At 42.2% G+C, this 214,558-nt stretch overlaps 4 protein-coding genes, 1 long non-coding RNA gene and 3 pseudogenes across 11 annotated transcripts; 3 read left to right on the top strand and 5 right to left on the bottom strand.

The window, feature by feature from the left end:
* Positions 1–3,096: 3,096 nt before the first annotated feature.
* On the bottom strand, positions 3,097–60,662 carry PSEN1 (presenilin 1). The gene is given in 13 exon segments (XM_028506411.2): positions 3,097–3,666; positions 4,999–5,117; positions 6,150–6,323; positions 9,599–9,622; positions 9,625–9,684; positions 12,016–12,114; positions 17,208–17,428; positions 19,330–19,397; positions 28,217–28,358; positions 31,697–31,950; positions 50,445–50,584; positions 50,677–50,759; positions 60,522–60,662. Coding segments are annotated over 11 exon segments (1,404 nt in total). The 5' UTR covers positions 50,532–50,584; positions 50,677–50,759; positions 60,522–60,662; the 3' UTR covers positions 3,097–3,510.
* On the bottom strand, positions 40,660–40,787 carry LOC114493484 (annotated as a pseudogene).
* A 2,909-nt stretch (positions 60,663–63,571) lies between the features above and the next one.
* Positions 63,572–112,638, bottom strand: RBM25 (RNA binding motif protein 25). Its single transcript, XM_028506802.2, is given in 20 exon segments — positions 63,572–65,212; positions 69,457–69,504; positions 70,409–70,507; positions 70,826–71,100; positions 71,463–71,483; positions 71,486–71,786; positions 73,551–73,701; positions 75,432–75,505; positions 77,609–77,698; positions 77,804–78,026; positions 80,597–80,883; positions 84,318–84,401; positions 84,665–84,718; positions 86,314–86,499; positions 92,531–92,691; positions 96,385–96,442; positions 100,292–100,459; positions 102,310–102,359; positions 107,704–107,824; positions 112,586–112,638. Coding segments are annotated over 19 exon segments (2,529 nt in total). The 5' UTR covers positions 107,810–107,824; positions 112,586–112,638; the 3' UTR covers positions 63,572–65,119.
* LOC114492484 lies at positions 78,861–79,174 on the top strand (annotated as a pseudogene).
* Positions 112,639–129,663: 17,025 nt separating the features above from the next.
* On the top strand, positions 129,664–175,437 carry ZFYVE1 (zinc finger FYVE-type containing 1). Of its 5 annotated transcripts, none has more exons than XM_036011789.1 (13): positions 129,675–129,927; positions 130,134–130,185; positions 131,328–132,193; positions 151,390–151,894; positions 156,276–156,490; positions 165,053–165,159; positions 166,857–166,965; positions 167,543–167,640; positions 167,733–167,850; positions 170,567–170,737; positions 171,456–171,636; positions 172,133–172,246; positions 173,775–175,437. In XM_036011789.1, exons 3-13 carry the CDS (start codon positions 131,681–131,683, stop codon positions 174,005–174,007), a joined length of 2,364 nt encoding a protein of 787 aa, XP_035867682.1. In that variant the 5' UTR covers positions 129,675–129,927; positions 130,134–130,185; positions 131,328–131,680; the 3' UTR covers positions 174,008–175,437. The 5 variants fall into 5 exon arrangements, with proteins under 5 accessions (XP_028361813.1, XP_035867688.1, XP_035867682.1 ...); XM_036011787.1 differs by having other exon boundaries at positions 130,134–130,218; XM_028506012.2 differs by lacking the exon at positions 130,134–130,185 and having other exon boundaries at positions 129,664–129,927; positions 131,258–132,193.
* A 5,931-nt stretch (positions 175,438–181,368) lies between these two features.
* On the bottom strand, positions 181,369–204,661 carry DCAF4 (DDB1 and CUL4 associated factor 4). Of its 3 annotated transcripts, XR_004899991.1 has the most exons (15): positions 204,514–204,661; positions 198,281–198,377; positions 196,557–196,657; positions 195,978–196,135; positions 195,164–195,246; positions 193,831–193,933; positions 191,801–191,944; positions 190,704–190,753; positions 186,683–186,762; positions 185,349–185,447; positions 185,120–185,217; positions 184,121–184,294; positions 183,654–183,768; positions 182,506–182,931; positions 181,369–182,385 (listed from the first exon to the last, which is right to left on the bottom strand). XR_004899991.1 is itself a non-coding variant. In XM_036011803.1 (14 exons), the coding sequence occupies exons 2-14, from the start codon at positions 198,367–198,369 to the stop codon at positions 182,738–182,740; spliced, it is 1,488 nt and encodes a 495-aa protein (XP_035867696.1). In that variant the 5' UTR covers positions 198,370–198,377; positions 204,514–204,661; the 3' UTR covers positions 181,371–182,737. The 3 variants fall into 3 exon arrangements, 2 of the variants coding, with proteins under 2 accessions (XP_035867696.1, XP_035867700.1); XM_036011803.1 differs by having other exon boundaries at positions 181,371–182,931; XM_036011807.1 differs by having other exon boundaries at positions 181,371–182,931; positions 185,349–185,444.
* On the top strand, positions 188,705–195,370 carry LOC118497473. The gene is made up of 3 exons (XR_004899995.1): positions 188,705–188,767; positions 192,545–192,697; positions 195,308–195,370. It is a non-coding gene; the product is annotated as an uncharacterized LOC118497473 (long non-coding RNA).
* Positions 201,927–214,137, bottom strand: LOC114492153 (annotated as a pseudogene).
* Between the last annotated feature and the right edge of the window lie 421 nt (positions 214,138–214,558).

Here is a 214,558-nt window from a genome sequence, read left to right as displayed (position 1 = left end):
GCGTGAAGGGCTGAGACCGCTGTTTTACACCTCCTGTGTTTTGGGAGTTAAAACACAGGGAGATGACAAGGATCACTTCTGGGCCCAAACTTGTGATGGTGACACTGTTTCTTTCCAGGGCAAAACCCAACGTCCAGTTTTCAAGTCTCTCCCCAGACCCAACATTCGGGGTGCCCTTGGAGGTGAGGGTTCGTAACAGTGGGCCAACCATTCTTCATTGACTAGCCAAAGGCAAACTCAGAGAAAAAGGAGTACTTGAAGGGTGGGTTTCGGGAAGGATCAAATCACCTTTCTAGCATCAGTTCTGTAAGCCCTCAGTAACAGCAACCGTGAGGGGGTCCCTGACAAGCACCCAGTATCTCGGAGAAGATGACGTACACCGGAGAGGAAGGGATGGCAGCTGCACTCTGAGGGCGGAGCTTATTTGTCTGCGTCTTTACACTCCAGCAGCATGGAAGAGCCTGAACTCTTCTTTTCATAGTGACATCTGGACTTTTCCTTCCAGGGCCAGATGGCAAATGCGGGAACATGCAAGGCTGGGCACTGGGGGGTGGGGGCCCAAATCAGAGGCTCCCTACAGACCCTGACCCTGGAAGGCCTTACGTGGAAGCCTAACTTCGACCTCACATTCTACAAATTATGAACGAGGCTACTTATGGAGGGCTCTTTGAAGCCAAGAAAAGGAAAGCACTGAATGTATTATTTGTTCGAGCATCTACTACGGAAGGAGGGTTTTAAAACCAAGGGCAACTTTTAGAAATGGGGATCCGAGCATTTAAGAGGAAAAACACCACCTGTTTAGTTGCTGCTTCTAGAGTGAAATCAGTAATTTGCTCAGTTATGAATGTTTCAAGCTGCTTCAAAAGCTTCTACTTCTGGCAAATTAATCACTGACAGTGAGAACCATGATGCTGAGACTACAACACGAACCTCCTGAGAATCAAGAACAGAGAAGTGAGCCCTTGGTACACGCACAGGCTAGTCTGTAGCACCACTCTGCACACAAACACGCTTCATTCTGTAGGTCGGTCAGACGGACACCTGCGGACAGCTTTCCTGCCGTCTTCCTTCTTCCCACTGAGCGGGGTTGGCGTGGCTGGCCACGCTTGATCCTTGCTGTCGTCGGGCCCCACAGCCACCCCGGCCACGTGAGGGCATGTCCTCAGTGGAATTTCTACTGTTCTCTCTCTAGTGACAATTGGTTTTTCATGGTGGAAGACCAGCATTTTGATACTTTCAATAAACAACTGAATTGATTCTCAAAATAAAATTTTAAGAGAAAGTTCTGTGCCTGAGATCGGTGACTTAAAGAAATAAGATGTGTTCTCTCTACGCTGAGATGTGGTTCCGTCTCGTAGAAAGGGGCAGATTTGTCACCACCTTTCGACACAGGACACAGACAAAGGGTGGGTTCGCGCGTGCGCACGCACACCACACAGCCTCCTCGGAGGAGCCTTTCACGAAGGACGCCCTTGCAGACGGACCACTCGAGATCAGCCCTCGAGACGGCTTCAGACCACAAGCTGGTACTCAGGTGGCTCTGCTGTAGCTGTTGGATCGTGCGCATTTCTAGAATACCCATGCTGCCACATGTCTGCAGGGAAAAAGAGAATCTTGGAAAAGGGGGCTAAAAAAAGACAGAGGTGAGAGAACCTACTACTCCCAGCCTCTTTCTTCGCACAGCTTATTTCTCCTGCAGTTCTCAACTGCCTGGCGTGAGCCAGTCTCTGCCCACACTCAGGTTAGTCAGGACCGGCACACTAAGCCTGAAGCTAGTTTCTAAAGAATACTCCACGACAGAAAACAAAGACTCTGAACTCCAAGAACCAATCCCAAACCAGACTGAGAGGCCGAGAGAAAGCAGGAGAAGGGAAAAGCTGGTCTTTCTCCAGCCACACGGAGGAACCAAGCTTTTCTCACAGGTGCTTACAGTCCGGTCACCATGGCGAAGGGCCGCCTGTGGTAAAGGAAGGGCTGTGCCTGGCAAAGCTTCCCGTAGAGGTGTGTGCGCCCACAGGTGATGGCTCTGTTTATGTTCACCGTCCAACGGAACTGCACGGGCCCGGGCTCCACTGCCCAACTCACACGAAGGTCCACTGAAACCAAAGGTCAGGCAGGAGGGAAACCACACAACACCCACTGAGAGGTCCTTGAGGAATAATATGGATCTCCTCCTTCACATCTGTCCACAGGACATCAGCTCATTTTGTCCCACTGGCTGCTGGAGGCCCCTTCTTTCTTCCGTCGGCACCTGCTTCTCCCCCAGCTCACCAAGCGCAGTCACGGCTTTCTCCAGATTCTTGCTTTGTACTGATACACTTCATTCATAACTTTATAAATAGCTTCTGGCTATTGTTTTAAATTCTGACCTACTATCAGAGACAATGGGTTGTACTGCAAAAAGAAAAACCAGGACAGAAAGTGCTTCCCCAGCCATTTCACTCTTCTTTAATGCTACTGTCTTTGGGTATTCATTGTATTTGCTACTGAAGAAATCAGAGAGCAAGGCTGATAGCACTGATTCATAACACAGTCTTCGCACCATGCAAAGTAAAATCCTAGAATAGTGGGATCATCTGCTACCACGACAGAGCTGAGCTGTCTTGTCTGCTGTATGAGAGAACCGCTTAGGGGGGGAGCGAAGGGAGAGATGGGGGACAGAAGGCTTTGAGGGCCAGCAAACCTAGGACTATGTCTATAAATTAGGAATTTGGGATAAACTCAACTCTAACTGTTGAGTTAGAGTTCCATTATTTCCAGAAATTACTGCATGTGGAACCTGAGGTTAAGACTTTTAAGATAAAGCAACCTCAGAGAAACCCATACTGGCCTCGGGAGCAAATGGCAACCATAGATGGGAATGAGTCAGTGCTCGAGAACAAAAAGTGTCAAAATCAACTTATACATCTGACTTGACTCAAGGTGAAAAAAGAGTCTTATTTAAAAATGGTAAGTCGGCAGCAAAAAGTCTGAAAGTGAAAGTCTGAACCCCTTTCCACCTTTCCATTTTGCTGCTGGTACCTGCTCTCCTTACAGTACCTCCTGAAAAGGTTTAGAATTCAGTATAGACTTAGTAGGCTGATTCTCAATGTGTGATTTAAGATGATGAGTCCTGTTTGGTTTAAACCCCTTCATTGAACCTTGGTAACGGTAGTCCTGAGAGTCTGCAGTGCTGACGGAAGCCGCATGGGCCAAGCGTCAGCCTGCGGGTGGCAGCACGGCGGCGCCTCGGCCCATCGCTTTTCCTCGGCCTTGTCCCGCAGGTCTGGTGGTCTCTGCACCAAGGGACTCCGTCCACCACAGCAATGTGTGTTCAGAACCGTTTTCTGTAGACACCTCCTTCCAGTACCCAGTAGTGCAGGTGGTCGGGAAGACTTGGAAGGAAGCTGCAAAAAATCCAGCTGGCAATCTTGACTTTGTTAGGTGTGGACACAGGAAAATCAAGTTTGTCCTTCCAGGTTTTATTATAGTTAAAGGAGAAAAATCCATGGGAGTCTAATCACAAATCCGCTAAATATAAAATTGATGGAATGCTAACTGGTCCATAAAGGGCTGCACAAGGTAATCTGTGGCGAAGTAGAAAACCAGCCCGAAGGTGATGGAGATGGGAAGAGCTGGCAGCGCTTTCTTGAAAATGGCGAGGAGTAGTAATGTAAGGCACAGGCCCTGGGCAAGGGGGGGGGGGGGGGGGGGGAGACACAAACTCAGATGTAATTATGAAAGTATTCTGTGCAAAACAACTCAATCACAAGCCTTGGTTTCAATTTAGATAATCAAACACAATCCTTTAAGGTTAAATTGTAGGACAAGTGCTTCCATTAAACCTGGGAATAACTTTCATTTTCCTTTGCAACACAGAGTTCACAGTGAACACATTCTTGATTCTTCAACCCCTAATTCTAAGTAAGGATTAGAACCTAAAAATAAATAAAACTATTTTTGAAAAAAATGAAATACGACCAAAATTTCTATCTAAAATATTGAGTTGGCTACTATGAATTTAGTTTGGCTAAAATCCCAGAGGTGAAGAGCATTTTTTTTATTCTGGGGTGGAGGCTGGGGGACAAAGATGCACACCGAATATGCCAATAAAAGTTTATGAAAAGGATATTGCTGCTTTCTTGGGAACACAGACCAGCCATATACTATAGTCCATTTTTTTTACTGTGGTTACCAAGATATTAACTATAAGTTCGGGAGGCTAAGCATCATTTCAGTTTATCCAGAATAAGTAATTTCCTTCTTAAAAGATACAACACACCCAGAAAACTAACCTCAAAAAAGAAATGAAATACATGAAAATTCTGCCTGGTTATATTATCATTATAAACCACAAGAGTAATCACAAGATAAATGCAATGTAAAGGCTCTCATCTAACTCCGCCTGCATGTGAAACATCAGAGAGTCTATCTTCAGTGAAAAAAAAAAAAGGTGTAAGAAATATCTTACGAGTTATTTACTTAAATCACAGTTTTGAAAGCTCCAAGGTTCCTACTGTGGCTCCATAAGCAAGATCCACGGGAGGCATCGTGTTAACTTCTTTCGCCTCCTGCTTCCCGCCCAGAGGAACCCATATGCTGAGGTGGTCGCATTAAATGCAAAAGCACCACCAAACTCAGGGACTAAGTGAGGACCTGCTCGCCCCTTCCAGACACAGCTGGTTTCCTACAGATCTATGCTGCCTGAAGCAGCAGTTTCTAATCAGAAGCACTTATCACGATTTCCTGCGGAACTTTAAAAATAAGATATACTATTGAAACAAATTAAATAAGAAAGCCTCAGGGTGGGAACACACAGTTCTCAATGGGCCCAGGTGATTTTAACGTGTGGCTGCTCTGAGAACTGCTCAGGTGGGGTCTGAGCATTTGCTGTACAAACTCCCCTGATGACGGGAACATCAGCCCAGCCGGGGTGAAGACGGGACTGCCCCCAAGTGGCGGCATCATCGGAGTTTTGAGGTGAGGTGTTCTGACACATTTTCATGAGTGTATACTTACAATTAATATGGCCACAAAACAGGCTATGGTTGTGTTCCAGTCTCCACTGGCTGTTGCAGAAGCTTTACCGACTAGAACACTGTAGAAAATGAAATCTCCTAATCCAAGTTTCACTCCCCCTAAAAGGAAAGATTACAAACATAAAAAGTTTGTAACTCTTTGCTATGATTTCACAATTCAAAAATGTCACTGCTCCACTCCACCCTGCACTGAGTAAGAAGTCAGTAAATGATATCATACAAAATTAGGCTTGAGCCAGGTTTTCTCTCTTTTTTTCACAATAGAAGTTTCAGATTCTGTGGCTGACTGTGTGTGTGTGTGTGTGTGTGTGTGTAAGATTTTATTTATTTGTTTTTGGAGAGAAGGGAAGGGAGAGAGAAAGAGAGGGAGAGAAATACTGAATGGTTGCCTCTCACACATGTCCATCCGGGGACCTGGCCCACAACCCAGGCATGTGCCCAGACTGGGAATCGAACCAGTGACCGCTTGGTTAGGAAGCTGGTGCTCAATCCACTGAGCCATACCAACCAGGGCCATAAATGATGATTTTTAAAAGGTTGTTCCAGAAAACATATAGACTTTCTAGAAATTAGTTTCTAATGTAAATGGAGACTTTTATATTGTAAGTAACCATAAGTCTGGTTTAAAACGCTTACACAGTCAGAGATGGCTGTGTAGTGGTGGATGCTAAGAAGATGAGAGAATGTCGATTATTAGTTTATATTGGTCCCAGAAAAAGAAAATATGAATCTGAAGTTAGAAGGAGCTTGCCAACAAAGAAAATACTAATGTAAAAGGCTGAGGCATTCAAATACATAGGTTTCTTACAGCAAAGAGTGAAAAAATATTAATATTTCCACACAAGCATATTGCAGCTATGAAGTCTTATTGTAAAAACAATTTCAAAGAAATCTTTGACCTTATAAAACAAATGCCAATGGGCCAATTTAAAAAACCTGAGGAAAACTAGGCCCAGTAACACATGGAGCTATGAGAAAGGCACCGACTATTGGTACTTCCCACTGAAAGCTGTGCTGTCATTTAGAATGAGACCGCCAGGCTCTCGAGTCACTTTGTCTGGGGAGAGGGGGATGCTGCAGCACCTAAAGGAACCCGTGACAGCCTCCCCCCCACTGAGGGGGTGCACGCACTTTCCTCTGGGTCCTCGCTGGCGACGATGCTGCTGGAGAGCTCCTGCACGGCAGCTCGCGACTCCGTCGTAGAGTGGTGGGGGCCCAGGCGGCTGTCCCTCTGGGCCTCCCACTCTTCACTGAAGCCACCATCATCATTCTCTGCCACGGGGTCTTGGGGCTCCCTCTCTGTGCCTGCAGGAAAAAGCACAAAATGCCAATATACAGCTCTAATACTCAGAAAAAATCTTAATGTCTTTAAGAAAATTACGTGGAAGTAGTTATTACTTGACTGTCACTGTAACTGGGATGGGTGGCCCTGAAACCACAGAACACAGGCTGTAGCGCGGCCTGCTGGCCGCTTACACATCAGCCAGCCCCCCACCCCTTTTCCTGAGGGCAGAGTCTGACGTGTTCGGGTTTCCACTGCTCCCTCCCGCATGCGTCTGGTGGTAAATCCCGATCAAGCCAGCCACGTGCGGCACTCCCACCCCTCCTCTCCCGGTGAGAGCCCTGAGGCTGCAGGTTGGGTGCTGGTCAGTGTGTGATATGGCAAAGTGTGCTGGGAGTTCGGGGGAATTTCCCTCACTGTTTAAGATAAACTTAGGGAGACACTGCCACCCCTCTGTTCCCCTGGGTGTTGTTCTATCTGGACAGGATGCCTGGGACCGCACTTGTTATCTGTGACCACGAGGAGCAGGGGCCAGGGCCAAGCCTATCCCTAAGGACGGCACAGCAGGGAGACGGAAAGAACCCGAGGCCTTGGCAACACCAGTGAGCCACAAAATCAACCAGTCACACAGACGTCCACACCTCAGGGTTCTGGGCACGTGAGAGAACACATTCCCTCTTTGTTTAAAGCAAGTGAGTCAGGTTTTCTGAGGTCCACGGCTAAAAGCTTCTAACCAGTGGCACTCGGCACTGGCTCTAGTGACTGGGTTACAAAAGGGGACCACTCTTGGCAGCAGGAGGGGGCGGGGGGAGTGCGTTTTTAATGGGCCGGTCATTCCCTCACAATGACGGCTGGTCTGGCTGAGCACTGTGAGCCTAACATGACAGTCTTGAGAATGATCCACACATCAAAAATAATTAAAATGCATTAAGTAAAGTTGATCATCCTTTCTTTCCTTTTTTTAAAAAGGAAAAGTGACACGTGCTCACAGCAGAGGTAGATTTATCACGAATAAATAAAGCCTGCATACTTCAGGACTCGCTTTGCATGGATTGTTTTTTCTGGGAGGGGCCCTCACTATTTTGTATTTATAATTTGTATTCTTTTTCTTAACCAGGGCTCCACAAAACTGGAATCTTCCCTGGTTTGGAGTTTATAAAATAGAAGCATAAGGCTCATAAATAAAAACAGCAGTCCCTGCCCTGCCCCGCCCCTCCCCTCCCCACTCCCACTTTCAGCCCTTTCAGCTGTTTCTTTTGGCGTCAGCCTCCAGAATTCCTGATCAGCAGCACGAGCACAGCACCGTATCTGATGTTTTTGTTTCAGGTTAAAACTCAGTTGCTTCCTTCAGAGAAATAAAGCATAGCTCCCATACTCATGCACACGTGCAAATTTAATTCTCCCTATATTCTCAGTATGTCATAATTTTATGGTAAGTTCAGTTTTTATACTATCATAACGCAAACAGTATTTACTACTGAACTATTTTACTACAACCAGAATATGCTCTAATTACATATGCTTCTTTTGTATGAGTTCCTCCCCGCTGCCCAGAAAACGGCCTCATTTCCCCCATAACTAATTCTCTATGTATTATGACCAACTCATCCTCAAACTCCTAACAGAGCTGACACTCAGATAACCCCCCCGCGCTGTTGTATCGTCCTTGTACAGACACCCCTCGAGGAGTCCTGGCCCGTGTGCTCCAGTCTGGTATCTGGCTCCTCCAGCAGTGGCTGTCAACTAGAGGGCGGTGCCTCGCCTCCAGGAGGTGTCTGGGGATGACTGTGATGGAGGAGGTCTGGCTACCCTCACACCTTGAAATCACTATGGGCATTTATTTAGTGGGCGAGGGGCCAGAAACGGTCCAAGTCCTGCACTGTGAGAAGCCCCACACCGCGAAGCACTGCCCCGCCCAAAAGACCAGCAGCAGGCCCACCAAAGAACTCTGCGGTTCATCCAGCTCCTTCTCACTTGAAGGCCCTTGCCCATGTTTCCTCTTCGGGAAAGCTCTTCCCTTCCTGAGCTGGCCATCCATTGCCACTTCCTCAGGGAAGCCTTCCTTGACTTTCCAGAAGAAATGAGATGCCTGTACTATAAACTTTCATAGCAACTTACACTTCTCCTTGATAGGACTTATCACAGCTGTACGAATTACTTGTTGAATGCCTGTATCTCCCCAAATAGGCTATAAGCTCCAGGGGGTCGGGATACCTCCTTCAGCGCTATACCCCCAGTGCCCAGCACAATATCAGGCACACAGTCAGGTGCTCAATCAACATCTGTCAAAAGAATAAAGCCTTCGTGTGCCAAACACACACTTACACTCACATACAATATAAACCTATAATTCATAAACAACCAACCTTTTAGTTTTCTTTAGCTTAGCACAGGTTAAACAATAACCAGACTTGTAGCAATTATTTCCAATATATTTCCTACTTCTCTACCAGGTCTACTGCTGGTGCAACCTCATCTTGTTCTGCCACCTTGCTCACTGCAGAATGAGCCTGATACCTCCGTGCCTCAAACAGGAGTTTTCTCAGTCACCCAACAGCTTCAACAGCAGTTCCCTCGACTCTATAAAACCTAAATGCTTCCTTTCCTGACAAAGAGGAACTCGGGTAAGGCCCCTTTCACTTCCCTCCCCACCCTTTATTCGGCCTGTTTTCCAGCTTCCTCCTAAGGTCAGTCCTTTGCTTTTCTTTAAAAAAAAAAAAAGTTTCCTTTTTCTTGACTATGGATAGTTTTGTTGGTCACCTCTTCCCAACACCAACTCCTAACTTAAGTTCTCCTTAACGTCGTCTGCAGGCTCTGCGCCTGGACCTTTCAACCTCCCGCCCCAGGCCTTCGCCACTGGCCCCTCCGGAAGGCCACGTCCACCGGAGAGATTTCATCTTCTCGGTATAAACAGCATCACATATGAAAGTAAAATTATTTTTAAGTTACTCTGGCCATGTCAGTCAAGAGAGTCTCACTTTTAACATGTTTGGAGGGAGAGCATACTTTTTCTTTTTAAAATCGGCCTCAACTTGAACCTTCCCATAATGGTATCAGTGGGATGCCATGGCAGAACTTCTTAGCCTACGGTGCTCTGGCTGTCCTGTTGGGTTTGCAGTGTCTGATCCCCTTAATATTTGTCTCTATTTACTGGGCATTACTACAGCTTTCAGGAGACTTTCAAAGGAATCTATGATCAAAGAAAGAGGTTAAAATCACCACTTTATAATTCATTGTCAGTCTATAAGATGACAATGACCCTAAAAAAACAGGACATTACCAAATGAAAGTCACCTACCTTGTGTATTATAATTGGAGTTTTGGATACTTTCCTTTGGGCTTCTGGGTCTCCTTTCGCCATAGTCACCAGCCACACCATCGTTGCTGTTGAGAAAGACAGAAGTCCAGGTAAGCACGGGAAACACAGGAGGAAGTGCATGGAGAGAGAACAGGCCCTTAGTTCTCTACATGGGTCACCAATCCCCACAATTCACCCTTCCGAATCCTTAACAATCAGAAGTAAATGTATATTAAAAACCACAAAAGGTTCTCTTTGATTTTGGCACATAAAAAAATTCTGAAACTGAATGTTACTGTAGCTTTAAAACTGCAGCTGCTATTGTAAAACAGTTCAGCATTTACAGTTCCTGAAAAGCAACCAAAAGAAAACCTGGTCAGGCCAGCGAGATTCCACTGAGACAATAGGTGCACTAGTTGAATATCCTAAAATAGCATAAATTCAATGATAAAAATTACTTCTTGGAACCAAATCAGAGAACAAACAAGGGCTCCCAAGAGTTTCAGATGTTTATTATAATTCTAAAAATGCATGGAATAAGTTTCCTTCATACTATGTCTCACTTGTGGGACTTTTAATAATACTAACCCACATTATACAGAGAGAATAAGAAAAAAGGTTGAAAGCAATAAACAAAGGGGAGAGTCCACTGGCCTCTTCTATGTCCCTTCCACAAATGCGTAGCTATAGAAATCCAGATACACACGTACACATCTCTGCTACACATCAGTGAAGAGACAACGTGAATAGTTTAAAATGGCAAATGGCTTCTCCTATATTGCAGGGGAATGAAAAATGGCCCAGATGCCCCTGGGCAGGAATTTGGGAACATTTAACAAAACTACATATGCATTAACCCTCCAGCCCAGGAATACCACTTTTGGGAATTTATCCTGAAAATACACCAACAATAATATAAAAATACATGAAAACACATACCATACAGGGCTACGGCAAGAACGAAAAGCCCAATCCATTCAAAGTAAGCAATTTTAAACAAAATACTTGGCATCTATGTCTCCCTGGCTTTCTATCATTGATTTTATAATTATATCCATGTTCCTAATACTCTTATAATATAAAGGAAATATACAACCAAAGAGGATGAAGACTATATAGTAGGCACACTTATTCGTGGCTTTGTTACTTGAGGTCAAACAAGTTACGTCATACAGTAACATGATGAACTGATCGAGGCCAGCGTAAGCCAACCAGGCAGGACCCTGTTCAACTGAATGCAAACCCACATAAGAGAAACAGAAGGGCAACCATCATGCACAAAGCCTATGGATTTCTGTAGCCTTCTTGGCAACAAAGGCAGCAGGTATTTATTTGATCTATGCAAGTATGAAAAAATACTGCTACAAACTCCTTTAACATTTAATATCACTACAGAAACCAGGGGTCAATAGACTCTTTCTATAAAAGGCCTAATAGTCAACATTTCAGGCTTGTGGGTCACATCTGGTCCCTGTCACGTTTTCTTCTTTATTCTTGTTTCTTTATTCTTCTGTTCAAGAACCTTTCAGGATTCTCCAGTGATTATGAAAGTGTACAGAGATCTAAACCAGGCACTCTAAGCTGTAATCCGCCTTTTCAAATTCTTCCAAGTACTCTCCCCATTTTATACTTCATGTTCTAGTCAAACTGAACACTTTACATTTATATAGAGGTCCGACATCTACACCACCAATCCATTCTTTGTGACAAGCCCACATTGGCAGTCCACTTCCATCTGTGCTTCCTGAAATCCAACCTATCTTTAAAAGATTCAATCAAAATGTTCTCTTCCAGGAACTCTTCCCTGATTCCCCAACCAGATTTTCCCTCTTTTGAACTCTCTTTACACTTTGATTGTGTCTCTTCTGAATCTGATAACATTTTGTCTTGGATGTTACTCATGTATATACCTGTCCTATCTCACCTCTAAACTGTAAGCAAATGAGCTAAGGGAAGGTAAAGTAAAGGATCTTACTTATCTTTATGTCCCTCACAGTGCTCTGTGGGAGATCGGGTCAATGCCCAATTGAAAGATGGGAAGAGTCTGACTCTAAAAAAAAAAGGCAAACCCATTCTGAAGGAACAGTACAATTCTTTCATAAGCGAGGGCAAGGGTCACCTGCAATATATGTATATAACAAGTACTCAGTAACACTTGCCTAGTAAGATTTTAAGTGAGAATACTGGCTTCCCAACCTCTAAATATTTCTTCTATCTGTACACATATTAAAAACTCTTGGACCAATGTCAGGTAGAAGACAGTGGTTTTCAAGGAAAACAGAGACTTGCAGGAGTCCCATTAAAAGGCTGTGTGTTCAGGACGAGACAAATCACCAGGACAACGACCGCACTTACATGTGTCAGTCCCTACACACTCTAAGCTGTTTACTAATTTAACACCATCCCAGAATACTCACAGGAGTAAATGAGAGCTGGAAATAGAGTTTCATTTCTCTCCTGAGCTGTTTCAACCAGCATACGAAGTGGGCCTTTTGGACACAAAACAGCCACTAAGTCTAGAAAGAAAAATAGAAATGACATCTGAAAAAAATTATTGGCTAAACTTGTAAATGGGTGTGTTAGAGAGAAATCAACCAGCAGACAAAGTTTAATTTTTTTTTTACACAAACAGATGTGGAACGAATATGAAGCAAACAGCAGGTAAACTGACGGAGGGGCAACCTAAACAAAATAAGCAAAATTATACCGAAGGCCTGTGCAAATTTCATTTTCGTTTTGACTGCTATTTGGTTAGTTTACAACGTATCATCACTGGGTTCTAGGAATAAGTCTTCCCGGTTTGAAGAAAAGAGTCAGAGATAATAAGACAGAACTATTCTAGAGCAGTGAGTACACTTGTCAGTTTCCAGTAAGATGAAACAGGGACAAGCCGTTTCCAAACAAACCCAACCTATGAGACACAGAAGCTTTACTCTAAGAGGAAGTTAATAAAGGTATTTGATTAGACTTTTGAAAATATGAAGAGCAGAGAAGAGATTTGTCTCCTCTCCTTTTAAAAGATAGTATACGTACAGTACTACTTATGGGAGCTTAAAAGGGAAATAAATTTAAACATAACAAAATAACTAATAAACCTTTCCATGAGAGTTTAACATTTCTTTACTTCTCCTGTCAAAGGCACTTCATGTTTAGGTTTTAGGACAAATGTATTTTCACAGGACAGCAACTCAGAGAGAAACAATATGCCTAAATGATTTTTTAAAAAATATTTTATTTATTTATTTTAGAGAGGGCAAGGGAGAGGAAAAGAGAGGGAGAGAAACATCAATGCGTGGTTGCCTCTCGTGTACCCCCCACTGGGGACCTGGCCAGCAACCCAGGCATGTGCCCTGATTGGGAATTGAACTGGCGACCCTTTGGTTTGCAGGCCAGCACTCAATCCACTAAGCCACATCAGCCAGGGTTGCCTACATTATTCTTGATTCTATCATCATCTCTTTCCATCAACAGCAATTTTTCTTACATTTTCTGTCATGAAAATTGAGAATGTAGAAAATTTGAACATTTAAAAATATAAAATGGGTACTGCTACATTTGTGAAGGAAGACTTAACAGTGTGTACTGACGTTACAATCACTTAGATGCATTTAGTTAAAAATCCTCACGCTTTCGAACAGTCATGTCTGTACACTACTGCTGCTACTAATGTAACAAAACACACACACGCAAGAAATCGCTACTCTCACTGCTTCCACTGCAGTTCATTTTGGATAAAAGAAGGGAAATTTGCTGCGCTCCAAAAATAATGAGACTTTCAACCTGCTTGAAGCTGCATGTCCTGTCACTATCTTGGTTTTATGACACCCTTCTTCTTATAGAATTGCTAAGCAGTAAACTCCCTTATTTTTAGAGTAATTGAAATGAATTAATAACCTTTGTGACAAAATAAAGTATATTGAGACCTGGTGAAAAGTGAAATTGCGAACCATCACTCTACATCAGTGATTTGCAACCAGCAGGCCACGAGGAGCCTACTGGCGTGCCCCGAGGATTCCTAAAACATGCGACACCCGACGAGGTCGGGGCACTGAGCTCCCTGCCCTCAGAGTGCCAGATAAGAAAATAGCAACACCCGACACAACAACAGCTATTCTGTGTGAATGAACCAAAATTATACCTCCTTTTTTGTCAGATCAGCAAAAAATATATTTTTTGGTGTGCTGCAGAATTTTAGTAATTAGTTTATGTGTGCCATGAGATGAAAAAGGTAGGAAATTGCTGCTCTAAATATTAGATACAAAAGTCTTGTATTAAAAAGGAACTCAAAGGTCTGGAGGTTATATTTGTATAATGTTTGGAAGAAATAAAGAAAGTAATGTAGTAGAAAGAATACTGAATTTGGGATTCTCACTCTACATCAAACAGTGTAAGCTTGGGCAAATACTTTACTTTTATAAACTTCAGGTTTCTTAGCAGTAAAACAAGGACCACTGCCTTGCTTACCTCACAGGATTATACAGAAAAAAAAAAAGTAACAGCTAATATTTATTGACAGATACTGTGCTATGTGTATTTTATGTATTGTTCAATTTAACCTGCCTAATAACTGAGACTTAGGGCTTAAGTAATGTGTCTGTGGCCATGTAGCTAATAAGTGACAGAGTAAAAGAGACTGGTTTTGAACTCAGGAAGTTCTTCTCCAGAACTAGTATTTTATTTTTAAATATCCAAAATGGAACCAGGCTCATCATTACTCTTCACTACAATTCCCCCTGATTATGGACATATGGCATGTTTAATTCTAACTTGTTCTATATGTCATATTGGTGCTCTATGAGGCCTGCAGCCTGAGACTGCTAAGGAAGGTGAAAAGTTCCACTGAACACCTTGTTCAGAGCCCAGCATTGTGTATTTTTAGGAATGAAATGTTAATGTCATCATTAACATGTCTGGAGCCCTGGCTGGTGTGGCTCAGCGGATTGAGTGCTGGCCTGCAGTTTGAAGGGTTGCCGGTTTGATTCCCGGTCAGGGCATGTGCCTGGGTTGTGGGCCAGGTCTCCAGCTGAGGGTGTGTGAGAGGCTACCGATTCATGTTTCTCTCCCTCTCATTCTCCTTCCTTTCCCCTCTCTCTAAAAAATAAAATATTAAAAAAAAACAACCCAGTGCCTGGAACTCCAAAGTGGATAAGGTGAGAACTGTATTGTGGCTTTAATATGTACAGAGACACATGTAACCTTGATTTATATTTTGGGTATTTGTGAGGCAAGAGAGTCTCATAGCTACATCCCCCAAAGAGGACAACTTAGCATAAGTAGGTGCTGTTGCTACCACTGGCAAACCAGATGTGTAGACCATTGGTAATGACCCAAGAACCTGTAAAAATACACAGGTGCAGCCAGGTGTTGGCCAGTGGAAGTTAATGACCACCTCAACTTCACCTAATTGTGTTGACCCTCGGATCCCATTCTTCCGTCAAGGATGTGGGGATAAGGAATGACAAGCAGCAGTTCTCCAGTGAGCTCCATCGCGTGTAGTATGGACACAGTCCATAAAGTGCTCAAACTTCCACTGCTGCTCACCCACTTCATCCTGAAGGTCTCCTGAGTAGCCAAGGGTCCCAGAGAGAGGTGACATTCTCTAGTACATTGTCAAATGACAAAGAACTGAGGACAGAAGGGGCCAACCTCTCCTGTTGGTAGGATACTCTAAAGGGCCCAGACTTAGCTCTATCCTGTAGGTAACATTCTGGACTTAGCCCGGAGGCCCTTGAGGCTGGGGTGAACTTGTAGAGTGCTGCCTCCATGATACAGAGAACATGGAGTGGAAGGATCTAGAGCGTCACACATCCTGAAGGTATGCGAGAACCTGGGCCTGGGAGAGCTCTGTATGCGGTCAGAAACTGCCATTCTAATGGCGCGTAGCATGGAACTGAGACGGGAGGTTTCTCACGCCAGAAATCCATGGGCCATTTATGATAATCATGGACGGTCCAGAGACTTCAGGAGATGCAAGAGGAGGTTGCTAAAGCATCTACAGCGAATGACTCTCTGGGGGCAGGGAGAGGGAGCGCCAAGGGAGTGGTTATTGTATTACAATTTAGACAGATTGTACAGCCTTTGCTGTAGGAGGCCCCAATCCCAGATGGGCATTTTGTGAGTAACAGTATACAAAGGTTTAGATAAAAATTGTAAGTGACGAATATGATGCCTACATATTCCCCAAAATGCATAAATAGTACTGGGGCTTGTTTTAACATTGTGGGTGCAGAGAGGGTCAATTGCTATGTTTTGACAGTGTCAGAGATGCAGAAGCCCTCAGTTTACCAAATAATAATAATTTTCAGGAATTTAACTGGAGTGGCAAGACCCCCCTTTTCTGAGCTCCTTCCTGAATTTTTGTATGTCCTCAAAAAGGAAGCCCAATGAATCTCTGCAAAGGATGACAACTTCAGTGTGATGTTATTCCCATGCTTCTGGAAAAAGCTGGATGTGGTTAAGATGCAGCCGGCAAGGGCTATGTGCAATGCTGGGACTGCGGAAGTACCCCACGAGTAGTTAGGTAAGGACGTTATGCGTCCCTCTGAAGGTAAAGGCAAATTGGTGGTTGAAAAAGGCAGTGAACGGAACACATCAGTACAATCTCTGACCACACAGTGTTTACCAGTTGCTGGTTGGATTGAGTCCAGCACCGGCATTCTCAATCATAGCTATGAAATAACTGATGAGTACTCTGCAGACTATCAAGTACTATTATACTACCTAAAGTCATTAACGAAAGTCAGGCATAGAGAGTATATGACTTTAGTTTTATATGAGAACAGAGCCAATCCAATTTTAGTGTTACAGACTTTTTTCTTTGTCAGTCAAGTGGGGATGATGAGGCTTCCTATTATAGGTCCCCTGACATTTTGATAAGCAACTGTATAGGAAGGAGTACAAGAGTACTACCTAGGGACCACACACTGACTCTAAAAATGGATCTCTTTGGCTTTCACACAGGGCAACAGCCAGAATACACATCTGTACAGCTGCTGTGGTTACTCATGGCTAGGGTACATTCTGACTGTTCACAACCCACGTGACACTGGGTGGTACTGAATTTCAACCCCACACTACCCAAAGAAGTTTTCTTTTGAAAAGAATAACTCTACTCAAGTTGACTTATGAAAAACAGGTAACCTGATTTTGATTTTATAAATTAAATGAGCATTTTATGTGTTAAGCACGCTGTTAGTGCTTTTTGACATATATTCTGAACTCTTACTATACAACTCTGGGAAACACTGTTCCCATTTTCCCAATGAGGAAACTGAAGCTCAAAGAGCCTGAGTCACTTTCCTAAGGTCATAAAGGCGGACAGAGTAGAGAAAGACTTTGAATCTCAGTCTTCTGACCAGAAATCTGTGGATCCCTCCACTGGTCTATCACCGAGTTAAACTGGAGGTGGTAATAAAACTCTTTTTAAGAACTTAACCTCAAAAAAATTGAAATCCTTATATGGAAAACATACCATAGCTAATGAATTATTTACTGAAGTCCTGTGGGATATAACCACTATCGTTTTTGTAAGTCAAGATAACTGGGAAGGAAAACACACCAGTGAGGTCTTTCTATGATAAACAAAGTATCCATCCGTCTTGGGTTTTACCATATACTGAAATCACCGCCAAGATGAGCCACGCAGTCCATTCTGGGAGGTACTTGATAAACACCAAGGCCATGAGGGCGCTAATCATGATGAGATAGGCCTGCTGGAGTCGCAGAGGGCCTTTCCAATGAATGGCGATCATTCCCACCACGCCAAAATTCCAGATCAGGAGTGCAACAGTGATGTAGTCCATGGCAACGTTGTAGGTTTTAAACACTTCCCTAAATAAATTAAACAGAGATGTAATATGATTTATGTACAATAATTTTTATCAAAACACTGCTTAGAACTAGGGTTCCCAAACATTTGATATTCATATCACATCTTCATATTTTTATATCTTATATCAACTATGCTGTTATTTAACATTTTTCTTTAAATTAATTCACTTTTTTCCTAAAGTTATTTTAACAGAAAACTCTATCATTCATATAAATGGGAAACCAGTACCACAGAATCTCCATATCTAAGATTCTGTTCCTGATTGCTTAGTTTTTTTAGATTCAGTTAGTTGATGACAGTTGTGAATTTGTTGCTTTTTTAATGTTCATAGTTTTTATCTTCTTTTTCTTAAATAAGTCCTTTTAACATTCCATATAATCATGGTTTGGTGATGATGAACTCCTTTAGCCTTATCTTGTCTGGAAAGCATTTTATCTGCCCTTCCATCCTAAATGAAAGCTTTGGTAGATAGAGTAATCTAGGTTGTAGGTCCTTGCTTTTCATCACTTTGAATACTTCTTCCCAGCCCCTTCTTGCCTGCGAAGTTTCTTTTGAGAAATCAGCTGATAGTCTTATGGAATCTCCTTTGTAGGTAACTAACTGCCTTTCTCTTGCTGCTTTTAATATTCTCTTTATCTTTAACCTTTGGCATTTTAATTATGATGTGCCTTGATGTGTTCCTCCTTAAATCCAATCTCTTTCGGACTCTCTGGACTTCCTGGAAGTCTATTTTCTTGGCCAGACAGGGGAAGTTTTCCTTCATTATTTTTTTAAGTAAGTTTCTAATTTCTTGCTCTTCCTCTTCTGCTGGCATCCCTATGATTTGGATGTTGGTATATCTGGAGATGTTCCAGAGGCTTCTTAGTTTATCTTCTTTTTGAATTATTTTTCCTTCTTGTTCTGATTGAATGCTTTTGTTTTCCTTATGTTTCAAACCATTGATTTGATTCTCAGCTTCAACCTCTCTACTGTTGATTCCCTGTACATTTTTCTTTATTTCACATAGTGTAACCTTCATTTCTTCTCGGGTCTTTTTTATGCTATTGTCATACTCAGTGAATTCTTTCAGCATCCTGATAACCAGTGTTTTGAACTCTACATCTGATAGGTTGGTTATCTCTGTTTTTGTTTAATTCTTTTTCTGGAGATTTGATCTGATCTTTCATTTGGGCCGTATTTCTTGGTCTCCTCAATTTGGCAGCTTCCCTGTGTATTAGATAGAGATGCTTTGACTCCCTGTCTTAGTAGCGTGGCCTATTGTAGAAGGGCATACCTGTTAATCATGTGGGGTGGAGTCTTAGGTGATTGACAGGGTGGAGAAACCCATTTCACAGTTTTGTGGCTCTGCACGGGGTGGGGGCTTGGAGAGGGGACAATGCCACTGCCGGGGTGCTGGAGGTTTGCCTGAGCTGTTTCCTGGCACTTGGGTTTCCAGTCACTTCACTTTCTTCCCGTATGTCACTTGTGCCCTTTCAGCTTTTGCCCTGGTGCTGAATCCCAGAGGGGTAGGTCTCAGTAAGTCATAAGTCCATAGGAATGCTTTAAAAGGAGCCTTCTGAGAATCTGGCAATTTCTTCTACCACCTCAACTCCCACTGTTTTTTACAGCCGGAAGTCATGGGGGACTTATCTCCCTGGTGCTGGAACCCTGGGGTGCTGGGTGGTCCAGTTTGGGGTTGGGAATGCTCACTCCTGAGGTATCCCTCCTGATTTCTATCCAGCACTGGTAATATCCCTACTGGTAATATTAACTTGTCATATATATATCAAGTATGACCTGTCTATGGAAACAATTATAACTAAAGAGTATTTCATCAATAAAAGACATGGCTTTAAGTGACTAACAGAGACCCCAAAGAGAATTAATTTCTAAAAATTAGACCAAATATTTCACTACTTACCCCAAATAAATGAATGAGAAAAAGAACAGCAACAATAGAGATGAAATAATAAGCCAGGCATGGATGACCTAGAAAAGAAAGAATTTCAATATAATTAACAGATCCCATAGCCCTAAAAAATTACAAATTTCTTACTTCAAAAATAGTATATTATTTCTGTATATATTATTCTTTTCAAATGACCGGACACATATGGCTTTGGGTTCAGTGCGTTCTTATATAGAAGTCCTTGGAGCTGAACAACTTATAAGTAAACAGAAATTTCAGCAAGACATATACAGACACTTGTTCCTTTAGAATTAGGTGAAATTTTGAAAAGAATGAATTCTAAAATACCAAATTATCAACAGAGTCAACAGTTGACATTTAAACTTTAAAGTAGCAATATTATCAAGATGCTCAGCATCACCAGCCATCAGAGAGATGTAAATTAAAACCACAATGAGATACCACTTCACACGGGTCAGAATGGCCACCATAAACAAGTCAACAAACAAGTGTTGGAGAGGATGTGGAGAAAAGGGGACCCTAGTGCCCTGCTGGTGGGATTGCAGACTGGTACAGCCACCGTGGAAAACAATATGGAATTTCCTCAGAAAACTAAAAATGGATCTGCCTTTTGACCCAGCAATTCCACTGCTGGGATTATACCCTAAGAGCCCTGAAACACCAATCCAAAAGAACCTAAGCACCCCAATGTTCATAGCAGCACAATTCATAACAGCCAAGTGCTGGAAGCAACCTAAGTGCCCATCAGTAAATGAGTGGATCAAAAAACTATGGTACATTTACACAATGGAATATTACACAGCAGAAAAAGAGAAGGAGCTCCTACCCTCTTCGACAACATGGATGGAACTGGAGAGCATTACACTAAGTGAAAATAAGCCAGGTGGTGAGGGACAACTACCATATGATCTCACCTTTAACTGGAACTTAATCAACAAAAGAAAAAAGCAAACAAAATATAACCAGAGACACTGAAATTAAGAACAATCTAACAATAGCCAGAGGATAGGGGGGAGGGGACAGTGGGGGGAACGGTTTTCAGGAACTACTATAAAGGACACATGGACAAAACCAATGGAGAAGGTGGAAGCGAGGGAGGGAGGTAGGACTGGCTGGGGTGGGGAGGAGTGGTGGTGCTGGGGAAATGCAGACAACTGTAATTGAACAGCAATAAAGTCACTTAAGAAAATAAAGTAGCAATATTATCAGTGGAGGAATTTTGTAGTATTACTGAAATAAACTGAATAAAATAAGTGATAAAAATTCAATAAAATTGAAAATCATTTTCAATTAGGTGACCTTTGCAGACATACATTACCTATACAAGGAAAATAGGCTTTCAAAACTATATAACTATTTGATAAAAGAATATTCAGAATCTGAAGTTTCGGTAAGTATTGGAATGCTTTCTACTTTTATTTCACATTAGGAATGTATTACTATTACAAATTCTTTGAAACACTTAGGAATCCATTACTGTCATTCAGAATTCAGGGTTCCATAAAAATGTTAGTCTCTATTACTCATGTATAGCTTATTAATGTGAGAAATAGAATCAGAATTTGATTTCTATAATCTATTACACAAGATGAACATTTTAAATGGTAATTTTACATAATGTGTATATTTAGGAAACTACTATACAACCAAAAATTATGGAGGTTTTAAAAACAGAATGACAAGCATGATAAATTGCCAAGTAATTTCCAATCAAAAGTGAAATTATTCCAAGGTGCATATATCCATTATTGCTGTGCTTTCAATGAATTTTATTATTTAACAGCAGAAGGAGCTACTTAATAACTTTCAAATCAAACATTGAAAAAAGGAGAGAAAAAATACCTCTCCAAATCAAGAATATTGTTTTGTCTTCATTCATTTTCTAAATCTCCCTCCCCTGACCCCCAGATTCAGGAGTTCAGATCATCAGGCTCTAAGTCACCAAAGTCTAGATGTGACTAGAATTTATGTTAATTTTCTCTGGTGGTCCTGTTTTGATCACTCAAGGTAATTGATCTATGATCATGAATTCCTCTGGGGGAAAAAAGACTTCTTTAAAATGTTTGCTGCCTCTCTTTCCTTAAAACTTGATCAAGTTTAATTTCTAGTGTTCTCCCACAAACACTTTCTCATAACAATTTTTGAACACTACAAAGTTTAAAGATTTTTACAGTGCATACTGATATACCACCTACAGTCTACATTCACATTTCGCTATACTTGCTTTGTAACATTTCTTCCCGTGTTTCCTACATATCAAAGTAACCTGAAGACACCTGTCCATTGTCCTCTAAATATTTCAACTTTAGCAAAATATTCTAAAGGGAGCCCTTACTCTATTTCCTCTGCGAAACAATAAAGTGTGGGCAGAAAGAAATCTGCCCACTTGCATCCTGCCCAACCATTCTCACAAGTCTCAGCTTTAGAAATAATCCAAGTTACAAAACTAAAAAGTGTATGTGATATTATGGGACAGAAAAGCTTTAAAGAGTGGAAGATGTATACTGGTATTCCATACTAAGCTCCACATTAAGGAAGGGCTAAAACAAACATTAAAAAGTGGAAATTCTAATCTTTCTTCAGAATTGCTTTTTACTTTTTCTTTTTCCAGCAAGGGAACATAGAGATGTTTATTTTAAAACACAGCATTTTTCTGAAATGTAAAGGTAACATATGCATATAACATTTAGAAAATATAGAAATACTAAAAGGAAAAAACAATTCCCACTGGCCAATGATAACCAAAGTTAATATTTTTTATTCAGGCATGTTTTGTTTGCATGTGTAGGCATGTGTGAAGACCTTTTAACAAAATTAGAATCAAGTAATAATACAGCTTTACATTTTGCTCTTTCACACTTACTTTTTGTTACAGATATATTCTGACACAAAATATTTTTTGAAAATGATTTTTACAAGTTTTTTTTAAGATTTTATTTTTAGAGAGAGGGGGAAAGGAGGGAGAAAGAGGAGAGAACATGTGAAAGAAACATAGATCCGCTGCCTCTGACACACCCCTAACCGGGAACCTGGTCTGCAACCCAGGCATGTGTCCTGACCGGGAATCGAACCAATAACCTTTTGGTTTACAGAACAATGCCCAACTCACTAAGCCACACCAGTCAGGGCATGAAAATGATTTTTAAATGACACTAATATTCTACTTATATAGATGAATCCCCAAACTTAACTTTTTCTTATGCATAAATTTGTGGTGTTTCTTTTTTTTCCCAATTATAATTTATGCCAGGATGAATATCCTAGCATGAAAATATTTTTCCCTATTTCTAGTTCTTTCTCTGGAATAAATCATGAAAGCAAAAATTACTGACTCAAAGTCTACAAATTTTTTCTAATCATTGATTATTGATATGTACTGGTTTAGTGACTTCACAAAAAATAAAAAGACTGGATTAATCTTTACCAAGTCAGTAGGTGAAATGTTAATTTGTTATTTTAATATGCATTTTTTTCCTAATGAGGAAATATATATACGGCTCTTGCTACTAACCATCTAGATTTCCTGCTTGAAATTTTTTAAATTTCTCATAAGATGTTCATAATTTTCTTAATGATTTATAAGTAATCTACATATTATAAAAATATTAGTCCTTTGCCTGTAATAACGGTTGTAAAACACTTTTACTATTTAGATTGGTCATTTATTTCACCCTTTTCTGAATTACCATCTGAACTCAAAGCCTCTTCCACTGATGACTAAGTAGCATCTCCCCCTTTTCCAGAACATGAGAGTGTAAAACAGGTCCTTCTCGTCCTGCAAAAAGCCCCTAGTCAGGTTTCCTGTGCTACAGGCTCTGAAAGGAAAGAACCCTGCTTTGGTGCAGAAGAGCAAGTGTTTGCTCTAAACCCTGCACTATCCAGGCCAGGAACACAACAAATGGTAAGTATTAATTAACTGCCTTTTCTGTGTTCTACTTTTTGAAGTGAAGAAACAAAGTGGAGTCACCACAGTGAAGCTGTTAAATTACTAAAATCAAGTAGGTTGAGGCATGAGGAAGTGATTCTGTTCTTGTTTTAATTAGCCGGGAAACTTACACTTTCGAACTTTCTAGTTTTGCATCAATGCCTGGATAGACATCAAACCCTCAAACAACCCTCTGATTACTCCCCGAAGGACTAAGGAAAGAATGTTCATGGAACCAGATCACCTGACGTCCATTATCCAGACCACGGGTCTTCTAGAGCAGCGATTTTTAAAACCTTTTTTATCTCATGGCACAAACGAATTACTAAAATTCTGTGGCACACCAAAAAATGTATTTTTTGCCAATCTTACAAAAAATAGGTGTAATTTCGATTCATTTACACTGGATGGCTACTGTTATGTTGGCTGTTGTCATTTTTTTTGACAGTCTAAGGAAAAAGAGGTCACTGTCCCTGACTAAAAAGTCAGGTATTGGATGTTTTAAAAATTCTTGTGGTACACTCATTGAAAATCACTGATCCAGGGACTTGCCATCTCAGATGAATCCAGAAGCTAAGAATGCAGAACTGATTCTTCTCAAGAATGTACTTTTTACTATAAGAACCCTTAGCTTTTCTTTCTTCTTTGGAACATTCTGGGTATTGCCTAGTCATGTTTCTGGTGTGCAAACTGCAAGACCCTTAAATAAATCTTTACCATTTATTTCTAGCCAGAGCACTTTGACTCATTTATAATTGGCTGCTACTTTTTAAGGTTTGGTTTTTTAGCTTCTTGTGCTTCTTACAGACATTGCACAACCAACCAGTGATATAACAAACCATAAGGACTTATTTCCAAATAGGTTCTGGCAAGTGTCTGAATTTCTGACTCAAAAGTTCCTTTTATTTTATACTGGGAATCAAAACCAGTCAAACAACTTTAGAAATGGCTGTGCTTGCTAAGACTTGAACATTAAAAAGCAAATCAAAACAATACAAATGAATGAATAAATGTACAAATTTGGCTGAATATGAACCTTTTAGATGGTCTAAAATGAAGCAAAACTTGCCCTGGCTGGTGTGGCTCACTGGATTGAGTGCTGGCCTGCGAACCAAAGGGTTGCCTGTTCGATTCCCAGTAAGGGCACATGCCTGAGTTGTGGGCACATGCAAGAGGCAACCACACACTGACTCTCTCCTTTTCTCCCTCCCTTCTATTCTCTAAAAATAAATAAATTTTTTAAAAAGATTTTATTTATTTATTTTTAGAGAGGGAAGGGGGGAGAAAGAGAGAGAGAGACATCAATGTGCGGTTGCTGGGGATCGTGGCCTGCAACCCAGGCATGTACCTTGACTGGGAATCGAACCTGCGACACTTTGGTTCACAGCCCATGCTCAATCCACTGAGCTACGCCAGCCAGGGCTAAAATAAATAAAATTTAAAAAATAAATATACAAATGAAACACAGCTAAAAGAAACACAAAATTCACCAATACTGTTATTAATATAAAAACAGTGTGGAGAACAGTGTGCACCACATCAATGTAACCTGGCAGCCAACTGCATAGATGTGTGTGCATGAGTGAACAGTGATGTCACAGTGCTAGTCAGTGGGGGCAGCAGATGCTGTTGGGTGAGCACATGTATTATGTGGCCATCATATTCAAAATGAGCAAGTAGAGCAACAAATCTGCATCAAATTTTGCATTAAGCTTGAACATTCCTCCCTGAAAGCTATTCATATGATTCAGAAGGCCACAGCTATGGGCAACTGGGTGTTGGCAGCTTCATCAGGACAATGTGCCTACTCATGCATCACGTCTTGTGCAGAGCTTTTTGGTGAAATATCAAGTCACCTAGGTGACTCAGTCCCCTTAGTGCTCGGATTTAGCGCCCTGCAATTTCTGGCATTTCCCAAAACTAAAATCACCATTGAAGAGGAAGAGATTTCACACAGTCAATGAGATTCAGGAAAATACAACTTGACAGTGATTGAGAGAACTGTGTGAGATCCCAAGGTGCCTACTTTGAAGGGGACTGAGGTGTTATTGTCCTGTGTACAATGTCCTGTGTACAATACTTCTTGTATCTTCTTCAATAAAAGTCTCTTATTTTTCATATTACATGGCTGGATACCTTCTGAACAGACCTTATATAACAAGATAGGTTCTAGGTAAAAAGGAGTGAAAGCCCATTTCACCCACCATATGCAACTATAAAGGCTAGATAGAATGCATGCTACTAACGAGGACTCTGAAAAGTAAAGAGAGGTAGTTGTGCTGGGGAATTAGAAGTACCAGGGAATTTTAATAGAATTTACTAGTAGACAGTGAATTTTAGTGTCACTACTTTCACTCTAGTACTACCCTCCTCCACCAGGATGCAACGCAACCCGAGTGGGTATTACTTAGCAAGGCAATGACAGCAAGTGCAGAAGCCATCTAGTTCTGGCGAGAGGAGGAGGGAAAGAGGTCTCCACACAAAAAGAAGGCAAAATCTCAGTTTCTGTTTTTTTCATTTTCTCCATTCTTTCATACTCAGCCCCCAAATCATCCTGGGGTGGTGACAAAGAGGGCAGCAGGAGTCTAAAACTTAAGAGGGAGGGGAAGCTTCCCATCAGACTGGAGAAGCTGTAGTTTCCTAAGAGTAAGGCAAGTGGCCCTTGCTGTATTTCTGTCCTCGCCCTTCTTGGCCCTGACATTGGGAAAATAAAGCCCACCTTTCTGAAAAAGGGAAATCCAAAAGAACCAGAAAATAGCAGGGAGATCACAGAAAGGAAGCAGCTCAGGAAAGCAACCTCTTCAAACTGTTATGAAATTGCGGTCCCATCTCCAAGATGTGCAGGTGGGGACACGACCCTAAACACACTCCCGTGCACATAATCCAGATAAAGGTAACAGAGTGAGTCCAATCAATCAGAGAAATGAAACTGGCGGGTAAACGCTTATACGCAGACAATCTATATGGTGAAAACAGGATCAAGGAAAGTATTTAAGATACGAGTGCATGTAAACAGCAGGAGCAGAACGTTTCTTGCACGGTTTTACGTCATTTGCTCTCTGGATTGCTAGGTGTTGATGACTACCTGTCATCACCACTCACACATTTCCTCTTCAGTCTTCTCCATACGTTAATGTCAGGCTGCGGGTGGTTAACACTTCCACCCACTCAAACGTTCAACAAACAAGGTTAACCTGCATAATTTTAGAGTTTATGAACACTGAAAAGGTATTTGAGCTTATTAGTAATCAACTAAATGCAAATCAGGGCATTTTGCTTAGCCTATAAAAATCAGCACAGATTTTTAAAAAAATTCAATGCTAGTGAAGGTGGGATAAGGCAAGAGAGTCTCATTCACTACTAGTATTAACTACAAATTAATAGTATGATTTAGAAAAGGAAATTTTGCATACCAAGATATGAAGATAATTTGCCCCAAAAATTCTGTGTCTGGAATTTTACCCTAAGAAAACAATTTGAAAAACTGAAAAAGCTCTATGCATAAAGACATTTTTTTTAGAATACTGAAAAACTGCAAACAGCTTAAATGAGGGAAATACATTACAATGCACTCACTGAGGTAAATATTATATAGTGATCAGACATATTTTCTAAGTATTTATAATATGGAAAAATGTTTATGCAAAAGTAAAAGTGAAGACAGGACACATACTAATTGTATTTTATATTATCCATGTAAAAAAAACAACAACAACCCTGACTAGTGTGGCTCATTGGGTTGGGTGTCATACCGCAAACTGAAAGATCATGGATTCGATTCCTGGTCAGGGCACATGCCTAGCTGCGAGCCAGGTGCCTGCTGGGGGTGTGCAAGAGGCAGCTGATTGATGTTTCTCTCCCATGTTGATGTTTCTATCCCTCTCTTTCTCCCTCCCTTCCCCTCTCTCTAAAAAGAAATAAAATCTTAAAATACACACACACACACACACACACACACATTTTGTACACATATACATATATGTACACAGAGAAATAAATACCATAAGGAAATAGACAGACTTTGATATTTGGAAAGTTAATATTTATTTACTTGAGAATTACCCTAAAGGTTTATGACTTACAATAAATGGTCTTTTTTTTTTTTTGAGGCAAATCTGAAATATGTACCAGGTGGCTGAAATTGAGCAGTAAACCACTTAGCTAGAGAGTGAGCTGGGGAGCAGAAGGGAGCAGGAGCTGGGAAAGTTGGCCTGCGTCTTTCCTGCACAACCTCCCCTGCCGTGTTTCCCAAGGGAAGAATCAGTGCTACTGTAGGAGATGCGGTGAGGAAATGGAGGGTCACCAATTTAGAAGCAGAAATGGAGCTAGTCACCAATGAACTTAAACCAGCATCTGAAGGTGGCTTTATTGTTTTGTGCTCAAGTATGAAAATATGAATTTTTAAATTTATATTTTATGGGGACAGTTATATCCCATAACACTATTTGTGAATGATGGAATCCCAAAGGTCTTAGGATGTATTTCTTTGGAATGTCTCATATATACCACAAATTAAAATGTTAAAACCATTTAGATTGTGATATGAAAACATTTTTTTTCCATTTAGGCCTTTTTGTATTTTTCAAATATTCCACAATGAGGGGAGAAAACTAAAAATTAACTTAGTTCTAGAATATAAAACTTTTTTTTTCCTATACCAAGTAAGGTATATGACAGAAAAACCCAATCATAAAGAGAACGAGGTGGAGCCCTGGCTGGCGTGGCTCAGTAGATTGAGCACTGTCCCACAAACTGAAAGGCTCCTGGTTCGATTCCCAGTCAGGTCATGTGCCTGGGTTGCAGGCCAGGTCTCTGGCTGGGGGTGTGCAAGAGCACAGTGATGTTTCTCTGCCTCTCTTTCTCCCTCCTTCCCCCTCTCTAAAAATAAATAAATAAAATCTTAACGAGAAGAACACAGTGGAAAGTAAAGCTCTGTCCCTCATGCCCGCTCACCTTGTAGCACCTATATTTGTACAGAGCCACCAGGAGAATGGTCATGACAACAATGACGCTGATCATGATGGCAGCATTCAGGATCGAGTGCAGGGCTCTCTGGCCCACAGTCTCGGTGTCTTCTGTGAACGGAGTATAAATCCTATAATGAAACAAAATGCAAAAGCCCCGGGTAAGTGCTAATGAATGGATACCCCAAACCACATACTCTCTCCAACACAAGTTTTCTTTCCTTGATTCAACTAATATCTTATGTCACTTCTGTCCATCTCATTACTCCAGCCAAGAATTTTTAACCCAAGAAAACAGCTATTAGATGTCTACAATAAGTGCTTCAAAATAAGAGTACATTTCTAAAATATGGAGAGTTGTGAGCCAGACAAATGGCTCCATCTAGTGGATACTATATACTGAAATAATTACCTCACTGAATATTCTTTCTGCACAGATTATTAGTGATTTATGAAAGAACCAGAATCTACAACGCAAACTACCTAGGCTGAGATTGTCAGAGGATGGTAATATGGTTTACAATTATTCTCTTTCAACTTCAGGGTGACTGCAACTGGTGTTGTCTAGAGATAATGTCACCCATCTACCCTCCCCTTATTTCTCATTAGCATAAAACACTTTTATTCTCGGTGCCAACGTTCCAGCCAACACTTAGTTTCTAACTCCATTACAGTCAGGTGTGGCCACTAGACTTAAGCAACGGCTAACAAGTTACATATAAGCAAATGTACTGGGTGAAACTCCTAAGAGTTAATTCTACAGAGAGGTATGTCTTATGTCCTTTCGTCCCCTACTCCTTCCTGCTTCCTGCTGTCTCAACAAAGGCTGGGGCTTCAGCACCCACAACAACCTGGGATATAGAAGCTAAGGAAGAAGGAGCCCAAGTCCTTGATGAATGTGAAGCCGCTCTACCAGTCTGGACTGACTACCCCTGTACTACTCTGTGGGCAAGAGATTAAACATCCATATCATTTAAATCAGTTGTTTTGATTTTAATGATGGGGTCAGCAAACTTTCTGTAAAGAACTACAGAGTAAATATTTTAAGTTTTGTGGGTGATATGTTCTCTGTTGCAACCAGTCAATTCTGCCAGTGCTGCATAAAAGCGGCAGAGACAACATATAACAGAACGGACATGACTGCATTACAGTAAAACTTTATTTACAGAAATAGGTGACAGGCAGATCTGGCCTGTGGACTATGGCTTACTAACCCCTGTTCTACAATATGTAGCCAAACTAACTCTAACTTACACAGAGAATATCCCTCAATCCCTTTTGGCTATTATCGCCACTGTCTGTCTGTCACTCACTGTCTCAATCTTTCTCCCAAAGATTAATAGCTTGGCTTTCAGAACCCCATGCAGTGTTTCAGCCACTTGCCACTTTCCAATTCTAAAGTCCATTTAAAATTTGCTTGAGCCCTGCTAGAGTCCTAAAGACAGAACTGGGTGACACATGAATCAGGGCATTTTTCTTGGTGGCAAAGGGCTGACAACAGCAGCACCAGAGGATCTACCTGACAGTTCCCCAAGAGTCTAGTGCAGCTTACATTAATCTTCATCCTTTCATTTAACAACTCTTTTCACTGAGCATTTGTTACATACCTCGTCCTGGAAACAAAGTGCCCTGATAAGACATGCAGCACAGAAGGAAACCAGGTATTAAGTAAATAAGGTGAATTAATATACATTTGCATATTGTTACAAGTGAAAAAGAACAAGTTGCTATGAGAAAGAATACCAGAAAGTACCTAATTTTGTTAGGAGGATCAGAGAAGTTATCTTTGGCCTTAACATTTAAGTCAAGATGAGAAGGATGATAGGAATTAGTCCACCTAAATTAGAAAAGAAAAGAACATTCCAGGCAAAGAACAACAGGCCTAAAGGCTCTGAGATGGGAAAGGTTACTATTCAAGGCTTTTACCTGCTCAATTACAAACAAATCAGCCCTATCTTAGTGACACCACACAAGAAATACAATTCTATAGCTTTCATTCTCTGTACTTAAAGCAAATGTATTGGGTAAACTCCAGAAAAAGGAGTTAACTCTGCTGAGAGGTATGTCTTATGTCCTTTCGTCCCCTACTCCTTCCTGCTTCCTGCTATCTCAACAAAGGCTGGGGCTTCAGCACACACAACAACCTGGGACATAGAAGCTAAGGAAGAAGGAGCCCAAGTCCTTGATGAATGTGAAGCCGCTCTACCAGTCTGGACTGACTACCCCTGTACTACTCTGTGGGCAAGAGATTAAACATCCATATCATTTAAATCAGTTGTTTTGATTTTAATGATGGGGTCAGCAAACTTTCTGTAAAGAACTACAGAGTAAATATTTTAAGTTTTGTGGGTGATATGTTCTCTGTTGCAACCAGTCAATTCTGCCAGTGCTGCATAAAAGCGGCAGAGACAACATATAACAGAACGGACATGACTGCATTACAGTAAAGCTTTATTTACAGAAATAGGTGACAGGCAGATCTGGCCTGTGGACTATGGCTTACTAACCCCTGTTCTACAATATGTAGCCAAACTAACTCTAACTTACACAGAGAATATCCCTCAATCCCTTTTGGCTATTATCGCCACTGTCTGTCTGTCACTCACTGTCTCAATCTTTCTCCCAAAGATTAATAGCTTGGCTTTCAGAACCCCATGCAGTGTTTCAGCCACTTGCCACTTTCCAATTCTAAAGTCCATTTAAAATTTGCTTGAGCCCTGCTAGAGTCCTAAAGACAGAACTGGGTGGCACATGAATCAGGGCATTTTTCTTGGTGGCAAAGGGCTGACAACAGCAGCACCAGAGGATCTACCTGACAGTTCCCCAAGAGTCTAGTGCAGCTTACATTAATCTTCATCCTTTCATTTAACAACTCTTTTCACTGAGCATTTGTTACATACCTCGTCCTGGAAACAAAGTGCCCTGATAAGACATGCAGCACAGAAGGAAACCAGGTATTAAGCAAATAAGGTGAATTAATATACATTTGCATATTGTTACAAGTGAAAAAAGAACAAGTTGCTGTGAGAAAGAACACCAGAAAGTACCTAGTTTTGTTAGGAGGATCAGAGAAGTTATCTTTGGCCTTAACATTTAAGTCAAGATGAGAAGGATGATAGGAATTAGTCCACCTAAATTAGAAAAGAAAAGAACATTCCAGGCAAAGAACAACAGGCCTAAAGGCTTTGAGATGGGAAAGGTTACTATTCAAGGCTTTTACCTGCTCAATTACAAACAAATCAGCCCTATCTTAGTGGCACCACACAAGAAATACAATTCTATAGCTTTCATTCTCTGTACTCAAAGCATCAGGTAATACATAACCCCTCACTCTCTCAACTGCCCTGGCTAGAAGAACTCTCTAGCCTTCCTGGCCCTTCAGTGAAGAGGCCTTAAGGTAATGATGACATGCTGTAAAAGGAAAGCTACACTGGCCTTGAGAATAATAAAACAAAACACTCATACATACAACTGCCCATCATTCCGGGTATAAAAGCTGACTGATTTGATGGTAGCCACCACTACCACCATACAGAGAGTCACGGGGACAAAGAGCATGATCACATGTTTGGCGCCATATTTCAGTGTCAGCTCCTCATCTTCTTCTTCATCTTGTTCCACCACCTGCAGTGCGTTACCCTGGGGTCCTCCATTAGACAACGGCTCAGGGTTGCCCCGCCTCCGCCTTTCGCTGCCGTGCTCATGCCGGTCTTTACCGTCATTCTACAAGCACAAGAAGAAAAACCTTGTCAGTAAGTCAGATGCTTAGTAGAATCGAGGCATTCTATATCAAAAACATAAAATGTAACAGTCTGGGGTTAACAATAGACTCATCATTAATTGAGTTCTAAAATCTGGAGGTAGGAAAGAACCGATTTATAATATGTGTGCAGATACGAAGTCCAGATTATTTACCAAATTCACTGGAGGAACGCAGACCCTCCCTTTCCCCCGGGTCTCTCCTGCCATCCCCGACCTAATAACAATTACGCTCATCCTCTGAGGCTGGGCTTAAAACTGACACCTGCCTGAAAACTGGATCTGCTGCAGCTTTAAGCAGAGTAATCTGAGCTTTTCCAAAGTTGTGAAGTGCTTTCTACCTGTGGTTTTATACCAGTTACACATGGAACTATCTTCCTTTCATTACTAACAAGATTTAAAATCCTACAGTGATGTACAAGGGATCTTTCTGTAATTATTTCTTGCAATTGCACTTAAATGAACAATGATCTCAAGTATTCAATTTTAAAAAATCTTCACAGTGAGAACTAGGCCTTAAATGATTATGATATCCCTGCCTCATCCCCACTGTGCCCTGTACGCAGTTAGCAGACAGTAACACTTGGTCAGTGATGGGATGGAAGGAGAACCCTTCTTAGACTCTACTTTCCTCAGACTCTTAATCCAAATGCCACATTATTACCTTTATCCTTATCCTAAGTTTCTTCTTTCCTATTCTTCAAACTCAATTTCCTTCTTGGTATCACTGTTCCCATCTAAAACCCAGTGTCTGGAAAGGGTAAAATGAATCCCAAGAGCACAAACAACAACAACAACAACAACAACAATAACAGATAATGGGAAGGGTATCAGGTACTCTTCTTCCTCCTCACTGGCAACAGAACAGGCTGACAGTCACTGATGCTGGGAAGATGTCACCAGCATGGTTAAGAAAGGGTTCTCTTAGGAAGATCATATGAGAACAGGCCATTCTTGTGCCTCGTTTTTGGCTACAGATGTAACTCAGAATATTACTATAGAGTATTACTATTATTCATTAAAAATACATTACACACTTAATAATAGCTTAAAGTTATTACAATGGCCCTGGCTGGTGTGGCTCAGTGGATTGAGTGCTGGCCTGCAAACCAAAGGGTCACCAGTTGGATTCCCAATCAGGGCACATGCCTGGGGTGCGTGAGAGGCAACCACACACTGATGTTTCTCTCCCTCTTTCTCCCTCCCTCACCCTTTCTCTAAAAGTAAATAAATCAATCTTTTAAAAAAAAGTTGTTATAGTGTACCAAGGACTGACAACACATTTTACATTTAATTCTCACAGCCACCCCATCATCACCACTTTACAGGTAAGGAACGGCAACAGCTTGTGTTACTGAGTGGGTGTGAACCCAGGTGTGCCTGACCACAGAAATCAAGTTCTTCACACCTCAATTTTCGGTTCACAAGACAAGATGAGAGCTCTGCAGGCTGTGAGCTGAGTTCTCTTTTATTTTGAATGCATTCACCCCACAGGTAATTATCAAAATTCTATATTCCAGGTACTCTTCTGTAGCAATACAGAAAATAATACAATCTAGATGAGTCCTTAAGAAGTTCTTAAGTTAATCCTGACTGGTGTGGCTCAGTTGCTTGAGTGTCATCCAACAAAGCAAAAGGTCACTGGTTCGATTCCTGGTCAGGGCACATGCCTGGGTTGCAGGCCAATCCCTGGTTGGGACACATGTGTAAGGCAATTGATCAATGTCTCTCTCACACATCTACGTATCTCTCCTTCTCTTTCTCCCTCCCTTCCCCTTTTCTCTAAAAATAAATAAAAATTTTAAAAAAGCAGTTTATAAGTTAGTTTTAATATAGAATAAATATATTAGAGACATCAACAAAGTACTACAGGACTACAATTTTGTGTAGTCAAGACCAGCAACATAAAAGATATGATTCTTGAGCAGAACCTTCCAGAGTGATTGTAAGGTAAACAGGCTCCAGGCAGAGACAACATGACCTGTGGCACAGACACGTGCAAGTGACGTGGAGCAAACCTGTGACTACGGCGGAGGGGGCTGGGGGACAGGGCTGTCAGGGCTGGTGGAAAGGAAGAAGGTTAGCAACAGGTTGTAAAGGACCTTCCTATTGCCGAGAGAACAAAGGGCTTTAGACTTTGTTCTGTAGGCAACAGAAAGTCATTAAAAATGTCAAGTCTGAGGAAGAGGCACATCAGATTATGTTTCATTTGTGAGAAACTTCACGGAGTGGGGATGGAAAACAGGAGATGTATGAGGCATATTTCAGAAGCCAAAGTGACAGGGCTTTGTGAATGGTTAGGAAGGAGGCGAGGATGACTATGGAGGTTTCCAGCATGAGAGACTAGGAAGGTGGTGCTGATGCTGATAGAGACTGGGAACATAGGAGATGAGCACGCTGGGGGAGAGGAGAGAGGTGTTAGTTTGGGAGATAGGAAAATGCAAAGTACCTGCAACTAGGCAAGAAAGTCCAAAGGCAGCTAACAAGAATTTCAAGTGCAGAAGAGAGTTGGGGGAAGTCATTAGCTTGTATAGCTATGGAAGTGGATGAAATCTCAAAAGAGAGAGAGAGTATAGATGGAAAATAGGAACAGTCTGAACTTGTTGGTCATGAATGCAATACACCAACTGTAGAAGGAAAACTAGTGAGATGACAGATGACAAACAAGGAAGAAGTATGAGTAACCTCTAAGATTAAGCAGCAGGTGATAGGGGAAAAACCAGCAAAAGAGACTAGGGGGAGAGGGAAGAAAATCCAGCAATCAATGTATATCAAGCCAAAGGTGGAGGACATTTCAAAAAGGTGTCATCAACGGTCAGGCAGAACAAGAGCCGAAAAGCCACTGAATTTGGCAGAGGGAAGTCCACCAACCTCTTCAAACAAGTAAAAGGGGGAAGAGGGAAGTCAGATCATAAATCACAACAGACTGAGGAATGAATGAGACTTGAGAAATTAAAGGCAATAATTCTTCGGTGGAAAAAAATATGACAACAGAAAAGATTTAAAATGGAAATAATTATTTTAGGGATGATAGAGACTTCACATACTTGTCAGGTCAGAGTACAGAGTTAGGGTTCAGGAAGAGACTGACATTACAAGACAGGGAGATGGTAACTGATGGAACAGCACAGGGGACAACGGAGGGAAAGAAGAGAAAAGAGTCGGCCTCATCTTTATAAGGGCACTGGAGCCCTTTACCTCGCCCTGAAGGTCAGGAAGTCACTCTCTAAATTCATGGAGAAAATATTTATGAAGACTCAAACTCTATGAGGAACAGAAAGGAAATAATTCCAAAGTGCATAAGGTAGAAATATATACACCACTTACCAGAAAAGATAATTTTTGCTGAATACAAGCCACTGGAGTGGCCCAAGTTCAGGAGGAAAGAAGTTGTTAAGAGGAAGGGGGGATCTGGAGGCAGAGACATGGTGTGACAGACAGCAGTGGAGCAGGCGAGTGGAGGGAAGTCACACTTCGATTTTCTAAGCCTTGTGCTGAGGATGTTATGTTTGTGACTAATGTTCAGCCACACAATTATGACCAACTTGATGTGCCAATTCATGCTCAAACTAAAATACAAGTAATAATAACTCTCTTTATACGGTATTTGCCAACTTACAAAGCACTGGCATGTATCTCAATCATCCTTTTTTTTAAGATTTTATTTATTTATTTTTTTAGAGAGGGAAGGGGGCGGGGGGAGAGAGAGAGAGAGAGAGAGAGAGAGAGAAACATCAATGTGCGGTAGCTGGGGGTCATGGCCTGCAACCCAGGCATGTACCCTGACTGGGAATCGAACCTACGACACTTTGTTTCACAGCCCGAGCTCAATCCACTGAGCTACGCCAGCCAGGGCTCAATCATTCTTTTCAAATGTTGAGAGGTGTTGGTAGGAACTTGTCCAAAACCTCACACCACAAAACAGCGGAGGCAAGAGTCAAATGCAAGTTTCTTACTTCAAAATTTGTATTCTTTCTATGGCATACAGCTGACCCATCAGGCTACACAAAAGATTTAAATGAGTAAGTCTAGCATGAAAGAGGCAATCATAATATGCTCAATGATATTACTCAACTGGCTGTTCTGGTTTGTAAGGAACATTAGCCGACCCCACCCTGTCCCACCCCTGAAGCCAGCGTGGGAAACTAAAGCACTGTTTCACTGTTTCTCTCTCTCTCTCTCTCTCTCTCTCTCTCTCTCTCTCTCTCTCTCTCACACACACACACACACACACTTTATAGTACTTTGGATAGTTGTTGTTTTTTTTTAAACATTGGCCTGCAACCCAGGCATGGACCCTGGCTGGGAATTGAACCTGTGATCCTTTAGCTTGCAGGCTGGTCCTCAATCCACTGAGCCACACAAGCCAGGGGTGGATACTATTTTTAAAAATATGTTTTAATGTCTTTTTTAAAAGTACAACTTATTCATCTACTTATTTATCCTCACTTGAGGACATGCCCACTGACTTTAGAGAGAGGGGAAGGGAGGGAGAGAGAGGGGAAGAGAAATATTGATGTGAGAAACATTGACTGGTGGCCTCAGGCATGAATCCTGACTGGGAACCGAGCCTGCAACCTAGGCTTGTGCCCTGACCAGGAATCGAACGACCCTTTGGTCCATGGGATGAGGCTCCAAACAAGCGAGTCACACTGGCCAGGGCACAATTTATTTATTTATTTATTTAAACAGGTAAAACATAGACATGGTTCTAAAATCTGAGCATTCAAAAGGTGAATGGTAAAAAGGCTCTCACTTAACTATCTACTTAGCTTTTAATCTTCCAGGTTACCACTGTCACTGTTCTCTGCCACTTCTATCCATTTTTTCATGGACATACAAGCAAATACAAATACGTATTCTCATTCCCCTTTGCAAAACAGATGCACCGTCCTGCACTTTGCTTCCTTTGCTTAACTGTGTATCTTAAAGATTTTTTAAATACATCAGTACACAAAGCCTATCCTTCTTCTTAAAAAAATTTTTTTTTATCAGCCATATAGCCAGAGTATGATATTCCATTAATTAGGCCAATCCCCTAATGGCTGACATTTAACTTGCTTTGAACTTCTTGCCATTACAAACACTGCTGCAGTTGGAATGCCCCCTGTTAAGTTATACACGTGTGGGGACATATTTGTAGGATAAATTCCCTGAAGGAAAATTACTGGGTCAAAGTACACGTGCAGTTGAGATACTGACATATATTGCCAAATCACCCTCCCTATGGGTTGTACTAGTTTAACGATTCAGCAACACAGAAGAGTGCCTATTTCAACAAGCCCTGTCAAAACAACAAGCTATGAAATGCTTGAAGTTTTATGAATCTGATAGGTGAAACATGGGATCTCCATGTAATTTTAACATCTATTTCTCTTATTATTAGGCAAAAGGAGCATATTTTCTGTGAACTCAGTATTCATTCCTTTGCCATTTTTCTATTTGGCTGATGGTACTTTTTTTGTTTCTAGATATAATTCTATACTTATTAAGAATCAGTGAATGCCAGCTGTGCACTAGGTGCCAACAGTACAGCAGTCAGCAAGACAGATGAGGTTTTCGCTCCCATGAACTGATTTCAAGCAGAGGGAGGCAGATAGTAAACAAGATAATTACGAAGTGGGACAGTACTAGAGCAGGGTGATGTAATAAAGAATACATGGGATATCTTTCCGAGGAAGTGACACTTGAGCTGAGACCTGAAGGATGAGAAGGTACGAAAAGCTCACTGTATAACAAAGGATTAAGTCAGTAGGTCAGGAGGGTCCAAACCCCCGCACATGACCACATGACGAAGATCTGGCCTTGTTCCTGGGAGGTAGCCTCTAAGCCCTTGGAATATCCTGTTTATTAAAAGTGTTTCTGTTTCCACAAGGCCTTGGGCCCCATTGTTAACAATGTGGTCTGTGGTGGGGGTCTTGGACTACATGGTATCTGCTTGACTTTGGGAGGGGCCGCAGAACTGCGGTCAGCCATGTCTACATGACCAACCCCCAGTAAAACTCCTGGACTCCAAGGCTCAGTGCACTTCCCTGGTTGGCAGTACTCCGTGCATGTTGTCACACATTGTTCCTGGGAGAATTAAGCACTGTTCCCATGACTCCACTGGGAGAGGACAACTAGAAACTTGTGCCTGGCCCCTGCTCTGTGTGCCTTTTTCTGTTGCTAATTTTAATTTGTATGCTTCCACTGTAATCAACTGGAGCAGTGAGTATAACAGCTTTCCTGAGTTTTGTGAATCCTTCTAGCTAATCATTGAACATAAGCATAATCTTGGGGAATCCCAAATAAACCCATACACTGAAAACTACAAAATACTGCTAAGAAAAATTAAAGAACAAAAGTAAAAACAGACATATGAGACACCATCAAACTTTGAAACCTCTGTGCATCAAAGAAACAATCAACAGAGTGAAAAGTCAACCATGGAACGGGAGAAAAAATATTTGCGTATCATGTACCTGATAAGGGGTTAATATCCAGAATATAGAAAGAACTTCTACAACTCAACAACAAAAAACCAACCTAATTTTCCTGGCTGGCGTAGCTCAGTGGATTGAGCACAGGCTGCGAACCAAAGCATCACAGATTCAATTCCCAGTCAGGGCACATGCCTGGGTTGCAGGCCACGGCCCCCAGCAACCGCACATTGATGTTTCTCTCTCTCTCTCTTTCTCCCTCCCTTCACTCTCTAAAAACAAATAAATAAAAATCTAAAAAAAATATATATTTTATATAAATATTTATATTTTATTATTATTTATATATATATATTATTATTATTATATATATATATTTTTTTTTTTTTTTTAAACAAAAACAAAAAACAAACCCTAATTTTAAAATGAGCAAAGGGCCCTGGCTGGTGTGGCCCAGTCAATTCCCAGTCAGGGCACATTCCTGGGCTGGGACCAGGCCCTTAGTTGGGGGAATGAGAGTGGCAACTGATCGATGTATCTCTTGCACATTGATGTTTCTCTCCCTCTTTTTCTCCTCCCTTCCCCTTCTCACTAAAAAATAAATAAAATCTTAAAAATGAGCAAATGACTTATGTAGACATTTCTCTGAAGAATACATACAAATGGCTAAAAAGTACATGAAAACAGCTCAACATTACTAATCATTACAGAAACGCAACTCAAACTACAATGAGATACCATCTTCTGCCCATAACGATGGCTACTATCAAACACCGAAAAAACAATACGCATTAGCGAGGACACAGAAAAATTGGAACCCTCGCGTGCTGTTGTTACTACTACAACATGGTGTGGCTGCTATAAAAAAAATAGCATGGCATTCCTCAAAACACTAAAAAAGAATTATCATATGATCCTGCACCCCCACTTCTGGTATGTATCTAAAAGAACTGAAATTAGTGTCTCGAAGAGGAATCTGCATTCCTGTGATCACTGCAGTGTTATTATTCACAAGAGCCAGGGGGAAGAAGCAACTCAAATGTCCATCAACAAACGGATAAAGCAAATATGGTATGCATGAACAATGGAATATTATTCAGCCTTAAAAGAGATGGAAATCTTGTTACGTACTACACAGCACAAAGGAATCTTAAGGATAGTATACTAAGTGCAATACTCAAGTCACAAAAAAGACAAATACTGTGTGATTCTACTTGTATAAAGTATCTAAAGTAGTCCAGCTCAAATAACATATTTTAAAAAACCACAGAAAGTCTAACTGGTTGTGAGGATCCACGGAGGAAGGGAAAATGGGAAGCTGGGCAGTGGGTACACAGTGTCAGTTTTGCAAGTTGAAAAAGTTCTCAAGATCTGTTGCACCACAATGTGAATATAGTTAATACTATTGAACTACACACTTAAACATGGTTAAGATGGTAAATTTTAAATGTTATATATTATTTACCACAATTTAAAAATTTTTTTAAAGACCCAAATAAATGTGGAAATATACGGTGTTCATGGATTGAAAGACTCAGTGTTATTAAGGCTTCAATTTTACCACTCCACCTCACCCACCCCCCAAATGATCTATAGATTCAATGTAACCTCAGTCCAAACTAGCAGACTTTTGCCCTGGCTGGTGTGGCTCAATGGATTGAGTGCCGGCCTATAAACCAAAGGGTTGACAGTTCGATTCCCAGTCAAGGCACATGCCTGGGTTGTGGGCCAGGTCCCCAGTGGAGGGGCGTGCAGGGGACAACCACACAATAATGTTTCTCTCTTTCTTTTTTCTCTCTCCTTTCCCCTCTCTCTAAAAATAAATAAAATCTTTTTTAAAAATTAGCAGACATTTTTTGTAGAAATGTTTGTAGAATTCATATGGAAATACAAAGTACTAAGATATCCAAAACAACTTTGAAAGTTGGAAGACTAACACAACTTGATTTCAAGGCTTGTTATACAGTTATAGTAATGATGAAATACAGTATTAGCGCAAAGACAGAGGAATAAACCAATAGAACAGAACAGAGAGCCCAGGAACAGACTGGCACACACATGAACAACTGAATTTGCCAAAAGTGCAAAGGCAATGCAGTGGAGAACGGACAGCCTTTTCAACATTGGTGATGAAACAACTGGATACCCAAATGAAGAAAAATGAACTTCGATCCATATCTCATTCCATATGCAAAAAATTATACTCACTAAACAGACCTAAATGCAAAATCTTAAACTATAAAGTTTCCAAAAGAAAATGTAGGAAAAAAATTTTGAGAACCTAAGTTAGGCAACAATTTCTTAGATACATCACCAAAATATTTTTTAAACTGGTAAGAACAGATACTACACTTGATCTTAGCCAAAAGGCCGAGAAGCGATCAAATTTTTTTTAAATCCACAAAAAATAAAATTGATAAAAGGGATTGACACAATGATGACTTAGCATTATCTTTAAGGCTATTTTAAAAAACTTTTTATTATGGGAAAAGTTTAAAAAATACTGTCAGAAGTGTATGATGAAGCCCCATGGGTTCACTATTGGTGTTGTACCTTCTGCAGGTTTTGAAAAATGCAGGATAACATGTATTCATCATAGTACCATACAGAATAGTTTCCCTGTCCCAAAGATCCTCTGTTCTCTGCCTACTTACCCCTCCCCTCCCCCGCTACTGGCGCAACCACCGATCTTTTTGGTGCCTCCACAGTTGTACCATTAAAGGCTACTTCTAAGGTTCAGAAAAAAGTTGTGTAGCCATTATAAACGATTTCATTTCAGTGGCAGAAGGAAGGATTACTCACTATATAAATGTTGTAAGTTCACAGAGGGCGGGGTACTACAGGAAGTGGTATGTGAAAAGCGAGTTCCTATGAAGCCGGGTTCCGCAGAGCTCCGGCACCATTAAGTCAGAGGCTTCGTTTTAATTTTCTCCATTCCGTTTACTTTAGAACATGATGCAAGTGCAGGTCCAGCCACCCAAGGCGTGTGGACCCTCAAGCAGGGAGAGTATTTCTCAAGTAGCAAAAATCGTAGGGGTTATTTTTCATACAGTGTAGTACCTGCCTGTTTTTTTGTAACCTGTTTTCTGCCTGCCTTTTCAAAGTTTTATTTCTGTAAATAAAAGAAACATCATAAAGTTTCTGAAATTTTTTAAGTTATAAACTTTTATTTATAACAAATAAAATGTTCTCTGCCCAATATGAATATAGTGAGCAATCTGATGAACCTTTAGATTTTTCAAAGCCTTGTTCTGCAATTTCCTTTTGTTACTAAATATATCAGATGCCAGTAATTAATATACACGTACCTCAAACTTAAATATTATAATAGTAGTATAATACTAATGATAATTATACTGAGATTTATTGACCATGTATGTGCTAAGCACCATGCTTATGCTCTTGAGATGAATTATCTCATTTAACCCTAAAGATTCTGAATTTATTAATATTGTAAACTTCTTCTAACAGATAAAGAAACTGAAGCTTAGAGAGGCAGAATAATTTGCCAAAGATCAGAGAGCTAAGAAGTCCTAGAGCAGAGATTCTAATTCAGACGGTCTGGTCATTAGATCCCACTATTAGCCATTACCTTAAATCAGCAGTCCTCAACCTTTTTAGCACCACTGAGGGGTTTCATGGAAGACGGCGGAGTGGAAGGTGGTAAGGAACTCAGGAGGTGATGAGCTTTACTCACCCCACTGTGGAATAGGGTGGGGGGCTGATGAGTTCAGGTGAGCTTCTCTGGCTAGCTCGCCCGTTGTGGATGGGGGCGGGGGAGACAAGAGGCAGAGCTCAAGCCAGCTTTGCTTGTGGCCCATCCTAACAGGCCAAGGACTGCTACCTCTCCGGGACCCTTGGTTGGGGATCCCTGCCTTAAATTACTGACTGGATAAACTATAAGTAACATAAAACGGAGGTTATCTCCAAAGTCTCGCTATTACAAATAACCCTTCAATAAATATTCTTGCCTATACTTCTTGGCACTCTTATGCTAATGTTTCTATATGACAAAATCTACAAGTAAAAATGCTAGGTCAGTCCTGGCTGGTGTTGCTCAGTGGATTAAGTGTGGGCTGAAAACCAAAGGGTCACTGGTTCGATTCCCAGTCAGGGCACATGCCTGGGTTGTGGGCCAGGTCCCCAGTGGGGGCCACATGAGAGGCAGCCACACATTGATATTTCTCTTTCTCCCTCCCTTCCCCTCTCTAAAAATAAATAAATAAAACAAAATAAATGCTAGGTCAAAGGTATGTGCATTTTTAGATTTAATTTCCAAATTATCTCCAAGAGGCATGTGTATTTGCAGACTCAATTGACTCCAAATACGAATTCAACTCCCATGAAAAGCACATGAGATGTCTTATTTTCCCCACATCTAATAAGCCATGGATGTCAATCCTTCCTCACTGATGGGTGGAAAATGAAGAGTTTTCATTTCTTTATCTGATTATTAGTAAGGTTGATCAACTAGTCTTTTCATATATTTATTACCATTTTTATTTCTTCTTCTTCTGCCATCTATATTACTTGTATCCTTTGGTAATGTTGTTACCGGGTTACTCATGCTCCTTTTGACTTCTCTGTATATTAAGATACACCTGTCGTTATACATTATAAGCCTTTGCCCAGTTGGTTTTATGACTTTGTACACGGCAGTTTTTGCCACACTTAAGTTTATAATTTTATATTGATGAATATGAATTTAAGTGATCTTATAAGGAAACAACTTATTCTTTCAACATCCCAAATTGCAATGTTTTTCAGCAGTTATAACGTACATAGTTACAATGAAGGCTCACAAATAGTGCATCTATCACTTCACGTATACATTCCCATATAATAGGACATCATGCCTAAAAGTTATCATGTAGTCCATTATGTTGATAAATTAACAGTCCTTGTAGTATTTACTTACTTAAAATGAGTACTTTTTTAAAAAAAGATTTTATTTATTTTTAGAGAGAGGGGAAGGGAGGGAGGAAGAGAGGGAGAGAGACATCAATGTGTGGTTGCATCTCATGTGGCCCCCACTGGGGGCCTGGCCCACCACCCAGGCACGTACCCTGACTGGGAATTAAACCAGCAAACCTCTGGATCCCAGCCCAGGCTCAATCCACTGAGCCATACCAGCCAAGGCTTAAAATGAGTACTTTTTTATAAATTTATGAGAAAAAGTTGCAATCCTGTAACACTTAAAGGGTATCAGAAATGCGAGGCTCCTAAGCATGCACTGTATACAAAACTAGAAGAGTGGCTTAATTGAAGAACTGGCAAGTTATGTGGAAAACTTGAAACTATTAATCATAGGCAATATGTTTCCAACAGCACACCAAACCCCACCCAGCACCTGCCCACGCTTCCCGATTCCCCGGCGCTGGAGCTTTCACCATTGCCCCACCGTCAAGGAAGACTGTCACTGCCCTGAACGGTGAACATTAACTGGCTAGAGATAACATTTCACATTTATGGCACTGTTGTGTTAGGCTTGAACCTAGAAGGGTTTTTCCCCCCTTACAAACTAGTAAGATGGGTGCCAAAGATTTCTGACTTTACTCTCATACAAAGCAGGCATTTTCCTCTGGAAGTCACCACGATTTTAAGTTATTTTTCTCCTTACCTCACTGACATAACCAGGAAAACAAGTTCACTACTATAAACAGTACAATAACACTGTCAAAGGCTGACTGGACCCGTGAACCCAATTTAGTTTAAATTTAGATCACTCCTTTCATTTTTTTCCCCCCTCAAGGTCCCAAGTACTTAAACACCACTTTAAATAGATTATAGGCTTGCTTTCTGTTTAACTGTACAGGATTTCTCATACTTGAAGAAAATGACCCACCATTATCTAGAAAATGAGTTAGTTCTGTCAATCTATGATTTCCTAACAACTTAATCAAGTTCTTTGCATTTAAAGTTTTGAATTTAGAAGATATACTGCAGATGACTTCATTTATAAAGACCAGACATATCTTTTTTTAATCCTCACCAAGGAAATGCTTATTGATTTCAGAGACAGGCGAATGGAGGAAGAGAGAGAGAAACATTGTTGTGAGAGAGCGACATCAATCGATTGCCTTACACCGCCCCCCGCAACCGGGGACCAAACCTGCAACCTAGGCATGTGCCCTAACTGGGAATCAAACTAAGACATTTTGGCTTACTAGATGATGATCCAACCAATTGAGCCACACTGGCCAGGGCAAGGTCATTTTAATGTTGTTGATTTAGCAACTGAAGATAATGGATTTATATATGTTCTTCAACAATTTCTTTATATAGAGAATCATTATTGATCATTCCTCGGATTACTTGAAGGCTTCTTTTTAGTTAACAAATAAATGATTTTCTCCATTCTTAATCAAATAGGTATTGACAATTTCCTTAAGGACTAGAAAGTTCAGGTCAGAATAAACTAATATGAATAAAAATATTGAGTATTCAGTTTCTATATCTCATAGTTTTTCTCTGATGTCACTCCTTTTATTTCTTTACTCAATATAGTGGTCCTTAATCCATGGTCCCTGCATCACAAGCATTGGCAAGATCTGGGAATTGGTCAGAAATGCAAATTCTCTGGCCCCATCCCATATCTACAGTATCAAGAACCCTGGGTTTGGGGCCAGAGAATTGGTATTAACAATTCTTCCAGGGGAGTCCAACACACACTAAGGTTTGAAAATCACTGCTCTAATATACAACGTAAATGAATTTTAGACTTAAATAAAATTCACCTTTTTGCATCTTAAGAAAACAAAAAGTTCTCAGCTAATCCACATAAATGATGTGAGTCTATACCAAATCAAAACATACATTCTCACTATTCTGAAGTTTATATTTTCAATTTCCTATAGTTGTACTATATTCCTATAATGTCAATAGAAATGAAATGGAAACTGACTTCTGGGAAAGAATTATGACAAGTCTAGAAAAAGAGCTCTACCCATAAAAATTTTGCATCAGAAAAATAGAATCTTACAAATTTTTTTTTTTAAAGATTTTATTTACTTATTTTTAGAGAGGGAAGGGGGAGAGAGAGAGAGAGAGAGAGAGAGAGAAAGAGAGAGAGGGAGAGAGAGAGAGAGAGAAACATCAATGTGCGGTTGCTGGGGGTTATGGCCTGCAACCCAGGCATGTACCCTGGCTGGGAATCGAACCTGGGACACTTTGGTTCCCAGCCCGTGCTCAATCCACTGAGCTACGCCAGCCAGGGCTACAAATTATTTTAATAGGCATAGTAAAAGTAAACCAAAGGACTATGATAGATCACAAAGTATAGAAAAAAGGCCAGATAATCTTCTTATATTTAGCAAATCCACTATCCAAAAGGAGAAATAAAAGAGCTTTATTCAGTTAATCCACAAAAACAGTCATCTATGTCCAATTTAAATTTGGGTCTACCCCCATTTTTCCATAAACAACCAAAGCATATACTTATACAATGGCTTCTTTATAGCTAAAAAACTAAGATTCCTTTCCTCTTTCTTTGGCTTTAAAAAAATTACATCAGTACAAAAATGAATAGACTTGTATTTTTCTTCCTCAGGATTTTTTTCACACAATGTACCCTTTCAGTATTACATTTTTCGGAGGTAAAGACAATCTGAAGCACAAAAACCAAAAACCAAAAAAAACACTAGAACATGTCTTAAATTAGAAAACACAGTTTGAAGTTACAGGTCTATCATTTAATTTTCTGTGATCTCGGAGAATTTAAACTGTAAACTGTAAATGGGAATAATACCTACCCCATGATAACTGGAAAGTATGTGAATGTATACAGAAGGTCTTTGTAAGTTACAGAAGGCATTTTTAAGGAGATAACCAAATTGAAAACTTATCTGACCTCACATTATTGACAGCAGAGTTGAAACGAAACAAATAAATCAGGCTTTATAATCCAGCCAGTGGTGCCCTAACAGACCTGGAAGGCACCACTGAAAACATTAGCTGAAGTCTCGCTAAAACTAAACCGTGAACACATGGAGTTATCAGTAACAACCCTGTGTCCCCTGCACCTCCTCTAGCGCACCCTTTATTTCAAGGGAATATTTTGTTTATGCCACTAAGGTGTAAAGAAAGGCAGAAAAATAATACCATAAAAGTCCACAAAACTCGAACTTGAGGGATATAAATACTACTACATTAGTATGGAGAGCTCGCTGAGTGCCACGCACTGCTCTCGAAGCTGCAGAGACAGGCCTGAGCAAAGATCACGTACCCCACCTCAAGCAGCTTGGGGTGGGGGTTAGGAAAACAAAATCCTCAAGTTAACAGTATGCTGGAAATACTGCTCAGAGCCACACCCCCAAAAGCAGCATAAGGGTAGAGAGTGTCAGTTGACAGGGAGGGGGAGTCGAGCAGGGCAAGGCCTCACTGGTAAGGTGACTCAGGAGGTGACCTGAAGAAAGTGGGGGAGCCATCTGAGAAGAGTGGGAGAATAACCCAGGGCTTGGAGGCAGAGCTGAGGAAGCAGTGAGTAAGGGAGAGGGTAATAAGAGGGTAAGAGAGAGGGAGGGGTTGGGGGTGGGGGGAGGGTTAAGACCTCAGGACCAGATTTTATTCTGAGATGAGATGCCCTTGGAGGGTTTGTGTCAAATGAATGACATATAACTGAGTTTTTTCCAAAACTTTTAAGTTATGGAAACTTTTGTCCCAGGAATATATAAAACAGATAAAACAGGAGCTCCTCTGGGTAAGGCAAAGGTGCCCAGAGACTTGACTTCTACTGTTCCCACTCTCCCTCTCCCTCATCTGAAGTTTACAAATGAGTACAGTCTGCAGCATCCAAACATTCACATCCTGTATCCACAGAATGTCATGATCCAGCCCCATCTTAACTTCTCAAAAAGCTTTTCCTGGGGAACAGCAAAAAAGAGCAAATGAAGCTGCTGGCGCACATCAGAGAAACAAAGGTGCCGCCACACAGTCAGTCAGTCCGTCGCACCTCTTTAGGAACCCAGTACCTAGGGCAAGGTGCAAAGTCGCTCTCCTTGCCCCCACACAGCTGTCCAGGTACACACTGCACGTGTAGTCTGTGTTCCCTGTCAGGGCTTCCTGTGATATTCAATTCATCTTGATTTCACTTGATTAAACATGTTCTAGCAATACAGTGTGATCTGCCTCTGCTGGCGTGATCTCTGGACGTGGTCAATTTATATTCGAGGAAAATTCCTCCTCTACTAGTGTTATTTCGTCTCTCAGCAATGACCTCCCCCAGCTCGCTCTATTCTAATCCTATGCATCCCCCAAAGTCTACTTTGTAAAGCCATCCTCCCATTTGAGCCTCAGCTGGAATTCCAAATCTTCAGAGTGTAGAGAAGTGCTCTAGTTCACTGCTCATTCCATGGACCGACCCTCTATAGATTTGGCTGGTAGTCTTCCAGCCTTTGTGACTGCTTTAAGTGACAAGCACCCGCCAGCCCACAAAGCAGTCAATGCTCTTTCAGACGTACTATAGGAGGGACCCCCCTCAAAAAAAACAGCATTTATTAAAAATTGTGTATTTATTCTTATATGTTTAAACTGCAGTCACCTTCAAAGTACTTCCCAACTGATGCAATCAATATACCTACCGAGACAATAGTTTTTGAACTCATCGATTTTGATGCCTTTTAGAGCTTCTACCATTTTTTTGTTTCACCTCTTCCATCAGCAAAATGTTTCCCTTTGAGGACTTTTTTTCATCCGGGGAAACAAATAAAAGTTGCTTGGGGTGAGAGCAGGTGAATAGGGAGGGTGGGGCACTGGGTTCATACTGGTTTTGGTCAAAAACTGCTGAACACTCAGCACGGTGTGGGCAGGTGTGCTTGTAAATCACTCATCATGAAATGGACAAATGTACTGAGTCTTCAAAATAAATTCACTGAAGCTGAACACAGCGTCTCACAACAATGTCAGCTCGTACACTGACACAGATGGGTTCCCAGAACACTCACTCACTTAGCAGGGGAAGCCTGTATTACAAGGGACCCACCTTCCAGAAGAAAATTCCATTTTTTGGTGTGTGTGTGTGGGGGGGGTCCCTTCCCTCTTAAATTAACTATGAAAAAATTCTCCTTACTGATCCAGAACCTATTTCCTGGTATCCTCCACTGAGGGATCTGCCCCCTGGTTGAAAGGGTAGAGGAAGTCTGGTGCCCCAGCCCTCATGCACCCTGCAGAGCTTATAGCTGACCCTGTGTTTTCCCCCATTCTGGCTCTACCTCTAAAAATTATACCAACTGCCCAACCATCTCACAGACCCTCTGTGGAAACCAAATTCAACCTGGAATGATCAGCTAGCAGTCACAGGAAGATTTGATGTCTCCGTGTGTAGCTAGTGAGTCTGTGTCCCATGCCACTGATTACAACCCATTCTTGATTCTCTTCTTTGAACTCGCTTAGGGCTTCTACACTTAGCCTTGCATTTATTATTGTGCATTCTGTCGATGAATGTTTACTGGGCACTGTCAGGAATTACGCTAGATGCTGAAAAAATAAGAGTAAAGGAAATGTACTCAGCCTATAAAAGAGTAAGAACAAGATAGGTAAAATAATGAACAGCTGAGGAAGTTGGAGAGGCTTCAATGGAGCAGGTGACATCTGAGCCAGAGATGAACTGAACACCACCCATGTCTCTTAGCCTTGTGTCCCCAGCACCAAATGGTACAATGCTTGCCCTCAGGTGAAGTTCAGAAAATATGTGAACTGGTAAAGTTGAGAAAGTACTTCGCCTCCTCAGCCTCTTTTGTGTTACAGGGTGCAGCCAAGGGGGGGGCCCCAAATAGGCATTTGAAATGGGGTCCAGAGCTTAAGGTGTCCAGGAGATTTTGGGATGTCTCCATCCCCCCCCCCCCCAGGGTGTGGGTTGGGGGAAGGGACAAATGGAATAGGGCTATTGAGAGCTGTTTAGCATAGCAAAAGCCTTGCAGCTAACCTCTGGGTTGGTTATTTAACATATCTATAGTCTTTGGCTGGTTGCATAGATAGGTTAAGTAGCTGTGATCAGCTCTAAGCCAGGGAAATGGAAGTAACTTCCCCACCCAGATGTAACTGGGCGGGGGTGGGTCCCCTGAGTTACAGTGCCTGCGTGGGAGCTCAGAGAGGATTGGCTCCAGGACATGGGGCCACACCTGCCCAGACTCATGATGGCAGCCCAGTGAAGCTGGAAGGATACGGGTTCTGGCATGTGAAGCCGAGTGTGGGAGGAGTCGGAAATGAGGCTGCAGAGGAAGATTGGCTGCGGGGATTTAAAACCCAGATTTGGCGGCCATTGAGGGAGAGAACCACGCGTCTTTAGCAGAGTGGAGACTCCGGCAGCCCTAAGGAGAACTATGCTGCTTTAGGAGGGAGAACCATGTGCAGCCCTGAGAGGAGGAGAGCCATGCGCAGCACTGAGAAGGAGAACCATGCTGCTTTAGGAAGGAGAGCCATGCACAGCCCTGAGAGAGGGAGAACCACGCGGCAGCCCTGAGGGAGAGAACCATGCGTCTTTAGCAGAGTGGAGACTCCCGCATCCCAGAGAGAGGGAACCACGAGGCCTGGCAGAGTGGGGACCCCCACAGCTTTAGAAGGGGGAACCACCACCTGGTTTTAGCAGAGATCCCGGTGACTCAGCCGAGGGTGCCGGGAACCCAGGGAGGTCTCCCAGTCGAGATCGAGTACTAACTGGGAAGAACCAGAGGACTGCCTGAGCCATGGACTTCTATTTCCTTTCCTGAGATACGGTACTCTGGACTGGGCAAAGGGGGAAGGAAGGAAGGACTGTATCTGTTTGTGGGTGTTTTAAGGGACTTTAGGATTTTGGTAAAGACACTAGGTCACTACTTTAAGTTAATATAGCATTAAATAAACGTTTCCTTTCCTTTTCACAAGTCTCTGGCATTGAGAGACGTCTTTCCTCTGGCGGCGGACAAAACGGACCCGGGGCCTTCTTTCAATAATAGTATATCATCCCAGGCCCCCCTTGTTGTGTTCTGTAACATTTGGAGGTGAGGGAGCGTGATCACTGAATCCACAGTCTGGCAAAGGCAATTACAAAGGCTGACACCATACCTGGCTACGTACAGTACTGCTCAAGTGGTTGTCCTCGGACATCTGTGCATTCTGGAAGTAGGACAAGGGTGCAGGTAACTCTGTCATCGGAGCAACTGTACAGAAACACCTTTTCACAGAAAACAAAGCCTCTTGGGGTCCTGAAAAGGAGGGAAAAAAACAATCCTTTATGCATTCCAATTGTATTTTTATTTTTAAACACTTTCATAAATTGCATTCAGCAGAAACAAACCTTTCTTTCATGTGTTCTCCTCCAGGCCAAGCTTTCTAAGGACCTCGCCGGCTATCACTTGCAGACTCCTTCCCAGATTAGGTCTGAAATAGGATTTTACAATGTCACTCAGAGTTGATCAAACCCTAGTAAAGTCATGCACACCAATCAAATACTTGTACCACCAATCTGTAAAACACAAATTTATTACTTTGTCATGACCTTCAACCGACAAACTTTTACCAATTCAAGACACCTCTTCGGTAATGAGTAGACCTATTTGAGAAACCAAATATTTTCAATCACAAAGATACTTAATGATTTCAGATTCGGAGCAAAGGGAACTGAATAATCTTAAAGAATGTTCTCAACAACATCTCTTTTTCTATGCTGACCATCCAAACTAACTTTTAATATCTCCATTCAAATATTTGCTTAGTGCTTTTAATTCTGCAAGTCTTTTTACCATCTCATTTTATCCTTACCACAATTCCTGAAGGCAGGGTGAACGGGTAACATACATATTGTTAAAAAACAGAAGGAAACCCAAGTTCAGTGATGTGGCTAAGAATCACCCAACTGGTCAGACCAGGGAAAAAAATCGAAGGTTCCTGACTCCCAGCTGCAGGTCCCTCTTTGCATCCAAGCATAGCCCTTTTTACGTATATCACTCCGCCTGCCAGAGTTCGCCTTCCTGGGGGCCACATTCCCACTTGCCTGTCTACCTTAATCTCCGTCAGCCAACTCCTTATGACTTCAACTTTCCTTTTCATAGTCTTCAGAAATACAAAAGGGAAACTTTTTTTTTTGCACACCTAAGCAGTATTCTAATTCAGATACAGTATCTAAAACACTACCATGTACTTATTTACATGAAAGCATTTTGTCAACATCCTGTTTCATTTTCCCTTTTCAGGATCTTCGACCCTCTAAATTCTCTACTTTTTTATTACAACTCTTCATAAAAAGCACATTAAAGTGACTTTTTCCTCTAGTATAGCTATCAAGTTCAAATTAACCCTTAGTGACCTGTATTTGGCTCACTCAAATCATGATAAAATTTTAACAAAGGTATGCTCTCGCTTACATCTTACATGCTTTCATCTACCCCATGCCTACCTTTCTCCTCCCCTCCGATTTTGGACCATAGTTAGTTGGCATGGGGTCAGGGGATTGCAAATTAATATGAACTAAATAAGACATAATTAATTGTAAATTTTTTAAAAATAAAATAAAACAGAAAGAGACAATAATTACTTTTATGAGGGCTATTCACCAGAAAGGGGTACATGGGAAGCTTTGGAGTGGATTGGTAATGTTTTGATTCTTGATCTCAGGACCAGTTACACAGGGTTTCAGTCTGTGTGAATGCACTGAGCTGTATACACCCATGATCTGTGTGCACATTTCTAAATACTTCAATTAAAATTTTAAATGGATTTTTATGGGAGTAAGCCTATATTTAGGGCTACTCATACTGATGGCCCTGTCTTTTAAAGTGGGTAAAATAGACTTGGCACCATGTATGCTAGTTTACCCCAAAGAGAGGTAGATTCCAATAGAACAGTTACATTTTCTAAGTATTCAAAGTAAATGTTCTGATCTATGCTTCTAGATTTTTAAAAGTTGACTAATTAAAATTTTAACATTAAGGTAGCATGAATGATGAGCAAACAGCATACATCATTCTCTTCTTTCCACAAAACATTTAGCACCGCACCCGCCACCTCAGCTAACCCAGAAATGCCACAGAATGCATTCTGATGACCTCCACTGACTTCTCTGAAGACTATACTGGACCATTTAAAGTATGGCTCTATCACAGAAAAACCCTTAGAAATCTGTCATTAATATTCTGATATGATCCTTCGTAAACAAAACAAGTAAATAAGATGGTGTTAACCAAATGAAAGAAGCAAAGGACAAGAAAGAGCAATGCAGGCAAAAGCAAATAAAATGCATTACATTTACAGATAAAAATGAGAGGAAAAGTGATTAACCATTCACTATATAGTAGTTCATTGGCTAGCTACTTACATCAAAACTCAGAGACAGTGACTGAGAAGACTTAATTAATTATGTTCACTTTACCCATTCTACAGATGAAAATAACATGGCACACAGAAGTATACTTACTTGTCCAAGGTCATATCCAGTGAGCAAGGCTCACGAGTTACACTAGGTTGCCTCTACGTAAAACTCTTCCCCCACCCCTTTAGGAGTTTACAACCATGAGCATTAAGACACAGTGAGTATTAACAGTAAAACTAGCACTTAGAAGTAAATGAGATCTTTAAGAAAAAGTAGCAGTAAATGAGATCTTATGTTTCAGTAACTGGTGTAACTATAAATAAAAAACTGAAGTGCCAAAGTATTCCTAATATACAGTCCTAGTATTTACTGAAAGAAAAACAGTAAGGTAAGCTATAATAAGAATATGGTCATTTTAATATTAAGTAGTTTCCATATTAGCCTTATGTTATAGGAGCTGTTCAGCTATCAGAACAAACCACACAATCTGATCATCACACTAGAGCTTTCTCAGACAAATCTTGCAAGCATAAACAATACAGGAGTCACTTTAGCATATCCCAATACTAGTTCAAAGGCACATCCACTGCGTTTACATGTGAAAAACTAAGGCTCAGGAAAGGTAAAAGAATTTGCCAGTGTACAATTATGGAGCAAGTAACACCAGTTCCAGAACCAGGCCTTCTATGCCCAGTCCAGGTCTTTTCCAGTTCAGCCAGAGAAAGCTCAGGCTTCCACGGATGCTTTGAAAATCAAAATGCTACAGGGCAACCTCCCCTGGAAGAGCTCCTCTTTACATGGAGGCCAGTAGGAAGAGGAGCCAGGCAACAGGGTTAAACTGGGTCTTTGGTCAGGCCTGGTGAACAAACACACATTGTCCGGACGAAGAAAGGAGCAGGCCGTGCCAGATTTGACTCTGGTCCAGTAACAGCTGAAAACAATTGATGACTCCGTGGAGAAGGCCAATGACCCCACTGTTCAGGCAGCATGGCAAAAGACACTACTGGACTCTATAACATTCTTAGCAGTGCCCTGAGGGCAAAAAAGGATAATTGTTGGGGAGCGAGAACCTTTCATGGGACCTGGAATGCTGAGGGAGTGGGAAGAGGGATAAAAGTAGATTTTGGTGTTTTCTCTCTCTGGCCACGAGCTAAAGATTTTCTGAGACTGACAAACAACACTTGGATTCACTGTCATCCATTATCCTTTCCCTCAAGACACTTGCTCAATCAGATAAAGGAAGAAGAAATCCTTTTCTGATGGGCATCTACAATTTCTATTATATACAAAGAAACTGAAAATGAGAGAATACAAATAATCCTGAAGCGCAGACATACTGAATAGGAAGAAAAGCCTAACCAGAGAACCTTCTGTCGGCACTTAAAAAAGTATCACAGGAGCAATGTTTAAAATCACAAAATAAATGTATTAAAAATACCATTTAAGGAAGCACCAATAGACAAGTACATTTCTGCCCTGGCCAGGTGATCAGTTAGTTAAAGCACTGTCCCTATACCCCAAGGTTGTGGGCTCAAACACAGTCATGACACATACAAGAATCAACCAATCAATGCAAAAATAAGTGGAACAACAAATCAATGTTTCTCCCTCTCTCTCCCCCTCCCGCCCTTCCTCTCTCTCTAAAGGAAATCAATAAATACAAATTTAAAAATAAGTACATTTCTGTCTTTTATTACATCCCAGGTAACAACTAACTTCACACCATTATAGCATGTTTACTTAATTATCAATACCATTTTTTCTTCACTCTCAGAGATACATGTAAACATAATTTGTACTTCACAGAAACAAACATTTTCATGGAGATTTTCATGGGGATTTTTATCATGATCTTCTGAAGAACAAAGGGCTTGTGGCTTGTTTCAATGACTCTAGCCATTGGACTAGTTTCTCCTTCACTTAGAAAACCACCAAAAATATTTTTTAAAAGCATCTTTGTATTATAATGCTAAGAAATGTTCAAGTGTCAAATGAGCTTGTAATTTATTCTTATTCCACAAAAGTATTTAGTCACCCTTAATGTTATTTTGACAGCTTCTTCCTGGACAGCCAGCACGTTCTGATTATATGGATGGGCTGGGAGAGTCTCTGTTTGTTTTTAAAAGCTCACATCCAACAAGAAATGTAACTAATCTCCAAAATTCATAAGAATGATTTAAGATTAATTTAAAATTGTAGGAATATATCTTGGAAAAACTCCTCTGAATTTTAAGAAACCAGGAGCAAATAATTGCCCCAGCCCTACAAGAGACGTTGTGAAAGTGGTAGACGCTAAAAAGAGCAAGGATAGTAATACAGCCTATTTGTTGATTTTTTCCCCCTCCTTCCATCCCACTCTACTTCTGTGAACCATCTGTGGTAGATTAGACTATTATCCGGGGAATATTCACTCCCTCCCTCCGCATGCCCAAGAGAGACACATACTTCCCCTTTCCTGAGATGTTGGCTTGGCTCTGTGAGCTGCTTTGGCCTCAAAGTGAATGTAGTGTACTACCCACCTGTGCCTTTGGGCACAATCCCATGACTTGCTTGGGTCAATGAGATCTTAGCAGATTGTGGTGCAGTCCCTTCAGCCCTGGCCCCAAAATAAGACATGCAAAGCAAATTGCCCTAGCTGATCCACAGACCCATGCCTGGAGGCAGAGACTTGCCTGCTCCAAGGCACTGAGTTTCTGGGAAGTCTGTTATATAGTTATCCGGTTGTTTTTAAATAATAACGGTTATGTGGACTCCGACAACGATGAAAATTAACAAAGACTGACAAAGCCAGAATCCTTTATGTGAAACCCTTAGGACTAAATGTGTGTAGAATTACCACCCCCACCCCAGGATTTTATAAAAGTAATATGATGCAAATACCGTATGTTTTATATGCCCCCTCTGGGTCTTAGAACACAAAATCAAACACATTAATAAATATGTAGTGAAACACGTAAGTAGTCTTAATTTACATAGATTCAGGTTAGATTTTTGCTGTGAAATGAATTATGAAAAGCCTTTCAGTTTTTTCAGGAGCTTTTGGATTTCAGAATTATGGATATGGAACTATATGATCAATATTTATATAATTATAAAGAATCTCTCATCCCCCCCAAAAAATTTAATTTCAATAACTCTACAAGAAAAATATGAACTTCCGGCCAAGATGGAGGCATAGGTAGACACACTGTGCCCCCTCACACAACCAAGAGAGGGACAGCAAAAATTTAGAAACAAGATAACAACCAGAACTGACAGAAAATTGAACTGTATGGAAGTCGGACAACCAAGGAGTTAAAACAGACACGTTCATCCAGACCAGTAGGAGGGGTGGAGTCGGGAAGCTGGGCGGAGAAGAGTCCAGCAGCACAAAGAGCGTTCAGACCGGGTGCCTAAGACGGCAGCAGGCAGACACTGGGTGCACAAGCAGCGGCTGGCAAACCCCGGCCTAAGGGTGGCAACTGGCAAACTCTGCAAGGTGGCGATTGTGAAGCAAGGCACTGCGTGCAAGGCGGCTGGCTGACCAGGCAGTCCCAGGGTACCAGAGCTGGGAAACAGAGCCTTGGGGCACTGATTGAAAACACCTGTGGGGGTTGAGGTGCAGGGAGACTCCCAGCCTCATAGGAGAGGTTGTTGCAAAGACCCACAGGGTGCACAAGCCCACTCATATGGGAATCAGCAGCAGAAAGGCCCAGTTTGCTTGGGGGAAGCGGTGGAAGGTACTGAAATCTGCAGAAGGAGGAGAAAGCACCATTGTTCCCTCTCGGACCCCATCCCCACATACAGCATCACAACCCAGCCACTGAGTTGCCCCACCTTGGTGAACACCTAAGGCTCCGCCCCTCATGCATAACAGGCACAAACAGACCAAAAAAAAAAGAGAGAAAGAGAGAGAGAGAGAGAGAGAGAGAGAGAGAGAGAGATGGCTCAAACAGAAGAACAAATGAAAGCCCTAGAACCCATCCTTTTAAGCGACCAAGAGATAGCCAACCTATCAGATGCACAGTTCAAAACACTGGTGATCAGGAAGCTCACAGAATTGGTTGATTTGGTCACAAATTAGATGGAAAAAAATAAGTGAAATGAAGAAAAATGCACAGGGAACCAATAGTGATGGAAAGAAAACTGGGTCTCCCATCAATGGAGTGGACCAGAAGGAAGAAAGAAACAACCAAACAGAAAAGAATGAAGAAATAAGAATTCAAAAAAATGAGAAGAGGCTTAGGAACCTCCAGGACATCTTTAAATGTTTCAACATTGGAATTATAGGGGTACCCAAAGGAGAAGTGGAAGAGCAAGAAACTGAAAATGTGTTTGAACAAATAATAAAGGAGAACTTCCCCAATCTGGCAAAGGAAACAGACTTCCAGGAAGCTCAGAGAGTCCCAAAGAAATTGGACCCAAGGAGGAACACGCCAAGGCACATCGTAATTCCATTAGCCAAGATAAAAATGAAGGAGAGAATCCTAGAAGTAGCAAGAGATAAGGAGACAGTAACCTACAAAGGAGTTCCCATCAGACTGTGAGCTGATTTCTCAAAGAGATCTTGCAGGCAAGAGGGGCTGGAAGGAAGTATTCCAAGTCATGAAAGACAAGGACCTGCATCTAAGATTGCTCTATCCAGCAAAATTTTCATTTAGAATGGAAGAGCAGATAAAGTGCTTCTCAGATAAGGTCAAGTTAAAGGAGTTCATCATCACCAAGCCCTTATTATATGAAATGTTAAAGGGACTTATCTAAGAAAAGATAAAAAAAATGTATAGTAAAAGGACAGCAAACTCACAATTATGAACAACCACACCTAAAGCAAAACCAAAGGAAACTAAGCAAACAACTAGAACAGGAACAGAACCACAGAAATGGAGACCACATGGAGGGTTAGCAGCAGGAGGGTGGGAGGAGGAGAGAGGGGAAAAAGGTACAGAGAATAAGTAGCATAGATGATAGGTAGAAAATAGACAGGAGGAGGGCAAGAATGGTATGGGAGATGTAGAAGCTAAAGAACTTATGACACATGGACATGAACTAGACGGTGGGGAGGGGTAATGTGGGCGGGGGAGGGTGTGCAGGGTGGAGGGGAAGTAATGGGACAGCTGTAATAGCATAGTCAATAAAATATAAAAAGAAAAAAAAAGAAGAAAAATATGATTATACTGAGTCATTGCCTCAAATTCACTGTGGAAATGGTGAGAATACATCTTATCTTTAATGAAAAAAAAAATGACTACTCACATCTAATTCATTTGTCAATTGTTGGTTATATATCCAGCAATGCTTGCATTCTCTCTTAAGAAGCTGTACTAGGCACTGTGAAAACCAAACATTATACTCTTTCATCAACATTTATTGGGTTTCTTCTACATACTCAGACACTGCAATAGGTACTGAGGACGCTACTGAATCAGCTAATGCTTCTACTTAAAGAGCTTACTATCTAGAGAGGAAGGCAGGCAAGTACCTTTTTATGTTAATTACATGTTGAAATAAAAATACTTGAGATGTACTGAATTATGTAAAATGTTATTCGAATTAATTTTACCTATTTCTTTCTATCTTTAAAAAACTTATTAGAAAATTTAAAATTAACATTTGTAGCTCACATTATGTTTTTATTGGATGGTGATACTCTAAATTTTCAGTTCTTTCTGCTACACTAGGCCTAATATTAAAAATCCATGACAACCTTTTCCTTCCTGGACCTTCCCTCCTCCCTTCCTCAGCGCTTGTGACACTGCACTGCAGACATTTTCCTCCGGACACTTCATTCTCCTTAGCTGGTTGGCTTCTCATTCTTCTTCCACCTGCTCCGTATGTGATCGGCCTGGGTCCCCTGTGCCCTTCCTTCCTTCCTTTGCTTAGGTGTCTCCTCCACTGCTTCAGTATCAACTGGCCAGTCTTCTTAAGTGACTCTCATGTTTACAGCTCCGCCTATCCAAAGGACATCTTTACCCGTTGGCACTTCGTAGTATTTCCAAAACACTTCCTCATCTTCTTCTCTAGAATAGTTTTTTGCTCAAACTTCCTTATTTTTGCAAATGCCTCCCTCATTCTCCAAACTTAAAGTCTCCTGGTCAACTTTACACTTTATTCCCTGCTTCTCAATTGGCTGCCATGCCCAATTCATGTTTTTCCTCTTCCTAAGCCTATGCCACCATCGAAGATCAAACTCTCATTACATCTTGTCTGATTATGCAAAGTCACCTCAAGTCTCTTATCCATTCTAGCCCCAACTACCACATTAAAGTGCCCAAAGCAAAGCTCTGGCCACAACAGTGCCACACTTTCAAATCACCTTCCAAATCTTCCTGGCATCTAGCACAAGAGGGAGAAACAGTATTAGAGGTCTTTGAAAGGTTTTTTCAGAATATATCTGAAGGAAGTCTTTCCTTACAATTTGATAAACAGAGAATGAGCAAAGGGAATCTGGATTTGGGGGAGGAAGAGAACCGCATAAGCTATGGCAACTGACAAATGTTGTATCTTCCCTGCTAGAATTCTCAGAGACCAACTATAATCCTCCCGTTCTCCACAAATGGAAATTCATGCAAAAGTCTAGGATTAGCAGCAGCCCTTAACTTAAAAAAATCCGTTCAGAGGAAAGTATATCCAGCAATGTGGGAACTGTCTACCCAAGAACCAGGAGAACCAGGTGTAGAAGAATGAAAAATCACATAATAGATGCTACTTCTACCATCTATTAATTGCAGGGAGACGGGAGGGAGGGGGAAGAATCCACTCACTCAACCGGCTCCCTTTTTCATTGTTAAAGAGTTGTTATTAAAAGTGGTGGGGTGGGGCTTAAGTTGGTTGAACGCTGCAAATGAATTAAGAACTGAAATGGCTTTTGCAGGTTACTGAAATTAGCCAAATGCAACAGGCTCCAATCTACTTTTCTGTTCTATCTTCCTTCATAACAGTCATTTAATGCTCAGCCTGGATCCCCCGAAATGTAAGATCCAGAGGCCCCCAGTTTGTAGTACACTCTCTGGTTACACTGTCCTCCCCACTTCAACCCCAAGAGTGAAAACCTTCCCACTGCAAAAGGCAATTCAAATAACAAGATTCTCTTAAGCAGATGTTATCTCTACCTGCCTCAAACTTCAACGAATGTTGTGACCTTTACAGTGTGCTCTACCATGTACATAGTTATTCGCACACTATTCTTGTACCCCATAGTAAACCTTGAATACTTTATTCATGTTGTTCAAAGCAGGCAAGCAATGCTTTAAAATGTATTATTGTTACTTTCCTATAAGAGAAAAAGAATCTGAGCGAGAAGAAAAAAGCAAATATCTAAGGCACATGCAAAGCATCGGACATATACACGCCTGTGACAGCGCCGATCAATGCAAAAGCATCAGACCCTGTTTTCCGCCACGAATGTGAGACAGAAGGAACTTAGCCCCGAGTGCCATTCACTTTCCCTGGACAAGGACACACTCAGCATGAAGCGTGGAGTTTCACCAGTTGCTCAACCAGGCTCGGCGGTACGCGCTTCCTCCTCCTCCTCCTGCTATACTCAAGACGGTCAATCCCGGCCCAAAGCACCTGCGCCCTGAGACATCTTCGGGAAACCAGCACCTCCGGACCAAGACTCCGAAGGGTACTCTCTTCAATTTGACCGCACGCCGCGCCCGTAACCCGAGAAACAAGCAGCCCCTCTAATTCCCCAGAGGGGTTCCTGCGACCCCGCCCGGCCGCGCCCCGCTCTTCATCCTGAGGACACCGGCTCCGCGGCCCAGGCGGCCACAAAGGGCTGCCCAGGTCCGCGGCCGCCCGTGTGGACACTGGATGAGGGGGCCCGTCCTCTCTCCCCGGACTCCCCCATCACGTACCTACTCCTTCCTCGCCGCCGCCGCCGCCGCCCGCTCGCACCCGAGGTTCTTTCGTGAGCAGCGGCTGTTTTATTTCCGATGTGAAATCTCTGGCTCTGGAGCTCCCCGGCCCAGGCTCCGCCCAAAAGCCTTAGCGGTGTCGTCACTTCCGGCCCTAGCGACGTTGGGGACCCGCCCGCAGGCAGAGGAGTGGAACGAGAGGGCAAGCTGGGGCCGAGGGAAAGGGTGGGGCTTCCGGTGGAGCGTGCGGATACCGGGGGAAACCCTGCGCTCCAGCAGGTCTCAGACCTGGCAGTGCGCGCACTAGTCTAGAGGTTGTGGGGTGTGGGAAGACAGCTCTTGAGCTGGATCAAAGTTTCTAGTGAACTGGGCCCAGTGTGTGCTTCTCCCGGCCTACAAGCTATGGCATCTTAAACTTAACGTCTTCCACTGCTCTGGAGAACCTTTTGTATAATGTTTCTCAATGTGAATCAGCCGCACCACAATCCAGAGAATGCTAATTAAAATTGTAAATATCGGGGTCCGTAATTGGATCAAAAATTCCGGTGGATGAAGAGAACCTGAGAAACTGCATTTTAAATCCCTAAGATTCTTGGGCTCCAATTTAAGAACCATTCTTTCTAAATGGTAAACGCAAACAGCAGGAAATATTTTTGTAATCCCGGAGCCTAAGTATCTGGCACACGATTGCTTAACAGCTGGCCACCACTCTGTGCACGAGTCATCACCCAACTAATACGTGATGTGGCAGACAGGAGTGTCATTTAATTCAAACATGGCTTGAGAAGAATTTTTATTCATTTTTGCTTATAGAAATTATCTTTCATTCCTGGGCATTTTGAATTGCCATTCCTGATTTGGCCTTCATATAATAAAATGAAAGGTCATGGATGAAAACACAAGCATTCAAATGCAAGTAAGCAAATATTTCAATAATTTTACATATCCACATTTTAAAAAACCTACCTATCAAAAATTTTAAGTTCACTTTGGCCTACAGTATGAATATAACAGATCCTGAGTTTGAATCACGTATGTGAATTTCCCAGTATTCTTGACACCTAGACTGTTTCTTTGCCTATTTGGGATTCCTTCTCATAGCCTTCATTTATCCAATAGCATTCACAAATCAATTTCATCATCTTTTGCTGAGCAAAAACTACTTCTTAATTTCATCCTGTTAGGAGGCAGCTAAAATATGACTGGAAAAATTTGAAACCATTTTGACAGAATCTTTCAGTTTTTGGATAGTAGAAACATTCACAGAACTCATTAGAAAGAGCTGGGGCCCTGTCTAGAGCCCTGACTAGTGTGCTCTCTGGTTCTGATTGAGTGCCAGCCTCTGAACCGAAAAGTTGACAGTTCGATTCCTAGTCAGTGCTCATGCCTGGGTTGCAGGATGGGTGGGTCTCCAGCTGGGGGCAAGAGGCAACTGACTGATGTATCTCTTGCATATTGATGTTTCTCTCCCTCTCTTTTTCCCTCCCTTCCCCTCTAAAATAATAAATACAATCTAAAAAGAAGAAAGGGTGGGTAAATAAGCCTCATATACAAATTAGTATACCTGTTTACATTTATTTACATTAAAAACTTTACTCCATATGAAAGGAGAAAAGATACAAGTGTTTAGTCCAATTTGACTCTCAAGCTCAGTTTTCTCACTGTCCACCATTATCCAGTATTTATGCTTGATGAGTACCTGAAATAGCACTCTCCACAAAGTAATCACCAGCCTCTACTATACATGAAATTTATCAGAAAGCACTATGACAAGATTCAGAGTAATAACAAAGTTCTTTAGGGAGGAAATGTTCTGGGACTGGCATGGAATAAAGCCTATAATATTAGAGTTGTTCTCTGATATTTTTGGAAGAGATTAGTTTATATTCATGAACATACAGAATAGGTATGTTTATTTGCCTCAAAAATGGTTTTCTCTTTAAATTTACTTAAAAAGAAAATTAAGCTGCATTTACATAGTCTGTTAGGATAAAATACTCATAAAATGCTAATCGAAGCACAGTCCTTGATCAGTTATCATCAACCTCAAGCCCCACATTAGTCCAACTAAATTGGAGTCTGCATTTTAACAAGATTCCTCCAGGTAATTCAGGTGCACCTCAAGTTTGGGGGGGAAAAGACCTTCACATAACTTATCTTTCCTCCTATGAACAGATACACAGATTTTAAATTATTTTATTTACAGGGTCAAATGAGAAAAAAGCATATTGGTATTCTAACTGCTGAACTTTCATATAATTTTATAACTTGAATGGGCAATACAGATTAACCAAGATTTCCAAACTGAAATTAAACTATGGACAAATGGTAAAGACAACCCAGAAATAGCTCAAGCAATTCAGTAGAAATGTTGTATGTATTCTCCCAGACACAATACTCCAGTTTATCCATGTCCAATTCTTTATATATAAATCTGAAAAACAAGAAACTCTAAAAACCTTAAAATTTAAGCTTTGGTGGCAAAACCTGATGTGAACGGACATGAAGCTCCTTACACAATGGTCTTTAACCCAGTGACCATGATCATTCCTGCTCTGCTGCAGAAATGTTAATGTATGAACTTGAATTCTGAGGCAAATCTCTCTAGAAGTATTAAGTAGTATGTGTCCCCAAGAGTTTCAGATATGGGCCCTTTAAGATAAACACAGTGAAAGAGCAAGAGCAAGGGAAATTAAATCTACCTGAATAAACTGTCATGCCAATGTTGACTACATAAAAATAACCTAATAAAATGCCTTAGAATTAGTAATATGGTAAGAGAAGATAGGAATAATAAAGCTTGAGCAAGGTGTTTGGCTGAGGGTCATCCTGAAAAAAGGCTAGTAAATGAATCTGTTAAGTGGCAAGAAGCATATTTCTGAAATCTCTTTTAATAAACCAGAATTTAAAATACTGAAACACTACAAGGAGGTATCTCCATAGACATGTAGATCACTCCAAAATAAGGTAAATACCCTCTCTGACTTTTAGTTACTAATACTCAAATCAACTCAGCCCGTATTTTCAAGTTTCTAGTATGCCACACACAATTACAATATGCCATTTATTTAATAAGACTCTGAAAGAATGAGTTCCCGAGATCAAATATATACATTTTTAATATTTGAAATATTTACATAATGGAACCGTATCATGGTTCAATGTTAAGAACAGTGTTTTCAAATGTCCTCTTAAGATGTAAAAAAAAAACTATTAACTCAAGTTCAGTTATGCCTCCTATTTCTATTCCCAATCTTTATTTTTCTTTTAAATAAATACTCAGACATGGGAATAGCTGCACCTACTTTGTGTTGAGAACTGTTTAAAACTTGTTACATTTTCAGGTAGTTCTGCCTCCTGGTGAAGTTCTCATCTACAATAAAGCAAGCCCCATGTGTGTCTCTGACACCATCAATGCATTATTAAACTTCGATGAGCAGAGGCAAGCAAGGCGTGTGCTTGCAAACACACACAAGCTATAAACCCTTTACAGAACAAAAATGGAAACAAAAAATTAGTGGTGACTGCCTTAAATGACTTACTTTATCCTTAAAAATAAGTTTTATAAAATGTCATGCTGAAATCCTATTGTATTTTGTCAATTTTCCTAGTCTGTAAAATTGCTTAACTTTCTTTACCTTTTGTTTTTAAAGTTGTTCATTTATATTTTGAATTTTTTTTAAACAAAGGGGTACACCCAAATTAAACTAAGGACCAATCAGTGCAAAATGCATTAAATGAAACTCTCCAGAATCGAAGGATCTGCCTCATTTCTGAACAATGAAATTAGGGGGTGAGGAGAAACTACTGATTCACACTCCCTTAAAAAAGAGCCTGAAGCAGGCAGCTATCAACAGGAAAACCCCATTCTGTTCAAAAGACTGTTTGTAGCTGGCCAGAAGAGAATACCATGCTCTGGGAGACTAATAACCTCACTCTCCCAGACATCTGGATTGGCACGACACTGTGTTTCCTTTACCATTATGTTTTTCCATTAGGAAATGTTTAAGGGAGCCCTCCAAAGCAAACTAGGGGAAAGACTTTTATATGTACATTCACACAAACACATTCATACAAAGATACAGTAGGAATGGACGGTCTGTTAATTTTCGCACTGTAATTTTAAATTTCATGCCTTCATGAAAGCTTGCCAATTCAGATCAAGGGGAAAGGGTAATAGGTGTGACTGGTATTCTTCCAATTAAAATTGTTCATGTTGGTTCCTATACAGTACAATTCAATATTAAGTGCAATTCTGCAAAAGAATTGGGGAGTCATTTTAATATTTACAAGGAACAAATCAGCAGAACAAGATTATATCAGATAGGCTGTGTACAGCAGCTGTGGCTTATAAAACATACCAGTAATTTGTACCTGGTGAGTATAAAGAGAACCAAGGTAGGATTCAGATATCTTTACAACCAAGGGAATACACAGGGCATCAACAAATTGGGAAGAAAAAAAATTCACATTCTCTACATTAAAAAAAAATTACAGGTCTCACAAATGTCTTTGAAGACAAAAAAAATAAATTTCAAAGTCTTTTGAAGGATGGGAAAGAAGATATCTGAAATGGAGCTCTAAATGTAAAAAGAGTTTTACTTCACAAGACCAATTTTCTTGGCTTCTGTTTCATATATCAATAACCTCCACATTTTGACTATAAAAACTTCTGCTTCTTCATCAAGTACCTAAAAGAGAAAAAGAAAAAATCCGTAACTTGAGTTAGATAAGCAATCAGCATCTCATAACAATGGTGACTGGTATAAAAAGGTTTGTTATCTGACAAACATTTACTTCCAATAAAATGAAGGAAATCTGTCTAGTGTGAGAAATGTATTATGAAGTACATGTAAATTACAAAGAAATGCACTCAGCAAAATTCTATGACTTACTAAATACTGACACTGCACCAACTGGGGATCAGACCTGCTACCGAGGTATGTGCCCTGAGCAGGGATCAAACCCACTACCTTTCAGTGCACGGGACAACACTCCAGCCAACTGACCAACCTGGCTTGGCTTGATGCAACTTTTATTCTTTTATTTTTACAAATACTACATTTATATACATGTTTTGAGTAACTATTTCCTAAGGAAAGCAAATGTTTGTTATAAAGAACACAGTAATTTAGACAGAAGTATCAACTACATAGTAATAGAGAGTATTGCGCATTTGCCCCAAAACAATTTTACAAACTTAGTATTTATGGAGTCTTTATGTATACGACACTGAATTAAATATAAATGAGAATATATGAAAAGCATTTAATACAGTGTCTGGGATACAGTAAACAGAGTAAGTGAACAATGTTGTCACTGTAGAGAGGCACAAGACTACTGAATAAATATAAGGTCCTACCCCTTTGACAAATGAATAAATCAAATTATCTTCCTATCTACATATGACTTAGGGGCATCATGTCCTTGCCATTACCCTTGCCCTTATCCCACAAACATTGCCAACCCTCTACACCAAGGCTATAGTGAGGTAATATGGAATATCATGCTTCCTTCTATAGGAGGCATCTATGATAAGCTCCAGGGTATCACTGCCATGAAGATTTGTGGTCTAATGTTATCAGCTGAAGTTAGGAGTTAAGCAAGCTGGATCGCTAGCCAGACTACTTCAGTTCAAATGCCACTTCTACCTCTTACCAGTCACATGTCATTGTTGGGTTATATAAAACAAAGAAAATAGTGGCTACATAAAACTGGTTCATTTTAAAATTTAGTATGTACAAAGTGCTTTGAAGAGTGCCTAATACCACCCTAGCTGATGTGACTCAGTGGATTGAGCACTGGCCTGCAAACCAAAGGGTTAAGTTTTGATTCCCAATCAAGGCACATGCCTGGATTGCAACTCAAGTTGTACCCCCAGTAGGGGTTGCGTGAGAGGCAACCACATATTGAAGTTTCTCTTCCTCTTTCTCCTTCCCATCCCCTCTAAAATAAATAAATAAATAAATAAATAAATTCCCTAAATTTCTCATTGATGACAAATAATGAACTTTTAATCAGCCTTTTATGAGGCAGATTTGACCAGTAAGCAGTTCGAGAGAACTATACTACAAGTCTAATATGGAAATCACACCTTGGAGATACATATAGAGGCACAAAATGCAACCAAAGTGCATTAATTTATGTAAAATGAAGAAAGGCACAGTTTGAAAAAGCCCTATTTTTAATTAAAAGCAAAAATACTACTTGAGCTAAAAACTCAATCTCATTTATAAGAATTATTTTGAAGGTCCATGAGCTTTTGCCAAAATGGGGTGACAGCACCAGCTCAGCTATTTCCTCCGTCTCATTGTGATCAACAAGGAGCCAGAAAACACTCAAAACTACGTAAGTGATTAAGCAGTAAAGAATCGAACTAACAACGCTCCAAATATCAAAAACATTTCAACAGACCAAAGTGAATTAACACTGACACATGGCACTGACAGTGATTACAACTCTAACAAGACCAAAAAACTACAACCCTGATTTTTTCCTTAATTGCTTAATTCAGGCCTAAGTGGGGAAGAAAGTCTCTCTCTACCCCAAGTAAAACCTTTCAAAGAGGCTGAGAGGTCATAAAAATTCAGATTCTACCCCCCAGGGATTGTCTCCTGTCATCTAAGGCTCAGCATTATAGAGTTAGCAAACTTCTCACAAATGCTTTATCTGGAAATCCAACAACAGCTGCACTGAGCTGGCTGGAAGGCAGAAAACATGTTATCTGGCTTCAGACATCTTCATCTAGTGCCTGGACACAAACAGTTCAACCTTAGAGCTCCTTTTGGTTGGTTAGGGACCTCACAATGCCCCACCCTGACAACTCTGCAGCTCAAAATGTAAGTTCCCCCAGGCAACTGTCATCTTATATCATGTTCATGTTTCTTCTTCCTCCTGGACTCTTCTCATTGCTGCCTTCCCATTCTGCCCTTTGGACCCCTATTACACTTAATACTAGCCATATTATACTCAACTTCTTTCATTAATGTGTCCATCTCCTTAATTTAACTGAAAACCTGACTTACCTCCTAAAGACCCTGACAGTTCTATGGCCTTCTCAGAAAGTTCCCCACTTTCAAAGCTTTAGTCTCCACGGGGGAGGGGAAGCTGCTGAATCTTCACTGTTACCACCCTTGGAAACAGTATCTCTCCACTGAGGTTTGTGACACTGCACTACAGTGCCCTTTCAGGCCAACAACAGCTGTCTAGCAAATGCCGTTTTTCACCCTCATTAAAGGAACAATCTGGCAGCTAGTTCCCATATTTCTCTCCAATTCTTGTCCCAACAAGCACTAATTTCAATTTCTAGGTGTATAACCCAGGCTTAAAATTCGTTCAGGTCAGCCCTGGAGGGGTAGCACAGTTGGTTGAAGTGTTGTCCCCATACACCAAGGTTGCAGGTTCAATCCCCAGTCAGGGTATATGTAAGAATCAACGAATGAATGCATAAATAAGTAGAACAACAAATGGATGTTTCTATCTTGCTCTTTCTCTCTTCCTAAAAAAAAAAAATCAATAAAATAATTTTTTAAAAAAGTTCAGCCCTGGCTGGTGTGGCTTGGTGGATTGAGCACTGGCCTGAGAACCAAAGGGATGCTTGTTCGATTCCCAGTCAGGGCACTTGCCTGGGTTGCAGGCCAGGTCCCCAGTGGGGGGCATGTGAGAGGCAACCACACATTGATGTTTCTCTCCCTCTCTCCCTTCCCCTCTATGTAAAAGTAAATAAATAAAATCTTTAAAATAAAAAGTTCAAGGGATGGGAATGGGAGTAAAAGACAGAAAACTACTTGAACAACAATTAAATTAAAAATTAAACAACAACAAACAGTTCATTGAAGTCATTCTGAAAAACAATATCCCTCTACCCCAGACAGTCTATCCCATTACCACATCTAGTACCTTGCCATCATCTGGACTGATTCACCCCTTGTATTCCTTTTTTTAAAAAGATTTTATTTATTTATTTTTAGAGAGGGAAGGGAGGGAGAGAGAGAGAGAGAGAGAGAGAGAAACATCAATGTGCGGTTGCTGGGGGTCATGGCCGGCAACCCAGGCATGTACCCTGGCTGGGAATCGAACCTGGGACACTTTGGTTCCCAGCCCGCCCTCAGTCCACTGAGCTACACCAGCCAGGGCCTCACCACTTGTATTCTTAAACATTCTACTCTCTCACTATAACTTCGTTGGACCACTGCGCCTTCAAACCACCAGCTCTGTTCCAAAAGTATTTCCTCCTCCTCCTCCTAGCTTGGGGTTCATAGTCTATTCACTCACTCTCTCACCACTACCATCAATATTCCTCTTCCTTTTCTCACAAAACCACAAGTTAGATAAATGCAACTACGGACTCTACTGTAATATCCAAATTAAATGCAATTGGGAATGTGATGTTTGACCACTTTCGACCCAACACTACCAGTCCAAGTGACAGCACAGTTAGACAATCTTCAAGTCTCAATTTAGATGGTAATTCCTGTGATGCTTTCCCAAAATGCTCAACATCATCAGATGCTCTATCTCCTCTGTCCCTTTTTACATATCTCCATTACAGCAAGTATATTAGGGTACCATTATTTGTATACCTGTCCTGATAGTTCAAGGGCAGATGTTCCACATTATTATGCTTCTAATACACTGTTCTACCCAGGAAGCACTTAACAAATGTTCTCTAAATGTATTAGTAAGTCCAAGAAATCTTACACACAAACATGAAAGATGGAAGAGGGGAGAGACTGGTCCAAAAGGAAACCCTAACTTTAGTGATGTCTAATTGTATCTTGCTGTTGTTGTCTTTATCCTCTTTTAATACATATCAAATTTTAATTCAGGCCTATAAAGACTCTGGAAACAACACAGAAGATCAATCATATTCAGCAGTTAGCTTGTTCATATAGCTAGTAATTAAAATATGAATAGCAATGAATTTCTGACTTACCATGGCAACATCATCTAAAATGCTCTGAGGTGAACTATGAGCCATAACCTACAAAAAACAAGTAATTGTCACTTTGAAAACAAACGAATACCAATATAGTCTAGCAATGTTAAGGTACCCTCAAACTAGTGTGGAAATTTCTTGTGGTTGAAGAACCTTTCTATAAATTTCTTAATTCCCCAAACCCCATTCTCTTCAATGGATATTTGACACCATAACCTGAGATCTTAATATCTATAGCATCTGTCTTCTAATTCAAATCCAAGCTTACAAGTTTTAATGCTACAATAATTGTAAGTGCAAAGGGTAATCTAAATCTATTTCTAATGTTAAAATGAGAAAGAAAAGTATTTCTTTAAATGTAATTAGTTACTCCTTTACAGAAATATGGTACTTCCATATACTATAATATCTGTCACATGGGGATAATGCTAGTTAACTTACACTTTCTAAGGTTGTTAGGGGGGTTAAGACAATAAGGTTATATAAAATGTTTAACACAGTACCTGCTGAGAACAAAGCCCATCACAGAGTAATCAATCAGTAAATATTATGCTATGAAGGAACTATTTTGCTTTTCCACCAAAGGATGGATGAATGGATGACTAACAAATTGATGAGATAAGCTATCAGCTGTCTCCACAAAACCTCCTCAGCTGTACTATAGCATCTTTCTAAACATTAAGACAAAAAGGGAGGGGCAAGACATTCTGAGGGGCAGGGAGACAGCAAAACTTGCAGCAGCCAGCAATTCTATCCTCTTTGACCCTCTGAAATGAAAGCATGTGGTGTAAGGGTCTGAAATAGGGTGGAGCGATTAATTTAAGTAGCCATGAATCTCTTAATTGAAACTAACTCTCACAAGTATCTGCAAGATACTTCATTTTAGAAAGTATTTTAATATTTCAAAGTATAAAACAAATGTTGGTAGTGAAGGAAGAAAATGACTAACCTTAGAACAAACAAAATCAACTAACGTAGCTTCTTCTTCACCTATGTATTCTATAATTTTCTTATTAATCCACGGTCTAATTCGTCGTTCCATCAATATCTGCAAAATAAAGTATTGACACTAAATTTTTGGAAGTGACTTTATTATACTTACAAAAAAGCCTATAACCTTGTGAGTTTTCATAATATTAAAATATAGTTATTCACAACTAAGACAGGTATATATCAAGATATATTTGCTTCTAATCGATAAAGACTTCAAGTACCACCACCAATCCCCCAATAACCTACTCAATTCTCAGTGTCAAGGTTCCAGCCACATAATCATCCCTACTTGTCATTAATAGAACCACCTGAGTTTGTATGCTATATTCAAAACTACTTCCTATAAAATGACAAATTACAATTTGCTACTCACAGAATCCACAATAGACCAATCCAGGGGATAAGCAAAGAGCTCAGGTTTGGCTGTAGGGATTTTCTCAATGAGACTCTTAATGTGCTTGCGCTTTTCTTCAGTGTTTACAGTGCCTTTGGCAGCATTTTTATCATCTTCACCATAATCCAAAGGAACCAGTTTCCTTTTTCGGGGAACATCATCACTGTCTTCATCCTCGAATTTGTTAAAGACACTATCTACAGGGAGTTTCTTTCTCTTCACAGAATTAGGTTGACCAGGACTATTGGAAGCACCTATAGTAAAAACACTGTATTAGCATGACAACTTCCTTTTCAAATGTTACATTTTACAACCCATCATCCCCTCAAAAGCAGCGCAATATATACTTCCACAAATCTCAGATGAAGATCCCAACTATAAAAAATAACTCACTACTCACAAGTGCTAGAAAATTTAACTTTTCACTTCTTCTCAGAACTCGAGGCAGCTGCAGATATAGGAGCACTAGTAGAACTATGAAAACAATGGTGAGCTAGAAAGGCATTTTTGAATATTTTTCTATCTACCTACCAAGCAGCACATTCATTTTTTCCTTAAGGCAAAATTTAGGTGTTTGCAGGGGGAAAAGGAAGGAAGGAAGGAAATGCTAACATACCCAGTTTAAGACTTAGTCCTATTTTGGCCTATGCTCCTCCGGTTGTTGTTGGTCTGGCGAGTTTTCGTGAGGAATTATAATACCACAGGGAGACTCATCCCCAGGAGTGTTGGGGGTTGCATTGCCACTGGCAGAGGAAACAGATGGGGCGGAACTGATGGGCCTCAGAGTTGGTTTGAGACAGGGCTTCTGCTCAGGCTCTTCTTCCTCTTCCACGGGTTCCTCTCGTTTTTCTTCTTTTTCTTGCTTTTCTTCTTCCTCCTCCTCTGATTCTGGTTCTTGCTTTATTTGTGGTTGTCTGCGCCTCTCAGCCTCTTGTTCCATCTAAAACCAAAAATAATCAGATTAACTCAAGCAGACCATGGCCATACTTAATTCAACTGGCTTTTTGTTTTATATTATTGTCACAGAATCTTTTTTCTTTTTCATTGGGAATAATGATACACTGCTTCTATAATCAGAAAGCTGAGTAGATCTGTAAAGTGTTACAAACTCTGCAAAATTTTCAAAATATTTTACATGTTACCCTTCCTCAGTGGCTTGTACAAACGCTTCAGATTAACAAAGGTAAATACATAATGGTTGGCTGATTCAAAATGAAAAAGGATGTTTTTGCATTTTTATTAAAGAAATTATAACCAGAAGTTTTATTTTAGAACAGTGCACATAATACACAAGAGGCAACTCAAAACCTCAGCTGGTCATACACTATCATTTCTTCCTCCTAACTGATGCTAAGGGTGGCAGTCACTACTGTATTCATGAACAGAAGAAGGACATTAAGAGGGAGGGGGGAACTTAGGAGTCTAAGGCCTATAACAAAATGAATGTTCCCCTGAAATTATGAAAGATAATAAAAAATAACACCATTATAAAAACTTAAATAGATCAGTATTTTTTCTGTGCGTAAAACAAACAAAAAAACTATATTCTAAACTACATAAAATTTCAAATCCACTGGTAGAGAATACAAAAAATATCCCAACCTAAATATTATAATGGTAAAGCCTTTTTTTTTTAATGGTAAGGATTTAAAAGACCAACAACATACCCTAATAGGAAAGTATGAAAAAAAAAAAAGAGCCCTGGCTGGTGTGGCTCAGTGGATTGAGTACACGCCTGTGAATCAAAGGGCTGCCAGCCAGTTCGATTCCCAATCAGAGCACATGCCTGGGTTGCAGGCAGGATCCCCAGCTGGGAGTGTGTGAGAGGCAACCAACTGATGTATCTCTCACACATCAACGTTTCTCTCCCTCTCTTTCTCCTTCCCTTCCCCTCTCTCTAAAAATAAATATTTATTAAAGTATGAAAAAAGACAAGCACTATAGTAAAATTCTGGGTGAAAGATTACATTGCATTTAAATACACATCAGAAAATGGCATGTAAATTGTAATTTCACCTATAAAACTTATGTATGAGTGGGGTATACATATACCTGTGTGGTAACATTTAAAAAGTAAACTACACTTAAATAAAAGGGGCATGTTAGAAAACATGGTTTCTGTTAAGAAACAGCACATTACCAAATTTTTAAAGTTGATATGAAAAGTTTAGAACATTACTAGATTCATGATACACCATGCGCTAAAAAACTCTAAAAATGACACTCTATATTTCTAATAAGCATGGGGTATGTCATGTCCTATAACAGTCTTTTCCTTTTAAATGGCAAGCTTTATTTTAAAAAATCCTTATTTTGGGAACAAAATAATTTAGGATGGTGGTGAGAGAGGAAACTCCAACCACAAAAGCACACTGTAGAAAGAGGTTTCTAGCAAAATCTCATTGAAAGACATTCATTTAACTTAAGTAATATTCAAAAAATAAAGGAATAAAACATATGGAAAATGGTTAGAATAATTAAACTTATAAATAAACCAACTGCATAATAAAAAGTACTAATAACCTCCCCCAAACAGCATGATTCATGAAGCATAAAAGTGCATCGCTGTTATAAACTAAACTACATCACGGTCAGCTTAAGATGACATGAGACCAATGTCACTCCAATGAGCTTAATAAAACAAAATTTATAAATGACCTGATAATCCTAAAAGAATACTGTTATGTATGCGATAGTAACTCACCCTCTGAAGCTCTGCATCTGGATCTGGATGTCCTTCTGCCAGAAGTCGCTGCCTGATTTCCTCTAGCTCTTCCTTCTCTCTTTTCCTGTCCCGTTCATCTGCTTCCATTTCCTTTTCCCTATCACGCAACCTTTTCTGAAGAGCACTTCCTCTGCAAAAGAATATCGTAACAGGCCATCTTCAATACTCAGACCATCAACAACTGCATATGAGGTCTCCAAAATCACTTTCTTTCAATACTAAAAGCTGTATGCTAACAGACTGAAAATTCTTAATGTTCTGTATATGCAGAACACCCAAGACATCATGATCTCTATGCATTACTGTTTAATAAGTGAGCACTGTATTATCACTTAATACCATGCCTCATTATTAAGTCATTCTAAAAAACTATCTAAAACAGACGAGTAACTTCCAGAAAGAAAGGAAGCTCTCATTTTGTGCCTACCCCACAGGGAAACCCCAATATGTAACTTGTGCTCTTGGATGCCAAATTGTGAAAAATTAACACAAGAAGTTGTGACACTAAGAATAACTCTATATCTTCAAGTAAAATAAACTCTTTCCCTTGTGGAAAAAGTCCTAGAAAACAGTGCAGAATCAATAAAAAATACAGGTTCTAACTAGCAATGTATTATATCTCAGAACGCTGAACTATGTACTGCTATTTCATGATTCAGTAAGTTTACATTCTTTGGATTTTCTACAAAATCAAATCTTTGACATTTTTTCAGTAAGTTGCTAACTCTGATGTTTCCATTGTTTGGCTCTAGTGTATAAAACTTAATTATATATTAAATGCCTTTACTATATGGCTGGATCATATGAGGCACATGAGGTTTTTTATTTTTTAAAGATTTTATTTACAGCCCTGGCTGGCGTAGCTCAGTGGATTGAGCACGGGCTGGGAACCAAAGTGTCCCAGGTTCGATTCCCAGCCAGGGTACATTCCTGGGTTGCAGGCCATAACCCCCAGCAACCGCACATTGATGTTTCTCTCTCTCTCTCTCCCTCCCTTCCTTCTCTCTCTAAAAATAAATAAATAAAATCTTTAAAAAAATTTGTTTTAAAAAAAGGAAAAAAACCAAAATATTAAAAAAAATATTTATTCATTTTTAGAGAGAGGAGAAGAGAAGGAGATAGAGAGAAACATCAATGTGTGGTTGCCTCTCACGCACCCTACTGGTGACCTGGCCCACAACCCGGGCATGTGCCCTGACTGGGAATTGAACTGGTGACCCTTTGGTTCACTGCCCACGTTCAATCCACTGAGCTACACTAGTCAGGGTAGATTTTTTATAAATTAAAATATTGTCCCTATCTTCAGGGACATTAGTTTGGAGTAGAGAGAGCAGAGCAAAGCCAACAATTTTATAGCAGTGACTTAAGTGCTGGCATCAAAGCAGTTTAGAAATGCCATGGGAACAAAGAGATGAGGGAAGGTAGGTTTCACCAACACTCACTTCACAGTAACATATCAACTGGGTGGGGGAGGGGATATAAGGGTGTCCGGATTGCTTTGTGGCACTGATGAAATCCTTGAAGACATCAATTTCTAGACCACCTTAGGCAGTTATAAAGGTCAGTTATAACTTGCTATAAAAACTGGACATCTTTAAAATAAGTGAAATACTATTACGGACTACCCCCACACCAAAAAGATACATATAATTGTGGATCCTTTGCCAAGTGCTCTTTCCCCCACTGCCCAACCATCCTCCCCCCAACAGCGTATCAGCTATGGGGGTGATTATACGATAGAATATGGAGATTTTGGTTTCTTTTTTATTCTGCAGAACTTGTGAACTTGTACTCCTTAGACAAGGGAAACTACAGCTAAAAATGCTGAATATACGAATTCATAAAACAAGGATTCTTTACCTGTAATATTTGGGATCATCTCTATCATCATCATAATCTTCTAAGAATTCTTTCAGTCGTTTAGCTTCTTTTGCCTTTGAGGAAATGAAGGACAAAGTGTGCAAGATTAACATAAAAGTCATTTAGGTTACACCCTCCCCTTCCTTGGGAACAGATTTTTCTTATCCATACCACTTGAACTTTGTAATTCTCATATACTTCATTTATTAAATGTGCATAAGAGTATTTTTTTGTCTTTTAATCATAAGACAAGTCAGACTTAGGACGTATCTGTAAAATAAAACTACATATACTATGCTATAATAAATTTCCTCTCTGAATATAATCTTCAAACTACAGCCATTATTTTCTAATTAATGAAACCTGAGCATACCAAGAAACAAAACTGAAAGTTATCTTACTGAGTACGTTATGTTAACCGAACAAAAAAATATTCTCAATTGTTTCACTTGCAGGTAAATGATGCTACAGAGTAGTTTTTTGTGAAATGCAGGATTAAAATTTTAAATCACATTCATGCATCAACCTAAAGGTTTGCCTGTCTCACTTTGAGTATACAAACCATGGAAATACATAAACCTCTTACTCCTGTTTTTGGAATTTTAAGTACAAATATTGTATTTAATTGCAGCTATATCTAACAATTACATATGTATAAATACCTAATCTGGATCTATATTATATGGACAATAAAATCTACATACAAAGCAGGTAACAGCAGGTTTCTGACTACACTAAATTTTTAACACACTTCATCCAGTTAGTATTACCTCTTTAAAAGACTTTCCCAATCTAATCCCCTCTATGACCCACTCCTCCTCGAGTCTCTCTGTACTCCCAAAAGACTGTTAATACACAGTCTTTTTGCCTTTTTGCATGGTGAAGACCATGCCTTAAACACTCTCACACTTGCTACAGCACGTGCCTTATCTCTCTGACAATACTACTCGTAGACTACCAGGTAGCCATAACAATACAAATACCTAAATAAAACACAGGAAGGCTGATAAAGGCAAACACTAAAACAAATGTAAGTTACCACTCCTGAAGAGCAGAAACTGCCACTTTTTACATCAGACTTCTGTTACTTGAACATTTTCACAATGAGCAAATAAATGCTATTGTTTTTTTTAAGTCCCCAAACAAAAAATAATAGGAAATTTTTCTCCAGAAAGATAGGTTTCAGATTTGCTTATAGGAAGCACAATCACTTCAAATTTATTTCACAATGTTCTTCATGGCAAACATTTCTTTAAATAATTATGTCTCTTACTATATTATTCTCTTCCTACTTTCTAACCTAGGGATGAAAAAGAAATTCTAGAACAAGAGCTACAATCCACGGAAATAAAAAGTACTTTAAATAATTCAGTAACGTTAGCGGATGTACGATCCAGAACACCCACACTATCTATCTAATTGCTGCATGCACCCTTTTGGTTACTTACAAAAATTCCCTCTATGTCTCATGTTCAAAAGCTATTTGAAGAAGATTCCTAACTTCAGTGAAGTTTTGGGAAGAATAATCTCCAAACTGGAGATAAAGAAACTTTCATGAAATTCTGGCAAAGACAGAACACATGGAACATACTACTAAAGCAAATACTATGATAAAATATACTTTTGTCATTTTAGTAACAACCTAAACCAATTGCTTCACTCTTACATATCAAGCAATGCAAATGTGAAAAACAAGATGTATTTTTTATGACTATCATATAGTCAAAAAAATAAATAGTATTCTGAGGAAGAAGTATAATCCGTAAGTGTTATATACAGAAGACAACAGTTTTGATTTATGAAACTAGAGGTCTTCTCATGACACTCTCCTCCATCCATATGTACCACCCAATACAGAATATCAAAGCTTCTTCAAATTCAAAGGTGTTGCAGATTCTTAATCAGAGAATGTTCTATAAACTCTCATTTTACGTAATACTCTATGACAGATTTACTTTAAAAGTATGCCAAAATGTAATTTTGTTTACAGATAGCAAAAATATAAAAAATAGGAGGAAAAAAGATTTTGGTGTACTGAAAGTTTCTCAAGGTTACTTAAAATATATGAAAATAAAATTATACTGGGAGCTCATATACTTTAAAGTTACTTTTAGTTAAGAGTAAAGATTTGATCTCATTTATATCTGAAAATCACTGATTTATAACTAGAAGATTACCATTTCTCTTCTTCTTTCTTCTTCTCTTTCAGCCTCTTTCTCATATTCCCGAGTTTTCTTCCGTTCTCTGATTTCCCAATTCTTGAGACGCTAAAAATGAAATTTCAGAATCTTAAAAATGTATACAAAGGGTTAAATTTTTGACTAAGCTACTAAGTACCAAGCTTTACAAATAAAAGCATTTCCTCAATTTACCTCTTGATAAGCAGCTTCTTTCTCTCTGAGTTTTCTCTCAAGTTTTCTTCGTTCATATGCATCTTCTTCATCCTCCTCTCGGTCCCTCTTCTTGTCTTTCTCTCTCTCTCTTTCACGCTCACGTTCCCGTTCTCTCTCTCTCTCGCGTTCTCTTTCTCGTTCCCGTTCTCTCTCTCTCTCACGTTCCCGCTCCCGTTCCCTTTCACGATCTCTGCTCTTTTCTCTACACACAAAAAAGAAAAAATAAAAAATCTGTCAGTCTCCTTTCTGTTTTCCTTTAAAACCAAGAAAGAGAGAACATATATTATATGAAATATACAAACTCACAAGCCAGAATTCAGCATTTGATCTCTGCACAACTGTAAAATCCTCTGTATTTGTCAAAGAGACATAGAATATATTTCCAGCCCCAAATTCTGAACTCAATGTTAATGCATATTGATATCTCAGAACACAAACACACAAAGACACTGGGTATAAGACATAAAAAAGACTAATAAACATGTTAAAAGATAGTCTGTTTCACTAGTGGTCAAGGAATAAAGATGTTGGAAGGGTGTGGAGAAAAGAGCATTTTGGCATCTTACACAGATAAATTAAATTCATATTTAGGAGCAATAAAAAGTTCTCAAATGTTTAATTTGGAATGATAAAACTGAATTGCAGTGTATGGTATGGTGCCATGGGTCTAATTAAATACAAATATACATGTCTACATACAATATAATACACTATCTAATCTATGGATTCATATCTATAGTAGAAATATAAAAACACTGACTTTATATAGGTCAAAATCTCAATGATGGTTATTCAAAAGAATACTAGTTATTCCAGGGGAGGAAGGAAAAGAATAATTTGAATGCCCACTAAATAGTAAGAGCACTGAACTTCCAGTTTCAGCAACTGGTAAAATGGCCTAAATTGGACCTCCCTTCAGCTACAATAAGATGGAAAATCTGCAACACAGAAATGTATATCTGAGATAGAGAACGGGACATCCGGCTTGCGAGTGGGAACCCCTCTGCACTGTGTGTAACAGAAGAGAGAATTAAAAATGAGTGATGTTGAGAAGGGCAAGATTTTTGTTCAGAAGTGTACCCAGTGCCATACTGCGGAAGACGGAGGAGAACACAAGACCAGGTCTAATCTCCACAGTCTATTTGCCTGAAAGACAGATTAGGCCCCTGGATTTCTTACAGGGACGCCAACAAGAACAAAGGCATCACCTCAGGAGAGGTTACACTGATGGAGTATTTGAAGAATACCAACAAGTACACTCCTAGAACAAAAATGATCTTTGCTGGCATTAAGCAGCGTACAGAGAAGGCAGATTCGACAGCTTATCTTTAAAAAGCTACTACTGAGTAATAGTTGGCCACTGACTTATTGCAAGTGTCTCGTAGCTTTACGTGTACTGTACTTAAAATGATCTCATACACCAGAATTCAGATCGTGATGGCTGATAGAACATTTCTTTTGCTCAGTCCTGATTTAAATAAAACTGGCTTGTGGTTAAATGAGTGCGATCAGCTTTGAGAACTGTGATGGTAATTCTGGCTCAGCAAGGGCTATCACTATTCTCCCCTTTTAAAAATATGATTGGACTTGATTCATAATGTTCAACTTTTGACACAGATGGCAAATGCCATCTCAAAACCTATAGAAGATTGGTTTTATATTTAGATTTATGCAACTGGTTATATTAACATGTTTAAATACTGAGAAAATATTGTTGCTTCACTGTTTCTTTGAACTTATGTTTCAAATTGTGTTCATTAACCTGTTAAAAGGCAAGGGCTGAAGATAAGCCGGCAGTGTCCATTTTATCTTCTGTGGTCCTAACTATGCCAATTTAATTAAAATCTCCTGTATCTAATCTGTTGCCTTTTACTTAAAGGCATTTTAGTGTCATTTATGTGTAATATCAAATAAAGAATATTTAACTTTTCAAAAATATGTTTGAAAACTAGCTTGAGAAAAAAGATGTGCTTTTCTTCCTCCCCCCCTCCTATTTCTCCGTTTTCTTTCTTTCTTTTTTTTTTTTTTTAAGATTTTATTTATTTATTTTTAGGGAGGGAGAGAGAGAGAAAGAGAGAGAGAGAGAGAGAAACATCAATGTGCGGTTGCTGGGGGTTATGGCCTGCAACCCAGGAATGTACCCTGGCTGGGAATCGAACCTGGGACACTTTGGTTCCCAGCCCGTGCTCAATCCACTGAGCTGCGCCAGCCAGGGCCTCTCCGTTTTCCATTGTCTTTCCTTTTTACCTCCTCATTCCTAAACAATTTGTGATTCATCAATTGAAATCAATATAATTAAGAAAAAATTCTAAATACAACAAAACTGCAATTAGGAGTCATAAAGAGTACATTAAAGTCTGGGAGGTGAGTTTCAGGCGTCTAGAGGACTACAGGACCCAATAAAGGACACCGGAGGCGGAATGCTGGGGTGCTAGAGCTGAATTCCCAGTATACAGGACCTCAATGAGACACTAACTAGGGAAAAAAAGGCCACTGGCCCAGGAAGACAACAGAGAATCCTGCCTGCCCATAGAACTGGGTGAACAGTGGTGTGTGTTCTGAGTGTGTGTAAAAACTGGCTTAACACAGAAACTAATTTTAAAGATGAAAATTGTTACTCTCACCAGTGTTTCTTACACGTGCAATATAGCAAGCCAGGCATGCTCTGTGCCTAAGTTCTCTCTCATCACATGTATATAAATAGTCCTAAGAATGCTAACCTGCAGTTCGATTAAAGCTATCAGGAACACAGTAACTTCTATGAAGCCTTACCTTGATCGACTCCGATCCTTATTGCGATCTGAACTCCGTTCCCGATCGCGGTCACGGTCTCTTTCTCGATCGCGGTCTCGATCTCTCTCCTTCGTCCGGTCACGGTCCCTATCCCGTTCTCGTTCCCGCTCCCGTTCCTTCTCCTTTTCTCGTTCACGTTCTCTTTCCCTTTCTCGTTCCCGTTCTCGCCTTTCTCGTTCCCTTTCACGCTCCCTCTCTCTTTCTCTCCGTTCTTTCTCAATTTCCTGTCTTTCTTTTTCTTTTTTGCCTTTCTCTTCTTCCAGTTTCTAGAAACCAATAAAAGTACTTTTAGAGTTAACTCTGTAGCTCCCATATTCAGAATTTCCCCGGCGCACTGCCCAACATTGGGGGGGAGGGGCAACAAAAAACAGCAGCAACAACAACAAAAAAAAACCACTGGTACTTTATGATCAAATACTTGTGGTTTTACTTGACAAATTAAACTAAAGTATCACAAGACTAATTAGATTTCGTGCAAAACCATATGCTCTACCGAGACCAGGTATCTCCAATCTTGGATGCTGGGAGATTGTGTCAAGTGTGGCTGGCCACTCAATGATTATGAAATAACTAAAATGACCATGACAAATGTGTTGGTTCACAATAATTTCTAGTAATACAATCACTTGGCTAAAATGTAATTCTTCCCATTATAAATTTCTGTAAATCACCAGGACTACTGATACTAATTTCAGCCCCAGACTTCCCATTACCTAAAGGCTACTAGTTACAGTTTTAAAGAAAAGGTGGGAAAAGAGGCCACTGTAACCCAACTAAATAATCTACCCTCTGGTGTGCCCACCCTCCAAAAGGCAAGGTGAATTCAGCCAAGATCTGCTTTACTATCCGTGTTGAAACATTTACTCCCATCATTACAAGATGGATAGCCCACCAAATGCAAAAGTTTAAAAATCACTCACTTCAAGCAAAAAATGTACATTATTGTAATAAGTTTTATTTAACTTAACCATAAAAGCAACATATTTATGCCCCTTATGCCTATAAGACAATAAAAATATATTGACAGTGATAAATCCATCCTTGGAAGGAACAATTGCGTATGAACTTACAGATGCTGTGCTAGGACATGGATCGCCAACACTGGATTAACCTTGCCTACAAGCTATGTTTCTGGGAGGAAGAGCAAGTACATGGTTCACAAACAAACCAAATAACAAAGTAAGACCAAGTTTGCACCCTGACAAGATTACCAGTGTATCACACGATTTCTATACAATCTCAGAAAGAAAAAGAAAATACCCCAAACAGGAAAACAAAACAAAAACAAAACATATTTATCCCTCTGGTTCCACGATCAGAGTCACTGAAATAAACTAGCAATAAATGTGCATTTTTTTCTTTTCTCAGTCATGTAAAGCATTTAAAACAACTTTAAAAAGCAATCTTACCTGTTACACTCTTTTTCTCTTGCTCATGGACCAGAGAACTGAGAGAGGAGTATGAAAGAAAGGCTAATGCGTGAGAAATCAATATATTCAGCTGCTGTGCCAGTCTTTATCAAAGTAGAATGTAGGCAAAGCTAAAACTGAATACATTGAAATTACAAAGGGAAGAGAAAAAGAAAATGGTAGAAAGAAGACAGACAACTGTAAGCTCTTTAGAGGGCCAAATTCTAATTTCTGAAACAGTTCTATAAAATTATAAAAATTTAAATTTTACAATGAGGCTAGACTACATAAAACTTACCTCAGTGTCATACACTTATAAAGAAATTTATTTCTGAGATAAATACTTACAGATTATTTTAGCTGTTCCAATAATTTCTTTTGTAGAATTCCTCAATTTTTTAACTCTTGCTTAGTCACTGCACTACTTAATTTCTTAAGTGTATAGTTTCACTTATGTAAATAACAATTTGTTTCAAACTCAATTCAAAGGTTTTGTTCTAAGTAAATGAAAAGGTGAGTGAATCTGGTTCATACTAAATACATTTCTAAAAGATTATATCTGCAATAAATAGATACAAACACACACACATATATATTTTAAGACAAAGACTGAAGAAAGAGGAAATGGAGACTAAACTGATGTAAGAAAGTAATGAAACAATGAAGAGAGAAGGATAGGAAAAAATCGTAAATCTTACCTTATTCTCTCTTCAGACTCGTCCGTGCTGTAAATGGACGCCCCCTGCCACGCTGATACCCTGACAGTCTGCGGTTATTTAATAAACTCATACCAAAACATGCAAAGGTTCACTGAGCTCATTTTTTGTTACTCAAGTTTTAAACATTTCCTTTAACCATACCACCCAGTAAAATAAACATTTTTTCTTTTCCATTTTGACTTTGTTAAAGCACGTTTTGGAAATTCAAAACATTCCCCCTGTAGTGAATTAAGTCTTAGGCAAATGCCTAACAGCTTCTCAAAACTCTGAAGCAGGTATCTTGAATTAATTAAGAACACAATTTCACCATACTTTTTTACCAATGACATGACAGGGTTTAAACAAATAACAAAAAGGGAGTAAACCACACACATAACTGTATACTATTTTCAAGCTTACTCAGACACTGAATTTGAATATTAAACCTAACCAAAAGTATTCCTCTAAACTGACTTCCCATGGACTACCCTTTTAAGTCTAAAAATCGATTCAGCAGAACTGTATTTGTGCTTTTAGACATATTTAATTCTTGAAAAAGCACTGTGTGTGTCAGCTAGGGCTGGGCCTGGAAAATAAGTGTTTCGCAGCATTGATTCAATGGCATTAATTGTCAACTTGGAATTTTGAAAGCAGTAAGAAAAACTAAGATTAAATAAAAGAAAATATAGGCACACCATTTCACTGAATTAAAGGTCACTCAGTCTTATGAGGAAGAACCAGTAATATTTTAGCTGTAACATTAAAATATATTTCATGCAGTGTTTGCATTTCACTGTCCATAAGCATCACCTTCAACATCAGCGAACATTCACAGATGCACTGTCGTTGAGAGAAGCTTTCAATAGGCGAAACGCGTGAGTGGGATTTACTATGCACAAATACCCATTTCCAAGCCAGTTACCCCTTTGCATATTTTTCTGAGGGGGCATCCATAAATATAATAAAAAACAGAAGCTCATACTTACATCCTATTCCTTGTTACTTTCCAAGCTGAGTGTTTCATCTTGCATTAGTCACCATATGATCTCTATCATAATGGTGGGGGGTCAATGAATAGATTAGCTTTATGGGCATTTACAGTTCTTCCATGCATCTAAAATTTGGTAAGTCTGGTAACCACTGACCTACTTTTTAAATCTCCCCCTCTCAACTAAAGCTATGCAAATATAAATCTTAAATTTTAACCTCAGCTCTAAAGAAATGGTTTTCCTAAGATTAAGTTAAATAACTGCCCCCAGAAATACACTACAGTGTATGTTATCCTGCCCCCTTGAATCTAGTTTAAATCTGACCTTGATGTTTATGTTGAAATCTAAAAATAAAATCAGATTTCACTCATATTAAAGTGAGATGACTGCAGAGTAGTAAGTAACTGAAAAAACTAAGTACAGTAAGTCATGGTCCACTTTAATATGGTATTGGTCTTCTGTTTTTTTCTATCTAAATACCAATTAAACCTATAAAAAGCATTTAAAAGTATATCCTAATGTAAGGTTGATTTTTTTTGTCTGTTTGCTTTGGATTCTGTAAAAAGTCTAGATTGGTATCAAGGGAAAAAAACAAGAATACTACCTTGTGTGTGTCTCTGAATTTGCTGATCTCTCTGGATATCAGGTCTCTTTTGTCTTCTTCCATTTCTATAGCATTTATATCCTCCTAAAACACAAAGGGGACAAGAGGGAATGCATAAAGATCAGTCTAATGAAAATAAAGGTTACATATCTGTACAGGTCTTACTAAAGATACAGGTAAATAAATTAAAAGAACTAATATAGTAACAAATAAGTGTTATTAATTTGTTACAAATAAGTGTAACAAATCTAACACAGTTAAATAGGGAAAATCATATAAACAAGAATCACAAATCTGGCAATTAGCAGTAAACACAGTTATTGTAAAAGCCTACAACATGAACAAACCTTAGTGATGAGTGGATAAGGGATCAGAGGTGCCACTGGAAATCTGCGGAAAATCTGCGAAAAAATCCAGGAAGAGTTTTTAAAAACAAACAAACAAACAAAGCAGTAAGAGTTCACATTATTCTGCAAAACAATGCTCTGTAAGTTTCTGTTATAAACAATTCAGAATCTGTGACATTTTCTGGATTTCAAATTATTGGAAAATAAAGAACAGATTTCACTCACTCTATAACCTCTCCCATCACCTCCTCTCCCTCCAACTCCCCTAAGCAATGGAGTGAGGATGGTCTCATACTAGCAGGGCTCTTTCTTTGAGTCAGATTTGGAAACAATCATACCAAGAAAATGTGTCTATAATTTCTGCCAAAGAGCAGGATTTCTTTGATCCTCTCTTCCAAACCCATATCCAACATTATTGTCTAGTTATTTTCTCCTTTTCCATTAGTGAGGAAGGGAGAACACTCCACAGGCCTCAATTAGCCTGTACCTGACTAACTCTTCCAATTACTATTCCCAATTTTTGGCATTTCACCAGGCAGGTATTTACAACCACATGAGAAAGAATAAGCCAAGTAATAAAAATGTATGTGGCCACAAAGAGCATTGAAGATGGCCTAATACGACAATAAAATCCAAAATAATATAAACCTTGATATTAAATCCAGTATGTTTCACAGTACTTTTTCTTGGCATAGGCAATCCATGAATATAGCATAATTGTAACATTTTCAAAGAACACTCTTGTCCTAACTATTATGGCTCAGTGAGCTGAATGTCGTTATCCCTTAAACCGAAAGGTCACCAGTTCCATTCCCAGTCAGAGCACATGCCTGGGTTGCAGGCCAGGGCCCCAGCAGAGATTCATGCAAAAGGCAACTAGTTGAGGTTTCTCTCCCTCTCCCTTCTCTTCCCCTCTCTATAAAAATAAATAAAATCTTAAAAAAAAACCCACTCCCCATAATTTCTCTAAGTTTATTCAAAAGAAATGGGTATAAAAAATAAACATTTTCTTTCAAGCTGGATCCCCTACTGTTCAGTTAGCTTGGTCTGACAAAGAATGGTGATAATAAAATACACTAAGGTGGAGTGCTTCATCCTGTGCTGCTCTTTCATAGTCCTCCAGTTAGAATTTAAACAGCATTATTGTGCACAGAGGATATGAGACATAGTTTATAAGGAGAGGTGGCTAAAAATTTTTAAAATGGGTAAAAATCCTCAAGTGAATGAGACTAGCATCCTGCTTGGAGCAGTGACAGAGTGACAATGAGGGAGAGTAAGGTAAAACATGGCCAGCTCCTTCACAGCCAAACAAAAACAAAAACAAAAACATTTCACTTTAACCCTTAATATCAGTCCCTACACCTTATCACTCAAGGTTTGTTTCACCTTACTGAATCTGAATATTCAGATTCAGCGAAGCAGAAGCTGAAGCAGAAGCTTCCATGTCAGTACATTTTAAACATGGAAAACAAATGTTTTGGTTAAAAAATTAAACTTAATTGGTCAAATGAGGTTGAACAGTATATTATCATAAATACTAGTCATTCTGGTTTTTTTCCTCAGAAATTGAAGTGAAATGAAAGCACATGAGTGACACCATAAAAAGTAAACTGTACAAATGACTGTTGTCAGAAATCAGTAACACATACGTCCTCTTTCTTTTCCTTCTTCTTCTTCCTCGGGTGAGAGTCAGATTCTTGAGATGGGGCATTGAGCTCGCTGGAGTATTCGCGTATTAGAACTTCAATGGCCCCTTTGATCATCTGATCTCTTCTCTTTGTTTCTTCATCCAAGGCTTCTTCGTCATCATTAGTGACAGTTTCTGGCCTGGCATTCTTTAAAACAAAACAAAAGAAAAGAAAAAACAACAAAAACAAGGCAAATTCAGGAGTTGGAGGGGGAGGGAGGAAAAAATCAACCAAGAAAATGAAAATCATTCTAAAACAAGTTAGTATACAAAATAAACAAAATGTCTTCTCTAAAACATCCCTATAGTCCTAACTAAATGTAGATTTGGTTCTGCTCTTAACTTTGTAAAACTAAACTTTTGTTTTAGTGTTTCTTCCTTTGATGCTGGTACTTTATCACTTTCTTTTCCTTTCTTCCCTTGATAGCTAATATTCTGATCCTTAACTAGCTACAGAAATTTAAATCACAGGACTAGCATACTGCATTAAACATCTGCCAAGCTTTCCCAGTCCTTCAGACTGTCTTGCTCAATAGTTGCACAAAGAATGTTTCCTAAATAACTTAACAGTTGAAAATTTAATTACATGAAAAAAGCAAAGTATAATATTATGTATACGCTAGCTACTACTTAAACTAAAAGCATGTGCAGGTGAAGTGAACCAAAAAACACTGGAAAATTTTATACAATAAAATGCAAGCATCAGGTAGGTGCTGAAACAATGGTTTCTTTTTTCCCCTCTGCTTTTTATAATTTCTATAGTGTGGGAATATCACCTATAAAAATCATATACACTAAGTAAGAATCAACTGATTACTGCACAAATCTTTCTCCCCCATGACTTGCATATGTAACATAACAAAACCCCAAAATTCTCCCTGGCTGGTGTGGCTAAATGGGTTGAGTGTCGGCCTGCAAACCAAAGGGTCACCAGTTGGAGTCCCTCCCAGTCAGGGCACATGCCTGGGTTGCAGGCCAGGTCCCTAGTAGGGGGCACAGGGGAGGCAGCCACACATTGATGTTTCTTTCTCTTTCTCCCTCCCTTCCCCTCTAAAAATAAATAAAATCCTTTTTAAAAAGCACACACAAAATTCACATTGTAATGTTTCTCACAAGTAAGCAACTGACTGTAAAACTTCATTAATTTTAAAAAGAAGTCTAGATTGTTACTTGTGTCAATATGGAAAAAAATTACTGGCTTCTAATGTACTACTATTCTTGTTTCTAAGTTTTATTTCAAGTCCCCTGATTAAGGAGTTAATCCAGTTTAGACCACAAAATTTAGAGAATGACCTCAGAACACTGGATAATTTCCAGTTGGTTACTCTCAATTCCATGTGTATACAGTTTTAAATTAGAAAAGTTTTTGTGCACATACTTGTGTACAAAAACTTTCTTAATTTAAAACTGTATACACATGCATGCCCCAAAGTACGTATCAGTTTACCTGGTAAACATATACGGTGCACACTTTCAGATACACAAACATGAACCACGCTCTTCTGCACAAATGCTGGCTCCTGGTCACAATGCATACAACTCTACTCAAGGTTGACTTTAATTGTCAGTGTAAGAAAGACAAAAATAACCCTGTGGCTTCTTCATATAATCTAACAGTTATTTCTTAACCATCAGCATTCTGAAAGCTATCTCCAACGAATACTTACTCAACAAGCATTTATTTCTTAAATGAATTTACTCAACAAAGAGCCTATCATATGCAGAATACTATGCTAAATGGCAAACAATTCAAAATTCAAAAGAAATAACCTTGCCCTTAAGCATTTAACAATGAAGGAGAAGAGAAAGTTGTGATATAAATAACTTTAATATAAGTTGTGCAATATTATAAAACTAACCACTGTAAGAGTTTCTTTCTCAAACCTGCCTCTTCATCCAATCTTCTTGTTGCCAACCTTTTCTACCTGGCATCTTAAATAAAGACAAGATGCTTTACACAAGAACTGTAAGTAAACAACTAAAATAGTTTTTAAAAAATATTGTAACTATAATTCTGGTGATGTGTTCCTTTCTTACTTTAGATCAATCATCTATCACAGTAAGGTCTTTATGCGGCTTTCACTAAAATCCTACCAGTGAAACTCTACTCCACAGGCTGAAATTAAAGAGTATACCCTCCAGTAAACTTTTCACTGAAATGGAAGGTTTTGAAACACACATGGCTATTTCACCCAACCCTCAACTGCAGAGACCTAAATTCTTTATTATGAAAATATACTTTATGGAAGAGCATCCAAGTCTGTCTTTACTTTCCTCTATATTCCAAATTCCTTTTGATGGCCCTGGCTGGTGCGGCTCAGTGGATTTAGCACTGGCCTGTGAATCCAAACGTTGCTGGTTTGATTCCCAGTCAGGGCACATGCCTGGGTTGTGGGCCAGGTTCCCAGTAGGGGGTGTTCAAGAGGCAACCACACACTGATGTTCCCCTCTCTTTCTAACCCCTTCCCCTCTCTCTAAAAATAAATAAATAAAATATTTTTTAAAAGCCCTGGCTGGTGTAGCTCAGTGGATTGAGCTCAGGGCTGTGAACCAAAGTGTCACCGGTTCCATTCCCAGTCAGGGCACATGCCTGGGTTGCAGGCCAGGTCCCAGAGGGGGCCATCTGAGAGGCAACCACACACTGATGTTTCTCTCCCTCTCTCTGTAAATAAATAAATACATAAATAAAATCTTTTATTTAAATGTACATTTTTAGAAGGAAAGCTAATCAGCCCAAATCTCTTAACTAATTGTAAATGTAAGAAAACAAAAATAACCAGATATATCATAGAAAGAACAGTTATTTTTGGTTTCAAGTTGCTCTACCTCTGGGTCCTGAACCATAAACAATTTCCTGATTTCAAGTTTCTCCTTCCACTTCAGACACAAAAAGTGCATCCAATTAATACTGAACAGCAAAAGATGAAGGGTTTAGCAGTACAACAGAATCATAGAAACCCATTAAATATCTGAGATATTTATGTGGCCCACTTAATTTGGCTCCTTTGAGAGCTTCAATAGTAAAGCTACTAGTTATAAAGTTGGAAAACAGGTCTTCTAGGCTCCTCTGGCATTTAGAACAAGAACTTCTTTGGGAACTTAAGCAAATGCAGAGCTCTTTCTTTTGATGAAAAGCAGATTCAGCCAGACTAATCTGCAGGCAAAGATGTGAAGATATTCCTACTTATAGCAACTATCACCAATTAAAATGTAATGTAAGTGGCTCCTTCCAGAGATTATCTGTACTTCCAGCACTTCTAAGAATTCATTCTTGAATGTGTGATTAACAACCACCCCCTATGACAATCAAGCAGCTAGATCTACCTCTACTGCTGAACAGCCAGAAAGCAACAGGAGGTGGACTAGATCAGCACGGCTACCATAAATTAAATATTTTTACTAAAGGTCAAAATGTTACTTCTACAAATTCTGAAAAATCTCAATGAAAACTTCCAGTCAAGGTAATAGACAAGACACATAATTCCTCTTAAAATTCTGGATCAGAAAAAAGTCTCTCTTTCTAGACAAGTTTGTTTCTTTTTGGTCAAAGAGAACTCTGTAACTATGTTTTCTCTTTTGCTTAGAATCAGAAAAATGCCTGAATAAAGTAACATACAAGTTTCTTAATGTCTCAATTTTCATATCATCTATCTTAAGCCACTGCTCTCTAAATCTATTCAACAAATCAACAATAAAGGAGAAAAAACAAGTAACCTCTCATATTTTATCCTGAAAAATCATGACAAATCTGCACTCTATACTTCACAATATAGTTATACTTGCCTAAGTTACTTTTTAAAGTTTATCTGATAGTCCCTTGACTTTTTGAAAATCAAAATTGTTGTGGAAAACTGACATTTCAGCAAAATAATGCCATGTTTGTCTTGTGACGTCATGTACCTGGGCACCATGCCAACTGTACCCAGGAGTAATTATCTGTTAATTTTTTTATTTCATTTTATCTGAAATAATTGTTTCTTTTGGAGGTGGCTTCAATTCTATCCTTGAAGAAAGATACAAGCAGATTTAAGTTGTGGTTCCACTTGCTAGAGTCACAAATTGTGCATCTCCTTATTCATATAAATATACAGTGAAGGGCTTTACTTCATATTCAGAGCACATTACCTGCAAATACTACAAATTAAACCACTTCACAAGCGTATGAATAAACACAGCAAAAACAATGAATCGATTAATTCATTAGTGGAAATAAATAAGAAATCAATTATCACAGCAAGGAAAATCTGAAAACTCTTGTGGCATAGTTTTTTTTTTCTTAAAGGTTTTAGTGATGTGACAGGTAACACTGCTAATCTGAAATACAATTTACACTCCAGAGAAGCTGTATTTTATTATTTCCTTATAAAGCTAGCTAAGAACAGTAAGATTATCAGGACAGCAATATAACTATAATTGTTATTCAATAAATATGCATTCCATTCTTGCTATGGAAAGACTTTTTCCTAGGTTCTGTGGAAGTACAAGATATAGGGACACACACTGTGAACTTCTTGTCCTACCTCGTAATCAAACAATGGGGAGAAGGATACGGGAATGAAAAGGGTATAAAGGGCTGTGAGAAACAGATACAATATTATATACTACAAAGCAGACTGCCATGAACAACAGTAAAAACCTACTTGATATTAGAAGAGAGAATATGCCCTGGCTGGTGTGGCTCAATGGAATGAGTGCCAGCCTGTGAACCAAAGGGTCACCAGTTCGGTTCCCAGTCAGGGCACATGACTGGGTTGCAGGCTAGGTCCCCAGTAGAGGGGTGAATGAGAGGCAACTACATACTGATATTTCTCTCCCTCCCTTGGCCTCTCTATAATCTATCAATAAAAAGAAGAATTTAATTCTGCCTGAGAGGAATCAAGGGGTAGGACTGATGAAGGCTCCACGAGTTGAGTAGCATTTTAATTATACTAACTATATGAGCAGAATTTCAACAGGGAGCATGCATGGGCAAAAAGGACATGAGATGTCAGCAGAAACCAAGTTTGTGTGGACACATGACCAAATGGAGGGTGATTGACAGGGTACACTAGAAAGGTAGACTGAAGCAGGCCATGAGTGCTATGTTAAGAAAATGGACTTTAAACTGTTAAGGAACTCAAAACCATTAAGGATGGATGAGCAGGGGATTCGCATAACTATAGTTCCTTTTCTGAAATACAGGCAATACTGTAACAGTCAGATGAGACAAAACTAAATGCAGAAAAATGAGTTAAAATATTATTAAAAGTCTAAGGAAAGGTAAGAAAAAAGCTATTTACAAAACAATACTTAGAATTCAATCCTGTGTTTATAAAAGGACAAATACAACTACTCCTACCTTCATCCATACAGAAAACTGTCTAGAAGAATATGCAACAAAAATGTCTACAGTGGTTATTACTAATGGTGATGGGATTATGAGTGATACATAATTTCTCCTTTATAGCTTTATTTTATGAGTTTTTTTTAACAAAGTACAATTTGTTGTAAAGGGAGGGGAACCTAAAAACCTATTCTATTTTGAATGATAATAAAACTTAAAAGCAAAAGACTGTTTTGTTTTTGTGGAGACAGAAAGATAATAATAAATCTATTCGGGATCTGTTCAACTTGAGGTGCTAAAAGGAACTAGAAAGGGATAACAAAGACATATAAGCTCAAATTTTAGGTATTTTTTGCTTTGTTGAGAAGAAGTAATAATACATACAACACAACATATAAAAATTCCTTTACTTCGGCTTCGCTTTATACAGCCACCAATCTGAGGAAAATAATACTGATACTTATTTTAAATATTTTAGAACTTGTGTACTTCTAAAGGAGAGGGCAACTAATAAAAATTGTGTAGATTGAAATATATTTTGTACTTACTTACAAAGCTGCCTTAATGAATTAGCTCTGTTTGGAATAGTCTGTACCAATGTTTTCTCTGGCAAGTTAACCTTGTCCAGCCTCCCTTACTACCTTCATCCCAACCTGGAACAAGCAAACCAACAGTCATCCACCCACAGTGGGTAGATAAAAGACTTAAAATAACTATAAACTCTAAAAACACCCTTCTGCATGTTAGTCACAAGCATGATGATCTTGTAAAGCCCCATATTAGATCGATTTATATTAAGTATTTACATTAAAAGAGCACATTTCACCTAGAAAAGATAACACTATGGAAAACATACCCCATTAGAAGCTTTCTTCTTTGCTTTCCACTCATCTAGTTGCGCCTTTGTCTTTGCATCAACTTTAACAAGCAGCTTCTTCTCTCCAATCTGCAGGTCATGCAATAACCTGAGTGCCCGCAGGGTAGATTCAGGCTCCTTATACTCACAGAATCCAAAGGCTAGCAGTAAATGTAAAGAATTCGTAAAATGTCAATATAATTATGAAAGATGAAAAAATGTATGGAAAATTAAACTCAGTAGAGACCAAGGATTGTAATACTATGTAAGGATTATTCATGTTATCACTCCTCCCTTTCCTTCAATTACCTTTGACAGGGGTTTCACTTTTACACCCTCAACCAAAAGCGAGAAGACAAAAGAGGGGAAAGGAAAAAAATTCTAATCAGGCAAACTGCTACGTATTAGAAGTGCTGATTAAAAAGTTAATAAAATGAACAAATTTGATGATTGAGACTATTAATTACTTCACGAATTCATTCCATACAGACTTTCTAACACCTACAAATAAGGAGAACAGGCTGTTCCAATGTAAATAAAGCACTTTTCTGAGAAGCTAAACTTCACTGTAAACTTCATTACATAAAAGTAATGATCTCTTATCCTAGTTACTCATCTAATTTTTCTACATCTGTTTCATTTTAGTAACTAGGCTAGTCTTACTATTATTACCATGCCTTTAAGTCAGAGATAATAAAACAAAATTAAAAAGTAACCTAAACACTGAAAGTTAAATTAAACAAATAAATCCAAATATGTACACAGTTAATGACATAACCAAACAGAGAAAAACTATTCTAAGTGAATTTAAAACTGGACATTTGACCATACATTTTTAGTGTGCCATATCCTAAGGACAAAAAGATCTGTCAACAGCCCTGGCTGGCGTGGCTCAGTGGGTTGGCTCCAGCCTATGAACCAAAGGGTCACTGTTTGGTTTCCAGTCAGGACACATGCCCACGTTGAGGGCCAAGTCCCTGGCTGGAGGCGTGTGAGGAGCAACCAATCAGTGTTTCTCTCCCTCTCTCTCCCTCCCTTCTCCTCTCTCTAAAAAATAAATAACATCTTTTTTTTTAAAGGTTTTATTTATTTATTTATTTTAGAGAGGGAAGGGAGGGAGAGAGGGAGGGAGGGAGGGAGGGGGAGAGAGAGGGAGAGAGAGAGAGAGAGAGAAACATCAATGTGCGGTTTCTGGGGCCATGGCCTACAACCCAGGAATGTACCCTGGCTGGGAATCGAACCTGGGACACTTTGTTCCCCAGCCCGCGCTCAATCCACTGAGCTACTCCAGCCAGGGCTAAAAATAAATAAAATCTTAAAAAAAAAAAAAAAAAAAAAAAGATCTGTCAATAAAAAAGAAAACTTCAGTAACTGTATTTTTGATGACAGCATTGGTATTGGCCTGAAATTACTGCGTGTGAAATGTGAGGTGAAGCAAGCCAGTAATTATTAAGTAGTCTATTATCCCAGGTGTCCTTGAAAGTCAGGATTCTCAGTGTAGAAGAAAGGAAATACAGACATATGACAGAAAAGGATAAATAAAAACCTCTTAGTCCGAAATTCGAATTAATGTGTACTGGAAAGATGTAAAAGCAAAGACCAAACCACTCTTACAGTGAGTACACTTAATTCCTAGACTGTGATGTTGAAAGCAGTTTCCTACTAAAAGGAACCAGAGCTCCTTAGAGAAATGGCTAATCTTAAGTCCAAGGCAGAAAATCTACTTGAGTGAGCTCAGAATGTCTTGTCATGCCAGATAACAAAAGCAGGCTTGTACCAAAACCAATGGAAATCCAAAATTGCAGAGGAAACTAACTGATCAGAGCTTAAGCTTCACCCACAATAATAATGGCAATTAATCCCTATTAAGTAAAATAATAAATTCACTATGCTTCAATCTGTAAGTTCAAAATAGTTCTTTAAAAGAAAAGTCACTGCTAGAGGATGCTGAAGATACAAGCTTTTACTAAATAAAATGAAGAACCAAAGCATGTGTCCTGGTTTTCAATATAAATTATACCCTCAAAGTAAGCAAAGAGTAGATGAAGGGGAAAATTTATCCTTATAGAAGTATTCTACTAATAAGTAAAGAATATTTGTTTTTCAAATGAAGGAATGATAGAATTCTTCAAAACAGACTATCATATTTTGCAAACCCCAATCAATAAATCCACTGAAGCATTGACAATCAACAACTGCTACCATAAAAAAAAAAAGATACCCCCACATGTCTCTTTATGGAAGATTACTTTTAGAGAATTCTTACAAATAAAAGCATCAAAGAAATAACACAAACTCAAGTCTGATCAAGTCTCAAGATACAACTACTAGCTAGTTTACATAAAATACAGAGGATAAGATGCATGGCATATTATTCTACTAGAGCTACAACCAGCAAATCCACACTGAAGAAACACTAGTGGGCAAATGACTCAGTTCCTCCAACAAATATTTCAAGGGAAAAGAGATAGTTAAAATATGTCATCCGCCCTCACTGGTGTGGCTCAGTGGACTGGGTGCTGGCCTGCAAACCAAAGGGTGTCCAGCTGGATTCTCGGTCAGGGCACATGCCTGGGTTGTGGGCTAGGTCCCCAGTAGGGGACGTGCAAAAAGCAACCACACATTGATATTTCTCTTCCTCTCTTTCTCTTTCCCTTCCCCTCTCTCTAAAAATAAATAAATAAAACCTGAAAAAAGAATAAAACTGACATTCCATCTTAAAAAAAAATGTCATCCAACTGTAATGTGTATATCTTACTACCCAGTTCCCGAATTAAACTATTAAAAAACCTGATATTTGAGGGAAATGGACATCTGAACATTGACTGAGTATTGATTCAATGTTGGGTCTCTCAATATTGACTTAATGATATGAAGAAAAATAGTTAAAAAAAACAAAACAAAACAAAAAAAAACAACCTGGGACACCAGGGGAAATAAAAACAGTTAATTCTTTTAGGTCTTATAATAGTATTTTAATGTTTCTTAAAAAGCCCTTATCTTGCCCTGGCTGGCGTAGCTCAGTGGATTGAGCGCGGGCTGCGAACCAAAGTATCGCAGGTTCGATTCCCAGTCAGGGCATATGCCTAGGTTGCAGGCCATGACCCCCAGCAACCGCACATTGATGTCTCTGTCTCTGTCTCTGTCTCTCTCTCTCTCTCTCTCTCTCTCCCCTCTCTAAAAATAAATAAATAAATAAATAAACTTAAAAAAAAAAAACAAAAAGCCCTTATCTTTTAGAGACACACACTAAAATATTTACAGACAAAAATAATCTAATGCATAAGTCTGCTTAAAAATAATATAAGGAGGAAATGGGTGGAGTATAGGTTAAACACAATTGCCCAAGAGTTGATGATAAATGTTAAAACAAAGTGATGAATACATGGGAGTTGATCTTCCTATTCTAACATATATGAATTTTTCCATAATAAAAGGTGTTTAAAGAAAGCCTATCAAGCAGGTGTTTCTATCAACAAGCATGAAAAGAACAATATGCTTTCAAGACTACCAGGCCATCTCATCGTCCTTCTCCTACTTTCTGGGTAAGTCCTAATTGTCCAATCTCGATCAATCACCCCTGCTCTCAGTAAAAAAGAGCTTTGTAATCTTAGAAGAAACCAGCTGGTCTGCATAATTTTTTTTCTTTCCTATCTCCTTCCTGTTATACTTTTCCACTGTCTACTCTCAATGCTCAGCAACATCTTCTCAACTGCCTTTAATCCTATTCCAATAAGACAAAAAATGCTAATAGAATACTCCCACGATTAAGGACAATGAGAATAAAACATGCCAAAAGTGATTTATGCGCACAGGTTTAAATGATCTCAATAAATAAGGAAAAATGTACCTACCTTGAAGTTTTCCAGATGCACCTTGTACTCTCTTCCAGCTTAAAACCAAGCCACATTTCTTAAAAAGGAAAAAAAAAAGTTGTCACTATGTAACAAAATAAATGAACTTATAATGCAAAAAAAGGCACAATAATATTCTCACTAGGAAAATAACTGAACAAAAAGAAAAAAGACCATATCAGCAACTGAGTTTCTTAAAATTCAATTCCCACAAATCCATTACATGAAAAGAAATATATATAATGTCAAAGCTGAATATGAATGAATTTTTCACATCGCCCTTCAGGGAAACCACTAAAATAAAAATGAAAGAATATAAAGGTACAAAACCTTAAGGTCTAATACAATATAGCATGAGGAAACAGCAGCAAAACTCAACAAAATTTTGAAAAAGCAGAATGAATGGATAGTAACTCATTCAACAGAACAAAGAAATCTACAGATACAGAGAGTGGGTAACAGGAAGAGAAAGTGAAAGTATAAGGAAATGCTTGAACTCAGTCCTTCACCCAACACACATAGGCAGTCAATCATATATTTGCTCACTGGGCATGAAACTGGAAGTTTTATAGAGAAACCCACCAGCCTTAAAGAAACGACCTCCACAGCCCTGGCCGGGTCCTCAGTTGTTTAGAGGTGTCCCAATATGCCAAAGCTGTGGGCTCAATACCCGGTCAGGACACATACAAGAATCAACCAATGAATGCCTAAATAAGTAGAACAACAAATCAAATGTTTCTCTTGCTCTCTCTCTCCCTGTCTCTCTCTCAAATCAATAAATAAAATATATTTAAAAAAGAAAGAAAAAAGATATCCACATACTAATATTTAAAACTACTGGCTGTTGGCTAGGTTACCTAGAAATGCAGCTTATATAAAGGCCGTTTAATCCCTTACTCTTAAATACGAATGGACAAAGATCACCAGACACTTAAGAAAAGTCTTAAAAGAACAATGGAAGGAAAGATGGGAGGGAGGGAGAGATAAATTTTAAAATCCAAAGAAAACCTAGAAGTAAAACACTAGGCTGCACATATAAATCAGGAACAGGTTTTTAAAAGGGTTTCTTGAACTGAAAAAAATATACACATGTCCACGAAAAAACCTCTATACACATACACCATTATTCATAAGCAAAAAGTAGACACAGCCCAACTATAAATCAACTGATGAATAAATAAAATGTGGTATAGCAGCTAAATGTAACATTATCAGACCACAAAAGAGACTGAAGTACAAATATGAACTATAATATAGATGTACCTTGAAAACATTATGCTAACTGAAAGAAAACAAAAAGGCCACATATATATGATTCTGTTATATAAAATGCCCAGAATAGGCAAATCCACAGAGAAAGAAAGTAGAATAGTGGCTTAGGGACTGGGGTGAGGACACAATGGGAAATGACTGTTAATGGTTACAGGGTTTCTACTTCAGGTGATGGAAATGCTCTGGAGCCCTGGCTGGTGTGCTCAGAGGGATTCATCTGGAAAACCAAAAGGTCGAGAACCCCAATGCCCAGTGAGGACACATACCTGGATTGTGAGTCAGGGCCCCAGTTGGAATGTGCATCCATGTTTCTCTCCCTCTTTTCTCCCTTCCCTTTCCCTCTTTAAAAAATAGTATCTTTCAAAAAACAAAAAGAGCCCTGGCTGGTGTGGCTCAGTGGATTGAGTGCTGGCCTGAGAACCAAAGGGTCACTAGTTCAGTTCCCAGTCGCAGCACATGCCTGGGTTGTGGGCCCAGTCCCGGGGGGGGGGGGGGGATGGCACACATAGAAGGCAGCCACACACTGATGTTTCTTTCCCTCTCTATCTCCCTTCCCCTCTCTCTAAAAATAAATAGATAGATAGATAGATAGATAGATAGATAAATAAATAAAATCTTTTAAAAAATGCCCTTTAGTGGTGGTGGTGTTTGTACCACTTTCTAAATATACTAAAAACCACCGAATTATACATCATATAGGTGAATTCTATGATATATAAATTATATGTCAAAGAAGGTATTTTTTTAAATGTCTTCCCAATGTTCCTCTCTGGGAAAAATTGGCATTATCTTGTAAAGCTAAGCATGCCCTACCTCAGAAACTCCACTTCCAAGAGAATATATAATAAAATATTTTTAGGTTCACCTATGAAAACATGATATTACCAGTAATAATATAGCAAAACATAAACAAAATGGAAACATCTGTGTGACCGTGAGTAAAAAATGGACAATTCATGGTATGTTTCTACAGTGCAATACATAGCAGTGAATAAAGCTACATGTTAGGTGAAAAAAGCAAACTGTGAAGAAATACTGAATTAAAACTTGTGAACTGCAAATTTTAACCAATCTACAAATATGTAATTAAAGCAAAAATATACAGAGACTATAAACTCTAAATTTAAGACAGCGCACTATCTCTGGCAATTTACCTTGTGAAAGAAAGAAATGGGAATTGGGGCTTTCGATTGCAATGTTTTATTTGGGGGGGAATCTGAAGCTAACTTTAATCACAAAATATTGAGATCTGACAAAGCTCAGTTTTGTGGGTGTTTTATTTTCTAATCTTTTGTTTTTAAGATTTTATTTATTTATTTTTAGGGAGAGGGGAAGGGAAGGAGAAAGAGGTAGAGAAACATGCACCCCTTACTGGGAACCTGGCCTGCAACCAAGGCATGTGCCCTGACTGGGAATCGAACCAACAACCCTTTGTTTCACAGCTACGCTCAACACACTGACTTCACTAGCCAGGGCTATTTTCTCATCATTTTTTGATGCAAGGATCATACAATTTACAAAATAAATGGCAATTATGTACATTACTTATAAAAAAGGAAAAGGTTTAAAACTAACTTCTCCAAGAAAAGGGGAGATTACTTAAGTATGGGAACTGTTTTCATTATAAAATCATTCATTATTATTTCACTTAATAATGTGCATGTATCACCAGGACAAAATTTGTAAAACTAAGACAAAAAAGAAAACCAATGACTTTACCAAGTCAAAACAACTTTTCATGCAATAAAAACTTTAAAAAGCAATCAGTCAATAAAGGTTGCTGGGAAAAAGAACTCAATCTTCAAATATAAACCCAGAGATTACTTATTTAATGACAAAGGGAGAAGAGGTACCCTCCCAAAGCAGAGAACTGACCACCTTAACCAAGTAGTAACTAAATATCACCAAAAATAAAACCAAGAGACACTGTATACCTTTTGCTGTGTGGCAAGGAGAACAATACATTAGCCACGAAGTATTACTGCAAAGAGTGCTTACTCTGAATATAACTATAAGCGATCACTCAAATTCAAATTGGGAGAGATATTCTGTTAAAAAAAATGGACTCTTCAAAACCGTTAGTGTCATAAAAGACAAAAAATAAAACAAGCAAACCAAGGAAAGGGCAGGGAACTGTTCTTTATTAAACAAGCCGTCTAAGGAGGTGGGACAATCAAATGCAATGTATAAGCCTTGACTGGATCACAGATCAAAACCAAAAACAGCCACTCTGGAAACTATTGATGAAATTCAATTTAAAAATTAAAAAAGAACTGTGTATATTAGTTAATAATACTGTATCATCCTTAAATTTCCTAAGTGTAATAATGATTTTGTGATCATGTAGGAGAGTGTCTTTAGTCTCAGGAGACACAAGAAGTATTCAGAGGAGAAATGTCAGGTCACAACTTACTCTCCGATTACTCAAAGTATGCAGTGTATGTTTATAGACACAGTGAGTGTGGCAAAATATGTTACAAGAGTGCTCACTGTACTATTCAACGTTTTTTGGTAGACTGAAAATTTTCAAAATAAAAAGGAGAAAATTATTGTTTGAAGTCTTCTTTCTACTTTTTCCCAAGTTTAAAATTAACAACAAAAAAAATGTTAATGAGAAGTAAACAGTTTGACTCACAGCAAGGAGCTGTCTTATGAGCATGTCTGAGGCTTTCTCAGAAATGTTGCCAACAAAAACTGTCGTAGTAGGACCGCAATTTTCATCATTTTCTTTTGCCTTTAAGCCTGGATGATCCTTTCTGGCTCCCAAATGCTTTCCAACCATGGACACTGTGGGTACTAAGACCTAGAAGGAAGAAAGGCAATAAAATTTGATCTGGCAATTAAACTTCCTATCATGTTTAATGTAACATTAGGTAAAAAACATCAATGAAAATTAGTGAAAACAGGGTGGGGCAAAAGCAGGTTCACAGTTGTTCATATGAACAATGATACCATAATTAATAAATAATAATACAAGAATAAACTGTTTCTCATACAATTATAAGCCTACTTTTCCTCCACCCTGTATATAGCACATTATTATTAAAAGGTCTACATACTTAATCTAAAGCTCCTAAAGCACATAGCATTTGTCATTAATGCAAACATTTATGACAAGTAAAGTCCTACTGTTGAATTACCTTTCTTTTAAAAACTTAGAAAAGCAAAAATAACTTCGATAGAAACTTTAAGAGAATTTTTTGTTTAAATCATAAATGATTTAAAATTATCAAATATACCCAGAAGTTTCTTTATACTAGTACAACAGCAAATTTCAGTCACCCCTGCTAATCCTGTTGCAGAATATTCAAATACTCCCATAGCACTCCCTCACACTTAAAATTTACCCTTTATAACTTTCAGCTTCCCAGAGGAAGGAATAGTCTTACTCATCATTTTACATGCAATTGAATTTAGCAAAACACCCACATTAGGCACTGAATAAACAGTGGTGAACTGGGGGAGCTGTTTCAAACCCCAAATGCCATTTTCCTAGGATGAGATGCAAGAGACTAAGCATACCTGTCATACGCAAGTTTTCCAAAATGACCAAAAACTGAGTGTCTAATGCAAGAAAAGCTGGACTCCACCACCCCACCTGCAGATTCTTATTTGTCCACTTACTTCCCACCTTCCTTCTAATGTGAATGACACCATTCCCCTCCCTTTTCAAAAGCCACAGGTATAAAAACAGTTGAAGATAATGAGACCTACCCTCTCTCATAGTGGAATTCCAAATGAAGCCTAATATTCTACCAATGAACTAAAAGAAATACCTTGTTAAATAACAGTTGAGGGGGTATTTATTCATGTGTTATAGAATATTAACATTCTTAACTAAGACCCTTCGAGCCTACAGGGGCTTTAATGAATGTGCTAATTATTCAAGACCTAAGACGAAATGATGAAACACTTCCCCAGAAGAAAGGCCTCAATAAAACTATGGTATCACACTAAAAGAGGAAAAAATAGCTTGGGAAAGGCTAAAAATTAGGCAGGTGGGAGGAAAGAATAGAAATAGATTCAACACAAATTTTATTTCAAAGTTTGTATTTCTGCTAGGATCACTCTTACATTTTTTTTAATAAAAAAGATCAGATATGTCATATCATTCTCTTATCTCTCAAAACCAAGACAAAAAGATGAGGGAATAATTTAAAAAGCCAATGTCCTAAATCTGAACTAGTAAATAAATGAGACTAAACAATAAGAGAGAAGTGGGGAGGGATGGGTGGGTGGGCTAGGCTAGGAGTAAAGGATAGAAAACTGTACCTGAACAACAATTAAAATAAAATTAAGGGGTGGGGGGTAATGGGGGGAAGGGGGGAGGGTTGGGTGGGTGGGCTGGAATGGGAGTAGGGGGGAGAAAACTGTACTTGAACAATGATTAAAATAAAAAAATTAAAATTAAAAAGAAATAAGAGAGAAACCATAAAACTATTTATTTAGGGAGTATATTTTAGGGATAGCTACACATATGCACAGCTGAGTGAAAATGGTACTTAATCAAATAAGAGAAGGATAGAAATGGATGCTCACACCCTTCCTAGTATTCTTTTAACATTTAAAATAATTTAAGGTTATCAAGATTTTTAGCTTTAAAGGTACTATCGCTACTGTTATCTCCTAATTCCTCCTTAACATTATACTTACAGTTGGAGCAGGAGCCATAATGCTCATTGGTACAGGGATCATTGGGGTTCCTAAGGAAAGAGCATAATGAGTTGTATGTAAGCACACTATTATATATGACTGTATTCTCTATCACCTATGTGCCATATGTACAAGTATTCTCAGTCATAGTTAATTTAGGTGGAAAAATGTAGGACTAATGAGATACTGATGAATGCCTTCTTTTCAAAAGCAATGTGGTATCAAGTCAATCTGTATAAACTTACCTACATAAAAACTATTCTAAAAGCAAAAAGGCCAACACGACATGCTTTTGCCTTAAGGAGGATAAAACTAGATATTGATTCATGTTCATCGGGTTCAGTACATCCTCAAAATCAGCAACTCTCACAAACACAAATTCACTTATGGGTTAACAAATATTAATGAAAAATCCTTCGAAAGTTTCTTAACTATCAAGTGAGAAATTAATCTGGATACCTAGGAAGAATGTTATTCCTGGTTCTTTAATAAAAACAGAAAACATGCAAAAAAGATCAGTAATCTCAGTCACCACCAAATAGAAAAATCTCGTAAGCTGCTGCTGAGGGTTTAAAAGCTGTCAATGGGCTATCCACTATTGACAACTGAATTTTTTTCAACTACATTGCTTACTCATCAATAGCCACTGTACTGCGAGTCCTTGTGCAGGTAACTAATAAAGAAACCTTACTTTTGAGAACTAAGAAAAAGGTTGCAATGAGGGTAGAATGTGTCTACTTTTCCATTACAAGTTTTAAAATGCTTCTAAGTATAGCACAAGAAGTTCTGAAATCACTCCTCAGTTCAAATTTAGCATCAATTTAAGATAATTATCCACTTAAGACTGGTAACAAACTCTTAAACATCTAACACTACCCATTTACTTTTCAATATAACTTACTCAAAGGAACTTCATGGTTTTCTAAAAGATAAAAATCAAGATTGTGCCCTTGCTGGTGTGGCTCACTGGACTGAATGCCAGCCTGCAAACCGAAAAGTCGTGGGTTCAATTCCCAGTCATGGTGCATGCCTGGGGTGCAGGCCAATGCACCATGCATTTTTCTCCTTCTCTTTCTCCCTCCCTTCCCCTCTCTCTAAAAGTAAGTAAAATCTTTTCTAAAAATCAAGATAGCTATTAATTACAACTATGTAAGATTGTACCAAAAAAAAAAAACAAAAACAAAACCCCCCCAAAAAACAAAAACCCATTAGCTTCAGAAGTAAACAGGTTCAGTTCTTAGTTTTATTATTTTAGATATGTAACCCTGGGCAAGCTCCTTAACCTCAGCTTTAGTTTCCTCAATTATAGTGAGGTAATGATTTCCTCAGAGTATCTGAGAGATTATCTGAGATCATTTGTGGGGCACTTAAATACAGTAGATGCTCAAAATTACTATTAATCAATGCATATCTAAATTTTTCATTTTTAACTTTGAAAAACACCAAACACTCCCTTGTTCACTACTGTAATCTATGCGGCGCCCTTGACCATTCAGAAAAGACAAACTGAAAAAATTTTTCCTTTTTCAACAGTTACTAAAAGTTTATTGTACGTTTCTTATCTCAACATACGGTGTAGAAATTGCATTAAAAATTATACTGCTACCATTATAAAAATCCACACACGCTAGAGTGAAAAAAGGCAGAGTGCACCAAGTGTGAAGAGAGTGATACTAGTCGAGGGTCTAAGGAAAGAGAAGTGGGAAGGAGTCAACACACTGCGATATGCAGAGTGTATCTCTAGAGAGCTACACTCCCGAAGTTCGTAAGAAAGCAAGTCTGTCTTTGGGGAAGGAAACTCAGGAACTGTGGGGGGGAAACTTCCTTTTCCTATATACATACATTACTTTTTAAAGAAAAATTATGGTTGTTTTTCAATTTTATTTTCTAATTTAATGTATGTGATCACCACATATATTATTTCACGAGTTCAATTAATTCCACTTACAAGCTAAGTCAAGGAAATTAAACACTGCATAGGTATTGTGGTCTCCAAATATTACACTAGTTTAGCATACCATTTCATTTTTTTACCTTTTAAAGTATTGACGCAGCACACAGAATGCAAGCAGTGAATGAGCTGCAACTAAAATCTAATTTATCAACCAACTACGCTTCCCTAGAAAGAAATACTGTATGCTGTTGCAAGCAGAATCAGCATTAACAGCATTACCACTCTAAGAACTAATGCCCACACTACTATGGCACTGACCAAACCAGGCAAGAACACTGGAAATCTGGCTTTGCAATGCTGATTCATCTTAACAAATCAGGGAGTAGCCTTAAGAATAATGTCCCAATGATCTTACACTTCTAGTTACATTTGATATAGTGTTTATCAGTAAATGTTGCATTTAACATTTGTTCTTTAAAAGTTCAGTCCTGGCTGGTGTGGTTCAGCGGTTAAGTGCTGGCCTGCGAACCAAAGGGTCGCTGGTTTAATTCCCAGTCAGGGCACACGCCTGGGTTGCAGGCCAGGTTCCCAGTAGGGGGTACGTGGAAGGCAACCACACATTGATGTTTCTCTCCCTTCCTTTCTTTCTCCCTGCCTTCCCCTCTTTAAAAAGTAAATAAAATCTTTAAAAATAAAAAAAATAATAAAAGTTCAAAGGAATTTAAAATATTGTCTATAAAGCCATTCTACTAGTAACAAAATTGAGGCACTCATGTTTTTGCCATCTTTCCAGATTCTGAGCAAATGACTGAGCTTCATTCCCAATCCCTTAATTTCTTCACAAAGAAACGGGAAGTAAACTATTCTTCCCTCAACTCTGTAACATAAGGGCTTTTTTTTTTAAGTATCATGGTTACTATTAAAGGTTATTTAAAAAAAAAAAAAAGGATCTGCCCTGGCTGGTATGGCTCTGTAGGTTGAATGTCAGCCTGCAAGTTGAAAGGTCCCTGGTTCAATTCCCAGTTAGGGCATATGGCTCAGTTGTGGGCCAGGTCCCCAGCTAGGAGTGTCCAAGAGGCAACCTATCGATGTTTCTCTCCCACATGGATAGAGAAACATCGATGTTTCTCTCCCACATGGATAGAGAAACATCGATGTTTCTCTCTACCTCCCTTGTCCTCTCTCTAAAAAAATAAATAAAATCTTTTAAAAAAATCGATCTGCCCTGTCTGGTGTGGCTCAGTGAATTGAGCACCAGCCTGAGAACTGAAAGGTCGCCAGTCTGATTACCAGTCAGGGCATATGGTCCCTGGGTGGGGGCAATCAAGAAGCAACTGAGAGATGTTTCTCTCACATACTGATGTTTCTCTCTCTCTTCCCATCTCTCTAAAAATAAGTAAATAAAATCTTTAAAAACAACGGATCTTGCCTTAGCCAGGCAACTCAGTTGTTTAGTTTTATCCCAACACACCAAGATTGCAAGTTTGATCCCTGGTCAGGGTATATGTAAGAATCAAATGATAAATGCACAAGTGAAAAACAAATTGATGTTTCTCTCTCTAAAATCAATAAATTTTTAAAAACAGGTATTATATTGCCCTGGCTGGTGTAGCTCAGTGGATTGAGCACGGGCTATGAACCAAAGGCTCACTGGTTTGATTTCCAGTCAGGGCACATGCCTGGGTTTCAGGCCAGGTCCCCAGTATGGGCCATGTGAGAGGCAACCACACATTGATGTTTCTCTCCCTCTCTTTCTCCTTCCCTTCCCCTCTCTCTCTAAAAGTAAATAAATATTTAAAAAACAGACATAATACCATAAATTTGGAAAATCAGGATATATGACCCCCCGCAAAAAAATAGATGGTCAAATTAAAGTGGTTCAGGATTCTGTACTTAATAATATTTGATGGTCGACAATTACCTTTATTCAGTTTTAACATCATCTTCTCAATCCCCCTTTCAGAAGAAATTCCTACACAGTCCATTACAGAGCAGCTAAATTACTGACTAAAATTCAGTGATTGTTACATGGGACATTAAACTGATAGTATATAAACTTTCATATTAGACTTGTGGCAGCAGATGGTTAACAAAAACACACCCATGATTATGAGAAAAACTTAAAACAGCTTACTATAATGCATAAATGTCTTAAACACTTATAAGTCCTTGATGTAAAAGCTTTCCTCAAACAGAAGTATTTCCGGATGAGCCCTGGCTGGTGTGGCTCAGTGGATTGAGTCCCAGCCTGTGAACCAAAGTCACTGGTTCAATTCCCAGTCAGGGCACATGCCTGGCTTGTACACCAGCTTCCCATTATGGGGTGGCACAAGAGGTGATCACACACTGATGTTTCTTTCCCGCTCTCCTTCCCTTCCCCTATCTAAAAAAATAAATATAATCTTTAAAAAAAGAAAAAGAAATATTTCTAGATGATTTAGAAGACTGATGATTTCAGCCTGAACTACAGACTCCATGTCAGAATATTTCTAATATGCAAATTAAGAACATTCATCATCCTTTGGAAGGGAAACTGATTTTGTAAGTTTTCAACCCAATTAAAATATAAAAATTTCTATACTATGACCATAAACCAAAAGCAAACTTCCTCTCAAGCCAAGCAATGTTAATTATGTACTTCAAGACAATGGTTCTCAAATGTGGGTTCTCTTAAATGGATACCTAGAATCACCTGCGAACTTGTTAAAACTAAAGATTGCTGGCCCCCAATTTCTGTGAATCTGCTTCAGTGGGTTGGGATGGGGCCTGAAAAACTATTTTTACCTCACAGAATTTTGGAAACAGGAAACTTTTATACAGTGATTTGGAAAGGTCTTTATAAAATGGGGGCCCTGGCTGGTGTGGCTCAGTGGATTAAGTGCTGGCCTGCAAAACAAAGGGTCACCAGTTCAATTCCCACTCAGGACACATGCCTGAGTTGCAGGCCAGGTCATCAGTTGGGGGTGTACAAGAGGTAACCACACATTGATGTTTCTCTCCCTCCCTTCACCTCTCTAAAAATACATAAGTAAAATCTTTTTAAAAAGGAGGGGGCAGAACAGTTTACACAGGATACTACTGTGTATCTGTATTGAAAGAAAAAACTAATGAATAAAAGAACGCATACTTATTCTTGCAATGTACATTTGAAATTATGTGGAAGGACAAGGAAGAAACTAAGAACCCTGCTTTGTTTTCCTCTTTTCATAAATGGATAGTAACAACAATTACGTGGTAAAAATCTTTAACTGTACACCTTTTAATTTTTGAACCCCATGGCTCAATTACCTATTTTTTAAGTAATTAAAAAAAAATTCCCAAATGAGTTTATACTCAACCAGATATGAAAACCAGTGCCACAGTAAAATGAGATCACATTTCCAAAATGATGTTAACAGACATCTTTACTAACAGTCACATACATACCATCTTCCTAACGTAAATAATGCAAAGACAGAAGACAGAAGTATGGGTTAAAACAACAGTATTCACAAAATTACCTGGAGGTACTGGTGGAGGAAAGCCAGGAAACTGTGGGGGTGGGATCCCTGGTGGGAGCGCTGGGATTCCCATTGGAGGGCGATTCAAATGAGGGGGGAAAGACATTCTTACTGCAGCAGTCTAAAAAAAGAAATCATAACAAATCATTTTATTTGAAAACTCTACAATTCGTTATGTCTGGTTTGTTGGCCTTCATGTTTAGAGTATCTGCAAAATGCTAAAGTTTTCTTACCCAAAGGAGTTGGCAAAGACCCTCTTTTCTCTGTCTGTCCATTGAGAATTTTTAAAATTTAGATCTTTTCTAAAATAAGTTCCCAAAATGTACACGATCTAAATTCAGGATAGACTCCTACAATCGTATGGGAATACATATAAAGGAAGAAAAAAATTTTGAGGTTCAGTTAATATCCAAAAATTAAATACCAAATATCAATGAATCTTTTTAAACCAAATTCAGATTCCAGGAAGATCTCTAACAGTTACTTTTAAAAACTGTTCTGATGCATCCATTTTTTTTAAATACCTATTAGCACCTTTCTGAAGACTAATTTACAAAGTCACACAGTATTTGTTGATTCAGTGTGGGCCAGTTCCTCACCTACAAACCTGGGCAATGAATGTGGGGATGGGGGAAATCTCCTGACATCAGGTCACAGAGTAACCAACCATTGAAATGTAAAGAGAAAATAAAATTTATAACAATGAGAAAAAAATCATAGACTCCATGGGGTAGCTCAGTCGGTTGGAGCACCCTCCCAATATGCCAAAGTTGCAGGTTCAATCCCAGGTCAGGGCACATACAAGAAGCAACCAATGAATGCATAATTAAGTAGAACAACAAATCAATCTTTTTCTCTCCTTCATTCCTCTCTCTAAAAATCAATAATTTTTTTAAATGTTGTAATTTTTCTTTTTTCCCCTTTTTTATAGGCAGGAGAGCAGGATGTGGCATGCGAGGCCAGAGCCAGTGTCTGGCCCAGGCCAAGCACCTGCTCGAAGGTAGCCTGAGGCCCCCCTGGAAAGGGGGGTACATAAGTCATATTTTTTCTTAAACATAAAAAGCAACCCTCTTAACCATTCTTGAATGAAATTTAATAAGTGAATGAATGAAAGAAATTCAAGAATCAGATGTTAGCATTTGATTTTATTTATCTTTTCTTTTTCATTTTGGAATGGAAAGCTCTTTTAAATTAGAACTGACATACAGTAATCAGATGCTAGCATTTGATTTTTAAAAACACAACACAGTCCTGGCTGGTGTAGCTCAATGGAATGAACGCCAGCCTGCTAACTGAAGGGTCGCCAGTTTGATTCTGGTCAGGGCACATGCCTGGTTTGCAGGCCAGGTCCCCGGTCGGGGGCGTGTGAGAGGCAACTGATCCATGTCTCTCTCACACCTTGATGTTTCTCTCCCTCTCTTTCTCCCTCCGTTCTCCTCTCTATAAAAGTGAACAAATAAAATCTTAAAAGAAAGAAAAACACAAGAACACACTGAACTGTTTCATCTGGTTTGTGATATTACCATTCAATAACATAGCAGGGGTGTCCAACTTTTTGGTGTCCCTGGGCCACACATTAAACACATTGCTCACAAAACAACCTCATCACGTTTTAGTTTACGATTTTTGTGTTGGGCCACATTCAGAGCCATCATGGAGGGCACGTGGCCTGCAGCTGGAGGGCGGGGGGGTGGGCCATGGGTTGGACACCCCTGCTTAAAGGAACTTATTTTTTACTTTTAGTTAAAGGAATACTTAAATATCTAAGACTTTTCCTCCCCTCAAATTTTATGTTCTCCTGAACACATTCAACTATCCACATCTATCTGAGAAAGTAGAAAAATATTAGGATGTCCTAGGTGGATTCCATGCACCAATTTTAAAAAGCAACCAAAGTAAGTGGGTTGATTTATTATCAGTGATGCCACTAAAGGCAGTGACCTGATCAACAGCATATGTTCTGTTGTCCCCCACCTACATGCTGTAATCGAAGGAGTTTAAGAGTTGTTAGAAGCTTTTAAAAAATGTTTGTCTCTACTATTTTCTTTTATCATACATTGTTTTACTCACCCTTCAGAAGAGGGAAGATAAAAAGTGCATGTCTTCCACTTTCTCGCCCCTAATCCCAACAGTTTGGTATATATCGTTGTATTCTTCTAAGTATCTTTCTATACACAAACTAATACACAATCACTTGTGTTTTTCTGCAAACAATATAATCATACTACATTGTTATGTGCATTTCTCCCTCTTTATCATTAACATCTCTTTAGATAAGTTCATAAAGTTCTAGTCCGTTCTTTGTAAGGCAGTAAACTATTACAATACAGACATACAATAATTAATCAAGCAACATTAATGGTTGGCTCCACATTTTACCTCTTACAAATAATGTTGAACATGACAAACTGGACATGTAACTATGCACCTGTGCAACGGTATAATACAGATCACCCCTGTATGCATCCACACGTTATCTCCAAATCATCCTCTGGAACTACAGTGCAGATTTATAGTCCCACTGCTAGTATATGGGTATGCCCTTCCCTCATATCCTCACCAGTGCTAGAGTAAATCAGTGTTTAAATTATAACAACCTGATAGGTAAAATACTCTCGTTTCAGTTTGCATTTCCTTTATCTTTTTAGCTGTTTATTAGACATTTCTTTGCAAGTCATGTCTACTCATAGAGAAGCACGTCTTTTGTGCTCATAGAGTATTTTGCCATGTATAATGCACACCCAAGTTTTGTGGGCATTATACACAGGATTATTATACCCACTGTGTGTAATCATTGTACCCATGTGTAATGCTCATCCTTTATCCCTCAAAAATGTGGGCCAAAAAAGTGTGCATGATACATGGCAAAATACAGTAGTTTTCCTCAGACTGTTCTTTTGATTTAATTAAGTCGATGTATAAAGTATTCTATAAAATCTAAACTTCAACTTCAGGAAATACAATACACTTAAAATATTTGGAAGGTTTTACAGGTAAAATAAATTCCTAGCATCATTTCATATACTTAGCTAATACTAGAAATGCTTTAAAATATAAGTAGGTATCAGTATAAATTAAAAAAGGAAAGCACAACTAATTTAAGACTATAAATGTGTTGTATTTCTACATAATCCATCTGTAATACTTCTGTCCAAAAATAAAAACAAATATTCTGTACGGCAAGAGTCTATCTCCTTTTAAAATAGAGAGGGCTACTGTCCTACTTACAGAAGCTCCTGTATTATAATACTCTTATCTCAGCACTTTTCCTAGGAGGGCTGTTGGTATTAACGCCTGTTGAATAAATGAATGAATCAGTAAACAAATGAACTCTGAGGACCTCATTAAACAATTTTATAAAGAAGCCCCCATGTGCCCAGAATGATGTTAACAATGACCCAGTGCCTAGCCTCACAACAGTTATAAAGATTGGGCCATGAATTCATCTTTAGAATCCCTTTTCCCCAAGTGTTAGATATAAACAGTATTTCTTGTAAAAACTTAGTTCTTGGTATTTAAACACTATTTCATGGTTTTTAAGTGTATAATTCATTCTGTAAAGAGTTAACCAGGTTATGTTTTAGTTTATGCCAATATACCCATTGCAATGAGTTCTAATTCTTCTATAAAATATTTCCCTTTTACCTCAAATCCTTTAAAACTTGCTTGTTCATAGGCTGAACTTCAAAGGTAGAGGTAATCTTAGTAAGATAATGGCTCTTTATGGAAATTCAAAAAACAAACATTTCTGGTGATCTCTGATAAATATTATTCATTTTAAAGATCCTAAAATGAGTCTCAACCACTTACCTCAACATAAAGGTTTTTTTTTTTTTTTAATCCTCACCAGAGAACATGTACATTGATTTTAGAGTAAGGGGATGGGAGGAAGGGAGAGAGAAGAGAAACATCAATGTGAGACAGAAACATTTATCAGTTACCTCTCCTATGCTCCCCAACCAGGGACCAAACACACAACTTTTTTTTTTTTAATATTTTACTTACTTATTTTTAGAGAGGGGAAGGGAAGGAGAATGAGAGGGAGAGAAACATCAATGTGTGGTTGCCTCTCATGCAACCCCTACTGGGGATGTGACCTGGCCTGCAACCCAGGCATGTGCCCTGACTGGGAATCGAACCAGTGACCTTTTGGTTTGCAGGCAGGCACTCAATCCACTGAGCCACATCAGCCAGGGCCGACCTTTTGTTTTAAGGGAAGACGCTCCAATCTAGCCACATCTCCAGGACTCAACATAAAGTTTTATATATTTTAACATATGTGAAAATGATTAAGAATAAACTTTTATAACCATAAGCAAAGTTTATCAGGTTTTACCTATAGTTGATCATTGCAATACTCTAAGTTGACTGTTACTTTCTAGAATGAAGTGGAGAAGAGAGCTAGGGAGTACTTTACTTTAAATACAGTAGTCAGGCCTTTCCAGGAAGGTGACATTTGAACAAAGACTTGAACAAGGCTGAGGTAAGAAGCCCTCTTAATATCTGGGGGGCCATAGCTTTCTAAGCAAAGAAAACAGCAAATACAAACAGCCAGAGGTGGACAAGGAAGGTTCACAAAAGGAAAAGCAAGGCCAACAGCTGGGGCAGAGTACACAGAAATAAATGCTGAATATTACTAGAGGAGAGTATAGGGCTTTGTGGGCCACTATAAAGATTTTGGGAAATATTAAAAGGGTTTTGTTGTTTTTTTTTTAAACTTGACTTATATTTTCAGTGTTCCTGGCCACTGTGTTAAAACAAGACTGGTGAACAAGGGTCAAAACAAAATACTCCTCCAGCCCTGGCCGGGTGGTTCTGTTGGTTGGAGCACAGTCCCACACCCCAAAAGGCTGGGGGTTGGATTTCCAGTCAGGGCACATACCTTGGCTGCAGGTTCAATCCGCAGAAGGGGTGCGTACGGGAGGCAACTGATCGATGTTTCTCTCTCACATCGATGTCTCTCTCTCTCTCTCTCCCTTGCTCTCTAAAATTATAAACATACCCTCAGGTGAGGATTAAAAAAAAAAAAAAAAAACAGCACTGCAATAATCCAGATGAGAGAGGGTGGTCTGGAACAGGTGGCATGGTGAAAGTGGTAACAAGTTGTTAGATTCTGGATATAACATGAAGGTAGCCAACTGCTAAGCACATGTGTGTGGGATTTAAGAAGAGATGGAGAGGTTATTTTTATTAGACTGAAAAGATTTACATAGCATTTTAAAGTTATTTGAATAGTTGTGCTGCACTTTTAGAAGGTTCAAAGCATTTTTACCTAGTAAATATTAAAAACAAAAAACAAGAACCTATGATGAACATGTTCTATACCTCTAGTGTGGCAATGGTCATACAGGTTTATGCATTTATCAAAATTAACTGAAATTAGAATGGGTGCATCTTACTGTATATAAATTTTATCTAAACAAATTTGGTCTCCCCCTGCAAAAAAAAAATTTTCTAAGTAAGATTTATCTCTACCATTCAACATGTGTATTCTGCTTCTTTTTCACTATACTCTTTTACACTTTTTTTCCTGCACTCCCGAGAATACCATTACTACTTATACACATTCCTCTCTCCCTGCAGATTTATCCTGATAAAAACAAAATATTTCTACCAGGGACAGATTTACAGTCTAACCCCATCAGGACCCTGTGCCGAATTTCTGACATGGTAAAAAGCAAATGAACCAACAGACTCTCCTCAGCAAATACTCCTATACAACTTTTTCATTCACTCAATAAATATATAGCTCTGATTATATGGCAGGTTCTTTTCTAAGTATTACTTTACTAATTCTGAAAGAGCAAATTTTAAGTTACATACTTGTTTAGCCACTAGTCCAATAGTTCCAGGATGCATGTAAAGAATTAGTGCACCGTGCACCATTTCCTGGCCTGCTTATAGCCGGTGAGACACAGGGGACTGACAAAGCCACCCCAGCCTAAGCGAAGCAAGCCCCTCATAACATCATTTCTCAAACTGAATTTCCAGACCTGGAGTCTTTGGAGACTATTCCCAGGAAAAAGTGTTTTATCTCCAAAGATGAATGGGAAATGCTTAACTAACATTTTCTTTCACAGGAAAGCTTTTCACGTATGAAAGAAAGTGTTTTGAGTCATTTTCTGAGATTTCCACCATGCTGTCTGTAAACAGGAAAGAGGGATCCTTTGGGGCAATGGTTGCACAATTCTGCATGTTTACTAAAAATCATTGAATTGTAAGTTTACAATGACTGAATTTTATGTTGATTACACTTTAATAAAGCTGCTATAAAAAAAGCAATACCAATTCAGGATATTTCAGGCAAAATAGGATCTGTAGATTAGATAATACTGCATCAATATTAATTTCCTGGTTTTGATCATTGTACTGTTGTTAAATAAAACAATGTCCTTGTTTTTAGGAAATACATGTTTAGGGGTTAAGTAACACCACAAATATAACTTAGTAGCAAAACATTTCAGAAGGAAAATATAGAGAAAAAGGGGAGCGGATAAAGCAAATTGCTGAAATGTTAACACTTGTGTAATTTGGGTGAAAGATATTTGAGAATTCTTTGTACAACTCTTGTAATTTTTTAAAGTTTGAAATTATGTCAAAATAAAGTTTTAAAAAGCAGTTTCATTCATTCTGATTAGTGGAAATGGTTTTTATTTTCAAAATTTAAAAAGTAGGAAAAAAGCTCAAAATCTGTGAGCAATCAAAATCCTGGTGACTGACAGTGGTAGTGTCAAAGACTATCAAGAGATTTAAGAAGTACACAGAATTTTTTGTAAGACCTTAAAAGACTCAATGATTACTTCTGCTTCCAAAGTTTTAATACAGTTAATAAAGTTTTCCCCTAAATCATGTATAATCAAGAAAAATATATAGCTAGTCTAAGGACAAGTATTTGAAAATTCCAAACTTATATTAGATCTTAAGTAGTTACCCAAAGTTAAAATGAACTTATTTTTTAAATATATTAAAAGCCTTAACACAGAGGAATAAAAAGATAGCACATCACAAAATAAACTTAGTCAAACTACCATTAACACATGATGCCTATATGTAACAGCGGGATAGTAATTTTCTTCCTAAGAGCATTTTAATTCTCTACCAAAAAAAAAAAAAATAGAACGAAAGAAAGAAATCCACTCTGGTGACCAAAAAAAAGGAAATTTGTGACCCCAAGAAGATGAATTAATAAAATAGCAACTAACATTTGTATTTACTTTCATTTACAAAAGCCTTCAACATATATTATTTTTAATCTCCCAAATTACCTTGTGCAGATACACTTATGCTCCTCTCACAGATGGAAAAGCTAACTCGTCCAAGGGAACACAGTGAGTGGCTGGGGACCCCAAGGTCCCCACAATCCTCAAATTACCAATCCAAGGGCTGTTTTCACTGTGTCACAGTGCCTCTTTCTAGTAATAACATACCAATGAGAAATTTCATGTTAAGGATTAACTTTGACTTTAAAAATTAGAGTTTTAGTCTATTCACTATCTATTCACAGTACACTGAAAGAATGTTAGAATCAGGGTTAGGCTCTTGTACATCACTGAAAATTGTTAAATAATGCCACCAGATAATGCGGACTAAGCTATTTGGATAATGCACTAAGAATTTTACATATATTTTTCTTATTTAATTCCAATCCCAATAACCTAAGAGGTGAATACTATTACAATCCTTACTTTACAAATGTAGACAACAAAGGATTTAAGAAAAGTTAAAATGAGAATAGTACAGTATCTACTTGAATCATGTGTAACTGATGACCAACCAAATGCCTCTCTAGGCTTGCATATTTTTGGAAACAATCTTTTAAAAATTAAATCTCCCAAAGCAATATAAAAGTTGTTTATATACTATTGCTAACTATGTAATTCACAGTACTTCCCACTACAGTGGTCCGGTGCAAAAGTCCAATCTCTTCCCTCCTTTTGGTCTGCTCCATTCTGCCCAGTTATCAAAATTGGCTTTTCCATGGCAATATAAATCCGTATTACATAACTTCAAAATAATCTTCATACTCCTAGATCTATTTCGACAACGTACTTAAAAAGCAGTACTGAAGACCAAAGAAGGATGAGAAAGAAGTAACACATTTTATGTGGAGCTTGGTCATCGCCTAGAATGAATGGAGATACAGTTTACTGCAACCTCCAATGGAGGAAGGGGGTAGGCTCACAATACTCATCACAATCTTAGACTAGCAAACCGGGAGGGTGCTTAAAAAGGTGGGCATTAGCTAAATTCGGGGGGCGGAGAGGGGCGGCAGTTCACTCAGGGGCGGGCTCTAAATGACCAAAGAGGAAGGAAAAGAAATCCGTTGGTGGCCACCGCCTCTCTAGAAAGGGTGAGTGCTGGCTGTCTTCTAGGCAGAGCCTAGGCCAAGCGAGTCCTAGGCCCGGAAAGTCCAACTCAGGGCTCCGTAGGGCTCGGGTTAGAAAGGGACTTCCGAGAATGGTTCCCCAAAGGCAGACCGATCGTTTTGTGGCAAACGTGGATACCAGAAAGAGCCTACCGGATTCACTGCGACCGACCGTGAAATGAAAAGGGAAAGTGGGCGACAATGCAAGAAGGAAAGCACTGGCAGTAAGTAGGTCCGGCCTCCACGGGCTCCTGCCGGGCCCACTGGTTTTCGAGACCTTAGAGAAATGAAGAAACCCAAGCCTCGTGCCCGGCCCCTCCCCTCCCCTCCCCCACCCAGCCCCCTTCTTTACCCTAGTCCCACCCCGGCCCTTGCGGAGCCTCCCCGGCTTTTCCTTCCTCCCGCAGCCGAGGCACCCGGTTTCCACAAGCGTTCATAGGGGTGAACTCACCCGCCGCTGAGGAAACGGTACTGTCTTCAAGGCCTTCTGGGCTCTGGGTTACGAGACGAATCCACCGGTTCGAGGTTTCTGCGCGCCGCTCGCCGGGAACCTGGTTCCAAAGCGACTACTCGCACAGGCCGCAACGCAAACACAGCCGCGCTGCGCGGGGAGCTTCTGGAGGTCTTCCTCTTGCCCGGCGTGCACTGCGGCCGGGGAAGCGGAGAGGAGCACCATAGAGAAGAACGCATATAGAGAGCCTTTATGGTTGGCTCTCAATCCCCACGCCCCGGCGAATAACCATAGAGAAGGAGAACCTAGTGGGGACTAGAAAGGCTCCAGCCGTAAATTACGACCCACCCTGCCATTTTTGATTGGAGCTGATTGAATCTTGTGACTACGCGACGCCATCTTGAGGTCAAGGTTTTGGCTGGGCACTACGTGGGGGTTAGAGCGTGTCTCACTTTTCTTAGTTTGTTTTGGGGATTAGTTCAGTATTTCAGGTTTGATGGACTGTTAACTGCGCCACCACCCAGCCCCTCAGTAGAAACCCCAAAGGGCGATCTTCCCTAGAAAACTACTCTTGATACCCGGAGAACTGGCCGTGTGGGTTTTTGGTTTTCGTTGTTTTAGGAGCACACACAAAAGCTCATGCTCACCAGTAGGGCCAAAAGAGATAGCTAAGTGTTTGAAATACCTAAATCGACCTGTTAAAAGCGCTTAACACAGTTTTCATTCTGTAATGTAAACATGCTAAAAAGAACTTTGCTAATTGGATTAATAGACACTAATTGCAGATGATTAGATTATTCAATACATGTACTTCATGGTCAATGTCTACTTAAAGACTTTTCCCTCCCACTGCTTGCTTTTAAGAAGGCTTATAATTTATTCAATATGAAGTTATTGTCTCCAAAAATGACTGATGCTGGGCTGTGTGGTAAATGGGAGTGAGATTTTATTACTATCTGGAGATCACGATATAAAATTGAAACATACCTAAACAGTTCCTATCTGCGTTTCCTATTTAATTCCACTCTATAGCACAAATCACCGTCTACTGTACTAAATACTCTTATTTTATGGTCTGTCTGCCCCTACCCCACTAGAATGTGAACTTAAGGGGTACAGAAATTGGTTAGTTCATTGTTATATCCTCAATGCGTAGAACAGGTGCTCAGTAAATATTTGTTGAATAAAAGAAATTATTACACGTGATAAGTACCAACAGAAAATAAAATGCAGTGGGAAACTAACGGAAAAGACTGCATCATTACTACCATCTATAAAATACACACCTATCTATCTGTATTTCTGCTTGCTGTGTTTCCTTACCATTGAGGTGTGCTAATAACACCTACCATACCGTATTTTGCTGCATATAATGTGCACCCACGTTTTAGACCCAAACTTTCAGGAAAAAATATCTTTCGTTTTTAATTTTTTAATTCAATTTTTATTTATATTTAGAAAGAAAACCGATGATCATATTTGAGGGTGTTGTTTTGCATATGGATATTGTTATTGCTTTCTGGAGTTATACTTTCAAAGCATAAGCATAAATAAATAATTTAAAACATTTATATAGATACAGAACTAGTACTACCCATGTATAATGCACATCCTTATTTTTCCCTCAAAAATTTGGGCAAAAAAGTGCATTATACATGGCGAAATATTTCCCAGAACAATTGCAAGAACTAAATTAACTAATATATGTGAAAATGCTTTGTTCAGTAAAGTGCTAGTTAAATGCTAATTATTTTTGCAAATGAAAAGAGCCATTTGTACCTTTTTTTTTTCACCACCAGAGGCATACAACAAAATTCTCTCAGGTTATTCTGTATCCCTTTGTGTGGTTAGAGACACTGTGCACAAAGCCATATATTACTTAAAACCACAATAATAAAAAAAGATTTAAAATAAAATAAAATAAAACATATCCCTGGCTGGTGTGGCTCAGTTGGTTGAGTGTCATTCTACAAACGGGTAAGTTTGCTGGTTCCATTTCTGGGCAGGGCACATTCCTGCCTTGTGGGTTCAATCCCCAGTCCAGGCACGCGCAGGAGACTGCAGATTGACGTTGCTCTCACATATCTTTCTCCCTCCCTTCCTCTCCTTCTAGAATCAATGAAAGAAAAACATTAATAGTAAAGTAAATAAAACTTTAATAAGAGAAAGAAGTTATCTCAAGCAACAGTTTGCTAACTTTCTTGCAGTATACATTTGTTGTTCATGTTGGCCCAACATTTATTCCCATCTTTGGGAATGGCACTCTAAATTTCTTAAAAGAAATCATCCTTCCACTACTTCAGATATCTGTAGTTTGAATAGAAAGCCCCAACCATAGCCAGGTCCCTTAGGACACAGGGATAGACTTTATAACCCAATCAAAGCCTGCTGCTTTAGCTTTTACATTGTACCAGGCACTATTTTAAGCATCTTGCAAATATCAGTAACTTTAATCCTCACAGTAACCTACTGAAGTAGTAAACTAAGTCTTGGAGAGGTTATATAACTTGGCCCAAGGTTATACAAAGAGTAAGTGATAAAGCCAGCCTGGTTCCTGAGTCCATGCTCTCAACCATTACACTATGCTCCTTCATCTTATCAGGAATAATGCTAAGAAGAAAGGAAAAAAAGTGGAGGAGGCTATCTTTTTCACTTAAAAATGGGAGGAGTTATACTCCCATTTGTGGAGTATCACTCCAAGCTTGGAACCATTGGGGACAAGAATAAAACCATCACAGAAGGAAACGCAGTTAAGAGATGGTGAGAGATTTTTGACAATATAATCTGAGAACATGGATTTGTTGGCGACCGTGAAGACCACACCAGGCGCTAGAGTGACAGAGTCAGACTGAACCTCAGTTCAGCAACCTAGGTCCTTAAGTACTGGCTGAAAAATAATTCAGAGTCAAGACTCAAACTATGAAAGAAAATTTATTTAGAAGTCACCAGAGGTGGGTGCTGGCTGGTATAGCTCAGTGGATTGAGCACTGGCCTGCAAACCAAAAGGTCGCCAGTTCAATTGCAGGGGCACATGTCAGGTCCTCTGTTGGGAGCCTGCCAGAAGCAGCCGATCAGTGATGTTTCTCTCCCTTTCTCCCTCCCTTCCCCTCTCTAAAAATACATAAATAAATAAGTAAATAAATTTTTTAAAAGTCACAGGTGGAAGAAGTGAGCTGTACAAGAAATGGGCTCAGGCCCTGGCTGGTGCGGCTGAATGGATTGAGCACTGGCCTGCAGATGGAAAGGTCATTGGTTCGATTCCCTCTCAGGACACATGCCTGGGTTATGGGCCAGGTCTCCAGTTGGGGATGAGCAAGAGGCAACCAATCGATGTTTCTCTCACACATCAATGTTTCTCTCCCTCTCTTTCTTCCTCCTTTCTCCTCTCTCTGAAAATAAATAAAATCTTTTTTAAAAAATGAAATGGGCTCAGGAAACAAGTGACAGAGGCAAAAGAAAGGGCCCTTGGAGCTTAGGAGAACCAGAGGCAAGGAAAACGTGCCTGGGGGAAGGGGATGAGGAACGGCAGGAGCATGCTCCAGAGAGAGAGCCCCACTGGGTCCTCCATCTTGAGGGTATTTATCTGGAGGTCTCAGGGGAGGATCCCAATAGAATATTTATCAGCTTTCCAAGTGTGTCCTTTCAGGATTGTGGTCTCTGCTGATTCTCTACTGATCAGTTGGTGCCAACACAAAGGGTCATCAGTCAGTGCAGCTGATCCTCGTGTCAGCCATGGCTTCATTTGTCTGGTGTTGCTGCTTTTCTGGGCCTGGAACTGAAACCTGACTGAAGCCCAGATGTATTTCATGGGATTCAGAACCTCATTGTCCTAGGGGCTTAATGCTTAAGGGCTATTCTCTGGCTCCCTTGTTTATTCCCCCTCTAAGGGAGTCTAACCTGCATAACTAGCAACATGCCTAGGGAGAAGAGATCAGGGAAAGGTGCCAGCCACATGACCACCAACATGAAAGGTCGGGGGATCTAAATCGCATGACCAGCACTATGCTAGGGGTGGAAAGATAAATCTGAGAGCTAGATTCCTGGTTTTCCCAGTTGCTAGGCACCTGGGGCTTTCCTCCCTGGTGACCTTCTGTACCTGGCCCATTATCACTGCTCTGCTGATGTCTGTCTAACTGCCTACCACAGATTCAGTCATTCCTAAAGTCAGATATGCTTCTAGTCTTCTCAGTATATAACCCAATAAATTCCTTTTTTCTAAATAAGTTTGAATTGAGTGTGAAAAATGGGCAATTTTCTCATGGATATGGACAACAGGGTGGTGATTGCTGTGGGGAGGGGGTATATGGGGACTAAATGGTAACAGAAAAAATATAATAAAGATTATATATTAAAAAAAAATAAAAGATTGCCCTGGCTGGCGTAGCTCAGTGGATTGAGCGTGGGCTGCGAACCAAAGTATCGCAGGTTCGATTCCCAGTCAGGGTACATGCTTGTGTTGCAGGCCATAACCCCCAGCAACCGCATATTGATGTTTCTTTCTCTCTCTCTCTGTCTCCCTCCCTTCCCTCTCTAAAAGTGAATAAATAAAAAATATTTAAAAAAAATAAAAAAAAATAAAAGATTAACCCTGGCTGGTGTAGCTCAGTAGATTGAGCATGGGCTGTGAACCAAAGGGTCACTGGTTCAATTACCAGACACAACACATGCCTGGGTTGTGGGCCAGGTCCCCAGTAAGGGGTGCATGTTTCTGTCCCTCTCTTTCTCCTTCCCTTCCCCTCTCCCTAAAAATAAATAAATAAAATATTTTTAAAAAATTTCTTAAAAAATAAATAAATAAGCCCTGGCTGGCGTAGCTCAGTGGATTGCATGTGGGCTGGGAACCAAAGTGTCCCAGGTTCGATTCCCAGCCAGGGTACATTCCTGGATTGCAGGCCATAACCCCCAGCAACCGCACATTGATGTTTCTCTCTCTCTCTCTCTCTCTCTATTTCCCTCCCTTCCCTCCCTAAAAATAAATAAATAAAATCTTTAAAAATAAATAAATAAATAAAACATTAAATATTTTTTAAAATAAAATAATTTTTAGTGGGCAATTTTCCGTATAAAAGGATGAGTTGTACTATGCTTTAGGCTCTAGAGAAGAGATACTCAAGTAGCTTTAAAAATGGAGAGTTTGTCAAAATATAATGACAGAACTATACATAGTATTGGTAGTAGCACCTAGTCTAGTCTGTGGATCTGGGGAAGTCAGGGAAGGCTTCTGGGAGGAAGTATTGTTCTGAGCCATGTTTTAACCAGGACAAATGATGAATCCAATATGAAAAATGCTCCCCTCCATTAGTAATCGCAGAAAGGCTATACATAGTGAGATGTCACATTAAAGCCATTTCATTAGTAAAAATTAAGTCTGTTAATACAAGGATGTAGAATAGAAACACTTAGGTATCGCTGGTGGAAGTACAACTGCTTTGGCATAACCTAGAAAAATAAAGCATGCGCTTTCCTTGTGATAGAGCAGTTTCACTCCTAATTTTGTAGAGACATTTTTGCATATATACACCGAGACACACATTCAAGAATGTTAAAAAAAAATTAGGTCATGGCACCATTGTTCATAAAGGAAAAAAATACTACTGAAATACCTGACAAGAGAATAAACATATTTCTAAAAAGTCACATAAGCATTATATAAAAAGGGAATGAATAAACTACAGTTATAAGATGTTGAGTGAAAAAAGCAAGTCAGAAATCTGTATATTGTATGATACCATTACTATAAAGATAAGAAAACAGGCATAAGTAGTAATCTGTTGTTTAAAGTAACATACCCATGTGGTAAAACTCTATTTCTTAAAAACCAAAAGAATAATTAATTAAAAATTCAGGGTAATCATTACCTCTTGGAGTTACTATTTCCCTTTTGGAGTATGAAACAGTGATGAAACTGGAAAAGAACACACAGGTTCACTTCAGTGGTTTTGGTCATGTTCTAGTTCATAAATTCAGTGGTCAGTTTACTGGCTTTCATTTTATTATTATGCTTCATAATTTACATACACATTGCATATATTTTCAATGTAGCAAATAATATATATATTTTATTTTTTAAAAGATTTTAATTTATTATTAAAGAGAGGAGAAGGGAGGGGGAAAGTGAGGGAGAGAAAACCATCAATGTGTGGTTGGTTGCCTCTCACACACCCCCAGTTCAGGACCTGGCCCGCAAACCAGGCCTGTGCCCTGACTGGGATTCAAATTGGAGACCCCTTGGTTTGCAGGCTGATGCTCAATCCACTGAGTTACGCCAGCCAGGGCACAAATAGTATATATATATTAAATTAAAATAAAGCATGCAGCCCTTGCCATTGTGGCTCAGTTGGTTGGGCATTTTCCTGCAAACCAAAAGGTCGTGGGTACAATTCCTGATAAGGGCACATGGCTGGGTTGCGGGTTCAGTCCCTGGTTGGGGCTCATGCGAAGGGCAACCAATCAAGGTTTCTCTCTCGCATCCATGTTTTTCTCCCTCTTATCTCTCTTCCTCCATTCTTCTCTTTCTTTAAAATAAACAAACAAATAAATAAATATAAATTATGTAACCATAATCATATATACTTATGGAAATGTACGATTTTATTTTGCTTTTTAAAATGTACATAAATGGCATAAGAGTTATTCAACTTTTACTTATTAATAGGCCAGGGGGTTTATTTTGTATGTTAAATCTATACATAGAAATCTACCTCATTTAGAAAACTGTCATTTAGAAAACTATTCTACCTCATTTTATTTATTTTTAAATCATTTTATTTATTTATTTTAGATAGAAGGGAAGGGAGGGAGAAAGAGAAGGTGAGAAGCATCAATGTGTGGCTGCCTCTAGCACACCCCTTATTGCGGACTTGACCTGTACCCCACACATGTGTCCTGACTGGGAATTGAACCAGCGACCCTTTGGTTCACAGACTGGCACTCAATCCACTGAGTGACAGCAGCCAGGTCTGTTCTACCTTATTTTAAAAGCTGCTACATGTATCCATAATATAATTGTGTTGTGGTATATGAACTAGAAAATTTTCAGAAGCAAGTAACAGACAATTCAACTGAAACCAGATTATATGGTAAGGAATATACTGGCTCATCCAGCAGAAAGACTAGATAGGCCTTCCCTTCAGGGCTGGGCTCATTAATTTGATAAAAAAAAAAAAATAAGGTCCTTCTTGCATTGCTTTTTCCTCTCTCTCAGCTCTACCAATTATAATGTGCACATCATTCTAAGGCTGGGTCCCCTTATGGTCATAGAGGATGACTCTATTGAGCCCATATGTATTTTAATTCAGGGGAAAGAACAGGTGGATTTAGCTCTGCCAGAAGATCAAGGGAGAACTTTCCAGAAGCCCCAGGAACCTGAATTGAATCATACATTAAGTTGAATTTCTTGCTCTTGTCTGAAACAATCATTGGCAAAATACATGCCATTAGTTTTAGTCAGGTCTATCCCTTGAAGTAAGGGTGAGGTAAGCATCTCTGGAATCTAAGGTCTGAGCTGGGGAAAGGTGGGTATTGAGCAAAACTAGAATTCTGTTAGAAAAGATAGAGAGGGAAATGGATACTGAGAAGGCAACCATCATCCACTATACAGTTTATTTAATCATTTCTTTATTTATGGACATTTGTTTCCCATTTGTACACATTTAAACAATTATGTAATTACCATCTTTATATATGTTTCCATAATTCTCAAGGACTGATCTCTAGGACTGAAAAGGTAAGATGCAAGGGTACACCTATTTCTAAATCTGGATAGATACTATCAACTAGTTCTTCAAAAGGGCTATGCCAACTACATTTCTACAAATAGTTTAAACTTTTAAAAATTTGTATATATACATGCACATATATATCACTCTAATGGAAGACAATGACATTTAATTTAGTGTAACTTTCATTTCCTGACTTCCTGTAGGGAAGGTATCTTTTCCTACAGTAGTTACCTGAACCTGGTCTCCACCAATCCAATGAAAGTACATTTCATCTTTTTGCTAAGTCCAATGGACATTTTTCAGCCTTTATCTTATTTTACTTCTTATCATTTAATACTTCTGACCACTATACTTTGACAATCTTCTTTCTTTGTCTTCTGTGCCCCACACACTTCCTCCTACCACTTTGCTCCCTCCTCAATCTCCTTAGAAGCATTCTCTTCTCATGCTCATGTCTTAAAATGTTGGTCTTCCCCCTGGCTGGTGTAGCTCAGTGGATTGATCTATTGAGCGAGGGCTGCGAACCAAAGCATCGCAGGTTCGATTCCCAGTCACGGCACATGTCTGGGTTGCGGGCCAGGTCCCCAATGGGGGCCACATGAGAGGCAACCACACATTGATGCTTCTGTCCCTCTCTTTCTCCTTCCTTTCACCTCTCTAAAAATAAATAAATACGATCTTTAAAAAGAAAAAATATTTTTAAAAAATGTCAGTCTTCCTCAGGGTCCGGGTCCTGTAGCAGGACTTTCTCCCCTCTTACTCCGATTCCACAGCTGACTCTTCTACTCTTAGGGCTTAACCAACTATTGGTTCCCTCATCTATATCTTGAGCCTAGATCACTTGACTTCCCTTCTCTTATTGGTCAGCTACCTAACAGAGTATCTGCATTACCACATTCCTTGGGCACATCAAACCCAACATGAGCTAGTTCTACATTCGTCGTCTCCCGTTTTTTTTTTTTTCCTTCTGATTTAAAGAGAGAGAAGTTGAGATTTGTTATTCCACTTATTTATGCATTCACTGATTGATTCTTGTATGTGCCCTGACCAGGGATCAAACTTCCAACTTTGGCGTGTTGGGATAATGTTCAAACAAACTGAACTACCCTGGCTGGGATTTTTTTGAAGTAAAATTTATGTGAAATTCAGCATTTTAAACATTTTAAAGTGTGTAATTCAGTAGCTTTTAGTACACTGTCTTCACAATATTGTTCAATGATCACTACTGATTCTGGAACACGTTCATCACCCCTAACAGAAACTCTGCACACCTTTGACCAGCCACTCCTCACTTCCCACAACCCCTGACAACCACTAATTATTTTCTGTCTCTATGGATTTGCCTCTTCTGGGAACTTCTTATAAATAAAAGCATAGAATATGTGGACTTTTGTGTCTAGCTTCTTTCACTTCGCATGTTTTTAAGGTTCATTCACTGTGTACCATGTGACAGTCCTTCACTCCTCCTATGGCTGAATGATAATGCTGTTGTATGGCTATGCCACATTTTATTCATTCATTCATCAATTATGTTTTGCCCATTCATCAACTAACAGATGTTGGGATTGTTTCCACCATGAATAATGTCACTATGTGCAATAGAGTACAAGTTTTTGTTTGACGACATGTTTTAGTTATCTTGGATGATATAGAGCTAGGAGTGGAATTGTGGGATCACGTGGTAGTTCCATGTTTAACTTTTTAAGGAAATCCCAAACTGTTTTCTAATGTTTTAAAGGTTTTATTTATTTTTATAGAGAGGGGAAGGGGGCAGAAAGAGAGGGAAAGAAACATTGATGTGAAAGAGAAACATTGACCGGTTGCTTCTGATATGCACCTTGACCTGCGTGCTTCCACCAGGGACAGAACCTGCAACATAGGCATGTGCCCTGACTGGGGGTTGAACTGGCAACCTTTTGCTTTGCGGGATGATGCCCAAACAAATGAGCCTCACCAGTCAGGGTGACCAAACTCTTTTCTATAGCAACTGCACCTTTTCACATTCCCACCAGCAAAGTTTCAGTATTCCGATTTGTCCTCATCCCTGCCAGCACTTGTTATTCTGTTCTTTCCTTTCTAATTATTCCTGTCCTATTGGGTGTGAAGTGGAAATTCTTTGGGGTTTTCATTTGCATTCCTTTAATGACTAATGATGTTGAACATCTTTTGATGTGCTTGCTAGCCATTTGTATATTTTCTTTGGAGAATATTTAAATCCTTTGACCATTTTTAATTGGGTTATTTGACTTTTTATTAAGTTGCAAGAGTTTTGTAATATATTCTGAATAATAGATCCTTATTAGATATATGATTTGCAAATATTTTTCCCATTCTGGGGGTTGTCTTTTCTTTTTAAAAATATTTATTTATTTTTAGAGGGAGGGGAAGGGAAGGAGAGAAAGGGAGAGAAACATCAATATGTGGTTGCCTCTCACATGGCCCCCACTGGGGACCTGGCCCACAACCCAGGCAGATGCCCTAACTGGGAATCGAACCAGTGACGCTTTGGTTCACAGCCTGTGCTCAGTCCACTGACTACAGCAGCCAGGGCCAAAATTTTTTTATTAAGGTGCAGCTGACATACAAGATGATATTAGTTTCAGGTGCACAACATAATGACTCTTCACTTACATATCTTATGATGTGATCACCATGATAAGCCAAGCAACCATATGTCACCGTACAAAGTTTTTACAATATTATTGATTGTTCCTTTTTTTTGTAATGTGGCTCATAATATGGCAAACAGGTCATCCTACTAAAACAACAAAACATGTTGGTAAATTTTAAAAAATTTTTTAAAGATTTTATTTATCTTTAAAGAGAGGGGAAAGGAAGGAGAAAGAGAAGGAGAGAAAAATCAATGTGTGGTTGCCTCTCACACGCCCCACTGGGGATCTGGCCTGCAACCCAGGCATGTGCTCTGCCTGGGAGTCAAACCAGTGACCCTTTGGTTTGCAGGTTGGCACTCAATCCACTAAGCCACACTAGCCAGGGCATATGTTAGTAAAATATTGAAGAGTCAACAAGAAGATAAAGAATTATCAGACCCAAATCTAGGTGAAGGCAGGATCCAAAGAGTAAGTAGTACAGTGATGTCACTTTTACCCTAGGGCATGTACCTTATTTGTCAACTTAAGCTTGGTTTTTCTAGGTCTCATGGGGCAAGTGGGACAGACTGGAACCTCAAAGTGCTACAATTTCAATGTAAGGGTGAATTGCAAGTAAACACACCCCCACCCAACAGACTGGAAAGAAAGTTGTCTTGGAAGGGAGCAATTTCCAGAAGCTGTGGAGGGGGTGCTGGATCTATAAAACAGTCCTCTCAGGGATATACAACCCAAATATACATCTCTTAATGGTTAAAAAAAATCCCAAACAATGAATATAGTTTAAAATGGCCCCTCCTGGCAGATTTGAAAGCAAATCCTCTCTGTAGGAATTAACTTATATCCTAGGCCTCAAAAAATTCCAGACATAATTTCCCAAGGAAAACCCAGGTCATAGTAAAAAAATAAGCACATACCCACAAAAACATGAGAATGAGTAAAAACAAGCAACATAAACAGATCTGATAATTCCAATTATCTGTTAAAAAATAAAAATAAACTAGTTTTGGCCCTGGCTGGGTGGCTCAGTTGGTTAGAGCATTGTCCCAATGCACCAAGGTTGGAAGTTTGATCCCTGGTCAGGGCACATGCAAGAATCAACCAGTGAGTGCATTAATAAGTGGAACAACAAATTAACAAATGCATGTTTCTTTGTCTTTCTCCCTCCTTCCCTCCCTCTCTCTCTTTCTCTAAAATTAATAAATTTTAAAAACCTAGTTTTAAAAAATTATTATTGACATATTGCACTTACATAGTAAACAATTTCAATTGTTTCCTAATATATTTAAAGGAAGTCTTCTGACTCACCTCAGTACACTCCTTGGAGGCAACCATTTTCCAGTTTATGGGGTTCTTATTATAACTTTAAAAATATTTTTAAATAGGTAGTTTTGGCTTAAAAAGTGATTGAATATAATTTTATTTCCAGAATATGTTAATATTCTCAATTTATAATTACTAAGCAAAAATTATTAGGGCTACAAAAAGTTATAGTAGTAGTCTAGGAATAGAACCCTCTAGGGAAAGTTTACAGCAGATTAGCCAGTCTCAGGAGCTTAACTGAAGACCTGTAATCTTTCTTTCTTTTAAAATTTCTCCTTTCCTTTTTCCTCTTTAAAACTTTGAAGTTTTGAAGTGCTATAGACAACTTAGCTCTTAATATCCTAGTATGTAATGTGGCATAGGACAAAACTTTTCAGTCATGTTGTACAGTTAGTCCAATGATTGGCTATCTGCCCAGTCTTGAAAACATAGTTTTCAGCAATATAACCCTCATACATGCTCAATCGTTACTATGTAAATTTGGTTTTTACCATTGGCCTAATTATGTACTTTGAAACATCAGGTAAAAGAGTATGTGACTAAATCAGGAGATGGGTTCTTGTCCTAGCTTGGTCAATAATTTGCTGTATGACCTTGATAAGTCACTCAACCTTAGTATTCTCTCCTGGGTTAACAATTATCAAGATGTAATTATAGAACGTTAGAATTGGCAGAGACTTCAGAGTTCACACAGTACAATTTCCTCATTTCATGGAAAGGTTGAGTGACTTACCCATGAGCTCTCTAGAACAAGCTTCCAGTCTTTGGCATCTCAGATCACTGCCCTTTTCATTACATCAGACTTTCTTTCAGTGTTGTTTTAAGATTCAAGCGGACAAAAAAGCCCCCAAACTGAAAACACTGAACAAATACACGGACTTTTACATAAAGCCAGATAACACTAACCATTAGCCTGCACTGTAGCCTTATCTGAAGATACCTCGTACACCATTTGACTTAAAAATTAATCAAAATTCAGAAACCATATAAGTAAAGGTCAGAAAAATAAAGGATGGAAAAAGTTAATGGTTGGCTTGGTGAACAACCGCAAAAGGAAAACAAAACTCACCAAGAGTACTTATATTCTGTTCAAGTCTTTCTCTTTTTTCCCCTAGTTTGTACAAAGTGAAATTGGGGAAGTGATGACTGTTTTTACACATTTCTGAAAGAATGGCGGACAAACGGGGTTACTTGAAATACAATTACCTCTCCTATACTACACATTACATCAGTCCTCTAATTTAACGTCACTTCTTTTAGGCCACTGCCGAAACAGCACCCTGAAACCAGCAGAAACCACAGTCAACGCAAATACTCCAACTCGCGAAACGCTTGGTGGCTACCCTGCACCGACTTCTCGCAGGAGCAGTCTCTTCGGTACTGGGAATTGTAGTCCCTCAGGGCCTTCACTTCCGGGGTGTGGGGAAAGATGCGCCTCAGGAGAACTACACTTCCCAGGAATCTGTGCGTACCTTCCTCCGCCTTCGCAAGTGTCGGGCTCCACCCTCTCCCTCTCCTCCCTCCCTGGACTGCACCGTTCATGCCTTCCTGTTAGTCTGAGCTGGGTGAAGTTCACTCTGATCAGCTGATCCCAACTGACAACAGGAGAGGAGGAAGCCCGAGAGGCAGCGAAGGAGGAGGGGGGCGGAGATGGAGATGAGGATGGATCCACCGGTGCCCTGAGGAACAGCCCCCGCCCCCACCGGTGCCCGGCGGTCCCCAGACACCGCCTGGCCGCGGCCGATCTGCTCCGTGGTGGGGTCCCCGGGCCACCGCGGGAGGGGAGGGAAGGGCAAGGCCCTATGCAGGGCGAGCGATAGTCGTGGAGCTCCGGCTGCCCCCGAGGGGGGGTGAGGGTGGCGGGTGCGGCTGTGGTGGGGGTGGGGTGGCATAAACAATGGATTTGGCTCTGGCCCTGCCAGCGCTTGTGGAGGATTTTTGGGGACCTTCTTTGTTCTTAGACTCTGCTCCTACCCCTCTGGTTGTGGTGGTGTTGCCCGGGAGGAAGGAAGGGTGAGGAATCCCCGGCTGGAGAGAGATGTCGAGGTGTAGGGGGCAGAGTGGGCAGATTGTTTGCTTTGCCTGGCGGGCGGCGAGGTGTTCTTTTGAAAGCTGATTTTATGTTTTTCTCAATTGTGACAGGTTTTGATTTTTGTTTCCGTGTGGGAGCTGGTTGGGCATGTCTGAGGTTAGGGTGTAAATAAGGTCTCCTAGTCACTCCCTTGCCTTCCTTGTTGATCTAAAAATAAGATTGATAGATTGATTACTGTGGAGGAGGAGTAGGGAACACCTGCAAGGAGGCCTTTGCATTTCGTTGGGGCATTAGAATGGGTGTCAAGGCTAAGGGGAGTTAGGAATATAAATGTAGAAGTGACAAAAGCCCCTTTCCTGGCCCAGTTCTTTCTTTCTTTTTTTTTAAGTTATTTTTAAGTTTCTGAATAACAAAGAGAAAAATTGTTTCAACTCACTGCAGGTCTGGCTTTTCCGTGTGCCCTAGTGGAGGAATTCTGTCTCCTGTTGCTCCCTTTTTTGCAGTGAGAGAAGGGACAAAGGAAATACAGTAATTGTTTTTTATTGTTTTCAAACATGAAATGGTGACTCTTGTTTCCAGGTTTAGAGTCATTAATAGACATCTGTTTAGAGTAGGAACAACTCTAGAACTTTGATGGAGCTAAAGTTTATTGTTACTATCATTTTTTAAAAGCTTTTTTACAGGCTTCTTTTTCCACCTCTCCCAATTGTATGGTGCACATGGGGGTGCGGGTCTGTACCTCTAAGGACTTTTTGCTTAGTGAAGTTTTTATTCTGAATTTCATAACTGAACAGAGAATTTCAGTCTGGGAAGTAAAGCAGCAAAGTCTCTTTCTTATATACCTTAGGTCTAGAGGTAGTGGCTGTTTTCAAAAGGGCCCTTGACCCTGATTTTGAGAAGAAATTGCTAGGATCAGAATGAGCCAGTGTAAATTTTACAAGCAAGAATGAGAGTTCTTACAGGAGTTTTGGTGTTGTATTTAATCACAATATTGGTTTTCAAGGTACACTACTGTTTTTAGATGAGTAAAATTTTTTTCTTCCTCTACTCTAGGTATCCCCTGAATATTGACTTGAGGTTGGATTATATTGAAAAGTTCCTGACCACTCTCTTTTACTACCAGAACCTTGTGCTTGAGGCCCAACGCATGAGCCCATCTCAGTGAACTCATCCAATCTCTCTCAGATAGCCATAAAAGACCCTTCCAAGTTAATTTTGACCACATATTTGTCTGCACTTTATGGAGGATGAAACCATCAAACAAAATCAACATTGCTGCTGATACAGGCGTTTTGGAAACAGAAAATAAAAAATTCAAACATTTGTGATTGTGTGCAGAATTCTAATGGGACACTGAGTTGTGTGTTTGTGTGTGTGTGTTCAAGGTGTTCAGAAAGAACCCTGTGGTATTCTCTGTGCAGTCTTCAGACTCAAAGCCTTTGCATTCACTCCTGGGGAAAGCCCCGTGACTGTTTTATGGTGGGTGATTTCCTTACCAATCTGAGTATGAGCGCTCAGACTTCCCCAGCACAGAAGGGCCTGAATCCAGGGCTAATGTGCCAGGAAAGTTACGCCTGCAGCGGGACGGATGAAGCTGTCTTCGAGTGCGACGAGTGCTGCAGTCTGCAGTGCCTCCGCTGCGAGGAGGAGCTGCATCGGCAGGAGCGCCTGAGGAACCATGAGCGGATAAGACTCAAACCTGGCCACATCCCTTACTGTGACCCCTGCAAGGGCCCCAACGGGCATTCGCCAGGTGTTAGGCAGAGGGCAGCCGTGAGGTGCCAGACCTGTAAGATCAACTTGTGCCTGGACTGCCAGAAGAGGACCCATTCTGGTGGCAACAAAAGGAAACACCCCGTTACTGTGTACAATGTCACTAAGGTCCAGGAGTTGCTGGAAGAAGAAAAGATGGATGAGGAGACCAAAAGGAAGAAGATGACTGAAAAGGTTGTGAGTTTCCTCCTAGTAGATGAAAATGAAGAAATTCAGGTAAGCACTTGGGAATTCGTGTGGTAGTGGGACAGATCTGTGGTTGGAAGATAGCTCTCAGAAGGAAAGACCAGGAGGAGCCCGCATTTTAATCATTAAAAAGCAAGACCCCTGGAAGCTTAAACTGCAAGGAGTCAGGTAGTTACCAGCAGCGTGACCTTGGGCTGAATTTCTTTACCTCTCCGAACCTTACTTAGTTCAGTATATGGTAGCTGATGTTATTATTAGAAAGAACCGATTTAGAACGGTTTTCTGAATGAGAGCACTTTGGCAAGTTGTGAATAAATGTGAATGATGAGGGACTGGATGTGTGCAGGAAAAGAAACACCGACTGAGTCCCATGGGAGTGCTAGGCAGTAAGTCATGAACCTGCTGTCTTGGTTTGAGAGGCAGGTCTTTAGAAAGTGGCACTTGATAAGGATAGTACTCTTTTCAGATGGGCTCTTCTTATTTTCATGTATAGGCTTCTGATCTGTAAAAGCCAGTGAAGGCACCTGTGAGTACAGGAGGACTAGAGAACATTCGGTTTGATTTGGAGCTGGGGAGAGGGTCGTGCGTGACAGGGGTGACTGGGGAAGGGGCAGTATAATGTCGATACTTTCCAGTGAAGATAGCATGAGGCCTATGCTTTCGAATGAAGACTGCTTGAATTCATATTCTGGCTGCAGCACTTACTGGCTATAGAATCATGGGCACGTTATTTAAGCTACGTGCCTCAGTGTCACTTCTACTTCATAGCAGTAGCCGAGGATGCAAATAGATGAGGAATGGAACATCTTAGGGCCCAGCCCATAGTGTCCACTACCAGTCTGTTGTTTTCGTATCAGTGTTTGTGGTGCCCTGACTGAGTTCTTTTATCAGTGATGACTCCTCCAGTCTCCAGATTGCAGGAGCACCGATGTAAATTCACCGTTTGAAAAACTCCGCAATTACCCACTAAGTATTTCATCGCTGTAGTTTTATTTCTTGGAGAAGCTTATGGAAATGAATTACATCATGATTCCTCAGGGTGGATAGTGCCCCCTTGTCCACAGAGTATACATTCCAAAACCTCCAGTGGGTGCCTGAAACTATGGAGAGTACCAGACCCTATGTATACTGTTTTTTCCTGTGATAAACTTCAATTTATGAATTAGGCACAGTAAGAGATTAACAACAATTACTAGTAATAAAGTAGAACAACTATTACAATATACTGTAAAAAGAGGTATGTGAAATGTGATCTCTCTCAAAATATCTTATTGTACTGTGTGTACAGTGTGAACACACCAGACAAAGCAATGATTCATGTCCCAGGTGGGATGGAGTGGGATGGTGAGAGATTTCATCACACTACCCAGAAAAGCGTACAACTTAAAACTTATTATTTCTGGAATTTTTTAAAAGATTTTATTTATTTTTTAGAGAGGGAAGGGAGAGAGAAAGAGAGAGAGAAAGAAACATCAATGTGCGGTTGCTGGGGGGTCATGGCCTGCAACCCAGGCATGTGCCCTGATTGGGAATCGAACCTGTAAGTAACACTTCATTTCGCAGCCCACGCTCAATCCACTGAGTTATGCCAGCCTTTCGGTTCACAGCCGGTGCTCAATCCACTGAGCCACACTAGTCAGGGCTGGAAGTTTCCATTTAACATATTTGGACCATGGCTGATGCAGAGTAACTAAAACTGGAAAGCAAAACCATAGATAAAGGGGAACTACTATACTTCCATTGTCAACTAAAAGCTTTGCTAAGACAGACTTTATTGGCTGAAAGGAGCTCATTCAGTTATGGAAGAGTGACGCAGACCCCATTCTGCCTCTCTCGTTAGCAGTAATGTCTTCATTATGAATTATGCTCTAATTGGGTGACAATGGGGACTAAATGTTTTATAAACGGAGTGCTTGGTTTGGATGATTCTTCTTGGTTCTGCCACCAACACCCTTCAGTGGCAGCCTTTGGACGGTCGTGCTTCAGATGCCGTCACTTTCGTAAAGTGAATGGAGGGTTTGGGACGAACCAGTAATCATCATGGATATGGGGTTGGCACTGAGAAGGATGCTTTTTGAGGGGAAGAGGATGTGTATCTTTTTTCTTCTTGTAGTATCGATACAGGTTCCTTAGTAGAGAACTGGGGAAATAAAAGGAAGTGTAACGAAGAAGGTAAATTCAGCTACCCCCCAAACGGTATTTGTCCATCTTTTTTTTTCATGTAGTGTGTAATGTGTATGTAATCACGTTATTTGTAAAGATTTCTCCCTTCATAAACACTGGCCACTCCCCGGAAATAATAGTTTAGTAATCGCAAGCAGCGTTGTTTGGGACTAAGGAACTGGACATAGAATTTTAGGCTGTGATTTATTCTCTTAGAGTCATAAGTGGAAAGTACTTTAACAAACTATCCAGTTCAGTTTTCTCATGTACATGTCTAAACAATTAAATGATTGTCTGATTCAAGTCTAGATTATGAAGGCAGCTAGCTGGATTGTGAACTCCCGGAGGGCAGAGCCACGTCTTACGTTCATATCGTGTGCAGTGGCAGGCACTGCACACTGTCCGTGGATAAACACTTGGTTGGTTGGTGATGTCACATCCGAGCTTCAGTTTTTTAAAAATAGGTATCACACTCATACTCCGTAAAAAAAAAGCTAAAATAATGTAAAAGGGCATTCAATAACAAGAGCTTCTCCCCATCTTCACACTCTCAGTCTTTTCTTCGAGCAGTCGCCATTAGCGGGTCATGTCGTGCTGTTCTAGAATTTATTTCATGTGTACTTATGTATGTGCGTTTGTATCCTTTTAATTTTCCAACAGAAGTCAAACCTAATAAACTTTCTGTCCTGTCCTTGGCTTTTCTTCACTAAAAGATACATCTCGTAGAACTTCCATGATCAGTACATAGAAGTCTGCCTCATTATCTACAGACTGTCTAGCATTCTGTCGAATGGTTTTTCCATAATTTTAGCCTGTTAACGGATACTTGAGTTACTACAAATAAGAATGTATTGACTAGCCTGTGAATCTATTTAGAAGTGGAATCTTTTGCATTTTAAATTTAGAAACTTCCAAATTTCTGAACCTTATTTTTTCAACCTCTGCTGTACTTCCATGAATCTTCCTTGGGTTCTGATCTTGGTTCATAATAGCTAAAATGTAAAGAGCTCTTATTCTGGTGCTAGGGACTGTTCTTAGCACTTTACAAGTATGAGCTTATTAAATCCTGATGACAACTCTGTGTATTAGTTTCTTACTGCTTAAAGTAAGTCAGAAGTCCTAAACATGGGTCAATAGGGCTGTGCTTCTCTTAGAGGGAAGAATTTGTTTCCGTGTCTTTTCTAGCCTCCAGAGGCCTCCTGCATTCTTTGGTTTGTGGCCCTAATGGGGTCCAGCTTCAAAGCCAGCAGTATAACACCTTCCAATTCCTCCCTCTGTCCCTCTTCTTCAGTTGTCACACTGCCTTCTGTGTCTGCAGCCCTCCTGCCTCCCTCTTGCAAGGATCTTTGTGATTACACTGGATCCACGAGGATAATCCAGCGTAATTTCCCCACCTCTGTGTCCTTACCTCAATGACATTTGCCAAGTCTCTTTGCCACACAGAGGGACACATTTGCAGGTTCTGGGGATTAGAATGTAGACATCTTTGGTGGGAGTGGGCAATTTCAGGTTGTCACACACCATGAATGAAGTAAGTTGTGTGTCTTCATCAGTTGGGGCTGCTATAACAGAATACCATAGACTGGGTGGTTTATAGACAACAGAAGTTTATTTCTCCCAGTTCTAGAGGCTGGGAAGTTGAAGATTATGGCACCAACAGATGCAGTGTCTGATGAGGGCCTAGTTCATAGAGAGCTATCTTCTCCCTATCCTTACATGGCAGAAGGGAGCTCTCTTGGGTGTCTTTTATAAGGGACCCATATAATCCCATTCATGAGGGCTCTACCCTAATGACCTAATCACTTCTAAAGGCCCCACCTGCTAATACCATCACATTGGGGGATAGGTTTCAATATATGAACTTTGGAGGGGATACAAACATTCCATCTATAGCACTGTATTTTATAGATGAGGACATTGAAGCACAGAGAGATGTGGCAGAGGATTTGAACACAGGTGTCTGGCTCTCGGATCCTTGCTTTGTGTCCTGACCAGTGTGGCTCAGTTAGTTGGGCATTGTATCCTACGAACCAGAAGGCCGCTGATTTGATTCCAAGTCAGGACATGTGCCTGGGTTGCAGGTTTGGTCTCTGGTTGCGGTGCACATGAGAGGCAACTGATCAATGTTTCTCTCCCTCTCTTTCTCCCTCCCTTCCCCTCTCTAAAAATAAATAAAGGATAAATCTTAAAAAAAAAAAGAGATCCTTGCTTTGTGACACTCCTGCTACTTCTGACAAAGTCAGTTAAACTTTTTGATTAAGCTTCAGATGGTCAAGAGCATCATCAGCTCACCGCTTCCTCACGGCTGCTGGGAGAATCGCATGAAACCTAGTTCTGTATAACTGTAAGACTGTTGTCATTGAGTAACTCCTTCCTTGTAGCAATGTTCTATGAAGTTAGGCTCCAACTTTGTTTTCCTTTCCTTGTTCCTAGGCATTTGTGGGTTTTGATCATTTTCAGTTTAGTACCTAAGGATTATTATAGCAGCTTGTTGGCAATTAATGTTATGTGTGATTTCCTCAAATTCTATGGCCTAGAGCAGGGGTGTCAAACTCATTTTCACTGGGGGCCACATCAGCCTGGAGGTTGCCTTCAAAGGGCCGAGTGTAATTTCAGCTCCTTAACAGTTAAGGAGTAGTTACATTGATACAGTCCTAAAATTATTTCGGCCCTTTGAAGGCAACCTCAAGGCTCATGTGGGCCCCAGAGAAAATGAGTTTGACACTCCTGGCCTAGAGTCTCCTAAGATTTGTTGCTTGTGATTCAGGTATTCAGTTTCTTTTGGAAAACCTAAAACAACAGAAAGTTCCCTGTTAGAGGTGGAGATTTTATTATTACCTTGTTGTCATTTGAGTGTGTACTAGAATGATAAGTTTGAGGAGAGCCTGACTTTTGGTCTCAGAAGCAGAAACTCCTTTTTGGCCTGCTGGCCAAAGCCATTCAATAATTCATCACATTTATTAACCATATGTTATGTGCTGTGCACTTTCTGGGTTAATGATTAATAAGACTTGGTCCATGCCATCATAGAACTGACCATTAAAGTGAGGAAAGCACAGTTCATACATGAGAGACATATGAAAAGATGGTTTAGATGTGGTTGGGAGAGTGATTTGGAAGCCAGTCGTGCGGGGTAGTCAAGAAAGGTTTTATTGTAGAGGTGACTTTTAAGTAAAGACCTGATGGTCAATATCACCTGGGCAAATAGACCCCATAGGGAAACGGGAACAGAAAGAAGGTGGGACGGCCAGTTTCAGTGTGCCAGTGTGGCTGGAGTGAGTTGGAGAGAGTGGTAAGGAAAGAGGTGCAGAGGTAGGCGGGTGCCAGATCACACGGGGCCTTGTAGACCATAGAAATAAGTATGGGTTATCAGAGTGATGGGAAACACCAGTCTGCTTCATGCCAGAAAGTCATCTGATCTGATAGAACCTTTTTAAAAAATATATTTTATTTACTTATTTTTAGAGAGATGGAAAGGGAGGGAGAGAAACACTGATGTGTGAGCAGTACCTTGACTGACTGGGTCCTGGCCTGCAACCCAAGCACGTGCCCTGACTAGGTACTGAACTGGCAACCCTTTGGTTCTCTGGCTGGTGCTCAACCCACTGAGCCACACCAGGCAGGACTGATAGAACTTTTTAAGAGGTGGCTCGTGTAGTGTAGTGTAGTGTAGACGAGATTGTGGTGATTGTAGAGGGGCAAGAATGAAAGCAATGAAACCACTTAGGAGGCTGTTACAGAAGGTGAGGTGAGATGTGGTGTTGTCATTGACGTGAAGGGATGGAGAACGTTGATGAATGTGGGACGAAGTTTGGACGTAAAACAGGAATGCTGCTGATATGTTGGGTGAAGGGGTGAGGGGGTGAGAGAACTCAGTGGTGACTCCTAGGCATTTGGTGTGTGCAAATAACACCTGCATAATACCCCAGATTTTATCGAATTGATAAAACTAAAAGTGTTTAAGAACTTAACTTGCTCAATAAAGAGCTAAATTAGTCTCAGTTGGTGTTATCCAACACAAGAGATTCTCAACCAGGAGTGATTTTGCTTCCTTAGCTAGCTTCCTGTAGCCATTTGGCTACATTTGGAGACATCTTTGGTTGTCACAGATGGAGGGGTGGCGGAGGGAGATATGTTATTGGCTAGTGGATAGAGGCCAGGGTGCTGCTGAGTATCTTACAATGGATAGGGATGCTCCCCACAAAAAGAATTATCTGGTACAAAATGTCAGTAGTGGCGAGATCGAGAAACCGACCTAAGAGATGAAGGTTTGGTCCAATAGGAGACCTGGGTTCTAGTGAAGTGAAAATCTATTGGGAACAAAACATTTAATCACTACACCATTCTTTCCCTCTCTCTCTTTTGGTTCTGTTCATTCCTAAGAAGTAAACTAGGTGAAAGCGATATTTTCTTTTGGCATATTTTGTAACCTCTCTAGTGAAATGGTTAGACTTTCTGGGTTGTATCCATTGATGTTTCTAGGTATCAGTGGAATTGTACTAGGAAAACCAAAGGACTTAAGGATCCATTTTTTACAGCCCATACTAAGTAAATGCTAATGACATCCACTGACAAGTCATCTATAATCTTTAGAGACAACACCCTTAGCAAATAATTCAAAGGTTAGAAGAATAAAGTTCTAACAATTATTGTTCTCAGGAGAGAAAGAGGATAGTATTTTCTTATCTGTTAAGTCTTGTGAGGAATCAGACATCTTATCAGAATGTTTATTAGTAAGAGAGAAAAAAGATTCAAAATTCAAAGTCATTTTTCTCTTCATCCTTATGTACACATACAGTTAAACCCCATACAAGTTTTTCTTTTTTTTTTCTCATAATCACCCCGTTCTCTTTATCTCTTTTCTACCAACTTCCTATAACTGCCCTCTTTCCAAGAGAATAGCAGCAGACTGGCGAGAAATGTTACCTGGTTCCCCCTCATGCTGGCCGACCCCCTGGCTGGGACATGGGGAGAGCCAGGGAGTTTTTCACACAAAAAAACTGCTGAGGCTCAGTCCACTCATGCAGGGTGCTCAGGAAGCCAGTGAGCCCTGAGGGGTCAGTGAGGAGCTAAGAACATGTCCACGGGAGCAGGCCCCCCTCCACTCAGAAACCGACAGCTGTGGGCCCTCTCTGAAATGGGAGGAGGCCACGGAGGCCTCAGTGTCCTTCCCTCACGCAGCACAGGCAGTGGCGGACCGCATCTCATGGAGACCGTTCCTTTAAGAAGACCCATCACGTTGCTTGGCGGCTTCACTTGTTTACAGTCCCAGAATAGTGTGGCTCAAAATACTGGGACTTGGCTTTTTTTTTTTTTAATGGGCTAAAAGAGACATTATTTTAATGGGATCCAGGAATGGGAAATAGCAGAGGATGTTTTTAGACTCTGTGGGAATCCTGAATCACAGACCAGCTGTGCTGGCGCTCCTGTCTCAGACCTACCTGCCGGTGACCCCTTGGCCCTGTCCTCTGCTTCCTGGGCCAGGGTACCTTGCTGGGGCTTGCTGTTCCCGGGCCCTGTGTTTCAGGCAGGCCGGCAGAAATCTCTTAACTTAATTTTGGTCCATAGGTCATGAGCCAGGGGGATCATAATCTTCTCAATTGTGGGACTTCCTCCTTTTTTTCTTCAAATGACCAAGTTCTTATAATGTAAGGACCGATTTTGCTGCTGTGGCTGGTTATCCCTTTGGTAAGTTCTGGTTGGAACATGAATATATTTACTACTGGTTCTTAGGTGCCATATTTTTAAAAGTCACAAGAAGCCATAGATCTGCTTAGGAGCTGTCTGTCAAAATAATAAGTAATAACTCAAGGAGTAGCAGAGGCTCCCTCCACTACTTCTGCCTTTTACTTCTGGAAACCCAAGTAAAAGCCCCTTTGTTTAGTAATAATGGTGGGGGGAGGGCATTGTATGGGGTTACTGGGAAACACGGGGTTGAGGATGACTCAGGCAGGCAAAAAAATGAAAGAGCTCCTATTGTGAGCCTTCAGTCTCTGCTCTGCATCTTCTGAGCTTTCCCAGCTCCGTGCTGTTGCAACAGGCTCCTGGCATTTAACCTGGAAGGCTGTTTTGTTTATCACAGGGCTGTTTAAAATTTGACCCATATAAGCCATCAAAATCTCTGTGAGTCAGCTTTTCAGGGAACCCTTTTTTAACTATTTCAAGTTACCTCCAGTTTATGTGATTCTGTTTTTTTTTTCTGGTCTGTCGCCTCCTTCAATTGATTGGTTTTTCTGGAATTGGGCAAACATTTGGCGTTTTGAGTCAGGGGTCATATAACAGGAAGATGTCTTACTGAGTTGACATCGTATGTTTTCCCTGTGGATGCATCTCCTTCGACTCAATCCTTGAGGTTGTGTAGCACGAAGGGCTTGTGACGGCTGGCTCACCCTTTCCGACTCCTTTCTGACTTGCTTGCTTGGGAGGAGCTCCCATGAGATCATTCTCTCTGGGGTTAGAACTGCTAAATGTGTTGAGCATATTTGATTGAGGATGGGAAATCAGAGGGAAGCTAATGGATAGGATCCCAAAGAAGGGAAGGAAAGCAGGATTGTAGCAAGTTCCAGGCAAGAATTGGAAAGACCTATGGGAAGGGACACAGAGGGACTTTTGGAGGCAGGAAAGGGTGGATGCTTCCTTGGAGGATGTTTTGTTCATTTTGCCTCTCTTTCCAGTGACTTTTGGCCAGCAATTAAGAGGCTCTGTTTACCCTGTTTGTGTGGTTGTCTTGGTAGTGGCTGGTGTTCTTGGGCAGAAGAGTATATGTACCAATCACATGTAAGCACTTGACCTCTGGCTTGACTTCACTGGAGGATGAGTGTACTTTCTAGTAGATTCCGGAAAAATTTTTAAAAGATTTTATTTATTTACTTTTAGAGAGAGGGGAAGGGAGGGAGAAAGGGAGAGAGAAAAACATCAATCAGTGTGTGAGAGATACATCAATTGATTGCCTTCCACATGCCCCCAACTAGAGACCTGACCTGCAACCCAGGCATGTGCCCTGACTGGGAATCAAACTGGCAACCTTTCAGTTCACAGACCAGTGCTCAATCCACTGAGCCAGACTAGCCAGGGCTCTTCTAGAAACTTTTTTTTCCCTTCCTGATTTCCTTCTACTTGTGACTGGATTATTGCTGCTTTTCCCAGGGAATTTGAATCTAGATCACAGGTGGCAAATACAAGACCTGCGGGCTGAATCTGACCCTCTACCTTGTTTTATCTGGCCCAGCACCTTGTTTCTATCCAGCCGCAGTGCCCAGCTCCTTGCCCCTAGTTAAGGAGTAGTTACATTTTTTAAAAGATTTTATTATTTATTTTTAGAGAGGGAAGGGAGGGAGAAAGAGAGAGAGAGAGAAACATCAATGTGTGTTTGCTGGGGGCCATGGCCTGCAACCCAGGCATGTGCCCTGACTGGGAATCGAACCTGCGACACTTTGGTTTGCAGCCCATGCTCAATCCACTGAGCTATGCCAGCCAGGGCAGGAGTAGTTATATTTATACAGTCCTAAAATTATATTTGGCCCTTTGAAGGCAACCGCGGTGCTGATGTGGCCCGCCGAAAATGAGTTTGACTCCCCTGCTCTAGATGGTGGAATGCTTGAAAAGAACTGACAGAGCTTGGTTCTGACATGTAGTGACAGACATGCCAGGTTCAAGTTAAGAGAGCAATTCAGTAGTCACAGAGTATTCTAGAAATTTGTATACTTTTAACCCCAATTGCTTCTGCCTGGTGAGTATGTCAGCTGTATGACTACACTGTTTTCCATAATCTCTCATAGTGTTTTTCAAAGAGCTGGATCTGGTTTACATGTGTCAGTCAACAACGGTCACAAACATTTATTGAATGTCACTTATGTGCCTTATTAGTTTGAGTCATCTCTGAAAAATCTGCCACTTTGAGGGGGAAGAGTTTCAGTCTAGAACTAAATATAAGTGATTAGGCTCATGCACTCTTTTGGATTGTTCACGACGTTCCTTCTCCTTTCATTACCACAGAAAATTGAGTTTGCTACTTTCTTTAAAAAAGGATCCACCTGAAAAGGTTTGGGTGTGCAAGTGCCGCCTTCCTGTACCACTGTGTGTACGAGGGCAACCCCCTTGCACCTCGTATAACTACAAAGTGTCCCCACCTAGGGACCTGTCTTGTCCCCACCTGGTAGTCCTAGTCCCTTCTCTTGGTTTTTCTTTACACCATTTCTCACCATTTGACACGACAAAAGGAAAAGTACATGACATGACATGCACTTTTTTTTTAATCCTCACCCGAGGATATTTATATTGATTTTGAGGGCAGGAGAGAGAGAAACATGGATTGGTTGCTTCCTGTATGCACTCTCCTCAGGGACTGAACCTGCAGCCTTGGTGTGTGCCCTGACTGGGAATCGAACCCCCAGCCTTTTGGTACACAGGGCAGTGCTCCAATCAACAGGGCCACCCAGCCATGGCCCACATTAGATGTGCTCTTAAAAATCAACTCTTTCGTGGTATAATTCACAGATAATATAATACACACAAGTGTACAGTTCTGTGTGTTTTGGCAAATACAGGTGCACATGTGTAACCGCCACCATGATAGTCGAGAGAGAGAGAACGTTTCTGTCCCCTGCCTCCCTAAAGCTTCCTACGTGCCTCTGGGAAGTCAGCCCCAGCAAGCTCTGAGCTGCTCTCCGGAAATGTGGATTTGACTTTCCTGGAGTTCCATGGAAAGAGAATCATGTACTGTCTTGTGACTGGCCTTTTGTCCCTCACCATCATGTTTTTGGGGGCCATTCACGTTATTGCATGTCTTAGTGAATTTCTTTTTGTTGCTGAGTAGTATTCCATTGTACGGGTATGCCAGATTTGTCCATCCATTCACTTGTTGATGGACATTTTGTATACCATATATTTTAATTGTTTGACTATTGATTTTCTTTTCCCCATTAAAATGTACACTCCGTGAAGCAGTGATGTTTTTTTTATTGAGGTGTGATTCACAAAACCATTTTAAAGCGAACGACTCAGTGATGTTTAGCCACAGTGTTGTGTGACCACTACCTCTGGCTAATTCTAAAACATTCCATCGTCCCAAAAGAAAACCCTGTACCCGGCAGTGATATTTTTGGTCTTTTTAAATTATATCTTTTACTATTTTTCCAATTATAAACATAATATAGATCCAGCATATTAAAATACTGAAAATACAGAATGTCAGAAAAGTAGTTAATTTTACAATTGAAAAAAGCCACTAAGTATCTCAGTCCTTTTTAATGATGCATTTACTTAAAAAAAATCTTTATATTGAGATATAATTTGCATACCCTACAATTCACCCACTTAAAGTGTACATACAGTTCAGCGGCTTTTAGTATATTCACGGAGATATACAATCATCACTGCAGTCAATTTTAGAACATTTTCATTGGGCAGTGGTTTTTGCCTCTTCTGTTCATCAGCATCTGGACAGTGTTTGGTGCATAGTTGGTACTCAGATATTTGTTGAATGAATGAAATGCACTAATGAGAATAAGTCAGTGTAATCATGAATTCATTGCATTGGTGAATTAGTGTATTCATTAATGAATTCATTAATTCAGCCAACATTTAATGAGTGCCTACTATGTGCTGACAACTGAGCGAGATGCAAAGTGGCAGTGAGACCCAAGCTTGCCCTTGGGGAAAGGACAGTCTGGTGATAATAGAAGACAAATGTGCAGAAATAAGGTGGATAGTATTAGGGCAGTATAGAGAGAATATTATGGCAATTCAGAGGAGGGTGATATTGCTGGAGGGGTTACTATTGTTAATTGACTTTAAAATAGTTGTGTGCTCTATTGTTACTTAACCAGCGCTCCACTGTCTCACTCCATATTGAATAGAAACCAGACCCCTCTCAGTGTCTGGCTCAGACACCAACGGTCTCCTCATAAGGCTGTGTCATCTATTAAGATCTTATGCATAAACTGCGAGAACAGCACTTTAGTGAGTCTCTGGTGTGGCAATAATTCTTGGAATCATATCACATCATTCTTTTGAAGACCGAATGCTTTCTTATGCATAATGTATGTATTGTACAATTTTATAACAGCTTTTTTCCCCCTAAATTGAAAAAGATACATCCTTTTGAGGGAGGGAGTGGTAGATACTGAGTATCTTCCGTGTCCCATTATCCCTAATTCTTTATGGAGGCATTTGCTGGAAGCCTTCCCTCAGAAGGGTTTTTACTTGGGGTAACGGCATGGATTGCTGTGGTGGCTGTGCTGACTGTGGTCCAGGGGCAGCACAGGGCAGCTACAGCAGCAGTAGTAACGACAGCCAGCACCTCCCCGGGACTCACTGCCTGCCTCTGCGGCGCGCCGTGCCCGGGAGCAGCATCTCCTTTCACCCTCCCAGCGAGCCTGTGAGGTAGACTGTGTGGTTATCCTTCTCTTACAAGTGAGAAGTCTGAGGTTCAGGTAAGTTAAATGACTTCTTTAAGGTTATTCTAAAGTCAGTGAGTGGTTATAGAGGCTGGCCGAGTGAGCAATTCAGGGTGATACTGCACTATTCCCTCTCACACAGACTATAGCATCTACATCCTGTCATGTGTCCATTCGCTTATTTTAACAGATACATACTGATTTCTCATTACAGGCCCTGTGCTAGGGCTGCGGTGGTGAACAATACAGACGAGAGCCCTTGCCAGTATGGAATACAGTCTAGTTGGGAAGCGCAGAACCAGGCTGATGTGAACAGAGATGGTGGGTTGAGAATGAAGAGTTGGAGCAAGAGGAGGGTTGAGGGAATTGCCCCTGGTGTATTCCAGGTAGAGGTGGACATGAACTAGAGAGCTAGCTGTCTTGTCTTCTTTCTGGCCTGGTGTTTCCACTGCTAAGTCTCAGAGCCTTTACCAGACCTTATGTCTGTTTTTATAGTTGGCCAAATATAGGTATGACATGCCACTTAAAAGGGAAGCTGCATCTCCCATCTGTAAGATCCTTGGAAGAGTCCTTTGAGGATAATGTAGGTCTTGAGGATGACACAGTATTTCCAGTCTGTCCTCAGAATTCAGCTTTGCTTTGGAAAGCTTTTTATTCAGATATAAATTGAGAGCGGAACTCAGTGAGTTGAGTGAGGTCAAAGATACTGATTGTGAAGCTAAAAATGACTTTTTAAGTATTCATTGTGTGGATCATCTCCATATAGAAACCTCTCTCCTGCTGGAGTAGGAGGGGAGTGTCGGGCAGCGTCCGTGAGGCCGCGTGTCAGGAGCACCACGGGCAGTTCTAAGACATGGGAGGAGAATTCCTGACCTCTCAAGTAATGGAACACTTTGGGGACACTGGAATGGAAGAAAGCGACCTTTGCCCTTACCAAATGGGCTCCATGTATTTGCGAAGCCAGGATCCTGACTTCAGTGGTCTCAAGAAAACATTTGATTGAGAAAACATTGAGTTTTTATGTGAAACTATTGACACACACATGGATGAACACAAAGATATACCCTGCTTTTAGGACAGAATGAAAGGAATTTTTCTGAACTTGCTGGGTTGGAGAAACAGGTTTACAAGAACTTTCTGGCAGTAGGGGGTTTGCTCTTGGAATGGAACCTCATCATTTGGGCTTTCAAATTAGAGTGGCCACTGATCTGTTTGACATTGTTTAAGTAAAATACTGTTTGAAAATTGGGCTGTGGACTTAAATCATTACCTGGAGTGCTTTTCTTTTCATTTTATTTATGTTCAGAGAGGGGAGAAGGGAGGGAGAAAGAGAGGGAGATAAACATTGATGTGTGAGTGAAACACTGATTGGTGGGCCCCCAGCCAGGGACCCAGGCCTGTGCCATGATGGGAACCGAACCAGCAGCCTTTGATTCGAAGGATGTCACCCAGACCACTGAGCAACACCAGCCAGGGCTCCCTGGAGTTCTTTTTAACATGATGAAAGTGGGTCTGGATTTTTCAGGAAAGAGTTCCCTCACCTTCCACTTCCCCTTTCCCTCCCCTGGAAGAAGGAAACTGGAACCCAGCTTCTGTATCTACTGTCTGACATCATCAGGTCAGTGCCAGTCACTAGGTGAAGCTCAATTACATGCGTGTTCGTTAAATGAAATGATCATGTTATAGTTTGCTTTGGGGATGGATGGTGGTCCCAGTTCTGATGAGAATGAGAATCTGGTTGGTTTCTTTGGGTTTGGTCTCTTCCACTGAACTCAGCCAAAAGTGGAATGAAAGCAGAATAAACCAGAGACCACCACAGAAAACTAAGAGGAACTTAACTTTGACAATACCTGTGGCCTCAGACTAGTTTTAGAATCTCAGTAGAGAGGGATAAATTGACCTTTGTGGGTTCGGGGTGGGATTCATTATGAGCATTATTAGGTCGTGAGTGACAGCCACCAAGTGTCCCTTAGCTCTCTCCATTGCTTTGGGTTAGGACCTGGTTTTTGCCCTTGGCCACAGGGATCATCTTTACAAAAAACCTGAAGGACTGTGTGATCGTAGCTGGTACAGATGAGATCCTCCTCGTCCAGAGAGGCCAGAACTGGAACGACCTCTGTGCTGAGCTACTTTCCTTGGGATTGTTTTCTGTTGTCTTTGCTGTTTGATTTCTGGAGTCTCCGTTCTGTTGACCTTCCCTCCTTCCAGGGCACTTCAGTTCCTTCCCCATCTCCTGCTTTTCCCTTTCCCGGCCTCCTCAGAACAAAGGCCGTGTGATCCTTCTCCCTGGGTGTTTCTCTGAGGGCCAGGAAGGAATTTCTTGAGGGAGATTGACATCATTCTGTTGCCTGACTAGGTCAGAGGTTGACTGCTGGACACTTTGCCACCATAAACCGCTCTGAATTAGAAACTGGAATGGTAGAGATCATGGGGTGCTGTTACTTTTCGTTTTAGAAGCTCTGCTTACAACTAGACTAAGTGAAAGCTTTATGGGTGAGAGAGAGGGAGGTATACTGCTTGATTTCTTAAAGATTTGTATGATATTAGACGGTTACTTTACTATAAGAGTCAGCTGTAAGGCTAGTATTATTATGTAATTTTGAATAAACGGAGAGGAAAGAAGTTATCAGAAGCAAGCAGCAAGATCTTTCATTTTCAGATAGAATCAGTTTAGATCTCACCATTGCTGACTTAGTCGTTCCTGAATGAGCAACTTCTGAGCACCCGGCAGGTCCAGGCCCAGCTGCTATTGCAGTGCACCTGGATGTTTTCCCAGTGGCTGGTCTTTAAATAATAATGAGTAGTATTTATTGAGTGCTTATTGTGTGCCAGGCATTGTGCAATGCACATTCTGTGCTGAGTCTCCTTTCCTCCCCTCAGTAACCCCAGGGGTTGTGGAATCTGTTGTTATCTCCTTTCTCTGAGGCTTTAATAGTTAAGTAACCTCCCAAGGCCACATAGTGGCCAAGCCGGGACTGGCATGCGGGTGTTTCTGACTTGTCTGAGGTCCAAGAGGTGGTCTTGCAAGCTCTGGGAGGATGGAAGAGGTGGCTTTGGGGTCTCTCCTGCTTATGCTGTTGCCAAGGGGCTGAGGACCATTCCAAGCAGGTGGTGTTGGTGGACGTTTGGCAGGGCTCAGGCGGGCAGCGTACTTCGCTCCAGGAACGGAGCCGCATGGGATCAGGGGTCACAAACAGGAAGAGCGAGTCAAGCAGGAGCCCGTTCCCTTCTGGCTCCTTCCTTTCCTCCTCCAAGGGAACCTTCTTATCTTTGCCTTTTCCTCCCCTGGCGGAAAGCCGGTCCTGCTACCACCTAGGCCTGGGCCCAGGCTGTTTTCTCCTTCCGGCTCAAGTAAGGATGATTGAGTAGTATAACTGGGAGCAAAATAATGTGAAAGGTACAAGAAGGAAAAGTGAAGCATGTTTTCAGTTTGCAAGGCATTTTCTCATTTGCCTATTTGATCAGCAACCACTACCCAGTCCAAGGAGGCAAAGATGGTTATATCCCCACGTTACATGTGAAAAAATGCAATCACTGTAGGTTAAAGGATTATCGAGGGCTGTCAGAATAACCAGCCTAGGGCTTCTTTGAGCTTCTCCTCCCAGAATTCTTTGCACCATACTCAGATGCATATGCCTGATCATGAACATGTATGTTTAATATTCAGGAAACCAAGTGCCAAGATAATATCGTCGATGCTTATAGGGAGTGTTTTATTTTCATCTCAAATGAATAGTTTGTTTATATTATATATATTATGTGCAGCATTTAGTGAATACTGAGACATTTAACTCTGTACCTGAAGGCTCCCATGTGCCCCCTTTCAGGTGCCTGCTCTCACATATACTGGATAACGGTGCTGGTTTTGTGGGCTAACAGAGTCATGACAGGGTAGATTTCCAGAGGAGAAAATCCCTAGACCGACTCTTCCACAACCCCTGGGGATACCGAGAGGACTGTTTGAGAAGGCGGATGGCTTGTGTGGTGGGCCACCCTGACCTGACCTGACTTCTTGCGGGTAGAAGTTTAGGGAGCTTTTGTTTTGTTTCTCTTGCTGGCCAGTTCAGGAGCTTGGGACCAGGCTGGCCGAGGGACACCAGTGAAAACTGGGCCTTTCCCTGGAACTTCTTGTTCCTCTCAGTTGTCTGGTAGATCAGTGAGCCCGTAACCAAGTTGATGGAATGCTGCTGTGTGTTAAGCCCTATGGAAGATAGAGGGTGGAGAAAAGTGATTAAAATACCAAGCAAAGTGCCTGGTATTCATTCATTCAATAGCTGGATATTAAACTCGCCCTATGTGCCATGCTGTTCCAAGGGCTGGAGAGGTAACGATAAAACAGACAGCATCCTGCCCTGATGCAGGGCAGTCACTGCAGTGGGCATTCAGAAAATTATTAGGTTGATCATTAACATTAAGGCTCCTAACTATGTAGCAATAGTAATGTTATGAATAGAATAATGAGTGGTTTACCATCTTGAGGTTAGGGGAAGCGAGGGCTTATATTGTCACATCTAGTGGTCGGATAATATTTCTCTCACTGCTCTTTTTCAAGCCAGCAAACTCTTGAGTGTCAGGAAGGTGTTTTTTCTCTTATGGCTGGAGTATGCTTGCTGTAAAGGTTCGTCCCTCCTTTAGCTGGAGTAAAACATTACCTGTTTGGATTAGGAGCTTTGTTCCTGGGGTCCTTTGTTCTGAGAGTAGGGGCCCTGAGCATCTTTGTGGAGCTCCAGTCTGATATTTCATTGGCACCAGGTCTCTTCCTTCCCAGTCTTTCTTTTCGTTTTATTTTATTTTATTTATTTATTTTTAGAGAGAAGGGAAAGGAAGGAGAAAGAGAGGTAGAGAAACCTCAATGTGTGATTGCCTCTCATGTGTCCCCTACTGGAGACGTGGCCTGCAACTCAGGCATGTGCCCTGACTGGGATTCAAACTAGTGACCCTTTGGTTTGAAGGTTGGCACTCAGCCCACTGACCCACACCAGCCAGGGCCAACCCTTGCTTTTATTAAGGAATACAGTGTTCTTTAAACTGTAAACAGGGCCCAGACTGCTGTTGCCCCAGGCTCAGTGGGTTGAGCATCATGCTACAAAGTGAAAGCTTCTGGTTCAATTCCCAGTCAGGGCACATACATGGGTTGTGGGTTAGGTGCCTGGTCAGAGCATACAAGAGGCAACTGATCGATGTTTCTCTATCTTTCTTCCTCCCTTCCCCCTCTCCTAAAAATAAATAAATAATAAAATAAATACAATCTTTAAACTGTGAACAGGAATTATGGATAGATGAAATTTAACCAGTAAGTTTTTAAAAAATAACAGCTTTATTGATACGTAATTAACATATATTTCACCCTTTTAAAGTATACAATTCAGTATATTCATAAAGTTGGACAACCCTTACCACCATCAAATCCCAGAACATTTTCATCACCCCAGAGAGAAACCCTGATCCATTAGGAATAGCTCCCTGGTCCCTTTTTCCCTCGGCCTCTGGCAACAGCTAATATCCTTTCTGTCTCAATGAAGTCGCCTGTTGTGGACACAGAGAAACGGATTCATAGAATAGGTAGTGTTTTGTGTCTAGCTTCTTTAACTTCGCCTGATGTTTTCAAAGTTTATCCACGTTGTAGCATGTATTAGTACTTTATTCCTTTTTACGGTTGAATAACATTCCATTGTATGGATATGTCACATTTTGTTTATCCAATCATCAGTTGTTAGATATAAGGGTTGTTTTCACTTTTTGGTTGTTATGAGTAATGCTGCTGTGGACATTCACGTTTAGGTTTTGTGTTGACATGTTTCCAGTTTTCTTGGGTATAGACCTAGGAGTGGGATTATGGAGACATGTAACTCTGTTTAACTTTTTGAGAAGTTCCCACACTGTCTTCCAGAGTGTCTGTGTCATTTTACATTCCCACCACCTGTGTATGAACGGTGAAGTTTCTCCACACCCTCACAGACTTCTAATCATCTTTTTGATCACAGCCGTCCTTATGGGTGTGAAGTGGTATCTTACTGTGGTTTTGACTTGCACGTTCTAGTGACTACTGATGTTGAGCATGTTTTCATGTACTTATTGGCCATTTGTGTATCTTCTCTGGAGGAATGTCTATTCAAATTTTTTTTTGCTTAATATTTAATTAGGTTATTTCTTTAAAATATTTAGTTAATTTTTTTCTTGTTGCGTTCTTGTTGAGTCCAGGGTATCCTGGACACCAGTCCCTTAACAAATATATAATTTACAAATATTTTCTCCCATTCTTTGGGTTGTCTTTTCGCTGTCTTGATGATAGCCTTTGCAGAATGAAAGTTTTTGAAGTTTATCAATTTTGATAAAGTGCATTTTGTCTGTTTTTTTTCTTTTGTTGTATTGCTTTTGCTGTCATATCTAAGAAACTATTGCCTAATCCAAGGTCAAAAAGCTTTGTTCCTGTGTCATCTTCTGAAAATTTTATGATTTTAGCTCTTTCGTGACCACTAACCGCTGATACTGACTGAGGCATTGAAAGTTCCTGTTAGCTGTTTGCTAAGGGCAGGGGCTGGCTGGGAGGCGGTTATACTGGGGCTTGTTTTCCTTGCCACCTTGACTCTGGGAAGCATTTGTTTTTGCACACACTTTTAGCTATTTTGCCCTTTCTCTATTTCATTGTCTTTTTTTTTTCCTAAGGTAACGAATGAAGAGGACTTCATTAGGAAATTGGACTGCAAACCTGATCAGCATCTGAAGGTGGTTTCCATTTTTGGAAATACTGGTGATGGAAAGTCTCATACTCTCAATCACACTTTCTTTTATGGCCGTGAAGTCTTCAAAACCTCCCCTGCCCAGGAATCCTGCACTGTGGGAGTGTGGGCGGCGTATGACCCAGTCCACAAAGTAGCGGTGATAGACACGGAAGGGCTCTTGGGGGCTACGGTGAACCTAAGCCAGAGAACGAGGCTGCTGCTTAAGGTCCTGGCCATCTCCGACCTTGTCATCTATCGAACTCATGCAGACCGGCTGCATAATGACCTCTTCAAGTTCCTTGGGGATGCCTCGGAAGCTTACCTGAAGCATTTCACCAAGGAGCTCAAGGCTACCACAGCTCGCTGTGGCCTGGATGTCCCCTTGTCCACCCTGGGCCCTGCTGTTATTATTTTCCATGAGACTGTGCATACTCAACTACTGGGCTCTGGTGAGTAGACGGGGTGGTGCTGTGTCACAGACTGGCCTTTCTCCGTACAAGGAGGCAGCCACTGGGCTGTAATAGCAACTTGGCGGTGGTGGATTGCCCAGAAAAATTTCTGCATGGGAAAGACATAAGGAAGTGTTTCCAGAAAGACAGAATGCACCAACCATGTCAAAATCAGCTTATGGTCAGGATGAGGATCAAGAATTGTTGAGTGGCTTTGGCAAAACAGAGGCCCTTGGCAATCTGCGTAAGACTTGTTTCCCAGGGATGGTGAGCATGAAAGCAAAAATCAGAGTGGGATCAAGAAAATAGGAGGTGAAGAATGAAGATAGTGAGTATACAGAACTCAAAGAGTTCTGTAAAGGGAAGCAGACAACTGAAATGATAGCTAGAGGCTGATGTGGGAATTCAAGGAATTTCCCCTTTTTACAGTTGTACATTGTGAGGCATTACAGATATTTGCGTACTGATGAGAATGACTCACTGGCGAGTAGATGTCAGAGAGAGCTGGGATGTTGAAGTGATGCACCGTGGAAGAATTGGCCTTAGTTAGGCGCATGGACAGTTCTCTGTAACAGCAGGAGAGAGGGTAGAGTATGTGGAGCCAGTTGCAAATAAGTAGAAAAATGTGTGTGTGGATGTGTGCGTAAATTGTCTTACTGTTTCTGTTTTCTTGGAGAAATGGGAGGCAAGATCATCACTTGAGAGGCAGGACGAGGGAGTAGGTGCAACAACAGTAATTGGATGCAGGTGGGAACAGTAGTGTTGGCCCCGAAAGCAGTCATACCGCCTACCTCTTCAGTCAGTGACGTTTACGAAGTATACATTGTCACGTGCTGAGCACCGGGGCACTGAGCTGAAAAGAAACACAGTTCCCACCCTCGGACGGGAAGTCTAGTTGGGGAGACCCCAGGTGTTCTGTTCTGTAGTAGATGCAGGTGCTGGAGCTATGGGAGTGTGGCAGAGGGACACTTTACACCTTCTAAGGGATCTAGGCAAGAAGAGGTGACATTTGAACTCTAAGACTTGGCTAGAGAGCAGAGGGGAGAAGGGGTGCTGTAAGAAGAGCAAATCTCTAGAAGTTTAAAGGAGCAAGTTGTGTCCAGGGAACTGCGAGTAGTTCTGGGTAGTTCTGACTTCCATTCTAGCCCCCTTCACTGTGTTCTCCACACAGCTTTCAGAGTGATCTTTTTAAAAGCTTAGTTTATAGTCTAGGTCATGTCCTACTCCCGCTCCCAGCCTGTCAGCGGCCTTCTACTACATCGGAATATAATTCCAGCTCCTGATTGCAGTGTCCTCACTCTGACTCCTGCCAACAGGATGATTAATCTGCCCACAGTCCTGGCACCTCTCCTCCTACCCTGCATAAACTCTGGCTGCTTTGGTTCTGTCTCAAGGTTCCATCTGAACAACTCTAGTTGTTGTTCTTCATCCCCTCTCCCCACCCAGTAAATGCCCTCCCCGTTATGTGTGTGTGTGTGTGGATGCGCGCATGTGACATGTTTATACTCCCTCCACTAGCCATATCAGCCTTTTCTCTGTTCACACCTTTGCATATGCCACTCGTCTGCCTGGGACACCCTTCTCCCAGCTAGCCGTACTTCAGATTCAGCCCAACTCTCATCCCCTTGGAGTCTCTCCTGACTGTCCCCTGCAAAGTTCCTCGTGCATCCTAGTGGTTGTGCTCTTACTGTGTCCCCCTGTTCATTTGCATCAGGGCACCTACTACTCTCTGAAATCATGCTGTATGTTTGCTTACTTGTTTTTGACCTTTCCCCGTGAGAATGGAAACTCCATGAAGGCAGGAACCTTGCCCTTCTTACCGCTATATCTAAAAAGCCTGGCTGAGTGGTTGATACACAGTGGGCTCTCATCAGATGTTTGCTCAATGAATAAACAATGAGGCTCAGTGTGTCTGAAGCATAGATTGCATGGGAAGGAATGGTGGAGATGTACTTGGGAATCAGATTATGGATGGCTTCTACTCAGTTCTCAAGTATGACAGGATTTTAGGCAGGGAGTTATATGATCAGATCTGTGCTTTCAAAAGACACCCCCCTCCCTGCCTCCAACAGCCTGTCACTGGATGAACTGGAGAAGCATGTCTAGAAGAGGCAGGGTGACCAGCCAGGAGGGTTTCACAGTTCTAGGGGGGAAGTGATGGGAAGTAGGAGGGAAGTGGCCAGACAGAGGTCATAGTAAGGAGTTAGAATAGGAAGGACCTGGGTCTAGTGGGAAGACGAGAAATCTGCATGCTCCAGAACAGAGGAAGAAACTCATAGCAAATGACTGTAAGGTAAGGGGAGGAGGCTGGAAATGTTAACTGAGACTGCCTCCTGGAATTAGCACTTTTATGCCACTTTGGATCTTTACAGCTTGGGTGAGGGGAAGGTTTACTTTCCAGTTGAAGATTTTGAGATAACCAGCCCTTCAAAAATAACTTTTTTTTTTGCTTTCTGCCATGCTCTATCATAGGTATTTTTTTCTTTTAAAGTAAATGCTAACTCACAGTATTTTTGTTACTCAGCCAGGTGTCCATAGCAGTTCCATATTACAGATGAAGAAACTGAACCCAGAGAGCTTAAGTTATGTAACTAAGGAGGTTCCAGTGAGTAAGTTGCAAAATTGGGATTCAGAACAAAGTTTTCTACCTTTTAAAACCAGAGCTGTTCCTGGAATACCATTGCTGCTTCTTGAAGCCTTGAGATGGCCCTGAGGCAGCCAGAGTGTTCACGTGGGGTCAGAGGAGAGAGAGGTGCCAGAGCTGCAGGCAGATTAGTCATTCAATTTTCCTCTGCCTCAGACGTTCTCATTTTGTTTGATCACGTTTCAGTTCTGAGTAGAGGATTTCTGGGTGACAGTAAGCAAATGAACTCTTTCTGCCTTACAAGTGAGCGGTGGTTATGCATCCAGGGAGCAGCTGTGAGATGATGGGGGAAGTGCAGGTGGTCAGGCCATGCCAGCCCACTGGGTACTGCTTGCTCCTTCCTTCGGAAGGTCCTGCCACAGGAAGAGTTCATGAGGAGATGGGTTTAGGGGTTAACTGCCGAAGTTTGTGTACTTCTGTTTGATGACTTGGCTTTCAAATTTGAGCTAAAGCCATATCTCCGGTATTAATAGGGATGATTTAGTTGTGATTAAAATGAAAGGAAATTAAAAATAAAAAGTCCTGGTAACTTTTACCTCTAAAATATTTATTGACTCCATTTGTACTACCACGCCACAGATTTTTAGATAACTGTTGGTGCAGCTGTGGAAAGTCCAGTACTCATACATTGGTAGTTTGTTCACAGCTTCACCAGCATAAGTAAGACCAGCATTTCCAAAGTAGCTGTTTATTTTCAGTGTTCATTAGTAGGTGACTGGCTAAATATATCCATAGGATGGAAGAGTATGTAGCTGTGAAAAGGAATAAGGAACTTCTTAGCTTATCATGACAAGGACAGATACATTATGTTAAAATTTTAAAAAGATTTTAAAATCTATTTTTAGAGAGAGGGGAAGGGAGGAAGAGAAGGAGAGAAACATCAATTGGTTGCCTCTCCCATGCCCCGAGCCGAGGGCCTGGCCTGTAACCCAGGGTACATCACAAGTATCGAACTGGTGACCCTTTGGTTTGCCTAATCCACTGAGCCATACCAGTCAGAGCAGATATAGTATGTTCTTAAGTGCTAGAAACAAGTTACATATATGTGTTGGTAAGTGTGCAGAAAAAAATCTGAGAGAGTAAATACTTATTAGTAGCCACTTTAATAGTAGCCACTTTAGGGGAGTATGAAGGAGCAGAAGACATGTATTTCTTCATGTTTTAACATGTTTACATTTTTATGAGATTTTTATAAAAAGACTTCCTTTAAGTATAATGTACACAGAGAAAAGTGCACATTATATCAGAAATGTATAATTTGCCCTGATGGCATGGCTCAGTTGTTTGGGCATCGTCCCACAAAACGAAAGGTCACCGGTTCGATTCCCGGTCAGGGCACATGGCTGGGTTTAGGCTTCAGTCCCCGATCATGCTTCATACTAGAGGCAACCGATCGATGTTTTTCTCTCACATCTATGTTTCTCTTCCTCTTTTTCTCCCTTCCTAACTCTCTTTCTAAAATAAATTAGTAAATTTAAAAAGTGTGTAACATGAGGAATTTTCACAACCAGAATGTACCCATGAAATCACCTTGAGATCACGGCATATCAGCACGCTCTTTGTAGAAGTCCTGCTCAGGCTCCCTCCCAGACAAGGGCAGCCCGAACTCCAACAACATCAACTGGTTCGCCTGCTTACGTATTTTATGTATGGAGTCAGACTTTTGCAATGAAAGGCAACTGATTTTTTTCTTTAAAAGAAAGGTCACTGTTCATGTACCCATTTCCGCTTGTCCAGATCACCCCTCGGAGGTGCCGGAGAAGCTCATCCAGGACCGGTTCCGGAAGCTGGGCCGCTTCCCCGAAGCCTTCAGTTCCATCCACTACAAGGGAACCAGGACATACAACCCGCCCACAGACTTCTCGGGGCTTCGGCGAGCTTTGGAGCAGCAACTGGAGAACAACACCACCCGCTCTCCCCGGCACCCAGGGGTCATCTTCAAAGCCCTGAAGGTTGGTCAGCTCCTGCCTTAAGTATCCCTCACTGGAGTGCCAGTGGGTGCTGAGAACACTCAGCTTCCCAGCTGTTGGCGGTGGTGGTGATTGGAAACCCAGGCTGGGAAGGGAGGTTATAAGCAAAGGAAGTGCACGAGTGGAGTTTCCATCTGTCAGATGACTTCATTTTGCTAGAAGCTTGAGTGCAGAGGAATCTTGGGTAATAGTTAAAAAGTGATAGGTCCTTATGTCGAAGAAAAACTAGGCTTTTAGGGAATGGGAAGAAGCATTCATTTCTGAGTGGTGTGGCCCCGCCCTGGTGAACTGACCTTGTGTTGAGGCTCAGTTACCTGGACAGCCTTTGTGTTTTTCTTTTTATGGACTTTGTTGTTTTTTAAATTTTATTTAGTTATTTTTATTGTATCTATTTTCAGAGAGAGGGGAAGGGGGGGAGAAGGAGAGGGAGCGAAACCCTGATGAGCGAAAGAAACATCCATTGGTTGCCTCCTGCACACCCCCAACTAGGGACCTGGCCCACAACCAAGGCATGTGCCCTGACTGAATTAAACCCACGACCTTTTGGTTTGCAGGCTGGTACTTGCTCAATCCACTGAGCCACACCAGCCAGGGCTTTTTTTTTTCTTAACCTAAGTTAATTTATTCAAGAAGGCAACATTTTATAATCACTATAAATGGAAAACTAGTAACACAGGTATAAATTTGGCCAAGATAAAACAAAACCAAAAACAGATATACGATAATAGTAATTGCTGTTTATGAGGTACCAAAGTTCAGAGGATTTGTTCATTTAACCCTTACACGCCAGCTCTATGAGCTAAAGTACTGTTACCATCCTTACTTTTCAGACGAGGAAACCGAGGCAGAGAAATGAAGCAATAGCTTACACATAGCTCCTAAGTGGCAGCAGGTGTAAATCCTGGCCATTTTACTCCTTCTGCCTCTCAACCAATGAAACATCATTTCGTATGGTTGGATATAGAATCTAATTTTAAGTATTTTTGCTTAATTGGTGTCTTTTTTTCTATTTTGCTTATTTTTAGTATTTCAAGGATTTTACTTCAATACAATGTTTTATCTTCACTATGTACTTGTTTATGTTACCGCTCTTTGTAGTACAGAACTCATGAAATCGATCCGGGAACACTGCTTACATTCCGTGGTTTGCTCTGTGCACACCTCTCTGTCACTATGGCCGCAGGCTTAGGGGAGAGGCTGAGGAAAGGGACGGGGCCCCTGGGGCTGTGCTGGGGGTGCCCGCCATCTGGAGGGAAAGCAGGGGATGTTGAGGGTTAGGGGATAGAGACCCGGGCTGGGGAGGGGTAGAAAGGTAGGGATAACTGTGAAGTTGGCATTAGCTAGGTATTCCTTGGTTTACACAGGAAAAAATCTCTGTGCATATGCTGATTGGCTTAATCCATTGAGTTTAAAAGGTTTGCAGTGGGGCATAATGTAAACAATTAGTGAATCTAGGTAAATTGTTTATGGGAGTTGCTTGTATTATTCTTGCAACTTTCCTACAAGTTTGAAATATATCAAAATGAAAAGTCGCCCTCTATAAAAGGTTTGTGATTTTTGCATTGTGGTTTCTATGGGCTGGATGTGTGAGTCCTCCCCTAATTTCTATGTTGAAACCCTAATGCCCAATGTGCTGGTGTTAGGAGGGACTTGGGAAAGTGACCGGGTCATGAGGATGGAGCCTTGAGGAGTGAGGGCAATGCCCTTATGAAAGAAGCTCCAGAGAGCTCCCCAGCCCTTTCCCCCAAGAGAGGACACAGTGAGAAGACACCACTTATGAACCAGAAAGCGGGTTTCGCCAGGGCCTGATTATTCAGGTGCCCAGGTCTTGGGCTTGTAGCCTCAGAACTGTTAGGATTACATTTCTATTAAGCCACCTAGTCTGTGGCATTTTGCATAGCAGCCTGAATGGACTAAGATAGTAGTTAAAAGCTTAGGCCCTGGAGTCAGATAGGCTTGTGTCAGAATCCCAGGTCTGCCCCTTACCAGCTACCTGGCCCTGGGAAATGAGTTACCATGAATTTGTTCAATCATTCATTCAACAAAGAAATGAGTGCATTACGTGCCAGATAGACTTTTTTTTTCTAATTATGAGAAATTTATTCTTTTTTAAGATTTTATTTATTTATTTTTAGAGAGGGAAGGGAGGGAGATGGAGAGAGAGAGAGAAATATCAGAGTGCGGTTGCTGGGGGTCATGGCCTGCAACCCAGGCATGTACCTTGACTGAGAATCAAACCTGCGACATTTTGCTTCTCAGCCCGTGCTCAATCCACTGAGCTATGTCAGCCGGGGCTCCAGATAGACTTTGAAGTGCTGGAAAAAGAGTGGAGAAAAAGATAGACAACAATCTTTGCCCTCAAAGTACTTCTTCAAACATTTTTCCTCATCTGTGCCATTGGGGTAATAATAGAATGTTCCTTAGGAAGTTGAGGTGGGAATTAAATGAGAACAGCACACTGAGAAACAAGGACTCAGTATATGGCAAATGTTCAATAAATGTTAATGAGTGTGAATAATATTAAGAAAAAAACTGCCCTGGCTGGTGTGGCTCAGTGGATTGTGTGTGGGCTGCAAACCAAAGGGTCGCTGGTTCAAATCCCAGTCAGGGCACATGTCTGGGTTGCAGGCCAGGTCCCCAGTGGGGGCCATGTGAAATGCAACCACATATTGATGTTTTTCTCCTTCACTTTCTCCCTTCCTTCTCCTGTCCCTAAAAATAAATAAAATCTTTAAAATAATAATAATAATAAATAAGAATACAAGAATAAACTCTGTGTTAAAAAAGCATGAGAAATGATTATATTTGAATAATTCATGAAATACATGCTTCTAATTAGAGTTTGAGATTAAAGTGTACTTAGATGTACTGGCTGATGGCCTTGTAATGGCTCAAAGGTAGTCAAACTGGAAGATCATAACCAAGTATTGCAAACATTCTCAAAAGAGGCTGAATCCATACTAGGTTACACAAAGGGCTATAAATCTGATCAGCGTGAGTTTTGACAAGGCGGCCAGTAGGTGGGTTCATGGTTGGGTGAGACCGTCAGGGACGCTGCGGGCTGTAAGCAGTAGTTAGTGCTCAGGGATCTTCCCCTTGGGAGTCTTGGATGGCTTCCTTCAGGCCGGTTGGGTAGGCACTTCGAGAAAAATAGTTTTACTGTGATCTCACGAGGTGATGTGCATCATGAAGCTTTCTGTGATTAAACGGAGCCTGGTCAGCTGGAGTTCTGATCATTCTCGATGACTGGTGTCCCGAGAGTTTCACCCCAGCCCTGCATTTTCTGTGGCTGAGGTAGGGGCTGCGCTGTCCTGGGGTGTGGGACCCACTGCTTTTGTCCATGGAGGAGTTACCCGTTTGAGCATTTGTTTTGAGCTTTCCCCAGGTAATTGTGGGGTTCTTGAAATGTACTCAAATCTTTGAAAAAATCGTTCCCATTTTTTCTTTTAGTTGCTGTTTTCATTACTTTACATTTCATTCACTTTACACTGGAGGTTATTAATTTTCTGATTATCATTATGCCCCTTGGTTCTCTTTCTATATTAGTACATAATATGTACTTCATCCCTTTTGATGCCATTGGTATGTTTTTAAAAAATTATTTACTGCATCTTATTTATCAGGCTCCACCTGACTGATGTAGCACTGTTGGACTCAGAGGGAGCCCAAGCGCTACTTTTCATGGTCATTACTGAATAGGAAGTGTGATTAATGAGAGAGTGAAGAGTCTGTAGAGTGTGTGTGTGCGTGTATGTGTGTGTGAGAGAGAGAGAGAGAGAGAGAGAGAGAGAGAGAGAGAGAGAGAGAGAGAGAGAGAGAGAGGCGCAGTTACCTTCTGCTTTAGTCGTTCACCCCTGTGTTTCCTGATTGGCCCTGCCGACCTGATCACTCTTCCAGCCACACTGCGTGTGGTCCAGGCCCCGGTGCCTCTTTCCCAGCTGGGTTATTCCCACTTCCTGACCACTCGTCCTCTGTCCAGGTTCCCTTGTAGCAGCAGGTCCCCACCAGCAGAGCGTACCTTGAGTGAGCAGGTAAATCTCTTTAAAGAAAATAGATGCCCAGATCCCTGTTGAATAAGGGAACTGAGTGTTGAATTAACTGTTGTTGTCTGTATTACAGTTCTGGATAAATGAGAGAATCATTTTAAAGTTGAGTTTGTGCCCTGGCTGGTGTGGCTCAGTGGATTAGGCACCAGCCTGTAAACCGAAAGGTTGCCGGTGTGATTCCCAGTCAGGGCACATGCCTGGGTTGCAGGCCAGATCCCCAGTTATGGGTGTGTGAGAGGCAACCAATCGATGTTTCCCTCTCTCATCAATGTTTCTCTCCCTCTCTTTCTCCTTCCCTTCCCCTCTCTCTGAAAATAATAAGTAAAACATTGAAAAAAAATAAAGCTGAATTTGTGTAGGTTTCATATATCTACCTCTTCCGGCCTCTTATCTCAAAATGTAGAAACTGTCTTTCCAATTCTCTCACAGTCAGGATGCATTTATTAAGTATTTATGAAGTCATTATATTCTATTGGAGTTGGCATTGTTGGTTGCCTAAGAGTCCATTTTGCATCAGGAAATTTACTGCTAGCCCTTGATGACTAGGGCTAACCTTTTAGGTTCAATAGCAAGAGACACACTGTTGTTGCCAGGACAACCAAAGTTCAAGATCCTCTGGTCTCCAGGCAACCTTTTCCAGACTTACCACAAATGCTTTCCCAAGCCCATTCAGGAGAGCTTCGTCCCTGCCTTCCTCTCACAGCTGTGGGGCTTCAGGAGGAAGAGAGCCCAGGAAGCCCCGGAGCAATGTGAGGTTCGGAGATCTTGAAGGAAGAAGTGTGTGGGTTAGGTGGTAGTGTCTATGCTGGACGGGAGCAGTCAGGCTACAGAGGAAGGAGGACAGTTTCTCCCTATCCTTGTATCTGAATCACTCGAACATCAGATTTGTTTCTAAACAGTTACTGAATATCCCCATACTCTTGATTCATGCTGCATCCTCCCGAGCTTGTCAAGGTCTGATCATTACTGGAGTGACTTGTGCGGGAAGTAAGATGCTTTTTGTGTTTCCCAGCATTTCAGAGGATGGGCGACCGGCATGTGGAGTGATGAGGCTGGTTAGTCTGGGAGTTCTCTTTATGATGTCATAAGGGGTTACTGTTGCCTTGGCCAACAGAGCCAACAGTTGCTTTGTTTCGGGCAGGCAGCCATGGAGGTCCTGTGGGCGCATGTACCATGGCAGTCAGGCCTCGGGTTGTTTTGTGCCAGACTTCGAGACACAATACTTAGAAATGCCCCCGTTTTTCTGAAGACCTTTCAGAGAACCAGGGAACTTCAGAGAACGGCCAGAGAACCAGGCCGTTTGGGTTTTGGAACAGGAAGATTCTTGTACTGTCACTGTTACTGGGCTGCAAGTTTATCTTTGCTGGGGAGTGGCATTGCCCCCTCCAAATTGAGCCCGACTATTGAACTCATGCTAAATATATTATTTTTCCTAAGACAAGTTAGTGCTTAGGTTATCCTTTTAGTTACCCACTTAGGAGAAATAATTCAGGGGCTAAAATTGCTTTTCTTTGCTTTTCCCTATGTCTCCTTAGTAGATTCTACATTCCTTAGTTCTCCTTTTTTTAACTTTCTCTATCACCTGATTAGATACACAAGCATCTTTTTGCATCTAAATATCGCAGGCCATGATTTGGGCAGGTCCTCAAATCATGTTTCGTTAAATGTTTTGTTATAACATTGATGAGGTGCTGCAGGCTTAACCCTTGTTTGTATCAGTGAGCCTGTGCAAAATTGGTTTCGTTTTCGGTCATTCTCGTCACGTCCCAGAACCTGCTGATCAATGACCTCAAATGAGGACTTAACTGTATTCACCCCCTCGTGTGAGCAGCCAGGAAGCTGCATTATCTAATTAGGTAGTGAGGTAGTCTAAGGAAGAAAATAAAATTATCAGCATAAAAAAGCAATAAAAATGATATTAATAATGGCAGCCAACATTTTCTGAGCTCTCAGAAAATGGGTGACTTCACTTGATCCTTGACCCAGGCAGACCCTTACTGAGGGAGGTACTTTTGACATCCCCATTTTTTAAATTTTTTTATTTATTTATTTTTAGAGAGGGGGAGGGAGAGAGAGAGAGAGAGAGAGAGAGGGAGAGAGAAACATCAATGCGTGGTTGCCTCTCACTGGTAACCTACTGGGGACCTGGCCCGCAACCCAGGCATGTGCCTTGCCTGGGAATTGAACTGGCGACCCTTTGGTTCACAGGCCAGCACTCAGTCCACTGAGCCACACCAACCAGGATGTTATTCCCATTTTACAGATAAGGAAATAGCTTCCAACTAAAACCTGAAGTGACTGGTGAGGGAGCAAGGGGAGGGCCTCATGTTTAATCTCTGCAAGTTTTCTACTTAGTTTCATATTATATCTGTGTTTGGTTTTTATATAAAAAATCACTTGCTCCCTAGATCTTTCAGTAAATTGATGCATTAGGAAGATAATACTCTATTTCCCACCAGCTAGCCCCAGAGAGTAATGCACACACCTGTGAGAAATATAGCCATAAGAGTTATCAGGGATTTGGCCAATCAGGGAGTAGTTAACCTAAAATGAGAGAGGCCCTGTGGGCCTGGGGGATGAAGCCTGGTGCAGAGGCAGAGCCAAGGTGAGGAGGGGAGGGCAGTGGTTGGGGTGTGTGTGTGTGTGTTTGTGTGTGTGTGGTGGTGGTGGTAAGGGTTGGTGCTGGGGTACTTCATTCCAGAGGTCCTAGTTAGGTGCCTGCTGGGGCCTTCACTAGGAGTTAGAGGATGTAGAAGGAGGAAACTCCTTTCATAGCACTTACAATCTAGCCTAGGAGATGAAACACAGCAGGCCCAAGGCTTTGCATCATTGCCTAATTACTCAGTACTAGTTTAGGTGTTGCATACAACAGGCCATCAGAGAAGGCAGAGTGTGGTGTGTCTAGAGTGGTTGAGAAAGCTTCGTGGAAGAGGTGAGACCAAAAAAATCCCCTAAGGATGGGTCATGTTAAGAAGCGGGAGAGAAGAGGACAGTATGGGCTAGTGAGTGATTCTGCTTGCCTTGCTTCTCATTTATTCTCATTAATACTCATATGTATTTCATTTCTCTTTCAGAATCTCAGTGTTCTCCCTAAGTTAGCATGTAAAAAATTACCCCCAAGACGATAGGACTCACATGTGTTATTACATTATTACTTGTGAGATCTTTTCTGGGCGTGTCTAAGTCAAGGACTGCCGGCTTGGTTGGCCGTTGCTGGCAGATGATGTTTTACAGGCTGTGCATTATCCCTGCGGAAGCTGAATTTGAGTGCCGTTGGGCGAGTCCTGCATCCTCACATCGTGATACATTCCTGGCCTCTACTCTTGTCTTACACCTGACCTGACTCAACATCGGTATCACTGGGCCTTGTAAACACCTGAGTTTGCTGCTCAGGGCATTAAGACTTCATTGAGAAGAGGAAAAGGAACTTTAACAAATAAGTTCTCATTAAGTGAAACTGCTTTCAGAGCTTGAGAACCTTAGTTTAACACCTAATCTGCCCTTTTTCTAATCTCACCTTAAAATTTCTTCGGCCTTTTCACCAAAGTAAGTAACATCTTGTCCTTTCGTTGTAGGCTCCTTTTCTTTCTCTCCCCGTGATTAGTGCCTGACGGCCTCAGAACAGGAAACTAAAAGATTAGAAGCTTGGAACTGTGTACGTGGAATGTTTTTTTGAAGCCTAGAAAGCCCATTTCTGTTAATTTAGATAACTTTTCCACTGCATATGACTAAGGGCCTGCCAGGGGGGAAAAAAGTCAGCCTGAAGAGTCATTTCAATATAATGTAATGTGTGAGAACAGGATTAGAAATGGAAGTGCCTTTCAACGTAAAATGCTCACTTTGCCTCTGCAAACACCTCATCTTCCTTTTTGGCATTGATTTGGGTCCTTTGCTGTCTTTTAGGTTACTGTAGCTGATAAAAGGCGGCCAAACACTGTAATGATTCTTCCTTGTTTTTTGGCTGATGACACACACTTTTTCTATACTGGGACACTTCTGTGGCCCGGCGAACTCTAAGAAATGTGTGCCTGTGGTCAGAACTGGAGAGAAGCCCACGCAGCTCCTAGCTCACGGCCCCGCTCTGCGTCTGGCTAGAGACAAGCCTTCTTTCCAGGTCTCGGTGTCTTGGCCCCAGCTTCACAAGGGTGAAGTGGGCATTAGTCAGTGTCTGTGGTGGTTCTGAATGAAAAGACTGAGTGTGAGGGGTTCGTAACCTCCGAGGTCATTAGGAGGGAACAGTGACTTGCTCACTTCCCACCACTTGGAAAAGTGGACTGGTTCTCTCTGAGGTTTCCCGTCGTGAGGACTGACTGGTGCGGGCTGGTCCAAGGAAGTTGCAGGTGAGTTCCCTCTTCCTGCTGTGGAGCCTATAAGAAATAAGCCGGCAGTGAGGGCATCTCAGAGAGGCAAGTAGGGCTTCCTTTCTAAGGAAGGCAAGTGTGGCCAAACCACAGGGCTGTGTGCTGAGTACCTCGTGTCGTACCTTTCCTCTCGCCAGGCATTGAGTGACCGCTTCAGCGGCGAGATCCCCGATGACCAGATGGCACACAGCTCCTTTTTTCCAGATGAGTACTTCACCTGCTCCTCCTTGTGCCTCAGCTGCGGGTAAGTGAGGCCAGCCACCTCTCCGTCTTGGGAAGGAAGACTCAGAACAGTGCGTGTAGATCACCTGGGGTCTGGTTACATTACAGGTTCTGATTTACGGGGTGGGTGGGGCCTGAGATGGCGATTTCCAAGTCCCCAGGTGCTGCTGGTGGCTGGGGGACCACACTGTGAGGTTGTAGGGGGTTCCAGGACAGATGCTTATGAAGAGTCCCCTGAAGATTTCAACCTAGTTGTGATGTGACATTGACTGGCTTCTTGTTTGGGCGGTTTTTACTAGAGAATACTTCAGGCTTCAGGTTGCTGGGCTTTTTATATTTCTCCAACCAGGGCTTTCATTCATAGTTATTCCATTTCTCCAACCAATATTCAATACCCCCAGTGTGGAAAGCACTACGGCCTCTATCAGTCCTTGTTGGTTCCTTTCACTGTGAGGGCAAATGCTTAGAATTATCCAGGGAGCTTTCAAAATTATCGAGGCCTGGGCCCTATCCCCAGGGGGGCTGATTTAATGGATCGGGGTGGGGCGTTGGTATTGGTATATTTAAAAGGCTCTTGAGATTATTCTGATGTGAACCCTGAGTTGAGGACATTGCATTAGGGCACTGTTTCTCAAACTTCAATATGTGTACTCATCACTTTGTGGTTTTGTTAAAATGCAGATTCTGGATCAGCAGGTCTGGGTGAGACTCTGCATTTCTGACACGCTTCTGAGTGATGCCTGTGATGCTGGTCTGGGGAGCAGAGCAGCGACCCCCCCAAGTGTAGCGCACTTCGGGGAAAGCTGAGGGATGCATTAGAGCAGATTGTTGGGCCTTGCCCCCACAGGTTGATTTAGTAGGTCTGATGTTGGGCCTGAGAACTTGCATTTCTGATAAGGTTTCAGGTGATGATGTTGCCAGTAGGGGACCACACTTTGAGAATCACTGGGTTAATTTGAGCTGTTGATGGTTCTTAAATCACAGTCTGGTGACTTGTCAGATGAAGCCCAGGGGATTTAAATGCAGACTGTCATAGTTGGTTGCAATTTCCATGTTGTATAGACACTCACTCCCCGCTCTTCTACCCCCTCACCAGTGTATTGTCCTTGCTCACATTAGGGCCACTGTCCAGGTCCTCCACATTTGCCATTTATGGGAGGAGACACCTGAGCCTTTTCTGTGAATGTGATGAGTAGCCTTTTTGCATTGAACCCTGTAGGCCACTTGCCAGGCTCTGAACTTGTAAAAAGGACTTGGGCCTTGGATTCTACAGTCAAGGGTTGGGAGAAACTAAGGATTATCTTGGAAAGATAACACGGGATGACCCTCCAACCGACTAAGCCATACCACCAGGGCTGTTTGGATCTTTTAATTCCCTGAGAGCCATTCAGGATAAATCTCTTGTCAAGCTGATGATCTTCTGGCTCCTCTATTCCTATGGAGGGGCCAGGTGGTTTTTCTGAGAAGCATTTCCTCACTCCTCTTTTTCTCCTCATATATGAGTAATAATTGCTCTGCCTTTGTCATGATGTCGATTGCAAGCGTAAGAGAAGCACGTGGGTTTCCGAGACAGACGGCCCTCTCTGTGCCCCGTGTCTGGGGCCTACTTAATAACCAGGGTCTGGCCTTGGCCCTGTGTCTGGCTCAGGGTCAGAGTCTCCTGTGTAAGTCGCTTGGCTTCTTTGGCCGCTTCATTGTCAGCTTTTGGGCTTCACTCAGGGCTGGATGTAAGAACAGCATGAATCATGGGAAAGAAGGAGTACCTCACGAAGCCAAGAGCCGCTGCAGTTACTCCCACCAGTATGACAACCGAGTTTACACCTGCAAGGTGAGTCCTCCCAGCTTCCCCCTGCTTCAGCGCCTGGCTTGCTGGTCACGCCCTCCTTTTGGGAAGACTGGCTTGGGGCACCCTTGCTGCATTTCAAAGTATCTGACATTCACACTGAATATCTCTGGAACTTCTCCCCAGCTCTGACCAAAGGAACTCACATGTCTTTGTTGCTGGGGCCTCATGGTTTTTAGGGTTTTTTTTTTTTAAGCTTATTTTCCCCTCCTTTTCTTGAACTTGTTCTCTTGAACTTGTGTGCAGGAGTTTTGTCTATTGATCCTTTGTTCTCCTTAAGAATGGAAGTGCTTCTCAAGAATCCCATTTTGATTTCTTCTGTCTGTGACAGGTGTATAGTTTACAGCTCAGTTTTGGGGCCCAGGATGGGTATACATTCAATTCATGACCATTTGGGGTGCTGGCTTCTTTACAGAAATGAACTTTTTTGTGATGGGCTCGATTTAGGGTCAGTAAACCCTTAGCTGGTGTGGTTTGCGGGGCGTGGGGGCTGCACCGGGACGTGAAGAGGCCCTGGGGCTGGTGTGCAGAGAAGAAGCTGGCAGAGTGCTCCATGTTTCAGGCCTGCTATGAGAGAGGCAAGGAAGTCAGCGTAGTGCCCAAGACATCTGCTTCCACCGACTCCCCCTGGATGGGTCTTGCAAAATATGCCTGGTCTGGGTGAGTTTATACGACGTAGCTAAGGGTTGTTTGGTGTGTTCGTCTCCCAAGGCGCCTGGCTGGGTAATAGTATCTATTTGCATTCCTTGTAGGTATGTGATCGAATGTCCTAACTGCGGCGTGGTCTATCGTAGCCGGCAATACTGGTTTGGGAACCAAGATCCTGTGGATACGGTGGTGCGGACAGAGATTGTGCATGTGTGGCCTGGAGTAAGAGCAGCTTTATTTATTCTTCTTTCTCCTGCATCATTCAGTTATTCATGTGTGTGGGAAAGTGGAACTTATTTAGAATTAAGGTTAACCATGAGTTTCATATGTTGGTGGCTTTGGAAGGCATGATTTGAAGAGCCTTTCTTGTCTAGGTTGTTATTTTCATTCTTTCTGCATAAATAATAGAAGCACAGTTTTGACTAAATGAAAAATTGATCTATAGTTATAATGCTTTAGCAAATAAAACTTCACTTTTTCGTAGTCTTCTCACTCATTTTCCATATGCATATGTTTGTATAGATGCAGTTTTAATTTACGTGCTATTTATCTGCCTGTATTTTCTACCACAATTTTATTTCCACATTGCTTCCACTTTTCATAATTCTCACTCGTAGTCACTGTGTAACATTCTATCCAGTGTTATAGTTTGATTCCCCATTCTCTTTTTAAACGCTCACAATGTTATTTTGAGGTTCTCTTATTAAAGAAAATGCTATAGTGACCATCTTTAGGTAAGAAAGGCATTTCTTTGTTTTGGACATTTTCTTGGCATATACTCTAAGAAGTGGGATTGCTATAGACCTTTACTAGTAGAAAAACTATTACTATAGTTTTTTTAATTTGACTTTTGAATTCAAGATGTTGGTAAAGCAAATCTGTGGATGCGGCATTGATATTTTGCTTTCATCCTGCGTGAAACCACAAGTCACACTTGGAATTACCCATCAATCACAACACATCCAAAATCTTTTTTTTTTTTTTTTTGTCATGGAAAAAAGCCGAGCAATCTTCTCTAAGGGATTTATTTCACCCGGTGATGTCCCCCTTGCCGGGTGATTCCTAAAGCCCTGGTCAGCCTGAAAGGCCTACCTGCAGACCCAACTCTGGGCTTTCCTGGGTCCTTTGGGTGCCGTGAAACTGACGACTTCCTCGCTGTTCTGTTCCTCTTCTTTCTGGTCTCCAGCCCCACTGAAAATTGTTCCTGCAGCGTGGTCTCGCTTCTGGAGCAGACACCATTGACAGGATGGTCCAGGCCATTCTGTTCTGTGGGTTTAATGTGGCCTCACTCTAGTATCATTTGCTCACAAAGTGTTTTATTACTGTCTTTATTTATTTATTTATTTATTAAAGATTTCATTTATTTATTTTTGGAGAGAGGGGTAAGGAGAGGGAAAGAGAGGGAGAGAAACATCAATGTGTGGCTGCCTCTTGAGTGCCCCCTCCCCAGGACCTGGCCCTCAGCCCAGCCATGAGCCCTGACTGGGATTTGCACCTGTGACCCTTTGGTTCACAGGCCAGTGCTCAATCCACCGAGCCACACCAGCCAGGGCTGTCTTTTGTTTTTTGATTAGGCATTAGTTCTTTCTTGTAAGAGTTAACATCTCTATGGCAAGATAGTTTATAGTCCAAGAAAACAGTAATGCTATAGTTTACTTTTAGGCTGTACTCCTCCTCGTCCTTAGACTTAGGGAAATAAGTGTTCCTCCCTTTCTGTTCATTCATTCATTCATTCACTTATTTATTTGTTATTTCAACATAAGTTGTTAAATATCGTGTGCTCAGAATTGAACTAGATACTTGGAAAAAGTACAAAAATGAAAAAGGTTATTACTTTCCAAGAGTTTTCAGTCTCATATGTCAAGTCCACAAACAGATACTGCACTTACCCATGGAAATAGGAGTCCTGCAGATGTACAGGTATTAGAGGAACTGAGCGGAAAGGCTTCTAACCCAGCCTGGGGCAGGGTGCTTCCTGCAGGAAGTGCCATTTTTACACAAGTACCTCTTGGATTGTCCAAGGTCTGTCCGGAAAAGTCCAGCCATTGTTAATATAATGAGAACGGTTTGTGCGACATCCATGTAACCTGGCAGCCAAGGGGTGTGGACTGGAATGTATGTGCATGAACAATGACGACTTCACTGTACTAGTCAGTGGGGTGGTAGATGCTGTTGAGTGAGCATGTGTACTGTAGGGCTGTCACATTCAAAATGAGCAAGTACAGCAATGAATCTACGTCAGATTTTGTGTTAAGCCTGAACATTCATCCATGGAAACTGTTCAGATGATTTAGAAGCCTGCAGCTATGGGCAACTGATGATGGGCAGCTTTATCATGACGACATGCCCATTCATGCATCACGTCTCGTGCAGAGTTTCTTGGCAAAACATCAGATCACCCAGGTGACTCACCCTGCGACTTCTGGCTTTTCCCAAAACTAAAATCACCTTTGAAAGTGATGAGATTTCAGACCGTCAAGATTCAGGAAAATTATGACAGGGCAGCTGATGGTGATTGGGAGAACTATGTGAGGTCCCAGGGTTCCTGCTTTGAAGGGGACTGAGGTATCATTATCCTGTGTACAGTGTTTCTTGTATCTTGTATCTTCTTCAATAAATGTCTCTATTTTTCATATTACATGGCTGGATACCTTCTGGACAGACCTCGTTTAGCTTGCTTATGGGCAAAGTAAGTTCTGAATTGAACAGTTGTGCACCAGGCCTTGTGGTCACCTTGAAGAGAATAAGTCACCACACTCATTGGTGTGGTGTTGCCTAGAAGCCAGAGGGATTCCTGGTCTGTCCCCATTTTTCTTTGCCAGGGGTTTGTGGTTCTGAGTTGGCCGTGACGAGTGTACAACTCACCCGAGACCCCTGTCCCTTTTCCCTTTGACTCCCTGCACTCAGAGCATGATGGGAGCCTGCATTCTCATTTCAGACGGATGGATTTCTGAAGGACAACAACAATGCCGCCCAGCGCCTCTTGGACGGGGTGAACTTCATGGCCCAGTCAGTGTCGGAGCTCAGCCTGGGGCCCACCAAGGCTGTGACATCCTGGCTGACAGACCAGATAGCCCCGGCCTACTGGAGGCCCAACTCCCAGATCCTGGTACGTGTGGCGGGACGTGCCGCATCCCCGGCTCAGTCCATTTTGCTCGGCCGAGCCACCCTGTCCTGAGCTTGCTCTGTGGGGGAGGCGTGGGGTTTCCCGCCCTGTCAGGGTAGCTCCCAGAGTATTGGAAAAGGGGTTACTTGGAGGCAACCCGTGTCCTCTTTGCCGGCTGATTTCCCTTTGTGTTATTCTGCAAGTATTTTCTTTGTGGTAGATTTTAGTTTTCTTGCTAATCATTATTGATCAGATGTGTAAGGCCACAGATACAGAATCTGGAGGAAAGGGACCTTTAGAGATCATTTAGGGTCATCCTTGGCTCGATTCATAAGCCTCTACAGCACCCACAGCAAAGGAGCACCCAGGTTTGGCCCAAATACTGTGTGACCAGGAACTCTTGTTCCTCACCAGCTTCCCAGAGGCTCTTCGGAGAAGCCATTAGAAAACAAAGTCTCATTTTCCTTCTGGCTACAGTTAGCTCCTCTGAGAACCCTGTGACTCAGCCAAATGATTTGAGAGCCTTTCCAGGCACTTCTTGGGAGAAAATGATCGTCACAGCTGTGCCTCAGTGGGGGCATTCCACGTGGCTGGAGGTTTTAGGGTCCCTGCATGAGGACCATTCAGGATGGGCCCGTGGTCCCCCCGTGGGTTTCGGTAACGTTCTCAGCGGAGCAGACACAAATTCTACCTGCCTCTGTTTGTTTTGGGCTTGGAACAGAGCTGCAGCAAGTGTGCTGCGTCCTTTAAAGATAACGACACCAAGCACCACTGCCGGGCCTGCGGGGAGGGCTTCTGTGACGGCTGCTCATCCAAAACCCGGCCCGTGCCCGAGCGGGGCTGGGGCCCCGTGCCCGTGCGGGTCTGCGACAACTGCTACGAAGCCAGGAATGTCCAGTTAGGTAACGTGGGGCCCGGGTGCTGCGAGGGTGGGGCGGGGACCCTCTGTCCTGGGCACTGGGTGTTGGGAACTGGACTGCCGAACGCCCAACCCTGCCCCTAACTGCATCACTCCTCTGAGAGCATTTGCTCCCTTGGTCTTGCCTAGTCATTCTGAGTCCTGGGGGTGCTAGTCCTTGGTAGAGGGGTCACTCCTATCCTGTGGTTACCACACAGGGCTTAGACGGACTTTTCTTCTTAGAGAAGGTTCGAGGTCATGCTCCTGAAACCTTTCTGGTTTCCTTTAAAGGAAGGCTGAGGTAAAGGACCAACAGATGTCACCCAGTTTTAGGATCTGGGCTGACCTGACATGACCCATAGCCCAGACTTGTGACCACTGCAGGACAGCTCAGTGGTACCCTGGCAGAAGAATCCAGGAGTGCTCTGCTGTTGCCCTCTGAGTTTTCCATCTGGGACGTGACTAAGAGCTGATGGCTTTTCCTTTATCGTCGTCTGCAGATGTTACTGAGGCACAGGCGGATGAGGAAGGTGGGACGCTGATTGCCCGGAAGGTGGGCGAGGCTGTGCAGAACACTCTGGGAGCCGTGGTGACAGCCATCGACATACCGCTAGGTGGGCCTGGCAGCGCGTCTCCTGAGTGCAGTGTCCGTGGGATGAAAGGCTTCAGGGTGTCCCGGGTTGTCGTTTTATCAAAGGCTGGCAGAGCTAGGTTGAGCTGGACAGCAGGCAGTTGACTGAAAACTGATTGACACTCGCTTACTTCTGCAGAATGCCTTAGTGGTTTCGTGTTTATTTCTGGAGGCCATTCTCTCATACCACTGGTTGCTGCATAACAAACTGTCTGAAAACATTAAGGCTTCAAACAACCACCATGTTACCATGTCTCACAACTTTAAGTCTGGAAGGTAATTCTTCTGCTTCCAGTGGTAGTTACCACCTGATGTTCCAGTACGGCAGCGGGACTGGCCTTGAGGGTCCCAGCCACCCCAACTTACATGCTGGGCCTTGGTTAGGGATGCCTGGAACGCTGAGCTCGGCAGACCCTCCCTCTCTCTCCATGTATTCTCCAGGCCCTTTGTGCGGTTTCTTCAGTGTAGCTGGACTTCTTTACCTGGTGGCTCAGAGCTCTAAGAGCTGATACTCCAAGAGACAAGTAGAAGCTGCCAGTCTCTGCTAAGGCCCGGGCCCAGAAACCGGCACTACTGTAGTCTTCTGTAGGCACAGAGCCGGCCCGGGTTTGGGAGAGGGGGCAGGAGTGTCAGCAAATGTGTGGCTATCTTTAATCTGCCACACCAGCCAAGCTGTCACTCACTTAGATTCAAGTTAGCCACTCGCCTTTGGTTGTGAGGGGCACTTGTAAGCAAGATGGAAAGACAAACCCACCAGTGCGTGGAGGGCTTAGGCAGGGTTTTCGGGGTCGGGGGTAAGTCGACCCTTTGTAGTAGAGAATAGACCAAAGACTCCTGGACAGGTGGTAATCAGAATTGGTGCAGATTTAATTACTGTGGCTCACAAAATGAGCTTTGACTCCAGGGTGCAGGAAGAGATGGATTTGCCCAGGCTCGAAGCGCAGGTTACAGCTGCACTCACAGGTGCCTGGGCGAGCCGGGTCTGCCCTCGGCGCAGAGCGCCTGCCAGCCGTGCTCACCAAGGGCTCCCCTGCTGTCGGGTCCCAGGCTGGTGCGTTAGACACGTTATTTCTTATGATCCCCATAACAGCTCTTGAAGGTGGGCTGTGGAAGATGAGCAGGCTGAGGCACCCAGGAGAACCTCTGTAACCCTGTGCGGCTGCTGATTGGCTGGTGCTCGATGGAACTGGGGTTTGGACGAAGACATGTCCTGACTCCACAGTCCAACTTCTTGTCGTTACTCCAGTGGTTCTCAATGCAGTTGCACCTTTGGGTCACCTGGAGAGCTTGACAGGCATGCAGATTTCAGTGTCTGCGTCCCAGCCCTGAAGATTGTGGCCTGGGTGGCACGGGGGAGAGCAGGCATCTGTCTGTTGCAAATGTCTGTAGGTGGTTCTGGGCGAGGTTGGATTGCGAGCAAGCGGAGGGTCCAAGGGTGCCTGCCTGCACAGCGGGACTCGGGGTGTTGGGTGCCATGTGTCCCGCCCATCATGCTTCCCTCCCTTCCACAGGTCTGGTCAAGGATGCAGCCAGGCCGGCGTACTGGGTGCCCGACCACGAGATCCTGCACTGCCACAACTGCCGGAAGGAGTTCAGCATCAAGCTCTCCAAGCACCACTGCCGGGCCTGCGGACAGGGCTTCTGTGACGAGTGCTCCCATGACCGCCGGGCCGTCCCTTCCCGAGGCTGGGACCATCCTGTCCGAGTCTGCTTCAACTGCAATAAAAAGCCGGGTGACCTTTAACCCTAGCTCCCTCTCCAAGTCCTTCACAACTCCTTAGGTTCTCAGGGTTAGAAACAGAAGTCTCGCTGAGGTAGGCCCTCCTCCCGGTCACCCGTTGTGGTGTGTAGCCCCTCTGCTCATCCTGGGGCCTTTCCCGTGGCGTGGGGCAGGGCAGACGGCAGGCTGGGGTGCGCCTGGCGGCAGGCCCGGAGGCATCAACCCTTCAGGGCTGGGGCCCGAGCAGCTTATAAAATCTGTTGCATTTATTTCAGTTAAAAATAATAAAAAATATATACCCACATAGACATATGAAAAGACATGGAGTATGTTCAGGCTGTTGCTGGCTGCAGAGACTCACTGCAGTCGTCCCCAGCACAGGGGTCAGGCAACAGTGACAGCAGGTCTTCCCCGTAAAACAGAGCCAGGTACAAAGCCGCTGTGTTGCTGGTCCTCTTCTCTTCTCTCCTGAGCCTTCGAGGCCTCTCCTTTCCTTGCCTTTTCCCTTCACGCCTCCTGGTTGCCTGAGCAAGTGAGTTGCCCAGGTGCTTGCTTGGAATCGCCTGAAAAGGGTCTGCCCTGGCCCTCCAGGGTGGGCCCCAGCCCTGCTTCAGAGATGACTCAGCTTAGCGTGCAGGTCACCGGAGTGGGTGGAGGGCGAGGGATAGGGTCCTCAGCCCCCAGGAGTGCCAGTGCGGGCCGTGTGACACGCTCGTACCTGGGGAGAGCCTGGGAGGAAGCGGGCCTCCCCCTGCTTGCTGCTGCTTCTGTCCGCTCCCACCCGGCTTGCCCAAAGGTCCGCCCTGCTCCTGAACAGAGCACCTGCTTCCCTCCCCTCCGACCCGACCTGCTCAGGCCCATCATCTGCTTCTGAGTGTTGCACTAGGATTTTTATTGCTCATTTTGAAGTGTCTTAATCCTTTGTTCCCAGACACGTGACCCCTCTAGCTTATTGGAGGGGCGATCATGAGAAATCTTCCAGGGAAACAGAGCACAGAATGGACTGTTAGTTGTTTTTTGTTTTTTGGGGTTTTTTTTTTTAGTATATATAAATATTACAACAGATCACTAAGAAAAAAATTCTCTCTGGTCCTTGCAAGAGGAAGTCAAATGGACTTTTGTTTCTCATTAAGAGCTGGGACATCCACATCTGTCGTGACTGGAAAGAGACTCTTGTGCTGAAATCCTGTCGTTGTGGTGGATTTTATCTTCAGTGGCCAAAAACGAAGAATCAAATGGCGACACAGTTCTTGACGGAACTGATGGTGGGTGGGTGGGGGAGCTTCAGGGAGGTCCTTGGCCGTCACGCCCTGCGCGGGTGTCCGTGTGACGTGGACCCGGGATGTGTTGGTCCTCAGACCTGCCCCTTCCCCTGCGGCCCGACCCCGACCGAGGCCCTCCTCCAGTACTGTGTGTCATCAAATCCGCCGTTATAAAGGAATCCTCCTGCTGAACGCGTGATGTGCTGACTCTCCTTTCGCTCCATTCGTGAGTCTTGCTCCCTCCCTCTAGGTGAAGGGGAGTAGCTGGTGGCTTTCAGAGCAGAAACCGAGTGAGGCGCGCCTCTAGGGTGGTGGTCACGTTTTACCCGTCAGCTCCTCAGGTTATTGCTCTGACAAGAAGTTCAAAAGCACAGCCAGAGACCACAAAACCATCATCACGGGGGTTTCGGCCTCATGCCAGCAGGCTCCTTTCCCCCAGCTCAGTCTGCTGACCTGGACCAGGAACCTTGCGGATGTTCCTTAAGAGTGTGTTCAAACTGATGACCAGAGAGCCCCTTCTCGTGGCTAGAGCGCTCCACACGTGCTCACCGACCACGCTGTTTTCCTGCACTGGCTGAGCTTTCCACGGAGGCTGTGAGACCCGGTGGGGGGGTGGGGGGGAGGGGTGTTCAGGGCCGAGGCACAGGCCGAGCCCTGCCGGCCTGGTCCCAGGAGGGCAGCCTGTGTTGGGTGCTGCGTGGTGCAGCCGCAGCAGCTGCTTGACAACTTGTGCTGTCAGGGTTTCACTCTGGTAGCTGTGGGGTCCCAGTCCCTGGGGAGTCCTCTCTCACAGTAGAAGAGGCTGTTCCTAGGGACCGATGGAGACCCTGGGAGAAGTTTCTACCATTTTGTGTCAGTCCCCTGCCCTGCTTTGTGTGTTCAGTTCCTGTGTCTGTCCTCCACTGTGTCTTCGTTCTTGCTGCTATTGAGACTCTGGTCTTTGTCCCTTCCCTTTCCTTTCCTGTTCCTGGTCCCTTTTGTTTTTATCTTCTCTCCTTCTTGGGTAAGCAGAGCAGAGTGGGGAGGGTTGGGGGAGGGGCAATGTATGTGGGGTGTCTCGTTTTAGACCAGGCCGTTCATCCTGTGGCTGTTCAGGGGCACCCCCAGCGTGTGAGTGTGCCTGGCTGCAGGGATGATGCGGAACAGTATTGTGAACTTCTTTCCTTACTCTAGTCAGACCAACAGGAAAGGGAGGGAGCCCAGTGTCAGTAACAAGAGGTTCTCTCTTCTTGCTCTACCTGTCCACCTCGGGCCTGAACTAAATAGCAGGTGAAAATCAGCTAAATACAGGATGAAAACAAAGGCTTACCCATGGAACTGCCATGCATACACGTCAGCTTGATTAAAGTTCTGAAACTGAACCTATACTCAACCAGCACCCAGAAGAAGAAACAACTGTACCGCAGGAACTCCTGGTCCCTCTCCCACCAGGAGTACCCACCATCCTGACATCTAACAGCACAGATTATGCCCGCCCCTACTTTTAGGGAGATGCTGCATAAAGGTTTTTCATTGATTTCATTTTTTTATTTTTAGATTTTACTTATTTTTAGAGATGGGAAGGGAGGGAGAAAGAAACATCAATGTTGGTTGCCTCTTGCGTGCCCCCCACTGGGGACCTGGCCCACAACCCAGGCATGTGCCCTGACAGGGAATCGAACCTGCAACCCTTTGGTTCACAGCCCGTGCTCAATCCACTGAGCTACGCCAGCCAGGGTGGTTTTTTCATTAATTTTAGAGAGAGAAACATCAGTTTGTTGTTCCACTTATTCATTCATTGATTGATTCTTGCATGTGCCCTGACCAGGGATCAAACCCACAGCCTTGGTGTGTTGGGATGATACTCTAACCAACTCAGCTACCCAGTTGGAGCATGTCCTAATAACTTCTTTCTGGTTTAAAAGACTTGCTCATACACAGGTGGAGGAGATGGTTGTTGAGCATATCTGAGAACTGGGGGCTGAGAACTAAGTAGTCTCCTAAATAATGGGGCCCAGTGGGATCCTCACACGTCTCTTGGGTTTAACTCTGCTGGTTTCACTTGTCTGGGGATCGGAAAGGTAAAAGAATATTTAGGATTTCTGTTATATGGCAGGCACTGGGCTAGGAGGGCTACATAGTAAGTGGTTCCCACCACCCCACTGGAAGGCTGGTAGTAGTGCCGTGTTTTATAGCCAGACGCTGGCTCAGAGAGGCTCAGAAGCCCCTGGTCGACTGGCAAATGAGAACCAAAGCTGGGGTTTAAGGAGTCAGACTGAAAGACTCCAGAGTGATGCCTCTGTCCTTTGCCACTCCCACACCAACTGCCTTTGGTACTGAAATGTAGAGTTTCTGGTATTTTCTCCACCACCCCCCCCCCCCACCCTCGGGTTGTGCATTACTCTGCATTTCCAGATAAGATATGGTCGGTATCTTTTGCTGAAAAGGAGAGTTTTAACAAATCAAGGTACCTGCTACTATCATATCAGGAAGGTCTTAGCTTTATATATGACCATTTTTCCATTGTCCTCAGAGGTTTTCATGGTAAGTGACAGTTGTACTTTTACTAAAAACAACAGGGAAGCTGGTTTAGAGATGAGGCAAGTTTGTCTAGCTTGTAACATTGGAGTTAAGCTTCTAACTGTTAATGGTAATTTTGCAACCATATTTGCATTTTAAATTTCAGCACTACCACTGATTGGGAAGAAAATCGAACCTATAACAGCAGCCCATTAACTTTATTGCTAATGGAGTTAGTTTCAGTTACTGAACAGCGGTCCCCAACCTCATTGGTGCCAGGAACTGGTTTTATGGCAGTTTTTCCATGGACTGGACTGGTGGCAGTGGGCAGGGGTGGGGGTGGCTTTATAGCCTGCCACCAGATGCAGCTTAATTGTCACTCGCCACTCACTGATAGGGTTTTGATGAGAGTCTGCAAGCAACTGATTTGTTATGGTCTCTTTGCAGTCAAACCTGTCTGCCACTGATAATCGGTATTTGCATCCGCTCCCCAGTGCCAGCATCACCACCTCTGCTCTGCCTCGTAAGGATCAGGTGTTAGATTCTCACAAGGAGAGTGCACCCTGGATCCCTCGCATGCGCAGGTCACAGTAGTGTTCGACTCCTATCCACCGCTGATCTGACGGGAGGCGGAGCTCAGGTGGTAATGCGAGTGATGGGGAGCGGCTGCAAACACAGATGAAGCTTTGCTTGTTCACCCGCTGCCCACCTCTTACTGTGTGACCCGGTTCCTAACGGTCCATGGCCTGGGGTTGGGGACCCTGGCCATACAAAACATGAGCTCTATGTTGAGTTAGAGCCAGTGCTATTTTTGTGCCTAGGAAACGCACAGGTTTATGAGCCCATGGGGTAGAGGGGCTTCTGGGGTGAGAGAACCTGAAATTAGGGGTATGCTCATATGACCAGGGCCATCTCTGACTGCCATTTGCAGAAAGTGGTATGTTCTTCTGCCTTTTGTGAGACTTTTGGTGGAGGCCACCAATATGCGAAGCTAATACTGAGCGGTTTCATCTACCACCATGGTTTCGACGGCCTGAGTCTCTCTCCAGGGCTCCGGCTCCATCCCGAGACGAGACCGTCGATGTCCATTAGACACTCAGCCCAAAGGGGCTCCCGGGGAACCGCGGCACCACGGATCTGGCTGCCCTGGGCGGGGCTCTTGGCGGCACTGGCACCTTTGTGCCTTTCCTCAGCTGTGGCCTCCGCGGAGGATGTCCTCTGTGCCCTGGCATAGTTGTTTTCATCCAACTAATGCCGAGAAGGCAAGCGGGGCAGTGTGGGCAAAGGCAGGGTGACCAGGCTGGAAGTCATCTGTGGGAGATGGGTGGCTGGTTTTAGGAGGAAGAGAGGGGGAAACTATGTTGAACCGAAGCTGAGCAGATCTTAAACCTCCAGAGTCAAAGTAAAAATCCCGTCTCCTCCAACACAACGGGCCTTCAAGCGATTCTTGGACTTGCTGGCTCTGCCACTTCTTAGCAGAAGGCCTTGGGCAAATTGCTTCCATTTTTTTCTTCAGTACATTAGAATGACCATCACCCACTTTATAGGGCTGTAAGAAATGAAGGGAATAATCCTGACACGGTTGTTTATTCAACATGCTGAGCGTCTAGGTGTGGCAAGCACTGGGGAGACTCAGGTTCCTGGAGGGGCCTGTGAAGCTGAGACTTCGTAGTTGGACTCTTCAGAGGAGGGGGAGTAGGGGGAGGTCTGAGCAGACACCAGAGGAGGGAGGACCTTGAAACGTCTGTGTCCTGAGAGCCCCAGCTGGGAGGTGGCAATTGGGCTGCAGGATGAGGCTTGTGCGATCACATCTCAAAGGCCACATGTTCTAGTCCGAGGCCCAGGAAGCTGTGGAAGGCAGGGGCCTCACCAGAAGGTCCGGCAGTGGCCAGGCAGTGAACGGCCCAGAGAAGCAGGTGTACAGGAGTGGTCCAGGGGGCTTCACCAACACATACAAGTGAGGAAATGGAGGAAGCAACTGAGTTTAGCCTGCAGTTATTTTTGGAGGTGATGGTTTGATGGACAGACCAGGACGGGGATGTAGGGCTGACCAGGCAGTAGGGCTAACGTGGTCTCAGGGCACTTCCAGGCACACTGAGGATCCCGAGTACCCTCCAGGGTGTGCTGGGCCGGCCGAACTCTAGGGAGGTTACACAGCAAGACGGCACATGAGGCAGGTGTTTGTTCGTCTGGGGGCGTTTTTAGTAACCAATGTGCTGTTGTCCTCCATCTCCATTTAGAGAAGGGTAGGAGCACGCCAACACCAGGCCAGGTAACAGAGGATTTATCATAGCCCAGTGCTGCCGCCACCATTGCCTGCTCCTTTCCCAGTCACCAGGGAACAGGGCAAAGTGCCCTAGTAGACCCACAAGTGAAAATGCTTCAAGACTGTGCAGCGTACTAATCTTTGGGACACTGTTAACAAGCAATCGGACCAAAATGCTTACCAACTTCTCGGCTAAGTCTAACCACTTTTCATACAACCTAGACCAAATGTTAGGAGTAGTGACTGCTAACCAGAGATCAAGAACAAATTGCTAAATTGAACTTAGGAGTTTTGAGACTTGGCTGGTGTGGCTCGATAGGTTGGACCGCCAGACTGCGAAGGGGTCGCTGGTTTGATTCCCAGTCAGGGGACATGCCTGGGTTGCGGGCCAGGTCCCCAGTAGGGACGTGTAAAAGGCAACCACACATTGATGTTTCTCTTCCTCTTTCTCCCTTTCTCTAAAAATAAATGAATGAAAAAGTTATATAGGGATAGGGCCATACTTGTCAGAATTTACCCGGTAGCCTCGAGTGGTCAGGATGTCTACACTGTTTTGGGAGAGAGCAAAGTTGGACAGTGTGTCCAACTGAGGGTTTTCGGTGCCGATGAATTGGCACAGGAACTGTGGAGAAAGCTCAGCAATTTTAAATTGTAGGTGCTATAATGAACGAACTTGTGTACTGTTAATAACTTAGATCTTGAGGGGACGAGCATATGGGTGGATGTTAGGGTCATGGTCTGGCACTATGCTTGCTTGTGCTCTCGGGCAGGGGCATGTCACCAGGTTAACCCAAGAGACTGCAGTGAGTGGCCACCTGGACCCTTCAAATGTGTAGGTATTTCCTGGGACTGATGTACAGGTCAGTATGACAGGGTTGCCGAGATACAGGAACAAATCTAAATGATTCCACACATAAGAATTAGCAAGCTTCTTACCCATTGGTGCCAGAAAAACTCATTTACCCAGTGATTGTGTGTCATGCAACGTTAGCATTGCCTGTTTACACTTGCACCAGGCCACTTCCCGGTTTCTCCACAGCGCTGGTGTAACACACAGCTATTGTCAGTGACTGGAGGAGTGTGAAAATAGACGTGACCTCAAGTCTTCCAGTTCCAAGTCCCAGCTCTGCACTTAACAAGGTCTGTGATCGGAGGCAAGTCATTCGATACCTGTGCCCAGGGTTCTCTGCCTGGAAAATGATGCTAACCTGTGTGTTACTACTACTGCCCTGTCTCTTGTGTGGGTTGTTGTGAGGATCAAATCAGGTAAGACAGGGGAAAGTCCTTTATAAAATATGAGGCACTAAAAATATTATAACATGTAGCTCATTTATCAGATAACCAATCTTTTTTTTCCCTTAATTTGCTTCTCTGTACATTAAATTATTAGTTTGAGTTCTGGCAGGAAACAGACATCACGCTTAAGGGAGGAACTGAAGAGAGTTTAACTGGTGAAGCATTCTGGGCTAGCAGCAGTGAGGAGCAATTACAGCTGTACGTCTGCAGGGACACATGGAGAGAAGTTACCGAAACCCAGAGAGAGCAGTGTTCCACCGGAAGCTTCGGCCTTAGGTGGAGGAACTCCGCCACAGCCCCCACAGCCCAGCAGGAGGTGAGCCGGGGACTAACAATCCCACCTCTGCTCCGCCCGAACCCACGGGGGCTGGAGAGCCACAGAGGCAGTCCAGAGGTTGCCTTGGGGGACACACACAGCAGGTGAAGAGGGCACACAGGTGGGCCTGCAGGGGCAAGGGGAAGCTCCCCGGCAAAGCCACTAAGGCCAGCCCCAGTGTCTACCCTTTTTATTTTCCTCACCCAAGATTGAAGCTGACATTACGGCAGCGGGTCTGTTCCTGCAGCAGCCAAGCATCGTGATCTCCTGCATCATTAAAATCAATGTACCATCCCACAATTCTTTCGGTTTATTGTCTGGTAGAGAGACAACTCTTTAACACTTGGTACAAACATCTGACAAACTGCTTCTCTTAACACTGTAAAAAGTCAAAGCCAATTTTCTTTGAGATGGGGCCCTTGAATCTGACATTCAAGTCACTGTGAGGGAAACAGGAGATGCTCTACCTAACATTTTGGAAGGTGCCTCAACAAAAGGCAAGCCTGCTTAAAACCTCTAGCATCTGAAAAGATCCATCCTTCTGTCCAATGCCTGTGAGTGATAATGGAAGGATCCCAAAGGTCTCCTGAGAGTATGAGAAGGCTCGTTTGATGATTCCCAACTCCAGCCTTGGATCTTGCTCTAGGAACTCAGACGGCTCCTCTGTTCCTCATCTCTCCAGCGGCTTTTGTGCGTGCAGATGATGCCTCTGTACGCACTCTGACAGTCTCACTCGGCCTCATCGCTCGGCTTCTTGAAAGGGCTTTTGGTGAAAAAAGCTTTAATTTAGTTATTGCCAACCTCCAGCCCTTAGAAAAGGCTTAAAAAAATAAAAGTGGGGGAAGGGATTAGTCTAAGGAATTCAACAAAAGGAAACAGGTACCTTTTATGAAAAGGACTTTCGAGCTCTCTGAGCCCACAACTTAAGTTTAGTAAAGTGTCTCCACATAGCACATAGCACCTTCTTCCTCCCTAGCAGCTGGATGGATGGGGTCTGTGCACACAGAGCATCCATTTAAAATGCCTTCACTGGAAGCAGCAATTATGGCAGAAGTAAGGCTACTTTTTACTCCCTTAAGTCAAGTCCACAGTCCTCCAGGCTGTGCCCTGCAGAATCAGCTGTAGGAGAAACAGTAGAGGTCCTGCTGGACGGCCATGAGCAGCCCCGGCGCCCCCCGGGGGCCCCCGAGCCGAGAAGAGAAGGCCACACTGGGAATGTTGGCCCTGGAGGTGGGGTGTGGCGAGGGTATGGTTCTGAGCAGCTGGGCGTCGTGGAGGCTCCAGATTCTCGTGTAGCAGTCCTGGCCCACTGCGAGGGAGGGAAGAACGTGGCAGGTTAGTGCGCGATGCAGAGAACTTGTGTGCGCGTGGACGTGGATCCACAGGGGTGGTGTTAGGGGACCAGCCTTCAGTTCCTTTACAGTGACCTTGATTTCTTTTCTCGGCATGCTCTGGTGGAAATGCAAGTACAAGGGACAGGGAACCCAAGCTTTTCCACGGAAGTTGCCCCATGGGATAAGGTCACACTGAAAGCTGACCTGGTGAATAGATGTAAACCCTACAACCAAGTCTCCCAAGCTGCCGTGTTTTATTGCACCTACCTAGCCTGTTACCAAAATGATGTTTGTCCACTGATGTGGATGTTTAAACTGCTGCTTACTGCCCTGGCTGGTGTGGCTCAGTGGACTGAGTGAACCGAAGGATTGCTGGTTCGATTCCCAGCCAAGGCTTATGCCTGGGCTGTGAGCCAGGTCTCGAGTGGGGAGTGTGTGAGAGGCAACTGATTGATGTTTTTCTCACACATCGAAGTTTCTCTCCCTTTCTTTCTCCCTCCCTTCCTTCTCTCCAAATATAAAATCTTTAAACTGCTGCCTACTAACGTCCAACTCCGTGTCCCCTCCAGTCTCCCCAACCCCGATAGCTCGGAACCCTTTACCCTGCTGTTTTAGAGTAATTTCTCCCTCTGTTGCTGAAGATGCTGGGGGCCCCAGGGATAGAATTTGATGACCAGAGTCTTCCCTGCCTCAGTACCTGCCACCACGATTCCTTCTTCTTCGTGCACGTGCAGGGGCAGGAGGGCGTACTCGTTCACGTGACCTTCGTACTGCTTTACACACTTAGTGGTCCTCAGGTCCCACAGCTTGATCTGTAGGCAGAAGCACAAGGGGCCATTAAGGAGGGTCCAGCAGGCACACTGGGGAACCTCGGGCACAGAGGCCAGGGAGGGCGAGGTGGTCTCCAAGGGCCTCTTCAGGTTAGGAAAAGCTACGCCTCAAATGCCTGAGGCCCTGAGTCCATCAAAAGCACCAGAACCAGCTTCGGGGCTGTCTAAACCAGACTGGGCTCTGAGTGGGCAACAGAGCAGCTGCCCTGCACAGCTCACAACCCGCCTGTGCTCTAGCTGCCCTTCCATCCTGCTGTCTGGCACAGAGTCCCTCCACCTGACAGACCACTGGGCCACCGGCTCTGGTGGCTGGAGAAAGGCAGTGCTGCCCTACCGTTCCAGCCATGTCAGATGCCATCAGGCATTTCTCTTCTTGGAGGATCTGCACAGACGTCACTGCTGAGTGGTGGAACAGGCGGGTGGTCTTCCAGTTCTTGCCCTCGTTTCGACAACGCATATCGATGGCAAAGATCTCCCCAGAGCGACAGCCATTAAACAGCAAAGGAGTCTATGGGAAGAGGGACAGCTTGGCACCTCCCTCTAAAGGTGGGAGGGGCGTGCCCTCCAGAACACCCCCCACCCATCTCAGCCCTCCTGGGTCAGAGTTTGAGCCTCAGTGGAGTTGGGGGGGTTCCTTAAGAAGGGGAAAAAGAACTGGACCCCGTGTGTCCCCAGGGCCCTCCCCACAGGCTGCACTGGCCCCTCAGGCCTCACTCTGGAGCCCAGGTGATGGTGTTGGCCTCCACCAGCACCATCTGCTCTGAGAAGCTGGGGTGAGGAGTGTGGAGTAGCAGAGGTCAGAGGTCCAGGTAAGGCAGGGGGTCCCAAACAGGGAGGGAAGATGGCTGAAGAAACCCGAATCGATGAACTTGGTGCTGACTGCTGGAAACAGGTCGGCACACTCCCACCGCTGGTTTAAAGACAGATGGCATTTTCTGTGGGACAAGCCTTTGACTTGTATTGATGACGAGAATTTTGATTTTTAGGTTTATCAAATGTGTAACTTGAAAGCTGAGTATGAAACTATTTGGTGCTATGAACTGGAACTTAATTTCTACATTAACAAAACTGTCCTATTGGCCTGTCCAAGCACTACATGAGAATTGCTAACAGCTCATTTAAACAGGAAGTCGTTTAAAGCCAGTTTGACAAGGACGGTCTGCATCAGCCACCTTTCCCTAGTGCAGACACACTCAAGTAACCCGTTAACCCTTTCCACTGCCCTTGTTTCCCCTGTCAAAGGGGGAGGAGGACCAGAGGCCACACGGAAATCCAATTTCAATCCAGCAAAATGGCCACTCTTGGGGAACTTCATATTCCCAACCCAGCCTACCATGGCAGCAAACTGCTGGGCCAAAACGTCACTGCTGGTCCCAAATGACTGCCGGTGTCCCGTCACCACGTTGGTCACCAGGACCCACCGGGACAAGCCTGACAGAGGCAGAGATGGGGTGGAGAGACAAATGTCACTTGTAGTCTGGGGAGAGGGAATGCTGGACAGGGGTGTTGAAGGTCTGAGAAAGCCATTCCTCTGAGGACCTGGGGGGGTGGCCACGGCTCACCTGTACTGAAGCAGTTGTTGGCCTGCGAGTTCATGGACCACGCACAGGACCAGGCCCCGGGGATCCGGAAACTGCACAGCATGCCGGGTCGGTCCCCTGCTGAGAGAGGCAGCGAATGTCAAGCATGGATGCCCTCTGGGGACAGCGACCACCAGATCCGGGAACCTCCAGGAACAGCTGCTTGCTGGGGGTCTAGACCTTGGCTCCATTCTGGGCTTTGTGGTAGCAAAAAGCCGAGGTACTTGGCGGGGGTCCCCGGTTCTGAAGTGGTTATTCTGAGAGTGAATAGATAAATCTTCACTGACATCCCAGGAGAAATACTAAAATATTCACGGCTACCCGGGAGGCAGTGTGGTGTCACAGGTGAGAGGGCTTCAGTCCAGGTGACGCTATCAGATGCTTAACTTCAAGCAAAACTTTTTTTTAAATAAACTCACTGATAAAACACACGTAGGGAGCACAGATCACAAGTGCCCAGTTAAATGAGTTATCACAAAGTAGAGCCACAACCCAGATTTAAGAAACAGAATTTTTCAGTACCTTCCCCATTACTACCTTCCCAAATGGAACCGCTGTCTTGACTTCTACCACCACGGATTAGTTCTGTAAGGCAAATTCGGAACTTCTCTTTGCCTCAGTTTCCTCATCTGTAAATTGGTGATAATATCTGCCTCATAAACTAGCTGTACAACGAAATGCCAGGCACTGGGCTAAGCGTCTGTGACCTTGTTTAATCCTCCATGTAACCGGATGGGGGAGGTATTATCTTGGCTCTACAGAGGTTAAGCAATCTGTTCACGCCGGGATTCGTGCCAGGCCTGCCTGGAGCCTGTACTCGTAGAGGCCTGACCCTCATCTAATTGATCCGAATTCCCTGAAAGACTGGAAACCTAATATTCAGAGTGCTGCCAGGAAGAAGCCGGGGGTTCTGGACTGCCTTCGGCCAGAGAGAACGTGAGTATCCCAGAGAGCACTGGCTGGTCGCTTTCAGACATGATCTGTAACAGGCATCTCCAACAAATATTTTGATTTTTTGTACTGGTTGCACATACTCTTAACTGTTCTGGCTCCTGAAATGACCCAAAGGAGGAAATGTGTAGAGATGCACATGCTTCCAGTACGAACCATGGGTCAGGCTGGAGGACGCCCCCCAGATGCTTCTGCAGGTTTCCCCCACCCTGCGAGCTCTGACGGGTTCACGGAGCCTCTGGTCCCACCCCTTGTGTCCAAGCCTTTGCCGAGGAGCTTATGCTGGGGCTGTTGGCTCCAGCTTCTTGGAGGAGGAGGACAGAGACCTGTCAGAGCACCCCGATTTCACAAAGAAGACTCAGTACCTGTATGACTACTGACGAACAGTGATGCCGGGAGCAGGGTGGCACAGCCGGGCGTCTCAGCAATCCCCATGAGGCAGAGCCTGGAAACGCTGTTAAGGACAGTCAGGTACAAGGTCTCCTCTGGGAGGAGGGTGGGCACCAGTACCCTTCAGAAATTACAGAAATATGGCATAGCTCAGTGGATTGAGCTCGGGCTGCGAACTAGTGTCGCAGGTTCAATTCCCAGTCAGGGCACATGCCTGGGTTGCAGGCCATGACCCCCAGCAACCGCACATTGATGTTTCTCTCTCTCCCTCCCTTCCCTCTCTAAAAATAAATAAAATCTTAAAAAAAAAAGAAATTACAGAAATTACTCCCATGAAGCCAGACTTAACACGTTTACATTTTCCACATATAGTTTCAGGGTTTTTTTAAAGAAAAAAAGGTCACAGATACAGTTAAACACCTTCTTTGACCCCTCCCCAGCCCAATTCTCCCTTCTACCTCACCCAGAAAGAATCACTGTTCTAGGCCATGTCATATTTCCACGACGTGTTTGTCCCTGAGCAATGTAAAGAGCGGCTCATGATCTAAAAACACACACAGATGGCACCACGAAGGGCATCTTCTACAAGTTTTTAGTCTTCGTTGCCTTCTAGACCCGTCTGTGCCAGTGCTCGTGGCCCCACTTCCTTCATCGACACCATCCTCAGTATAAATACGCGATTTATTAATCTGTCTCCGCAGCTGGGCACTCAGGTGGTTCTTCCTTTCTCTTCGAGCTGCTGTTGCAATGAGTGCCTTCCTGCCTCCCACTCCCACACGCAGGAGGCTTTCCTAAGGCAGTGCTTCTCAAGCCCAGGGTCAGCGTTTAACTGTACACTCCTATGTGCTATATATACACACACAGTTGAAAGAAGAGTTTTATAAGATATTTGCCCTAAGTATGAAACTGGTATTTTGTAGTCTATTTCACTTTATAAATGCTGCTCACAAACTGACTTGCTGGCCCCTGACGGGTCATGACCTGCAGTCTGGAAGCTCCGCTCTGCTGTCCACCCCTCGAGCGGAACTGTGGGGGCGTGAGAGTCCTGTATCTTCAACTTAAAGTGGCTGCATCAATTCGCTTCCACGGCAGTGTTCCCCATTCTCCAAACCTGCCACATCTTGGCACTTTGAAAACGTGTGCTTATCTGAATATAATGTGACACCTCATTATTTCAATCTGCACTTCCCTGACTACAATTGTGTGTACTGATTCATCTGATTATAGTCACTTGGGTTTCCTTTTTGGATTGTCTCCTATTCTTTGCCTACTCTTGCACTGCACTGTCTTCTGGCTGATGTGGTTGCTCTCCCGTGCCCTTCACAGCCAGACTTCTCTCTATAGGAACCTATGTTTATCTGCACTCCTTACCTTTCTTTCAGTAGTCAGCCCACTGAAATCCAGGTATGACACCTTTCCAGCCGGTTTCTCCCCAAGGTCTCCAATGAGCCCTTGTTTCTAAATCTGATGGACACTCTCCAGTCCTGCCCCGTGGCTATGCAGCACATTTCTAACTATGCACTCCTTGGTCCCCACACCTCCATTCCCTTGGGAATACCACCCTTGGACTTTTCCCTGCCACCGACACTCTGTGGCCTAGATGACCCCAAGCCTCTTAGCCTTGCATCTCTCCTCCACCTCCGCTCATCACTCCCTCTCTCTCCAGTGCCCGCTTCATCCTGCAGCAGCCTTCTGTGTGAGGTCTTGCCTTCGCCAGCCTGCGTGAGAAATGACTCCGAGACCACAATCTTCCATGGGCATCCCATGTCCCTGCGGATTCCGTCTCCCAAGGCCCTGCTTAGTCAGAGACCACGGACACCAAACACTGTTGCCCTGGGTGCCACACTCTCCCTTGCCTCCTTCTTCTGATGGAACTCTGGACCCTCCTTCCCATGTGGGGACCACCTCCAGAAAGGCTGCCCCAATCCCTGCATCGCTTTCATGTCCAGCTGCCCAGACTGGTCACTCATGGAGCTGTCCATCTCCGGCACTTTGCACAGGGATTGTATATGCTCAACAGACGTTGGTGGAATGAACGCACACCCCCCTCATCCAAAAATGTAAGTACCTGCAAGGCAACCAGGCAACATTCTCGACAATCTGTGTCATGCTGCCTTGGGTGGCGGGCCCCATGCGAAGCACCGCTGGTGTGGAGGGCAGGACACGGGGAGAAAGTCCGTACACGGGTGCACTTTCAAGTGCTGTGGCTGAAACCCGGGTTACAGTCCAACGGTGGGCACTTAGAGGGCCGGCACTGTAGATTTCGTCCTCTAACAGGCCACAGGTTAACAAAGAGCCCAGGAAGTGTAGAGAAGAACTCAGTCTGACCGTCCACCACTCTTTGGGGGAAAATGCAGAATGCAGGTCTCAATAGGGAGCAAGTTCCATGTTCTTTCAGAAGCGGTGGGTGCACAAAAGCCTGAAGATTACCTGAAGTGACCACCAGAGGGCCAGCTGCTGATCAAGCTACAAAAGACAATACTCTTTATACTCTTCAAACCCAGTTATACGGATTCCATCTTCTCCTCAGCCCTCAGAAACATGAAAAAAATACTGTTTTGGCCCTGGCCGGCTAGCTCAGTTGGTTAGAGTGTTGTCCCAATGCACCAGGGCTGCGGGTTTGATCCCCGGTCAGGGCACATACAAGACTCAACCAATGAATGCATAAATAAGTGGAACAACAAATAGATGTTTCTCTCTCCCTTAAAAAAGTCAATTAGAAAAAAAGAAAAAAATACTATACTATTTTAAAATTAAAAATGAGTGAGGTTGTTTTCTCTCCTTCAAGGGTTGGTTTCTCCTGTCCTCTGGTAACCCATCACCCCAAAGGACCCCAAAAGCAAGTCACATAAAACTTTCGATTTAACCAAACACACAGTTTTGTCTCACATAAACTTTATAATAAGATCTCTAATTTAGGCTTTAACCCCCTCTGAAACCGTGCTGTGGAATAAGTTTTAAAAATAGGTTCTGCCCTGGCTGGCGTAGCTCAGTGGATTGAGCTTGGGCTGCGAACCAAAGTGTCGCAGGTTCGGTTCCCAGTCAGGGCACATGCCTGGGTTGCAGGCCATGACCCCCCAGCAACCACACATTGATGTTTCTCTCTCTCTCTTTCTCCCTCCCTTCCCTCTCTAAAAAATAAATAAATAAAATCTTTAAAAAAAAAATAGGTTCTGATTCAGCCATCATTTGCTAGGGACCTGTAACGTGCCAAGCTCTGTGCAAAGTGCACTCACAGATGTCAGCTGTCAGCCTCACGGCAACTCATGACGCAGGTGCGTGGTACCAGCAGTCCTAGTTCAAAGAACTCATTTAATGTGGAAATGAACGAAGAAGACTCACTGACATGTGGCTTTGCGTCAAACAATACTCTTCCCTGAAGTACATGATAGACAGCTGTCCTGTGCATCAAAGCACCCGGGGACCCCAGAGGAAGGCCCGCTACCCTGACACTGCCCTGCTGTGCTCCTAGCAGAAACGCCCTGCTGGCTCCCTGGGAAGGCGGAGAGCAGAACGAAGAGTGCTCTGAAGGAGGCCATCTCTGGCAGGGAACTGGGCCACAGCCCGCAGACCCACGCCCCATGCCAAAGGAACCCCCTTCCTCTCGTGTCTGCCCTCCGTCTCCCCCAGGAAACTCACCCCACCCCGGGACCACTGCCGCTCTTGACTCCTACCTCCCCTTCAGAAGGATTGGGGTTCCTTACCAAGATTTTACTGCTCCTTTCTGCTTTATTCCTCCACTAAAACACTAGCTCTCAAGTTCCAGGTCAGTGTATGGCGCACAGTGACCTCAGTCACCCGACCTCAACTACTTCCCAGGGCCGCATGGGAATCCCTGTTTGCTACCCACGTGCACTGCTCCTTCTGAAAGGGTGAGAGCATGTGCAGAACGTCCCAGACCCCTGACCACTAGGGTGCCACTTCACAAACCCACAGGTGCGCGTCCGCGTCAGGGCGTGGCCTGCCCACCAAACCTCTTTGTCGGCCAAAAGATACAGAATGTGAGAATCCAAGTGGTTCAGCGAGGCCCAGCACACAGAGTTGACCTGGAGAGGAAGCACACAGCAAGACAGAAAGATTGGTCTGACTGCCAACTTGCGGAGAGCATCAGACAAATGCTTTCTTGTGGAATCACTTGCGGGGCATCGACATGTGACTTCTTCAGGTCTTGCTCCTTAAAAAGGGGCTGGAACAAGCATCTTGAGAACAGGGAAGCTTCCTGCCCCCGCACACAGGGCCTTAAAGAGGGAAAGGGAGTGGGCAGCCTCCAGACCTCAGTCCCTCATTACCAGCATGGCCCTCACAGTGAGACATCCGGTGTACCCTCCAGGGCGAGGCTCACCTCTCTTCAAATGGCGGGGAGGAAACCCGCCTCTGAAGGCATACTGTATCTCACTTCACCCAGAGACCGTTTTCAACCCTATCTATCTAAGTTGCCCCCGAGGACCCGACTGGTGTGGCTCAATGGGTTGGGCTTCGTCCCACAAACCTAAAGGTCGAAGGTTCGATGCCCGGTCAGGGCACATGCCTGGGTTCGGGCCAGGTCTCTGGTTGGGGGAGTGTGAGAGGCAGCCGTTTGATGTTTCTCTCCCTCTTTCTCCCTACCTTCCCCTCTTTCTAAATATAAATGAATAAAATCTTTTTTTTTTTAAAAAGTTGCCCCTTAGACATCAAGCTCCTCATATTTATGTGGACCTCAGGGTCGGCCACAGCCTGGCCGAGTGACTGACACGTCGTCCTGATGCACAGGGAGGACCCTCCACCCGGGCTCCCTCAGCCCGCCTCCCAGGAACGATGTCCTTGGTGTGGGCTCCTTCAAATCGACTCCATCCTCCTGAGGGGAAAGAAGCACTGCTTCAAGTCTTCCCACATCTAAATTCCTTTCTCTTCCAAGACGAGACACTTCCGCAGCCCCTTTCTGCCTCGGTGGATCCCCAGGGTCTAAAATCCCACACCTGCCTTGGGAAAATGAGGCAGCGGGGCGCTGGCTCCTTCACAGAGCCCTCCCCCAGCCCTGAACCTGGCTGACTGCTACAGTGCCCCTGGGTGCAAAGGCGCAGCGGGCTGGAAGGCTGACGGGGAGGGCGGAGTACCTTCCGGTTGGTGAAGTACAGGTTCTCGTGCATGTGCACCCTTAGTGTGGGCGTCTTCAGACCACGCAGGCTGATGATGCCATACTTGGAGCCTCCGACTTTGACATCGTTCACTGTGAAGAGCCGGTCACTGTTGGTATCTGCCTGGAAGGGGAAAGTGGACTGCGGGTGACCTCCCAGGCCTCGGACCACCTGCCTGTCTCTGACAGCCCCCGTGCTCTGCATTTTCACCAGGTGAGAGGTCCCCCTCCATGCAGCATGGAGGTGACCTAACTTGCCCCTACTTGGAGTAGCCACAGCCGGGCAAAGCTAACAGGAGTGTGGTCGCACAGTTCAGGAGCAGGGATGAGGATGGCACTGAGGGGGTGTGGCTAGGAAGTTGGACATGTCTACACGGTCACCCCGCTCAGAACTGTGTCTGGAAGAGTCCTGATGTCCATGGAGAGGAACTGTTCAGATGAGACATGTGGGACAGAGAACGTGGCCACAGTGAAAGCACACAGCAACGTGGACAGTTAAAAGTATCAAGAGGTAAAAGGAACGTAAAAATCGCATTCCTATTACACAGGCACCAGGATTAGCACCACGTAAAAAAAAGGCATTGCACTGAGAAAAAAATTACAACAGAAAAGACTGCATTGGGATATGGGTTATTTTAAGGTTTTTTTTTTTTTCATTTACAAATGTGGTTAATTATTTCAGAGCAAAAACTACATATATTTCTGTGTTTTAATCTATATTTAGCTGGTAGAACTGCACTCACTTTGTGAGTGTGCCGGGAAGAAAAGTTACGTTCCTGAAGCATCATTACCAGTGACTGGAGTCAGATTTGAAAAATGGATCCTGGCGGCAAACCACCCTTCCCAGCCGTCTGACCACACCAACCAGCCAATCAGGGTAATGCTACGGGATGGGGCAGGCCTCCCGGGGGCCAGCTCACAGCTTGTGTGAGGCAATGAGTGACGCCGAGGGGGGTCGGGGTACACTAAGCAGCTCTGCCCCAGTTTACAGAAAACCCGAAGAACAACACCCCCACCCCAGTTTACAGAAGAACCCCAGGGAAGGGCCTCCTGAGGGGAACCAACTGCAAGAAAGTATTCAGGTCAAACTGAATCCCCAAACACACGGGGGGCGGGGGGGAAGGCCACAGGACAGATGTGAGTCCTGGCCACTAACACCCCTTACGAGGAAGGGCTCTGCTACCGAGACCTCCTGGGGCGAGATGTCAAGGGTCAGCTCTGCAGTTTCGGGCCCCCGTCCTGTGAGCAGACCATCAAGCCGAGGCTATTTTGTGTCCCTCACTCTCCTTGGCTCTCCCCAGGCCTCTAGGAAGGGCAGGGCTTGCTGCACACGCCAAGCTCTACTGTGGCCTCGGGCCCCAGTCTAGCTGAGCAGTTTGGCTCCTCCCATTTCCAGTGGACCCTCTGCCAACACTTCCCTGGCCCCTGGACTCAAGTAGTGGGCCCTGCCTTCCAGCCTGGTCTAACCTACGGCAGAGAAGACTGCTCCCTGCAAACAGCATTGTGAAGTGGGAGGCGCAGATCCAGGGTCAGGCCCAGAGGCCCCTGCTACACGGGTCCGGAACAGCAAGCAAGGGTGTAACATGCTGCTGCTACTGAGGACACTGGAGCTGAGGATGCTGCTACTGGTGGACACTAGGGCTGGCCACCCAATCCTGCCCAGGACGGGAAAGATTACAAGCTCCCGGTCCACTGTGTACCTTCTGGATGTGTTTATAAAGCTCCCAAGGGGAAGTTACTTTGTGATGGTTCTCAGTCAATGCGTGGTGGGCCCTGGCTTTCATGTCAAATGACAGAGCTGTAATAGGGTGACAATGGTCACCATGGCCTGTCCTGCTAGCTTGGCACCTGCTAATGGGTAGCCAGAAGGTGCTTGTTAAAACTATATAAAAACCTAGCAGACCTGCTCCTATCAACTGGCACCTACACAGCCAGGCCTGATGGGAGCCGATGCTAAGGCATGAAGTGTCGGGGCGGCAGCAATACCACACACGGCTCCCTCCCACTCACCAGTATGAGGTTAAATCGGTCGCTTGCCAAAGCGGAGGGATCCGAGCTGTGAATCTGAACCTTCTTCCTCTGCATGCAGCTAACTCGCAGCTCATGGGCTAAACTGCAGGGGGAGAGAGAGGGGCAGGGAGGGTGTGGGCACCACACCTAGATAGCCAGGGGGAAGGGCCAGGGGTTCTGCCCCGCCCCATACCCTGAAGACCATCTCCCCTAGTTGGTCCTCTCCATATCATTTCTCAGCAATGGAAATGAGCAAGACCCCCAAATAAATTTAATTTTAGAACTCGTAGCAAAACTAAAGCAAAGAAACAGGTGGCCCATTTACAGGCTCAAAGGAAGTCAGAAGCAGAGGAATCTGTTTTTGGATCATGCAGTACAACTCCTTCCCTTGAGATGCAGAGGCGGCGTCGGAGACAGGAAGCACGTCGAAGGGCGCGCAGCGGACGAGAAGGGCCCAGGCACGCGGCTGCCCCTCCTGCTGCCCTTACCCTCTGCACCTCGTCGTACCACCTCTCCACGAGAGACAGCGTGTTTAACGGTGAAGAACAAACCTTTTCAACCAGATCTTTAACTCTTTGGGGAATCAAAGGAGAGGCACGTGCCCACCTGCCCTGGCTCCTACCTCCTGCATGGCTGGCCCACACGGAGGTGGCCCTTCTCCGAGATGAGAGACCTGTGTCCCTACAAGGCACCCAAACTCATGTGGTTTCTTCACCTGCCCACACAGTGGGGGCTGCAGACACAGGGGTTAGGAGTTCAGGCATCGGGAGGCAGGCAGATCCCACTCTTTCTAGCTTTACCTTGAGAAAAATCTCTCCATTCTGAGCCTCAGTCTCTTCTAGAAACTGGGGGAAGTAGCAACCTATAGCTCACAGGGTTTTAGTTAAAATTGTATCAGGGATCACAAGTATTTAGATAAAGTTTAGCATGCATACATCTATTTAATGTTCCATTTTTAGGGACAACTTGCTAGATAAGGAGAAAAGAAGGCAGAAAGCTCACCGGATCGAAGTTACAAGGCCTACTACCAAACTAAACATAATTTACGAGTAACAGAGAAAGCACCCTGAGAAACTTCTGCCCCAGTTCTCTGCCTAGACCCCCTGTCCTCTCTCCACGGCCTCCTGCAGGAGTTGCGCCCTTGCTCCAGAGGGACACCGACTCCCTCGGCGCTGGTTTCAGCAGCAGGAGGCAGGTGGTGAGCTGCAGCCCCTCAACTGTGACGACTCCTCACAAAGCAGCTATGTGGCCTCCTAACTGGGTTCTCGGACCATGGAAATAAAAAACAGAAAAAGAATACTCATGAAGAAAACATAACGAGGCACTGACTTACCGGCAATAGCTGGGGACACTGAGAAAACCCAGCTTGCTTTTTTGTAGCAAGGAGTAGGCATTGAATCCCATCCGGGTAATTTTCTGGGGGGAAAAAGGGATTCGGTGAAGTTTTATGTTGTGAAATAACAGAGAATATCTTTAGTTCCACAGGATGCAATGAAGAAACAGGTACTAAATTGGCAGAAGTCACATGCATATAAACCTGACATTCTCCCTGGAAAGAGAAAAAGCGCAGCACAAGAAAGAATGTGTGAGCTGGAAGGTCTGCTCGAGGCCTCTGTCCAAACCCTCCAATCAGTTTACACCTGCGGAGAAGATGCCACCAAACCAGTGAGTGCGGGAATGGCCCTGGATACTCGTGTCCGCAGCGTGCTTTCCACTTGACCTGTGGTGACCCCACGGCCCGGATTTTCCATTCTGTTGCCCCCACAACCATCAACAAGTCCTGATGTCTAATCCCCAGCAGGGATACAAGAAACCCTCATATCCAAACCATATACCCCGGTTTTCCAATTAAAATATGCGGGTACCGAAACAGTATCATGCCGCTTTTCCAGATTCTCCCAGGGAAGGACAAACTGTTAGAATTATTGCTAAGACCTTGCAAATAGGGAAAGTGGAATGGGAAGAGATTGCTCGCTTGGTCTTCCTCTCTTCATCAGCTTCCTGCCAGGGGAAACTCAGCGCCATACTCCCCTGAAGTGCACGAAGCTGAGCACCACAGGGTGTTTAACAGGCACCTGCTTTCAGCAGTGGATGCAGGCTGGCGGGCTGCAGGGACCAGGGCAGCCCCGGGAGTGGGGGGGGCCCACCTTTTTCTGCTTGTCCTCTTCCTCCAGCAGCCGCAGCCTTTTGTGCTCCATCTCCTTCTGCTGGATGCTCTCCCTCGTGAGGGGGTTGCAGTTGTTGTGACCGGGGAGCAAGCGGAAGTACCGATTCTTTTCAGCGTCAAAGTAATACCCTGGTAGGTCTGTAGTCAAAAGAAATAAAATCCCACTTGAAGTACTGTGACCTGACCCACCCAGAAAGGAGCCCAGTGGCCTGTCCCCCACCCCTCACAGCTGCCTGTCTCTTCTAAGGGGCCAGAGGTGAGCTAACATTGCCAGTCACCATCCTGGCCCAGTTCAGTCCTAGGGGAGCTGTTTGCCTCAGGATCACAGCTCCTGACGTATCCAGCTCCTCCCTCTAGTGTCTGCATTTGCTCCCAGGATTTCCTCTGAGCCCAGCATGAGCTGGTGGCACACACGGAGTACACCTGCATGCGAGTGCAGGCACACCAGGCTGAGGAGGAAGGGCAGCCAGAGCAGATATAAGCAGCTGACGAGGCAGGACCGGATTTCGTGCTTCCCTGCAGGCAGGGCCAGAGAGTCCTACCCAGCAGACTGCCTCACCTGGCACAGAGGAACTCCCGGCTGTGCTGGACGAGGTCGAGGGGCCCTCCTCCTCGTCGTGGTCAGAGTCCGGTGGGCTTTGCTGTGTCCGGGTGTCCCACCTGTTGACACACGGTCATGGTAACCTGCAGTAAAAGGCTTGAGACCCAGTCATTCTGCGACTGTGGGGTCCTGGCAGGGGGCAGGTCAGGTAGTTCCACAGCCTTCACCCTGACCCTTTGACCTTTGATTATTGGGGAGCACTGACCCCGCTTTTTCTTAAAGTAGTGTACCTACTGCAGATACACCAAAGCTGGGAAAAGGTTTTGTTTCTCATCCTTAAGCAGATGCATGTCACAGTAATTCCTTTTTGTTATCTCTGCGCTCGAGCATTTCGTGAAGTCTTGGGGAGTTTTTCGGATGAAAAGGAGAACAGAAATCTTTGCCAATAAGTATTCTACCAGCTGGACTCATTTGTCAGCTCAGCAGCGTTTACAAGGTCAGGTGAATTTCACTCCTTACTGCATCCAGCAGTACAAAGAGTTTAAATTGTACTTGGCTATCGTGCCTTACAGATGGGAAAACGGGGGTTCAGGGCACAGAGGAGATTTGCTCAGTAAGACTGGGACAGAGCCATGGTTTAAACACTCATTTTGCAAAGCTACGAGCAGCTCTAATAGTAATTATAACTAAAGGGTATAATGATATATAGCAAAAGATCTAATTTTAGAATCCTGATAAAATCCTCTTTTAAATCAAGAACTTCCCCTCTATCCCCACACTAAAAGGAGTACAAACTGCAAACTAGGTTGAAGGAATAAAAGAACTTTCTCTTTTGTCTATAAATACTAGCTACGCATGGTTTCTGGGAAAATTTACTTTCCCTTCTTATGGCCCAGAGCTTCCTGAGGCAGCTCATCCGAGATCGGCAGCAGGAGAGAGGAAGGATTACGTGTCATGACAAATGTCTACGCTTCTGGTCCAAGGACTGCCAGTTCAAAAACCGCTGCTCCATTCTTTCCACGTGGAGCCGGAAGGTGGCTGTCCATGTTTCCACGCAGCTCTGCCAAAGCTGATCACATTGTACTACACGCTGTGCTCTTGTGGGAAGACCTGCGACCCAAAACGTGTCCATGGTTCTCCTTCCAAAACATACAGACACTGGGCACTGTCCCGATCTTCACAGCACTGGTCAAGTCCGGGACTTGGGCTTAGAATAGTATTTTATTCTGCACCTCATGAGGCCCACCACGGACAGACGGAGGGCCTATTCAGAGCCAGGCAGTCCATTAGGGGCTTTATATATATATATATATATATATATATATATATATATATATATATATATATTATCGTGAACATCACAAGGGAAGTATTGTACAAGAAAGATATTTTACACTTCCAGAAAGCTACTTTAATTAGATGGAAAACAAAGACAAGAAGAGAGAGAGAGAGTCGGTCTACACAATGGAGAAACGCCTCTCCTCCAGCTGCATCAGATAATCCCCAAGCCTGTGGCTCAGGCCCAAAGTCAGGTCACTCTGAAAAAAGAGCATGGCCGTATCTCCTCACTGCTCGGAGTGTGGCCGGCAGGCTGACCCACCGCAGCGACATCCCCCGGGCGCTTGTGGGGAACGCAGACTCATGTTGGGCCCCACCGCACACCCTGCACGTGGACGGGGCCCCTGTGAGGGTGCCGGGCGGGCGACACTAGAACTGGAATGGCACTGGGGAACCGCACTTGCCTCGCATTCGAACTGTGCTGTTGGAACCTAGGGTTCTGCCACTGGTTCCTTCTTCCCAGTCTTCTGCTTTTCCAGCTGCTTTTATGCATTTCTGCTCCTAGATGAGAGAAAAAAAAAAAATCACATACAAGTGCATGTGCATGCACTTTTCTCTGCTGCTAGCTTCCTGATGGTTTGCTCCTTCGTGCTCAGAACTAGACCCCACCCGGCTGACCATCGACGCTGCCGCACCAGGCCTCACCTGTACAGGGCTGCCCTCCAGGTGGAGACACTGATGGGATCCAGGGTGTCTGTAGCCACTTCTCTCACCTCACAGTTGGCCTGACAACCCGCTGCCCTCGGTTGCCGGGGTCACTGTGTGAGGTAGTGACAGACTCACACCATCACTTGAAGACAACAGCGTGAGCCTGGCAGGAGAACTCTCTCAGGTTGTCTTCTTTTCCTTACCAGAGAACACCAAGCACAGAATTTTTCTTTCAGTCTATACACACCGTGTTTGCAGAGAATAGTTGATAGCGGACATTTTCTCCTACAGTTTCAGTATTGAGCAGGGAAAATTGTGAACATAATTAATCGGGGGACCTAGTGTGTATGACTTTTCAATATGCTTTCTAGAGTGCTTTTATTTTTTAAAATTTTATTTATTTATTTTTAGAGAGAGGGGAAGAGAGGAGAGAGAGAGGGACAGAAACATCAATGTGCAGGTGCCTCTCATGTGGCCCTCACTGGGGACCTGGCCCACAACCTGGGCATGTGCCCTGACTGGGAATCAAACTGGCAACCCTTTGATTCACAGCCCATGCTCAATCCACTGAGCTACACCAGCCAGGGCTGGACCACATTTTAAAACGATATTCTAACATTGTTAACAAAATTAGAAAAAAACTTCTGGGGCTGAATGCACATGAAGAATTGATTGGAAATCTATTTGCCTTTATTTCCCAACTTCTACTTTTGAGGGCAGAGGACCTGTTAGCATGAAACAGAGCACCAGAGGTCTGGACCTACATTCTGGAATTCAGCATTCACTCAACCACTTCTGTGTCAACCTATGATTGTGCATTGGGGTTACTTTGATACAAACAAAAGGAAGAAAAATGTAATGAGTATATAGTACTCAACCAAACATTTCACAAGTTCTGTAACGAATTCCTTCCTTCCTTCCTTCCTTCCTTCCTTCCTTCCTTCCTTCCTTCCTTCCTTCCTTCCTTCCTTCCTTCCTTCCTTCCTTCCTTCCCTCCCTCCCTCCCTCCCTCCCTCCCTTTCTTTTTTGTTTTTGGTTCTTTTTTTTTTTTGTAATGAATTTCTTGATTTGCTGGTGGGAGTGTAAAATGCCCTCACCCCTTTAGAAAGTTTTGCAATTCCTCAAAAGGTTCAACACAGAGTTACCATGTGACCCAAAGAACCCAGCAGAAATGAAAACACATGGCCATACAAAAATTTTGACAGGAGCATTCACAGCAGCATTACTGATAATTGCCTAAAAGCGGAAACAGCCCATATTTCCATCAGTTGATGAATGCGTAAAAAAATGTGGCACAACTATTTTCATTTGGCCATAAAAAGAATGAACTACTGATACATGATACTACAAGGATGGACCTGGAAAACACACTAAGTAAAACAAGCAGGACACAAAACTGTACAACACAATGTACAGGAAATCCTCAGAAGAGGCGCGCACACACACACAGAAGTGTTTTACAGGGAGGGGCGGGGGGTGGGGGAGAGGAGGTAGAGAATGAGGAGTGACCAACTGTACAAAGGCCTTTTTTTCTTTTTAAGCTTCTTGAAAATCCATTTCTCTGTTATGAAGAATTAATTGTTCTCTCCAGTTACCCCAAGTGACTTGATAAATGCTGATTGTTTTATACTTGCAGGAATAAGAGTAAGGGAAAAGGGCTAAACCTTTTTATTAACTAGGTGGTAACTTGGTAAAGTTTTTATAGAACTTTAAACGATTTATGATATTCCCTGTGTACCTATTTATGTTTTCTCGGGCAACATTTCCCCAGATTATTTGCTTTCTAAAAGCTGTAGTACTATATGTAATACTTCAACATGATAGCAGTTTTGTTTTAAAACCATAGGCAGGTTAATGTGACTTTTATTTAAACTAAAATATATGTGGTATGCATTTGTAAAACATATACTGCTGTTGTATTTCCTTTATCCTGTTTGGTTACACACTGTTGAAAGGTAATTTCAAAGATCAACTGATGACACTTGGTTTCAGCAAAAGTTTAAAAAGGGAAAACTTGTCTTTTACTTAAAGTTTCATGAAATAGAATTTGTATTTAATCTGAATGACTAGGTAAGATCTTTTTCAGGAATCAACCTAAAAGATGCTGCCTTGGCTGGTGCAGCTCAGCGGACTGAGTGCCGGCCTGTGGGCCAAAAGGTCGCTGACTTGATTTCCACTCAGGATACATGGCTGGGTTGCAGGCCAGGTCCCCCCAATCAGGGTTGACTGATGTATCTCTCACACATCGAGGTTTCTTTTTCTCCCTCTCTTTCTCCCTCCCAAATAAATAAATAAATAAAATCTTTAAAAAAATGTTTAAAAATCCTAAAAGAAGCTAAGTGTAATTAGTAGATCTTTTATTGGGTTGGCCAAAAAGTTCTTTTGGTTTATTTCTGTAAGATGACTCTAGTAGTGCTTAATGGTCTTTAATTTCATTCAAAACAATTTTGTTAGATTGTATTGTGACAGCTGTCATATCAGCTTGCATTAAAAAAAACTTATCAAAAGTAGTGAATTTTTGTGTAGCCATTTTAACATTGAAGATGGAAGAAAATAAACAACATTTTTAGCATATTATGCATTATTATTTCAAGAAAGGTAAAAATACAACTGAAACACACACACACACAAAAGATTTGTGCAGTGTATGGAGAAGGTGCCGTGACTGATGGAACATGTCACAAGTGGTTTGTGAAGTTTCATGCTGGAGATTTCTCACTGGATGATGCTCCAAGGTCAGGTAGACCAGTTGAAGTTGATAGCAATCAAATGAAGACACTGAGAACAATGAATGTTACACCAAACGGGAAATAGCGAACATACTCAAAATGTCCAAATCAGTAAGGTTATGGTGAAAATGAAAAATCTGTCTTTTATTTTACGGAAAAAAACATGTGAACTTTTTAGCCAACCCAGTAGTTTGTGCTACCTACTGACTACCTGTAATAACACTCCCAGCCAGACTCAGGGCACTAGCACGAAGTACCCTGAGTCCAAAGGGTGAAGCAAGAGCTCACACAAGAGATTGCATATAACTAGGCAGGAGGTTGACATGCCTGGGTGTGTAATATCCATCCTGGATTCTCAGTCATTTTAAGATGAAAAGGGAAATGAGGAGTGTACTTAGGAAAATTAATTTTCTTCTTCTTTAATGTCTAACTCTTTACCTTCTGCTTGTTGATCCTTTCTTTTTATTTTATTTAGTTTATTTATTTTTAGAGAGAGCGGGGAAAGGAGGGAGAAAGGAAGAGAAACATCGATGTGTGAGAGAAACATCAATTGGTTGTCTCTCGCACGCCCCCAACTGGGGACCTGGCCCAAACTGAGGCATGTGCCCTGACTGGGAATCACTGGCAAACTCTGGGTCTGCAGGCTGGCCCTCAATCCACTGAGTCACACCAGCCAGAGCCGTTCATCCTTTCTTAGTCAACAGGTGGACACCTGTCCTGCTCCAAATATATTCTTAGCTGCCAGTGATCTCTAAAAAGGCCAATCTGAATTTGCTCTTAAAATATCTATACAAGATGGATACACTGGTAGATACCTAGAGCTCCTGAAACCTCTAAATCTTCTTCCTCATCAATCTTTTGTATATTTTGGAAGACAGCAGAGTATACCTCTAAAGCCTTGCTGTGAACAGCACTTCAGTAGTGATAAATTCTGAAAATAAAACCTTTATATCCTTTATTTTCTGCTTTTCAAAACTGCCAATAGTTTCCCCCAGATGAGAGTTGTTTGGATAGCATCCACTGTAGCTCTCTCTAACTGGTTTCCGCCCATGAAACAACACGTCCATCAGTTTGCTGATGGGTCTTTTCTATCTAATTCAGCTAATTGCTTGGGTGCTCCATTCCTTACTGTTAATGTTGCTTTGAGGTCATCCCATTCTATTTTTACAATGATTCCAAGGAATTTCAAAGGTTCAATTCTTCCCACTGCAGGTCTTTCAACCTCCACTTGTCAATAATCCTGAAGTCTGGCAAACCTCTGAGCAGTTTTGCAGGACCTGCTTCAAATTTGGGGTCTCTGCAGGGACCTACTCATGAGTCTCATTCACCCAGAACTGGCTTTGCCTGCAGTCTGGCAGTTTTCTGCTCAGGACCTGCAAAAATTTGGCCCCACATTCCAAAATGCTTTTGCTTTGCACACCTCACAGTTTCCTCGATAAACTGGCCCTCTCCCTGCCCCAAGACCCCATTCTGAGCATGGATGAAAAAACCCCCGAAGGTGCAGGCCCAGAAGCAGTCCTGGCTCTAAGTTAGGGGCCTTGAGGCCTGTGGGGTTGGGGCTGCAGCCTCCTCTGTGGAACCTGCACGCCTCCGGACCCTCTTGCTCTAGCCCTGACAGGTAGGTCCAGAACTTGCCTAAGGCTGAAATTCAAGGTAAGCCAGAGACTCTACTTGCCCTACCCAAGCCCTCAGGTTGGGCAGCCTGGACAGCAGGGCCCCAATATCCTGCCTAACACTGGGCTGGGGACTAGAGCCCGACGACACCGCCTCACGATGCCTGGGACACACCGGGGCCACAGGGTTTCTTTTCGGGGTAATGAAAATGTTCTGGAATGCCCTGGCTGGTGTAGCTCAGTGGATTGAGCATGGGCTGCGAACCAAAGTATCGCAGGTTCGATTCCCAGTCAGGACACATGCCTGGGTTGTGGGCCGGGTCCCCGGTGGGGGCCATGTGGGAGGCAACCACACATTGATTCTCTCTCTCTTTCTCCCTCCCTTCCCCTCTCTAAAAATAAATAAATAAAATCTTAAAAAAGAGAGAAAATGTTCTGGCATGAGATATCACGTGATGGTCACACAATCTCAACTATACTACAAAACCCATCCAACTGTACATTTTCAAAAGGTGAATTATCTCAAAAACAAAAAGAATTACTACAGCAGGACTATAATATTTAAAGTGAGAAACATCCTAAATATCCAACAACAAGAAAGGTAAGATGATACAGACGACTGGGCTGCAACCCGGCAAAGCTGAAGCCACCAGTTTGTGAAGCCAAACACAAAACGGCCTCTACAAGGCGATTTCCGTGCCCACCCTGAGTGGCTAGTTTTATAAATTCTACAAATGAGGAAACTGGCTTAGAGGGCTAAGTACTGTGCCCCTGCTGGCCTGGCTCCTGGGCTTGGTGACCCACAGGACACCACCTATATAATTTTCACTATTATTTAACACTAGAGTTTGGGGCTTTGGAATTGTGTTTTCTCCAGGAAGGTGTCACGTGTTTTCTTTTCTTCTTGCTGTTTGATTCACAAGACAGTATCTGTAGAACACTCCACATCCATCAAGGGGAAGAGGGTACCATGGTTTCTGAAGTACACAGGGGGAAACATGAGGCTTCTTGGACACACAGGAACTGGGAAAAGGTGGCTTTGTCACTAACCCGGGGCTCCACTGCTTATTACTTAATGCGTTACCTTAGGCAAGTGACAATCTCACCAGGCCTCTTACTGTGTCTGACAAAGGTACTGCCTACCTCACACGACCAGTGTGCGCAAAACTTAGGTAATAACCGTAAACCAATGAACACAGTTTGTAGCAGTCCATAAGCGCTCAACCTGCATTATTATGCTGATCTGTCAGAAAAAGCCAGCTACAACCTAAACTTTCTGGGAAACGGCCAAGGGCCCAGAGTCCAGTCACTGGCAGGTGTTGCGCGGCACCTTCAGCATCATAATTGAGAAAAAACGCTCCTTAGGGTCAGACACTGAGCGGTGACACTCAGGGTCCCCCTCCCGCCGTGTCTGCGGCTGCAGAACCGACCGGCAGGACACGCCGTGCTCCTAGCGCCCACGAATCGTGCACACCCAGAGCTTGCCGGCTTAGCTTCCCACCCACGCCAAGATCAGGCCGGCGATCCACGTGCTCGGCTCCTCCCCGCCCCTTCCCCCCACGCCCACGTCCCGCCCGAGCTCTGTCTGGATAGCAGCGGCAGCCTCTGGACGGACGCCAAAAGTCGCCCCAGCCAGCAAAAACTTACTCGATTAGCGGGTCCTTTCCGGCTCTTCCTCCGGCCCAGGAACGGCAGGAGTAGTGGCGAAGCTTGGAAGGACCCGGAAAGACCACGGTGTAGCGTTCGCGAGTCAGTTGCGTCCGCTTTCGTGGTGTCGCAGCGGATAGGGCCCTGGCGGCCTCCCCTTCCTTCTCATTGGACGTGGCTTCTGACAGTCCACGCCATTAGGGTGGATCCCATGGAGAGGGCGGGGATTGGGGGGTTCGGCTCCGCCCAACTCTGGCGAAGGGGCCGCTTGTCCGCAGGCGTGTTAGGGCTGGGCGCATTTGGGGGCGGGTGCAAGGGCCTCAGGGGGCGGTGCCGGGGCGGGGCTGGAGGTTGCGTTCGAAACCCTGAAGTTTCCGCGCTTCCTTCTCCGGAGCTGAAGGTATCCTACCTGACATAGGCTACCTTCTCTGTTCGCAGCCAACTGATCAGTGTGTAGAAGTTTTCTCGCCGCTCTGGGCTACTAGCTTCAAAACGGAGACTTAGGGAAGAGGAAAGATTTTGTTGTGGGAAGGGCGAAGGAGGCTGTAAATGAGAGAGACAAAGGAACGGGTGAACAGGTGATGTTTTCTGCAGAGACCTCAGGTAGCTGAGGCTGCTAACCCTAGGTCTGCGTGGCTTCAAAGTGCAGCGGAGCTCGCTCGGAACTGCAGTCAGGATAACCTCTTTTCTAGGTTTAGTTGTTTCCTACTTGCTGTGTGACCTAGGGTGAGTCGCTTCCCTTTCTGTGCCTTGATTTCTTACGTTGAAACAAGGAAGTGGGCCTAAGGTTCTGATGTTCTTTCCAGTACAAAGTCTGTTCATACAACCAATATTTTCATAATATTCTCTGTGCCGTGCCTGTTTCGGGTATCTGCCGACAGCCATCAGATCCTCTAAAAGGAAAATTGGAAGCTTATGATGGGCACTTGACCAAAGGTGACAGTTTTGTGAAAAAGCTGGGTTCAAATAGGCCACAAACGGGCCTGGTGCACCACGTGCCCTGTTAAACCCGAATGGCTACCCATTTGGGTTAACCCATTGGAAATTAGGTTATAGGGTTTATCATCTATACTTGGTGTGAAATTATTTTGATCAACAACAAAGAAGGTGGGATTTCCTCTCTCAAGGAATTTACAAACAAATGCAGGGTGTGAGGTGGGGAGAAGGATGACAGAAGTATGTTCAGAATAAAGGACAACTTTATGAAGCTTGAGTGGTGGGAAAGAAGGCATAGAGAGAAATCTTAGGCTGAACAAATAACCTGACTGGAATGAGAAAGCCTGTTCGAGGAAACAGTGAGGCATTCCTTTTAGCTGTTTGGGAGGGGAGGCTTGGAAGCAAAACCAGCAAGGTTATGTTGGGTCAAATCAAATATCAGGGAAAGGGACAGCCCAAGGGAGCCTGTGAAGGTTTGAGAGTTGGAGAAATCACCTGGGCAGCACTGGAGACGAGATTGTAGAGGAAAGATTGTGGAAGTCAGCTAAGACACTCATTAGGAGCTTATTGCAGCAACAGTCCCTGTGAAAGGTAGTCAGAGCAGAACCACAGTGGTGGCAGCTGGGATGGAAGGGAGGGGTAGATGGGAGACATTCCTGCCAAACTTGAACTCTGTGGGCGGAGTCAAACTGGATTCTAAAGAGCTGGAGTCACCGGAGGAAGTCAAAAGCTGAGTTGACTGTGGGCTTGCTGAGTGAATGCATGGCAAATAGCCAGCCAGGAGTTCTATTGAAGGAACAATGCGGTAGGCACCAGATATGCCTCGGGGACCTGCAACGGAGCACACTGGGAAAAGGATTAAAGAACATTTGCAAATCAATGCACAGAGGAAATTGAGCCGTGGGCAAATCATCTGGCATTCCTGAACCTGTTTCCTCCTAGGTAAAATGAGGATAATAAGTTGTGAGGAGTAAGTGTGAGGACTGGGAAAGCTCAGTGCCTTCTGTTTGGAGGATGGCTTGGCATCTAAATGGTGCGTGTTACCAGCCAGAGTTAAAGTAATTCTTTTTTAAAAATATTTTTATTTCCAGAATTGGAAGCCAAGGCAAGTAAAAATTTTTCTTTGAAATGACACCTAAAATGAATCAGTATTAGATTTGACTACACAAAAATATAAACAATACTTTTCTAGTCCTGGTCATGTGCCGCATATTTTCTAAGCCTTTTCCATGTATTCCTTCTTCTAATTACAACAGCCTTGTGAGGTAGGCACTATTACTATCACCACTTCACTGATGAACTGAGCCATGGAGAGGTCAGGTCAGGATGTGAGTGGCAGAGCCAGGATTCAAACCCAGGCAGGTTGGTATGACAGTTTGTGTTCTCAAGGCAAAAGCTATCATGATGAGGGTCAAGAGACATACTCCAATTTGGTATAAAATTTCTACAAGTCATTTCACTGAAAAGGGCTAATTTTCCTGTATATAAAGTGTTCCTACAAATAACTGAATAGAAACATGAGCAGGGGCTGTGCCAACTATACAGAAAAGGAAGTACACATGAAAGGATGCTCAGCCCGACTCAGATGAGGAAAATGCAGTTTAAAATTTTGACTCGTCTTTTTTCATAACCAGATAGGCCAACTCCAGAATCTTGTTAATACTCAGGCTTTCATATACTCTCTGCAGGAGACAATTTAGCAATATATTAATATTCATGAAAAATGCACATACCTTTAACCTAGCAATTACACTGCTAGGAAATTATTCTAAAACTATATTTGCTTATGCATAACATGAAAGGTATATGAAGCATTGTATAATAGTAAAGTTGGGAAGCCATCTTAATGTTTCTTAGTAGGAGGCTAGTTTAAAAAATGATGGTGCATTCATTCAATGGAATACCATCTACTAAAAAAAAAAGGAAAGAACGAGAAAGCTTTTATATACGGATATATTACAAAATTACCTCCAAGGCCCCAGCCGGGTTGCTCAGTTGGTTAGAGCATCATCCCCATACGCCAAGGTTGTGGGTTGGATCCCCAGTTAGGGTACATACAGGATCAACCATACTTATTATGAATGCATAAATAAGTGGAACAACATATCGGTGTTTCTCTCTCTCTCCAAATCAATTCTTAAAACATTAAAATTACCTCCCAGGTAGATTCTTGGTGAAAAAAGCAAGGTGAAGAACAGTATATAAAATATTACATAGGGTGACAATGTGTGAGGTGTGTATGCACACACAGGCATGTGCATGCATACGTATAGCTTCCTGATACAACGAAAGCTGATAATATTGGTTATTTTTAGGGAGGCAACCTGGGCGGGCAGAAGACAGGGATGAGGGAGCTTTTCACTTCCCTGTACCGTATACTTCATTGTACCTTTTCAATTTTGATTATGTGAGTATATTACCTACTGAAACATAAAATTTAAATGTTAAAACAAATCAACATACTGTGGACAGCAACCAACTGCAAATGTCCATTTTAAGAGGTGACTTTGTAAATGTGTTGCTGTGAACTAGCATGCCTGTCAAATCCTATTATGGAGAGGCTAATCCAAAATATAATCAATACCACAGAAACATAATGAAATTAATATGTCCATTATGTGATAACAGGTCACCCAGAGTCCAGGAAAAGGGTCCTTTTAATTAGAATTTGTCAGTGTTTTTGGTAGTATCCAAAGGATATGAATGCCTTATTCACTGGAAATCTGGATCCAGAATAGTTCTCCATTTCCTTCCCTAATGTGAATTAAATATCCCATGAAGCTCTCCAGCCCCCTTTGTATGATCATACATTCGCTACTGCTGATGGAGGGAAACCTGGGCAATGGGCAAGAAGTTCTATAACAACAGGAAGTTCTATATCCTAGTAATAATCAGCCTATATAGTATTGGTATTCTATGTAATTGGGTAGACTAAAGCAGATTTTAAAAATCTGATCCAAGTAACTGATAATGTCAGTTGTTGGAACCCACAAACTCAGGGATAATAAGACTTGTGGTGCTTCTAAAATAATATTTTTAGCTAGTTAGCAGCTCACTGAGTAGAACAGTTAATACATGATCGATGCAGAAAGCTTAAGAAACAGGAAAGCACAAAATGAAAAAAGTACCCAATTTGCCTGTGTTAAATCCATTTCTCCATAAAAACCACTGTTAATATTTGGATGTCTTTATTTCTAAGCATGTGTCAGTAAGTAATTAACTCATTCAACAAATATTTATTGAGTACTTGGAATGTCATGCCTATTCTAGGTGCCGGGGATTTTAGTTGTGTGTGTGTGTGTGTGTGTGTGTGTATTTAATTTTAATTGTTGTTCAAGTATAGCTTTCTGCCTTTTACCCCCTTCCCAGCCCACCCCTCTATAGTCGTATATTTTTTAAATAACAAAAATTCTTTTTAAAATAGTCACAAGCTAATAGAAAATTCCAACTATAGTACAGAGAACTTTCACACTGGAATACTTTAAATTTATATTTTCTATAAACAAGAACATTCTCCTATATATCCACAATATAACCAACAAAGTTAGGAAATTAACATTTGTTGGGAACCGCCCTGACTGGTATCAGAAGCTGAAACCCCCGCCTAGGCTAAGGCTAAGGGAACGCCCTTGGAACCGTAAACCAGCAAGGAGACAAGGGCTTGTCTCCCTGGCAGGAATGCTGCTTCTGCTGCTTTATTCATAACTGAACCCCAAAAAGCTTGGTCGGTTAGCCAAAGACGGGTAAGATTCCCCACGGGGGGAACGACCTAAGGCAGGCACGATCACTTTGGGAGGCCCCCCAAAAGAAGGACTTTGGGGGCTGCAGCAGAAGAGGGTGACAGACCCTCGCTCCTTGGCTTTGGCATAGCCTGAGTTCTCATCGTCTGGGAGAAAATCTCCTTGTTGCCTGAGTTCCCAACTAAGCCTGAAACAATGACAGGGTGGTATAGCTCTGTGCTGAAAGGGCAGATTCCCCGGGTGATCAGGCCTAAGAAAGAACATGTAAATTACTGTGAAACCTTCTTTGTTTAAGATGCTCTCAGTTGAATAAGAAGGGTCCAAGGAAGAAGTTTGTTCCTCAAAGTCTTACAGCTCTTTGACCCTGACTCAATAGACCAGCAGAGTTCCTTGTTTTCTATAGTTCCTTACTTCCCCCTAATAAGTACTGTACTTTACCTGAATTATTATGCAAAATGAGCCCAATAAAAGCATGTATGGACGGTAAATCAGGGCCCTCCCCACTAGGGGGGGGTGGCCATTCTGTCCCTACTTCCCCACAGGACCTGGTTGTCTCTATGTATGTTTGTGTTTTTTCTCGCGTGTTTTTTGGCGAGCCATCCGCAGCATTTCCGTGGTCACTACTGGCCGGAGACCCACGCGCAACAAACATTGATACACCACTACCATTTAATCTTTAGCCCCACCCAAATGTCATCCGTCATCCCAATAAAAATGTTTATAGCAAAAGAATCCAGTTCAGAATCACACTTGTATTTAGCTATGTCACTTAAGTCTCCTTCACTCCTAGACTCTTCCTAGAACAGTTCCTCAGTCTTTAATTTTCATGACCTTAACACTGTCGAACATAACAGTCTAGTTCATTTGTAGAATGTCCCTCAATTTGTTTTTCTGTGCTATTTTCTCATGATTACATTCAGGCTGCCTCTTCAACAGGAAGATCATAGAAGCAACACTGCATTCTTACTGTATCCTATCAGATGCCACATGATTATTTAAAAGATTTTATTTATTTTACATTTATTTATTTATTTATTTATTTATTTTTCGAGAGCAGGGAAGGGAAGGAGAAAGAGAGAAAGAGAAACATCATGTGTGGTTGCCTCTCACATGGCCCCCACTAGGGACCTGGCCTGCAACCCAGGCATGTGACCTAACTGGGAATCGAACCGGCGACCCTTTGGTTCGTAGGCCAGTGCTCAATCCACAGAGCCACACCAGCAGGGGCCTACATGATTTTGATTTGTTTCATTATGGACGATGTTAACTTTCTTTTTTGAGTAAGGTGATGTTAGCCAGGTTTCTCCAATGTAAAATTACTCTATTTTTTTAATTAAAAATCTTTTTAAATTTTGAAATAATTATAGACAAAGTGGAAGTTGTAAAAATAGTAGAGAGGTCCCTGTATCCTTCATATAGCTTTTTTCTTATATAACCATAGTTCAATGTTATTTTTTTCCTTTTTGTAATTTGGTTAGTATTTGTGAGTTTATATAAATATCCTATTCTTCATCAAACATTCAATTAATTAATTTATATGTGGAATCATGATTTCCTGTGTTATTCAATGAGTTAATTTCATTCTTATTATTTATTTTGATGTTCAAATAGTCCCAGTTTGACTAGTAGAAACCTCTTTAAATTGTCTTCTGGGTTCTTTTGAGATGTCCTCATCATTCTTTGATCATTTCCTTGCTCTCTGGAAAAAGATGTTCCACACACTGTTGGGAACCACCATGCCTGGTTTCAGAAGCTGTAACCCCCGCCATGGATAAGGCTGAGTGAGAGGCCTTGGGACCATAAGCCACTAAGGAGACAAAGCTTATCTCCCTGGCTGGGGCACCCCTTCTGCCTCCTTTACTTAACCCTGCTTGGCCCCCAATGCATGATCAGTTAGCCAATGACGGGTAAGAGTCCTCAAGGGAGGGATGACCTAAGACAGGCACAGTCACGAAGGGGCCCTCAGGGAAGGACTTGGGGGGCTATAGAAAAAGGGGGTGATGAACCCTTGCCCCTCAGCTTTGACATAGCCTGAGTCCTCATTCTGTCTGAGAGAAGTCTCCTAATCTCCTGGCTGCCTAATTTCCCCCGCCTGACTTAAGCCTGAAACAATGCTGCAGGGCAGTGCAGCCCTTTGCTGGAAAGCAGGTTTCCCTGGGGCCATCAGGCCTAAAATAGAATGGATAAAATCCTGTGGAACCTGCTTTGCTAAGAATGTCCTCAATTTTCTAATAAGGGTCCAAGCATGAAATGAGTTTGTTCCCCAAAGTTTTATAGCCCTTTAGCTAACTGGCCCTGACTCAGAATAAGCCCTCATAGTTCTTTGTATGTTATCTATTGTTTGATCCTTACTGCCTGACAATGATTGATCAGTTTTACCTGTATTCCTGTGCAAATTGAAACCAATAAAAGCCCATTGAGGAAAAGGCTCCTGGCCCTTCTCCTTTGAGAGATCAGTTACCTTTCCTCCCCAGCAAGATCGTGTCTTGGTAGACTTATTCTCATCCTGGCAGCTGGAGGGGGGCCCCAGGGAGAGGGGGCCCATAGGCGGAGCTCCCCCACAAAGCACATCCTGTGCTTTTCCTGTTCCAGGAATGAGTCAATTCTCTAAGGAGTCCTAGTCCCATTTAGTGGAGCTTGGTATTTAGAAACCAAGATCTGAATGCTAAGTGTACTCATTTCTATTAGGGTGACATGTTCTGGGGCCTGCTCAGTGGTCACAGTTAGAAATATACACCCACGCATTTCCATTCACAGCGCACACACAAACACACACACACATTTTAAACCATGTTTACTCACACATCTCTTGTTAGGGTGGTCGGTGCTGTGGGCTATGAAAGAACTCACAAAGAGAAGAAAGTACAGAAAGTAAAGGTTTTATTTTTACTTTCCCAAGGGAGAGAAAGGGCTAGGTGTGGAGACACGCACCAGCACCAGCACTGAGGGGTCGGGGCTGTGAGTTTTTATGGAGTAATGGGGTGGTTGTAGAGTAGGATGTTTCAGTTAGGTGGCAACTTGTTTCGATGTTATCTTTGGGTACAGGGTCCAGTGGTTGTTGTGATCTGGTAAGTCCTGTTCCGTAAGTTCCCGGAGCCTCCGAGCCTTCAGGGCACTTCCAGTAATTGTCTAGTCCTGAGGATAAAGGTTCACGAAACAATCAGGGTCAGTCATGCTTTAGAGGGTCCAGCTAGCTCTGGGAAACGGGGCCTGAGGGATGGCTGTTGTCCTATTATCTACTTTTTTTTTTTAGATTTTTATTTATTTAGTTGAGAGAGGGGAAGGGAGGGAGCAAAAAGGGGAGAGAAACACTGATGTGTGAGAGATACATCCATCAGTTGCCTCTCCCATCAGTTGCTTCTGGCATACCCGCAACTGGGGACCTGGCCTGCAACCCAGGCATGTGCCCTGACTAGGAATCAAACCTGTGACCTTTGGGTTCGCAGGCTGGCACTCAATTCACCAAGCCACACCAGCCAGGGCATTTTAGGAGATTCTTCTTTTAAGATTTTTTATTTATTTATTTTTAGAGAGGGAAGGGAGGGAGATAGAGAGAGAGACACACACACACACACACATCAATGTGCAGTTGCTGGGGGTTCTGGCCTGCAACCCAGGAATGTACCCTGGCTGGGAATCGAACCTGGGACACTTTGGTTCCCAGCCCGCGCTCAATCCACTGAGCTATGCCAGCCAGGCATTTTAGGAGATTTTAAAAATAATTTTAAAAGCTTTGCCATCCTCTGTTTAGCATTTGCAAGCCTGGGGGGGGGGGTGTCTTCTAAGAATGGTCTAAATTGGAAAACAGGAAGGGGTTTGTAGGAAAAGTACCTTATTATAGCTTCCACAAGCATCATTTATTGCCACAGCAAGACAGAAGAACATTAAAAGGATGTGCATTGTTTCCTGTTGTTGCCGGACCTTGAAGGCTGGTTCTTGAGTCTTATGTCATAGAAATGACCCCTGAACTCAGTAAAAAATCAAATGGATAGAACTTATTGAAAAGAATTTGTACACAAGGGAGTCAACCAGAAGAGAGAAGCCAGGCTTCCCGAGGGGCTCCTGTAAAGCCTTATCCAGGGCCTCACGGTGGGTGTAGGGCTTGGGGATGAGGATGAGGTCAGCTGCCCCACGATCATACCTGGTGGAGGTGGATCCCCGGGTGGTCACCAGTTGTTTTCCATGGTCAGTGAATCATTCAAAGGACCTGTAAAATAATACTTGCACAAATATTCTAGGTACCATTCAATTGACAAAGCATCTATTTTGCAGAACATGACGCTAACAAAGGATGCTATCGTTCTGCATTCTTTCCGTTAGGGATGTGGCTACGTTCATTTCAACTATGAAATTTTACTGAAAGCAAGGAGTCATAGGCAGGCCTTTAAGATGGAGTTCTTTTGGTCAAGATGGAGTTCAGACTGTACCCTTGTTCACCTCGCCATGACTGGCCTCATCAGGGTCAACAATTTTATGGACAAAAGAAGCTAAGAAGCTATAGAAGAAATGTCCTGCAGAATAGCAGCATAACAGAATACATTGAGACATATAATTGTTCCAAATCTTACTGCCTTTCTGGTTTCTTCTGCATTGAATTTCTGTTTAAACTGATAGGAGGATTGCTTTTAAGGAAAGAAGTGAAAATAATATAAATGGAGCCACTTTAAAATGGAGTTGGAGTTGCCAGCCCAGAGGAACTGCTTTGCAGGCCTTAATCCTCAAACCTTTGGAATGTTTGAACTGGGCAAAATAACCTTTGAACTGGGCCTAAAGTAGTATTATATGCAAAACAAAACAAAACAAAACAAAACAAAACTGTGTGCAAAGCTAACAGGAAGGCAGACATTCCTACTACTGGCCTGAACATTGAGAAGACCTTCAGAATTAGCACCGCAATGTATAGCTAAAGAGTAACTTACCTTATGTGCACCTGTAGAAATTCCTCCATTGACTTATTAACACCTGCAGAAATTCTTCCTTCTCTTCATGCAATTATCCCCCTTTGCTTTCCCACAAAAACCCCTTGCATCCACCCCTCACTGGACACTGTTTGGGTTCTGGCTGAGTCAGGGCTTCCTGAATGGCTATTCTTTTGGATCTGAAATAAATGTTTGTTGTCTCTCACATTGGCCTTTTATTTTTAGGTAAGCGAAGGGACTGGGGAAGATTTCAGTTTCAGTTTAGCCTTGGGAAACTACAGTAGGACTTGAAGCAGAACTGAATTCATTAAGAAACCTGAGTGTGCCTGTGCCTGGGAGGCTTTTGAAAAAATCTCATGGGCATGCTGTTCCTGACCCCAGGAGAGGACATCAGGGACTGGACTTGGCTTTTCTCTTACATTTTCTGGCATCGCGTACATACAGAATCAG

The sequence above is a fragment of the Phyllostomus discolor genome, chromosome 1 (assembly GCF_004126475.2).
Source record: "Phyllostomus discolor isolate MPI-MPIP mPhyDis1 chromosome 1, mPhyDis1.pri.v3, whole genome shotgun sequence".
In the NCBI taxonomy this organism is placed as follows: Eukaryota; Metazoa; Chordata; class Mammalia; order Chiroptera; family Phyllostomidae; genus Phyllostomus; species Phyllostomus discolor.
The sequence above is the reverse complement of the archived record's forward strand: the minus strand, read 5'-3'. Positions and strand labels throughout refer to the sequence as shown.

Bases quoted from the DNA above. Each gene is read 5' to 3' on its own strand.
- ZFYVE1 (XM_028506012.2), top strand. From the start codon at position 131,681: ATGGTGGGTGATTTCCTTACCAATCTGAGTATGAGCGCTCAGACTTCC. The intron at 170,738-171,455 runs GTACGTGTGGCG...GGCTTGGAACAG, and splicing joins GGCCCAACTCCCAGATCCTG to AGCTGCAGCAAGTGTGCTGC. The intron at 172,247-173,774 runs GTGGGCCTGGCA...TCCCTTCCACAG, and splicing joins AGCCATCGACATACCGCTAG to GTCTGGTCAAGGATGCAGCC.
- DCAF4 (XM_036011803.1), bottom strand. From the start codon at position 198,369: ATGCATAAAAGCAGCTGGAAAAGCAGAAGACTGGGAAGAAGGAACCAG. The intron at 191,945-193,830 runs GTGAGTGGGAGG...TTCCCCTTCCAG, and splicing joins ACCGATTTAACCTCATACTG to GCAGATACCAACAGTGACCG. The intron at 186,763-190,703 runs GTATCTTTTGGC...CAGCGTTTCCAG, and splicing joins CACTTGGATTCTCACATTCT to GCTCTGCCTCATGGGGATTG.